At 41.1% G+C, this 288,358-nt stretch overlaps 8 protein-coding genes across 31 annotated transcripts in view; 5 read left to right on the forward strand and 3 right to left on the reverse strand.

Moving 5' to 3' along the window:
• Positions 1–6,619, forward strand: part of NFYB (nuclear transcription factor Y subunit beta) — a 20,704-nt gene extending 14,085 nt beyond the window's left edge. For all 5 annotated transcript variants that reach the window (XM_058425643.1, XM_032168843.2, XM_032168846.2 and 2 more), the window contains 4 exons: positions 899–1,096; positions 3,020–3,101; positions 3,871–3,950; positions 4,569–6,619. In XM_058425643.1, coding sequence (XP_058281626.1) covers positions 899–1,096; positions 3,020–3,101; positions 3,871–3,950; positions 4,569–4,601 — 393 coding nt within the window. In that variant the 3' untranslated portion in view covers positions 4,602–6,619. The remainder of the gene's footprint in view (positions 1–898; positions 1,097–3,019; positions 3,102–3,870; positions 3,951–4,568) is intronic.
• Positions 6,620–20,958: 14,339 nt separating this feature from the next.
• On the reverse strand, positions 20,959–59,976 carry HCFC2 (host cell factor C2). 3 transcript variants are annotated; one of them, XM_032168847.2, is made up of 15 exons: positions 59,779–59,976; positions 58,179–58,327; positions 56,418–56,578; positions 44,963–45,171; positions 43,786–43,870; positions 42,009–42,115; positions 41,714–41,902; positions 37,570–37,737; positions 36,284–36,336; positions 30,784–30,961; positions 28,824–29,027; positions 27,968–28,041; positions 25,936–26,073; positions 22,264–22,449; positions 20,959–21,456 (listed from the first exon to the last, which is right to left on the reverse strand). In XM_032168847.2, exons 1-15 carry the CDS (start codon positions 59,939–59,941, stop codon positions 21,142–21,144), a joined length of 2,379 nt encoding a protein of 792 aa, XP_032024738.1. In that variant the 5' UTR covers positions 59,942–59,976; the 3' UTR covers positions 20,959–21,141. The 3 variants fall into 3 exon arrangements, with proteins under 3 accessions (XP_032024738.1, XP_058281613.1, XP_058281614.1); XM_058425630.1 differs by lacking the exon at positions 59,779–59,976 and adding an exon at positions 59,283–59,579; XM_058425631.1 differs by lacking the exons at positions 20,959–21,456; positions 22,264–22,449; positions 25,936–26,073 and adding an exon at positions 26,102–26,803.
• An 88-nt stretch (positions 59,977–60,064) lies between these two features.
• GLT8D2 (glycosyltransferase 8 domain containing 2) lies at positions 60,065–133,829 on the forward strand. Of its 12 annotated transcripts, none has more exons than XM_058424718.1 (13): positions 60,065–60,774; positions 70,933–71,080; positions 74,060–74,424; positions 101,169–101,303; positions 103,001–103,047; positions 107,385–107,477; positions 119,168–119,339; positions 122,966–123,083; positions 124,938–125,022; positions 125,626–125,738; positions 128,266–128,432; positions 129,261–129,373; positions 133,239–133,829. In XM_058424718.1, the coding sequence occupies exons 5-13, from the start codon at positions 103,029–103,031 to the stop codon at positions 133,406–133,408; spliced, it is 1,050 nt and encodes a 349-aa protein (XP_058280701.1). In that variant the 5' UTR covers positions 60,065–60,774; positions 70,933–71,080; positions 74,060–74,424; positions 101,169–101,303; positions 103,001–103,028; the 3' UTR covers positions 133,409–133,829. The 12 variants fall into 12 exon arrangements, with proteins under 12 accessions (XP_058280701.1, XP_058280700.1, XP_032024743.1 ...); XM_058424717.1 differs by having other exon boundaries at positions 60,065–60,554; XM_032168852.2 differs by having other exon boundaries at positions 60,065–60,348.
• Positions 133,830–133,990: 161 nt separating this feature from the next.
• TDG (thymine DNA glycosylase) lies at positions 133,991–157,588 on the reverse strand. 2 transcript variants are annotated; one of them, XM_032168848.2, is made up of 10 exons: positions 157,404–157,588; positions 146,096–146,238; positions 143,077–143,315; positions 142,183–142,252; positions 140,210–140,345; positions 139,926–140,008; positions 139,755–139,849; positions 138,242–138,413; positions 137,374–137,499; positions 133,991–135,862 (listed from the first exon to the last, which is right to left on the reverse strand). In XM_032168848.2, the coding sequence occupies exons 1-10, from the start codon at positions 157,424–157,426 to the stop codon at positions 135,723–135,725; spliced, it is 1,227 nt and encodes a 408-aa protein (XP_032024739.1). In that variant the 5' UTR covers positions 157,427–157,588; the 3' UTR covers positions 133,991–135,722. The 2 variants fall into 2 exon arrangements, with proteins under 2 accessions (XP_032024739.1, XP_032024740.1); XM_032168849.2 differs by lacking the exon at positions 146,096–146,238.
• On the forward strand, positions 157,385–179,442 carry LOC116478027 (ubiquinol-cytochrome-c reductase complex assembly factor 6). Of its 6 annotated transcripts, none has more exons than XM_058424726.1 (4): positions 157,778–157,945; positions 164,779–164,896; positions 169,912–170,053; positions 179,419–179,442. In XM_058424726.1, exons 2-3 carry the CDS (start codon positions 164,789–164,791, stop codon positions 170,017–170,019), a joined length of 216 nt encoding a protein of 71 aa, XP_058280709.1. In that variant the 5' UTR covers positions 157,778–157,945; positions 164,779–164,788; the 3' UTR covers positions 170,020–170,053; positions 179,419–179,442. The 6 variants fall into 6 exon arrangements, with proteins under 6 accessions (XP_058280710.1, XP_058280709.1, XP_058280708.1 ...); XM_058424725.1 differs by lacking the exon at positions 179,419–179,442 and adding an exon at positions 170,664–170,914; XM_058424727.1 differs by lacking the exons at positions 157,778–157,945; positions 179,419–179,442 and adding an exon at positions 157,385–157,510 and having other exon boundaries at positions 169,912–170,333.
• On the reverse strand, positions 173,612–191,215 carry HSP90B1 (heat shock protein 90 beta family member 1). Its single transcript, XM_032168855.2, has 18 exons — positions 191,048–191,215; positions 189,997–190,099; positions 189,208–189,349; positions 188,558–188,674; positions 187,218–187,549; positions 183,713–183,824; positions 183,065–183,184; positions 181,883–181,999; positions 179,958–180,095; positions 179,799–179,876; positions 179,608–179,673; positions 178,722–178,991; positions 178,245–178,490; positions 177,683–177,819; positions 174,840–174,918; positions 174,595–174,750; positions 174,104–174,226; positions 173,612–173,902 (listed from the first exon to the last, which is right to left on the reverse strand). The coding sequence occupies exons 1-18, from the start codon at positions 191,094–191,096 to the stop codon at positions 173,873–173,875; spliced, it is 2,415 nt and encodes an 804-aa protein (XP_032024746.1). The 5' UTR covers positions 191,097–191,215; the 3' UTR covers positions 173,612–173,872.
• Positions 191,216–205,346: 14,131 nt separating this feature from the next.
• LOC116478029 (putative tetratricopeptide repeat protein 41) lies at positions 205,347–277,970 on the forward strand. The gene is given in 17 exon segments (XM_032168861.2): positions 205,347–205,494; positions 205,497–206,162; positions 209,749–209,929; positions 214,806–215,029; positions 223,149–223,309; positions 227,216–227,657; positions 230,955–231,194; positions 236,753–236,951; positions 237,857–238,038; positions 250,444–250,520; positions 250,522–250,584; positions 254,609–254,780; positions 258,915–259,062; positions 259,924–260,076; positions 264,292–264,425; positions 277,079–277,207; positions 277,299–277,970. Coding segments are annotated over 17 exon segments (3,984 nt in total). The 3' UTR covers positions 277,964–277,970.
• Positions 277,971–280,496: 2,526 nt separating this feature from the next.
• Positions 280,497–288,358, forward strand: part of NT5DC3 (5'-nucleotidase domain containing 3) — a 71,612-nt gene continuing 63,750 nt past the window's right edge. Inside the window, exon 1 of the mRNA XM_032168862.2 lies at positions 280,497–280,783. Within this exon, the coding sequence (XP_032024753.1) occupies positions 280,576–280,783 (208 nt within the window). The 5' untranslated portion in view covers positions 280,497–280,575. The remainder of the gene's footprint in view (positions 280,784–288,358) is intronic.

Genomic DNA, 288,358 nt, shown 5'->3' on the forward strand with positions numbered 1-288,358 from the left:
AGTGGCAGATGTATGCTTCTTTAGGCAGGCTTTTTAGTAAACTCAAAACCTGTTATCTGACACTGTGTATCCCAAATAATAAAAAAGTCAAAGCCACCGTATGTTATTATTTCTCTCTTTTCCAAGCCTTATGTGAATTCAGTTTTTTAGTTCCTGTTCTGCTTTTTGTTTTCTGGTGTCTTTATTCATGGAAATGCTAGGGCAGAGAAGTGGTACCTAAGTCGCCCACAAAATATGCATGGTGGAATGGATTTTCCAGGGACACTGGGTTAGTAAGAGTTTTCATCCTCTGTGGGGTGGTAGGAACATCCAGTGATTGCTGTTTTATATCTTTTTAAAATTTTTTTAATTTTTTTTTTTGAGACGGAGTCTTCACTCTTTTTGCCCAGGCTGGAGTACAGTGGCTCAGTCTCGGCTCACTGCAACCTCCGCCTCCTGGGTTCAAGCAATTCTCCTGCCTCATCCTCCTGAGTAGCAGCAATTACAGGCACCCGCCACCACGCCCAGCTAATTTTTTGTACTTTTAGTAGAGATGGGGTTTCGCCATGTTGGCCAGGCTGATCTTGAACTCCTGACCTCAGGTGATCCGCCCGCCTCGGCCTCCCAAAGTGCTGGAATTACAGGCGTGAGTCACCCTGCCGGGCACTCTTTTACATCTAAATTAGATTTGTTTTCTGTAAATAGTTGTCAAGGCTTCTCTCACTTGTATTTGAGTTTTTATTCTGACTCCGAGGTGTGGACTTTTGATAGCACACATTGTGTTAATGTTATAACATATTTAAGAGATTAAATAGTCATAAAGTGAAGATGTGTTTTTCTGAATAGGCTTTCATTTTTGTAGGTTGTTAGGAAGGTGATGGTTATAGTTTCTGTAATTTACCTATGATTTTCTCTTCAGATTGCAAAAGATGCCAAAGAATGTGTTCAAGAATGTGTAAGTGAGTTCATCAGTTTTATAACATCTGAAGCAAGTGAAAGGTGCCATCAAGAGAAACGGAAAACAATCAATGGAGAAGATATTCTCTTTGCTATGTCTACTTTAGGCTTTGACAGTTATGTGGAACCTCTGAAATTATATCTTCAGAAATTCAGAGAGGTAAATAAAATGTCTCCCATTGTGCTTTTTTTTTTTTTCTTCTTTTTTTTTGAGATGGAGTATCGCTCTGTTGCCCAGGCTGGAGTAGAGTGGCGAGATCTCGGCTCACTGCAACCTCTGCCTCCTAGGTTCAAGCAACTCTCCTGCCTCAGCCTCCTGAGTAGCTGGGATTACAGGCGCGCACCACCATGCCTGGCTAAATTTTGTATCTTTAGTAGAGACGGGGTTTCACCATGTTGGCCAGGCTGGTCTCAAACTCCTGACCTCAGGTGATCCACCCCCCTCGGCCTCCCAAAGTGCTGGGATTACAGGTGTGAGCCACCATGCCCGGCCCCCATTGTGCTTTTAAGAGACATTAAAATAAGAGACATTATTTATTTTAACTTTGTAAATGTATTACTTGTTTTAAAAATTCATTTTGTAGTAAATTATGTAACATGTCTCAGAAGTATTTAATTGCTTATATCAGCAGTCCTCAACCTTTTTGGCACCAGGGACCTGTTTTGCGGAAAGCAATTTTTCCACGCTCTGGGGTCGGGGGAGGGATGCGAGGGGCAGATGGCTTCAGGATGAAACTGTTCCACCTCAGATCATCAGGCATTAGTTAGATTCTCATAAGGAACGCACAGCCTAGATCCCTTGCATGCGCAGTTCACAATACGGTTTGAGCGCCTATGAGAATCTCACGTGGCCGCTGATCTGAATGAAGGCGGAGCTCAGGTGGTAATGCTGTATTACCAGACCCTCACCTCCTGCTGTGTGGCCAGGTTCTTAACAGGCCACAGACCCTCATCAGTCTGCAGCCTGGGGGTTGGGGATCACTGACTTATATTACAGTACTTAAATAGAAAGTCCTTTCTTTTTCCCTTTGTTTATTACTAACTATAGCATAGTTATATAATGATGTAAGGGCACAGACTTTGTATTCAGACTACCAGGAGGCTGAATCCCAGCTCTGCCACATGCAAATTCTGTGGCCTTGGACAGATTATTTAATTACTTTAGGCCTTGGTTTCCTCATCTGTAAAATGAGGCTAATAGTACCTATATCATAGAATTATTGATGGGACTAAATAAATAATGTTCAGTGCTCATTAATGTTACTTCTTGCTGCTATTGTTAATTTAAAAGAAGTAGCATTAAAAGTAGTAAGGTTGGAGTCTTTTAGATAATAAAAAGAGGAAGGTATAATCATATGTCTTTCTTATTATTGATTGAATTCTTTTATACTTCTTAGGTTTATCTTTGCCTGCAGGAATGGATTTTGTGAAAAGGAGTTGAGTTCAGCATATTTATTTCCACACGCCAGCTTAGGTGTCAGATTCACATTACTTTCAAAATATATTCTTAATATCTTTAGTGTTTGAATCCCATTAAATAAGTGATATTTGCATGGAATAATTGAAGTAGGAAAAGAATGTGTAAATTCCTGACAGCATTTTTACAGATCTTCAGTATCATAGGAACCTAGAAGGATTTGGCCAAACTAATTTAGGAATTTTTAACTCTCAGCTTGCTACAGTACTGCCCAGTTGGCTGAGAGACATATATATACTTAAGTGATCACTTGGATCATTTGTAGATTTATAAGCTCAATATTGGTGGTATTTTGCAGACTTCTTCATCTGTAAGTAGAGTTCTCTTACTCCTTTTATATGGTGTGAAATTAGAATAATTTATTTTTATCTGTAAATACTTTGCTTTCTAGGTCATTACTAACTCTGCCTTGTTAATGATTACAGCTTATATTAAAAGTTAGCCTTTTGAAAGCCTTCTTCATATGTAATTAACCAGAAGTGTTAATAAATACTCTGCTTAGAGTTTCTAATAATAGAAGCTCCTAATTTTAGGCAATAAGTAAGCATTCGCATTTGGAAGACAATTTCATTTGAATATCAGTGACTTTTTTTTTTCCTTCCTCAGGCTATGAAAGGAGAAAAGGGAATTGGTGGAGCAGTCACAGCTACAGATGGACTAAGTGAAGAGCTTACAGAGGAGGCATTTAGTAAGCATTGTTATAATACAAGTCATGTAGATTGTTAGCGATGATTCATACTAAGTGTCTAATGGTATTTTTGGAATGTCAGCACTGAGTATTTTGACAAAGCACTATTTTAAATAGTTCTTATCAGTTCATGCCCTTTTATTTGAAGTCAGTGAGTGATAAGTGTAGAAAAGTTTAATTCTGCAGACATTATAACCTTTCACTGATAGTTCTGACTGAGTTCCGTAGCCCCTAGTTTTTGGTGAAGATTCATATGAGATAGGAATATTAAGGAAATGTAGTTTGTAATATAAAATCTTATGATTTAAATACATTTGAACTCAGTTTTCTTTTTTTAAAAATTGAGTATCATGTTGTCATATTGGTGAAATAAAAGGGCTATGTTGAGTAAATTTCTCATTATATATATTTCTCATGTGTAAACTCTATGCTGCTCAGTTATATGTTGCTCCCAGCCAAACCTCATGGTGTAGTGTAGTTTAATCATGAATCAGAAACTTCATCCAGTCTGTCTACAGATTTGTACACATGGGCAGTTAGCTAAGGTACATGTTAGAGATAGGAAAATTGAAAAACGCAATATAAAATAATGTGGTTTTTAGGGAACATTTTTTAAAATGGAAAATTGGAGGATTTATTATTTTGTCCAAGACTACATCATTGATACGGGGCAGAATTGTAATGAGACATTAATGGTACAACCTTAAGATACAACCCGAGAAAGTAGATATAGTTCTTTTCCCTCTTTAACTAATTTTTTTTCTTTTAGCTAACCAGTTACCAGCTGGCTTAATAACCACAGATGGTCAACAACAAAATGTTATGGTTTACACAACATCATATCAACAGGTACAGTCCTTTGTATTTTAAATGCTTAGAAAATTTGATTGTATCGGCAAGGCCTCATGGCTCATGCCTGTAATCCCAGCACCTTGGGAGGCCGAGGTGGGCAGATCACCTGAGGTCAGGAGTTCAAGACCAGCCTGGCCAACATGGTGAAACCCTGTCTCTACTAAAAATACAAAAATTAGCTGGGCGTTGTGGCAGGTACCTGTAATCCCCACTACTCGGAGGCTGAGGCAGGAGAATCGCTTGAACCCCGGAGGTGGAGGTTGCAGTGAGCTGAGATCACACCACTGCACTCCAGCCTGGGCAATAGAGTGAGATTCTGTCTCAAAAAAAATTTTTTTTTATTATATCTATTGATATAGTTAATTTCAACATGTTATTAAGGACCTGATAAAGAAGGTTATTAAAATTGTTTTCTCAATATAGCTAACAGTATATAGTGTTCTCTTAATAGTTAAAAATAAGCATATGTTCATATTTGCATAGGAGATTTCTAGAAAGATATACAAGAAATGGGAATTAGACTTATTGTCTTTTCACTGAATTTTTATAATATGCATATGGTACTTTTAATCTCCTTTTCTTTAATTCTGCTCAATTTAAATTTTCTAATCTTAGATTTCTGGTGTTCAACAAATTCAGTTTTCATGATCTGAAGAAATGATGGAATGGGGAGTGTAGAGAAATGAGAGTCTGTATGATTCTGGAACAGAGACATCAGAAGGAAAGACTGGTGAAAAGATGTATCTTTGTATATTAATAGCTGTAATGTAGCTTCCTGATGCTTGACTAATTGAGGTGTTAATTCTGACTTGAGAATCTTTTTCATGAATGATTTTAAAGAAAAATTTGGATTTTAAAGGTATTAAAATATTTTTGTTTTGTACGAGAGTTTGTTGCTCTGTATGACTCCTGTATGCATTGTATATTGCAATTTATTACTGTCAGAGATTTGTAGACAGTTTCTTATTTTCATATTGAATCATGTTACTTTTGTAATTCAAGTAAGCAGCTGGGTTAATTCATGATGTTTGCCCTTTTAATAAAGTATAAGGGTAGATTTCATTTTGAATGCAAGTTGCCTTTATTATAAATTTGAGTTTGTCTTGGTTATACCTTGCATGATAACCTAGATTTCTAGCATTTGCTGTATTTATTAAAATTATTATTTTTTGGTAAAACATTAATAGTTTAAGCAGCATCATTTTTAAAACAAATGTAATTGAATAAGTGTGAATGCAGAAGCAAATATTGTCTGCCCTGTTAAACTTGGTGCCCATTAACAGTGTTTACACTGTTCATTGTGCCTGTTAATGTAGTTTTAGTTATTGGAGCTTTTTTAAGACTAGATTTGGTTTTGAGTTACCAATTTGAGTTACCCATTTTTAAGAATGTGGGAATACATTTAAGTTTAATGTAGTCCTAGTGCTCTTGAAATGGTGCCGCTTTCATTTGGTACATGATTTTTTTTTCAAATCATATCTTCAAATACTATAGTATCCTCTTACAGAAGAGGAGTTTTACAGTCTGATGGTAAATGTCTTCATTTTACCTTTTTAATTGAAATGTCAAGTTTCCTGTTACACTATGGAAACCAAGAAACATCAGACATCATTGCGTGTACAGACCTTTTGCATGGGTGAGTGAATGAAATGGAGAACAGAGTGAGTGCTGTGAACGGTGTGAAATAGAAGCCGCCAACTTCTAGTATGCTGTCTTCATCTCTGCAATAAACTAAACGTAGATAATGTAACTTTGTATAATTTAGTAGTATGTACTTGGATTGTTTCTTTTTGAAAAGCGAGGATTTGTATTTTCTCATCTATTCTTTTTGGTGTTAATTAACTTGACGGATTTTTTTTTAAGTTTTTAATATCAAAAATTGCTATTGTATAGTTTGCCTAAAAGGAAGTTGGAGTGAATATCATCTTTGAAGGACACTCAAATTTATAAGGTAGAAGCAATTTCCCAGATATAGGCTGAACAGAAACATTTACTTTGCCAGAAGGAGACTTTAGGAGTATATTTGCGCTAATCAGAGATTAATAATGTCCTCATCTCCTACTCTCCATTTAAAAAACAATCTTCATTATAGTAAATTCAAATAGGAAAAAATGGGGAAGTAGTTAAGCAAAATCAACAATCATCCTACTATGTTGAAAGAACCAGTGTTAATATTTTGATAAATATCATTTGTCCTTTTACTTTGCTAAATATGTATATTTTTATAAAAATGGGCTCATATTGTGCATACTGTTTTGTAACCTGCTTTTTTCACTTAACAATATATTGGGAACATCTTTTCCAGGTCATGCATAGTCTTCTGCATCATTTTTATTGGTTTATTATTCTGTTGTATGACTCAATCATAATTTATTTAATCTTCTATTGGATATTTTGACTATTTACATCTTTTCACAGTTATAAACAGCACTGCACTGAATCTCATGTACATCCATGACTGTTTTCTTAAATTCTTAGAATTGCTGGGTTACCAAATATGCAAAATTTTAAGGCTTTTGATACTTTGTTATGAGTGTATTTTTGAGATATTTTCCACTTGATCCAAGCAGTATGTCACTATATAACTGATAAAAGCACTTGGACTTTGGTTATCAGATACTGTCTCTAAAATTATTTTAAAGATTAATATTTGTTCAAGTAGAGAATGAAGATAAAAAAGGAATTTGAGGCCAGGTATGGGGTGTCTCACGCCTATAATCCCAGCACTTTGGGAGGCCAAGGCAGGCGGATCACTTTGAGATCAGGAGTTTGAGACCAGCCTGGCCAACATGGAGAACACCCCCGTCTCTACAAAAAATACAAAAATTAGCAGGGTGTGGTGGTGCACACCTGTAGTCCCAACTACTCTGGTGGCTGAGGCATTATCCCTTGAACCTGGGAGGCAGAGCCTAAAGTGAGCCGAGATCACGCCACTGCACTCCAGCCTGGGTGACACAGCAAGACTCTTGTCTCAAAAAAAAAACAACAAAAAACAAAAAACAAACAAACCCAGGAATTTGAGTACATTTTAAATTAGTATATACTACAACAAATTTCCAAACTTCGTAATTTGCTAGTAGTGCTAACTAAAATTTTACACCAGGTAAAATCAGGTCACCTTTTTTTTGTATTGACTTCATTGTTGTTGGACTTCATACTCTGATGGGAAAGAAAATGGACATTCTGAATGTGTCAGGTGCATAATATCCTAATTTACGCTTGTCAGAGCTGTCTGTGTCTTCCTTGGCCCATGTTGCATTTAACTGAATGTCATGTTTTCTCCGCTGGAACTTCTTACGTATGCAAGCTCCCATGTTAACCTATCATAAAAATGTTTTTTATAATTTTGTAAACATTGCTTTCTTGAGTATCTAAGAGAGAAATGGGTTTCGGTGAGTGAGTTCCAGGTAGAAGAAGGGGACTTAGGTAGCTTCTGTCTTAGATAGCTTCTATCTATCCCCTCACTCCCTCACTCTAATGGAGATGCTTTAAAATCCTCTTGAGTCTAGCGAGGATTGTTTTTTAAATGCTGCCTTCCTAATGTCACATACTTTGGTATGACAGTGTTTGAAGCTATTTGTATTTTTTTCCCCTCCTAACACTGTTATGTGTGCAGTGTTTTCCTTCCTTCAAAAACATGCCTTATTGCCTGTTTTCTGGGTTGCCTTAGTGAGTTAAAGGAGTACCAATTAACTTTAATAATTCTAATCGAATATAGTTATGAGGACCCAATTAAAAGGACTTCTACAGCAGTAGAAATTAGGCATGAAAAGTGGAAAGAATAGTTTCTCCCATTTGCTAAGAATGAAATCTTGCCATGCAAGATTTTTAAAAAATATTTTCTCTTAAGGAAAATTGTTATTTTATCAACAATATAAACAAGATGATGTTTGTTGCTTTATGTGATAAAATACACTTTAAGTCATTCAAATAAATAATAATTAGGCAGCTTCTTAGAGGGCTTCAAAAGAAAAGTGATACTGGGTAAAATCTATTTTACTAGTCTATTTTAAATGTATTTTTTGGTTTCCCTGAATTAGGCAGCTGATAAATTAATTTACATAAGTTAATAATTTGTATATATTGACCTTAAACTCCTATTAAGTCATATAATGTGCTTGTGAGTAAAAAATGGAACTCTAACTTTGTTTTTTAAGGAACTATACTACACTGCCTGAAACGTATTCAGTTTTAACTTAACGTTTTCTTTTAGAGCTAGAAATGTTACTTCACCAAGTTTAGCTCTCTCTTGACTGGGGACCTCCAGTCACCCCTGATCTCGTCTAGGCTCCTTATGCCAAGTTCTTTGCCTCCCCCACCCACCTGCCATGACCTTAAACACATAGACTTCCCTCTGCCTAGCTAAGTCCCACTCATTCTTCAGGTCTTAACTTCATCAGAAAAGGTCCTCAAACATTTGTAAAACCTTTGTACTAATCACCAAATATAGAAAACAGCACCACCCAAAACTGAGCAGATGTGTAATACAGACTTTTATACTGGCTGCTGTATGGCCCCTTAGAAATTTGTTTCAAGACTGCTGCTTTTTTGTACCTGATTTTAAGGATTTGTGAAACCATAAGGCAGAATCCCTTCAAATCTTGGGCCACAGATGGCACTGGCATGGATTCATTTCTCTGGCTTCTGGCCATTGCCTTTAAAGAGAGACACTTGCCTAATAGTAAAGTTACAGTTTTCCCTGATCTTACTCCAGAGACTGTTTCTTTTTCCACTGCATATTAAAGGGATACCTGTGCAAGACAACTTATTATAAGAACTCCTTTGCCAAAATTAATCTGAGCAAGTGTGTCAGGTAAGAATAAAGTCATTAAAATATGTCCTGGCACTTTTTTTTTTTTTTTTTCGAGACAGAGTCTCACTCTGTTGTCCAGGCTGGAGTGCAGTTGCGTGATCTCAGCTCGCTGCAACCTCCGCCTCCCGGGTTCAAGCAATTCTCCTGCCTCAGCCTCCCGAGTAGGTGGGACTAAAGGCGCACGCTGCTATGCCCGGCTAATTTTTTGTATTTTAGTAGAGACGGGGTTTCACCGTGTTGCCCAAGGCTGGTCGCCAACTCCTGAGCTCAGGCAGTCCGCCCACCTTGACCTCCCTAAATGCTGGGATTACAGGCATGAGCCACTGCGCCCGGCCACTGGCACTGTCTTTAAAGGCCATGTACTAGTTTCAGGGGAGCAAATTACGTTAATAGGTAATTCTTTTTTCTTCCACAAAAATATACTGAGATTATAAAATTCTGATCCATGGCATAAATTTTTGCCTCTTTAAGGTATAATTTAGATCTTCCTCGATTGTCCTCTAAAAGCAAGCAGTAACAGGTTTGTGTCATACTTTTGCAACTGTTTTCCAGGGCTCAATTTCAGAGTACATCTGAATGAAAGATATTTCTGAACTTTGAACACTAGGCAGTTGTTGAAAACAGGTTACTGGGCAAGGACAAGTCATAACAGAAAGCGTCTTTCAGCCAGGAGAGGTATGCCAAGGAGGCTCATTCGTGCATATATAATCCCCAATATTAGGTTTACAAGAAACCAAATCCAAATTCTTTTTTCAGATCAAAGCAATAATTAATCAAAGAACAATGTTTGGGAATTTAAGGAAATGGCAGAGCCATTCCTTACTTTGGAGGAAGAGTCTATCTTTAAAAAATGGTTTCTTTCTGCACATTCCCAACCTTGCAAGTAGCAGTCTCCACACCGTAAAAGTGCTATCTTACAGAGCTGTAAAGAGAGAACCAGACATCTTTTAATTCTGTATATACTACAAAGTACCATGTATTCTACTCACATAAATATGGACAAACTATTAATCTAGACTTCAGTTCCAAGAGTAAGACAGCCTAGATAACCTAACAACTCCCAGTTAAAAACCCCCAAATGCTTTATAACATGAAATAATGTGAACTATCAGCAAATTAATTGAATAATGCATTTTTAAAGTGTATCATGAAAGCAAGGATTTAGACAAGCTACTATAACCTATCCCTGACATTTGGAAATACACTTTTAAAGAAACTAATGTGTTAAACATTTAAACCTCTTGAAGGATTAACCAAGAAAAATGAGAAAGCACAAATAAACAGGAATGAAGGTCAACTAACAGACGCTGTGGAGACTAAAATGATACAAGAATAATATAGACAACTTCATATAGGAAAAATCTTAAACTAAGATGAAATGGATAAATCCCTAGAAAAAAATAATAAACTGAAAAGAGGCCGGGCATAGTGACTCACGCCTGCAATCCCAGCACTTTGGGAGGCTGAGGCGGGTGGACCACGAGGTCAGGAGATCGAGACTATCCTGGCTTACAGGGTGAAACCCCATCTCTACTAAAAATACAAAAAATTAGCCGGGCGTGGTGGTGGGTGACTGTAGTCCCAGCTACTCAGGAGGCTGAGGCAGGAGAATGGCGTGAACCCAGGAGGCAGAGCTTGCAGTGAGTGGAGATCACACCACTGCACTCCAGCCTGGGCGACAGAGCGAGACTCCGTTTCAAAAAAAAAAAAAAAACACAAGAATAATATAAAATCCTAATGTTCTTATAACCTTTAAAGACATTGAATAGAAATCTTCCATTAATGACCAAATAGTTTTAAAGACTGTTCTGATCTTAAACACTTCCAGAAAATTGAAAAACTCACCATTTCATGAGGCTAGTATAATGTCGATACCAAAGTCAGACAATGATAGGACATGAAAGTATAGACTGATTTTACTCATGAACATAGGAGCAAAACTATTTATTTGCTTTTATTTATTTATTTTTGAGATATTGTCTTGCTCAGTTGCCCACGTTGGACTGCAGTGGTGTGATCTGCGCTCACTGTAATCTCTGCCTCCCACGCCCAAGTGATTCTGGTGCCTCAGCCTCCTGAATAGCTGAGACTACAGGTGCACATCACCACGCCCAGCTATTTTGTATTTTTAGTAGAGATGGGGTTTCACCATATTGGGCAGGCTGGTCTCGAACTCCTGACCTCAAGTGTTCTACCCACCTCGGCCCCCCAAAGTGCTGGGATTACAGGCGTGAGCCACCGTGTCTGGCCTATAGGACCAAAACTAAACAAAATATTGGCAAATTGAGTCCAGCAATGTATTAAAACACACACACCATGACCAAGTTGGGTTTATAATTGGAATTAAAGGTTGGTTTAATATTAAAAAGTCAGTTACCATAATTTATACATTAACACATTAAAGGAGAGACAGAAAAAAAGCCTTGAATAAAATTCAATATCCAGGCCAGGCGCGGTGGCTCACGCCTGTAATCCCAGCACTTTGGGAGGCCTAGGCGGGTGGATCACAAGGTCAGGAGATCGAGACCATCCTAGCTAACACGGTGAAACCCCGTTTCTACTAAAAATACAAAAAAAAAAAAATTAGCCGGTCGTAGTGGTGGGCGCCTGTAGTCCCAGCTACTCTGGAGGCTGAGGCAGGAGAATGGCGTGAACCTGGGAGGCGGAGCTTGGAGTGAGCTGAGATTGCACCACTGCACTCCAGCCTGGGCGACAGAGCCAGACTCCGGCTCAAAAAAAAAAAAAAAAAAAAATCCATTCATAATACTACAACTATTAGCAAACTAGATAAAGAAGATAACTTCCTTGGCCAGGTGCAGTGGAGCACTGGCCATCTTAGCACTTTGGAAGGCTGAGGCAGGAGGATTGCTTGAGTCCAGGAACTGGAGACCAGCCTAAGCAACATAATGAGACCTCACCCTTACAAAAAATTTAAACATAAGCTGGGCATGGTGGCACATGCCTGTAGTCCCAGCTACTTGGGATATTGAGGCAGGAGGATCACTTGAGCCCAGCAGATCAAGGCTGCAGTGAGCTGTGATCATACCATGCACTCCAGCCTGGGTAACAGAAACAAAAAACCAAACCAAAAAACAAAAAACTTCCTTAAACTAACAAAGGCCATTTACATTAAAAAAAAAAAAAAAGCCACTAAACAGTGAAATGTTAAACAAAAAAAAAAGAAAATCTTTAAATCAGAGTTAAGACAAGATTCACTATCAGTTCCCTTCAACATTGTTCTATAGGTGCTGGCTAGCACAGAAATACAAGAAATTTTTAAAAAGTTGTAAGGATCAGAAAGGACAAAAATTGCCACTATTTGCAAATGTTAATTAAAAAAACTCAAAGGACATCTAGATAATTGTTAGAACTAATAAAAGTTGTTGGATCTAAAATCAATACGTCAACATTATTTCTATATAATCAGCAATAATCACAATGGAAAGTATAATTTTAACAGGTGTAATTTTACCTGTTACTAGATAGAAACAGGTAAACTAAATTTAATTAAACTGAATTTTAAAAATCAGCAACAATCAGAATGGAAAGTATAATTTAAAAAATTCAGTAATTCAGTAAAATTCAGTTACCATCCATAACAGGTACACTGAATTTAATTAAACTGAATTTTTAAAATTATACCTTCCATTCTGGTTATTACTGATTATATAGAAATATTGTTATGTATTTTGAATGAAATTAACAAAGTCAATAAAAGTAATGAGAAAAATTTAAAGATAGATAAAAACAAATTTCAAAAAGATAAAAATTCAGTTTACAGCATTAAAAACTATAAAACCACTAGGATGAAATCTAATATAAGATGTAAAGGCCTTTATGGAGAACATTTTTAAAGTTCATTGAGACATTAAAGAAGACCTAATAAATGGAAAGCTACACAATGGTTTTGGCTGGAAAGACTCATTACTGAAAAGATGTCAGTTTTCTCCAAAGTGGATCAACAGATTATTTACAATTACAAAGACAATACACAAACTGAGAGAAGCTATATGCAATATATTTAACTGACCAAGGATTGGTATCCACCATATGAATCAATGAAAAAAAGACAGACAACCTAATAGAAAAATGAGCAAAAGACATGAATATTTCACAGAAGAGGAATCATGATGGACCCATATATGAAGAAACACTCAATTTCATTAGTAATCAGGGAAATGCAAATTAAACCCACAGTAAGAAACCACATAATAGCCATCCAGTTGGCACATACGAAGATAGTCAAGACCAAGTGTTTGCCAAGATGTGAAGCCATGGGAACTCTCAACCACTGCCAGTGGGAGTATAAGTTGGTACAAATGCTTTAGAAAACAATTACCAAGTAAAACCCACTCCTCAGAGCAGCAGTTCTCAAAGTTTTGGTCTCAGAACCTCTTTGTATCCTTAAAAACTACTGACGGCCTCAAAGAGCTGTTGTTCATGTGGGTTATATCTATCAATATTTACCATATTAGAAATTAAAATTCAGACTTTTTAAAACAGAAATATACAAGTATACTTGATTAGCTGCCAGAGTGATGATGTTATCATACATCTGGAAAATAAATTGTGAAAAAATCGAGAATGAAATGAACAAATAATGCCTTAGTATTATTATGAAAATAGTTTTGTCCTCACAGACCCCTCCCAAAAAGGTCTCAGGGACCCCCAGGGGTCCCTGAACCACACTTTGACAACAACTGTCCTAGAGCAACTGCTGTAAAAGTGCACCAGGAGACAATACAAGAAGTCATTCATTCCTCAAATATTTATTGAGCATCTACCTGGTGCCAGGCATTGTTCTAGACATTGGGAATATGGTAGAGTACAGAATAGTCAAAACTTCTGCCCACCACAGCTTACATTGTAATTGGGCAGAATGTTCATAGCAGCATTGTTTGTAATTGCAAAATGCTGAAAACAATCCAAATCTCCACAAATAGAAGAATGGATAAATAAATTGTGAAACAGTCATACAATTGAATACCATACAGCTATGAAAACATGAAATACAGTTACATGCATAAACATGGATGGGAATCTCAAAAACAATGTCAGAAAAAAGAGGTCACAGAAGAATACATACAGCATGATTCCATTTACATTAAAGTTCAAAAACAAATCTAAACAATATATTATTAGGAATACATACATAGATAGTAGAGTCACAAATAAAAACATGGGAAATTATTACCAAAAAATCCAGAAGAATGTTTACCTCATATAATCTATGGAGGGAGGACAAATGGGGGATTCTAGGCAGCTGAGAATGTTCTAGTTCTTAAGCTGAAGGCTGAGTACATGTGTGATCATGTTATTTTTTAAACCATACATACACAATATACTTTTGTATGTATTATTTCACAACAAACATTTTAAAAGAAAAAAGATATAAGGTTATGCAATATATACTTTCATCAACAAAGAGAGAACATCTTCTGATATTTCAGCCACTACTGTGCTATGCAAATCAGTCAATTATAATAATGGGGGAAGCAATACATGATAATATGAAAAGGAAATGAGTATGGACTATTCCTCACAGAAGTTAACTAGATTCCCACAGTGTCAAGATCCAATGAGATGGTAGTATTATAGCACTGTTCTTCCAAGTTGGCTTGGACTCACTGGCATGACTCTGGTTAATTGGTTACTTTGTTCTCTGGGTATAATTATTTATATAAAGCAGATAATGAAATGATAGGTGATATAAATTCCAAATAAATTGACAAAGAAACCACCTCTTTACTGAATTATGTTGACTTTCAAAAGTACAAATTTCCTCTCACACATTCTCCTAATAATGCATTTATGTATTAAGTATTCCAAAAATATGGAAAGTGCATGGCAGCAACTGACCGTTTCTCCACATTGTTCAATAACAGGTGCCTTGCTGGTCACACAAATGTTAGAACAATTTTGCAATCACGTCTTTACCAAGGTTATCAATGTCAGTGCCATTTTGTAGACTTAAAAAGACATAGTTAAGATGCAATTTCTCCTGATTCAGAAAAGTAGCTAGAAATTTTGATAAACAATTTAAAAATCCTCAAAAATTAAATGGATCTTGAAATAATCAGTGTGTCCCTGTATCTAAACAGGGCAGGTTAAAGTTATTATCTTGGGTTAGGAAGTTGCAGGAAAGTAGAAAGTATATTCTCCAGGTCCAGTCTCTCCAACTGGGTCTAACACAGGGTTGCCAACTCACCAGAAAGCTCCAGGTATTGCTGTAGCTATTTTTAAAATCCTACGCAGCTACAAGACCTAGAATCTTATCCACATGTAAGCTGGACTGGACAATGCCACCAGGGGGTGCTAAATCGCAACTGGCAGGATGATTGTGAATCAAGCAGTTTTATCTTCAGATCTCTGCCCACTCTCTTACATGTTATGCTTTGTTATAGCGGACGATAAACATTATGGCTGTAGCTTTTTGCCCCTTCCCCAATATGAAAAGAGAAAAGGAGGTAACTCTTCTTAAATTCTCAGAGAACGTCTACTCTTATCTTCTCAGTAGGAGGAATGGATAATCTTTTTGGTTGGAGCTAGACATTCGTTGGAGTATAATCTACTAGTGGACATGGTTTTTCTATGTTCAAAAACAAACACCAGCTGCTACCTTTTATTTTTAACCTGTATGTGCTCATACCAAAGGGCTCGTCTTGTGCCTTCCTCAATTCTGATGCTCAGGAATGATAGATCTTTTAGCTTCATATCTCTGGGTGGTAAGAAGACCATGAAGGGGAAGTGGGTAGAATGGTGGTGGGGCGGGGGACATTTCCTTCTCTGTGACATCTTCCATATCTGATATGCCATCAATTCATACTTTCTTCTCTTTTATATGTAAACACCCTGACATCTCTAGGCACTCTTCAAATATCTTTTGAACAAGCAAATTAAAATCAATAAATAAGGAATACTTCTGTAACCTTCACAACCTCATCTCTATGACTTCCCAGCATTCTCTCTATCCGAGACCAAAGAAAGGCTTTATAACCTTGCATTCTCATAACTTTTTTGAATGTGAGGTACTGGCAGGAGTGGTAGCCAGATTGTGAATTTGATGATTAAGTAGCAGGCCTTTGCTCAACCTAATTTATCCAAAATACCAAATATATAAAATGAAAGAACCTCATGCTCAGTTCCAGATCCCCTCTGCTGAGATTAATAGGCCCACAAGTGGACACTATTTTGAACAAGGAAGCTGGTGTTCTCAGATTTTATGGCTTTTTTTTTTTTGAGATGGGGTTTCATTCTTGTCGCTCAGGCTGGAGTGCAATGACGCAATCTTGGCTCACTGCAACCTCTGCCTCCCGGGTTCAAGCGATTCTCCTGCCTCAGCCTCCCGAGTAGCTGGGATTACAGATGCCCACCACCACGCCAAGCTAATTTTTGTATTTTTAGTAGAGACAGGGTTTCACCATATTGGCCAGGCTGGTCAATCCTCAGGTGATCCACCCGCCTTGGCCGGGGATTACAGACATGAGCCCTTCATTCAGTTTACAGCATTTATTGATTTTTCCCCCAGAATTTTGTAGTTCATGTTTTTCCAGGAATGATCAAAGTAAGTTTTTTCTGGAGTCACAGAAATAGATAAGTCTAGGGACTAACAACTATAACTAGAAAACTTAGAAGGGAGTTTTGCCAATGTCATCTCATTTTCCTGAGTGTAAGAATCTTTTGTCCTACAAACTTAGAGGTGATAACAGTGACCTGACTTGATATGTAACAGAATCCAATGCAGTTCCAATCCTGGTAACCATGTCCTTCAGCAGTTCCCTGAACTTATATAGGTAGGTAATTTCTAGTGTCAGACAGAGATTAACTTTTGACAGTTTTAGCTCATTTTGATCATCCAGTGTTAAAAATCATAATCCAGCAATGCCCATAACCTCATCAAAGATCTTTCTTCTTTCTTTAAGAAAAAAAACAAACCTGATCTGGTAGAAGGACCTTTTCAAATCAAAGACCTCCTATACTAAATCTCTTATCCCAGAACTTCTTTTAACCTAACAGCAGGACAGGGTAAGACAAAGCTAGAGTTTGTATTTCCTCCAGATACTTGGCAAATCTGCAAAAAATCTCTTTCCCTTTCAAAGCTTCCCTCCCATTTTGACCTCTATTTAGGAGGAGTGGAATATGAAGAAGTGTAAAGGTGACAATTTTCTTTACCCACTTGTTAAAATATTTAAGTACCAGTTAACTAGCCGGCCAATATGGAGCGGGTATAAAGACCCAATCTCTGCCTTGAAGACCTACCATCTAGCAGACGGAGAGGGACATGCTAACAAATAGGGTCGCTAAGTTTTTAGACTGCTATGACAGAAGATTTAACAAAGGACAGTGGGAGAACAAAAAGAAGGGATTAAATCTACCTGGTGGTGGAGTATGTCAGGAAAGACTTCTTCAGGTTGGCAATTTGGCCTGAATCTAGGAAAAAAAATGAATGGGGACAGGTGGGAGTAAAAAAGGGAACCATAGACAGGAGGAGGTGTGTAAAGATGGACAGAAAGCATGGTATCATAGACACTACAAAAATGAGGAAGTGCCGAGACAGTGGACAAAAGTTTCAAATGACAAGATTAAATACGATAAAAGAGTTCCCTGGATTTGGGAAATGGGAGGTTATCCTTGAACTTTGCTAGAGCCATTTCAATGGAGCAGCAGGTCAGAAGTCTGGCTGCTATGAATTTAAAAGGATGAAGAGAATAAAGAAAAATATTTTAGAGTAAATGAAAGACAACAAAAAAAGTGACAACAAGTTTAGACTATTTCTTGGAGCCATTTGCCTTTTTACTTTCAAGCATACTAGTTCAGGTATGACAAGGGTTACTTACATAGGATTTACATTTCTATGAGAAAATGACTCCCAACTGCCATCTTAAAAACTTAAAAACAAGTTTTTAAACACGATCCATTCTTAATTTAAAGGCTGCCTATATTATTTCAAACAATACAGGCAGCCTTTTAAATATATGTTTAACAATTATTAAACTTGTTAATTATTAAATATTAATTATTAAACATGTTAATATGTTTACATAATGTTATTTTAAATATAAAATCAACATTTCTACAGATTCACTCTGCCATCACTAACTTTTCTTTCATATCCTTCAAAATAAATAACACCTGTAATTGTTTATAGTAGAAAAGGTGCTTTATTTTACATATCATTGGTACACGATACATAAAACTGCCTAAAATCAGTCTTGAAAAACACAACAGTCAGTCAGTTACACCTTAAAGGGTCAAAGACCAAGTCTATTTTGCAAGCTACTTCATTTATGATCAAATGACTACAATAATTTTAAATACTAATAATCTCTTCATATCCAATGTTACAAATGATTTTTGTTACAAGGGCTGTAATTTTTTAAAATAAAAATATCTTTAGCTATAGACCTTATTTCTAATCAGAATGAATCTTTGCTAGTCTACAAGTCTTTGAAATAACAGATCAACAATTTCACCTTCCTATAGATAACTGTATTTATGTAATTGGGTAATGAGGCAGGAGTCCTTCATACATGCAATCAGATTATTTCAATTTTTTAAAAATGCAGATAAAATTGAGTTTATATATACCTATGTCTAATTAAGTTGCCAAATAAGTTTATTAAACTAAAATGAAGCCAATATGATATTTTAGAAAACATAATTCTGACAGCATGCAACATCAAAAATATTTTTACTACTTATGAGAGCCAGAGTTGCAGAACACAGAAGAGGACTGGCACAAAGGCTTGTTACATTTGAATTGCTTACCCGACTGGGAAGAGTAAAGAAAGTCATTTAACTCAGTGCAAATCCTATGAAAAATATCTGCATGATACAGCCTACTGCTACACAAAGGGATCTTCACTTAGAAAATGTGCAAATCATAAGAAGCTGAATGCACTTCTCTTGCTATTTACTCCAATTCATTCTATTCATCAGCACACAGCTCTAAGATCTCTTATTAACTACTAATGTCAAAGCCATAGAGATTTCTTAATGGCATTTTTTAGTCACCAATCCCTTATCACAGAGATAAATATGACTGGTGCTTAATGTACAAATGCCAAAAAAAAAAAAGAATCTGGGCTAAGTCTCAAGGCAAACACACTTATGATTTTAACAAATCCCTCAGTATAGAAAGACTTCTCTTCCCTCTAAAAAGTAAGTCATATGTTAGAACCACAGGTTCAGAATCACCTCCTGATCCAGAAGAGTGGAGGCTTAACTGAATCAAATACTAAACAGGTATAAATGTGCACACTCAAACAAATATTCTATCCTTTGCTTAAAATCAACTTATTCCTTGTCATTAGGAGAAGGGCTTCAAGATGCACATTGTTAATTAATGCAGAGAAGAAAGGGTTAAAAGCCAAACTTTTTCTATTAAAGCAATAGATCTTTAAAATAATTGGGCTTGAAACATACACTTTTAGTATAACTTTCCATTCATATTCTTTTTATAATTAAGTATACACATATACACAACCCTAATATTTAATATGTGCAAAATTGCTTACCATGTATTTTAACTTTGGTTAAGTATTTGTTTAGCCTATATCAGATACATTACAGAAGCTAGACAAATGATTACAAACATAATAATGAGGTAAGTTAAAATTCTACTAGTGCAAAAAGCAAGCATATGCCAAAAGCAAAGCATATGAATTAAACAAATGCAGAATGAAGCTCTCACCAAGGGCATTGCTGGGATAACAAACCAGAGAAGCTCCTTGTAAACATTGTAAAGTACACATTTAAAGAGTAAAGATTCATACAGCCACAAAAAAGGTATTCTAACAACACCATAGTAGTGCATTTATTTTATCTTTAGAGTTTGGAAACCACTCATTATGTGTCTAACAATTTGCATATTTTCTTCAAGAGAAACTTAATTAGTGAGACACATTAATTACAAATACTGTAGTATAAAAATCCCAGTTCTTTACAAAAATTATATATTAAAATATTCTATACACTTTAAATTAGTAACTGGAACACACATATATATCAATTCTGCACAATTAAATCCATCTTTGCTGGGGGGTATCATACATGAAATTTGAGGACATAGCTACTCAGTCAACCTAAACTGGCATAAGGTTATGTGGTATAAAAAAAGATAGACCTGTGCCCCCTGCAGTTATTGAAGCTCTTAGTTTGAAATATCTTTTCTGCAATTATTGCTCTGTATATTAATTCCAGATTTAAATAGGCAGTGGAACCATGAAATTCCTAAAATGTTTAAGACAAGTTACCTGTAGCAGAGTGTTTATAATGTCTATCTGTATCTTTAAGGTTGTAATGGAACCTGAGTTAGCTGTCTAATGCTTATATTTTCATAGTAAAAAAGTTTATACAATTTCAAGGTAAAAACAATGCAAAAATAAAACATTTAGAGCATTTACAAAAATCTTACAAATGTTTAAAACACTATTTTAAAACTTGTGTCCTGTTAAGGTGCTTGTTTCTTTCTCCAATAGGAGGACATATACTTTAATTTTGAATTCAATTATGAAGATTTTAATTTTAGCAAAAGCAAAATTAGAGCCATTAAGACAGATGAAAATGTACAAGGATATACTTCACTTCTACTAAAAACACAAAACCTTAGTGCTGAAAGGGACCTAAAAGATAAACTGTTTTAACTCCCTCATCTGTTATGAGGAAAATGAGGGCCAGATAAGTTAAGTGCTTTGGCCAAAAATATATTCAAATATATTGGCCTGGTAAGAATCAAGAAAACTCATTGTTCTTGTATTTCACCATGATTCTTGGAAAATAATAAAAGTTCAAAAGCAGTTTCTAAACTTGCCTCTTTTTTAATTTCTTAAGCTCTGTGCTAACTGTAAACAAAGAAAGGAATCAAATAACTACTAGAATTATTATAGTATCACACATATTATCCAATAGAAGACAGTTGTTAGAGGAACACTGCTCATATGGAATAAAGATAGAGGGAGTACTCAAAGGTAGGACATTTACAACGTAGAGAACATTTACTATATAAGACAGCATAGTATACAACAGCCAGTTACTAGAATCATCTCAATAACTCTAGGATGACTGGGTTACATAGCCCTTATAAAAGATATTGGGGTAATAAAGCTTTCTAGCTTTTATCTTAATTTCACTGTTTTTCTTTATAAAAGAGCTATATCTGTAAGGAAGAACTCATATACTAATTTTCAGAGAGTCTTTGCTTCTTTTCTTTTATTTGGATCTATAATTCAGCAAATACATTTTAAGAACAATTTACAAACTCAAGTTCATAACTGCTGGAAATACAGCCAGAGAATACTCTTTTAAATGACAAATCTTCATAACCAGTTACTAATAAATAATCATCATCACAATAGCTTCAGTAAAAAAACCAATTCAATTTAAAGGTGCTTTCTTATTGTTACCTTGAAGCCACCGAACTTGTGTAGCTGGTCCATATCCCTTTTCATTCTTTGCTGATATCCTGAACACAATGGCAGGCCTGGATGTATAATCAATATGTGCATTTGCAAGTTGCCCAGCAGTTACTATACATGATGTCTTAAGACCACAATAAATCCTCATGAACACAAGTTGACTTGGATTTTCTTGTATCTGTGCTGTGCGGATAGCCAAGTAGGCTGAATATTCCAAAATATTTCCAGAAGGTGAAGTTGGAGGTTCCCAGGAAAGGTGGATACCTTCAACATTCTTGAAGAGGGGGGAGAAAAAACAGGTTAAAGGTTCTTAAGTTTCCTCTGTTATCACTTATTATGTTGAGTCTATCTTTAGAATACAAAATGCTCATTTTTACTAAAATAATTACATTAGATGTTACATCTTTTATTGTTGATTTTTAAAACCTACCTCATTTGGATCTACAAAGTTTAATTTCATGCTTGCTTTTCAAAAACACAACTAAGTTTAAATGTCTGCCTGTAATATCCTAAAAGAGGGATTTTTATTTTCTAAACAATCTCTAGGGAGGGACAGGATATTAGGATAAAATATAATCCAGTTTCGAGTGCTCTATTAAAATTCTCCAGCCAAATGTTTTCGTTCCATAATAACAAGAACAAATTTAGAAGCAAACCAGATTTCCCTGCCTTTCTGTGATTTGGATGCTGTAATTTTGCTTGTAATTACATGGACACATAGAGGGAGACAACACACACTGGGGCCTATCAGAGAGTGGAGGGTGGGAGGAGGGAGAGGATCAGGAAAAATAACTAATGGGTACTAGGCTTAATACCTGGGTGATGAAATAATGTGCACAACAAACCCCCATGACACTCATTTACCTTTGTAACAAACCTGTACATGTACCCCTGAACTTAAAATAAAAGTTAAAAAAACATGAATGATTAGCTAAAATTATTTTTTAAACTTTAAATCCATCCTTTTAGGTATCTCTCATTTCATTAGATGGTAACAAGAATTTCTAAACTGACAGTTTACTTCACATATGAAATTTCAAATAATTTAAAATCACCAGCAAGTCTTGACCCGATGTCTCACCTTTGAAATTCTGACTGCAGAAGGAGCTCCAGGAAAACCAGGAATACAAGTTTTAAATTCACTGATTTTGCTGAAAGGACCTATCCCACAACCATTGATTGCAGCAACCCTGAATCTGTATCCTGTGCCTGGAACAAGATCTTGTTTCTTAAGCAAGCTGTAGTCAGGTACATCTGCATTTCCTACCTAAAATGTAGTATATGCAAAAGTCAAAGAAAAGGTACAACTAATATTTAAAAATTTTAAAAATTATTCAATTTTTATTAAACAAAAAAACTTTTAAAGAATAAATTATGTTTTAAGGTTCTGGTTCACATTTATCTCCCTCTCTCTCACATGGAATGAACCCTCCAATAGACAAGCAACTAAGTCCATAAATCTGTGCTCCTTATTCAGAGGGGAGCACTCTTTCCAATTGAGAATCACTGATTATACAGAGAAATGTTAAGAGCATTCTGCACGTGAACAATGTGAAGGTAGAAAAAAAGCTGACAACCACTATAAACAAAGTTATCAACTATCCCATCATCATGTAAACTTATCCTGAAGCAGAAATCTCAGAAAATATACTGTCAAATAATAATCTGCCCAGGAATAATACCCTTTAGAGACAGGCAAGCAAGCTTGATAGAAAAGGAGTGACTAGCATGTAGTATAGAGCATTTTTTTTGTTTGTTTGTTTGAGACGGAGTCTCACTCTGTCTCCCAGGCTGGAGTGCAGTGTCACAATCTCGGCTCACTGCAACCTCCGCTTCCCGGGTTCAAGTGATTCTCCTGCCTCAGCCTCCCAAGTAGCTGAGATTACCGATGCCTGCCACCACACCCAGCTAATTTTTGTATTTTTTAGTAGAGACGGGGTTTCGCCATGCTGGCCAGGCTGGTCTTGAACTCCTGACCAAATGTGATCCACCTGCGTTGGCCTCCCAAAGTGCTGGGATTACAGGCGTGAGCCACCACCCTCGGCCTATAGAGCCTTTTTTTAAATTAAAATTCAGCAGACACCAAATAAATGTTAAATAATTATATACTCTAGGTAGGAAGATAGTAACACTTACAACTTTCAAACAATTTTTACATATTCTCCCTAACTCTCCCAGTTAGACAGAGAGTGCCACTGTGTTCTCCTACTTTAAGGGAGCCATGTCATCTCTACTTTACAGATGAGGAAACTGAGTCTAAGAGAGATTAAACAAGTTGACTTGCCAAGATCACACTGCTGAATGCTGAAACTAGTGATTTAAACCTAAGTTTACTAGCTCTAAATTTTAGGCTATTTTTTTCTTTTAGGAAAAATCAGGTAGCTACTAGGCCCCTAGACACAGACACGTCTTTATATATGAAATCAAACTACAGTGAGAAATTTCACTGGGCATAATACTAATTATTAACTAGAATTTCTATTTTTGTCAAGAATTAGAAAAATTCTATATGAAAAAGAGGGATACGAGGAGTAATAGTAGAGCAACTAAAATATATATAAATATATAGGATATAATCCTCATTTGTGCATATTTTCAGGAGATTCAAAATGAACATCTATTTCCTTGGCAATTCTCTCTCAGAAATTCTCCATTTAATAATTTTTTTTTTTTTTTTTTTGAGACAGCATCTCACTCTGTCATCTAGGCTGGAGTGCAGTAGCCTGAACATGGCTCACTGCAGCCTTGACCTCCTGGCTCAAGTGATCCTCCCACCTCAACTTCCCAAGTATTTGGGAGCAGAGGCACGTACCTTGCCCAGCAAATTTCTTTGCCATGTTGCCCAGGCTGGTCTCGAACTTCTGGGCTCAAGCTCCTCCCACCTTGGCCTTCCAAAGTACTGGGATTACAGGCATGAGTCACTGCACCTGGCCTTCGTAAATTTTTCCAATGTGCTTTGGAGCTGTTATCTATTTAATAATTCTTAGAAGGTTAAATGTCTAATTTACATATATATAAAATATCTCATATATATATATATATGAGGTCCTCTTTAAGGAGTTTCAGAATCAAGGGAACATTAGATTGTATTTAATAGCATATCAGGGCTTTTAGATTTTTTTTAATTGTAAAATCAGGAATAAAAAAATTTTTTTTTCAATAGAAAAAAAAAGTTCCATTCTCTAGACACACCAGTTAACAAAATTAGAGATATTTCAAAAAACTCTTATCTGTGCTAGTCAGACTAGATTATGACTCAAAACCCAGCTCATTGGCTGGGCGTGGTGGCTCATGCCTGTAATCCCAGCACTTTGGGAAGCCGGGATGGAAGGATCACTTGAGCCCAGGAGTTTGAGACCAACCTGGGCAATATGGTGAAACCCAGTCTCTACAAAAATTAGCTGGTCATGGTGGCTTGTCCCTGTAGTCCTAGCTACTCAGGAAGCCAAGGTGGGAGGATAAGTTAAGCCCAGGAGGTTGAGGCTGCAGTGAGCTCTGATTGCACCACTGCACTCCAGCTTGGGTGACAGAGCAAGACCCTGTCTCAAACAAACAAACAAACAAACAAACAAAAAACTCTCCACCTCAGTGATTGTACAAGTTTTTTTTTTTTTAATTTAGAGATAGGTATTCCTATGTTGCCCAGTTTGGAATGCAGTGGCTATTCACAGGTGCTATCATACTGCACTGTAGCCTCAAACTCCTGGGCTCAAGCAATCCTCCTGACTCAGCCTCCTGAGTAGCTGGGACTGCAGGCATGCTCCACCACACCTGGTTCAAAGATTTTTTAAATGACATGCTTGTGATGTAGTCCATACAAAGGGCCTTAACAAAGAATACAATGTAACTTGGTGATATGATTTGGATCTGTTTTCCCATCAAATCTCATGTAGAATTGTAATCCCTGGTGTTGGAGGTAGGACCTGATGGGAGGTGATTGGATCGTAGGGGCAGAGTTCTCATGAATGGTTTAGCACCATCCCCCCTTAGTATTGTATAGTGAGTTCTCATGAGATCTGGTTGTTTAAAAGTGTGTGGCATCTCCCCACCCCACACATTGCTCCTGTTCCTGCCATGTAAGACATGCCTGCTTTCCCTTCACCTTCTGCCATGACTGGAAGTTTTCTGAGGCCTCCCCAGAAGCTGAGCAGATGCCAGCATCATGCTTCCTGTACAGCCTGTGGAACTTTGAGCCACCCAGTCTCAGGTATTTCTTTTTTTTTTTTTTCTTTTTAGATGGAGTCTTACACTGTCACCCAGGCTGGAGCGCGGTGGCACCATCTCAGCTCACTGCAAGCTCCACCTCCCGGGTTCATACCATTCTCCTGCCTCGGCCTCCTGAGTAGCTGGGACTACAGACACTCGCCACCACGCCCGGCTAATTTTTTGTACTTTTAGTAGAGACGGGGTTTCACCGTGTTGGCCAGGATGGTCTTGATCTCCTGACCTCGTGATCCACCTGCTTTGGCCTCCCAAAGTGCTGGGATTACAGGCGTGAGCCACTGCACCCGGCCAGTCTCAGGTATTTCTTCACAGCAATGTGAGAACGGCCTAATACATTTGGTATACAGAATTCACAATTATATAGATTGTGGATGGATCCCAATTTTACTCATTCAAGTGACCTGAATCAGGGTTCTAAAAAAGAAATCTCATTCTTAATTATTTTTTTCCTTTCCCTAAGTTATTGGTAGAGAAAAATCTCATCCTTGAGGCTTATAATTTACAATGTAGAAAATACACCAATAACTACCTTTGAGATGCTTTGCTTCCCTTTTGGCAGCAAATAAAACTGGCTCACCAAAGCTGTATTATTTTTAAAAATTCCCACATCACACCATTGTCGTTCTCCCGCTTTCACTGTGGCCACTGGATTTGAAGGAGTCTCTTTCTAATTTCAGAGAAAAAAAATTTATGAAGACTCTTATTGAATATATGAAAAATTTCAAGATTTAATAAGTCCATGCAGTGATCTACAAGTAGGTATTTGGATAAACACCACAATATTCACAACTTATAAGTAAATAAAGTCTTAACAGATTAGGTCAACTGACAGTGAAACAGGGATGCCAATTCAAACACAGGAGTGACAGGCATTCTCCAAGTCAGTAGCTCTGTACTATCAACCTAGCTGGAGTTAGCATGCTTTCCAATCAGTGATATGTTAAAATGCCAGCTATTTTATAGAACATTGTCATTTCAGAGACTCTCTCAGAAAATGTAATTCCTTTAGCGTAACATTACAACTTGCTCCAAAAGGAGCAAATACAGAAAAATTCATTCCAAGCTGGCTCATTTCTAGATCCAAAAACAACTAGCAAAAATTCAGTGATCTTTGCACTTGAAATACCTGTGATTCTCCAAACCTAAAAGGAGAAAAAGTGTTCAAAACTAAAATGCAATTTGAATATACTTTAGTAATATACTAAGGAGTAGATTAAACAGTTTTACATTTTTTATCCTGTTTTAAAACAAATAAACTTCCTCTACCTTAAGCTACTTTTAGTGGTAAGTGAATTATACTTATCCCTGGAACTAACCTTTTAAAGCCATCTTCTTATAAATGAGACACTGTTTCCAGAAGCTCAAAACAAATGTGCACTTCAGTTATTTATTTCTGTCTTAAATATATAACAGCAGAGGTACATGCTTATAATTCACATTTTTTTAATATTTAGGCTATCACACATGACAAAGTGAGCTAACTAGAAGAGTCTTTAAAGTTAAAAAAAAGTAATAGCTTTAAACTTGTTTTCATTTTTTAAAGTTGTAAAAACTCTCTTCAACAACTTTTATAAAACAACTGCCTCCAACTCAAATAACAAATACAATTCTGGCTGATGCATCGCAAAATAGACTCAAGAGAAAAAAAATTCATTTTAGTAATCCTTCCCTAAGAAGAGTCTAAAAACACTAAGACTTAACATTCTGGAAAGATGAAAGCTGATAAAGGTAAATATATGGTCATAACCCATAAAGTCATGATAGAAAGAAAATAAAAACTAAAGAGAATTCTTAAAGATTCTAAAAGTTAAATTTAGGTCAAATGAAAATTCTTGCTCACAGAAATTAAGTTGAAATGACTAATAACAAAAAAAAACCCTCAAAAGTACATATATGTATGTATTATTCTTGTATTTATCTAAGTAAGACAATCTTGGTATATTTGTAAGGCACTTTCCTGGCATTTTAAGTTTGGTGCCATGCATACCAAATTTGGCCTATGTAAGACAACCAAATATCAGAGATTATTGGGCTATCCTACATTTATGTCAATCCACTATTGCAATATTCTGTTGTGCTCCTATTAAGTAGCTAGCAATACAGCCATTCAAGTTTTATGTTCCATAACACACCCTATCTTTTAACCATTAATGTAATTTACACATATATGTATGTATACATACATACACATTTCTGATTATAAAAATAACATTGCATTATAAAAAAATATAAAAAGCATAAAGAAGAAAGTCAAAAGTATCTGTGGCCCCCCACCTGGATTTTAGAGTGGTTATGTGTGGGTACATGTGAGAGTATAAATGTGTGAACTTCATGTATTTTTTAACAAAATTGGGAACACAACACATATGTTATTTTTTATCCAGCTGTTTCAGTAAACATTATACTGTGAACATTTTCCTATTCAATCATTTATTTCTAAATTTATGTCAATTAATTACTGAGACCTGAGAATCTTTTTATGAAATTATTTAGACGTTGCTCAGCATTTAAAAGTACATAATCATGTGTAAACATGCATCATCACCAGGTCATGTACTTACAGAAAACGGCGTTGCTGTAGCATGTGTCTCTACACGGCTGATCTTTGTTGCAGGCAGTGCATATGTTTCATCAACTAAAAATTAAACAATTTATCAGATAAGATTTACATAACTTATCAGATATATTAAAATATAATATTTAAATATATATTTAATGCCACCAACTGTAAACTTAAAAATGGCTAAGACAGCAAATTTTGTTACGTGTATTTTATCACAATAAAAAACAGCCAGAGTGTATTGTACTATTATTTACAATAAGTAGTAATATTGACCCTTTAACTCAAAAGAATTCATAAACTTCATTTTTCAAGGGTTTGATGACTAGCTAGAACTTCAGAGAATGTTCACTAAAGATGCAATACAATTCCTATTTCAAAAGAATACAAACTTATCAAATTAAAAATCAAGCAAGTTGGAAGAATTGTTAACACACAGTCTAGAACCAATCTTGTCTAAAATAAAGTTTACTAAATTTATTCGTGGTAGGAAAGACACATTCTGATCGTATTTCAATAGTGTCTGCTAATCTAAATATTGTATGCAGAGAATATTTTATAAAATAATTTTAACTGAAATGCTTTATCTGTTTACATTACATTCTGGAAAGATGAAAGCTATATATGGTCAAAATCCATAAAGTCATGATTGAAATAAAACCAAAGCTAAAGAGAATTCTTAAAGATTCTAAAAGTTAAATTTAGGTCAAATGAAAACTCTTGCTCATAGAAATTAAGTTGAAATGACTAATAACAAAATTCCAAGATGAAATGCAACTCCCATCTAAGACAAGTAAGTTTGATGAATTTATATACATAAATGGTTCAAAATACAGTATGTGAAACACATTTCAAACCTTCAGATTTGGTACTGAATGTTGTTAGTGAAGTTTCATCTTTAACAACTGCCCCATTTGTACTGGATGATTCAGTTTTAATGGTCTGCTGGGTTACCATAGTTTGTGTGCTGGAAACAGTACTGGATACAGAAGTTTCAGGAATTACTGTTCTTACATCCAGGCAACTACTTAGAACACCTACATTTGCTGAAGTGTGAGGACCTAAAATAAAAGGGAAAAGGTAATTATTAATATAATATCTGCAAATAATTGTTGTGTCTTATAGTTCTTGTCATATGATTTTTGGTACTTTCAGTTTTAAAATCATACATGAGCACCACAAATGGTATCAGTATGAATTAACCATTAGGCATAAAATGTTTAGAAAAATAAAGTATATTATATCCATAATGGATATCCAACTTTTTACCTTCCTCGTTTATTCTAAACACTTAACCATTGTTCTTGACTTTCCACTAAATCATAGATCAAATGGCTCTGCCCTTCATTTCAGGAAAAAAATATTAGAGGTCATTAGGCATGAATTATCCCAATTTTCTGCCTTCTCTGGCTGCAAACTAGAATTGTACTAATAATTGTGCTCATCCTCCCTGTCTTCCATTGCAGAAGATTTGCTGACCTCTCTCCTAAAAAATCTGAATGTATCTTCCTGTATTCTTGGTCCCATTCCTTCCCCTGTATGTTGGGACCCTCACCAATCATTCCTCTCTTCAGGGTTTTCAGATTCTTTGTCAGTAAGTTTTGGTCCTTAGCTCGTAAACATCATCAAATCCCTGAAGCAAACAACACAGCTCTTCGTTTACCCAACAATTCCCACCAATTACCCTCTCCCCTTACTAATTCCCTTAGAACAGTTTATACTTCCTTGATCTCCCCAAAATTTGATTTCTAGCACACTACTCTAATAAAATAATTCTGGCAAACATCAATGATTTCTAGGGGATATTTTTCAATTTTCATTTACTTGACTTTTCTGCACTGTAAACAATGCTGACCACATACTCCTTTTTGAAGCTATTTTTTTTCCTATGATGGATATTTATTCATTCCACAACAGTGAAGTCTACCATGCATGAGACATTGTATTTGTTTTTATAATGGTGAAATAAGGCAGGCATAGATCATGCCTCACAAACTTAAGCCTTCTTCTTTTCGCCCTTTACATATTTTTCTGTGTGTTAAATACCATTCCCAAATCCATACATATGTCCTGGGCACTGTACCAGGTGCTAGGAATCTAGCAGTGAACAAGTCAACAAGATCCTTGCTCTTTTGGAGATTACATTTAAATACTCTTAATTTCTAAATTTATGTTTCTAGCCTAGTACTGCCTTCTAGACTTCAGGCCTAAGTATCCAACTGCCCATTAGAAATCTTTACCAGTATATTCCTGAAGTGCCTCAAAAACAGAGTTCAAAGTTGAACCTATCTTTTCCAAAATCTGTTCTTGCTCCTGTATTTCCTATTTTGGTGAAGACTATCATTATGTATTCTCATGTCCAACCCAAAAAACTGGGAGTCATTTTCAACTCATTTTTATTTCTCATATACAACCAGTTGTCAAGTCTAATAGATGAAACCTTCTAAAAGTCTCTTAAATGATGAATTCTCGCCTCTCCATTTCAGCCACTGCTTTAGTCTCTGTGCATCTCCTGGAGTCCTAAAAGAATCCCTAACATATCTCCTAATCATTTTCTACTATAGTTCTTCCTGATGGAGAGGCTATTCTTTAAAAAAAAAAAAAAAAATTGCCTCATTTAAATTCCATAGTTCATAACTAATCATTACTATTCAGGTAAGTGCTTAGTATTTTAACATCATTCTCACCAAGTTGAATATGGCAGTTTTTTGCTATTAGGAAAATGGATCAAAACTGTACAACATTTACTTTTTCAATGACTATTAAATTCCCCACCGATTTTATAAAAAGCTTTAGTTTAAAATGTCATCCATATACCTTCATTTTTCCTTAGCATATCCATCACATGACTATTATGATTAGAAGCATTCGATGCCAAAGATGGATATAAAATGGCATTAGAATCCGTCAGTGCTTTAAAGTCTGGTTTGTTTTTCATTGAAGTTTCTTTTGTGGCTGGCTGTTCAGTTTTTGTGCTGTTTATTGTATCACTGATCTACAAGAAATATAACAGATTACTGTAGTAAGCAATATTCAATGAAATAAAAATACATGTAAAAAACAAGCAAAATAAATTACAATTTAAATACTTTTTATCAAAATAGAAAACACCTAAAAATGACATTATTAATTTCTACAGGATTATTCTTCAATTTTATAATAGTTTCTAAGAGAACAATTTCTTTTCACTTAATCTCCATGCTCAAAAGATCTGTTTTGAAGAGGAAAGGGACAGTATATTTTGAGGAAAAAAAATCTACATTTTAAGAAGTGGTAGTTAGTATCACAAGCAAATACATACATAACACAGGAGAGAACAAAGCTACTGGGTCTGGTCATATTTTCTTAAAGGGCAGACATGTATCCTAAAAATATGATAACTCCGAAAGTAAAATCTCAGCTATATGGAATCTTTAAGCAAATAAACTATTTTATATGACTGAGTTTTCCATATAAAGATTTCATACATATACATACCATTATCCTATACCATGAAGTATTTTGGATAAGAATCTCCCTAATTACATTTTTCTTAACCTTCTTAAAGACATTATAATAAATACATTCAAACTTTTTAAAAAAAATTATTACTACTATGATTATTTTTGAGATGGAGTTTTGCTCTTGTTGCCCAGGCTGGAGTACAATGGTGTGATCTCAGCTCATTGCAACCTCCACCTCCTGGGTTCAAGCAATTCTCCTGCCTCAGCCTCCCAAGTAGCTGGGATTACAGGTGCCCACCACCATGCCTGGCTAATTTTTTATATTTTTAGTAGAGATGGGGTTTCACCATGTTGGCCAGGCTGGTCTTGAACTCCTGACTTCAGGTGGTCCACCCACCTCAGCCTCCCAAAGTGCTGGGATTACAGGAGTGAGCCACAGCACCTGGCCTAAAAAAATTATTATTTTTATTTTTTTGAGACAGAATCTTGCTCTGTTGCCCCGGCTGGACTGCAGTGGCACAATCACAGTTCATGGCAGCCACCGCCTGCCAAGCAATCCTCCTGCCTCAGCCTCCCAAGTAGCTGGGGCTACAGGCACACACCAGCATGCCCAGCTGATTTTTCTATATTTTGTAGAGATGGGGTTTTGCCATGTTGTCAAGGCTGGTCTTGAACTCCTGAGCTGAAGGATCTACCACTTTGGCCTCCCAAAATGTTGGGATTACAGCTGTGAGCCACAGAACCCAGCTGCCACATTTAAAATGTTTTGATAATTCAAATCATCAATGTAAATATCAGTTATTATACCTATAGGTCAACCATAAAAGTGACCTGGCTTCATTCAAATACCCTAATATTGTTGTTCTTTCTAATTACCTGTTTTTTGTTACTGTTCTGTCTCTATTTTTATTGTCGGCTCATAATTTCTCATGACTCTGAGGATACTTGTCTATAATATGCCCTGTGCTTGCCCTTAATTGGTGGTGCTACTGTTTATAAGTGATGATGATGATGATAGCCACAACTATGCCAGGCATTATGGCAGGCAGTGTACTACATATATCCATAAACTCTGTATCTTACTTAATCTTCACAAGAATCCTATTAGTAAGATAACTTGACCATTTTTTTATAGATGAAGAAAATGATACTCACAGAACTTAAGTAATACACCTACAGTCAGGAGCCAGTAAGTAACAGCTAGAATTTGAATTTGGTTTATTTCATTCCAAAATCCTTACATCTCAAATGTGCTTTTTGCTTAAAATCAGACACTCAGTCTAACTGGAATTTTATAAAATAAGTATAAATAAATCTTGAGAATTTTCATTAAACATGATAGATTAAACACATTTGCTCTTCAGGAGATTTCTCCAAAACCCAATTCAAATGACAAAAAAGGAATTTTTGAAAGTATGAAGCTATAACCTTTTAACAAAAAAGAGAATGGCAGAAGAGAGAATAGTAGATAAGATGTAAAACAGAAAAGCTGGAGTTAAGAGCCTTCTCCTAAGTGGAAAGTCACTAAGATGTGGCCCGTTTGTGCCCCAGGGCCCAGGGCAGTCAGTGGTGGCAGAGGTGCAGAGTACAAGAAAACACTGGAGGCTTGTCACACAGAATCCTGTTTAAGAAGGGCTGTAGCCCTAGTTCTGCTCTCCCAGCATACCAAGCCAGAGAAATTCCTCTCCTCCATTTTAGCTGAAGATGGGAAATAGGTAGAAAGGTTGAAACGTGAGTCTCTAGACTACGCTATGGTATCCCTCAAGTGATACAAGTATGAGGATGATACAAGTATGGAGAGAGGCGCCCATACTGAAAATAGGAATTAAATGAAAGTCTAAATGCTGAACAGAAAGATACCTTCCCTCCAATACCCTTACTAAGCTCCCAGAATTCTGACAGCCAGGCTCATAACCCCTAAGCAAGAGGTTGGAGAATTCTTAGGGGAAACTAACTGGTCTAAGAAAAAAGACCCACCGATACTGACATTTGTTGGTCCCCGCTCACTTACCCTTGTTAAGGTTTACTAAGCAACAAGCCACACCCACATGCATAGGCCTTCCAAGCTTTTTTAAAGCCTCACTTTAAACAAAAAGGGACAGCCAAGCATCACCAGACAATTGATGACAACCTCTAATGTGGAAGTCCAAGGTTAAAACACATTAAAAAATAAAAAGGAGCTTGAAAAAAACAAATGTAACAAAGAGCAGACTAAAACTCCAAAAATTTTTAAAGTATAATTCTTCAAGAGAGAAGGAAAGATATTACATTTATGAAACAAGAATAGGGTGCTATAACAGAAATAAAGAATAAAATGAGGCTTTTAGAAATTAAAAATGTGGTTGGATACATTTAAAATGTAAAAATTGGAATACACAGAGAAAATAGAAGATAAAAAGCAAAATCAGAGGACTAGTTTATAAAAAAAAAAATGAGAAGAAATTGAGGGAAGAAATCATCAGTAATGAAGGTCATGAGTTTCCAGAACAATGGGGTCCACTGGGTGAGGCACACCAAATGAAGACATGCACTCAAGGCACACCACTGTTGAAATTTCAGAATACTGGGGATAAAAAGATAAAACATTAGGTCATATATAAAGGATCAGGAATCCAAATGGCATCACACTTTTCAATACCAATACCGAATGCTAAAAGACACTAAAAAAAATGCCTATAAATTTCTGAGGGAAAAACTTCCAATATAGGATTCTATAAGCCAGCCAAACTATCAGTTAAATAGGCTAAAGACATTTTCAGATATCGAAGATCTCAAAAAATTTACCTTTCATAAGCCCACTTCTCAGGGAGTTGCAACGAAAAAAAGGAAAACACAAAGAGGAAGAAATAAGGTCAAGAAATATGGGCTGTAACACAGGAAAGAGATAAATTCCTATTATGAAACAGAGAGAAGTTAGTTCTAAGGTGACAGCTATGCAGCAGGCCTAGAGAAGAACCAGTACATAAGGACAGGGGGCTCCAGGAGGAATGGCTCCAAGCGGAGAAAAAAGAAACTGCCTTTATGTCCAAATATCTTAAGTTTTATAATTTTTTAGAAAATTTGAGCATGAATTAATGATAGACAAGAAGAAAACTAAACAAGTTTTAAAAGTGAGACAGTTAATGCCAGGAAAAACAAAGTTGCATGAAAAAGGAGTAATTATGATAGCACACTACATGGCTCACCTGCAACTATTTCACCATCATAGTGTAAACATCGTCATAATTCTACTAAACATATGTGAAGGATGTGGGAACAGGAAAGGAGGGGATGAGGCAGAATTGTAAGAGATCATTAAATTGTCATCTTTCATTATTGAAGACAATTGATCTAAAAGTAGACCCTTCAACAACATGAGTTTGAACTGTAAGGGTCCATTTCTGTGTGATTATTTATTCATTTTTTGAGACGGAGTCTTGCTCGGTCACCCAGGCTGGAGTGCAGTGGCACAATCTCGGCTCACTACAAGCTCCGCCTCCTGGGTTCACACCATTCTCCTGCCTTAGCCTCCCAAGTAGCTGGGACTACAGGCACCCCCCACCATGCCCGGCTAATTTTTTGTATTTTTTTTTAGGAGAGACGGGATTTCACCATATTAGTCAGGATGGTCTCGATCTCCTGACCTCGTGATCCGCCTGCCTTGGCCTCCCAAAGTGCTGGGATTAGAGGTGTGAGCCACCGCGCCTGGCCGTGCATTATTTTTAATAAATACAGTTGGTCCTTCATATCTGTGGGTTCCACATCCTCAACCACATATGGAAAATACAGTATTCGCAGGATGCAAAAACTGTGGATACAGAGGGCCGAGTTTCGCATTTGCAGGTTCCACAGGGCCAACTGCGAGACTTGAATATCTAGGGGACTGTGGAGGGTGGGTCCTAAAACCAAAGCCCTGCAGGTACAGAAGGACAACTGTACATAGTTAGATACTAAAAGAAAGCTACAATAGTTTAAAGTAGTTGCTTCTAGGGAACAGAAATCAAGAGCAAGTAGGGACAGGGTAGGAAACTACTGCTCTTCATCATAAGCTTTACAGTGTCATCTAAATTTGTGATACACAAACACACACACATATATAGTATATAATCAACATATAACATAGGAATATATATAATAGAAATATTACATCTAATATGACAGGCTACTTACAAACTGTATGAGCTTTACTTGTAATAACGCCTTCCTGACATACTATGATATGATATACTTCCGGACTTATGCCTTTACTGGTCTTCAGTCATACTCAGAACATATGAGCCAATACCTACATCATTTTCCTCGAAAACAGTCTACTGAGGTAGATGGCAGTTTACCAAATAAAAATAATGAATCTTAGTAAGCATATTCATTAGTCTCTACCAAGACCTACTGTGATGCACTTCATAAAAAAGAAATAACCTCACAAGTGTTCAATTTAGTAACTGATATTTTTCAGTAAACAAAATACATAGTAAAGAAAATATTTTATACATATTTTTAAAGTACATCTTTAGATGTCTGTGTGACATTTAGAAACGGCAAAATAATAAATACATAAGCACACATTACATTGAATTAGTCTGATGCTCTGTGTAATGCAGCTAGGCTTCTCTTGGCCTGGGGTTTTCAATTCAGGCTTCTGTCACAGTGATCTGTGAAGCTTTCTTTAAAAACAGAGCTGCCTGGGCATTTTCCTAAAGATTCTGCTTCACTAGATTTGAGGAAGAGCTTGGGAATCTGTGTTTGTTTGTTTGTTTGTTTACCTCAGAGATAACTCTCAAGTGCAGGCAGGATTAAGGACCCCTCTTCTAGAGTGGTAGTATGCTAAATATCTGAATAAAAATTGAGACTATAACCATAAACATCCAATTACCTTCATACACTTTTTTACTTACACTGTTAGGAACGATGTTATTACTGCCTTGTCTGTGAGGGTCCATCCTGACTCCTGCAGGAATGAGAAAGGTTCAGACTAATATGCTCTTAATTAGCTTCAATAAAATATAATTAAATATTTTTAAAGTTACATATTAAAGTTTAAAAAGTAGTATCTTTACCAAAGGTTATATGTTTTCTTAATAGTTTGCTTAAGTTGACTGAAATCCTCTCTGGAAAAATGTGCAAAATTTGTGTTTGCTTTTACTTCCAAGGCCTATTTAGTTAAAAATACTTTTGAAAAAAGCTAAGATATTTATGAAAGCAAATTAAAGCCATCTGCTGAAGTCAAAGTAATATGTCAATTTAGGAAAGTACATAAAAATGAACTGCAGAAAACACAATCTATCCTACGTGTCTATGTGTTCTACTACATCATAATGGTAAGACAGCCAAATTTTAGAACTGAAATACAATGTATTAGAATTATCAGGCATGGACCTAATGTCATAAAATTTCTTAAACCAAACCTAATCACAGACTTTTCTGCAGTGTATATATATATATACACACACACACACGCACACACACACGTACTGCAGTATATGTGTGCGTGCATGCGTGTGTGTGTGAATTTTTTTTTTTAAGACAGAGTCTCGCTTGTTGCCCAGGCTGGAGTGCAGTGGCATGATCTCAGCTCACCGCAACCTCCACTACCTGGGTTCAAGTGATACTTTTGCTTCAGCCTCCCGAGTAGCTGGGATTACAGGTATGCACCACCATACCCGCTAATTTTTGTATTTTTAGTAGAGATGGGGTTTTACCATGTTGACCAGGTTGGTCTCAAACTCCTGACCTCAGGTGATCCACCTGCCTCAGCCTCCCAAAGCGCTGGGATTACAGGCGTGAGCCACCATGCCTCGTCTGCAATATATATATATTTTTTTTTTTTTTTTTTTTGAGACGGAGTCTTGCTCTGTCCCCCAGGCTGGAGTGCAGTGGCGCATCTCGGCTCACTGCAAGCTCCGCCTCCCGGGTTCACGCCATTCTCCTGCCTCAGCCTCCCGAGTAGCTGGGACCACAGGCGCCCGCCAACATGCCCGGCTAATTTTTTTGTATTTTTTAGTAGAGACGGGGTTTCACCGTGTTAGCCAGGATGGTCTCGATCTCCTGACCTCGTGATCTGCCCGCCTCGGCCTCCCAAAGTGCTGGGATTACAGGCTTGAGCCACCGCGCCCGGCCGTCTGCAATATATATTTTTAAAAGCATGTGAGCACACATACTTTAAGCATGAAAATTATGTTACCTTGCATATTTGGTGCTGCTGAAGAATCTGATGATGCAGCTTGGTATGGCAAGTCCGTACTCAACTGCAAAAGATAGCCCTCAACTGTAGACACTTCATCCCACTTGACATGAAAGGAGTTGGTAGTGGCTTTGATCAGCTGTACTTGAGATGGTGCTGGTGGTTTCTCTACAGAACAATAATGATATTATACATTTAAGTTTCCAGTGTATAAATGGTTTGCTGATATAGTTTGTGTGGACCAGAGCTTTGAAAACATCAGCAATGAACACTTCATCTGCTTACCAAGACAGGGAAAGTTTACTCAGATAAACACAGCTATAGTAGGCCAGATAAAAAATAGTTTGGGGTTCTTATTCTACTTATTTATTTATTTATTTATTTATTTTCTTAGACAAATATATCTATAAACAAAACAATCCACTACGAAACTACCAAACTATTTGAGTCTTCAGATTTGGAAATGTGTTTAATCCTAGAAGGAGTTTTTTTGGGGGAAGCTGGGAATCCTAGAAGGTTTTTGGGGGGAGGCTGGGGAGAGGCAAGGGGAGCCAAGTATTAAAGCTACATTATTTTATCTTTCTTAGAAGTTCTAATATTCTTTAATTTTATGAGCCAATTTTCAGCCAACAGCATACATTTTAGCAATTCTGTTAATGTTAGCAAAGATAACTTGGACATGATATTTTATAAAAGCATAACTTCTCTGAAGTTAATACTCCCTTATCAAGACTTGTACTACCAGCTGGGCATGGTGGTTCACGCCTGTAATCCCTGCACTTTGGGAGGCCGAGGCAGGTGGATCACCTGAGGTCAGGAGTTCCAGACCAGCCTGGCCAACATGGTGAAACCCCGTCTCTACTAAAAATACGAAAATTAGCCAGGCGTGGTGGCTGGCGCCTGTAATTCCAGGTACTCGGAAGGCTGAGGCAAGAGAATCACTTGAATCTGGGAGGTGGAGGTTGCAGTGAGCCAAGATCACATCACTGCACTCCAGCCTGGGCGGCAGAGTGAGACTCCATCTCAAAAAAAAAAAAGACATGGTGGGAGTAAGAGATAAATCCTTAACTTCCACAGCAGAAAGTGAGCACATTATTGCCTAAATGAAAAAAAAAAAATACATCAAAGTAACAATATATGCATGTGATATAGAGATATGGAAGTAAAGAATCATTTAACAGAGTTAAGAACAAATAAATGCTTGTAAAGCAAGTAAAATGAGGAAAGGTGCGAGCAAAGAACTGTGATTTTTCATAGAAAGTCTCATGGAATTCTATTACCATTTTACATGCTATCAAATGCACAAAGTTTAACTAAAAGTGAAGAAAAAGTAAAAAAAAAAACAAGATGAGCTCCCTCTTCCATCAAAACTGACGCTAACTTATCAAAAGGAAAAGCAAAATCTATATTTTGCCCTTATGATCGTGGCCATGATTGCTTTTAGAAGAATACTGATATCTAAAGCTCATTATGAAAAGGTTTATAGAAAAACAGGCCATTCAAATCCAATTTTTTTTTTATCTTTTTAAGTCACAGATCCCATAGAGAATCTGTGCAAAGTGATATAATCCCTACAGAGAAAAATTCAGTCATACACATTTTTTTCATCCAATTTCAGAGACTGAAACTTATCCTTAGACTTTAGTTAATAATTTCCAATTTCAAAGATGAATCAGTAAGTTGAATTTTCTATATCTTTTTCTTGCTTGCTAGTATATGCTTCTTCCACAGAAAGCATTTACTCTCTTGTTTCATTATTTTTTCAACTATGTTAATTTTAAAATTAAACTTTTTACACTACAAAAACAATACATGCTACTGTAGAAAATACAGACAAGTAATGACAGAAAAGCTTTGAAGAAAATGTATAATCTCAGCTCTCAGATAATGCTTTGGTGTGTGTCCTTCCAAGTTTTCTATTTATAATTTTGAAAACACTGGAGTCATTATATGTTTTATAATCTGTTTTTCTCATATAATATCACATATTACATCTCCAGATCTAATTTCTCTAATGGCCACTGGATTCATCTATTGATTCAAATGCCTGCTTGATCTTATTTCAAACTTAGCATGGTCTAAATGGAATTCTTGATTTTCTCCACAATGCTGCTTTCTCTCAATCTTCCCTATCTCAGTAAAATTCAAGCTAAAAACTTCATCCTCCATTCTTCCCTTTCTGTCACTTGCTATACAAATTATCAACCAGTTCTGTCAACAAGAACTCCAAAATATATCCTGAATTTATCAAGTCCTCCCCTCCTCCATTGTCACCACTATAGTTTAAAACACTTTTTTGACTACTGCAAGAGATTTCTAACTTGTCTTGCAGTGCGCACCTACAATTCATTTTCCATACAACTGCCAGTGACCATTCCAAAATGTGTATCAGAATGTGTCACATCTCTCCTTCAAACTTACACAAGACTTCCCACTGTACTTTAAAAATAACTTAGAAATTCTACCACCACATTCAAGGCCCTATGTCCTGTGGTCATCTCTCTAACCTCCATTCCTACACTTTCCTCTTTGTTTACCCAGCTCAAATCTGTGGCCAAACATGCCAAGTATTCTCATCTCACACTGCTTGTATGTGCTGTTTCCTCTTCCTGCAGTGGTTTCTCTGGCCTTTTTATGTGGGTAGCTCCTTCTCACCATTCGAATCACATCCCATGTCATCTCATCACAGAAGCCTTTTTTGACTACCCACCCTGAAGCAGCCACCACTCTCATGCCCAATACCTAACACCGCTATCTCATGTATTCACATGATTAACAGAAACTGAACTTATTTTGTTAACCCGTTTCACTATTGCTTATTATCTCCTTGCTGTTGTACCCCCTCAGAATGTAAGTTCTTTGTGAGAGCAGGGGCACTATCAGTCTTGTTCGCTGCTATATTCTCAGCATTTAGAACAATTCCTGCTACGCAGCTGTCAATCAGTATTTATTAAAAATCGATGTGAGGTACACATTTTTAAAAATTTTGGTGCTTTAATAATTTTTTCGCCTTTAGAGACGGGATCTTGCTCTGATACCCAGGCTGGAGTGCAGTGGAGCAATCAGAGCTCGCTGTAGGTAGACTCAGACTCCTGGGCTCAAATGATCCTCTTGCCTCAGCCTCCCGAGAAGCTGGGACTATAGGCGTGAGACACTGTACCTGGCTAATTTTTTGTTTGGTAGAGATGAGGGTCTCACTATGTTGCCCAGGCTTGTCTTGAACTCATGGCCCCAAGCAATCCTCCTGCCTCAGCTTCCCAAAGTGCTAGGATTACAGGTGTGAGCCACTGCACCCAGCCTCTAATATATTTTTTAAAAATCTTTTATTTTAAAATAATTTCAGATTCACAGAAAAGTTGCAAAGATAGTACCGCATTGCCATAATCCCCTGACCCCAGCTTTTTTCTCCAGCTTCCCTAATATTACCTTTTCTCCAGCTTCCCCTAATATTACCACATTTGTTATAACTAAGAAATTATTGGTGTAATAATATTAACTCAACTATAGACAACTCAGATTTCACCAGTTTTTCAATTAATGTCTGTTTTTGTTCCAGGATCCAATCCGGAACACAACATCACATTCAGTTGTAATATCTCCTTCGTCTCCTCCACTTTATTATTATTTCTTAGTCTTTCCTTGTTTTCTTTCACTTTGAAACTTCTGAATAGTACTGCTCACATATTCTTTGTAGAAGATCTAGAATGTCCCTCAATTTGGGCTTGTTGATATTTTCTCATAGTTAGACTGAGGTTATGGATTTGGGAATACCACCGAGGTACTTTCACTTATCACATGATATTAGGGAGTAAATGATACTAACTTATCACTAGTGATATTAACCTTAATCACTTGATTAAGGTAGTGCTTGCCAGGTTTCTCCTGCTTGCCAGGTTTATGTAAAGCTACTATTTTCCCTTTCCATATTCTATTCTTTGCAAAGGAGTCTTTAAATCCAGCCTACACTCAAGGAGAGGATAATTATATATTTCTCAGGAGTGGAGAATAACTACACATATTGTTTCTTCCATTCATACTTAATAATGGGAAACACAGGTAGCAGCATTTACAGTAAGTCTCAAAAGGCAGACATTAGAGTGCTTACCTAAAGGAAAAAGTTTATTTGTTAAATATTCTTACCTACCAGTATCAAGATACCAAAGATCCTTGCAGCAAACTTGACTATTCAGTGCTTTTTTGTAGCCATCTCTTCCACTCCAAAAATACAATCGAGTGCCAATTGCAACAGCGCAGTGGCCAGCTCTTGGTCTTGGTCTTGAATTTTTTTTATCTTCCTGAGAATCTGATACTAGGGTGGTCCACTCTGTTGTATCTGAAAAGATAGAAATATCCATGACTAATCTTTTGTTCTTAACAAAATTACAAAAATTATCTTATTAATAAAGATTAATTCAATGAGTAACTTTTAAAAGACTTACCCAGATTTAGGTAAGAAAATGAACTGGTACATCTCCATTCACAATCATGAGGTGAAGTCTCAGTATTTTCCCCCTTATGTGGGACCCATCCACCAAAAATGTACATCCTGTGCAACAACAAAACAAAAACATAAAGTAGCTTATTTCATTTTACTTCTTGGATTTGAAGTGCTAAGAATAGAAAAATTTCCTATCAGTTGACTCAGAGCTTCAGAACTATTCATTCACTTACCATTGCCAAGGTAATGGGAATAAGAAGATGAATAAAGTGGTCTTTTTTCAAGAGTTTAAAATTTTATGAAGCAATACAGAATCACAATTATTTCTCTCTGGCAAGTTACTTAAAGTGAAGAATATTTCAATTATAATATATTTAAAAATCAATATTGCCTATAATATACTAAGGGTACCTCAGTCAGAGAGATACTCAATTGATCTATGACATCCAAAGTCAAATTTAAAATTGTATGCATATAGTAACTGAAGAGGATTAAATTTCATGTAACTTTGGTCACTGATACCACTTAAACAAAAAACTTTAAACTGTGTTCCTTTAGGGCCCTAGGAGTTCTTAAGACAAGCCTGATGGCTGCTGGAAGAGAAAGGCTCATTAGGCAGAAATCAGGGCCCATGTGACCTGATGTCAACCAGATCTATTTTTTTTTATGCCAACCACAGATTTTTTTTTTTTTTTTTTTGAGACAGGATCTTGTTCTGTTGCCCAGGCTAGAGTACAGTGGCATGATAACGGTCTACTGCAAACTCAACCTCCTGGGCTTAGGCCATCCTTCCACCTTGGCCTCCCAAAGTGCTGGGATTATAGGCATGAGCCACCATGCCTGGCCAGAGCTCTGTTTTTTAAAATCCATTTTATATGTTGAGGTTTCAATGGAAAATTTCATTTTATAAAATGGCTCTTCAGTTAAAAAAATGTATAAGATTTTGTTTAAATGTAAAGACCATCCTGTTTGGTTTTGAGTTTATTAAAAAAAAAAACAAACAAAACTAGGTTCTAAATTACAACAGTCATTTCCTAAACTATTACATTTAATGTTTAATATTACTGCAATAGTAAATATTTCATTAAATTCTAATTAAACAGTACTCCTAATTGTGGCACAATGTTGCATGAATAAGGAAATTTGTTGATGGTAGTAACAGTCAACATTTATGGAGGGCTCACTTCATACCAGAAACTGTTCTAAGCATTTCATATGTATTAATCCATTTAGTCTTCATTACAGCCTTGTCAAGTAAGTTTTACTTTAATCCACATTGTATACTTAAGGAAAGTGAGGTACAAACAGATTAAATTTTCTTGCCCCAGGCAATACAGGACAAGTGCCAAAGCTGAGTCTTGAATTTAGGCCATCTGGTTACAGAGTTTGTATTCTAATCATCAACTCTATATTGCCATCTAAAGCATAATCATTAAGAGCATGTACCTCAGTACAAATGAAGCACTACCAAAAATATGAAAAAGGAAACAATGAGTTAGGTAATTAGTTTGGCAACACCCAAGTTAACACTTACATAAAGCCTACTCTGGGCAAGGCATTATAAGGAATGCAAAGAAGTAAAAGAGAGAGCATAAGAAAATGGCACATTAAGTATTTTAGCTTCTACAGACAAATTATTTTAGCTTCAGTAAGCACAATCAAACTTTGTTAAGTTTCATAATCTATTTCCAAGAAACTACTAGCATTACTTTCTTTGTGTGCTTCTTAAGTTGTTTTTTTAAAAAAAAACAGAAGCAAAATACAAAAAACCACCATACTTGTTTCCTATAACACTGGCTGTATGAAGGCTTCGTGGAAGTGGCACTGTCCCTTTAGTTTCTGGTTTTGACCATGACATAGTTTCTAAAAGTAAAAATAATTATATTAGCAACTTGATCTAACAACAGTAAATTACCTCAACTTGCATAATTTTAAAAAATAAAACAAGGACTTACCAAAATGAAACAAAGTATTTTAAAACAGTTATTTGAACATTATCTTAAACATTTCCAGCTTACATAAACTGCCAATCAGAAATTTATTTACACTCAATGTTAGTACACTTAGCCCTCTGTATCCATGGGTCCTGCATCCATGGATTCGACTAACCACAGATTGAAAATATTCACAAAAAAACTTCGGCTGCACTGAACATGTTTTCTTTTTGTCATTATTCCCTAAACAATATAGTATAACAACCATTTATATAGTATTTACATTGTATTAGGTGTTACAAGTAATCTCAAATGGAGATGATTTAAAGTATATGGGAGAATATGCAAATACTACACCATTTTATATCAGGGACTTGAGCATCCATAGATTTTGGTATCAGGGGAGGTCCTGAATAAATCCTCCACAGATACCAAGGGATGACTGTATTTGTAATAAATAAGTGTGCTTAGGGTGCCACCAATTGTGAATTAAGAACAATATTAGAGATTTTACCATTTTAAATAAGTACACTGGACAGAAGATAGTCAAAGGTGAGAGGCACACTACCCTTCAATCATTCATTCCTAGGATCCCTTTAGAGAGAACTATCTAAGGGTTTTTTACTGACCACGAGTAACATTGTTAATGCTACATTTCTTGTAGATAGGGTAACCATATAAAGTTATCATCCCCAACAGGACATTTTTCAGAGTGAAAAGGAGTATTGTACTATTGATAATTACACAAGACAATAAGCATAAACCAGAATTATCCCAGGTAAACCAGGACATACGGTAACCCAATTTACAGAACGCACAAGAGAGTTACTATCATAAACCAAACATTCATTTTTTCAATCTGATTTATCAGCAATCATTCATATCACACATAAGCTGTCAATGGGGCTACAAGTGCTGGTTACAAATCTAAGTACAACTCAATAAATACTGCAATCAATAATATTTTTCAAAGCATTTTTTAATTTGCCCTATTCCTGAGCCTGAAGCAAGTTAAACTTACCTAAGTCAAGCTGCCATAGGTCATCAAGGCGAGCACCACACATTCCACCAAAAACATACATTTTAGGACTTCCAGAATCTTTTTTGCAATATATAACAGCTGTGTGGGATTCTCTTGGAGAAGGCATAACCCCTTTAGTCACTGGAATGCTCCAACCCACAACACCAGAGCCATGCTGTAGCTCCAACTCATAAAAATCATTTAAATATCTAGGATATCATAGAAAAAATTAAAACATTCAGATAATATATACCCTTTATTTGCATTTTATTTCTATTTATAAAGATAAAATGTGCTTACTGTGAAAAGTTCATATAGTACAGAAAGGCATTAGGAGAGCAGAAACCCCAAATCTCATTCGTACAATACATACTTATCAAACACTACTATGTACCAGGCACTCTTCTGGGGCTCAGTAGTGAGCAGAAGAGATTAAAAATAATTCCTGTCATCATTTAGCCAACACTCTTATCAGTGACAACTTGCCAACTGTTGGTGTTAAAACATAGCTACAAATCCTCTGACAATCTTCCCATCAGGAAGTTGGGTCTATGTTCCCTTCCCTTGATTCTGGGCTGGTTTGTGACTGCTTTGATTAATAGGGTATGGTGAAAGCACACTATGTGACTTCTGAGGCTGGGTCACAGAAGGCCTAAACAGCTTAACTAGAACACTCACTCTTGGAATCCTGAACCACCATGTAAGAAGTTCAACTCCCATAAAACTACCATCTGGGTGGCCATATGCAGGTTTGTAGGGTGACAGAACCAGCTGAGTCTGTCCTTCAGCCATCGCAGTTGAGGCATCAGACATAGAAGTCACCCCTTCAAGCCTTCTCAGCTGAGGGCCCAGCCATCCCTCCTGTGGCCTATTTGAATTCCTGACCCACAGAATCCATGAACATAATCAAATGGTTATTATTCTGCATCATTAAATTTTGGGGCAGTTTACTGTATGGCACTAGATAACCAGAACAATCACTATTGAAAATATTTTGGTAAATATCCCTTAAGACACCTCTGTCTATGGATAAACACATATGGATAAATGAGGCATACTAAAAATGCTGCTTTGTAACTTTTAAAATTTTCACCATAATATCATAGCAATGTCCTACATAGCTTTTTAACTTTAGAAACTGGCACTAAGTTTCATGGATGTTTTGAAGTTTTGAGCAAAATGACTTTTGTAGAAATCTATTTCCTACAAAATTATTATTCAAGTGTAAGGGCAAAATTTATAACATTTCAGGACATATAAAACTTCAAAGTTTAGCTACATAATTGTTTTGGGGAAAATAATTCTAGGATGTTATCTAGGAAAAAGAAAAATAAATCTAAGAATACTTTGAATAGGCCTGGCGCGGTGACTCACGCCTGTAATCCCAGCATTTTGGGAGGCTGAGGCGGGTGGGACATGAAGTCAGGAGATTGAGACCATTCTAGCTAACACGGTGAAAGCCTGTCTCTACTAACAAAAATACAAAAAATTAGCCAGGTGTGGTGGTGGGCGCCTGTAGTCCCAGCTACTCGGGAGGCTGAGGTGGGAGAATGGCATGAACCCGGGAGGCAGAGCTTGCAGTGAGCCGAGATCGTGCCACTGCACTCCAGCCTGGGAGACAGAGCGAGACTCTATCTCAAAACAAAAATAAATACATAAATAAATAATAAAGAAATAATACTTTGAATAAGAGAAATGGTAGTAATTTATGGTTACATCTAAACTGATGTTCAAATCTGTGGTTATGAGAGCTAAATAACCACTAAGAAAAACTTACTACAAAGTTAATTTTTAATATTTAACATAACCTGGAATAAGATTCAAAAATATACGGAACATACAGAAAAAGGAGGTAGGCAAAAGAATGTTAAAAAAAAAGACAGTAATTTATTCCCAAGGATGACAGGATATTTTCATTGTAAATGTGTGCTAATTTCCAAGCAACTAAGGTATGCACAAAATTAGCACATATAATTCTCAAATCACTAGAGGGAAACAAAGAAAAATAATAAATAGGGAAAAAGTAAAGAAATAGGAAAAAAAAGCAAAGTATAGTATATAGAAAGCAGTTAATAAGATAGTTTAAAAAAAAAAAAAAAACAGGCCAGGGGCCAGGCGCAGCAGCTCATGCCCAATCTCAGCAGTTTGGGAGGCCGAGTCGGGCAGATCACCTGTCAGGAGTTCAAGACCAGCCTGGCCAACATGGTGAAACCCCGTCTCTACTAAAAATACAAAAAATTAGCTGGGCGTGGTGGTAGGTGTCTGTAATCCCAGCTACTTGGGAGTCTGAGGCAAGAGAATCACTTGAACCTGGGAGGTGGAGGTTGCAGTGAGCCGAGATCACATGGCTGTAGTCCAGCCTGGGTGACAGAGCGAGACTCCGTCTCAAAAAAAAAAACCAAGAACAAAAAACAAAAAACAAAAAAAAAACAGAAAAACCCCACCATAAACAATGTCAAAAGAAAAAAAGACAAACTTAAAAAGTTTAGTACACGTTGCAGAAAAAAAGGTCAAATTTTCCTAAAAATCCAGATAATGACTACTCACACAATAGACACAGATAAAAAGATATAAACTGACAGTTCACAGAACAGGAAATAAAAATTATATAAACATATATATATATACACACACACACACACACACACACAGATGTATAAACATGCACGTACACGAACACACATATACATATACATATACAAATGTTTTCCCTCATCACAACTTAAAAAAATCTGGCATAGGCAAGAAAAGGGAGGAAAGGTAACAAAGGAGAGTGGATGGAAAACACAAAATACAAGGGCAGAATAAAACTGCCCTATTATAAGACAAAATCTGATCAGGGTTAGTGGTGGGGGCAGGAACGCAGGGGAAACAAAATACAAAACACAAGGGCAGAATAAAACTGCCCTATTATAAGACAAAATCTGGTCAGGGTTGGTAGTGGGGGCAGGAATGCAGGGGAAACAAAATACAAGAACCCCAAATCTAAGTATAAGCTATGAAAATCAAGGATAATATTAAAACTATCTAAAACTAATGTGGCATAGGCTTAAACTGTTGAGAATGGACATCAGCCAGTATGCTATCCAGTTCATATTGGCTACCAGCCCAATTTACAAAAGATAAATCTAAAACAAAACGATGTACACAAGTTGAAAATTAGGTATACAAGAAACAAAACACAGATCCACAATCACAGTGGGAGACTTGAGCATGTCACTCAAAAGTTGATAAGACCTAGACTCACAAAATAAAAAAGTTTCGAACATTCATTTAAGAGAGCCAGGTGCAATGGCACATGTCTGTACTCCCAGCTACTCAGGAGGCTGAGGTGGGAAGAGTACTTGAGCCTGGGAGTTATCCAGCCTGAGCAACATAGCAAGAACACATCTCTAAAATCAATAATAATAAATACATAAAGCATTGATTTAATAGATAAAGAACCTTGTACACAGTGAAGAACTCATGGTCTTAATGAGCACCTCTGGAATCACAAAAATTGACTGTGAAATAGGCACAAGCACATCTTTATAGACCACATTTCCTGACCACAATATAATAAAACTAGATATTGGCAATAATAACAAAACTTTCCACTTGGAGATCTTTAAAAAATTGTAGCAAACTACTTTTAAAGAGAAAATAGAAATCAATGACAATAAAAGCAGTATGTATCAAACCCTATGGGATATGGCCAAAGATATAATCACAGGAAAATAACACTGAAAAAAATGAACTAATGAGCATTCAAATTATTAGAAGTTAGAAAAAGCATTCAAACTACTAGAAGTTTAAAAGACGCTGGGCGTGATGGCTCAAGCGGGTAATCCCAGCACCTTGGGAGACTGAGGTAGGAGGACTGCTTGAGGCCAGGAGTTCAAGACCAGCCTGGACAACATGGCAAGATCCTGTCTCAACAAAAAACTTAAAAATTTAGACAGGCATGGCTGCATGTGCCTTAGTCCTAGCTACTCAGAAGGCTGAGGTGGGAGTATAGCTTGAACCAAAGAGTTCAAGGCTGCAGTAAGTTATGATTGTGTCACCACCCTCTAGCCTGGGTGACAGAATGAGATCCTGTCTCTAAAAAAAAAGGTTAGGAACAAAAGTTGAAAAAAATGGAATAGAGTTAAAGAGTTAAAGAAAATAAACTAAAAAGAAAAACAGTCAATAAAACCAAAAAACGGCTCTTTGAAATAAATAAAATAACAAATCACTAGCAAGTCTGATTAGACAAAACTAACATTTAGGGATAAGAAAAGAGATATAAAAACAGATATAGAGATTTTAAAGATAGAGAGAATTGTCTTTATAACTAAAACATTTTTAAATAAATATATATTTTTTTATTTTTACAGACAGGGGCTCATTATATTGCCCAAGCTAGATTTAAATTCCTGGGTTCAGATGATCCTCCTGCCTCAGACGCCCAAGCAGCTGGGACTATAGGTGTGTACCATCACACCTGGCTGTCTTATAACTTTTAGAAATAAATTTAAAAATCTAGATAAATGGGTAACTTCTCAAAAAAAATTACCAAAAAATTACAAAACGTTGAAAACCTAAATAGAGCAATACTTACAGAAGAAATTGAAAAGGCAATCAAAGATCATATACCAATCCCAGGTAAATATGGAAAATTTCTACTAAATATTCAAGGAATTAAGTTATTTAAATATAATAAAAGATGGAGGGCTTTCCATGACCTCAGAACATAACCCTGATTATGTTTTCAAGGATAACATAATCCTGATACTCAAATCAGATTACAATAGCACCCTACTCCCCCAAATAAAGACAATACAGGCAAAATCACTAATAAATATAGGTATTATAAATAAATGTTAGAAATGTGATTCAGCAAAGAATTCTGTAACACAATAAAATGAGATTTAACTAGGAATAAAAAGGTGGCTCATATTTCAGAACCTCGATTAAAATAATTCACAAAATTCATGGATTAAAGGAGAGACACAGTAAGCTCCAAAATGAATTTAAACTATACATTATATACATTTCTTATTAAAAAGACAGAAATATATAAAATATACATTTCTTGTTAAAAAGAGAGAAAAATAAAACTAGTAAGCTGGAAATTTAAGAACATTTTGGCCAGGCATGGCGGCTCACGCCTGTAATCCCAACACTTTGGGAGGCCAAGTTGGGAGGATCACTTGAGCCCAAGAGTTCAAGACCAGTCTGGGCAACATGGAAAGACCTTGTCTCTATGAAAAAGAAAAAGAAAAAAAAAGTTTTAAAATTAGCTGGGCGTGATGGCATGCACCTGTAGTCCCAGCTAGCTACTCAAGAGGCTGAGGCAGGGGGACTGTCTGAGCCCAGGAGGTCGAGGGTGCAGAGAGCTGTGATCATGCCACTGTACTCCAGCCCCAGGTGACAGAGTGAGGCTCTGTCTCAAAAAGAAAAGAAAAGAAAATGTCTTTAATGTTATTAAAATCACATACCAACAACCTATAGCAAATGCCACAATTAATGATAGAAAGGTAAATATATTAATGAAACAGAATAGAGTCTAGAGCAGGAATCAACAAATGTTTCCTGTAAAGGGTCCGATAGTAAATATTTTAGGCTTCATAAGCCATAAAATCTATTGCAACTACTCAACTGTGCTGTTTCAACATGAAAGCTGCCAACAGCAATACAAAATGAATGGGGATGGCTATGTTCCAATAAAACTTTATTAATAAATAAAAGACAGCAGGCCACATTTGGCCCACAGGATATAGTTTGCAACCCCTGGTCTAGAAAGCCTAGAAAGACACATTTATACAAGAACTAAGATATGACAGAGATGGAATTTCAAATCAATAGAAAAAATGGCTTTTTTAATAAATGGTGTTGGGAAAATTGAAAATCAATTAGGAAAAGAAGTAAAAAGCCTCACACTAGTCACAAAAGCATATCACAAATGTATTAATATTCTAAACAGAAACAAAACTGTGAATTAACTAGAAGAAAATATAGAAAATTTATTTTTATAATTTTCCTGAAGGAGAGTCTTTCAAAGCAAGATTCAAAACCAGAAAGCCATAGAAGAAAATATTGTCAAACATGATGAAACTAAACAGAAAACCCTTTTTAAAAAAGGCAAAGTGGGCTGGGCATGGTGGCTCATGCTTGTAATCCCAGCACTTTGGGAGGCCGAGGCGGGAGGATCATGAGGTCAGGAGTTCGAGACCAGCCTGGTCAACAAAGTGAAACCCTGCCTCTACTAAAAATACAAAAATTAGCTGGGCATGGTGGTGGGAGCCTGCAATCCCAGCTACTCGGGAGGCTGAGGCAGGAGAATCGCTTGAACCCATGAGGCGGAGGCTGCAGTGAGCCGAAATCATGCCACTGCACTCCAGCCTGGGTGACACAGCTAGACTTCGTCTCAAAAAAAAAAAAAAAAAAAAAAAAAAAAAGGCAAAGAGAAGACTTAGAAAACATATTTGGAACATATAAAAATATATATATGTAAAGAACTTCTAAGAATCAACGATAATAAAAAAATTGAAATCTATTTAAATATTAGAAATAATAAATGAATTCAGCAAGGTCACAGGATACAAGATAAACAACAAAACCAATTGTGTTTCTATATACTAGCAATGAACAATCCAGAAATGAAATTAAGAAACCAAATCGGCCGGGTGCGGTGGCTCACGCCTGTAATCCCAGCACTTTGGGAGGCCGAGGTGGGCAGATCATGAGGTCAGGAGATCGAGACCATCCTGGCTAACATGGTGAAACCCAGTCTCTACTAAAAATACAAAAAAAATTAGCTGGGCATGGTGGCGGGCACCTATAGTCCCAGCTACTCGGGAGGCTGAGGCAGGAGAATGGGGTGAACCCAGGAGGCAGAGCTTGCAGTGAGCTGAGATCGTGCCACTGCACTCCAGCCTGGGTGACAGAGCGAGACTCCATCTCAAAAAAAAAAAAAAAAAAAGAAACCAAATCGATTCATAATATCATTAAAAAGAATAAAAAACTTAGGAATATATTTATCAAAATTAGAGCAACACATACATTGAAAACTACAAAATATTGCTGAGAGAAAATTTAAAAGATTTAAATAAATGGAGAAACATCCCATGTTCATGAATTGGCAGACCCAATATTATTAAGATGGTGATTCTCCTCAAACTGATATATAATCAATGAAATCCCTATCAAAATCCCAGTAAGCCTTTTTGCACAAATTTTACTTTTTTTTTTTTTTTTTTTTTTTTTGAGACAGAGTCTTGTTCTGTTGCCCTGGCTGGAATGCACTGATGTAAACATGGCTCACTGTAGTCCTGGCCTCCTGTGCTCAAGCAATCCTCTTGCTCTGGCCTCCCATGTAGATGGGACCACAGGCACATACCACTACACCCAGCTAATTTTCTAACGTTTTGCAGAGAGACAGGGTCTTGCCATGTTGCCCAGGCTGGTCTCAAACTTCTGGGTCAAGTGATCCGCTGGCCTCAGCCTCCCAAAGTACTGGGATTACGGGCGTGAGCCACTATGCCTGGCCAAATCACATTTCTGATTAAAAAATAAAATAAAACATAAAACTTATATCCAGAATATATAAAGAATTGTTACAACTCAATAATAAGAAAACTAACAATTTCAAAACGGACACAATATTTGAATAGAAATTTCACCAAAGATATATGAATGGCTAAAAAGCACATGAAAAGATGTCCAACACTATTAGTCATTAGAGAAATGCAAATTAAAACCACAATGAGATACTACTTTACTCCCACTAGGATGGCGACAATAAAAAAGACAGACAATAATGCGTATTAGCCAAGGTGAAGAAAGTAAAACCCTTATATATTGCTGGTGGGAATGTAAAATAGTGTAGTCAGTTTGGAAAACAATTTGGTAGAATTTCTTAAGAAGTTAAACAGGTTGAGGTGGGAGGATCACTTGTGCCTGGGAGGTGGAGGCTCCAGTGAGCTGACATTGTGCCATTGCACTCCAGCCTGGGTAACAGAGTGAGACCCTTTCTCAAAAAAAAAGAAAAGAAAAGAAAATAGATAGGTCTGTGTGGAGGATCGTATTAATGTGTTCCCAACTCTTCTTTCCCAGTAGGCACAGTATATATCCTTAGACCACTGACTCTGGCCTTGGCCATATGGCTGGTTTGACCAATGGAATGTGACCAGAAATGAATGTGTGCTTTGAACACAGGCTTTAAAAAGCATTGTATGTAATTGTATGCACTTACTGGCCCTCTGAAGTAGAATACCCTTGAGAAGCCTGCCCCATTACAAACAATAACCTAACAAAAGCTAATACATGAAAAAGGGCACATGAAAAGTGTTACATGAAAAAGGTTCCAAAAGATGTACATCAAATTGAATTGTGTGTATTTGCCTATGTTGGGGAATAGTGCTGTTGAAAGAACACTGTACACTTTCTGATTTCTTGACCTTTTACCAGTGTTATTTTAAAAACCTGTTTAATGGAAAAATTTTTTAAAAAGACATGTGTTAAAAGTATTAGCCGGGCATGGTGGCTCACGCCTGTAATCCCAGCACTTTGGTAGGCTGAGGCAGGTGGATTATGAAGTCAGGAGATCAAGACCATCTTGGCTAACACGGTGAAACTCCATCTCTACTAAAAAACACAAAAAAATTAGCCAGGTGTGTTGGCAGACGCCTTGTAGTCCCAGCTACTCAGGAGGCTGAGGCAGGAGAATGGCGTGAACCTGAGAGGCAGAGCTTGCAGTGAGCTGAGATCATGCCATTGTACTCCGGCCTGGGCGACAGAGCAAGACTCTGTCTCAAAAAAAAAAAAAAAAAAAAAGTAAAAGTATCTGGATTACTGTAGTGGGATAAATTTTTTCCTTTTCTGTAGTTTCCAAATTTTCCATGATATTTTAGTACTTCTATATTTTAAAAAAGTTTGGAAAAAAAGTTAAGATCCTACCATCAATCTAATGCAGGTAAAAAGACATTATAATGGTTGATAACTCTACCGTATTATATGCTATGGCAACCTGAAAGTGCTTTGAAAATTATACCAATGATCTTATTTCACTATCACAATGACACTGTAAAACAGGTATTTAATCACTCCCATTTCACAGTGAAGGAAACAGGCTTAGATTATTTGCTCTAAAGGACACACATGATAAGCCCTGAATCAGAAAACAGCCCTTTGGACTCTAAATCTCCAAAGCTTGAGTGCTAGAATGATAATGTGATCAAAACACTATGTGAATATTATTCGGGCTTAAAAAGAAAAAAATATTGCAGCCATAAAGAACAATGAGTTCGGCCGGGTGCAGTGGCTCAAGCCTGTAATCTCAGCACTTTGGGGGGCCGAGGCAGGCAGATCACGAAGTCAGGAGATCAAGACCATCCTGGCTAACGCGGTGAAACCCCATGTTAGTCTCTATTAAAAATACAAAAAATTAGCAGGGCGTGGTGGTGGGCGCCTGTATTCCCAGCTACTCGGGTGGCTGAGGCAGGAGAATGGCGTGAACCCGGGAGGCGGAGCTTGCAGTGAGCCGAGATAGCGCTACTGCACTCCAGCCTGGGAGACAGAGCGGGACTCTGTCTCAAAAAAAAGAGTTCATGTCCTTTGCAGGGACATGGATGAAGCTGGAAACCATCATTCTCAGCAAACTAAACTAACACAGAAACAGAAAGCCAAACACTGCATGTTCTCACTCATAAGAGGGAGCTGAACAATGAGAAAACATGGACAAAAGGAAGGGAACATCACACACCAGGGCATATCGGGGGTTGCAGGGCAAGGGGAGGGAGAGCATTAGGACAAATACCTAATGCATGGGGGGCTTAAAACCTAGATGATGGGTTGATAGGTGCAGCAAACCACCATGGCACATGTATACCTATGTAACAAATCTGCACATTCTGCACATGCACCCCAGAACTTAAAGTAAAATAAAAATAAAAAATAAAAAAAGAAAGAAAAAAATATACTACCATTTGCCACAGCATGGATGGAGCAGCAGGACATTATGCTAAGTGAAATAAGACAGACACAAAGAACAATATTGCATGATCTCATATGTGAAATCTTTTTTTTTTTTTTTTAACAAAAAAGGTAAAACATACAGAAATAGAGAATAAAACAGTAGTTACCAGGGTCAGGGTGACAGGAAGGGAAGGAAATGGGGAAATGTAGGTCAAAAGATACAAAGTAGCAAATACCTAGGATAAACAAATTGACAGATCTAATGTACAACTTGAGGACTACAGTTAATAATAATGCATTGTATTCAGGATTTTTTGTTTGTTTGTTTTTGAGATAGGGTCTAACTCTGTCATCCAGGCTGGAGTGCAACGGCATGATCTCGGCTCACTGCAACCTCCACCTCCCAGCCTCAAGAAATCCTCCCACCTCAGCCTCAGCTGTGACCACAGGCTCGTGCCAGCATGCCCAGCTAATTTTTTGTATTTTTGGTAGAGATGGGGTTTTGCCATGTTGCCCAGGCTGATCTCGAACTGCTGGGCTCAAGCGATCCACCCACCTCGGCTTCCCAAAGTGCTGGGATTATAGGCATGAGCCACAACGCCCGGTGGTGACTACAGCTGCTCATGCCCCAGGCAGAAAAAAATGGGTAACTACATGAAATGATGGATATATTACCACTATAGTAACCATTTTAACATATATACAAAATATCTATCTTATACCATCATGTTATATACCTTAAATTTACACAAATAAAATTTATTAAAAAAAAACTATATGGAAAAGTATAATTCCCCAAAGGAAAGAGGAATTCTTGGCAGACAAAACCAGCATTAGCTATAATAGGGGTCAACAATGTAGATAGCCCCATTACTTACAATCTGTGCCAGCAAACTACACCCTGTGGACCAAACCTGCCTACGAGCTATTTCATAAAGGCTTATTGGAACTCAACACACAAACAAACAAACAAAACACGATGTGAAAAGAAAAGAGGTAGTGAATTAATTCTGTTTGGGAAAAAGGAGGAAAGAATTGATTGTAAAAGTATATGCTAGTGTGAACTACTCTAACAGCTTCCTGTATAAAACATGGAAATGATAGCTTTCATTTTAAAGTCAGAGTTTTATTGCCAAATTCCCAGAGAAATCTAATTTTAAAATAACCATCTGTTACTTTTCATTATCACTTATGAGGTAGCTAAAATGCATTATGGCTCAATATATACAAATATATTGATACAAGCAGTTACATTAATATTAATTTAATAAGATGATTTCTCATTAGAAAGACACAGTTTTTTTTTTTAGCTCCAATGCTTTCTGAAGAAAAGACACAGTTTTGAAAACAAATATGCTCCAGGGACTAAGGAAAACACAAACACACACAAATCTGTCCACTGTTAGGTTGAAATGCAAAAAGCTAAGCATCATCCCTTTTAAAAATTAAAGACGGAAAAAATAAAATGTTCCTACTCTAAATCACAAAATAAGCATTTGGTCTGAAAGGGTCAGCATACCTGGGAACATTATTGTTTGAATCTTCGCTTTCGTTTGCCAGGCCACCAAACAAATAGCATTTGTTACCATATAAAGAGAAGCTATGTCCAAGCCGAGGACAAGGAGGTAAACCAGAAGGAGGGGGATGGGGTTTCACTTTTTTCCATAACCAACGACTTGCCTAAAAAAAAAAGGGCAAAAATACAGTCAGACAAAATCAAGAAAGCACTCCTATATTGTCCGTAGTGCAACATCATATCAATACATTTTAATCCAAATCCCATCAGAAGGTACTAAAAAACTACTTTTGGGACAAATGACAAATAACCAGCTAACTTCTGGAGTTAAAATATATGTTCCAGTAGACATTCAAGTTACTCTTCCATATTCACAGATTTCCATGGCAAACTAGCATATAATAATAAACACTAACAGTTCTAAAGTATTTTCCAAATGAAAAATAAAGTATTATACATAGCTTCAAGATTAAATGTAATTTATATATTCTTACTTTCTGAAATAAGGTAATCCATGAATGGTAAATATTTTAACCTTTTAAAGGTAAACATAAAGCTCATTTAACACATCAAATTCCAAAACTTATTCTCTGGCCATGGATGTTTTCTTTAGCTGAAATTATTTTTGCAATGAGTTGCTTGTAAATAGGTATAACCACTCACATCTGCCAATTAGCAGATACCCGCATGATCACCGCCCTAGGGATATGGCACAGATCAGGAAGAAAAGTCAACAAGGGCTATGAGTCTGGTTTAATAAGACTCCAATTTAGAAAGGTTATGGGAAACTGTTACTCCTCTTTTGTATGTATTGTCAAGGTGAGGGGTGTAGTAAATATTAGTATGAGGCTAACGATTTCTAAAACACTAAAGCAGTGGTTTTCAAAGTATAGCCTAGGGGCCGGGCACGGCGATTTTCCAAATGTGGAAAGTTTTATTCAAAGTTGTGAATCTGTCAGTTGACACCAATGCCAACTATCCCTCTGTGAGTCCTGCAGTACTTAATACTTAAGAACTTGCGGCACAGCACGGTGGCTCACGTCAGTAATCCCAGCACTTTGGGAGGCCAAGGCGGGTAGATCACCCGAGGTCAGGAGTTCAAGACCAGCCTGGCCAACATGGTGAAAACCCGTCTCTACTAAAAATACAAAAATTAGCTGGGCGTGGTGGCGCGTGCCTGTAGTCACAGCTACTCAAGAGGCTGAGGCAGGAGAATTGCTTGAACCCAGGAGATGGAGGTTGCAGTGAGCTGAGATCGCACGGCTGCAGTCCAGCCTGGGTGCCAGAGCAAGACTCCGTCTCAAAACAAACAAAAAAAAGTATACTCTAGAAACCAGGAGCATCAGCAGCTGGGAACTTGGTAGAAATGCAAATGCTCATGGCCTTCTACTGACTCAGAAACTCTCTGGGTAGGACCCAGCAATCTGTGTTTTCACAGGTTCTCCAGATGCTCCTGTTGCAGGCTAAAGTTTCTACTGCACTAAGATACAAAAACCTAAATATATAACATGTACAAATGATGCTACGTAACAGATATCTTGATGTTATAAATGTTGCACTGAGTATGGGAAAAAGACTTGCCAGGAAACTTTGGCTTTTAAGTGAAGTGGAAACATTTTCTATAAAGCATAAAATGTGAAGTTTACATTACTTGAATAATATTAAAATGTGTTAAACAGTGTTAGTAATGTTGCAATCTTTTTAAAAATTATGAACAATATCATTATTAAAGCCTCAGAATGAAACAATATTAAATACACTTACTTGTAACTCATATAACTCATTGCTATATCTTCCATATTCAACCATTCCCCCAAATACTAATATTCTGGTACCATCACAGACAAATCCATGGGCAGCACAGCCTGGAGGGATATCTCCTCTAACAGCTGGCAGAAACCACTGATTCGTAGCTAGTTGCCAAAATAAAATTAAAACTGATTATAACAAACAACGGTTATCATATACTATCAGCAAGTACTTTATATATATCATCAATATCAGTGGGTCTCAACTGGGGATGATTCTGCCCCCCAGAAGACATTTGGTAATGTCTGGTGACATTTTTAGTTGTCACAACTGGAGGGGGCTGTTACTGGCATCTAGTAGGTAGAGGCAGGGATGCTGTCAAACATCTTACAATGTACAGGGCAATACAGGGCAGCTTCCCCCGACCTCGACAAAGAATTACCTGGCCCAAAAGGTCGAGAGTGCTGCTGTTGAAAAACCCTGATCTGTATCATTTAATTCTTACAAAACGCCCTGCTGGGTGAGTATAAAAATCTCCATTTTACAACTGAAAATTGTGAGGCTTAAAAAGGTTTAGTAACTTTAGCGCTGATCCTGGGCAACTGGCAGAGCAAGATTCAAATCAGGTCTAATTTGTTCCAAAGCCAGGGATTTTACACTAAGACCAAACTGTCAGTAACTTTTTACCTTCATATGCTGGAGCGCTGGGAGGAGAAGAGGGTGAAAAAAATAAAATTTCTCAGACTCCACTATTTTGTTAACCTTCAAATTATTCCTGTGATTAAGTTGTTTGGTCAAAGAAAAGTTATCGGTCATGAAGTAGACCCAAAATTCCACCACTGTCTTTACACCAAAAAGATTTCTTGTGACAGCCTGAGCATTTACAAGGGGGAAAAAAAATTAAATTCCAGTCTCCTTTCTATTCCACAGAGGTCCTCAAAGATAGGGGCTCCCTGCCCAGGGGCTCGTGTGATCTGCAGTGGTGCTCAAGTTATGACAGTCCTCTTTCCGAGGGCCAGTCCAGAAGGGCGCCCACACCGAGTATGCAGAACACAAGGCCGCCTCACCACGTCCCCGCCGGTTTAGAGCGCGGCCCACGGAGGGGCTCTTGACCGTTACCTGCCAAACACCGGGTTGTATTTGAGGCGAGAGTGCCAGAAGGCCTCTCGTTTTCCCTCCTCACCCCTAGATGGTCTTCCTCCTAAGGAAGGCAGGCAGGCAAAGACGGAAAAGGCCCTAAGGAACTTTGATTTGGAGTGGGTTTTGTTTTTTGACAGGGGCGAGATTTCGGGGAGTGGTCCAGGCGGTTGGACACGGTCTTCTGTCGCCTGCGTCCGCCTGTCGGGCTGGGGTGGGGGCGTCCGGGACCCCCCGCCTGAAGGCCGGTGCGCCCCGCTCGTGGTCCGTTGCGCCGCGCGGGCCCCGGAGATCCAGAGCTGCCGTCCGGGACAGAGCTGCGGGACCCGGGCCGCCCGGCTGAGCAGCGCTCCCCGCCGCCCGCCCAAGGAAGCAGTGACCGGGCGGTGACAGCTGTCAGGGCCGCGGCCGCCGCCTCGCCTCCCCTCCCCCTCCGCGGCTCCAGCAGGCGGGGCCGACGAGCCGCCGCCGCGCCTACCCGTGTTGTAGACGTGCAGCTCATCCGCGATGCCCTCATTTCCCCCTCCAAAGATGATCATCAGCTCCCGGATGGCCACCGCTCGGTGTCCGTGCCGGGCGCGGGGGACCGGCCCCGTGAAGGAAGAAACTCGCCTCCAGTTGAGGAGGCTGGGAGCCGCCATCTTCCCAACCCCCGCCCCTCTGCCCACAATGCACCGCTCCCGCCTCAACCCGCTGCTCCCTGGGGAGGGCGGGGACCCGCCTCCAGCTGTGCTGGGGTCACGTGGCCGCGGGCGCCGGGGGCCAGGCTGGAGGCCCGCGGGCAGTGGAGAGACGTTGGGGAAGGGGGGTCCTGACAGGGGCGCCCCGCCCCCATCCCAGGCGACGTGGCCAGCGGCCACTCGGGGCAACGCACCTAAGGATGGAAGGACGCTTCCCACTGACCACGTCTCCCATCCCCACCCAGAGCCTCCCGTTCGGTATTTTGGGGAGAAGGCACAGCATCTTCCTTTACGTCCACTTTAATTGAGCATCTAGGATATGTGGGCGAGGCAGTCTCACAAGCAACGTGAGAGAAGCTCAGGTAGAGGTGCGAAGAGCTGGGAGCGCAGGGCGGGGACCTCGCAAGGGAGGGTGCGGGTGGGAGCCTGCGTCGCGAGCCCCCGCCACGGCCGCTGCTCCCGTGCGTGGCTGGGACCTGGGCAGGGAAGGTCGCTACCAAAGCCTGCCAGGCGAACCGAAGGCAGCTTTGTGGGGAGCCATGACAGGAAGCTTGGGAACCGTGAGCCACAAGAGGTGTTTTTGGTTTGTTTGGCTTAAGCAGAGGAGAGATGGTTTGTAGGTTTCTGTTTCATTGCTAGCTAACAAGTGAGGGCTGTCCACAGCCTGGCATGCCCTAAGTGCCTCATGTGTATTAACTCATGTAAACCATCCAACAATCCAGTGAGGTGGCTCCTGGATTATCTCCAGGTTATCTCCCTTTCATGGGTGGGGAAATGAGGCACAGTGCAGTAAAGTAATTTTCTGATGGACACAAAGGAGAGGTGTTGAAAAAAAGACTGGGGCCAGAATTCAAACACAGGGCTTCTGATTCCAGAACCCCCAAGCCCTTAAATCATATACCATACTGCCTCTGATAGAAGTCATATCCAACCATTATACCATACTGCCTCTGATAGCAGTCATATCCAACCATTATACCATACTGCCTCTGATAGCAGTCATACGCAACTCTTTATTTTTATTTATTTATTTTAGATAGGGTTCTGGCTCTGTTGCCGGAATGCAGTGGTGCGATCAGAGCTCACTGCAAGCTCGAGCTCCTGGGCTCCAGCGATCCTCCTGCCTCGGCCTCCCAAAGTGCTGGAACTACAGGCATGAGCCACCGCACCCAGCCAATGCAACGCTTAATAAGGCCTAACTGCCCTGTGATTTGGTCCTACACATAATCATACAAGTCCATTAGGAATAAAATTGCTCTGCATATGGGATTCATGCCAAATGAGTAGATTTTAGCTGCTCTTGCCACAGAAACACAAAAAGGGTTGGTGGTAACTATATGAGATGATGGATATGTTAATATGCTTCACTATAGTAACCTTGTGACTGTCTGTATCAGCTGTCCCCAGCCTTTATGGCACTAGGGACCGGTTTCATGGAAGACAATTTTTCCACGGACTTCGCAGGGGAGTGGGTGGTATGGACTTGGCAGGGTGATGGGGGCTATGGTTTCGGCATGAAACTGTTCCACCTCAGATCATCAGGCATAAGGTTCTCATAGGGAGTACACAATTTAGATCCCTCCTATGGGCAGTTCACAGTAGCGTTCGAGCTCCTATGAGAATCTAACGCGCAGCTGATCTGATAGGAGGGGGAGCTCAGGAGGTCATGGGGGTTCCGAACAGGCCGAGGACTGGTTGCTGAGGACTGGGGACCTCTGGTCTATATGATATCATAACTTCATATTGTATATCTTAAATATCAACAATACAAATTATTTTTTAAAATTTTAATTGAAAAAGGACTGGGCATGGTGACTCACACCTGTAATCCCAGCACTTTTGGAGGCTGAGACAGGAGGATCCACTGATCCCAGGAGTTTGAGACCAGCCTGGTCAAGATGGTGAGATCCCATCTCTATTTTTATTAAAGAAAGATAAATAAGAGATACAAGTCCAGTGGAAGAAAAAATTGAAAGCAATTTAAATCCCTACCTCAGATTCTCAAGAGGTACTGAAAGGAGAACACAGACACTGTATGGTAAATTTCCTAAAACTCTTTTTTCCTCTTCTTTTACCATTTTCAATTTCTCTTATATGCTTCATTTACCCAACTCCCCTAAACCTCAGCATGCTTCTCCACCTTCTCATCTATCTAAGCTTCTTTTTGAGAGATAAATCTCTACCTTTTAAAAAGGAATTCTCAGGCCAGGCACGGTGGCTCACACCTGTAATCCCAGCACTTTAAGAGGCCAAGGAGGGCAGATCACCTGAGGGCCGGAGTTCGAGACCAGCCTGGCCAACATGGTGAAACCCCATATCTACCAAAAATACAAAAATTAGCCGGGCGTGGTGGTGCATGCCTGTAATCCCAGCTACTTGGGAGGCTGAGGTAGGAGAATCGCTTGAACCTGACAGGCAGAGGTTGCAGTGAGCCAAGATGGTGCCATTGCACTCCAGCCTGGGCAACAAGAGCAAAACTCTGTCTAAACAAACAAACAAACAAACAAACAAACAAAAAAACCCCAAAAGGAATTCTCACTGTTCTTTTTAGCTTCTGCTTCTTAAATTCTCCCTCTCACTGGGTATTAACCCATTTTTTTTTTTTTTTTTTTTTGAGATGGAGTTTTGCTCTTGTTGCCCAGGCTGGAGTGTAATGGCGCGATCTTGGCTCACTGCAACCTCCACCTCCCAGGTTCAAGCAATTCTCCTGCCTCAGCCTCCCGAGTAGCTGGGATTACAGGCATGCACCACCACGCCTGGCTAATTCTGTATTTTTAGTAGGGACGAGGTTTCTCCATGTTGGTCAGGCTAGTCTTGAACCCCCGATCTCAGGTGATCTGCCCGCCTTGGTCTCCTAAAGTGCCGGGATTACAGGCATGAACCACCGCGCCCGGCCAGCCCAGTTTCATAATATGTCCAAAGAGTATTTGGAAAGGGAGGGAGAAATAAGATGTCTGCGAACAGAAAAGAGGTTATGAATATTTATCTATTAATATTTTTCTATGTCACATACATAACATAGGAGGCTCTTAAATGTTGCCATAATAAAGTTTTTATGGATCTGAAGTAAAACTGGAAGAGTTGGAATAAAGCAGTGAGTTTTTCATAAAACCTAAAGTGTTTAATTTAAAGAACTGTACTTTGTTCTGAGAGTTTTGTGCCTAGATGGTAGTTTTTTTCTAATGCCCTTATAGCACAAGGTTAAAGGAAAAAATCAAAAGTTCCAACCCTAATGTTGAACTTCAAATTTGAAAAAACTAGTCTATGATATTTGAAAGCCCGAGAACCCTTGAACTAGGAGAAAAATTGAGGCAAAATATTTTTAAGACAAAAGAGATTGCAAGCTATAACTGGTGGCTTAGATAGGGAGCTGCAGGGTGATGAGGAAATGTGTACTAGTTTCCTAGGGCTGCTGTGAAACAATAGGAATGTTTTATTTCACAGTTCTGAAGGATGTATAAGTCTGAAATCAAAGTGTCAGTAGGGCTGTGATCCCTCCAAAACCTGTAGGAGAGAATGCTTCCATGCCTCTTTCTAGCTTCTGGTGGCAGCTGTCAATCCATGGCAGCCCTTGGCTTGTCAATGAATCACTCCAGTCTCTGACTCCATCACATCATCACGTGGTGTTCTCCCTGTGTGTCTGTCTCTCTCTCTCTCTTTTTTTTTTTTTTTTTTTTGAGACAGGGTCTGGCTCTGTCACCCAGGCTGGAGTGCAATGGGTGCAATCTCAGCTTGCTGCAGCCTCCACCTCCCAGGCTTAAGTGATCCTCCCACCTCAGCTTCCAGAGTAGCTGGGATTATAGGTGTGCACCACCATGCCTGGCTAATTTTTAAATTTTTTCTAGAGATGAGGTTTTACCATGTTTCCCATGCTGGTCTTGAACTCCTGAGCTCAAGCGATCCTCCTGCGTCAGCCTCCTAAAGTGCTGGGATTACAGACGTGAGCCACTGCGCCCAGCCTCTTCTCCTCTTATTGTAAATTCACTAGTTATATTGGATTAGGGCGCATCCTGTGATCTCATCTTAACTTGATCATATCAGCAAATATCCCATATCCAAATAAAGTCATATTCATAGGTACAGTGGGTTAAGGCTTCAGCATATCTTTTGTGGGAGATACAATTCAATCTATGACAAAGTACATAATCCAATGGGAAGGATGTTTTAGTAGAGTAGTTTTGAGTAATCTCTCCTTGAGGAAGGCATCTAAAATACGTCCCCATTTCACAGTAAAGTACCTTCAGTCTTTGAAACTTCAAGATTGTAGTTTGGAAACAACAACCTAGGAGGAGAGTTTGGAGAAGAGGGATAGAAAATAGCACCCTGAAGAAGCCAGCATTGATGGGGTAAAGACAAGAGGAGGCACTCATGAAGGAAATAGAGAATAGGTAGCCAGAGAAGTTAAAAGGGAACTGGGTGAGGGTGATGTCGAAGAAGCCACAGACAAAGAGGGTTTCATAGAGGCAGAAGTGGTAAGGAAAGACAAAAGCCACAGAGAGGTCAGGGAAGAAGAGGACGAAGAAGCAACTGTTGGATTTGCAAATTAGGAGGTTAGTAGTGGCCTAGAATTAAAATGTTTTCAATGGAGTGTGAGGGAAAGAAGCCAGAGAGAACTGAAGCATGAGTTAGAAAATGCGGATAACATGTGTAGTCTACTCTTTACAGAGACTTGGCCATGTAAGGAAAGAAAGAACAATGGCTGGCAAGGAGAGAGAGGTACTGTGTAAATTGTTATTATTTTGGATGGTGAGACTTGTGGGCCCAGAAGGATCCAGTTGCAAACAAAAGGTTGGAAGAGCACAACCAGCAATCATTTCCAACCTTCTCCTTGCCTACCTCTCATTATTGAGGCTGGGAAGGAAAAAAACAAACAAACAAACAAAAGAACAAACAAACAAATAAGAACTTTCCCAGACTACTGTACCCACTCTCCTTCAAGATGACCCCCAATGTCTGCTCTCCTCTTCTTTTCAGTAACAGAATCTGGACTCTGAGCTGGGCACATGACCATTCTAAATAAAAACTCATTTCCCAAACTTCCTCAACTTGTTGTGGCCTGTGGCTAAATATTGACATACGGGTTGTAAGCAAAAGTAATGTATATAATTCCAGAATGTGTTCTGGAGGAGGGAACCTTCCTTTCTCTTACTCTTTCCTGCTGGCTGGAATGTAGATGTAATGGCTAGGGCTGGAGCAGCCATCTTGGACTGTGAGCTGGAAGGAGCCTAATTTCCTGAGGACTTAGTGAAGTAGAGCAGCTCTACTGGAAATTACATCCCATAAGGCAAGTAGGTCTGTTCAGAAAGAGCTAGGATTTGGTGGATCAAGGTCCTGGAGGATCAAGAAAAGATGGATCCTGAAGTCCATGTATATCTACATGTATACCAGGGTTGAATGGATACATTAATTCTCTATTATAGATTATATAAATATTATGTATTCTATACATATACAGGAATCCCTCTTTAGCCATGGTTTCAGTTACCCACAGTCAATGCAGTCTGAGAATATTAAATGGAAAATTCCAGAAATAAGCAATTTGTAAGTTTTAAATTGTGTAACATCCTGAGTCACATGATGAAGTCTTGCACTGTCCCGCTCTTACCTGCCTGGGATGTGAATCATCCTTGGTCCAGTGTTTCCACACTGTATGTGCCACCTGCCCATTCATCATTGAGTAGCTGTCTTAGTTAGAGGTATATAGGATTTGGTGCTATCCGTAGTTTTAGGCATCTCTGGGGGTCTTTGAATGTATCCCCCTTGGGTAAGGGGGCATCTGTTGTATTATAGAAAGCTCTATTGAACAGTGCTGCTCTAGACTTTTTAGGCATATGTTAGAGACGTTACTTTCATCTCTCACTACTTCCTCTCCTCTCTGCCCACTCCTCCATATCAAACACCCACCAGAGTCATTTACCTGGACTGTTTCATTTGGGGTTAAGATCATGGGCTTTAAGACACAATAGGTTGTAGCTACTTAACTAGTCGTATGGCCTTGGTCAAATTATTTATCCTCTTTGAACCTCAGATTCTTTGTCTATAAAATGGGAATAATAAGAGCATCTGCTTCTTAGGGTTAGTCAAAGGATTAAATGAGATAATATGGTTCCAAAGTGGCAGCAAGGAAGCAAGTTGGCTTCACACCCCCCAATGGAAAACCCAAAACTAATATTCAACACTGAAATTATCACCAGCAATATCTGAGAACTCAAATATGAGGATGAGACAATTGCTGGGGCCACAGAGAAGTTTAAAAAACTCTGAGCAGATGGTAAGAGAATCAGACTTCCATATCTGTAATCCCCTCCCCAAAATCTGCCAGGCACCAAGTGCATGAAAATTTCCCCCAACTCACAGTCTGTACACTGTAAAAAGTGAGATCAAGGCATAGACAACCAGCTTCTCCACAGTCTTGGGTTTCCTTGCAGGAGACTTGTCCCTGCCTCAACCACTAGAAGCATCAGCAGTCCCTAGAGGAGAAATATCCCTGAGAACAGCCAGAGACAAAGAGGAGAGGTGAGACTACCATCCAAGCTCTGGAAACTCTGCTGTGTAACTTGACAAAAAGAGATGGAGACACCAAATCACAGTGGCTGTCAGCAGCACCACACTGTAGGAGGTTGGGTCCATAGGTCCCATGGACACTGAACCCCTAGCTAGCCTTCCCATACTACTGGGATATCCCCCATTAAGGACGAGGGGCACTGATTATTTATTAGAATGGAGGCAAATGTGGGTTTCAGCACCATCTAGTGCTGAAAATGGGGCAGCGACCTAGCAAGGGGGGAAAAAAGAAAGAAATAAATAGGTAAATGAAATAATATATGTAAAGTACAGGCAGTCTTCACTTTGCATGATAGCACTGTTCTGTAAACATGATATGCAAGCCAACACCCTTCCGAGTGATCTCAATTATCAGTGGGAAAAATTAAAATTGTTTTGTGATGTTTAAAAACTTTTTTGTCAAAATATTAAAAACTTTCTTACTGTTGGTTATAAATACATAGAAAAATGAAAAAAACATAAACCTAATATTTCTTTATTATGCCATAATTTAAAACAGAAATGTTGAGGATTAAAGTGTTTTGCTTTTTTTTTTTTTTTTTTTTAAGACAGGGTCTTTGTCATCTGAGCTGAAGTACAGTGGCATGATCACAGCTCACCACAACCTTGACCTCCCAGGCTAAAGCGATCCTCCCACCTCAGCCTCCTGAGTAGTTGGGACCATAGGTACCTACCACCACACCTGGCTAACTTTTTTATTTTTTGTAGAGATGGGATCTCCCTGTGTTGCTCAGGCTGGTCTTGAACTCCTGAGCTCAAGCCTCAGCCTCCCAAAGTGCTGGGATTACAGGTGTGAGCCACCATGCCCAGCCTCCTTTCCAAGTTTTCCTTTGTGCTTTCAATGTTGTGAGATATCTTTGAGCATTCCTTTAATGTGAATTTTTTGCCCATGTCACTTTCTGGAATATCTTTATCCTTTTCCTTACAACTTCCTTCCTTATTTATGTTCATAAGTTTACCTTTATTAAGTCTCTCTGGATGCCCATCTGGAGTTGAACAGTGGCAATGTCAGCATTCCCATGGTCACCAATTTCTGCTGTAACTCCAGTGATCTTTGATTTGAACTTCATTCCCACAATAATCACTTTTTGTTTCTTTGCTTCACTTTTATCTTTATTGGCAAATTCTATTGTCCATTTTTTAAAATGTTACTTGGAGATAAAGAGGCAACACAACTACATGCTTTGCTGTCTGTGCATAACTAAGTAACAGATGTCCAGTGACCAGTCACCAGCAGACTACAAATGAAGTGATGTGCTGTGGTCACTGACCATGGTGTGCATCTGTTATTTGCATAGTAATTTTGTGGACTGAAAACCTGGCAGCAAAGCTTGTATTTATGCAATTACTCACAGTTAATATACTGTGGTAACTGAAATTTGAACTGTATTATTGGAGGACTTGTGTTACATCACTAAACGGTGCTAACTGAAATCTGTACTGTTGCCATGCCAAGCAAGGACTGTGCTATACTTATGCAATGTCTGACATGTAGTTAGCATTTAATAAGTAGTAGATTATTTTATTTCTATCATTATCATGATTTTATTATATTTCTACACTTTCTATTCCTCCTCCTGAGCTGCAGGCCAAAAAGTCAACCCTAGAGTGAGAATCTGGTGCTGGAGGTGGCAGACAGTCCTGTGTTTTCAGCCAAGAGTGTAAATTGCAATGTCTTTAATCTCAGTTGAGGACTCAGGCCAAGGGCCAAAGGCTTATTGCCAGAGGTCTGAGAAGAGATTCTGGGGAGTGCCAGCAAGTGGGCAGAACTCAACAGCAGAGATCCTGGACAGGGACTGTTGCCGAGGTGAGGGAAACAGATGGTGTCTGAGAGGTCTGTTTACAGATTGCAGGGCTCCAGCCATGGATCTTGGCTGAAGCTATGGCCAAAGCATAGAGAGGGCAGCTGGCAAGAGCAAGGCAGGGCTCCAGGCTAGATAGAACCTAACTTAATTGCCAGAACAGGGAACTGGGCCAAGGAAGAAAAACAGTTACAGCATGCAGGAGAGAGGGAACTCAAGTGTGAGACTCAGGTGCTGGAGCAATTGCTGCAGTTCAGGGAGTAGCAGGGGAACGCAAGAGCACCGAAGCTCAAGGCAACAAGAAGATGACCTGCAACTGACCCACACCAGGCAAAAGAGAGGGAATTGAGGCTGCTATGGTAATTCCTGCCCCATATGTGTGATCTGGGAGCCCAGCCATGGGAGACAAACGTGGCAAAGAGACTTGTCAGCCTGACCCAATGTAGTAATTCATGTACTACCACAGAAGACTTATTCCTTTCCTCCCAGGCAACCTTATCAGCTTTAATAGATTTTATCTAGGACCTTATCTAAAAGTTATATACTCAGTCAAGGCAGACCCAGTTAGCAAGAAGAAATGATGAACATCTGACCTTCAACTAGTAAGAAATAAACATGGAATAATAGTGACTGAGATACATGTTTTGTTGACAAATGATACCACAAATATAAAATGCATGTGAAATGCATGCATATTGCATGGGGTTGCACTCAGGCATGTAACTAAATCTAACCAAACTTAGTTGACCACTTAAGGGTTTATTTTCCTCACATAGCAAGATTTTCCATAAGTAGTTAGTTCAGGGCTGCTGTGGTGATTCTCTGCCATCTTTAGCATATGCCAGGCTGCAGAATGACAGAGTGCCAGGGACCCCATTCATATAATGCAAGGATATTTTCCATTTGCTTCTACAGATCTACTCTCCGCCCTTCAACCTGTTCAGTGTCCTGAGAGGCTGACCTAAATGGATTATAGCACTTGAGCTCCTTGCCCTCTGACTTCTAGTTGGATTTGGCCAATGGGAGACACTACTAATAGGAGACTGTGAGGCTGGGGTAATCAGCCTCTGGTCCCTTTTGTGCAGAGCACCACAGGTTGGCTGTATCCCAGTGGGAGGGCTGCTCTTGCTGGCTACCCCTCTCCATATCCTCTCTCCAAGTCCTGGAAACCACTCTCTCGTTGCCCTTCAGAGTTTGGGGTGGTAATAACTCGCTGCTATTGCTAGCCCCAGGGTACTGCATCATCTCTTAACCATGTTTCCCTGACAGTGATTACACCTTTTCAATTAGTGCTTTTTAAAAAGTCTCCACCATTACCCTATTGGAGGGAGCTGTCTGTATCCTGCCAGGACCCTGACTGATTCAACTCTATAGTCACTGTGCACAGCCAGTGTGGCCATATGCAGCAGCACAGTGCAGGCCTCTTATCCCCATGGCTGCAAGGTGGCTACTTCACACGCAAGCTTCAAGGTTGGATTTTAAACAGGGAGAAAGGACAAAAGACACCAAAGAGCTCTTTGCCAGGAAAACACTAGCTTTCGAGGAAGTACTAGACAGCAGACATCTGCTCACGTGCCACTCTAGCTGCAGGACATCCAAGGAGGAGAATCTTTTCAAATAGGCCTTTTGCTCTCCAAATGAAATCGTGTTTCTATTAGAAGGGAGGAAGTAGAGCAATGAACATGGGGAGCCAGATATCCAAAGGAAATAAAATCAATATTTCAATGGGGAGGCAGATATCTCTTTGAAATACTGATTTTATTTCCTTTGGATATCTGCCTCCCCATGTTCATTGCAGCATTATTTATCATAGTCAAGATATAGAATCAACTTAAGTATCCACTGATGGATGAATGGATAAATATATTGTGGTACATATATGCAATAGAGTATTATTCAGCCATTTGAAGGAAATCCTGCTATTTTTGACAATGTGGATGAAACTTGAAGGCATTATGCTAAGTGAAATAAGCCAGATACAGCAAAACAAATACGTACAATTTTACTTATATTTGGAATCTAAGAAAGTCAAACATAGAAGCAGGGAGTAGGTAGAATGGTGGTTGCTAGGGTGAGGGGATGGGGAAAATGGGGAGATGTTAGTCAAACAGTATAAACTTTCAGTTATCAGATGAGCAAGTTCTGGGAATCTAGTGTAGAAAATGGGTGGTGTTGGATGTGTTAATTAATTTGATTGTGGTAATCATTACACAGTATACATGCATATCAAGTCAACACTGTACATCTTGAATGTATTCAGTCTTTGTCAGTTAAATATTTAAATTTAAAATTAAATATTCAATTATATATTATTTGGTAAAATCAATTACATATTATAGTTCAATTTCAGTTAAATATTATTTTTGTTTAAAAACAACAGCAATAATAACTTCCATTTCTTGAGTCCTTATTGAGTGCCTTACATGCATGATGTCTTTTAACCCACACAAGAGTCCTATTAGTAGGCCCCACTTAACAGATGAGGAAACTGGAGGTAAGACCTGTGCTCACACTAGGTATGTCTGTCTCCAAAGCCCACTCTGGTGTCATGCATATCCTCTGTTTCTTTTCTCATTTCTTCCCCAGGGAAAATCTGTGCATACAGTGTGGACATCTAAGTCATACATAACAAGCCTATTGCATCCTTGGAGCATGGCACAGCAGGAATAAAGGAGAAAGAAGCTGGAATCAGAGACAGTGGGGGTCAGGGAGAAGATCTACAACATTCTGCTAGGTGAATGAGAGATGCAAAGGAGATGACATGATCTGTGAAGGAAATTGCACTGGGCAGGTATCAGTTCAGGCTGCTGTCCACATGATGCCTGGGACATGTCTGAGGGACTAGCCTGCTGCAAGTTGACAGCACATAATTCTGGAAGGGCGGTGGGAAACCCTGAGCCAGAAGTGGTTATCTTATTTTCGCTCATGTGTGTGCAGTGAGTATTTAGAGCATAGGATATTGTGCTGCCCCTGAACCTTCTGAGTTCCCAGAGGTGACCAATGTTTTAGCTAAAAACATTTAGCTAAATGTTTGAATGGAAGTGTGCTTTAAAATAAGGTACAACTTGCTGAGTGTGGTGGTGCATGACTACAGTCTCAGCTACTTGGGAGGCTGAGGAGAAAGGCCCAGGAGTTCAAGTCCAGCCTGGGCAACATAGAAAGACATGTCTCTAAATAATAATAATAATTAATACATAAAATAAGGTACAAGATGCTGGGGGTAAAGAGAGAAGAGGAGGGGCATCATGTCAAGCCTCTCCAGGAGAAAGGACACACTTGCTGGATTGTGTGAGGGCTTTAGAATAGGGGCATATAAGGGATCACAGGGCAGTCAATAACTGTACACAAGCAGCAAATTTGATGCTGAAGAATGACCAATGTGGATGCCACGCCACTTAACCCTACTATTGCAGCCCCAGATCCTAGTATTTGAAATATGCCTCAAGAAGGAAACACTTAAGAAGTGCTGAATAAGAATTCCAATCCTGGCTTCATCACTAACTTGCTTTGGGAACTTGGGCTTTAATTTGCTCAAAGCCTCAGTTTGCTCATCTGTAAATTGGGGCAAATAACATCTGTTCAACTTACCTACCAGAAATGTTGTGTGGCTAAAAAGAAATAGAAGATATGAAAATGCTTTGGCTATATTCAAAGTTCTATATACACGGAAGATATTCAGGATCCTCCCACCTTCAAAGTTCATATCTAAGAAAACCCCTACTAAATTCTTTAGAATGGAACTGCTCAATATAGTAGCCACTAGCCACATTGACTACTGAGTACTTAAATGTGACTAGTGCAACTGAGGAACTGAAGTTTTAATTTTATTTAACTGTAACTAATTTTAATTGAAAAAGTGACACTCTATTCAATTACTGGAAAACTTTTAAGTACATTTGGACCAACCTGGATTCATGAATCTACCTTTTTTCCCAGTGTTTTTTTCTAATTTTTTTATTGATAACAGATATACATATTTTGAGTGTGCATTCATTTAATATTAATACATTCATATAATTTGTAAAGATCAAATCAGTGTAACTGGGATATCCATTACCTTAAATGAATCTACTTTTTAAATGGTATTTATAAAATCTAAATATATGTGAAGTGTTTCTGTTTAAATTTAGTGTTTGAATTGAGATGTGCTCCAAGTGTACAACACACACCAAATTTCAAAGACTTAGTTAAAAAAAAAAAGACACCGGGAAGGGCAGGAGGCAGGGAGAGATAGGGAGAGATTTGTTAAAGGATATAAAATTATAGCTAGATAGGAGGAATAGGTTCTAGTGTTCTATATGACTGTAGTATGGCCATAGTTAACAATAATATATAGCTTCAAAGAGCTAGGAGGAGGATATGGAATGTTTCCAACATAAACATCAATATTTGAGATTATAGATATGCTAATTACAGTGTTCTGATCACTATACATTATATATTGAAACAGCACTATGTACCCCATGAACATGTACAATTATTACATGAATATGTATCAAAACAAATTAAATTTAAAAACAAAACAAAAAGAACATAAAACATCTTCTTAATAATGTTTTACATGTTGAAATGATAACATCTTGTATATATTGGGTAAAGTAAAATATATCATTAAGATAAATTTTACCTCTTTGTACTTTTTTCTTAATGTGGCTACTAGAAAATTTTAAATTATAGCCAGGTGTAGTGGTATGCACCTGTAATCCCAGCTACTCAGGAGGCTGAGATGGGAGGATCGCCTTAATCTTGGAGTTCACGGCTCCAGTGAGCTGTGATCATGCCACTGCACTCCAGCCTGAGTAACAGAGCAGGACCCTGTCTCTTAAAAAAAAAAAAAAAAAAAAAAAAAGAGTAAAATTGGCCGGATGCAGTGGCTCACACCTGTAATCCCAGCACTTTGGGAGGCTGGGGCGGCGGATCACCTGAGGTCAGGAGTTTGAGACCAGCCTGGCTAACATGGCAAAACCCCGTCTCTACTAAAAATACAAAAATTAGCTGCGCACGGTGGCGGGTGCCTGTAATCCCAGCTACTTGGGAGGCTGAGGCAGGAGAATCATTTGAACCAGGGAGGTGGAGGTTGCAGTGAGCCGAGATCTCATCACTGCACTCCAGCCTGGGAGACACAGCGAGACTCCTCAAAAAAAAAAAAAAAAGGAAAATTACAGTGTGGCTTGCGTTTTACTTCTGTTGGAGAGCACCACTTTAGAAAGAGACAGTGAGCAGGGAGATCCTTATATCCTTATAGGAACTAGGAAGAGGAGCCATTGCAGAAATAAATGCTGTGATCCCAGACAAAGTGCTGGCACCATCTCCTGGGTTTGAGAACCCACCACAGAGATACAGAACAGTTCAGATTGCTGTTGAGGTCAGCTCCCAGCTCCCTCCTCATTCCTCTCTGATTCCTCTTTTGTTCAGGCACAAAAACACTCCATCTTGAAACTTTCGTCATTATTGCCTTGGTAGAAGAAGACCACAGTTGTTACCTGGGTTTTGATTTGGGGACAACAGCATTTCAATGACTAGGAGATTTCAGGAGAAGCTAGTGGCCATGAAGATTCTCAAAATCAGCATGAACTTTATTTTTCACTTGTGTTCTTTCAAAGTTTGCCTTCGACCCAACACATGTGGTAGAAATTCACCCTGCAAGCATTTGCTCTTCTCTGGTTTTGTGTCTTTTCCTCCAGAACAGCGTTGTTTTTTGAATGTTTTGCAGGCAGCCAGAGGAAGTCTGGCGCATCCGAGCCGGCCAGCCGAGCACATCTGGAAGTGGTTTCTGGGGCCGCCCCTCTCTGCCAGCGCAACTCCTGGGTTCCCAGCGGCTTCGCGCAGAGGTGGAAGAAACCCGAGACGCTCCAAAGTCAACGCAAGCAAAGGGGAGTGCGGGTCGGGGACGAATATTCTTTTGGAAACGTAATATTGGCCTTGGGGCTCTCCAGCCCTTTGGGACTTCCAATGGGATCTTAGAAGCAGCCGAAGCAGCGTCAGGGCAGCAGCTCAGGGCCAGCCACGATTTGAACGCTCTGCCTTGCAGCTCTTCTGGACCGAAGATCCCAAAGCCCTACCCTCACCATTCACCAGGTAAATAGAGAAATTTACGAGCAGCGTACAGTCGTTCCATTTTATCCTGGCCGGTCTGCAGCAGTTCTTTATTCTGCTACAGACCCAAGAAAGTAAATCAAAGGTGTCAGATTGCCCCACACAAACTTTGCCTTCAGAAACTTCCCAGTCCGAATTTGTAGCTTTCCAGCGGAACCCTTTTCGGCCATTTCCAGCATATCCAGTGTGCAATGTTTTTCACATCCTGGGCTGCTTTTCCAGACCTGGGTTTCTCCTCCTTCTCTCCACAAATATGATAATTTACTATTTGTATCAGATTTCAAACATAAAAATCAGCAGTTAGGATGTGGATGAATGCTAGTATTTAATGAAGGTATGTCCTGAGCCACAAATGATTTAACTGAGCGTGATTCATGTTTTCAGAATCTGTCTTAGGAAGCTGTTCTGAGGATCTCCATCCCCCCAGAAAGAACTGGCCTTTGTGGAAACCCAAGTGAGGCTTATTGTAAATACAGTAGTCATGGTGTTGGGGTTGAAAATGCTTTTTAAACATTAAAAAATATCTTATGTTTACTTTAAGAGCAAGTGTCACACATTGGATAAGCCTGATATATAATTTATGAAATAAGAAGGATAGTTAACATGAGAGTAAACAAACAAAAAAAAAAATGTGAGAGAGAGAGAGTGAGAGAAAGAAAACATGATGATATCTGAATGTCTGGATGTGCTTTGGAAAAAAAAATCAGTCCTCTCGTTGTTTGGCCCCTGTGCAGCCAAATATCCAAAGTGATATTGGTTGGTTTTTGTCTTTTCCTTTTCCTCCAAATGTTCTGGTGTGGCACTTCTGTGTAATATCCTTTCTATGTTACATAATGGAATTCCAGTTCTCCCTTTAATGCACTTGGAAGTAGAGCTGTGCAATGCAGTGGTAAGAACATAGGCTCTGGGGTCAGGCTTACAGGACTGAATCTACGTGCTGCCACTTACACACCTTCTAAGCTCGACTCCTGGTGAATTGTTTAATTTGCATGCACCCTAGTTCCTCATCTGCAAAATGGAAATTAAATGACCTAATGTCTATAAAAGACATAATACAGGACCTGCAAAGTAGTTAGGCCTCAGGAAAGGTTAGCTTCTCTGATGGTGCTGATGATGGCAGTGGTGACAAAAGTGATCATGCATCCTGTTTTTGGCAACACCTCTGCTTTTGACCATGGTTCCCTCTGACAGTTCAGTCGTCCAAGTGCTCCTCATACCCTAATATGTCATCTCTCCAGCACTTTGCTTTCTTCCTTTCTTCCTTCAAACACCTCTCTTTCTTTTATTTCCCGTTCTTTCATTATTTCTTCTTTGTGCTTCCTCTTTCCTTGCTGAGAAAAAGTGAGGTTCATTAAGCCACAGCCCTCATAGTTTTCATTTCTAGTTCCTGAGGAAAATGATTCTAAATCCTTTTTAATTTCAGCATTTTCCAAAGAATGTTCTAAAAAACATAGTCCCATGGGAAACTCTGTGAACTATATTACCCTCTTGTAGATCGCAAGGCATAATAGCATTTTAAAGGTCCTGACAAGTCCTGTAGTAGAGAAATTCTCTTAAGGTTGTTTAACGCAATGATTCCCAAATAGTTGATGGCTGAACCACCTTATCGCATAACGTAAGTTAACATTTCTAGGTGCACACTCTGGGATGTGCTATTCTGGCCACGCTTGTTTTCATTTTGGTTCCTCTTATGGACATCCTATTTCCCACCTTCCCTGGAGCTCATCCAAGGGGATACCTTGTTTTTCCTTCTCAAGTTAAGGACATAAGATTATCATGTGTGTTATATTGGTATATAGAAAATCTGGCCTAAAGTGGAGATCAGAGGTCAGCAGACTTTTTCTGCAACGGGCCTGATAATAAGCCATATGGTTTCTGTTGCAACTGTTCCACTCTGCTGTTGTAGTATTAAAACAGCAGAGAAACAAAAAATAAGCATGGCTATGTTCTAACAAAACTTTATTTACAAAAACTAGTGTCAGGCAGGATTTGCCCCGGGGCCATAGTTTGCTGACCCCTAATCTAAAGGCTTTTTGTGAAAGAATTTCTCATGCCAGCACAGGAGAAAGCAAGACAAATTCTTTATAAACTGAAGACTCTCTTGTCCTGCTCCCCTAGTGCTATGGTCTGAATGTTTGTGTCCCCCCAAAATTCATGTGTTGAAACCCTAACCCCCAAGGTGATGCTACTAGAAAGTGGGGCCTTTTGGGAGGTGGTTAGGTCATGAGGGCAGCACCATCACCAATGGGATTAGTGCCCTTGTAAAATAGTCCTAAGAGGCCGGGCACAGTGGCTCACACCTGTAATCCCAGCACTTTGGAAGGCTGAGGCGGGTGGATCACTTGAGGTTGGGAGTTTGAGACCAGCCTGACCAACATGGAGAAACCCCATCTCTACTGAAAATACAAAAAATTAGCCGGGTGTGGTGGCGCATGCCTATAATCCCAGCTATTTGGGAGGCTGAGGTAAGAGAATCGCTGGAACCCAGGAGGCGGAGGTTGTGGTGAGCTGAGATTGCACCATTGCACTCCAGCCTGGGCAACAAGAGCGAAACTCCATCTCAAAAGAAAAAAAAAATTGGCCTAAGAGAGCTAGTTCACCCCTTCCACCATGGAGGACACAGCTAGAACATGCTATCTATGAACCAGAAAGTAGGCCTTCACCAAACACTGAATCTGCCAGCACCTTGATCTTGGGCTTCCCAGCTTCCAGAACTATAAGAAATAAAGTTTTGGTGTTTAGAAGCCACCCAGTTTGGGCAGGCATGGTGGCTCATGCCTGTAATCACAGCACTTTGGGAGGCTAAGGTGGGAGGATCTCTTGAGGCCCAGAGTTCTAAACCAGACTAGGCAACACAGCAAGACTCTGTCTCTACAAAAAAAAAAATTTTATTAGCTGGACGTGGTGGCGGTGAGTGCCTATTGTCCCAGCTATTTGGGAGACTGAGGTAAGAGGACTGCTTGAGCCCAGGAATTTGAGGCTGTAGTAAGCTACGATCATGCCACCACACTCCAGCCTAGGTGATAGAGTAAGACCCTGTCAAAAAAAAAAATGGAGTAAGACACCTGTTCTATGTATCTTGGTGAATCTTGAGTAAACCTTTCATTATAGCAAAAAGTTAAAAGGCAAGAGATATTTTGTTAGAGGACAGACTCCTGAGTCCTGATTTTGTCCTTTCTCTTTCCTTCAGTGAACCCTTACTCTTGTCCTGTTAATGACTTTGTAGCTCACATAGCTTAAAATGAAGTGCTCTGTTAAATGTGTCTATGCATTTGAGAACTTCAGGGTGCAAGTCTTGCAGAGTTAACTCACAGAGCTTATGTCACTTGCTTGACACAGTGATAGCAACCATAGTGATGGAAAGTGGTTGGCTGTAGTAACTATCAAGGTGATTAAGAATGTGAACTCAGAGCCAGGCTGCCTGCGTGTAAATATTAGCTCTTCCACTTGTTAGTTGTGTGACCCTGGGCAGATCTCTTAATTCTCTGAGCCTCAGTTTTCTCACCTGTGTAATGGAATAATGACCTTAAGGAGTTGTGGTGATAATCCGTGAATGAATATTTGTAAAAGTCTTAGAACAATGCCTAGCACATAGAATTGCTACGTAAGTGTTAAAATAATAATAGTTAATACTTATGTAGTAATAGCTTTGTAATATGCAGAACAATCCCGTTTTACAGATAGGGTTTTGTAAGTCACCCCATGATTACACGGCTAATTAGGATTCACAGTCAGCTCTGTCTAAGGATAAAGCCCATATTTCCACTAACGTACACAGCTCTCATATTTAAGTCATTCAACAGTACTTTTAGGAACCCCCCGTTTTATCTTCCTTTTTGATTCCCAGATCATTTCCTATTACTCCCTACCTATAACCATGGCAAATATGATTAATCAATCACAGCACTCTCTTTCTTTCTTTCTTTCTTTCTTTCTTTCTTTCTTTCTTTCTTTCTTCTTTCTTTCTTTCTTTCTTTCTTTCTTTCTTTCTTTCTTTCTTTCTTTCTTTTCTTTCTTTCTTTCTCTTTCTTTCTTTCTTTCTCTTTCTTTCTTTCTTTCTTTCCTTTCTTTCTCTTTCCTTTTTTTCTTCCTTCCTTCCTTTCTTTTCTTTTTTTTTTAACTGAATCTAGTGATGGCTTCAGATTTCTTCTCAATCTAGCAATCCCAACAGCCCATACCATAGCCGATCAGAGCTGGCATGTAAAATAAAACATAGGGGCACTGATTTTTGGAGTATTTTTCTGAAGAGCCTTTCCCACTTTGCTTTTTGTTCCAAGGCAGAGCAAATTCCCTTAGCCACTGCCAGGTCTCAAAACATTCTTTCCAGGTTTGGCCACATGCCTAAACTCTTTGGCATCTGGTAAAATGGCTCCCCATGCAAGGTCTTCAGGGGCTTATTTTTAAACTTACAGGCCTCTTCTCATGACCAGAACAACTCTCTGAACTCTCCTTTTCTTCCTACTCACAGGCCCTAGAACCTCAACCTTCTTTTCTCCCCTCTTTGAAGATGCTACTGCCCAGTGCCTTGCCTGCCCTGCAGTGGCTCCCAGCTCCACCTCTCTGTCTGTCTTGAGGACAGGCCTGCGGGCAATTTCTTGTTAAAGGCTTGGCTATTTATTACCATAGAGAAACCACACATGGAAGTCACTCGGGCTAGGAAAGCTCACAGAGGTGTAAGGGGCACGGTTCTGGGGCTCTTTGTTGTGACAGTAGCAGGAAGGCTGATAAGACGACCAGAGCCCTCTGCTTTTATTCCTGGAGTGGGATCATCAGCAGTTCCCTTCCTTCTGGCTGAACCCTTTCTTTCTGGGACTGAAGAGCAGAGCAACAAGAGCCTCTTCCCTTTTCTTCCTCTTTCTCCTGATTCTCATTGATTCAACACATATTTATTGAGTTCCCACCTTGGGGCAGGACAGGCAGATGGAAGTGAGGAAGCCACAGTCGCTGTCCTCAGTGGTCTGTCTGGTCCTTCTTTTAAAGATAGATATGCTGAAATATTTAGGGGGAGAAGTGTCATGATGTTTACAACTTCCAAAAATATATATGTACATATGAAGTTCAATTAAGTAAATTAAGTAAATATGTCAACATGTTAGCAACTGGTGGATCTGGTGAAAGGTATATGAGTATTTATTCTTTGAACTTTTCAGCAGACTTGAAATGTTTCAAGCGAAAAAAAGAAAAAGGAAATCAAACAAAAAAGGCTATTCAAGCTGCATTTGTGTTTCAAATGAACTTGATATGATTATCGAACAACAAAAAAGTTACTATGGCCGTTAGGCCAGTGATGGATTGAGGAAGGGGAGTGTACAGAAATTCTAAAGGCAGGAAGGCCAGGTGGGAGGTTATTGCAGAGGTGTAATTAGTAGGACTCAGTGATTGAAGGAGGAATTAGGAGGGAGAAGTTGAAGAGGAATCTGAGAACCCCAGAGAAGGAGTTTACGTAGGGGAGGTGCTAATTTCAGTTGTGAGTGTAGAGGGTTTGAGATACTTGTGCAGTACCCTGAGGAGACGGTTGCACATTCATCCCTTCGGTCCATAAATGTTTTCTGAGGGCTTATATTGCCAGGCACTTGTCTAGATGCTGGGTATATGGCAATGAATGAAACAAAATTTCCTGGCTTCATGGGGCTTATAATCTATCATTTGGAGGACAGCCAGTACACCGGTGATGACAAGGCAGTCTGTTGGAAGATGGTAATTGCTGAGGGGATGCAATTTGTGCATTGTTGGGGTTACAGGCTTTTGACTAAGAGACTGAGAGACATGAGGGAGCAAGCCATGTAGATATCTGGGAAGAGGATTCCAGGCAGCAGGAATACCATGTGCCCAAGGCTCTGAGGCAGGAGGTTGTCTGGCAAGGAGGCCAGTGTGATCACGCGAAACCTTATGGAAGCATGCTGTAATGACTTTGGTTTTTGCTCTGAGAGAGACAGGAAGGCCTTGGAAGGTTTGAACAGAGCACAGCACAATGCAACTCCTGTTTTCACAGGTTCATTCTGGCTGCTTTGTTAAAAATCAGCTGAAGGGAGACAAAGGCAGAATAATATAGTCAAAGGCTAATGTGCCAGGGTAGAGCCACAGAAGGTGGTAAAAATTCTGGATCTATTTTGAAAGTGGAACTGACAAGATTTGCTGTCAGTGCACATGGGAATGAGGAACAGAGAGGGGTTAAGGAAACACCGAGCTGATTTTTTTGTGGAGCAATTTAAAAAATGGAGTCACAGCCGGGCGCAGTGGCTCACACCTGTAATCCCAGAACTTTGGGAGACCGAGGTGGGTGGATCACCTGAGGTCAGGAGTTCAAGACCAGCCTGGCCAACATGGCGAAACTCCGTCTCTACTAAAAATACAAAAATTAGCTGGGTGTGGTGGTGCACACCTGTAATCCCAGCTACTAGGGAGGCTGAGGCAGGAGAATTGCTCGAACCCGGGAGGCAGAGGTTGCCGTGAGCCAAGATTGTGCCACTGCACTCCAGCTTGAGAGACAGAGCAAAACCCCATCTCAAAAATAAAAATAAAAACTAAATGGAGTCACCCGAACTGATTTGGGGAAGATTATGGGAAGGGCATATTTCGGGGGAAATACCAGAAGCTCAGTTTTGGACACGTGGATTACTGTAAGTGGAGATGCCAAGTGGCATCTGGAGTCTGGAATCCATGTGAGAGGGCTGGCCTGGAGACAGAAATTTGGGAGTTTTCAGCATATAAATTATATTTAAAGCCATGAGTCAGGATGAAGTCTCCTAAGGAGGGAGTTTAGAGAAAGAAGAGAAGAAATCACTGAGGTGTTCCAACATTTAGATGTTCAGGAGGTAGGAGCAACCAGTGAAAGAGACTGAGAATGAGCCATCAGAAAGGTGGAGGAAAAGCAGGTGAGCCGAGTCCCCTGGGCCATGTACAGGAAGCATGTAAGGAGGAAAGAGCGGGCACACAGTCTGCATCTCACGCACCCATGCCTCAGCCCTAGTGAGGAACGAGTCCTGTGGTGCAGTTCTTTGCATGCCAGAACCTTGTTAGCCAGACGATGTTTTCTCAGACTCTGCCCCATTCCAGTTTCTCTTGGTTCCAGATCTCTGCCTTTTACTCTACCCTAAGCTTGTCCAACCCGTAGCCCACAGGCCGCATGCAGTGCTGGACAGCTTTGGATGCAGCCCAACACAAATTCGTCAACTTTCTTAAAACATTATGAGATTTGTGTGTGTGTGTGTGTGTGTGTGTGTGTGTGTGTGTGTGATTTTTATTTGTTTAGCTCATCAGCTATGTTTCGTGTTAGTGTATTTTATGTGTGGCCCAAGACAATTCTTCTTTCAGTGTGGTCCAGGGAAGCCAGAAGATAGGACACCCCACCCTACACATTCTTAAGCTGTCTGGCATCACTTCCTTGGTTCTCCAGTTCTCCATCCCTGACTTCCTAGCAGTTTTCTACCTCTTTATAACTCTGATCCCTCTCTTAATTCCCCACAATCAGCTTATCCCCAGGACTTCAGTTCTGCAAACATTTCTTGAGAACCTACTTAATCTACTGGAATGTCTTTTACTTCAAATACCAGAAACACTGATTTATAGCAGCTTAAACACATGGGTTGATTTCTGTCACATAAGAAGTTTGGAGGAGGTAGGTATTGATGGCATTGATTCAGCAGTTCAATGACGTAAGAGTTGACCATTCTGTGTAGCTCTTGACCTCTCCCTCATGGTCTCAAGGTGGCTGCCTAGCTCCAGCCATTATGGCCCCATGCAAGGCAGGAGGAAGGGGGAGTTGACACTTCATCCAGAAAGGAAAAGCTTTCTCAGATTTTCCCAGTAGATTTCCACTTAAGTCTCTGAGCATCAGATCTATATTATGTGGCTACTACTAGCTGCAAAGAAGGCTGGTAAAATCTTTATTTAGATTTCCCTCTCTCTCATATGGAAACAGGCAAAGGAGAAAAGGATGGGAAGAGCTGTTGGATCAGCCAGCTATCAAGGCTCCCACACTACCAAGTGCTAAATGCTTGCCATGAACTGGAAATACAGAAATGATTAACAGTACCCGTCCTGTCCCTGGATCTTGCGTTCTAGTAAGGAAACATAAGAATGAACGGAGTATCTTGGTTTGGTTTGGTGGAGACCAGGAGCCTTCCCTGACCCCCATGATCTGGTCAGGTGCCCCTCCTTGATGCTAAAACAATATCCCATGCTTACATCTACCAAGGCATCTAAGCATACTGTATTGCCATTATATATTTACTGGTGTCTTCCCCTCCCTTCCCCCAAATGTGGACTAACTGGGGACTTACCTTTGAATCTCTAGTGCCTGGGTGCCTGGTGTATTCATAGAGGTTGAGTAAATGTTTGTTGGATGAATAAATGAAATGTCAAGGGAGCCCTCTAATTACCTTCTTGTCTTGGGTTGAGCCCTTATCCCATCTTAGCTTTGTTGTTGTTGTTGCTTTTGACAAAGAGCCTTGCTTTGTCACCCAGGCTGGAGTGCAGTGGTGCGATCTATGTTTACTGCAACCTCCGCCTCCCAGGTTCAAGCAATTCCCCTGTCTCAGCCTCCCAAGGAGCTGGGATCACAGGTGAGTGCCACCACATCCAACTAATTTTTTTTTTTTTTGAGACAGAGTCTCTTTCTGTCGCCCAGGCTGGAGTGCAATGGTGTGATCTCGGCCCACTGCAACCTCTGCCTCGCAGGTCAAGCGATTCTCCTACCTCAGCCTCCTGACTAGCTGGGATTACAGGCACCTGCCATCACGCCCAGCTAATTTTTGTATTTTTAGTAGAGACAGCATTTTACCATGTTGGCCAGGCTGGTCTTGAACTCCTGACCTCAGATGATCCACCCACCTTAGCCTCCCAAAGTGCTGGGATTACAGGGGTGAGCCACCACGCCCGGCCCCACACCCAGCTAATTTTTGTATTTTTAGTAGAGACGGGGTTTCACCATGTTGGCCAGGCTGGTCTCGAACCCCTGACCTCAAGTAATCTGCCCACCTAGGCGTCCCAAGGTGCTGGGATTACAGGCATGAGCCACCGTGCCCAGCCCCTTAGCATTTTTAGCTAGTTAACTCATATTTACATTCTAATAGCAAAATCTCTAACACCTTGCCAGAAAACAGTGCTGACTCCCCAATCACTTTTGTAATGTTAAAAATAAATTTATTTATTCTCATATTCAGTAGAACTCTGAACTTACAAATTTACAGCCAGTAAAGTCACAATACAGCATCTAAAAAGTTAAAAGTACCTATACACTCAAGTCTCATAGTACTTAGAAAATGGGATGCTTAATTTTTCAACTTGTTAGGCCAGGCATGGTGGCTCACGCCTGTAATCCCAGCACTTTGGGAGGCCGAGGTGGGTGGATCACGAGGTCAGGAGTTCAAGACCAGCCTGGCCAAGATGCTGAAACCCCATCTTTACTAAATATGCAAAAATTAGCTGGGCATGGTGGCACACGTCTGTAATCCCAGCTACTTTGGAGGCTGAGGCAGAAGAATCGCTTAAACCTGGGTGCCAGAGGTTGCAGTGAGCCAAGATCAAGCTACTGCACTCCAGCCTGGGCAACAGAACAAGACTTCGTCCCAAAAGAAAAAAAAAATTTTTTTTTTCAATTTGTTGTTTTTTATTTCAAAGAGATGTATAGTTAATCGGACTCATTTGAATAACAGTGAGTGAATTGCAGATACTGTTATCAAAGATAGCAATTCTACAGGCATAAATAATTTTTTTATTATTATACTTTAAGTTCTAGGGTACATGTGCACAACGTGCAGGTTTGTTACATAGGTATACATGGGCCATGTTAGTTTGCTGCACCCATTAACTCGTCATTTACATTAGGTATTTCTCCTAATGCTATCCCTCCCCCTGCTCCCACCCCATGACAGGCCCTGGTGTCTGATGTTCCCTGTCCTATGTCCGAGTATTCTCATTGTTTAATTCCCACCCATGAGTGAGAGAACATGCAGTGTTTGGTTTTCTGTCCTTGCGATAGTTTGCTCAGAATGATGGTTTCCAGCTTCATCCATGTCACTGCAAAGGACGTGAACTCAAATTTTTTATGGCTGCATAGTATTCCATGGTGTATATGTGCCACATTTTCTTAATTCAGTCTATCATTGATGGACATTTGGGTTCGTTCCCAGTCTTTGCTATTGTGAATAGTGCGGCAATAAACATACGTGTGCATGTGTCTTTAAAGCAGCATGATTTATAATCCTTTGGGTATATATCCAGTAATGGGATGGCTGGGTCAAATGGTATTTCTAGTTCTAGATCCTTGAGGAGTCACCACACTGTCTTCCACAATGGTTGAATCAGTTTACACTCCCACCAACAGTGTAAAAGCGTTCCTATTTCTCCACCTCCTCTCCAGCATCTGTTGTTTCCTGACTTTTTAATGATCGCCATTCTAACTGGTGTGAGATGGTATCTCATTGTGGTTTTGATTTGCATTTCTCTGATGGCCAGTGATGATGAGCATTTTTTCATGTGTCTGTTGGTTGCGTAAATGTCTTCTTTTGAGAAATGTCTGTTCATATCCTTTGCCCACTTTTTGATGGGGTTGTTTGTTTTTTTCTTGTAAATTTGTTTAAGTTCATTGTAGATTCTGGCTATTAGCCCTTTGTCAGATGAGTAGATTGCAAAAATTTTCTCCCACTCTGTAGGTTGCCTGTTCACTCTGATGGTAGCTTCTTTTGCTGTGCAGAAGCTCTTTAGTTTAATTAGATCCCATTTGTCTATTTTGGCTTTTGCTGCCATTGCTTTTGGTGTTTTAGTCATGAAGTCCTTGCCCATGCCTATGTCCTGAATGGTATTGCTTAGGTTTTCTTCTAGATCTTTTTATGGTTTTAGGTCTAACATGTAAGTCTTTAATCCATCTTGAATTAATTTTTGTATAAAGTGTAAGGAAGGGATCCAGTTTCAGCTTTCTATATATGGCTAGCCAGTTTTCCCAGCACCATTTATTAAATAGGGAATCCTTTCCCTATTTCTTGTTTTTGTCCAGTTTGTCAAAGATCAGATGGTTGTAGATGTGTGGTGATATTTCTGAGGCCTCTGTTCTGTTCCATTGGTCTGTATCTCTGTTTTGGCATCAGTACCATGCTGTTTTGGTTACTGTAGCCTTGTAGTATACTTTGAAGTTAGGTAGCATGATGCCTCCAACTTTGTTCTTTTTGCTTAGGATTGTCTTGGCAATGTGGGCTCTTTTTTGATTCCATATGAACTTTAAAGTATTTTTTTTTCCAATTCTGTGAAGAAAGTCATTGGTAGCTTGATGGGGATGGCACTGAATCTATAAGTTACCTTGGGCAGTATGGCCATTTTCACGATATTAATTCTTCCTATTCATGAGCATGGAATGTTCTTCCATTTGTTTGTGTCCTCTTTTATTTCTTTGAGCAGTGGTTTGTAGTTCTCCTTGAAGAGGTCCTTCACATCCCTTGTAAGTTGGATTCCTAGGTATTTTATTCTCTTTGAAGCAATTGTGAATGGGAGTTCACTCATGATTTGGCTCTCTGTTTGTCTGTTACTGGTGTATAGGAATGCTTGTGATTTTTGCACATTGATTTTGTATCCTGAGACTTTGCTGAAGTTGCTTATCAGCTTAAGGAGATTTTGGGCTGTGACAATGGGGTTTTCTAAATGCACAATCATGCCATCTGCCAACAGGGACAATTTGACTTCCTCTTTTCCTAATTGAATACCCTTTATTTCTTTCTCCTGCCTGATTGCCCTGGCCAGAACTTCCAATGCTATGTTGAATAGGAGTGGTGAGAGAGGGCATGCCTGTCTTGTGCTAGTTTTCAAAGGGAATGCTTCCAGTTTTTGCCCATTCAGTATGATATTGGCTGTGGGTTTGTCATAAATAGCTCTTATTATTTTGAGACACGTTCCATCAATACCTAGTTTATTGAGAGTTTTTAGCATGAAGGGCTGTTGAATTTTGTCAAAGGCCTTTTCTGCATCTATTGAGATAATCATGTGGTTTTTGTTGTTGGTTCTGTTTATGTGATGGATTACGTTTATTGATTTGCATGTGTTGAACCAGCCTTGTATCCCAGGGATGAAGCCAACTTGATTGTGGTGGATAAGCTTTTTGATGTGCTGCTGGATTCAGTTTGCCAGTATTTTATTGAGGATTTTCGCATTGATGTTCATCAGGGATATTGGTCTAAAATTCTCTTTTTTTGTTGTGTCTCTGCCAGGCTTTGGTATCAGGATGATGCTGGCCTCATAAAATGGGTTAGGGAGGATTCCCTCTTCTTCTATTGACTGGAATAGTTTCAGAAGGAATGGTACCAGCTCCTCTTTGTACCTCTGGTCGAATTCAGCTGTGAATCCATCTGGTCCTGGACATTTTTTGGTTGGTAGACTATTAATTATTGCCTCAATTTCAGAGCCTGTTATTGGTCTATTCAGAGATTCAACTTCTTCCTGGTATAGTCTTGGGAGGGTGTATGTGTCCAGGAATTTATCCATTTCTTCTAGATTTTCCAGTTTATTTGCATAGAGGTGTTCATAGTATTCTCTGATGGTAGTATCGGTGGTGATATCCCCTTTATCATTTTTTATTGCATCTATTTGATTCTTCTCCCTTTTCTTCTTTATTATTCTTGCTAGTGGTCTATTTTGTTGATCTTTTCAAAAAACCAGCTCCTGGATTCATTGATTTTTTGAAGGGTTTTTTGTGTCTCTATCTCCTTCAGTTCTGCTCTGATCTTAGTTATTTCTTGCCTTCTGCTAGCTTTTGAATGTGTTTGCTCTTGCTTTTCTAGTTCTTTTAATTGTGATGTTAGGGTGTCAATTTTGGATCTTTCCTGTTTTCTCTTGTGGGCATTTAGTGCTATAAATTTCCCTCTACACACTGCTTTAAATGTGTCCTAGAGATTCTGGCATGTTGTGTCTTTGTTCTCATTGGTTTCAAAGAACATCTTTATTTCTGCCTTCATTTCACTATTTACCCAGTAGTCATTCAGGAGCAGGTTGTTCGCTTTCCATGTAGTTGTGCGGTTTCGAGTGAGCTTCTTAATCCTGAGTTCTAATTTGATTGCAGTGTGGTCTGAGAGACAGTTTGTTGTGATTTCTGTTCTTTTACCTTTGCTGAAGAGTATTTTACTTCCAACTCTGTGGTCAATTTTGGAATAAGTGCAGTGTGGTGCTGAGAAGAATGTATATTCTGTTGATTTGAGGTGGAGAGTTCTGTAGATGTCTATTGAGGTCCACTTGGTGCAGAGCTGAGCTCAAGTCTTGGATATTCTTGTTAACTTTCTGTCTCGTTGATCTGTCTAATATTGACAGTGGGGTGTTAAAGTCTCCCATTATTATTGTGTGGGAGTCTAAGTCTCTTTGTAGGTCTCTAAGGACTTGCTTTATGAATCTGGGTGCTCCTGTATTGGGTGCATATATACTTAGGATAGTTAGCTCTTCTTGTTGAATTGATCCCTTTACCATTACGTAATGGCCTTCTTTGTCTGTTTTGATCTTTGTTGGTTTAAAATCTGTTTTATCCGAGACTAGGATTGCAGCCCCTGCTTTTTTTTTTGCTTTCCATTTGCTTGGTAGATCTTCCTCCATCCCTTTATTTTGAGTCTATGTGTGTCTCTGCACGTGAGATGGGTCTCCTGAATACAGCACACTGATGGGTCTTGACTATCCAATTTGCCAGTCTGTGTCTTTTAATTGGGACATTTAGTCCATTTACATTTAAGGTCAATATTTTTATGTGTGAATTTGATCCTGTCATTATGATGTTAGTTGGTTATTTTGCCCATTAGTTGATGCGGTTTTTTCCTAGCATCGATGGTCTTTACAATTTGGCATGTTTTTGCAGTGGTTGGTACTGGTTTTTCCTTTCCGTGTTTAGTGCTCCCTTCAGGAGCTCTTGTAAGGCAAGCCTGGTGGTGACAAAATCTCTCAGCATCTGCTTGTCTGTAAAGGATTTTATTTCTCCTTCACTTAGTTTGGCTGGATATGAAATTCTGGGTTGAAAATTCTTTTCTTTAAGAATGTTGAATATTGGCCCCCACTCTCTTCTGGCTTGTAGAGTTTCTGCTGAGAGATCCGCTGTTAGTCTGATGGGCTTCCTTTTGTGGGTAACCTGACCTTTCTCTCTGGCTGCCCTTAACATTTTTTCCTTCATTTCAACGTTGGTAAATCTGACAATTATATGTCTTGGGGTTGCTCTTCTCGAGGAATATCTTTGTGGTGCTTTCTGTATTTCCTGAATTTGAATGTTGGCCTGCCGTGCTAGGTTGGGGAAGTTCTCCTGGATAATATCCTGCAGAGTGTTTTCCAGCTTGATTCTATTCTCCCCGTCACTTTCAGGTACACCAATCAAACGTAGATTTGGTCTTTTCACATAGTCCCATATTTCTTGTAGGCTTTGTTCATTTCTTTTTACTCTTTTTTCTGTTAACTTCTCTTCTCACTTTATTTCATTAATTTGATCTCCAATCGCTGATACCCTTTCTTCCACTTGATCGAATTGGCTATTGAAGCTTGTGCATGCGTCACGTAGTTCTTGTGCCATGGTTTTCAGCTCCATCAGGTCATTTAAGGTCTGTACACTGTTTGTTCTAGTTTTCCATTTGTCTAATCTTTTTTCAAGGTTTTTAGCTTCCTTATAATGGGTTCAAACATCCTCCTGTAGCTTGGAGAAGTTTGTTATTACCGACCTTCTGAAGCCTACTTCTGTCAGCTCATCAAAGTCATTCTCTGCCCAGCTTTGTCCCATTGCTGGCGAGGAGCTGTGATCCTTTGGAGGAGAAGAGGCGTTCTGGTTTTTAGAATTTTCAGCTTTTCTGCTGTGGTTTCTCCCCATCTTTGTGATTTTGTCTACCTTTGGTCTTTGATGTTGGTGACCTACAGCTGGGATTTTGGTGTGGATGTCCTTTTTGTTGATGTTGATGCTATTTTTTTTCTGTTTGTTAGTTTTTCTTCTAACAGTCAGGTCCCTCAGCTGCAGGTCTGTTGGAGTTTGTTGGAGGTCCACTCCAGACCCTGTTTGCCTGGGTATCACCAGTGGAGGCTGCAGAACAGCAAATATTGCAGAACAGCAAATATTGCTGTCTGATCCTTCCTCTGGAAGGTTCGTCTCAGAGGGGCACCTGCCTGTATGAGGTGTCAGTCGGCCCCTACTGGGAGGTGTCTCCCAATTAGGCTACATGGGGGTCAGGGACCCACTGAGGGAGGCAGTCTGTCCATTCTCAGAGCTCAAACACCATGCTGGGAGAACCACTGCTCTCTTCAGAGCTGTCAGACAGGGATGTTTAAGTCTGCAGAAGTTTCTGCTGCCTTTTGTTCAGCTATGCCCTGCCCCCAGAGGTGGAGTCTACAGAGGCAGCTGGCCTTGCTGAGCTGCGGTGGGCTCTGCCCAGTTCAAGCTTCCCCAGCCACTTTGTTTACCCACTCAAACCTCAGCAATGGTGGACGCCCTTCCCCCTGCCAGGCTGCTGCCTCGCAGGTCGATCTCAGACTGCTGCACTAGCAGTGAGCAAGGCCCCATGGGCATGGGCCCCACCAAGCCAGGCGTGGGATATAATCTCCTGGTGTGCTGTTTGCTAAGACCATTGGAAAAGTGCAGTATTTGGGCAGGAGTGTCCCGTTTTTCCAGGTAAAGTCCGTCACAGCTTTCCTTGGCTAGGAAAGGGAAATCCCCCAACCCCTTGGGCTTCCCAGTTGAGGTGATGCCCCACCCTACTTTGGCTCACCCTCCATGGGCTACACCCACTGTCCAACCAATCCCAATGAGATGAATGAGGTGCCTCAGTTGGAAATGCAGAAATCACTCATCTTCTGCATCAATCACGCTGGGAGCTGCAGACCAGAGCTGTTCCTATTCAGCCATCTTGGAATGGAATCCAGGCATAAATAATTTTTAAGGAAGTAAGCATGTTCTTGTAAATATTGTCTAAATAATTAAAATGACATAAAGTTATTGATAAGAACATTTTATCAAATATTAGTTCTTAAATAAGAGTTTTTTTGTTTGCTTTCTTCAGCTTTATTGAGGTATAATTAACAAAAAAAAATGTATATATTCAGCCAACCATGGTAGCTCATGCTTGTGATCTCAGTGCTTTGGGAGACCAAGGTGGGAGAATTGAGCTCAACCAGGAGCTCAAGGTTACAATGAGCTATGATTGCACTACTGCACTCCAGCCTGGGTGACAATCCTGTCTCTGAAAAAATATATATACATATATATGTATATACACACACACACACACACACATATATATACACACATATATATATATTTTCAAGGAGTACAATGTTTTAATATACACATTGTGAAATGATTACCACAGTCAAGCTAATTAACAAATCCATCACCCTCATGTAGTTGCCTTTTGTGTATGTGCAGTGAGAACCCTTAAGATCTACCCTCTTAGCAGATTTCAAGTATACAATACATTATTAGTAATAACAGTCATCATGCTGTGCGTTAGATCTCCAGAACTTGCTCATCTTATAACTGCAAGCTTGTACCCTTTGACCGACATTTCCCCATTTCCCCACCTCTCTGTCCCTGGTAACCACCCTTCTATGTTTCTGTAAGTTCAACTTTGTAGATTTCTCATATAAGTGAACATGCCGTCTTCATTTTTCTTTGCCTGGCTTATTTCACTTAGCATAATGTCCTCCAGGCTCACCCATATTGTCACAAATGGCATGATTTTCTTCTTTTCTAAGGTGAAATAATATTTTATTTTGTGTGTATATATGTCTACATACACACACATTCTCATATATATACCACATTTCTTTATCCACTCATCCATATGGACACAGGTTAATTCTATATCTTGGCTATTCTGCATAGTGCTGCAGGCTGGGTGCAGTGGCTCACACCTGTAATCCCAGCACTTTGGGAGGCTGAGGCGGGCAGATCACCTGAGGTCAGGAGTTGGAGACCAGCCTGGCCAACATGGTGAAACCGTGTCTCTACTAAAAATATACAAAAATTAGCCAGGCGTGGTGATGTGCACCTGTAATTCTAGCTACTTGGGAGTCTGAGGCAGGAGAATTGCTTGAACCTGGGAAATGGAGGTTGCAGTGAGCCGAGATCATGCCACTGAATTCCAGCCCAGGTGACGACACAACGAAACTCTGTCTCAAAAAAAAAAAAAAAAAAAAATAGTGCTGCAATGAACCTGAGAGTGCAGATCTAGCTTTGATACTGATTTTCTTTCCTTTGGATATATACCCTAAAGTGGGATAGCTGCATCATATGGTAGCTCTATTTTTAATTTTTTGAGAGACCTCCATATTGTTTTCCATAATGGCTCTTCCAAATTACATTCCCACTGGCAACGTACAAGGGTTCCCTTTTCTCTACATCATCACCAACACTTGTTATCTTTTGACTTTTTGATAATAGCCATTCTAACAGATGTGAAGTGATATCCTATTGTGGTTTGGATTTGAATTTCTCTGATTATTAGTGATGTTTAGTATCTTTTCATATACCTGTTGGCCATTTGTGTGCTTTCTTTAGAGAAATGTCTATTCTGGTCCTTTGCCTATTTTTAAATCAAGTTATTTGTTTTTTTGCTATTGAGTTGTATGAGTTTCTTATATATTTTGGATATTAACTTCTTATCAGGTATATGGTTTGTAAATAGTCGCTCCCATTCCACAGGTTGCTTTTTTATTTTATTGATTGCTCCTTTGCAGTGCAGAAACTTTTTAGTTTGATGTAGTCCCACTTGTTTGTTTTTGTTTTTGTCGACTGTGCTTTTGGTGTCATATTCAAAAAATCATTGCCAAGACCAATGCCACGGAGCTTTCCCCCGTTTTCTTCTAGTTTTACAGTTTCACATCTTACACATTTAATTATGTTATTATTAAATTAATAAATAATAAAAATGAATAATTACTTATTTAATATGTAATTCATTTTGAACTGGTTTTGTGTATGATAAAGATCCAATTTTTTTGTTGTTAATATCCAGTTTTCCCAGCACCACTTACTAAAGAGACCATCCTTTCCCCATTGTGTATTCTTGGTGCCTTTATGGAAGAATAGTTGACCATATATGTGTGGATTTATTTCTGGGTTCTCTATTCTGTCCCATTGGTCTATGTTCCATTGGTCTATGTGTCTGTTTTTATGTCAGTACCATACTTTTTGGATTACTATAACTTTGTAAATATAATTAAAAATTAGGAAATGTGATGCCTTCAGTTTTGTTCTTGCTCAAAATTGCTTTAGTTATTTGGGGGCTTTTGTGGTTCCATATGCATTTTAGGATTTTTTTTTTCTATTTTTGTGAAAAATGCCATTGGAATTTTGATAGGGACTACATTAAATCTGTAGATTGCTTTGGGTGTTATAGACATTTTGACAATGTTGATTCTTTCAACCCCCATCACTTTTTTGAGGGCATAACTATATAAAGTTCTAGAATGTTAAATCTCATAGAATTGTCTGCTTCAGTCATAATAATGAGGAAACTGAGACGGAGAGAGATGGAGTTATATCCCTAGGATCACACAATCATAATGGCTCGTATAAGTGGGGTTCCAACTGTTTGCCAAGTACTGTTATAAGTACTTAATGCATATAAATGTATTACTGCATTTAATCCTCATAAAGCCGTATATTACCTTCATTTCCTCAACTTTTTATTTAGAAATGATTTTAATTTATAGAAAAGTTGCAAGAAGAGTATAATGGCTCAACCAATTTTGGCACATTAGCATTGTCTCAGTACCTCTCACTCTCTCTCTCTTTCTATGCACAAACACCCCTGAAGCTCTTGATCTTTCACCCGTAAATTAATGTATGTGTCTCCTACTATCAATGATGTACTCCTACATAACCATACCACATTTATTCTCTTAGGAAATTTAACATTAATGCCATAATATTTCCCCAATTTCCCAAAAACAAACTTTATAGCTCTTTTTAAACATTTGGTTCAGGATGCAGTCAAGGTTCACACTTTTATTTTTTTTTTTTGAGATGGAGTCTCACTCTGTCACCAGGCTGGAGTACAGTGGTGCAGTCTCGGCTCACTGCAACCTCAGCCTTCCGGGTTCAAGCGATTCTCCTGCCTCAGCCTTCGAAGTAGCTGGGACTACAGGTGCACGCCACCATGCCCAGCTAATTTTTGTGTTTTTAGTAGAGATGGTGTTTCACCATGTTGGCCAGGATGGTCTCGATCTCTTGACCTCATGATCCACCTGCCTCAGCCTCCCAAAGTGCTGGGATTACAGGTGTGAGCCACTGAGTCCAGCCAAGGTTCACACTTTCCATTTCATTATCACATTATCAAGCCTCTAAAGAGTTCCCAACGTGTTTTTTTTTTCCTTTCATGACATTGACATATTTGAAGAGACCAGGGCAGTTTGTCTTCAGAATGATCCGTGATTTGGATTTGACCATGACCTTATCCATGATAGAATCAGGTTAAATATTGCTGGCAGGAACACATTGATATTTATCACATCTCAAGGCACAGGATTTCAGTTTGTTTCATTTTGTTGATCTTAAGGGTGATTACTCTGAGAATGTGAATTTTTTGTACCCCAACAACATTTTACCCCCTATCATTTTAGCATTCATTGAGGTTTTTTGCCTGAATTACTTATTAATATGTTGATTGTAAAATGGTATTACAGACATTCTATAAGTGAGGAATCTTAAGTTTCCAAGGGAAGGGGTTCTTATATGTTTCTTATACATTGTAGAGCTAGGATTTGAACCCAGATGGTCTGACTCCAAGGCCCACAGTCTAATACACTAATTGTACTGGAAAAGGATTTCCACATGATTTTCCACTTGATTTCAGTGCCCTCAGTTAGAAACTGTGTCTTGTCCACTTGGGATTTTTTTGTTTTTTGAAACCCAAGAAGTGCCACCATCAGAGATGAGATGAAATTGTAAAAAGGAAGGATAGGATGAAATTCAGGCATGCCAAATCTTTATGCAATTATATACACACACACACTCACATGCACACACACACATCATTTTTTAAAGCAAACTTTCTGTTGAAACTGCATGCTTCTCAAGGACACCACTCCTGCCATATGGCTTAAGGTTTCCTACAACAATCGGCTTTGGGAACTTACCTTCTTGGCTCGTTACTGCTGTGCCTTGCAATTGGCATGTGATTATCTGCATCCTAAAGCCTCTTGTTTCATCTTAAAGAGATTTCAGAGTTGGCAACACACTGGACGGGGAAAGATGAACCCCCTGTTCAGATGAGTCAGCACTTACTATTCCTCTGCCTCTGGAGTGGTCTCATAGTTACAGTAACCAAGCACTCAGGCAAGAGCCGACCAGCATTGCCTGTGAGCTGTAAAGCTTCATCAACACACGGTGAAATCCGTTATCTGGAGCCCAATGCTCCTAACCTCTGGTGTAGCCACAAGGGCCCTTTGAGAGCTCAGCACTTTGTGGTTAAGGGCTTTGAAGTCAGAGAGCTCTAATTTTTAATCCCAGCCCCATCATTTACAAGATTTATGATTTTGAGCAAGTTACTGAACTTCTCTGAGCCACAATGTCCTCATTTGAAAAATGGAGATAGTAATACATCCACTTGAAAGGTGTTAGAATTAAAGGAGATAATGTACCTAAATAGCCTGGAGCTGCGTGCAAATTAAATTTGCAATAAATGATAGCTATGATTATTATCTGACCCCTGCAAACTGCTCCCCATATTCACACACCATTCTGGCCACAGCAAATTTATTTGTAAAGACTTTTGTTTGTAAGAAACTGAACCTCATTTCAAAACAGTTTAAGGAAAAAGTGTGAAGTTACTGGTTTTCATAACTGGGATGTCCAGGAAGTGGATGGCCTGAGGTACTTAGAGCTCGGCTTCCTTCTGGTCTTTGCCCCATTCTCTCCTGTGATACCAGATGGCTTCTTTCATGAAGTGGGAGGAGGGGTCATGTGGCCAAAGACCATTCTAGGCTTCCATCATCCCCAAAAGTTAGATGCATGCATATCACCTAAAATTCTAAATGGATGAAAGGTACCTGAAACCCTATCTCAGAAAAATCCTAAGTAGTGTGCTGTTTTGACCCAATTCTTTTCCAAGTGCAAAGGGGGAAGAGGAGAAGGGCCATTGCCATGTATTCAGAGCTCTTGGGTGTTCAGTCTATAGCCCAGGAAAATAAAAGGAACATTGTAGCTGGTTGTTTACAGTGAATTAAAGACTTGAATCAAATCTCTGTTGAAGAGTTTTCCTAGATGACTGCCAGCAAATTCTCATAACACTTTGGTTCATGAAACTGTGGGGACCTATGATATCCTTCCTTTCTCAATTACTTCCTCGGGCTATCTCTGTTATGTTGTTAGTTTCTAAAGGTTATTATTCCTGGTTTGCTGTCTGCAGCCTCCCGTCAAATGTCAAGTTCAGAAGTTCATTTGAAAGACCATAATTAAGAAGGATCAACTTAATTTTAAAATAAACTTTGAGTTTTCAAGACAAATTGTTTTTTATGGCAAATTAACTTTTTTGTGTGAGATAAAGGAAGTCAGTTGCCAGCTCCTGGGGTAATTGGCAAAATGGCACAAACAAGTGAATAAACATAAAAATGTGACAATATTTAACTTTAGATTTTACAGTAAAATGAATGTTGTCATCTAAAATCCTTATCTAATGGCTAATTTTATTTTTTCGTCAAACCTGCCCTATCCTATGCTTTGCTTAATGCCTACCACTTCTCCTAATGAATATCCAAGGTATTGTATTAAGCATATAGATGGATACATTGTAAACTGGGAAAACTGGGAAACAAAGTCTTAACAGGTATATTTTGAGAATAGAGGGAGGGTGTCTTAGCCTTCTTGATTTCAGAGCATAAATAAAATACTCCAGAATATAATGCAAAGATCGAATTTGAATTTGGGGAAATGTTTGGTTGAAAGTTTTTCATAGTAGATCAACCCTTTTCTTGCCTGCTTGATCCTGATAGTACTCTGAGAACATTATTGAATTTTTTTTTTTTTTTTGAGACAGAGTCTCTCTCTGTCGCCCAAGCTGGAGTGCAGTGGTGTGATCTCGGCTCACTGCAACCCCCTTCTCGCAGGTTCAAGTGATTCTTGTGCCTCAGCCTCCCGAGTAGCTGAGATTACAGGCGTGCCCCACCATGTCCAGCCAATTTTTGTATTTTTAGTAGAGATGGGGTTTCGCCATATTGGCCAGGCTGGTCTCGAATTCCTGTCCTCAAGTGATCCACCAGCCTCAGCCTCCCAAAGTGCTGGGATTACAGGTGTGAGCCACCACACCCGGCCACATTATTGAATCTTTCTTTGATGAGGTAGCTCACTTTTTAGTCACTGATGACTAATCAGATCTGTAATTCTTCTTGTAGAAAGTATAGGAGAGAATAAAAAACCTGTGTTGATCACTTGCTCCCTTCTTTAGGACACATGTCATCCTCTAGGTTCAAACTCCTTGCCAGATTTGAAGTCCCCTTTGAATACCCTGAAATTGGAACAAAATATTAAAGAAAAAAAATCAGTTCCACAGAAGGAACAACAAATGGTCTCAACAAATGGCTTTCTCAACAAATGGTCTTGGAACAACTGGATAACCATATGCTAAAAGATTAAGTTTAATCTACATTTCATGATATATACAAAAATTAACTCTAAATGTAAATATTAAGTCCAAAACTATAAAATTCTCCAAGAAAACATAGGAAAAAGTCATCATGACCTTATGTTAGGCCAAAATCTATTAGATATGATACCAAAAGCATGATATATAAAAGAAAAAAAGGCCAGGTGTGGTGGCTCATGCCTGTAATCCCAGCACTTTGAGAAGTCGAGGCAGGCAGATCACTTGAGCTCAGGAGTTCAAGATCAGCCTGGGCAACATGGCAAAACCCCATCTCTACAAAAAATACAAAAATTAGCCAGGTGCGGTGGTGTGCGCCTGTAGTCCCAGCTGCTTGGGAGGCTGAGGTAGGAGAATCGTTTGAGCCTGGGAGGTGGAGGTTGCAGTGGGCCAAGACTGTACCACTGCACTTGAGCCTGGGTGATGGAGTAAAACCCTGTTTCAAAAAAAAGAAAAAAATAAAATGAATTTGACCTCATCAAAATTAAATACTTTTGCTCTGCAAAATTTATTGTTAAGAGACTGAAAAGACAAGCCACATACCAGGGGAAAGTATTTGCAAATTGCATAACACAGGGCTTTTTTTTTTTTTTTTTTTTTTTTGACAAAGTCTCACTCTGTTGCCTAGGCTGGAGTGCAGTGGCACAATCTCGGCTCACTGCAACCTCCACCTCCCAGGTTCAGGCAATTCTCCTGCCTCAGCCTCCCGAGTAGCTAGGATTACAGACATGCACTGCCACGCCTGGTTAATTTTTGTATTTTAGTAGAGACAGGATTTCACCATGTTGGCCAGGCTGGTCTTGAACTCCTGACCTCAAGTGATCTGCCAGCCTCAACTTCTCAAAGTGCTGGGATTACAGGCATGAGCCACAGCACTGAGGCCTGACACAGGACTTGTATGTGGAATATATAAACAACTCCCAAAACTCAAAAATAAGAAAATAATTCCATAAAAATGCACAAAAGATTTAAACAGACATTTCACCATATGTGGATGGTAAATAAACACACAAAAAGATGCTCAACATGAGTAATCACTAGGGAAATGCAAATTAAAATCACAATGCAATTCGCCCATTATAACAGCTAAAATAAAAAAAATACCAGCAATATCAAGAGCTGACAAGAACACAGAGCAACTGGAACTTTCTCACCATGCTAGTGGGAATACAAAATTAAAATGTTTCCACTCAGGAAAAAAAGATTGTCAGTTTCTTTTTCCACTCAGGAAAAAAGATTGTCAGTTTCTTCCTTTTTCTTTTCCTTTTTTTTCAGGCAAGGTCTCTCTCTGTCACCTGGGCTGGAGTGCAGTGGTGTGACCATGGCTCACTGCAGCCTCAACCTCCGGGCTCAAGCAATCCTCCTACCTCAGCCTCCTGAATAGCTGGGACCACAAGTGCCCACCACCATGTCTGGCTAAATTTTTTTCTCTAACTCCCCACGTTTGGTTTTTGAGGGTTTTTTTGTTTCTTTTGTTTTGTTTTCATACAGACAGGGGTCTCACTATGTTGCCAGGGCTGGTCTCGAACTCCTGAGCTCAAGCGATCCTCCCACCTTGGCTTCCCAAAGTGCAGGGATTATAGGCATGAGCCATGGTGGCAAGCCTAGATTGGCAATTTCTTATCAAGTTAAATATATATCTACCCAAAAGACCCAGCAATACCACTTCTAGGTAGTTACCCTCTATTCACACAAAAACCTGTAAACAAGTGTTTACAGAAGCATTATTCATAATCACAAAACAATGGAAACAACCCAAATGTCCTTCAGTGGGTGAATGGATAAACTGTGGTATATCCATTCAATGGAATACTATTCAGCAATAAAAAGGTACAAACTATTGGTAAAGGCAATAGCAAGTATGAATCTCAAAAACATTATGCTAATTGAAAGAAGAAAGTCTCGCAAAATATTACATCTTGTAGGATTCCATTTATATGACATTCTGGAAAAGACAAAACTATAGAGGCAGAGAACCTATCAGTGGTTGCCAAGGGCTAGGTGTTGGGCAGGGCCTGACTACAAAGTGGCGGCGCAAGGGAATTCTTTAGGAGTGTTGGCGTTGTTCTCTACCCTGTTTGTGGTGGTTGTTACAAGAATCTATGCATGTGTAAAAGTCCATAGAACTATAGAAGAAAAGGAAATCTAATGTATGTAAATTTTTAAAAACTTAAAAATCAACTTGTCAAATTTTGAAGCTGACATGGTAATATTCCTTTAGTAAATGTGTCATGGAAAAGAAGCCTATTTAAAATGAAAACAGACATACTGAATGTTTATTATACAGAACCATTTGTGTTTCCCTGGGTGAAGCACTCTTTCTGATTCTTCAATGCAGTCTAAAGAATTCAGAAAATACTACCTAATAAAAAAGAAATAGTATGCATAGCAATTTTTTAAAATTTTATTTTATTTTAAGTTTTGTGATACATGTGCAGAATGTGCAGGTTTGTTACATAGGTAAATGTGTGCCATGGTGGTTTGCCGCACCTATCAACCCATCACCTAGGTATTAAGCCCCACGTGCATTAGCTATTTATCCTGATGCTCTCCCTCCCCCTGATGCGTAGCAATTTTTAAGACCATCAAGAAAGAAACTCACAGTAGGAAATGTGTGTAAATCCAGAAGACCGGAAAAAAATTTGCTTGTCAACATGTATCAAATACCTTGGCAGAAAAATAGTTCTCAACGGGCCAATTCTTTATGCTCTGAAGCAGCAGCTGGTCTCTTTTGTTAAAAGAAGTTGTTCTTGGAATACATCTAGTTAATATGCCTCTTAGAATTTGCCCTGCATTTTTCTTATGCAAAGGACTTTATCTAAAAAGTTGGCCTGATAGAACATGAGAATGGTTGATGATGTGACAGTTATAGTTCTTGCTGCTTAGCAAAATATAATGCATCGTGTGTGTGTGTGCACGTGTGTGTATGTGTGTGTGTAGAATCTCTTGTGCTTATTTATATGTATGAATAGATAATACATTAGTAAGATTTGACATTCTGTAGATGCCAAAGCTGCTATTTATTAGTCAGAACACTCCTGTGGGGCTGTGTCAGCCATTTATAGCTGGTACGCATTTTGATTGATCAGTGCCAAGGGCCATATGAGTTATTAAATATGTTCAATATAAGTCCTATAAGACCATCAACTGAAAAAATCTCCCTTTTTCTGCCAGCCGACCCCTATATTTTCTGTAATCTTCAACACAGAGACAAAAAGGCCTTTTAATATTGGGTTACATGAAGTTGGGTAGAGGTGGGTATTTTAATTATTTTAATCGTGTATAACAATGTGTAACAGGCATATCTCATCCCAAATCTGTCCCTGACAGTCCTCCAGCCTTTCTTCCAGGGGTCTCTTTTTCCCATTTGTGTTCCCTTCTCCTTGTGGTCACTCTGAAAGCCTGCCCTCTCCTGATGTTTATCTGGGACCAGATAAACATCCTACTGTGGGATGAGATAAACTTTCTCATCCCACAGTGACCATCCCCTGGAATATTATTGCTGTGAGCTTGGGGCTACAAAAAGACACGCGACAAATCTGGCAGCTCTTCTGAAAGGAGCAGTTTTTCTTTTTTTCTTTTCTTTTCTCTCTCTCATTCTTTCTCTTTTCTTTCTTTCTTTCTTTCTTTCTTTCTTTCTTTCTTCTCCTTCTCCCTCTCCTTTCTTTCTTTCTTTCTTTCTCTTTCTCTCCTTTCTCTTTCTCTCCTCCTCCTTCTTCTTCTTCCTTCCTTCCTCTCTTTCTTTTCTTTCTTTCTTTCTTTCTTTCTTTCTTTCTTTCTTTCTTTCTTCTTTCTCTCTCTCTCTCTCTTCCTTCCTTTCTTTCTTTTCTTTCTTCTCTCTCTTCTTTCTTTTTCTTTTTTAAAACAGGGTTTTGCTCTGTCTCCCAGCTGGAGTGAAGCAGCCATGGCTCACTGCAGCCTCAACCTCCTGGGCTCAAGTGATCCTTCTGCCTCAACTTCCCGAGTAGCTGGGACTACAGGCATGCACCACGATGCCTGCTAATTTTTGTATTTTTTTTGTAGAGGTTGTTGCAGGGGGGTCTAATCATATTGCCCAGGCTTGTCTCCAACTCCTGGGCTCAAGCATCTGCCCACCCCGGCCTCCAAAAGTGAGCCACCACACGCAGTAAAACACTTAAAATGTCACTTTAGGTCCTGTGGGAAGAGCAGCGTGGAGGTGGGCTGAGGTTAGAAGGTGCAGAGAGTGGAAGAAGATTGTGAGCTGAGTACTGGACATCTGTTCTTGAATAGTCCCTGGGCCTGCCATAGGAAAGGAAGTTCTCCAGGGTAAGTTACTTGGACTTTTCCTATTCCTCTAATAACATTTTTTCTTGGGCTGTGGCCGAACCTTTGGATTCTGGTTCATCTCTTATTCAGACCAGGTTAGCTTTTCCCTGCTCTCACCTGGCCATCCCACCTAGGCACAGAAGACCTTGCTTTCATAACAGATAGCTTTCTCCCTGAGGGGGGACCTCTGCCAGCAGTTAAAGGAGTGATTCCTTTCCACTACATTCTTGCACAGTTCCCATAATTTGAAGGTAAAACAAAAAACGTGAAAGAACTTTGAGCTCATTGTGAGCAACGTTGAGTATTCACTCTCCTTTACCATCAGAATTCCCTTGGAAATGTTTGAAAAACAGTGCTTTAGGGCTTTAACAAAGTTAAACACTGATGCAGGGGGTTTAATGCACTTAAAATAAAATCCGAACTCCTCTTCAGGCACAGTAGTATCTGGCCCCTTGGTACCTCTCTGGCCTCTTCCATCCAGTCTCTCCTTTGGTCCACTATGATCCAGCCACTTTGAGCTTCTTGCAGTTCCTAGAATACTTAGAGCTCTTTCCAGCCCCAGGACCTTTGCACTTGCTGTTCCCTCTGCCTGGGATGCTCCTCTGCATGTTCTGCCCTTGACTGGCTCTTGCTCTTCTTTCCCTCCAGTGCCATCTCCTCAATGAAGTTTTTCCTGATTTCTCTTCCTGATGCACTCCCTACCCCTGTTCGTCTTTATCCCAACATCTCCTTTGCTTCCTTCATAGCACTTACCGTAATCTAATACTTTTATGTGTCACATTTTAATATCTGTTTCCCCCACTGGACCAAAAGCTCCAGGAGGATAGGGACCAGTACTGTTTTGTTTGTTGGTACATGACTGGGAAGTGGCACAGTGCTGGGCTTTTAGTAGGATCTCAATATGTAAATACTGAATGAATGATTGAATTGAGTATAATGCATGCCCCTCCAAGGGATTCTTGAAGATGTAAAATCTTCCTTATCAAGGAATGAAGTTATGATAGTAGAAAGATGGCATAGGGTTGATATTTTAGATCAAGGAGATCTAGTGTGATACTTCCAGTTACTGCCATCTGCTCTGCTGACCCAGAAGGCTGACAGAGCTCTTTTTACAAGAGGTTAAAAAAAATTCTGGGCTGAGCATTGTGGCTCACATCTGTAATCCCAGCACTTTGGGAGGCCAAGGTGGATGGATTGCTTGAGGCTAGGAGTTCGAGACCAGCCTGGGCAACATGGCAAAACCCCATCTCTACTAAAAATAAAAAAAATTAGCCAGGCGTGGTGGTGCATGCCTGTAGTTCCAGCTACTTGGGAGGCTGAGGAAGGAGGATTGCTTGAACCTGGGAGGCGGATGTTGCAGTGAGCCAAGATCACACCACTGCATTCCAGCCTGGGTGATGGAGCGAGACTCTGTCACCATAAAAAAAAAAAAAAAAAAAAAAAAAAAAAGAAAGAACTTCTGAAGACAAAAGATTAGCTTTTGAGGACCCTTAGTAAGGTTTGTTCAACCAGAGGCATCACTTTTGAAGACATGGGCTAGTGTTTATTTTGTTTCCAAAATTTTAGATTTGGAGCAGTAAAAAATGATCACAAACTTCACGATATATCAGTCTTTCAGAGAAGGCATAGTCCTTAACACTTGTTTATGACTTAAGTTGATTCTCTTTTAAACAGATTTTTTTTTCTTTAATCCACAGGTTACGGTTCTTATCTGCGTGAATACACATGGCTCTGTTACGAAAAAGTAAGATTACAACTTTTGAAAATAATGATTTAAAAACAGATATTTGGGAGGATGGTTTTGAGGCTGGGGCTTGGCTTTTTTCTTCTTTCTTGGATTGTCTTTGATTTTCATGGATAGTTTTCCCGCAGGCACTTTTTGGCATCATCATTTCCGGATGATTCCCATGGAGAGTTGTTCAGTATTTTAGTCAGAAGTGGACTTATCGGCTGGGCGCACTGGCTCACACCTGTAATCCTAGCACTTTGGGAGGCTGAGGTGGGTGGGTCAGTTGAGCTCGGGAGTTCGAGACCAGCCTGGGTAACATGGAGAGACCCCATCTCTACAAAAAATACAAAAATTAGCCAGGCGTGGTGGTGGGCACCTGTAGTCTCAGCTACTTGGGAGGCTGAGGCAGGAGGATCACTTGAGCCTGGGAGGCAGACGCTGCAGTGAGCTGAGATTGCACCACTGCATGCCAGCCTGGGAGACAGAGTGAGACCCCATCTCAAAAAAAAAAAAAGAAGAAGAAGAAATGGAAGTGAACTTACAACAGGGATCATATATTTCTAGAAAACTTGCAAAAATAATTTCTCATTCGGAATAAATATTCATGTTCATAGCTAATTTAGCATTTGTAATTTGTAATTTTGTATTCTTAGTCTTAAAGAGTCATCTCAAATCTTCAGACCCATCAGAGCCTGGATTTGCCTCTGATTTTAGATCCAGTAGTTTGTGAATTTGAGGAGAAACATAGTAACCTAATTCTGTGACTCTCAGGGTAGAGTTGCCAGATTCAGCAAACAAAGACGCAGAACAGGACAACCAGTTAAATTTGAACTTCAGATAAACGACAAATTTTTTTAGTATAAGTATGTCCCAAATATTGCATGAGACACACTTGCTTGGGTAATTTTTGTATTTTTAGTAGAGATGGGTTTTCACCATGTTAGCCAGGCTGGTTTTGAACTCCCGACCTCAAGTGATCCACCCGCCTCAGCCTCCCAAAGTGCTGGGATTACAGGTGTGAGCCACCATGCCCAGCCGTGGCAGGTGAATATTAGTCGGTCCTGTTGATAAACTGTAGAATTTTGTCCATTTTCTATCCATTTTCTGCTTCTCTATAGTTTTGTTTTAAACTGAGTCTAGTATCTGATTGTCCCTGGCTGAATCTGATAATCCATTAAGGCAGGGAGGAACTGGGTGTCAGCAAAATAGAATCACAGCCTCGGGATGTAGCTTTGGAGGCATCCATGGAGACTCTTTTACAAATGGGAAGACAAAGGCATAGAGGCCAAAAAATAGATGCATATGAAGTCAATAGATTAAGTCTCTTGATGCATAAAAATAATAAAAAATAATACAGGCCGGGTGCAGTGGCTCATGCCTGTATTCCCAGCACTTTGGGAGGCTGAGGCAGGTGGATTGCTTGAGTCCAGGAGTTCGAGACCAGCCTTAGCAACATGGTGAAACCCCATTTCTACCAAAAAATACAAAAAATTAGCCAGATGTGGTGGTATGTGTCTATAGTCCCAGCTACTTGGGAGGCTGAGGTAGGAGAATCACCTGAGCCTGGAGGGTTGAGGTTACAGTGAGCCGAGATCACACTGCTGCACTCCAGCCAGGGCAACTGAGGTGATACCCTGTCTCAAAAAAAAGATAAAATAATAATAACAATGATGCATAACCATTTGTAAAGTCTTTATTGGGCCTGCATTGCCTTGGTTAACTCAAAACAGTAGTGCGAGGTAATGCTTATTATTACAATCTCCATTCAGCAGATAAGCACGCCAAGCTCAGAGAGGTTAAGATACCCCTCGGCCATACACCTAGGAGGTGGTAGAAAGGAGATTTGAGTCTGACTTCAAATTCACACCCTCTTCCCTTCTACCAACTTTTCCCAAACTTTAGGTAGGTGTGCACTACACATGCCAACATGCCATCTTCTCAATTTTTCATCAGCTGTGTTCCTTCTGTCCTAAACGTTACTTAATATTTTCTTTAGGCCAGGCACAGTGGCTCGCGCCTGTAATTTCAGCACTTTGGGAGACCGAGGTGGGCGGATCACCTGTGGTCAGAAGTTCAAGATCAGCCTGGCCAACGTGGTGAAACCCTGTCTCTACTAAAAATACAAAAATTAGCCAGGCATGGTGGTGGGGGCCTGTAATCGCAGCTACTCAGGAGGCTGAGGCAGGAGAATTACTTGAACCCAGGAGGCGGAGGTTGCAGTGAGCCAAGACCGTGCCATTGCACTCCAGCCTGGGCAACAAGAGTGAAACTCCATCTCAAAATGAATTTTGTTTTCTTTGACTAATTTTAAAAATTTGTAAGTGTACTTCATAATAGAAAGTTTTTATCCTTACTGTAAATGAAAACAGAATGATCTCTTATCATAAAAAAAAAAGATAGCTTTAAACACATATACAATTAGAAGAATGTGATTCAACTCTGGGTAGTTTTTGTTGCGTTCCTGCACATAAAATCATAAAGATTGACTTTCTCATATGGTGATTAAATATTAATGCTATGAACATGAACTTCCTCAGTCATTTCATGCACAACCAGTGCTATATGTTCCATACTCAAGAAAACACTGTTTTACACCACTCTACTTCTCAGCAGATCCCAAAGGCCAACATCACTGGAACAAACAGACTTGGAGGCTTGGAGGCGTTGGGGTCTTCTGTTTACCAAGGGAAATAATTTTCTCTTTCTTTTTCTTTCTTTCTTTCTTTCTTTCTTTCTTTCTTTCTTTCTTTCTTTCTTTCTTTCTTTCCTTCCTTCCTTCCTTCCTTCCTTCCTTCCTTCCTTCCTTCTCTCTCTCTCTTTCTTTCTTTCTCTCTCTCTCTTTCTTTCTTTCCTTCTTTCTTTTTTGACAGAGTCTCCCTTTGTTGCCCAGATTGGAGTGCAGTGGCACGATCTTGGCTCACTGCAACCTCCGCCTCCCAGGTTCAAGTGATTCTCATGCCTCAACCTCCCAAATAGCTGGGACTACAGGCATGTGCAACACCCGGCTAATTTTTGTATTTTTAGTAGAGATGGGGTTTTGCCATGTTGGCCAGGCTAGTCTCAAACTCCTGGCCTCCATTGATCCACCCACCTTGGCCTCCCAAAGTGCTGGGATTACAGGCGTGAGCCACCGCACCCGGCCTGCACATCATCCTTGACCAAGGGTTGAATTAACCGAGAAGCAACTGTATCATAATGGCTAAGAACATGTATTTATAATTACTACTGGCTCATAAGAAGAATCACATAAATTCAACAAAATAAAAGCCACATACGGCAGACCCACAGCTACTATCATACTAAATGGGGAAAAACTGAAAGCCTTTTCTCTTACATCCAGAACACGACAAGGATGGCTGCGTTTCACCATTGTTATTCAACATAGTACTGGAAGCCCTAGCTAGAGCAATCAGACAAGCAAAAGAAATAAAGGGCATCCAAATTGGAAAGGAAGAACTCAAATTATCCTTGTTTGCAGATGATACATTTTTGTTTTGTTTTGTTTTGGAAGGAAGGTCTTGCTCTATTGCCCAGTGGTGTGATCTTAGCTCACTGCAACCTCCGCCTCCCATGTTCAAGCAATTCTCATGCCTCAGCCTCCCAAATAGCTGGGATTACAGGCGTGCACCATCATGCCTAGCTAATTTTTGTATAATTTAGTAGAGATAGGGTTTCACCATATTGCCCAGGCTGGCCTTGAACTCCTGGCCTCATGTGATCTGCCCACCTCAGCCTCCCAAAGTGCTGGGATTACAGGTGTGAGCCACTACACCTGGCCAATATAATCTTATATTTGGAAAATTCTAAAGACTCCAGCAAAAAACGATTAGAACTGATACACAAATTCAGTAAAGATGCAAGACCCCTGAGCAACAATAGTGTTCCAGGTTAATTCTTTCTGTTTGTTTGTTTTTGTATTTGAGACAGGGTCTGGCTCTGTCACCCAGGCTGGAGTAATTTTGGCTCACTGCAGCCTCCACCTCCCAGGCTCAAGCCATCCTCCTATCTCAGCCTCCTTAGTAGCTGGGACTACAGGTGCATGCCACCACGCCCAGCTAACTTGTGTGTGTGTGTGGAGACAGGGTCCCACTCCGTTGCCCAGGCTGATCTCGAAACTCCTAAGCTCAGGTGATCCACCTGCCTCGGCCTCCCAAAGTACTGGGATTACAGGCATGAGCTACCACACCTGGCCAGGTTAATTCTTTACTCTGTATGCTCTCTGCTTATAGAAAGGTCTCAGACACCACTCCTCTGTGGCCTGGAAGGCATCTACTCACACTACCATTCTAAAATTTGTCACGTGATTTCAGGTTTGTAGGTTCAATGTTAATGTGTTTCCATTTCTATTTCAGTTAATCAGGTGCTGCTGTTCCTTCTGATCGTGACCCTCTGTGTGATTCTGTATAAGAAAGTTCATAAGGGGACTGTGCCCAAGAATGATGCAGGTGAGCAGGAATGTGGTTTGAATGTGTTCCTCTAGGTCCTTTCAGTAGCTGGGTTCAGGGACAAGTGACAGTTTGGTCAACTCCCAAGGACCTGCTAGTAGAATATCCACCCTAGACCACCTTTTCAGTCATGCCCTAGGATGGTTGGTGCTATTCAAACTTTAGCATGTGTGAGAGTCACATGGAGAGCTTGTTAAAACACAGCACTGGGCCCACCCGTGAGGTGTAGGATCAGTAGGTATGGGGTGGGGCCTCAAGACTTGCATTTCTGATAAGCTCCTGGTTGAGGCTGATGCTGTAGGTTCTTGGACCACAGGGTGAGTGCACTGCTCCACACCCCATCTCTTTGGAGCTTCTCAAAGACTTTGCTTTTGGAAACCGCCCTCTCTCTCCTCTCCCTGCTGGTTGATTCCCATCAGTGCAAGTCAGCCTCATAACTCTCAACTTGAAAATGGCCCTTCATTGGTCCTGTGGTCTCTCCCAGCTGCACTGAGAACTGTGTTTCCCTCCTCGGGGGTGAATTGCCTGAGATGGCACCTTCACAACTCCAATGCACACACAAAGTCAACCTCCATAAAAATCAAGAAGCACTGTTTATTACATTTTTAATTAATTTACTTTTTTTTTTTTTGAGACAGAATCTCACTCTGTTGCCCCAGCTGGAGTACAGTGGCACAATAGCAGCTCCCTGCAGCCTCGACCTCCAGGGCTCAAGCAATCCTCCGGCCTCAGCACCGCAGGAAGTTGGAACTACAGGTGTGTGCCACCACACCCAGCTAATTTTTTGTAGAGATGGGTTTTGCCATGCTGCGCGGGTTCATCTTGAACTCCTGGGCTCAAGCTGTCCTCCCACCTTGGCCTCCGAAAGTGCTGGGATTACAGGCATGAGCTCCATGCCCAGCTAATTTACTTTTTATATAAATCAAGCAAATATACACTTATGGGCTGGCGATGGTGGCTCATACTTGTAATCCAGCACTTTGGGAGGCTGAGGCGGGAGGATTGCTTGAGTCCAGGTGTTTGAGACCAGCCCAGCCTAGGCAACAAAGCAAGACCCCATCTGCATGCACACAAAAAATTACCTGGGCATGGTGGGGCATGCCTATAGTCCCAGCTACTTGGGAGGCTGGAATGAGAGGATCACTTGAGCCTAGGAGGTCTAAGCAGCAGTGAGCCCTGATAGTACCACTACACTCCAGCTTGGATGACAGAGTGAGACTCTGAATACAGTTATTTGGTGTGTTACATGCATTTATTCCACAGTTTTTTTTTTTTCAGTCAGACACTTAGGGACTGGAAACACAACAGTGAACAAAACAACATCCCTATTCCCAGGAAGCTGGCATTTCTTTCTGATTATATTTTGCAATTTAAAAATTCATTTAAAAATAATTAAAAACATGTATAATCTGATCTAAACGAACATAGAATCTGCAAAGAGAATGATTTTCACAGAAAGACATACATACAAATGTTGTTAGGGTATAATTCATAGTAGCCCCAAACTAGAAACAATTCACATGTACACAACTCGTGAGGGATAAAAAAAAATGTAATTTATCCCACACAATGAAATACTTTTCAACAGTAAAAAGGAATAAATGACTGATACAAGCTGCAATATGGATGAACCTGAAAAAAACTATGCTAAATAAAAGAAGTCAGACCTGAAAGACCATATATTGTATGATTCCATCTAAATGAAATTTCTAGAAAAGGAAAATCTATGGAGACACAGAGCAGATCAGTGGTTGCCTAGAGCTGGGAGTGGGAATGGATTGACTGCAGACCAGGCAGCTCAATAGAACTTTCTAAAACTGGATCTTGGTGATGGTCGTGCAATTCTATAAATTTACTAAACATCATTGTACTGTACGCTTACAATGGGTAAATTTTAAAAAATCTGTATTCGTTTGCTTGAGCTGCCATAACAAAATAGCACAGACTAGGTGGCTAGACCATAGAAATGTATTTTCTCTGGTTCTGGAGGCTGGAAGTCCAGGATCAAGGTGCGAGCAGGTTTGGTTTCTCCTGAGGTCTCTCTCCTTGGCATGCAGATGGCTGCCTTCTTGCTGTGTCCTCATGTGGCCTTTTCTCTGTGCTGCATTCCTGGTTGTGACTCTCTGTGTGATTCTCCTCTTTTCCTCCTCTTATTAGGATACCAGTCTTACTGGGATAAGGCCTACCAAATGGCTTCATTTTAACTTAATTGCCTCTTTAAAGGTAATGAAGTGCACTGACATCCTGAGATTCTGGGAGCTAAGATGTTAACAAATGGACTCTGGAGGACACAATTCAGTCCATAGCAGTATCTACACCTCAATAAACTGTTCTAAAAGAGAGAGAGAGAGAGAAAGAAGTCACGTAAAGACAAATGTCATCTGAACTGACTCCACTCTTCATGCTTCAATCGCTGCTCATAAACCAACACATTCGCTCAGCTAATCCCACCACAGACTCCCTTCTTCAGGGAAATAAGTGGATAGGTTTTAAAACAGCTGTTAAAATAGCTCTAAAGAAATGCACATCCTGACTGACTAATCAGACCTATACAGAGAAACAAAGCATTTGGACCACATGAATAGATCCATTATCACATGTTTATCCATTCAGTGTTAAAATTTTTTTAAATCGATGTTATAAAATACCATTCAAACGAATGTAGCATTGGCATGGAAGAATGCTTGTGGTATGTTAAATGGGAAAAGCAAATTGCAGAAGAGACTGAAAAGTATGATTCCATTTTGGTTTTTAAATAGTAAGTGTTTAAGGTATGTATATATATATATATATATATTTTTTTTTTTTTTTTGAGACAGAGTTGTGCTCTTGTTGCCCAGGCTGAAGTGCAGTGGTGCCATCTCGGCTCACCACTGCCTCCGCCTCTGGGTTCAAGCGATTTTCCTGCCTCAGCCTCCCTAGTGGCTGGGATTATAGGCATGTGCCACCATGCCCGGCTAATTTTGTATTTTTAGGAGAGACGGGGTTTCTCCATGTTGGTCAGGCTGGTCTCAAATGCCCGACCTTGGATGATCTGCCCACCTTAGCATCCCAAAGTGCTGGGATTACAGGTGTGAGCCACCACGCCCGGCCCAGGTATATATTCTTTAGTATTACCATTAAGAAGGGTTTAGGAGGCACACACCACACTGATTGTGTTATATATTGTTATAAAGCAGAGGTCTACTTTTGGAGTGGGAGTGAGAGGTCTGCAGAAAACAGTCACAATTTACCAAATACTCTTCTGTTTGGGCTGAATTTTTTTCAATAATTATGTATTATTTTTTATAATTTGAAAAACATTAATACAAAGAACTAGTGTTCTAAGTTAATGTCCAGAGGCCCTGTGAAGTCCTACCTTCAAGTAAAACATGGCGGTATTCTCTGTAATATCCCCATTGTGACACTCCATGTAATCTCCTGATACTTCTCTTGTGATTAGTGTGCTGGTCACTCACAGCTGTCCCACTTAGGGACAGGTAAGCTGATACACTTAGCTAAAACATTCCTTATTTGAAATGGAATTCTGAATCATGGCATTAGGAAAGCAGACATTTCCTTTCTTCTAGGAATAGGCGTGGCTTGATCAGAGCTGCTTATGGAATGGATGAAGGCAGTATCATTTCTATTCCATTCTGCCAGCATTGTGATGTTTACTATTTTTGTTAGGCACCAAATAGTTTCCCATAGCCAACCTTTTAATGCTTTGGCTCAGGCACCAGTTGGTACAATGAATCCAAATAATGGAGCAGATAATTCCTAAAGAAACTGCAAGGATGGAGCATTGATGAAGAAGGTACAGTTGATAAGCCTTTCCGCCACATTTCTCCAGTGCTCGTTTGTCCTTCATTCTGTCCAGGGGAAACTTTTCGGCAGAGAGCAGTATTTTTGGCTTAGGTTAGTGCTCAGTTTCGCTACCTGGCAGAGGCCCCTAAGGAGTGTGGCAGTGTCATGTGTTGGCAGCAGAGCTGGACACTCAATGTTTGACCTTTTTCTGGAGTGTCCCCTCTTTTATGAGGACACTTTCCTTTTACCCTGTGCTTCCCACAGTCTGCTGAAGGCCTCCGCCTGAGTCTGGCAGCCAGGCACAGCCCCAGCTTTTTTACCCTTCCCTCTTATTCCTCAAGGGCCCTGTTTTCTGAGGCTCATTCATCAATTCCATTTAGTTCATTCCAGCAAACTTTCATTAAGCACTTCCAAAGTGCCAGACTCAGTGGGGATAATATAATGAGCTTACAGTCTAGTGGAGGAGGCAGACACATAAATAGATTCTTCCAGTGCATTGTGGCAAGTGCTCAAATAGAGATATCTAATATTCACCCATCTGTTCAGATTGTATTGAAAATCTACTATGTGCCAGGCACTGGGACAGCTGCAGAGGATACAGAGATGAACAAAATACCTGACCTTACAGAGCTCCTAGTGTAATAGGAGAAAGAGGGAGGACATGCAACCAAATAAAGTTCAATGCAATTAATAAATTCAACCATAGGCAAGGCCACAGCATAGAGAAGGTGCGTGTTAATTTGTGTAGGGAGCTGTTAAAGGCTTCCCAGAGGATCCGATGTCGGTACTGCATTTGGAATGAATATATAAGAGTTAGCCATGCAGAAAAGGATATTGAAAGCATTCCAGGCATTGGGAACATCATGTGCAAAGGCACTGAGAATAAGAGTAGTGTTCAGGGTACCACGAGGAGTTTGGTGTTGCTAAAATAGAAGGAGGTGAGGCTGGACGAGTGAGCAGGGGCTGGATCATGAGGGGTCTTGTGTGCCAGGCAAAGAAATGTGGCTTTACCTTTTAGGAACCAATGAGGAACTTTCAGCAACAAAGAAACATAGTCAAATTCTCATTTTTGGCAGATCACTTCATAGCCAGCAGGTAACATATCACATGATACCTACATAAGATTACAACTTAGTCCAAAAGGAATAATCCTTAAGAAACTGTTTTTTTTGGTTTGTTTATAAAAATAACTCATGGTTTGTATTAGTCCATTTTCATGCTGCTGATAAAGACATACCTAAGACTGGGGAAAAAAAGAGGTTTAATTGGACTTACAGTTCCACATGGCTGGAGAGGCCTCAGAATCATGTGGGAGGTGAAAGGCACTTCTTACATGGCTGCAGCAAAAGAAAATGAGAGATGCAAAAGTGGAAATCCCTGATAAAACCATCAGATCTCATGAGACTTATTCACCACCATGAGAACAGTATAGGAGAAACCATCCCCATGATTCACATTATCTCCCACTGGGTCCCTCCCACAACATGTGGGAAATATGGGAGTACAATTCAAGATAAGATTTGGGTGGGGACACAGAGCCAAACCATAACATTCTGCGCCTGGTCCCTCCAAATCTCATGTCCTCACATTTCAAAACCAATCATGCCTTCTCAACAGTCCCCCAAAGTCTTAACTCATTTCAGCATTAACTCAAAACTCCGCAATCCAGTCTCATCTGAAACAAGGCAAGTTCCTTCTGCCTATGAGCCTGTAAAATCAAAAGCAAGCTAGTTACTTCCTCTTCCTAGATACAGTGGGGGTACAGGTATTTGGTAAATACAGCCATTCCAAATGGGAGAAATTGGCCAAAACACAGGGGTTACAGGCCCCATGCTTGTCCAAAATCCAGTGGGGCAGTCAAATTTTAAAGCTCCAAAATGATCTCCTTTGACTCCAGGTCTCACATCCAGGTCATGCTGATGTAAGAAGTGGGTTCCCATGGTCTTGGGCAGCTCTACCCTGTGGCTTTGCAGGGTACAGCTTCCCTCCCAGCTGCTTTCATGGGCTGGCATTGAGTGTCTGTAGCTTTTCCAGCAACGGTGCAAGCTGTCAGTGGATCTACCATTCTGGGGTCTGGAGGATGGTGGCCCTCTTCTCACAGCTCCACTAGGCAGTGCCCCAGTAGGGACTCTGTGTGGGGTCTCTGACCCCATATTTCCCTTCTGCACTGCCCTAGCAGAGGTTCTCCATGAGGCCCCCACCCCTGCAGCAAACTTTTGCCTGAGCATCCAGACATTTCCATACATCTTCTGAAATGTAGGTGGAGGTTCCCAAACCCCAATTTTTTACTTCTGTGCACTCACAGGCTCAACACCACATGGAAGCTGCCAAGGCTTGGGGCTTGCACCCTCTGAAGCCACAGCGCAAGCCCTATGTTGGCCCCTTTCAGCCATGGCTGGAGTGGCTGAGACACAGGGCACCACGTCCCTAGGCTGCATACAGCACAGGACCCTGGGCCTAGACCACAAAACCATTTTCTCCTAGGCCTCCAGGCCTGTGATGGCAGGGGCAGCTGTGAAGCCCTCTGACATGCCCTGGAGACATTTTCCCTATTGTCTTGGGGATTAACGTTTGGCTCCTTGTTACTTATGCAAATTTCTGCAGCCAGTTTGAATTTCTCCTTAGAAAATGTTATTTTTTTTTTCTATCACATTGTCAGGCTGCAAATTTTCTGAACTCTTATGCTCTGCTTCCCTTATAAAACTGAATGCCTTTAACAGCACTCAAGCCACCTCTTGAATGCTTTGCTGCTTAGAAATTTCTTCTGCCAGATATCCTAAATTATCTCTCTCAAGTTCAAAGTTCCACAAATCCCTAGGGCAGGGGCAAAATGCCGCTGGTCTTTTTGCTAAAACATAACAAAAGTCACCTTTGTTCCAGTTCCCAACAAGTTCCTCATCTACATCTGAGACCACCTCACCCTGGACCTTATTGTCCACGTCTCTAACTGGCTTTTGGTCAAAGCCATTCAACAAGTCTCTAGGAAGTTCCAAGCTTTCCTACATTTTCCTGTCTTCTTCTGACCCCTCCAAACTGTTCTAACCTCTGTTTGTCACCCAGTTCCAAAGTTGCTTCCACATTTGTTGGTATCTTTTCAACAATGTCCCACTCTACTGGTACCAATTTACTGTATTAGTCTGTTTTCATGCTGCTGATAAAGACATACCTGAGACTGGGAAGAAAAAGAGTTTTAATTGGACTTACAGTTCCACATGGCTGGAGAAGCCTCAGAATCATGGCGGGAGGCGAAAGGCACTTCTTACATGGCAGCAGCAAGAGAAAGTGAGAGATTCAAAAGCAGAAACCCCTGATAAAACTACCAGATCTCATGAGACTTATTCACTACCATGAGAACAGTATGGGGAAAACCACCCCCATGATTCAGATTATCTCCCACTGGGTCCCTCCCACAACAAGTGGGAATTATGGGAGTACAATTCATGATGAGATTTTGGTGAGGACACAGAGCCATACCATATCAAGATTACTTTAGTCAATTTGGAAAGTATAAGAAATACAAATAAAATCAAAATCACTTCTAATTTCATAAATAGACATAGGTCCATTTGCAAATATGTATGTATCAAATTGTGATCAAATACTATAGAGAATTTTGTATTCTTTTCCTCCTTAACAGTGTTTTATGAACATTCTCTCATGTCAGTAAATATATTGTGAAAACAAAATTATTCTAGTGGTGGAAATTTCAGATGCAGTAGCAAGCTGGTAGAAAAGATGTAGAAGGAGAAAGAGGAGGCCATTCAATGTGTCTTAAATTACACAAAACACAGTACCTGGTAGTTAGTTTCAAGAAATGCTTATTGAATGAAATATCAGCTAGAACTACCCTGACCTCAGGGATTGAGGTTTTCCAAAAAGGATCTGAAAAGAGAAGGGGGAGGGGGAGAGAGTGGGTGGAGAGAGGGGAGAGAGAGAGAGAGAGGGAGAGAGAGCTTTAAGTAAAAATCAGATGAGTACTTTATAGTGGATACTGGATACTCTACTTATGGATCATTATTCTTCTCCATGGCTGAAAGTTGTATTGTGGTACTAAAGTATGATGTTATGGCTTTGGTATTTTATAGCATAGTCAGGCTCGCTCAAAGGAATAATTAATTATTTATCTTGTGCATTAGTCATGTTCTTTCATTTACCTCCTTCCTCTTGTTGTCAACGTTTGAGAAACTTGACTAGAGTGGGGATAGGAGAGGGAAAATCACAACCAGTATCTTATAGCAGTGTAGGCAAAGTAAATATTCTGATTCAGGGAAGAGTTGAGGACTGTTGGACAAATGAGGCTTTTCAGTTCTTTGTATGTTTTTTAAGTGTGTGTGTGTTTTAGGCTAGCCAACTGGCTGCTGTAAGATAGCTCCAAAATAATAGATTTTTTGTTATGATCAAAAGGGCTCATAGCCTGATGTGCTAGAATCCAACACTATGACCCCGGGTTTTGAGAAAAGCAAAGCTTTTTCTTGTAAATTGACTAACAAGGAGACAGGAGCCCAGCTCAAATCTGTCTCCCTGTGCTGGCTTTAAGGCAATAATTTTATTAGAAAAGGCTCAGGGGTAGATTCTGGGATGAGTAGGTGATTGATGGAAGAGAAGAGGAGGTCTAAAAGGTCCTGAGGCATGCACAGTTATCTCTTCATGCTACCTCATGGGTCTCATGTGCAAATCTGGGAGGAGTTAGTTTGAAACACAGGGCAGAAATCCAAGCTGTGACATCAGCAAGCTTGATCTGCACAAACTTCAGTTGACCAGATTGGTTCCAACTGATTTCAGCCAGTTTCTTTTATTTATTTATTTATTTATTTTTATTTTTATTTTTATTATACTTTAAGTTCTAGGGTACATGTGCACAACGTGCAGGTTTGTTACATATGTATACATGTGCCATGTTGGTGTGCTGCACCCATTAACTCGTCATTTACATTAGGTATATCTCCTAATGCTATCCCTTCCCCCTCCCCCCACCACACAACAGGCCCTGGTGTGTGATGTTCCCCTTCCTGTGTCCAAGTGTTCTCATTGTTCAATTCCCACCTATGAGTGAGAACATACAGTGTTTGGTTTTTTGTCCCTCTGATAGTTTGCTGAGAATGATGGTTTCCAGCTTCATCCGTGTCCCTACAAAGGACATGAACTCATCCTTTTCTATGGCTGCATAGTATTCCATGGTGTATATGTGCCACATTTTCTTAATTCAGTCTATCATTGATGGACATTTGGGTTGGTTTCAAGTCTTTGCTTTGTGAATAGTGCCACATTAAACATACGTGTGCATGTGTCTTTAAAGCAGCATGATTTATAATCCTTTGGGTATATACCCAGTAATGGGATGGCTGGGTCAAATGGTATTTCTAGTTCTAGATCCTTGAGGAATCACCACACTGTCTTCCACAATGGTTGAACCAGTTTACAGTTACACCAACAGTGTAAAAGTGTTCCTATTTCTCCATATCCTATCCAGGACCTGTTGTTTCCTGACCTTTTAATGATCGCCATTCTAACTGGTGTGAGATAGTATCTCATTGTGGTTTTGATTTGCATTTCTCTGATGGCCAGTGATGATGAGCATTTTTTCATGTGTCTGTTGGCTGCATAAATGTCTTCTTTTGAGAAGTGTCTGTTCATATCCTTCGCCCACTTGTTGATGGGGTTGTTTGCTTTTTTCTTGTAAATTTGTTTGAGTTCTTTGTAGATTCTGGCTATTAGCCCTTTGTCAGATGAGTAGATTGCAAAAATTTTCTCCCATTCTGTAGGTTGCCTGTTCACTCTGATGGTAGCTTCTTTTGCTGTGCAGAAATTCTTTAGTTTAATTAGATCCCATTTGTCAATTTTGGCTTTTGTTGCCATTGCTTTTGGTGTTTTAGACATGAAGTCCTTGCCCATGCCTATGTCCCGAATGGTTATTGCCTAGGTTTTCTTCTAGGGTTTTTATGGTTTTAGGTCTAACATTTAAGTCTTTAATCCATCTTGAATTAATTTTTGTATAAGGTGTAAGGAAGGGATCCAGTTTCAGCTTTCTACATATGGCTAGCCAGTTTTCCCAGCACCATTTATTAAATAGGGAATCCTTTCCCTATTTCTTGTTTTTGTCCGGTTTGTCAAAGATCAGATGGTCGTAGATGTGTGGCATTATTTCTGAGGGCTCTGTTCTGTTCCATTGGTCTATATCTGTGTTTTGGTACCAGTACCATGCTATTTTGGTTACTGTAGCCTTGTAGTATAGTTTGAAGTCAGGTAGCGTGATGCCTCCAGCTTTGTTCCTTTGGCTTAGGATTGACTTGGCAATGAGGGCTCTTTTTTGGTTCCATATGAACTTGAAAGTAGTTTTTTCCAATTCTGTGAAGAAAGTCATTGGTAGCTTGATGGGGATGGCATCGAATCTATAAATTACCTTGGGCAGTATGGCCGTTTTCACGATATTGATTCTTCCAACCCATGAGCATGGAATGTTCTTCCATTTGTTTGTGTCCTCTTTTATTTTGTTGAGCAGTGATTTGTAGTTCTCCTTGAAGAGATCCTTCATGTCCCTTGTAAGTTGGATTCCTAGGTATTTTATTCTCTTTGAAGCAATTGTGAATGGGAGTTCACTCATGATTTGGCTCTCTGTTTGTCTGTTATTGGTGTATAAGAATGCTTGTGATTTTTGCACATTGATTTTATATCCTGAGACTTTGCTGAAGTTGCTTATCAGCTTAAGGAGATTATGGGCTGAGATGATGGGGTTTTCTAAATATACAATCATGTCATCTGCCAACAGGGACCATTTGACTTCCTCTTTTCCTAATTGAATACTCTTTATTTCTTTCTCCTGCCTGATTGCCCTGGCCAGAACTTCCAACACTATGTTAAATAGGAGTGGTGAGAGAGGGCATCCCTGTCTTGTGCCAGTTTTCAAAGGGAATGCTTCCAGTTTTTGCTGATTCAGTATGATATTGGCTGTGGGTTTGTCATAAATAGCTCTTATTATTTTGAGATACATCCCATCAATACCTAATTTATTGAGAGTTTTTAGCATGAAGGGCTGTTGAATTTTGTCAAAGGCCTTTTCTGCATCTATTGAGATAGTCATGGGTGTTTTGTCTTTGGTTTTATTTATATGCTGGATTACGTTTATTGATTTGTGTATGTTGAACCAGCCTTGCATCCCAGGGATGAAGCCCACTTGATCATGGTGAATAAACTTTTTGATGTGCTGGTGGATTCAGTTTGCCAGTATTTTTTTGAGGATTTTTGCATCGATGTTCATCAGGGATATAATCTCAGAAGCAGAGAGAGTTTCATCATTTCAGCATTTTTTTTTTCTAATCTATCATCCTGCAAACTCAAGAATTTCTATTAGTCGTTGGTTTCTTTAACTCTTTGGGGGTATGGTTTCAATAGCGACATAAACAAAATAGAAGCTTATTTCCTCTCTGAAGTATAAGTCTGATGTATCAGTTCCACAGTTATCCAGATCAAGATTCCTTCTATATTATGGTTTTGGTGACCTCAACAAGTAGCTTCCATCTTGTGGTCTAAGCTGGCTACTCTAACTCCCACCGTCATACCAACAGTCCAGCCAATGGGAAAGGGGAAAGGCAAGGGGGTGGGTGAGCATTCCTTTGAAGGGTAGACCCAGCAGTGGCACACATTACTTAAACTAACATCCCATTGGTCAGAACTTGATCATATAGAGCTGCACGGGAGTCTGGTAAAATAGTCTTCGTGGTTGGCTATGTACCAGCTAAAATTCCAAAGTTCTTTTCTAAGAGAAGACAGAATGATTAGATATTGAAGAACAATCAGCAGTCTCTTCCACACTATGCCATCTTCCCCCAGGAGTATGGAAGATGCATTAAACTGGCTCTACTGTGAAATTCTTTCATGTTTCAAGACACCAGTTTTTATGTTTCCAGATGATGAATCCGAGACTCCTGAAGAACTGGAAGAAGAGATTCCTGTGGTGATTTGTGCTGCAGCAGGAAGGATGGGTGCCACTATGGCTGCCATCAATAGCATCTACAGCAACACTGACGCCAACATCTTGTTTTATGTAGTGGGACTCCGGAATACTCTGACTCGAATACGGTAAGTTGTGTCTTACAGACTTTGGCACTTTCTGTTTCCTTCCCCTCCCTCCTTCCCTCCCTCCCTCCCTCTTCTTCTTGTTCTTCTTTTCTTTCTTTCTTGCTTTCTCTCCCTTTCTCTCTTTCTCTCCCTCTCTCTCTCTCTCTCTGTCTTTCTCTCTTTCTTTCTGATAGGATCTTGCTCTGTTGCTCAGACTGGAGTGGGCAGTGGCACAATCACAGCTCACTGCAGCCTTGACCTCCCTGGCTCAAGCAATCCTTCTGTTTCCACCTCCCAAGTAGCTAAGACTGCAGGTGCATGCTACCACACCCAGCTCATTTTCTAAATTTTGTGGAGAGTGAGTCTCTCTTTGTTGCCTAGGTTGGTCTTGAAATCCTGGGTTCAAGCAATCCTCCCTCCTCAGCCTCCCAAAATGCTGGGATTTCAGGTGTGAGCCACCACACCTGGCCTCTACTTTCTTATATTTCCTTAAATAGATTTCCTTTCTTTTTGGATTAAGAAAAAATAAACAGAAAATTAAAATTTGAACATATTATAAAAATGAAAGCTAATTGTAAAATCTTGGTTTGGAGAGTGCCTCTCTGAGCCCAGAAATCATCCAGAAAAATGGACAGATTTGACTGCATAACATTTAAAAACTTTACAATGATGAAAAAGTACAAGTGAAGCTATTCATACAATAGATTAGGACCAAGTATTTTTAACATGTATTATAGACAAAGAATTACTATCCAAAATATAGAGTTGTTACGAAAATTTTTAAACATCATTAAAAAATGGGCATAGGATATAACCAGATAATTCACAGAGGAAAAAGATACAAATGGCTTATAAACATGAAAAGCTGTTGTAGGCTGGGTGAGGTGGCTCACTCCTATATTTCCAACACTTTGGGAGGCCAAGGAAAAAGGATGACTTGGGATCAGGCTCGAGACCAGCCTGGGCAACATAACAAAACCTCTGTCTCTACTAAAAATTTTAGAAATTAGCCAAGGGTGGTGATACATAGCGGGAGGCTGAGGTGGAAGGATCCCTTGAGCCCAGGAGTTTGAGGCTGCTGTGAGCTATGATTGCATCGCTTAACTCCAGGCTGGGCAACAGAGTGAGCCTTGTTTCAGCTAAAAATAAATAAATAAGGCTGGGCGCGGTGGCTCACTCCTGTAATCCTAATACTTTGGGAGGCCAAGGGGGGCAGATCACCTGAAGTCAAGAATTTGAGACCAGCCTGGCCAATATGGTGAAACCCCGTCTCTACTAAAGATACAAAAATTTGCTGGGCATGTTGGCACATTCCTGTAATCCCAGCTACTGGGGAGGCTGAGGCCAGAGAATGGCTTCAACCCAGGAGGTGGAGGTTGCAGTGAGCTGAGATCGTGCCACTGCACTCCAGCCTGGGTGACAGAGTGAGACTGCATCTCCAAAAATAAAAAATAATAAATAAATAAATAAGTAAGTAAAGTATTTCTGTTATTAATAGGAAAATGTGAATTGAAACATTTTTGCATTGTTGAAAATGAAAATAAAAATGAAAACATATATGTCACTTCAGTGACATAATTCTTCACTCATCAGGTTGGCAAAAATTAAACAGAACAACATTACCCAGTGCAGGAAAATGGACATGCTTATTCCTTATTTACACAATGTGCATTTTCTAAGTTGGTAAAGCATTTGGCAAGGTCAACATGGCAATATCTATCAAAAGGTTGTATGCATATATAATTGGACTCACATGCCATTTCCTCTTCCAGGAATCTGTGCTACAAAAATTCAAGTACATATTACCAAAATATGTGTACAACAATGCTAGTTTCAGCATTATGTGAATTAGTGAAAACATTTCAAAGTGCTGAAATGTCCACCAATGGAAGAATATTTAAATGAACTGTGAAATATGATCCAGATGTTAAAGAAAGAAGGCACTCTGTCTAAACAGACATAGGAGATTCCCAAGGCATATTGTTAAGTGGAAAAAACTAGTTGCAGTATAACTCGTATAGTATGATCTACTTTATGAAATTCAAAACCCCTAACTGTAAGTGTGTACATGTACGTGTATGTGTTTCTGTGAAGAAAAAGAACTGGAAAGCTATCAAATTGTCAATACTGACTATCTCTTGGGAGGACAGAGGAATCTGGGAGGGTGCTGATGAAGGGAAGTTCAGGGTGTTTCAGTATTATTTGATCATTCAAAAGGAGAATATATTTACATACTGCTTTTATAATTAAATGTTTTTGTAGTGGTGCCATCAGGAGGTACTGAGATCTGTAAAGGTGTTTGCCTATAATCTAAATGGCCCTTGGCTGCCCTGGGTTTTGATGTCTTGTGTATGCTTTCTGTATTTTCTGTCTCATTTCTCACTCTCCTTATCATACTATTGCTCATCATTCACTTAGCCTGTTGTTAACAGCCCATTAACTATCCATGGGTATGAAAACTAGATAACCAAATCCAAAAGGATGGCATATATGAGGTTTCTGGGCAAGGGTTTGTCCTTAACAAAAGGCATGACCTCATGACTTTCTGACTTTGGCCAGGGGCTGTTTCCCAGTTCTTGCTGTCCAGTCTACTCCCTGCCCCCTTTTACATATTTTAAAGTTTTTTTTTTCATTGAAGTAGAATCTCAAAACAGAAAATTGTATAGATCCAGTGTGCAGTTTACTGGATCGTCACAAAGTAAACACACTCATGTAACATCCAGCATGTTCTCACTAACACTTAGTATAATCAGTCTTTTCAAGTTTGCCATTTTGATTAGTGTCCAGTGGTATCTAGAAATTTGAGGTTTCCTTATTTCTAGTGTCATTGAACACTTTTCCCACACACTTTGTAACCATTTGGAAGTAAGTGTTCAAGTCTCTTGCCTATTTTTCTGTTAGTCTGTCTTTTTTTAATTGACAAGGCCAATTATTTTTTCAGATTTTGCAGATCTAAATTTGGTTCACATTTAATTCTTTTGTTGATTTTTAGTCAACAACAAATACTACCCTAGGTGGCTTTAGTCATTGGACACTTTATTTTGAGATTATTTCTACCAAGAATCTCATTATGAATTGGATACAAGATAAAAATTCTGCAAGACCAAGAAAACAGAAGGGGAGAGGGAGGGAGAAGAGAAGAAGGGGAACGAAGACAGACGGGGAAGATAAAGGGACTGAATCAAAGAGACAAAGGTAAATTCAAATCAGCCTTGGAGTCAAAACAGCAGAGTAAAAATGACTTTGATCAAAGTTGAAGGTTCAGAATGTCCTGTTTCATAACATTTCAGAACTGTTACCACATGGCGAAGATAGTACCAGCAACCACAGATGCTGCTTTATAAGAAAGAACACTTTTCATTCTTCCTGTTTCCTGGAGAAATTATTTGGATCTGGGGAGAGATTTGGTTATTACTATTTTGCTTCATTTCCTTTGCAGAAAGAGTTACGTGATTGAGGGGGAAAAAGATTTAAAGTCAGACCAGATGGGGAGAAAAGTCAGAAGGATTTATTGGACTAAACTCTACTAAATTTACATACATTTTAATTTTAACTTTCTAGGGAGGCAACAGATTGACCCTGGGGCAATAGGCAAATGGAGGCAAGACTTGAAGGGTATACTAGAGGTTTTTTGGTCATCTTTTTAGAAAATGGATTGAACATTCCAAACTGAGAGAAATAAACTTCAAAATAGTGGAATTCAACCCGATGGTCCTCAAAGGGAAGATCAGACCAGACTCATCAAGGCCTGAATTGCTCCAGCCTGTAAGTAGGGACCACACAGGTGCTGGGGACAGTCCTTGGTGAGACCTTTGTTCAGTAAAGGAGTGCTAGTCACCGGGATGCATGTGGAATATTATTTTTGAAGCCTTGTGGTGTTGATCTCCACCAAACCCCACTTATTATAATTTATAAGCCAGCTGCTACAGAAAGGATTTAAGATGGTTTATAGAAGCACAATGAAGTTATTAAAGAAGAAGTGAAGCATTAAAAAAAATGTAGAATGCATTTATGGGTGTGAATATGTCTGTGGGGGTGGGAGCTGGAGGAGGGCCAGGTAGCTGAGGCCAAGAAAAATATCCCAAACCCACAGGCTGTTGGGATATTTAACTGTGATTGTACGTTAAATCTGCCTCTTGAGTGTCCGACAGCTAAGAAAAAACAGTAGTGTGATGGATTATATACTTCATAGTATTGACTAAGATAATATATTCAGGAGACACCATCTCTTTTCCTAGCATTGGAAATCTTAAGGTATTTTACTGCAAGAGTTCTTACAAAAGGAACCCTCTCCTGCGTAAAAAGTGGTGTTTTTGGCCAGACGCGCTGGCTCGTGCTTGTAATCCCAGCACTATGGGAGGCTGAGCAGGGAGGATTGCTTGAGCTCAGGAGTTTGAGACCAGCTTGCACAACATATTGAGACCCCGTTTATACTTAAAAAAGTTTTATTTAGTGGGCAAGCGTTGTTGCTCGTGCCTGTAATCCCAACAATTTGGGAGGCCAAGGCAGGCGGATCACGAGGTCAGGAGTTTGAGACCAGCCTGGCCAACATAGTGAAACCCTATCTCTATTAAAAATACAAAAATTAGATGGGCGTGGTGGCAGGCACCTGTAGCCCCAGCTACTCGAAAGGCTGAGGCAGGATAATTGCTTGAACCTGGGAGGTGGAGGTTGCAGTGAGCCGAGATCACGCCATTGCACTCCAGCCTAGGCAACAGAGTGAGACTCCGTCTCAAAAAAAAATTTTTTTTAATTAACTAGGCATGGTGGCATACCCCTGTAGTCCTAGCTACCTACTCAGGAGGCTGAGGTGGGAGGATTGTTTGAGTCTGGGAGTTCGAGGCTGTAGTGAGCTGTGATCATGCCACTGCACTCCAGCCTGGGCAACAGAGTGAGACCCTGTCTCAAAAAAGAAAAAAAAAAAGAGTGGTGTTTTTGATAGCAGTTTTACAGAAACTGCAGCCACCTTCTACATATGATTATTACTTAAATTCATCCCTGAAAATTTACTTAATTCTGAGCCCTCTGTCTATGAGATGATCTTCCCCCAATTCCAGATATTGTCAGAGTACAAGCTAAGACTTCAGAGTAAGCAATGTTGTCAGTAATGAAACTTCGAAGTTCCTACCCACAGGTCATGCTGCTCCTTTATCTGGTTCAAGGAGCTAAAAGGTTGAGCTTGCTGTTGGAATGACACGTGTGTGTGTGTGTGTGTGTGTGTGTGTGTGTGTGTGTGTATTTAAGGCTGATTTAATTGACAATTATCAAAATTACTGAATGTAGAGAAAGGCAGGCGATTTGTGCCCTAAAAGATTGACTAAGGAGCCTCTGTGACTCCCACTGCAGCAGTTCACAGAGATGAAAGTGGCAACAGCCTCGGTACTAGGGGGTTTGGATCTAGGAGAACAGCTGATCCGCCAGCACTGGCTTCAGCCTCAGGCCTCAGATAAGTTGAGCACTGGGAAGCTCAGATGAGACATCTTGCTAGCTCCTGTTTTATTCCGCTCCAAACCTGGAGCTGAGCTGAGGCCATGGTCAAAGCCAACTCTCCAGTACCCCCAGAAGACACTAAGCCCTTATGCCCCTCCCCCACCATCATTTCTTTTGTTGTTTTAACAGCTGAACTTTGTTCGATTTTATCTCCCTCTACTTATCCACCAACACGAGAAAGTCATCTATTTGGACGATGATGTAATTGTACAAGGTACTCTCGCTAACTGCCAAGAACACTTGGAAAAGAAGCAGCTGATAAGTAGAATAACAGTCTCTCTTCATTTTTCAAATAGCTAATTGCGCAGTGAGTTGCGACTGCTTATTTAAGTTGTGAGTACAGTATTGTTGTAAATGTGGAAGTATTTTGGAAACGGGTTGATACTTACTGAGACAATCCAGTTGACACTCTGATTGTCAAAACCTGCAATAAATAGCTTGGTAGCCTTTCCTTTCCCTGTATCCCTACAATGTATGGAAATAAAGTGTCACGGATGACACTCTTAGGAGTGAGCTAAGTTTTGGTGTTAAAATGTTGTGTTCTATCTCTTCCACTACAAGCAGGATACACATTGGTGTGGTACCTACTTAGCAACAGAAATAAAGAAATTAGATCAGTGCCAATTTGAACTCATCATCAAGTGGCTTTCTAAATCTGTAGGCACGACTCTTACTAAATAAATTATCAAGCTGCTTGAAATCAGGGATCCAGTACTCTTCTCCCATAGCAAAATCAAGAACTGTTTAAGCTCTAAGGCTCTATCTAGCCCGAAAACAAATGCTATAATGTTTTAATCGCCGGTGTTTCTAAATTCAGGTGATATCCAAGAACTGTATGACACCACCTTGGCCCTGGGCCACGCAGCGGCTTTTTCAGATGACTGCGATTTGCCCTCTGCTCAGGACATAAACAGACTCGTGGGACTTCAGGTGGGCATATGCTGTCTCGGAAATCCTCCCTTCACCCTACAACTCTGGCCCCTTCTCCCGCCTCTGCAACTCAAAATGAGTGTAACCTCTACCTTGAAAACCTTATGGGCCAGTCTGGACTGCTGGGAGGCAGAACAGTACAGGGGTCTAAGACTTTGGTTCATATCTCAGCTCCATGCCTTACCAACTCTGGGGTGACTTACTTTAACCCTGCAAAGTCCCACCTTCCTTACCTGAAATATGGGAACAATCATGTCTACTTTGTTGTGTCTTTGTGAGCAATAATGAAATAACATGATGTCCAAGTGTCCAGCATGAAATAAAAGCTCCAGAAATGATCATTGTTACCTAGGTTGCTCATCACCATGCTTTCTGTGAGAGATGATGTTTTCTGTAAAAAAGACTTGCTGAACCATTGGTTCTATTTTCAGAGTTTTGACCATCGCTTTTATCCCCCTTCCAGTAGAAGAAAATATTGATTTTTTTTTTTTTTTTTTTGAGACGGAGTCTCGCTCTGTCTCCCAGGCTGGAGTGCAGTGGCGCAATCTCGGCTCACTGCAAGCTCCGCCTCCCGGGTTCACACCATTCTCCTGCCTCAGCCTCTCCGAGTAGCTGGGACTACAGGCACCCGCCACCACGCCCGGCTAATTTTTTTGTATTTTTAGTAGAGACGGGGTTTCACCGTGGTCTCGATCTCCTGACCTTGTGATCTGCCCACCTCGGCCTCCCAAAGTGCTGGGATTACAAGCGTGAGCCACCGCACCCGGCCCTTGATTTTGTTAAGGGTGAAGATCTCCTTACCCTGATGGAACTGAGGAAAGTTGAACCTACATGCAATGCTGAAACCAAAGGGGTAGCCTCGAAATATGAGGTGTTATTAAGAGTTGTATGCTGTTTGTCAAAAAAGCTTCTAGCAAATAATTTTATGTGTGTGGCATTTTAAGGCACTTCAAGGCATAGGCTCTGGGATTAGATTCTATTTGGTCAAAATCTTGGCACTATCACTTGGTAGTCTTATGACCTCGGGCAAGTTACTTAGCCAGTTGTTTCTACCTCATTTGCCAAACGGATGTAATAATAGTACTTCCCTTGTAGTTATTGTGAGAATTAAATTAGTTAATACATATAAAGCTATTACATGAGAGTAATGAGGTAGTACATGTAAAGTTCTTAGAAAAGGGCCTGGTGTATAGAAAGTACTCAAGTATTTCCATGACTCCTGTGTGAGGTTTGAGAGCATCACATTAAGGAATTATAGATGATGACAGTCTATATGGGTGAAAGAATGTGTATGTCTTGCCCCGTACAACATTCATTCAACAATGACTTATTGAGTGCTTACTCTGTGCCTGACACTGTTTTAGGTACTAGTAATATGGTGAGCAAAATGAAGACTCCTGCTTTTGTGTATTTCACATTCTAGTGGGAACAGACAGACAGTAAACAAGTAAAATATTTAACAGAGGATTGGGTTGGAGGCGGGGCTGTATTTTAAATACGGTAATCAGGGAAGGCTCCACTGAGATTGTGCTGTTTGAACCTAAACTTGAAAGAATTGAGGGAACCACCTGTGCAGATGGTTATGGGGGAAACCCTCCAGGAAGTGGGAAGAACAAGTGTAAAGATCTTGAGACAGGGATGAGTCTGGTTCATTAAAGGTGGTCGCTGTTGCTGAGGGATCAAGAGGAGAATAACAGGAGTTGGAGAGGTATTGGAGGGTCAGATGATATAGGGTATGGCAGGCCATTTTAGGAACTCTGGCTGTTTCTGTGAATGAGATGGGAAGCTATTGGAGGAGCTTAGAGGAGATGAGTGACTAGAGACAGAGTGGGGTGGAAAATAGTGGCAGCAAGGATACTGGTTAGAAGGAACTTGCAGAAATCCAGTGAGTGGCAATTATGGCCTGAACAGGAAGGTAGCCGTGTAGTGGTAGTGGCAAGAGAAGTGTTTGGCTTCCGGCATTTTGAAGATGGGACCGACACGATTTGCTGAAATATTTGGATGAGAAGAGAGTGAGAAAAAAAGAGTCAAGGAGGACCTAATGACCCCAGGTTTTTTGCCCACGTAACTAGAAGGATAGAATTGCCACTGACTGAGGTGGGGCAGGTGCAGGGGAAGCAGGTTTGGGATAGGATTGGGATCAATTTTGGGATGTAAGTTGGAGCTGCCTTTACTAAGTATCTGAAAGGAGACATTTGGATGGCAGATGTAGCAGGAGTTGGAAGTCCAGAGGAGAGGTCAGGCTGTCAGATGGGTGGTATTTAGAGCCATGAGACTGGACAAGGCTGTTTATGGAGTTACTGCTAGAGAAAGGCACTAGTGCTGCACTCAGACTTAGGGCATTCAGTATTTAGAGGTTGGAGAAATGAGGGAAACCAGCAAAACAAAACAAAAACAACAAACTACCAAGTGGCCAGTGACACAGGAGGAAACCCAGAGATACTGCACAAGGGTTTCAAGAAAATTATCATTTTCCAGAAACAAAAGATTCGCTGGTCAAAAGCGTGCACATCCTGTTCCCTTACAGAATACATATATGGGCTATCTGGACTACCGGAAGAAGGCCATCAAAGACCTTGGCATCAGCCCCAGCACCTGCTCTTTCAATCCTGGTGTGATTGTTGCCAACATGACAGAATGGAAGCACCAGCGCATCACCAAGCAATTGGAGAAATGGATGCAAAAGAATGTGGAGTACGTGAAGACTTCTCTACCATTTTTTTTCCATGCTTGGAAACAAAATCATTCAGTTAATTTTCCACGCATAGTTCAAGGGTTAGAAATATTTCACAGTCATCTTAGGTCAGATTTTCTTACAGAGGCAATGTTAAGAAAGAAAAGGGGGCAGTCAATTAAAACCTTTCCTCAAAAGATATAAATCAGAGGAATCAAGATCCTGTGGAGTGAGGAGTCCCTGATTATACATTTTTCCTAGTAAGCTGTTGAAAAATGTGACTTGAATCTTTTCCACCTAACGATCTTCATTTATCTTAGTTGAGTTTCCCCTTCTAACATAGATTTGTTATTAAGGATTATTATATAAAGTCAACTTTGCTTTTTAAGGTTGATTTTTAAAATTTATAATTTTTCATTATCAGAGTTTTAAAATAGAGAAGTTAAAAATAACTCTAATACAACCACTATTATCACATCATTGTATTGCCTAGCAGTCTTGTGTATCTGGATATTTTAATACCATCATAACCTTGAATTTGCAAGTTATTCTAAATAATGTAGGATTTGAATTTGATCTCCTGTGTCTACTATTTAAAACCCTGGGAGTTAAAAATGGCAAAATATTAACACTGTTACTTTAGGTGATGTATATGGGAGTTCATGGTATTCTTACTATTTTGTGTATGTTTGACAATTTTCAAAACGAAAAGTTAGGGGAGAATGAAAGGCCATAAGTCTTAGTACATAGTAAGAGAATGTCTTACATCATTTACAATATTAGATTCGACTTTATCTGAGTTTGTGGGGGCTCCAGGCCAAATGTTGTTTTTCTATTTCATTTCTTAGGGAAAACCTCTATAGCAGCTCCCTGGGAGGAGGGGTGGCCACCTCCCCAATGCTGATTGTGTTTCATGGGAAATACTCCACAATTAACCCCCTGTGGCACATAAGGCACCTGGGTAAGTATTTTAGAAAAATGCAAATGTCCATTTTATTTTTAATTTCTGAGACAGAGTCTTGCTCTGCCACCCAGGCTGGAGTGCAATGGCACGATCTTGGTTCACTGGAACCTCCACTTGCCGGGTTCAAGCAATTCACCTGCCTCAGCATCTCGAGTAGCTGGGATTACAGATGTGTGCCACCACGCCTGGCTAGTTTTTGTATTTTTAGTGGAGATGAGGTTTCATCATGTTGGCCAGGCTGGTCTCAAACTCCTGACCTCAGGTGATCCACCCACTTCAGCCTCCCAAAGTGCTGGGATTAAGGCATGAGCCACCATGCCCGGCCGCAAATGTGCGTTTTATAGATCCAGTGAGTACCATGGCGAGGAGAGGGTGCTACATACAGCACCAGGTTGTTAAGTTCAAATCCTCCAGGTGACCTTGGACAAATGACTTAACCCTCAGTGCTCAGACTCAGCAAGTACAGCTGATATTCTTAGCTACCTAAGGGGCGTGTTTCTGATTTATGGAAAGCCATCAAACTTATGCTTAGCATATAGTATGTGCGCAGTAAACATTAACTATTATTAAGGGAACTTTCGGCCGGGTGCGGTGGCTCACGCTTGTAATCCCAGCACTTTGGGAGGCCGAGGCAGGTGGATCTCCTGAGGTCAAGAGTTCAAGACCAACCTGACCAACATGGTGAAACACATTTCTGCTAAAAATACAAAAATTCGCTGGGCATGGAGACAGGCACCTGTAATCCCAGCTACTTGGGAGGCTGAGGCAGGAGAATCGCTTGAACCTGGGAGGCGGAGGTTGTAGTGAGCTAAGATTGTGCCACTGCACTCCAGCCTGGGCGACAGGAGCGAAACTCCATCTCAAAAAAAAAAAAAAAAGAGAGAGAGTGAATTTTCACTGTCAAAACTTTATTGAAGTGTCAAGCCACACTTTTATCTTCTCTTGCAGTAACCTACAGTGGACAAAACCAAATAAATTAGCATAATGGCTTAGGATGAATTCAGAAAGCTGCCATTAAAATTTATCCTTTAAAAAGCAGTTGACTCTGTACTCTGTGAGTCCCTTAAGTCTTTTATTCACTACACAAGTGTAGGGTTTAAAGTATGAATTGGAATTCCAATTATGATTTTGGGCAGGTTACTGAATACGTGTAAATTGCTTAGCATAGAGCCTAGCATATCCACTCTAACACATGGCCACAATCCCTTATCCAAAACCGCTGGGCCAGACATGTTTAGAAGTTTAAAAGGGTTTGGATTTTAAAAAGGTAATGTGGTGCTGAGTGGGATCTAGGTTTTACTGCCAAAGAAGTTACTAAAAAGCCTTTTGTTCAGACCTTTGGGGATTATTTTATAATTGGAGACAATGGATATGGACTTATATTTACCAAGTGTCCATTACATTGCCAAGAACTGGACTAGGTTCTGTTAAGTAAGGTGAATATTATTTCTAATTCTTACAACAACCCTGCAAGGTGTTATGTCCCATAATCTTTTTTTTTTTTAAAAGGACATAATTGTGGATGCTGAGTTCCTGTCTGCTCTTGATGATTCTGTGGGTTGCTTCTGCATCATTCACAGAATCCTCTGATTTTCCCGAGCATGTGTATGCACAAAAGAGTGCCACAGGGAAGTTAGTGTTCTGTCTGATTTGATTTAGTCATGTTGGGTTCAACATTAGGTCAGATATCAACCTTTCCATGTGCAGATCCCATCAAAGTAGGTCTATTTTTAAAAATGTGTAGGAACAGTTATGCAGAGCTTAGATCAGTAAGGTTACAGCATTTTATGATCTTGAGACAGAGACTCAGAATTACATTTTATGAAACATCCAACTTAGGCCAGCATGATGGCTCATGCCTGTAATCCCAGTACTTTGGGAGGCTGAAGCAGGTGGATCACTTGAGGTCAGGAGTTCAAGACCAGCCTGGCCAACATGGTGAAACCCCATCTCTACTAAAAATACGAAAAATTAGCTGGGCATGGTGGCACGTGCCTGTGATTCCAGTTATTCGGGAGGCGGAGGCAGGAGAACAGCCGAAACCCAGGAGGCAGAAATTGAAGTGAGCAAAAATCACGCCACTGCACTCCAGTCTGGGTGACAGAGCTAGACTCCATCTCAAAAGAAAAAAAAAAAAAAGAAAAGAAAAAAAAGAGAGAAATATCTAACTTACCGACAAGTAGGAAGGGACATATTCTTCCCAAAGGAAAGATGTCGTTTTTCTTTGTAGAACAGAGCTGAGAGGCTGAGGCAGGAGAATGGCGTGAACCCGGGAGGCGGAGCTTGCAGTGAGCCGAGATCGCACCACTGCACTCCAGCCTGGGCGACAGAGCGAGACTCCATCTCAAAAAAAAAAAAAAAAAAAAAAAAAAAGAACAGAGCTTCCATCTGTGCTGAACGTTTTGGAATCAGGGATGGTGTGCAAAGTAAATCTATACAAAAATCATTTGAAAAATGAGGTTTTAGGGTGTTCTAGAGGCAGAAGGGCAACATAACACTAATGGGCATCAAGTTTGGGTCTAAACAGGCAGGCTTAACATTTTTTAAATTTACAAAATATATTTAGCTAAAAGCAAATTCATCACCCAAATTGCAAGCCCCTCTGAGGTAGTTTGCACAGCCCTTCAGTTACCAAGCCAAGAGATGAGGATGCCCTACTTAGTAGAGACTTTCCATGGAAGGTGCCTCTTCCCAAATGAGTATTTCCTTTGTATAGACTCTGATGATTGATAATTATTCCAATTATGCTGCGATAGCTTCAAACAACTAGTTTCTCTTCTGCATCTGCCGTCACAGCTATGTTTATTAGTAACAGAAGCCAGGTTGTGTTGTTGTTAACGTCATATAATAGAATAACATAACCCTAGCAAATCAACCCTCTTGTAATTCAATGGACTTTCAGCTGCTTAAAGAATATATATATCAAATTCCTTTTCATGGAAAGAAAGTTGAACACTATAGAGATTTTTAAAAAATTTTACATTCACACCACCTTAATGTAGTTCTAGAATAGGTATTCTAAAAAATATTCTAAGCAATGGCATTGTTAGGGTAAATGCATGGTCTCTTGAAGTGATGACTTATGAGGGGAGTAATATTCAGGTGGAGATAGATAGCTGTTTGTTTAAAAAGTAGATCTTAGTCACATTATATATGAAGACAAGACCATTCAAAAGAAAATGTTGCCATTTTTCATTAAGGAGGTGAAATGCAGAGAAAAAAGAACCCCTATAAACTCTTGGGTGGGAGGGAAATTAATAGAACTTCTTGGGGGACAGTGTGGCAATCTCTATCAAAATTGAAAAGGCCCACACCCTTCAATCTAGCAATTCCACCTACAATATTTCATCCTACAGATATATATATATATTTGTACACATACACTAGACATACATAGAGGGCTGTTCATTGCTGTGTTTATGCTAATGATAGGATAGAAACAATCTAAATGTCCTTAATAAGGAACTTGGTCAATAAATAATATCATTCTATACAGTCACTAAAAATAATTTGGTAAATCCACACGTACTGCTGTGGAAAGTTTCCCAAGACAGTAATTTTAAAAGGCAATGTCCAAATAAAGAAACAAAATAATTTTTTTTAAAGGCAAGGTAGCAGTATGCTCTATTTTGTCTTCTATCTTTAAATATACATATATATGCATACAGGTCAAACAATGCTACATTACTAGAAGGATTCACAAGAGACTAACAGTGGTTGATTTGGAGACCTGGGGTGGGTAGAAAATTCACTGTATGACCCTTTTGTTTACCTTTTTTGAACTATGAACTGATATTCAATTTCTAATACAAAAATGTTATACTCTAACAAGCCTATTATTTTTTCTCTAAACACAATGAAGGCTGGAATCCAGATGCCAGATATTCGGAGCATTTTCTGCAGGAAGCTAAATTACTCCACTGGAATGGAAGACATAAACCTTGGGACTTCCCTAGTGTTCACAACGACTTATGGGAAAGCTGGTTTGTTCCTGACCCTGCAGGGATATTTAAACTCAATCACCATAGCTGATATAACTCTACCCTTAAAATATTCCCTGTATAGAAATATGGAATTATCCCTTTGTAGCCAACTATAACATTGTTCTTTATGAACATTACCTTTGATACATATGATCCACAATATAAAAACCAAAAACTACTGTGTGCAAATTATACCTTGGACCATATAGGCATTGATTAACTTCTTTAAGTACATGTGATAACTATGGAAATCAAGAATATGTGATTGAAAAACATAAAGGAAGAGACCCATCTAGATATCAGCAATCAATCTGCTTAATTCTGAATCACAATTATATCTACAAATGTTTAAAACTTCTAAATGTATTTTTCACATGTAGATCTTTTTAACAGGTTGCCAATCTTTTCTAAAACTATTACATTTAAAATATGGATGTCTGAAAAATAAAATTTTCATCATTTTTATGATTTTTATCATGTTACTATTCTACATGTTAAATATAATAGAAGGTAAACCGACCTCAGGTTTAAAGGGGAAAGAATACCACTCAGTCTTGCTATAGAAAAAGCCTGTAACTTAAGGATAACAATTCTTAATATCTTTTATTGTAAAAGCCAACAGACTTTCAAATGAATTTTAAAATCTTTCAGTATTATTTAATGAAAAAGTCTCACACTGTCATGTACAGGATATATCAACATTTACTACTCATCTGTCATGTTAGGAAAAACATCATTATTATATGCTTGGAAAATCCTCAAACCCATCTCTAGTGGATGTCTGTCATAATTTAAAGGGTATTTTCCCCATTCAAATAAAACAATCTCTTGTAAAGCTACAATAGTTATATACCAAAGCAATACATAGTTACATGCTTTACACAGTCCCGTGAAAAAATAATTTAATTGCTCCTAATCCCTGATGCAAGGCACTTCAAAGCACCCGCACAAAACGTCCATGTAAACAGCAGTACAGTACATCATTTAAATAACATAAATGACTTTTACACAGCTTGACTTAGACTTAAGGAAAAATAAAATCCATCATAGCCACAGCTAAAAAGCATGTTAAGATTCACAACAAGAATTTGTTTCTCTTATTATAAAGAGAAGAGCAATCATATAACCTCCTGGGTGTGGGGGAGACCTCATAAATATTTTATATTGATTGACAAAACAGCATGCTCCCTGGGTATGTATGAAATCAGAATATTCAGGAGTGACTGAGAGGATGCAAATGGCATTTCTTAGTACCCAGCTTTAATATCTACCAGACCTAGTAGTCTGGATTATTTGTAGCACCATGGAAAACTCATTAGAAAATCACAAAGGTATATACCTCAACCTTTCCATGAGGTTCATTTAATTTATAGTAACAAACAGCAATGATGCAGATAAAGAATCTTTAAAATTATTGGCTTACTGGATTTACCTAGCAAGAAAAATTCCACATTACTTATTTTAGTACATCTCATGTACATAAAGCACCAGTTTAAATGAGATTATCAAATATCTCCAGCATCTTTTTGCTTAGCCTAAAAGTTCATTTCTTATCCCTTTCCATGGCACACTCTTAAAGCCAAGGAAGATAAAACTAGAATGGTTATAAATATGAATGGAGAAATTCAGTTCCTTCCCTATCATATTTACGTGTCTCAAGCAAAACACAGATGAGTGGCAAAAGGTCTACTGCATTCTCTGGAACCTGCCACCCCAGAGTAGTTACTGGCTACTAGAGGATTAACACACAGGGCTGGGCAGGTCAAAGCCAGGGCTCTGTCAGGTAAGGGCCAGTTTTTACTACTGAGCAACTCACAAACACCACTGGTAAAGCAAAGAGGTCTGAGTGTGCATATAACTCAGGGAACCCTGAGTTTACCCTTAGTTACCACTAAAAACTAACAAATGAGACTCCACTGAGGCTTAACTTCATATACAAAAATCAACACCTTTGCCTCTTTGACAGTGGTAATTATTAGCATGCCTTTCTTAGGTATAAAAGGGATAATGGTATATCTAGGTTTATGCACAGTTAAGAATCAACTATAAATATTCAGACTGGTATTTTAAAATTACAGATCAAAAGTGACTCCCAAAAGAAAATCAATTTCTTCATAAATGAAATATAGTATATAAAAAGCTGGAATGATGATTAGTTCAAATACAAAAGCTAGTATACAAAAACCCTACTTTTCCTTCCAAACTACTTAGGTTCATACGGTTCACACTACCACACAACTGTTCTACATTACAATTACACCACTAGAGTAAAATACTAATAAAACAGTTAGCAAACTGAGGTTCTACTTGTTGACAACTGCATTAAAACTGCAGCATTTAAGCAGAGCTGAGAAGCACCATTCTTAAGCATGGCTTTCTTCCTGTTCTTGTGTTCCACAGTGATTATTAAAGGAAGGAATTTGGTCTGTAAATGACTGGGTCATCCACTGCCCATTAGGAATGCCACTGAAAGCCGATACTCCTCTTAACTCCGCACTGTCAACTGCCAGAAAAGAAAAACAAAGTTAGTTTATGCCATTTCGAAATTTTTGCTTTTTTTAAAATAGAGACTGTGTCTCACTCTATCGCCCAGGCTGGAATGCAGTGGCACGATCACAGCACTTTGCAGCCTCAAACTCCTGGGCTTGAGTGATCCTCCCATCTTAGCCTCTCAAAGCACTGGGATTACAGGTGTGAGCCATCACATCAGCTTATTTGAAGTTTTTTTTTTTTCTTTTTTGAGATGGTGTCTCACTCTGTCACCCAGGCTGGAGTGCAGTGGCGTGATTTCGGTTCACTACAGCCTCTGCCTCCCAGGTTCGAGTGATACTCCTGCCTCGGCCTCCCAAGTAGCTAGGACTGTACCTGCCACCATGCCCGGCTAATTTTTGTATATTTTAGTAGAGACGGGGTTTCAGCATGTTGGCCAGGCTGGTCTCGAATTCCTGACCTCAAATGATCCACCCACCTTGGCCTCTGAAAGTGCTGGGATTACAGGCGTGAACCACCATGCCCGGCCTGGAAGTTTTAAATGATCAAAGTAGGAGATTTTAACAGTCTAGTGAAGGAGAATTATTATTAAAATAGTTAAGCAAGCTTCCTGAATACAATTGTAAGTTTCTGTTCTATTTTCAGATACAGGACTCATTTGTTACTAAAGGAGGAAAATGCAACTAGGATGGCCTACATTTCATGACTCAAAGAAAATGCACTGTGGGCTGGGCGCGGTGGCTCACGCTTGTAATCCCAGCACTTTGGGAGGCCGAGGCGGGCGGATCACGAGGTCAGGAGATCGAGACCACGGTGAAACCCCATCTCTACTAAAAATACAAAAAAATAGCCGGGCGTGGTGGCGGGCGCCTGTAGTCCCAGCTACTCGGAGAGGCTGAGGCAGGAGAATGGCGTGAACCTGGGAGGCGGAGCTTGCAGTGAGCCGAGATTGCGCCACTGCACTCCAGCCTGGGCGACAGAGCGAGACTCCGTCTCAAAAAAAAAAAAAAAAAAAGAAAATGCACTGTGGGCCGAGCACAGTGGCTCACGCCTGTAATCCCAGCACTTTTGGAGGCCGAGGTGGGCAGATCATGAGGTCAGGAAATCGAGACCAACCTGGGTAACATGGTGAAACCCTGTCTCTACTAAAAATACAAAAAACATTAGCTGTGCGTGGTGGCGGATGCCTGTAGTCCCAGCTACTCAGGAGGCTGAGGCAGGAGAATGGCGTGAACCCGGGAGGCAGAGCTTGCAATGAGCCAAGATTGTGCCACTGCACTCCAGCCTGGGTGACAGAGCGAGACTCCATCTCAAAAACAAACAAACAAAAAAGAAAATGTACTGTAAAAGTCTGTGTAATCCAACGTGAAATAACGATCAATTTTTCACTATTAGTCACTTATAAATAAAATTTCATATTACCATTCCCATTCTTCAATAATTTACTCTCCTTCTATTAAAATTTTCCCCCCAATCCTGACCAAACCGTCTTTGAAAGGAATACACATGTGGAGGGAAACATACTTAGCCCATTTGAAGAGAAGCCGCAAGGTTCACTGTTGCATGGATTTTCTCTGTAAGCACCACCATATGCTGCCTCATAACCCGGATCATATTTTTCTTCCTTAACAGCCATCTTCTTTGCATCCTCTGTGAGGAGGGTAAAAAGGATTCAAATCTGATTTTGTACAACAATTTTGAAAGTAGCTTTATTCAGAAATCATGAACAATTCTTTTTGTTGAATGTTCATATACACTGAGATACATCTCTATTAATCTTTTAAACTTATAGCATATACTAAACAAACACATAAGAATTGTAAAAACCGCTTACATTCAGTTTTACATAGGGTACAATATTTCTCACATCCCTCTGCTCTGGCACTCTGCAGGTGAATTATCTGCAGAAGTGCCAGAGTGGAGGGAAGACCTTGGTAAAAGGAGATTTTAACAGTGATTAATATTCATTATCAGAGCACTCTGGCTGCAAATATAATTGTTTTCTTTTCTCTTGCTTTTAAATTCACAACATACTTTCTGTAATGTGTGTGTGTGTGTGTGTGTATCCATTATCAGAGTATGTGATAATATCTGTGTGTGCATGTGATAATTATCCATTATCAGAGCACTCTGGCTGCAAATATAATTGTTTTCTTTTCTCCTGCTTTTAAATCTATACCATACTTTCTGTAATGTATGCACATATGTATATGTGTATGTATACGCACATATGTATAGACATACATACTTATGTGTGTAAATATGTATATAGACATACACACGTGTGTGTATATATATGTACACACATGTATATATGTATATGTATATATGTATATGTGTGTATATATACACACACACAAAATGAATAAAAGGAATGAGGACAGTAACATACCTTGGGCAAGCTGTAGGTCAAATGTATATTGCACCTCTTCAACATCTGTATTTCGTTCAATGCCTTTCAACTGATCTCTTAAGTCCTTCAGTTTTATGTAGTAATGAACTTTGTCTTGGGCTCGAGGAAACTGAGCACATCTTGCACTGGATGATGGCATAACATAGCAGAGCTAGAATCACAACATTTTATAATTTCATAAATCTTATAATTCTATTGAATTCACTCATTGAGATTAGAATATTTGTCTTTATTTGGGTTAATAACTTAACTACATATAAATATATGTAAAAATCAATAAAAGTAGTTGCGTTTAAGTTTGAATTTGTAATACTGACTTATTACCAAGTCAGTAAGTAGAAAAATTATGAGCCTCCGCCTAATGAGCTGCCTCCTGGGTTCAAGCGATTCTCCTGCCTCAGCCTCCTACGTAGCTGTGATTACAGCACACGCCACCATGCCTGGCTAATTTTTGTATTTTTTAGTGGAGATGGGGTTTCACCATGTTGGCCAGGCTGGTCTCGAACTCCTAACCTCAGGTGATCCACCTGCCTCAGCCTCCCAAAATGCTAGGATTACAGGCATGAGCCACCATGCCCGGCCTCCAAATGGCATGTAACAGAGAATCATACAGTACTCTACAGGAAGCAGTGAACTTGTACAATTTTAACCAAGTAGACAAAGGTTGGCCTTTATCTAAGCAAAAACCGGTGCTATAATAAAACTCATCAACTGCATGTTTATAAGAAATTATAAACAAAAACAATTTTAAAGGAGAAGTTTAAATATATGTAGGTGGCAGAAACATTTTTAGGTTTCCACAAAAACCTGGCAGCAAATTTGCTTCTCCATCAGTTAAAATGTTGTATATATAACATGTAAATCTGTGCACTGTGTTGTTTTTTAAAAGTTGTAAATAAAACCTAAAACTACATTTAAGAAGCAAAATTGGAAACCAAATGGCTGCAGAAGCTCTGTAGAGATGACAGTTTGAAAAACACTGTTATTTCATGATGCCTTTGTGTATAAGACAACAGTACTGAATGCCAGTTAGGTTGGCTGGAGGCTTGTCTGGGTTGTATTATTTATATGGCTCTAAAATGAAGGTGAGCTAAGATATATAAATGGGGCAATTAGTTTTCCTAATCAGGTTCATGTCTGTGTTTCCATGTTTGTTTCACAACTGAGTACTAGGGCTAAACCATTTGAATTTGACAACTACATGCCATTAAATGTATTCTGAATGTAGTATATGAGCCAGTTCCTCTCAATATTTTCACTGAATAACAACATCAAGACATTTAGCTGTCAAATGTTTTTCTTTCTAATAAACCCTAGTAGTATTTGAATTAATTTACAACTATTAGTTAAAGCTGATGTATAGATATTATTCAACAAAATACAGTGTAATTGTTTTGCATGGTATAAATCACAATGGATAGGACAAATAAGGAAATTATCTAGAAAAAAATTCACATTTAGCTGATTTACAAATTCAATTTTAGGGACTTACAGTTTCTGTGTCTGGAATCTTATGGGGCTGAAGCCCAAATTCCAAGTTCTTAACCTTTACTCCAAAAACTTCTTTGCTAAAAATTTCATAAATACCTAAAATGAAATACAAACATATTTACATTGCCCATAATGTTAGCAAAGAAAAAAAAAATGTAAAAGTAAATCTTACATTTTCCATTAAACACTGCTATTCGTGGCTGATATTTCTGTAATTTCTGTACTAGAATACGTCCTCCTTCACGAAATTCTTTACTAAAATTGAATTAAAAAGTAGTCAAAAATATAAATATGGCAATATTTATAATATGCTAAATTCAGACAGCTTTCAATGAAAGAGCATATAGTAAATTTGTTAAGCTCAGCTTGAACTAGATACATATGATGTTCCTAGAATATTTGGGGCACCAGCATACTCAAGGTTCCAACCCATAAAAACAAATGCTGTGTACTTACCTGGAGAGATCTTTGCTGCTGGGCGTGGTCCTTTCCACCATGTTGGTAAATCCAATACCATACTTCCCTGGTAGAGTGTGATCATCCATATGGTTCAGCTGGACCTCACTGAGCCCTGACATAAACAAACACTTCCCTGTAAAATGAAAATTCAGTTATTTATTGTTTTTTAGACAGGGTCTCACTCTGTCACCCAGGCTAGAGTGTAGTGGTATGATCATAGCTCAGTGCAGCCTCGACCACCCAGGCTCAAGCAATCCTCCCACCTCAGCCTCCTGAGTGGCTGGGACCCCAGGTGCACACCACCACACCCAGCTAATTTTTGTATTTTTTGTAGAGACAGGGTTTCACCATGTTGCCCAGGCTGGTCTTGAATTCCTGGGCTCAAGTGATCTTCCCACCTCAGCCTCCAAAACTGCTGGGATTACAGGTGTGAGCCACAGCGCCTGGATTTAATCATCATAATTATCTTGCGAGATACTATTATTATCTCCTTTTCACAGGGGGTTGAGGCAAATGCCTGCCCAAGAATATATAGCAACTCAGTTTAGGAAATTTTGAGACTATTTTGCTTTACAACTGGTGATACCACCACCTCACACATAAACATACAGCAATAGACTAACAACACTCAAACACCTTGACAGTGAAGAAAGTTAAAAGTCCAAACTTCCCTAAAAAAGGAATTTTTTAAACCAATAGGGACAATATGTTATTATTAGTTCCAAAACCACATTACTATCAGTTGCCCTAAATGTTTTGAATGTTACTATTAGATAATCAATTAGAATTTCCTGAGAGTATATTGCATACACTGATCTATTAGGCAGTATAAGGTAAGATGATTTACATACAAGACAACTTATATAGAGAAGGCAATGCAACAGTAGTTACGCTTGTTGTTTGTTTTCTTGTATTTGTTTTTTTGATACAGGGTCTAGTTCTGGCACCTAGGCTGGAATGCAGTGGAGTAATTATGGCTCACTGCAGCCTCAACGTCTCAGGCTCAAGCAATCTTCCCAACCCAGGCTCCGTAGTAGCTGGAACTACAGGTGTGCACCACAACACTCAGCTAATTTTTTATTTTTATTTTTTGTAGAAATGAGATCATGCTATGTTGTATAGGCTAGTCTCAAACTCCTGGCCTCAAGTGATCCTCCTGCTTTGGCCTCCCAAAGTATTGGGATTACAGGCGTGAGCCACCAGATCCAGCCAACACTTGGTTTTAAAACTCACTTTAAAAATATGAGTCTTTACTACTATTTTATGCTCTCCTAGAAAATAATCACCAGAAATCTGGGAAAGTTAGTATTACGTCTGCACTGCCACAAAGATGTACTATACTATCGTTACTATGCCTATAGATAACAATTTTTAAAAAATCATTTTTAAAAAGTAATACAACTTGGCTGGGCATTGTAGCTCACGCCTGTAATCCCAGCACTTTGGGAGGCCGAGGTGGGCAGATCACCTGAGGTCGAGAGTTCAAGACCAGCCTGACCAACATGGAGACACCCCGTCTCTACTAAGAATACAAAATTAACCAGGCGTGGTGGCACATGCCTGTAATCCCAGCTACTAGGGAGGCTGAGGCAGCAGAATCACTTGAAACTGGGACGCGGAGGTTGCGGTGAGCCGAGATCGTGCCATTGCACTCCAGTCTGTGCAACAAGAGCGAAACTCTGTCTCAAAAAAAAAAAAAAAAAAAAAAAGTACTACAGCTCATTAGAAACAGTTCAATTCAAACAAAAGAGAAAATACTCTTATTCACATCCCTCCACTCTCATAGACTAAAATGTTAACAGTGACATATCATTTCAAACCCTATTTTCATGTACAGACACACACACAGAACATGAAACATGAATGTATATTTACAGTCTCTTTCTTTTCAAAAACACATTTTTTTGAAAAAATCTGTTAACAAAGATATCTAATTTAAAAGTAAATTAATTGAAAAGGTAACCACTTACAAAAATGATTTCCAGGTCCAGGGTAATGATGCCCTTTATAAGCAGCCATTAGTCCTGGGTTTATGCCAATCTATAAAACAAAACAATTAGACATTTCATCTTAAGAAGCAGGACCTAAACCTTAGCGTTTCTATGGAGGAGTGGTGGACAAAACTGAGTTGATTAAAATACAAATTTAATCCAGCATCATAAGCAATATCATTTATCAATTACTATTCTTGATCTGAACAAAGTATTTCATATACGGGAAAGAGATTTTCTTTATTTTAAAAGTTTTGCTGTTATTTTAAAAAACCAGTTTGACTCCTTTATGATCCCAGCCTTCTCACCCTCACCAACTGGGCTGCTTTGAGTCTGGTAAGAGAGGTCCTGGAACAATCAATCAATCTGAGCCCATGTCCAGCCACAATTCTGGTTCTCAACTTTCAGCAAGAAGCTCGCTCCACATCACCTACACAATTGTTCACATGCTGATGTTTCTTACAGTTACTGAGAAAAATAAGAGCTTAAAATCAGTGCTACCATTTATGAAGTCTCCACAGGTATCATTCAGTTGAAGTGATTCACATGGATTACCTCATTTACTTGCAACCCTATCAGGGGGGTGGTATTATCACCCTTGGTTTATCAGTGAGAAAACTGGTGTTTAGAAGGTTAATAAGGATTATCCACGATTATACTTGTGACAGGATTTGAACCCAGACAGTCTAAATTTGGAGCCCACCCTCTTAAACACTCTCCTATAACACAACCTCATGAAGGTGACACCATTTACCACCAAAAGGATTCTTAGAAATGGTCCTTTTCAGCAAAATGCTATTTGCAAGGACAACTGTTAAGTAAAGCTGATCCCCCAATACTACTTATAAAATCCAACGAGGACAAAGATCTTACAATGACAATGTCCAGATTGAAGGTCAAAATATCGGGGAGAGTCTTGGTCAGAAGTTCAGCTTCTGAAACACCATTAAAACGGTCTACTTTTCTTTTTACTTTAAATGTGTCTGTAATTTTTTCTTGTTTTTCCTTTGATTTTGCAGACTTGTCAGATTTTTTTGACTCAACAGGTTTTTTGGGTTCCACTGGTTTTGGTTCTGTTGTTCTGGGTTTTCTTTTTCTTCCTTTTGGAGCCTCTGAAACACAAATAATTTCCAGAAATGCAGAAAATCTTAACTTAGAAACTTTAGCAGCTTTCCCAGAAAAGTTACCCAACTAGCACCTTTTGTACCTGTCTCCCCAAAATTAAGTTCTTACAGTCCCAACGTGAGTCTCCTCTGCAATATCTTCCCCTTCTTTCACCCTAGAACTGGGTTCATGCAATCCCCCACGCCACTCTCCTTCCCCTGCTAGCTGTTCCTGGGAAGAATAATCACAGACTATTATTTTCCACACAATATTACTTGGCATCTTAACCTCCTCAGGGATACAAAGTATCTATGTATCATTTTATATAAATTCTAAATGTAAATACATAAATAATTAAGTAAACAAGAACAGAAAAATAGAGAAACAGGAAGGAAGGGAAACATTTTAACTCAATTTCCCCAGTAGAAAACCACAAATGGGCCGGGTATGGTGGCTCATGTCTGTAATCCCAGCACTTTGGGAGGGCAATTTGGGAGGCCAAGGCAGGCAGATCACCTGAGGTCAGGAGTTCGAGACCAGCCTGGCCAACATGGTGAAACCCCCGTCTCTACTAAAAATACAAAAATTAGCCAGGCATGGTGGCGTGCACCTGTGATCCCAACTACTCAGGAAGCTGAGGCAGGAGAATTGCTTGAACCCAAGAGGTGGAGGTTGCAGTGAGCTGAGATCACGCCTCTGCATTCCAGCCTGGACAACACAGCAAGACTCTGTCCAAAAAAAAAAAAAAAAAAAAAAGAAAGAAAAAAGAAAAACACAAATGGCTTGTGGGCTTGTTTTAGAGATAAGGTATATTCTGTTCCATACACAGTTGAAGAGGGGAATTTAGGGGTGCTCAGGATAACATCTCTGGGCTGGCAGTACTTTTCAAAAGGCAAGAGGAGGGATCCAACCTCACGACGTAAAGCAGTTTCTCAACCTCCACACTATTGACATTTTAGGTTGCATAATTTTTTGTTGTGGGTGGCTGTATTGCACATTACAGAATGTTTAATAGCACCCCGATCTCTACCCACTAGATGCCAGTAGTAACCTGCCAGTCTTGATCATCAGAAGTGTCTTCAGACAATGTCAAATGTCCCTTGGGAAGGCAAAATCACCCTTCATTGAAAACCACTGACCTATAGTTACCCAACAGGAAGCCCTGATTTTCTTACCCTTAATTATTTAACATTTCTCCTAACTACTCAGGCCTCTACCCTATTCTACTCCTCTTTGGCGTTTCCCCAATCAAGCCTGGCAGGATACAGGCAGTCAGTCCCTCCTCTCTTCTGCCTCACATTGTCTTAGCCACTCCCTATTGCCAACGGATCCACCATCATTGGCATGTAGCTGGGGAAGTCCTAATGTGGAGGTAGAGTTATTAGATGTGTTCCTGCAATCATAAACCGAAACCCTGAGCACATTTCTCATAAAATACTGTTACACTGGAGAAAATCATTAACTTCTCCCCATCCACTCTCCCATCCCCGAAACCCATTATTTTCTTCTAATTCTCTGTCTTGGTGAATGGCACCTCCTCCAACCAAATGCCAATGCCAGAAACCTGGTAGTTACTTCTGGACTCCCCTTTCTCCCCCACTACCCTGCCATGCTCCCCCCAACCACATGAAACCCATTAGCCATGGCTAGGTAATTCTACCTCCTAAGTGTTTCCTAACTCTTTCTCCACCCCTTCAGGTCCTCCTCAGTGCTCCCCTAGATTATTCAAACAGTGTCTCTAATCCATCTAATCCACTCCTTGTCTCCAAGTTTTGTTTTTGTTTTTGTTTTTTGAGACAGAGTCTCGCACTATTGCCCAGCTGGAGTGCAGTGGTGCAATCTTGGCTCACTGCAGCCTCTCAGCCTCCACCTTCAGGATTCAAGCAATTCTCGTGCCTCAGCCTCCCCAGTAGCTGGAAACACAGGCGTGTGCCACCACGCCTGGCTAATTTGTGTGAGGCGGGGTTTTGCTGTGTTGGCCAGGCTGGTCATGAACTCCTGACCTCAGGTGATCTACCCGCCTCAGCCTTTCAAAGTGCAGAGATTACAGGTATGAGCCACTATGCCCGGCCTGCTTCCAAGTTCTGACTTGTTGTCTACCAACCAATCTATCTTCTCTAATATTTCCAGACTAATTTGTAAAGCACCAATCAAGTAAGTAATCCCTTGCTTACATTCTCTCAACAGCTCCCTCTTGCCTTCATGATAGAATATAAATTCTTTGGGATAAAAAAAGTTTCAACTGTCCCCATCCAGCCTCATTTCTCACCATTTCCTTGTTACATCCCAGACTCCAAGGACACAGAATTGCTCTGTTTCTGGCCGTGCCATGCTTCTGTGTCTGTGCCCAGCCCGTGTAGCTCCCTCAGCCTGGACATGTCCCTACTCTGATCTTTATGGGGATGAAGCCTCCACATCGCTGGAGTTTCAGAGCCCTGGTGTTATTTCTCTGCTCTGGGAAGCAGCCTCTGAGCCATCAGTCTGAGTTAGAAGCCAACCCCGTAAGCTTTCAGGGCATTCATTCTATGCCCCTCTTCACTACATACTGTGCTGAGCTGTAACGTGTATTTACTTATTACTTTTCTCTACTAGATTATGAGATATTTTGGGGCAGGACCCATGTTCTTTTATTCCCCAGAACCTATCAGTGCTTAGCACACACTAAGTACTTAAAAAGTGGATTCGACTTTTTAACACTAAAATAGAGCTAAAATTCACCATGAAACCCTTTCTTAAATAAGCTGGCTGATCCGATGTTGAATTTTCTAAGCTCTCATGGTGAAACTACCTTGCACTGGTTCCTGAGCAGGAGCTGGGGCTGGAACTTCTTCTGGCATTTGCTGTTCATTCACAACTGCCATATTAGGAGCTTCAGCCATCAGTTGTTGAAATGGAAATGTATAAAAAGCTTGAGCTTGCTGAAGGGAATAGCTGAAAGAATAATGAAGCATGAGACGGAATGATAAAATTACCCAAATGTAAATCCAAATGATCAGCTGTACAAAAATCTTCAGTACAGTATTAAGCATTTTGTAAGCAAACTGAAGTATTTATTTAGAGTGGATTACAGAGGAGAGATCTAGTCCTGTATGTACATGTTCACCAACCTTTACTGAGTGTTTACTAACCAACCATTAACTCTTGCACTATTTAAATGATAAGATGTGTCACTGATAAAACTCATCAGTCCTGTCAAGTCAGCCCATACTTTCTCCGAAATAAGATTTGAGTGAATTTTCTAGTAGACAGACTTGAAAGGTCTATCAACCCATACAGGGTTAAGATGTCCCCAAATACAATTTGTGCCCCTACTTTCTGTATCCTTCAGTATTTAATCACCTGAAGATCCCCTCCAATCTAATTAAGATTCTCTTTTAGTTTATTTTTATTTGCCTCTTTACTTATTTTTTCATTAGTGTGTGTGTGTGTGTGTGTGTGTGTGTGTGTGTGTGTAGAGACAGGGTCTCCCTCTGTCACCCAGGTTGGAGTGCAGTAGTGCCATCTTGGTTCACTGCTACTTCTGAGGTGGCAGATCTCAAGTGATCCTCCCACCTCAGCCTCCCAAGTAGCTGGGACTACAGGCGCGAGCCCCAATGCCTGGCTAATTTTTCTATTTTTTGTCTAGACAGGGTTTTGCCATGTTGGCCAGGCTGGTCTTGAACTTCTGAGCTCAAGAGATCTGCCCATCTCAGCTTCCCCAAGTGCTAGGATTACAGATGTGAGCCACTGCACCCAGGCCTAGATTTGATTTTTATTGGTGGTGGTATTTTTGTTGTTTTGTTGAGGCTAGGGCTTTTTTTTTTTTTTTTTTTGCCACTGCTATGGTTTGAATGTGTCCCCCAAAGTTCATGTGTTGAAAACTAAGTCCCCAATGCAAGTGTTGAGAGGTAGGACCTTTATGAGGTGACAAGGCCGGGCACAGTGGCTCACACCTGTAATCCCAGCACTTTGGGAGGCCGAGGAGGGTAGATCACCTGAGGTCAGGAGTTCATAACCAGCCTGACCAATATGGCAAAACCCCGCCTCTACTAAAAATATAAAAATTAGCCGGGCACAGTGGCATGCACCTGAAGTCCCAGATACTTGGGAGGCTGAGGCAGGAGAACTGCTTGAGCCTGGAAGGCGGAGGTTGAAGTGAGCTGAGATTGTACCACTGCACTCCAGCCTGGGTGACAGAGCAAGATTCTGCCTCAAAAGAAAAAAAAAAATGGTGATTAGGTCAAGAGGAGGGCTCTGCCTTCACGAATGGGTTAATGCTATTATCACAGGAGAGGGTTCCTGATAACACAATGAGTGGATGAGTTTAACCCCCTTTCCTACCTCTCTCTGTCACAAGTGCTGCCTCACTGTGTGATTCCTTCTGCCATTTTATGATGCAGCAAGAAGCCCCTCATCAGATGTAGCCCCTCCATCTTGGACTTCCCAGGCTCCAGAAATAGGAGCCAAGAAAACCTCTACTGTTTATTAATTGCCCAGTCTATGGTATTCTGAAATAGCAACACAAAACAGATTCAGTCACTAAAGAGGAATGTGAAATGGATATTTTGTAAATATGTGTTGAATTTATGAAGGAAAAAACCTCTAAACCTCTCTTCTGAACACGATTTAAATTTTGTTCAAAGTATTCTGTTCAAAGGAAAGAATGTGGGCTTTCAAAGAAAACAATTAAAAAAATACTTTTCATGGCCTTAAACCACTATCTCATGTGTCGCTATTAGCATAAAACCAGGGAAATAAACACATATTTGATGAAACTCAAGTTACAGCAAATGCCAAATAACGCCATTAAATAGGCAGGAGAAGAAAAACAGTAGAAAATAAAATGGAAAAGTTTGCTTTACTATTTGGAGAGGAAAGTCATGTTTTCTTTTTCTTTTTTTTTTTTTTTTGAGACAGAGTCTCGCTCTGTTGCCCAGACTGGAGTGCAGTGGCACAATCTCAGCTCACTGCAAGCTCCGCCTCCCGGGTTCACACCGTTGTCCTGCCTCAGCCTCCCGAGTAGCTGAGACTACAGGTGCCCACCACCACGTCCAGCTAATTTTTTTTTTATATTTTTAGTAGAAACAGGTTTCACCATGTTAGCCAGGATGGTCTCAATCTCCCGACCTCGTGATCCACCCGCCTCAGCCTCCCAAAGTGCTGGGATTACAGGCATGAGCCACCGTGCCCGGCAAAAGTCAGGTTTTCTATGGCAAGATACTCTACTAATCAGTTTTTATTCTCTATGACATTCATTGAAAGAGAACAGGAAGCTCAGAAAGCAGATTAAAAAGGGAAATGAGGCCAGGCACGGTGGCTTATGTCTGTAATCCTAGTGCTTTGGGAGGGCAAGGTGGGAGGATCACTTGAGGCCAGGAATTCAAGAGTGGCTGGGGCAATACAGCAAGATCGCCACCTCCACAAAAAAATTTTAAAACATTAGCTGGGCATGGTGGTACATGCTGGTAGCCCTAGCTGCTCAGGAGGGTGAGGCAAGAGGATTGCCTGAGTCTAGGAGTTCAAGGTCACAGTGAGCGATGATCACACTGCTGCACCCAAGCCTGGGGGACAGAACGAGACACTCCCTCAACAACAACAACAACAACAAAAGAGGGCAAATGAGTACACTTTAAATGGATGAACTATGTAGTATGTAAATCATAGCTCAATAAAATGGTTAACAGGAAAAAAAAAAAAGGCAAACTAAAGCATTTCCTGGATAAGCTTAAATGGCCTGGGGAGACAAAGGATAACAGACCACCCAAAGCAGCTGGGCTAAATGTTGGCAGCTCAAGACAAACAGAAGCCCAATCCCAATGGACAAACCACTGGAGAGGCATTTCCACTTCCTGCTATCTTTAAGGGTAGGTTGGTAAAGCAAAGATTAAGAATGAGTGAGAAAGAGATTAACCTGTATCATAAGAGTTTTATTTCTTTTATTGTTCACAAATTACATAAAGTTATGATTTAGTAAACTATAATACATTAACATGAGAAAATACTATGCAGCTACTAAAAAATTAAGTTTATTTATATTATGTAAAAGAACAGGAAAGAGTTTATATTTTAAAACAGAAAAGATACAAAATAGTATAACTAAGGCTACACATAAGGGAAAATATGTAGACAGGGACTAGAAGTTAAGATGTAGAACCATGCTTAGAAGCATACCTGGCACAAAAATGTCCTTTTTTTCATAGTTTTCTAATTATTAGTAGCTCTATGCAATAAATTGTTGAAATATTGGTTGTTAGGCCGGGCGCCGTGGCTCACGCCTGTAATCCCAGCACTTTGGGAGGCCGAGGCGGGCGGATCACGAGGTCAGGAGATCGAGACCACCCTGGCTAACACGGTGAAACCCCGTCTCTACTAAAAATACAAAAAATTAGCCGGGCGCCGTGGCGGGTGCCTGTAGTCCCAGCTACTTGGGGGGCTCAGGCAGGAGGATGGCGTGAACCTGGGAGGCGGAGCTTGCAGTGAGCCGAGATCGCGCCACTGCACTCTGGCCTGGGCGAAAGAGCAAGACTCTGTCTAAAAAAAAGCAGGAGACCTAAAAAAAAAGAAATATTGGTTGTTCACCATTCATGATGCAAATATTCTAACGATGAGTTGGATATGGCTAGGTTAGATCTGGAAGTCTTGAGCAGTGGTCCTATGGCAATTCCAACTAAAGAAACTGCAAGTTCTGACTGTGGTCAGTGGCAGCTTCCCGAGATTCTAATAGCATCTTGATTTAGCTTGAATATATAGAAACAAAGACATACGGTGACAATAAATGAGTGAGCAAAAGAATGCATGAGATGTGGCTGGGTGCAGTGGCTCACGCCTGTAATCCTGGCGCTTTGGGAGGTCAAGGCGGGCGGATCACCTGAGGTCAGGAGTTCGAGACCAGCCCGACCAACATGCAGAAACACTGTCTCTACTAAAAACACAAAATTAGCTGGGCGTGGTGGTGCATGCCTGTAATCCCAGCTAGTTCGGGATGCTGAGGTAGGAGAATCGCTTGAACCCAGCAGGTGGAGGTTGTTGTGAGCCGAGATGATGCCACTGCACTCCAGCCTGGACAACAAGAGCGAAACTCCGTCTCCAAAAAAAAAAAAAAGCATGAAACGTGTTTTTACTGTCACATGGTCAGGAAGGCAATTTACCTACCACTCTCCCATGTTTCTTACTACTGCTCTCAGAATTTCACATGTCCCATTTTGAGCACTTCATGAAAATGCAAACTGAAAATACATCAATTAGGGAGACACCGTTCACATTACAAGAGGATTCTTTAAAAAAATTTTTCAAAACTTTTAGTATAGTCGGAGGTCATTAAGCATCTTCAGAAATTCTGGGGTTCAGAAGCTGAAAATCAAAATTCTAGAAATCACAGTTGGCTCAATAAAAAGTGAAAAATAAAAAGGAAAAATAATCTGAACTTTTGTATTAGATATCAAGTTTGAAAGAAACCTAGAAACTTACCTATAATAATGATATATCCCTTAATCTTTCTAAAAATGGACTGTGGCATTTTACAAAAGTTAAATTAGAACAGATAAAGAAAAATAAACCTATGGAAAATAAAATGTGTTAGTTCTGAGGAATACACTATCTTTGAGCATTAAACTTAGCTTGTTTACCTCAACAGCTGCCTAAAAGCCAGAATAAAAGAAAGATGGTGGATTACAACATTCTTATCACTTGGCAGAAGCAATCATTACATCTACACAAAAATCTTCATAAACTTGAATGCTAGTTAACTCAAGAGTTCTGGATAACTGGCCGGATGCAGTGGCTCACGTCTGTAATCCCAGCACTTTGGGAGGCCAAGGGGGGTGTGGATCACGAAGTTAGGAGTTCGAGACCAGCCTGGCCAACATGGTGAAACCCCATCTCTACTAAAAATACAAAACTTAGTCGGGCGTCGTGGCATGCGCCTGTAATCCTAGCTACTCGGAAGACTGAGGCAGGAGAATTGCTTGAACCAGGGAGGCGGAGGTTGCAGTGAGCCAAGATCGTGCCACTGTACTCCAGCCTGGGCGACAGAGCAAGACTCTGTCTAAAAAAAAAGGGGGGGTTTTGGATAATTTTGTCTTCTATTGTAATAACAACTAAATGTATAAGCAGCATAAACCTGTTTCAACCTCAGTGTGAGGATATTTCTTAAATCCATTTGTGTATGCATAATGATCGTTGCTACTTTATAATCCAGAACTCTGCAATGTTTCTGAGCAATAACTCTATGAAAAGGACAGTAACAAAGAGCATTTAGTCATTTATCCTCTCGGGGTATCCATTCCCTCACCATGAAAATGAGGAATTAGATTCAGTGATTTCTACATATGTGGACAACGTATAGGAAATAGGACTAGATCTGTCTAGACTCAAAACAGACCCCAAAGACTTTCTACTTTGTATAACTTCCTGATGTTAAACTTACAAGCATGAGTGATTTTATTTCCCTTTGTTCACTTTTCTTTCTCCATCATTCACCTTAGTCTCAAATATTCTTCACTACTTCTCTCTCTCCCTCATTTTCCTGTTTACCCCCTTTTCTCTCCTAGCCCCCATTTGCACTTACCTTCTGTTGAACTGCAGCACTCATAGATTGTTTTTCTGTTGTTGTTTTATGTTTGTTTTTTGAGACGGAGTCTTGTTCTGTCGCTCAGGCTGAGGTGCAATGGCGCGATCTCGGCTCACTGCAACCTCCGCCTCCTGGGTTCAAGCGATTCTCCTGCCTCAGCCTCCTGAGTAGCTGGGATTACAGGTGCCTACGCCTGGCTAATTTTTGTATTTTTAGTAGAGACAGAGTTTCACCATGTTGGTCAGGCTGGTGTCAAACTCCTGACCTCATTAGCTGCCCGCCTTAGCCTCCCCAAAGTGCTGGGATTACAGGAGTGAGCCACTGCGCCCGGCTAGATTGTTTTTTTTATAGCTGCCTGGAACTGATGAACTGTGTACAGTCATCCTTTAGTTACTAATCAGTCTTTCTAAAAATGGACTGTGGTATGTACCTAGTTTTGCGTATATGGGGGATTGGTTCTAGGACCCCTCACAGATACCAATATCTAAGGATGCTCAAGTCGCTTGATATAAAATGGCATAGTATTTGTATATAACCTATGCAGATCCTCCCATATACTTTAGATAATCTTTACATTACTTATAATACCTAATACAATGTAAATGCTATGTAAGTAGCTGTCATCCTGCATTCTTTTTATCTGTATCATTTTTTAATGTTGTTATTTGTCTTTTTTTTTCCCCAAATAATTTCAATCCACAGTTGGTTGAATTCTTAGATGCATAATCCATAGATATGGAAGGTCGACTATACTTTCTGATAGTCTTTCTCAAAACACACATACACACACTCTACACATAGAGTTCATTAAGAAGTCCAGTTAATTCAGATTTGCTATTTTTTTATTTTTTTTTTTAAGAGATGGGGTCTCACTCTGTCACCCATACTGGAGTGCAGTGGCATGATCATAGTTGGCTGCAGCCTCTAACTCCTGGGCTCAAGTGATCCTCCTGCCTCAGCCTCCTGAGTAGCTAGGACTACAGGCACACACCACCATGCCTGGCTAGATTTGCTGTATTTCAAAAAACTAAATTTTTAAGGTTTTCTCTAAAATTAATGACTCCAACTTCTTTTATCTTCAATTATTTTACACTATTTTAGGGATTTAAGTTGCTTTTTTCTTTTTTAAGAGACAAGGTCTGGCTCTGTCACCCAGGCTGGAGTGCGGTGGTGCTATCATAGCTCACAGTAACCTCACACACCTGGGCTCAGACAGTCCTCTCACCTCAGTCTCCTGAGTAGCTGGGACTACAGGTACATGCATCTATGCCTTGCTAAATTTTAAATTTTTTGTAGAGATGGGGTTTCACTATGTTGCCCAGGCTAGTCTTGAACTCCTGGCCTCAAGTGATCCTCCCACCTTGGCCTCCCAAAGTGCTGGGATTACAGGTGTGAGCCACTGCACCCAGCTTAAGTTGCTATTTTCTAAATACATTTTATTATCTTCACTTAAAAAAAGCATATACCATACCTAACTTACAAAATAATGAACAAGGCTAAATAATCCAAATGCTCAACTAAAGGGGTCTGGTTATGTAAATTATGATGCAATAGCACCATAACTATTATTCCATTTGGTATTGCTAGATGGAGGTCTGTGTATTCACCATATGTACAGTCTACTAGAAACTGTAAATATAAAGATTTAGAATAAGCCAGTCCTCATACAGTATTCCTCAAATAGTGTAATTCCTCATGTAGTATGATTTCAAATTTCTTCAGTATTTGGTCATTTTTTGGTGCTCAGAATCAAACAAAACTCCAGATAAAGCCTCATCAGCCTGAAACTGAGCAGGGCTACCAACTTGCTCATTTTGGAGACAAACTGCAGAACCCATGACACTAGCTATACTGGCACCCACATTATACTGTTGATTCACACCGAGTTTCCCATCAATGAAAACTGTCCTTGTATCACTTCTCCTTCATTCCACACTTTATCACTGATTTTTCTGCAGCTGAGTATAGTATTGTGCCTCTTCTTTGTAAAAGATGATTCACCATTCCAGTCAGTCAGGATTTATCTGGACTCTGATTCAATCAATCAGTTAATTCCACAAATTCCTCCCAGGCTTGGGTCACTCACAAATTTTATCACCATGCCATCAGCACCCTGACGTTAAGGTACTGAAAGGAACAAAGTTAGGGATAAAGATACATGGCATATGAGTACAGACTTCTCTTCTGTCTGCCCGATTCTTTCAGTAGTAAGCCAGGTTTTTATTTCACCTAACTGGATTGCCATCAGTCCATCTCCATCTTGCTCACTAAGAGAGGCAGTAAAGCACATATGCTAGCTAGAGAAGCAGACTTTGAAGCTAGGTCATCTGGATTCAAATTTCAGCTCTCCCATTTACTAGCTCTGCGGGCAAGTTCCTTAATCTCTTTATGCCCTGCTTCCACATCTGTAAAATGGGAATAGTACCTAATAATTGGTTAGGAGGATTAAGCTAGTTGGCATGTGTAAAACATCCAAAACAGTACCTGGTATATAATAATTTGCTATAATAATGACTACTGTAGGTACCTCCTGCCAGCATCCTTCTGATGCTGCCTGTCTAGTATAGGTCTTGCTTTCTTTCTGAACTGATACTGTAGTGTAGTGGTCACTAGTTATGTCACCATGCCCGGCTAATTTTGTATTTTTAGTAGAGACGGGGTTTCACCATATTGGCCAGGCTGGTCTTGAACTCCTGACCTCAGGTGATCCACTTGCCTTGGCCTCCCAAAGTGCTGGGATTACAGGCGTCAGCCACTGCGCCCGGTCAATTAGTTTCTTTTAAAAATGCTCAGTAACCATTGATAAGTAAAAATTTTGTTCAGGATCAATGCCAATAGAGGACAGACTCCACCTCTGGAAGAACAGGAACCCATGTGTTTATTTCCAGGCCCCTTACGTTTGCTACAAATCCTCAAACACTGCTTTCATCTGGCCTCTCCTTGAAATACAACAGACGCAGGCCAGAGCGTATGGTTCTGTTAGAACACCTGAAACTTCTCCTAAATGCCTTCATTGGTCTTGAGCTTTAAGCCTTACAGATATTCATTCTGCCATTTCCAGTCAGACAATCATTTTGCTAACATAGGAGATGTAAAATCCAAATCAGAACAAAGTACTTAGGTGTTCTGTTGTCTGCTGCCACCATGCCAGTAGACTGGGCAGAAAACCCAAATCTTTTTTATTCTTCTTCTTGTCAGCATCTAACCAAAACAGTCCTTCCTAGTCTCCTTAACATTTCTATAAAGTCTACTCTCATTCAAGGGTTAACCTTTCCTGTTTGTATTCTTAGTGGACCATGCCACTCTCTTCCAGTCACTTTTGATTTGGCATCCTATTTTCCATCTTCGGTAAATGTCTTCTTTTTCACGCCTGAGGTCACTGGAAACAACCCAGCACCCTTAGAAAATTCCTCCTTCATTCCTGTCTGGTTGATTGACTGTAAGCACTTTCTACGACTCCTGAACTATTTTGCCATTGAAATAAAGTCTAGGCTGGGCGCTTTGGCTCATGCTTGTAATCCCAGCACTTTGGGAGGCCAAAGTGATCACTTGAGGCCAGGAGTTCAAGACCCACCTGGCCAAGATGGTGAAACCTTGTCTCTGCTAAATATACAAATAATTAGCTGGGTGTGGTGTTGGGTACCTGTAGTCCCAGATGCTTGGGAGGCTGAGGCATGAGAATCGCTTAAACTTGGGAAGCAGAGGTTGCAGTGAAGGGTGATCGCACCACTGTACTCCATCTTGGGCAACAGAGTGAAACTCTGTCTCAAAAACAAACAAACAAACAAAAAAAGTCTGCATTCATGGAATTTGAATTTTCTTCTTTGAATATCTGAAATTAGTCTTCTAAAATAAAAAGTCGGCTGGGTGCGGTGGCTCACATTTGTAATCCTAGCACTTTGGGAGGCCAAGGCAGGTGGATCACTTGAGGACAAGAGTTCAAGACCATCCTGGCCAACATGGTGAAACCCTGTCTCTACTAAAAATACAAAAATTAGCCAGGTCTGGTGGCAGGTGCCTATAATCCCAGCTACCTGGGAGGCTGCGGCAGGAGAATCGCTTGAACCCGGGTGATGGAGGTTGCAGTGAGCCAAGATCCACCACTGCACTCCAGCCTGGGCAACAGAGCAAGGCTCTCTCTCTCTCAAAAAAAAAAAAAAGTAAATTTATTTTTTTCACATCCCACATTACATTTCTTGATTAGCACAGTCAAGGGTGACAGAGAACTACTCTCTTAAGGATTACCTGGGGTCTGAGTCATTTCACAACATTACACAGAATTTTCCACAGTTCCTGAAGGTGAAAGCTTTCCAAGGCAAAATAAAATCTGGTCTATAGCCTTTTGGATGAAGTCAGGCCGACATGACACAGCTTTGAGCTAAACAGTGTATTGAAGTCCTACTATTTTGCTGTAAGACCCTGAATAAAGTCTTACAATGTGTCATTTATTCTTGGCCCAAGTTTCAGTTCTGCTCTTAAGTAAGGTTATGAGAGAGAGATTTCCACAAATTTTGGTGAATTCTCTTATTTGTAAAGTTCTTCTGGGAAAGAAGTGGAGTAATTTATTCCAGGACCTGATCCACAAAGTCAAGATAAAGTCCACACTTTGTCTACATATATCTCTTTTCCTAAACTCTAATTTATTTTGGTTAGTGTGCCCGTTTAGGTAACACCAATTCTCGGCATGTCAGAATCAGATTCCAGACATGCCAACTTTACAGACATGAAGAGGCCCATATAAGTCCCTTGTATTGCCTAAATTCAGCTCCCATTAGCCACTGAGATTCAGGATAATTCTTCATTAGGCATAGGTTTTTTTCTTTTAATTTCAATGTAAATCATCACTCTTTATCTTTTAAAAAACTGTCACCCCATCTTTTTTTTAAAATTTAGTTTTCCGCCAGGAGTTCAAGTCCCTAAATCTCTTACTTTTGCAAATCCTTCTCTGGACTCCCCCAAAGGACTTTTTAAAAACGGATTCTTAAGATCGTCCCCAAGACCACTGGAAAACTCAAAGGTTATTTTTAGATTGACTACTCGAGAGTGGTATACATATTCCCACAACAAAATTATCTAACCCGTGACCCTTAACGTTGCTTTCAGTAGGCCTTTGGGAGGGAAGCCGCAACAAATCAACCAACTTTAAAGTGAAAACTCCTGGAGCTGGAAATGTTCGACACTCATCTTTACAGCTCTCTGCGTGGTAATGGAGGGTGAAGGAAAACCCTTCTAGCCAAGAATGGCATCCAGAAAGACACATTAACCAAAGACAGCTGAATGCTTACTAATATATTTTATAGTCAACTGGTTATCGCGGGGAACCAAAGAAGAGTCCAGGTGCACCAGGTAACCCTCAGAGCAGCCCCAACCTCCACCGCCACCGCCGCAGCCAGGGAAGGAAAGGCCGAGCAGGCCACAGTGCGCACGCGCGGCCCCGGCCTTTGTATTCGGGCTGGGATTTAAAAGACCCCTGCGTGCGCACGCTCGCCAGCAAGCCTGCCCCGCAGTGAGGGGCGCAAGGGAGGGGCGGCGCTGGCCCCGGAATTACCTGCCCGCGTTCTCCGCTTCCATTCCCCGAGGCCGTTGATGCGGGCGGCTCCACCTGCCAGGCACACGGGCGGCCGGTCTCTGTAGTACCGCGTGGTACTCACTGCGGTAAGACAACCCCAGAGACCTGGGCCCGATGGCTGGCAGTACCCAGTGGATGGACTCAAGCTCCTCCCCCAGGCTTCTACCCTCCCCCACGGACCCACTTTCTGTGCTGCACTTCCGCCTCCTCGGAGCCAAATCCCACGCGTACTGGCCGTCACGTGATGCAGGACAGCCCAATCACGCTCACCCCCTTCTCGCTGGGCGCCCCAGCTCCGCCACTTGGCCTTTCGGGAAGGGTGGAGGACCAGATGACGGGGACGAGGAGCGCTCTGCTGACGTCAGCTTTTGTCTCCAGTATTTTCGGGGGCTGGTGGACGCGTGGGCTATAGGGTGCTGTCCTTTGGGTGCTGTGTATATGGGATGATGACGCTTATCAGCATTATTTAGTCCTTTCCACCCCGAAATTCGCCCCGATTAAAGACTGTGTTGCATTATCAGGTAATGAGATGTGACGGAGGGACTTTGGAAGTGGAAAACCTGGGCGTCGAGGCCGCTGTGCCATCTTGGGCCTCAGTTTTCTTGTCTGTGAAATGAGGGTGAATGTAAAGCTGCTATGTAAAATGTAAAGCTCTACATAAACCGCTCTCTGCGTTACTTTGGATATATGAGAATATTAGCGTTTGACGTCTACGAGACGTTGAGATCCCATTTGAGCATCACCTCCCATAACCTTACAGACTAACCCCTCTTTTAAATCTCAGTGGTTCGTAATCTTACAGACTAACCCCTCTTTTGTGTCTCAGTGGTTCTTGCAGCTGGCTTTTGTTTCATTAGTTCTCAATTTCTGTCACTGGTGTTTGTACTTTAAGGAACTCTTAATGGAATAGGCTTTTGGGTTTTTCTAGTTTGCAGGATGATGAAAAACATGGCTGCTGTATTTGTTGGCTTTCCTGAGTTTATTCATATAGTAACAGGTAACTCCAAACCGTCAGTGGTTTACAGCCACAGAAGTTTATTTCTCACGTGATCTGTGAGCTGGGAGATAGATGGCTGTGGCTCTGTGCTCCGTGTATTTTCTTCATTCTAGGATCCAGGCTATCGTGAGTAAATACAGAAAGATTTTTGTAATATATCAACTGTTTAAAGTTTAAGTGAAACTTTTAAAACAGTACAGAACTTTTATGAATACCCTGTCCATTAGTAGACACTACTCAGAACCTGGCACATGGTAAATATTCAATGAATATATGTTGAGTGAGTGAAAAAAGCCCATCCTCTCTGATTTTGTCAATGGCTCAGGACCATCGTCTAGAAAAGTCTTACAGCAGGTGGCTTGCCTCAGTTATTTCAGGGAGAGAATTCTGGTGACTGAAAGTGTGTGTGAAGAGAGTAAACTTTTCTCAGGATGTCTGCACTCGGGGAATTACCCTTGGCAGCAAGGGCTTCCCTCACTGTGGGTTGCTGTGCTTCTGGGTCCTGCCAGCTCCATTCATAACCTCAAGAGACCAGGGTCCTCTGCTCAATCTTGAATGGCAAAAGAAAGTTTATGGGAGGAGGCCGGGCGTGGTGGCTCATGCCTGTAATCCCAGCACTTTGGGAGGCCGAGGCGGGTGGATCACCTGAAGTCAGGAGTTGGAGACCCACCTGGCCAACATGTTGAAACCCCATCTCTGCCACCTGTAGTCCCAGCTACTCGGGAGGCTGAGGTGGGAGAATCGCTTGAACCCGGGAGGCAGAGGTTGCAGTGAGCTGAGATCGAACCACTGCCCTCCAGCCTGGGCTACAGAGTGAGACTCTGTCTCAAAACAACAACAACAACAAAAAAAGCATATGGGAGGAGTTGTTGGTGAGGACACTGAACCTGAAAATTGTGAAGCAGTTGCAGCAAACTGTCTTTTATCCCATCAGTGTCTCTCTCTCAACATCCTGCATCTGAGTCTGGAAGACAACTTTTTCTGCTTGTGAACCTGGCCCACCAGAGCTTTTAGCAATCTAGAAACAGAACTGGGAACTTCCTTGTAAACTTCCTCAAGATTGATAAATGACATCTCTAAAAAAAAAAAAAAAAAAAAAAACTTGTCTTTATTCATTGCTCTGGTGCTGGTTTATGTAAAAAATCCTGTGGAACCTACAAAAAACCTAGTACAACTAATAAGTGAGATTCACAAGGTTGCAAGATAAAATATCAATATAGGAAAAATCAATTGTAGTTTATGTACTAACAACAGACAATTAGAAAAAATACCATTCACAATAGCATCAAAAATATGAAATATTTAAGTATAGAGCTGACAAAAGATTCAAGACTTGTATCATAAAAAGTGAAAAGCATTGTTGGAAGAAATTGGGTAAGAACTAAATAAGTACACGGATATGTTGTATTCATGGATCAGAAGACCAAATATTGTGAAGATGTTTAAAGATTCAATATAATGCTAACCAAAATCCAGGTAAGCGTTTTGGGTAGAAATTGACAAAATGATTCTAAAATTTATACGGAAATACAAGATCTAGAATAACCAAAGCTAGGAGAGCTAATACTGCCTGACTTAAGAATTATTATAAGGCTACAGTAATCAAGACAGTGTCGGCCAGGCGCAGTGGCTCATGCCTGTAACCCCAGCACTTTGGGAGGCCGAGGCGGGCAGATCACCCAAGGCCAGAAGTTCGAGAACAGCCTGGCCAACATGGTGAAACCCCGTCTCTGCTAAAAAATACAAAAATTAGCCAGATGTGGTGGCACATGCCTGTAGTCCCAGCTACTCAGGAGGCTGGATGGGAGAATCGCTTGAACCCAGGAGGTGGAGGTTGCAGTGAGCTGAGATCATTCCACTGCACTCTAGCCTGGGCAACACAATGATTCCCTGTCTCAAAAAAAAAAAAAAAAAAAAAAAAGACAGTGTAGTGTTGGCATCAAGAGAGATAAATAGAATAGAGTCCAGAATAGACACATATATACATGGACAAGTGATGAACTGATTTTCAACTAAGCTTCAAAGGCAGTTCAGATATCTATATGCAAAAACAAAACAAAGTTGTACCCATGATGCAGGGCAGGCAAGCCCTTAGCCCAGGAGTGTTCTTGGCTTCACCCAGGAAATAAATCAATCAAGAGTGAGCTGAAAATAGTTTTATTGAGGCAGCAGTGTTACAACTCCAAGACTGCTCCTGCAGAGCAAGGCTGCCCCATAGGCAGTGTGCTCAGAGTAGCAGCTCAGAGGCAGTTCTGCAGTCATATTTATACCCACTTCTAATTATATGCAAATCAAGGGGCTGAGTATGCAGAAATTTCTAGAAAAAGGGAGGTAACTTTTGGGGCAGTGGGTCATTACCATGGAAAGGAGTGGTAGCGTCTGGGTGTTGCCATGGCAAAGCTGAACTGACGTGGCACATTAGTTGGTGTGTTTTATGGAGAAGAGCTTCCACCTCTTCCCTGTTTTAGCTGGTCCTCAATCTGGTCCTGTGTCCAAGCTCCACCTTGGGAGTCAAGTCCCGCCTCCTGCCTCACACCATACAAAAAAACAAAATGGATCATGGACTTAAATGTAAAACCCAAAGCTGTAAAATTTCTAGAAGAAAATATAGAAGACAATATTTATGACCCTGGGTTATATTTTTTAAATATAATACAAAAGGGAAAATTGATAAATTATACTTTATTAAAATTAAAAACTTCTCAAAAAATTAATGAAAAGCAATAAACTGGGAGAAAATATTTGCAGATCATATCTGATAAAGGACTTGTGTCCAGAACATATAAAAGAACACTCAAAACCAATAAGAAAACAACTCAGTTTTAAAAATGGGCAAAAGATTTGAACAGATACATCACCAAAGAAAATAGAAGCACAAGAAAATATGGTCATTTGTCATTTAACAATAGGGATATATTCTGAGAAATGTCACTAGGTGATTTTTTCATTGTGAGAATATTATAGAGTGTACTTCCACAAATCTAGATGGTACAGCCTACTGTATACCTAGGCTATATTGTATGGCCTGTGGTTCCTAGGCTACAAACCTGTTCAGCATGTTACTATAGTGAATACTGTAGGCAATTGTAACACAATGGTAAGTATATATCTAAACATAGGACAGGTACAGTAAAAATACAGTATTAGGCCCAGAACGGTGGCTCACGCCTGTAATCCCAGCACTTTGGGAGGCTGAGGTAGGCAGATCACTTGTGGTCAGGAATTCGTGACCAGCCTGGACAACATGGTGAAACCCCATCTCTACTAAAAATACAAAAAAAATTAGCTGGGCATGGTGGCGTGTGCCTGTAATCTCAGCTATTTGGGAGGTGGAGGGTGCATTGAGTCAAGATTGTGCCACTGCACTCCAGCCTGGTGACAGAGCAAGACTCCGTCTCAAAAAAATAAAAAGTAAAAATAAATAATAAATTTGTATAGCTGCTTTGGAAATTCATTTGGCAATTTCTTTTTTAAAAAAGTTAAATAATATTATTTTTTGAGATGGACTCTTGCTCTGTCACCCAGGCTGGAGTACAGTGGCACGATCTCAGCTCACTGCAACCTCCACCTCCTGGGTTCAAGCAATTCTCCTGCCTCAGCCTCCTGAGTAGCTGGGACTACAGGCGCACACCATCACACCCGGCCAATTTTTGTATTTTAGTAGAGATAGGGTTTTACCGTGTTGCCCAGGCTGGTCTCAAACTCCTGAGCTCAGACAATCCGCCTGCTTCGGCCTCCCAAAATGCTAGGATTTTAGGCATGAGCCACCGCACTCGGCCTGGCAATTTCTTAAAAAGTTAAATATACACCTTCCATATGCTCTAGTAATTCTTCTAGAGATGTACCTAATAAAAATGGAAGCCCATGTTCTCAGAAAGACTTCTATACCAGTCTTTCTCATCTACTTTACTGGTGATAGTAGCTTTATATCTATCAACCAATGTCAACCTAAAATAACCAAAAAGGTCAGAATCTAACTTAAAGAGGGTTTATTCAAGCACGAAGCGTAAGAATGGACCACCTGGAAACACCAGCTCCAAAGGAACAGAGTCAGCGTTCTGAAGTAAGAAAGTTAAGATTTCATTTGTATGGCAGAGACAGGAGTTTTTAGCAGGATTGCAATACTTTTCATACAAGATTGGCACAAAGTTACGGCAATTTGGTTGGTTATATGCAGTGTTTCTTTTTGGGAAAGCGTGCATTTAACACTTTTTACAGAGAGTGTAATGCTCATGGGTTTTCTGTTATCTGGTCTCAGCAAAGCAGGACAATAAAGGGCAAATTAATCAAGGGTCATTAAGAAGGCAGGAGGTTTTTGTCACTGGCATTTAATTTTCTTTAGTCATTGTATAGAACAAGAAAAGAAAGTGAGTTAATATATAATCTGAGAACAGAAGTTGTAACCGTATGTGACTCAGATTAGTCACATCTCTCTCAAGGCTTACAGTGTTTTTTTTAGGTTCCAACATCCTTTAAATTTTATTTATTTACACACTAACAACTAGAAACAACCAAAATGTTCACCAGTAAGTGAATAGATAAACCAATTGTAGTCTAAACCCACCTAGCAATAATAAGGAGTGAACTACTAAGACATGCAACAACATGGATGAATCTCAAAATAACTGAGCTGCATGAAATAAGCAACACAAAAAATAGCACATACTGTATAATTCTATTTATGTAACATTCCAGAAAATGCAAACTAACTTATAGTGACAGAAAGCAGATCTGTGATTACCCAGGGAAATGAGGCCATGGAGGAGGAAGGGAGTAGAAAGAAGCACTAAGAAACTTTTGAGGGTCTTGGGTATGTTCATTATCTTGATTGTGGTAATGGTCTCACATATGTCAAACATATTGTATACTTTAAATATGTGCAGTTTATTGTATGCCAAATATACCTCCATAAAGCTCTTTAAAAATATGAGTATTGTGATTTGTCATACATACAACTTTAATCCTTCGGAATTTAGCCTTGCACTTTTTTTTTTTTTTTTTGAGACGGAGTCGTGCTCTGTTGCCCAGGCTGGAGTGCAATGGCGCGATCTCAGCTCACTGCAACCTCCATCTCCTGGGTTCAAGCGATTCCCCTGCCTCAGCCTCCTGAGTAGCTGGAATTATAGGCATCTGCCACCACGCCCTGCTAAATTTTGTGTGTATATATGTATATATATTAAAAAATATATATGTATATATATATATATTTTTTAGTAGAGATGGGGTCTTGCCATCTTGCCGTGTTGGCCAGGCTGGTCTCAAACTTCAGGCCTCAAGTGATCCGCCCGCCTTGGCCTCCCAAAGTGCTGGGATTACAGGTGTAAGCCACCGCCCCGGGCCCTTGCACTAATCTTTTACTTAAAAATCAACCAATAATCAAAACAATCGAAAAATGCCTGGATTAAGTTATGTCGATTTCAAATTTCCCCTTTCCCAGTAGCACCAGGTCATAAGGCCACAGCTGTCTGGATGTGGCTCCATTTCGGGTATCAAAAGACGCCAGACACAGGGGCAGTGAGTGCCTTTAACTTCACTCTCAAGAGGTCACAGGAGGGTGACCTCCCATAAAAGCACGCAAATGCTCAATGTGTGGCTCCACCCCTCCTAAAAAAGTGGTAAAGGCGTGCAGTTTCCTTTGTGTGCACGAAAGAACAAACGATGTAATAATAGTCCACGGCCTGGCCTTAGACTCCACATCTGCCAGGAGAATTTAACTATAGGGAGAGTGATGGAGGTGCTGGGAGCCTGGGGCTGAGAAAGTGTGGGAATTGGTTTAAAAAAAAAAAGTCACTGGCTTTCTCCCAGCGTCCCACCTCCGCCTGCGTCACGTGCCTGCGCCGGCAGCGCTCCCGCTTTCCTGTCCGGTGCGGCTCCAGGTCCCTGTATTTTAGGTCCGGACCGCTCGCCGTCCGCTCCGTCCGCCCTTAGACCTGCTGCCCAGCACCCCTGCAGTTCCCGGTACAGTCTCTAGTAGGGCGCGTGTGTAGAGGCAAAGAGGAGCGAAGTCCACAGTTCCTCTCCTCCTAGAGGTAGAAGGGGCGCGGGGAAACCACCTGGTGTCGGTTTTCCGCTTGCTGATCAAGAGCTCCTTTTAATGCCGCAGGCCGGCGCCCCTCACTGATAAACGATTGGGGCTGGGCCTCCGCCTGGAGGGCATTCGTCCTCTCAGTGCCCTCAGCTCGTAAAGGAGGAAACCGAGGCGTGGGGTTGGGCGAGAACCCAGGGTTCCTGACCGCGCACGTCCTGCACCCCCGCCGCCGTGTGTCTCGTGTCCAGCGCTGGCTGGAGCGCCTCAGCCCTGGCGCGGTGTAGTCGTGAGCTGGAACTTCTGACACTGTCCCTTCCTTCCCTGTCCAGCCTGCCGACGATGCCCGCGGGCGTGCCCATGTCCACTTACCTGAAAATGTTCGCAGCCAGTCTCCTGGCCATGTGCGCAGGGGCAGAAGTGGTGCACAGGTACTACCGACCGGACCTGGTGAGTGCGGGAGGGCTCATATTTTATTTTTGAGCCAAATACACCTCATTTCTTTGTAAATTACCCAGCCTTAAGCATTCCTTTATAGCAATGCAAATACTCCTGGACCACTCCATTCCCCCTCGTGGCCGCAAAAGTGATCTTGAACGAAATTAGGATCACATTTGCCCCGGGCCCAAAACCTTTGGATGGCATCCCATTGCATCTAGGGCAATGCATGGCCTGTGAGGTCTTACACAGTGTGGCCGCTGCCTACCTGTGGCCTATCTGCCACCATTTTACCAGTTCTTCCCCTGTTAACATTCACACCTGCTTCCTTGCTGTTTCTCCAACTCATCAAACCTGTCCCCATTTCGAGGCCATTCTTTTTACTATCCTTGGCATGTCCTCCTCCCCCCACCCCCCCGCCCCCCCCAACAACTTGGCTTGGTTTCCTTCTTCAAAACTTCAAGTCTTAGCTCAAGTCTCTCCTCCAGCAATGAGGGTCCTTGGGCTAGCTCCCAAAGAATTCCTCCTCTGTGATTCTGTCTCATCCTTTGTTTCCATAGAGCACTTATCTGCAGTTCTTTGTCTATTTATTTGTTCTTTGTCAGTTTGCTTCAGTAGAATGCAAGCTCCAGACTGTCTGTCTGGTTCACTCTTGTATCTCAACTGCTTGGAATGTAGCAGACACTCAATAAGCATTTGTTGAATGAAGGATGAGTGAATATAGGCATTCAAAGGAGGGAGAAATTTAAATTAATTTTAATAAACATTCATTAGGAACTGGAATTAAAGGTTCTTTTCAGGAATTAGAGTCTTGGGGAGGTGGAGATGAGAAAGTATGGCGTGCAAATAATTACAAGAATGTGCTGTTATGCTATAGGTGTGAATAGTGGTTTGGAGCACAGTGTTGGGAGCAGTCATTTCTGTTTGGACTCTGCCTGGACAGGTAACACTTTTAGAGAGTCAATCATTAGTGTTTCTTTTTTTAGAAATTTTTATTGAAAAATAATTTTAAAAAAATTAGAGACAGGTCTCATTCTGTTGCCTAGGTTGGAGTGCAGTGGTGTAATCAGCTCACCGCAGCCTCACATTTCTGGGCTCAATCAATCCACCTGCCTCAGCCTCCTAAGTAGCTGGGATGACAAGTGTGCACCATCACACCTGGCTAATTTTTAAACTTTTTGTAGAGACAAGGTCTCAAAATGTTGCTCAGGCTGGTCTCCAACTCCTGGCTTCGAGCAGTCCTCCCACCTTGGCCTCTGAAAGTGTTGGGATTACAGGTGTGAGCCACTGTGCCTGGCTCCATTTGTATTTGCACTTATGTTTTATTTTTATTTTTTGAGACAGAGTCTCACTCTGTCACCCAGGCTGGAGTGCAGTGGCACAATCTGAGTTCACTGCAACCTCTGCCTTCCGGGTTCAAGCAAATCTCATGCCTCAGCCTCCTGAGTAGCTGGGATTACAGGCATACACCACCATGCGTGGCTAATTTTTTCTATTTTTTAGTAGAGATGGTGTTTCACTGTGTTGGCCAGGCTGGTCTTGAACTCCTGGCCTCAAGTGATCCGCCCACCTCTGCCTCCCAAAGTGCTGGGGTTACAGGCGTGAGCCACCATGCCTGGCCCATTTGTATTTTTAACATCAGTTAATTGTCACTACAATTTTGAAGGTGTTATTCCTGTTTTCAGATGAGAAACAGGTTCAGAAGAGTGAAGTTGATTTCTCAAAGTCACGTAGCTTAATGAGACGATTTGAGGATCTGAAGCCCAAGCTTTCTGTTTGGTATGTCTCTTTTTTGCTCCTGTTCATAAAATAATCCAGTACTCTTGTAAAACATTCAAATTGAGTTCAAGTATGTAGAGTAAAAAGTGAAAATCCCCCCTCTTATGATCTCTTTTCTCCTGTCTGCTCCCTACACGTAACTACTGTTTCTTGTCTGGTGAATATCCTTCGCTACTTCTCACTGTTGTTGAATGCCCACTGATATGGGTTGGATATTTGTCCCCTCCAAATTTCACGCCAAAATGTGATCCCCAATGTTGGAAGTAGTACCTGGTGGGAGGTGTTTGGGTCATGGGGACGAATCCCTCATGAATGGCTTGGTGCCCTCCCTGTGGTGATGAGTGAGTTCTCACTTTATTAGTTCATGAGAGCTGGTTGTTTAAAAGAGCCTGGCTCTCTCTCTCACTTACTCTCTTGCCATGTGTTACACCTGCTCCCACTTTGCCTTCTGCCATGAGTTAAAGCTTTCTGAGGCCTCACCAGAAGCTGGACTGATGCTGGTGCCATGCTTGTACAGCCTGCAGAACCATGAGCCAAATAAACCTCTTTTCTTTATAAATTACCCAGCCTCAGGCAATGCAAAATGGACAAATGCACCTGTGCACGCATGTGCACACACACAGTTTGTGGAGTGTTTTTCCTTCATGTGAATAGTAGTTCATGTACACATTTCTCTGCAACTTCCTTGTTTTGGTTAATATCTACATAAATAGACATTTGTGTATATTAAATCTTCTTTTTAACTATTGCATAGTATTTCATAATATAGCTGTGACATATTATTTGATCAATCCCTTATTGACATTTAGGTAGTATGTAGTTTTTGTACAAACAATGCTGCAAGAGCTCTTTCTTACAACTTCAGAGTGCTTCTCTTTTAAAAAGGGTTCTATTGAGCATCAGGGATACCTAGTGGAGACAAAGTGACAAGAACCTTCCACAGTAATGCAGTTTAGTCTATAGCTTGTGCAGGAATAGACATCAGGCAGGGCTTGCAAAAGAAGGAATGCCTGGGATTTGACCCTGGGAAGTTGACCTTTGATTCACCCATTTTGTTATAATTGGGAATGTGCAAGGGTTGTTATAGCAGCTACCTGTACCTTGGGAGGAGATAGAATGAAGCCACAGTCTTTAGAAGGGCCATATTGAAGGGTCTAAGCCCACCTCAGTTTGATTGGGTGGTGACATTGGCAATGGGGTATCTCTGTAGGAACTTGAAGGCCCAGGTGGCTGGCTGTGTGTTGAAAGCAGTGTGCTTTATTAACATTTATGTGTTCTTTACCTAAGTCTTTTGGTTTTGCTCCAGCAATTATTGTCACTGTTGTCAACCACTTTGTTCTTTGTAACAAAACTGGATCACAAGTCTTTCAGTCTGAGAACTGGAAGGTCTGGGCAGAGTCGAGCAGAGGAGACCATGATGACTGCCTAGACTTGTGCTCAGTGCTGTGTTGGGGAGAACTGCTACAGGTGCTTTTAGTTGTCCGGCTCAGCTCATCTGAATAGCAAAGGAGATGACTCTGTTGTAGTTCAGGTTGAAAGCTAGGAGTCGTCCTTAATTCCTCTCTCATACTGTACATATCAGCAGATCCCATTGGATTAACTTGAAAGGTACATCCAGATGCTGCCTGCTTCTCACCACCTCTGATGCTACTACCCAATTCAATCCACTGTCAGTCACTTTCACCTGTTATTGTAATAGCTTCCTGACCTGTCTTCTGCCTTCGACTCTTGCTCTCCTGTGGTCTGTTCTCAGCAAAGCTACCATTGTCATCTCTGTACACTTAAGTGAGGACATGCCATTCTTCTCAGAACTCTCCAGTGTCTTCCCATTTCAGAGTGAAAAACACTGGAGACTTTATCTCCTCACTCGCTTTTTCCTCTGCCCTTGTCTCCTCTTAACCGCTCTATGAATACTTTGTACCAGCTATACTGACAACCTTGCTTCTTCTTGAATCTGAAGCCACACTCCTGCCTTAGGTCCTCTGCACTTGTGGTTCCATCTGCCTGAAATGCTCCTAGGTAACTGCATGGCTGGCTCCCTCATCCTCCTCCATATCTTTGTTCAGAAGTCATCTTCTGAACACCAGTAAGCACACAGAAAGATGCTCAGCATCATTAGCCACCAGAGAAAGGCAAATCAAAACCACAGTGAAATACCACTTCATACCCACTACAGTGGCCGTAGTAAAACAGAAAGTAACAAGTGTTGTCAAGGATGTGGAGAAATTGAAAGCCTCACGCGTTGTTGATGGGAATATAAAATAGTGCAGTGGCTTCAGAAAAGCCTGGTAGTTCCTCAAGCAGTTAAACATAGAGTTTCCATATGACCCACCAATTCCACTTTTAGGTTTATGCCCAATAGACATGAAAACACATATCCACACAAAAACTTGTATATGAATGTTCAGAGCAGTATTATTTATAATATCCAAAAGGTGGAAAATCTAAATGCCTATTAGCTGATGAATGGATAGATGGTATATCCATACAATGGAGCATTATTCAGTAATAAAAAATGAAATCCTGATACAAGCTACAACATGGATGAATCTTGAAAACATTATGCTACCTGAAAGAACACAGAGGACCACATATTATATGATTCCATTTATAGAAAATATCCAGAATAGGCAAATCTATATAAACAAAAAGAAGACTAGTAGTTGTCTATGGCTATTTGGGGGAGGGTTGTATGGCAATGAAAGTGACTGCTAGTAAGTATGGGGTTTCTTTTTGGGGTGACGAAAATGTTCTAAAATTTATTGTGGTGATAGATGCAGAACTCTGTGAATACCTTCCTGGAATGCAAGGATTTTGTATTTTTTTGCATACTGCTTTGTGCTTTGCATATAATAGGCACTTAATATTTTTGAATTAATAAATTAATTCCTAACGCCTATTTTCTATGCCGGGAACATGGTAGAGAGTCAGTAGATGGTGCAGGAATGAATTTCCAAATATGGAAAGTTTTATTCAAAGCTGTGAACCTGTCGATTCTGATGCCAGCTATCCTCTGTGAGTCCTGCAGTACGTAATGCTGAAGACTTTGCCAGGATGATAGACTCATATAAACACAGGGTTAGAAAGGGACTTAGATCAACCAGAGCTTCTCATAATAAAGAGTTATCATTGAGTAGCAAGCAAGGGAACTTTTTGTTATTTTTTACTTTTTAAAGTCTTCCAGGTTACATTGAATTACAGCCTTATTAAGGGTTAGACATTTATGTTTTTTTTTTTTTTTTTTGCAGACAATACCTGAAATTCCACCAAAGCGTGGAGAACTCAAAACAGAGCTTTTGGGACTGAAAGAAAGAAAACACAAACCTCAAGTTTCTCAACAGGAGGAACTTAAATAACTATGCCAAGAACTCTGTGAATAATATGTCTTAAGTATGTATTTCTTAATTTATTGCATCAAACTACTTGTCCTTAAGCACTTAGTCCAATGCTAACTGCAAGAGGAGGTGCTCAGTGGACGTTTAGCCGATACGTTGAAATTTAATTACGGTTTGATTGATATTTCTTGAAAACTGCCAAAGCACATATCATCAAACTATTTCATGAATATGGTTTGGAAGATGTTTAGTCTTGAATATAATGCAAAATAGAATATTTGTAAGTCTACTATATGGGTTGTCTTTATTTCATATAAATTAAGAAATTATTTAAAACTATGAACTAGTTTCAGTAATTGAATTTGCTAAGTGGAGTTATTTCTCATTGCTAAACTGATATTTTCAAATTCTAGGTCTCTGCTAACTTTAGTAAATGAACACCAAGGTGGTGAGCTTTGATAATGCATTTTGTGGATACAAAATCATTGCCTCATCACTTTCTAGAATGAAAGGCTGGGGGCATTGCTCACCTTTTGTGTGAAGAAAAGACCTGTCCCTTAGAGCCAGTTTTTGCTTAAGGGGAGGACAGACCGTCACTCAGTGGACCACGTGAATGAATGGATGCAGTGCATGCTTTAGAAGCACTGCATACCTTCCTTTTACAGGTACAGAGTAAGTGGTCTGGCTACTGAGGGAAAGTCATGATTTGAATCCGAGTCTCCTGTAAGACAATGACTTCATGAAGATGAAAAATCAGTTTTATGGTTATTAAAGTAAAAATTTACCTTGGGTAAAAATGCCATCTTTATTTCATTAAGTGCTGGTTCTAAGTGACTTCGAATAAGATACATTTTCTTCCTGTTTTGAAGTTGATCCCCGTTGTGAAAACTATACATTGTAGTGGTCATGGAAATGCGCCATCCTGACTCCCTAAGGAAGGCTTCTTGCCCTAGCATCAAGCATGCTGGCAGCTTTCAATGGTGAGCTTCTAGAAGGATTGCCTCGGCTACGGTGGCCTTGCTCAAAGCCATGCCTCCTGAAGGGGCCCAAATCCAATAACTGTTGGAGGTGAGAATAGAAAGGCCTGGCCACTTCAGCACATGAGTGGTGGGCAACTCTGATGGGCCCACCACAACTCCCTATGGGGTTTATGGACACTGTCTTTGGATCTGCGTTGCAGCTCAACTTATCCCTCTGCTCAGCCCTGTTTCCTTTCTCAGGTGTTGATCGAAGGGTGTGCCTTCATAGACCCCCTGCTAAACTGCACCTCAGTGTTTCTTGGAGAACCAAATCTGTAACATATATGCACTAAAAATTAAAAGCAGTACTATATTATCCCCTAATAATGATGTTTTTTAACTTAAAAGGCCAAGATAGACCAGTTGCAAACTGTTTGGTAATTAGGCCAGTTAAACAGTTTTTATGCAAGACAGGTATGATTGAGCTGCTTATCAAAAACTGAAGGAGTATGATGCTTTCCTGCTAGGAACAACAGAAATTTAGAAATTGTAGGATTCTGAGGAGCAAAAGTGTCAGATATCACTAATTCAATGTGATCTGATGGCTTTGATTTCTACGAGTATATCATAGCAGTATTAACAATGGTAATGCATAGTGGCCCCCAAATGGGAAACATTTTAAGTAGCAATTAATATAAGCCTGTATCATAAAAGGAAGCTATATATACCTTAATTATAGCATGTTTCTGTAATGGAGCTGCCATTCTACCACAAAGGGAAAAGCAGGGTGGTTTTCAGAAGACGTACACTCAAGTAGGGAAGCTAGTAATGATTATTGCAAACTAATTCTAGAAAAATACCTTAAGGTAGGGGGTGGGGAAACATCAACAGAAAAAGAAGCCCATAGAGGAGTACTAGATCATCAGAAAAACTGTAAAGTCTCTAATGAAACTTTGTAGCACATAAATTAAGTTGTGCAAAATTTTCTAATACACACATGATCCTTAAATATACAGCGAAGACATCTCTCTCTAGCCCACAGTAAAAACAAAAACTTAAGACTACCATTTCAGTTGGCTGTAACAGACTAGTGAAATTTAAAATTGTTTCATAAACAAGAGTATATTTCAAAATATAGGTCAATGCGGATTTTCACTCAATGCCGATAGTTCTCTCTGGTAGGATTATGGGTGATTTTTTTCAAAGATAGCTTTTTTTTTTTAAGTTTAGATTTACAGAAAAACCACAATCTAGTAGAGTTCCCATATACCCCATGCTGTTTCTATGAATGTTGTCATCTTAAGCTACCATGATATGTCAGTTAAGAAACCAGTATTGGGGCCGGGCGTGTTGTCTCATGCCTGTAATCCCAACATTTTGGGAGGCCGAGGTGGGCAGATCATTTGAGGTCAAGTTCAAGACCAGCCTGGCCAACATGGTGAAACCCCATCTCTACTAAAAATACAAAAATTAGCCAGGCGTGGTGGCGGGTGTCTATAATCCCAGCTACTCAGGAGGCTGAGGCAGGAGAATCGCTTGAATCCAGGTGGAGGTTGCAGTGAGCCAAGATCGTACCACTGCACTCCAGTCTGGGAGACAGTGACACCATCTCAAAACAAAAAAACCCAATATTGGTACAATACTCTCAACTGTACTCTCGACTCTGGACTTTAGATTTCACCAGTTTTTCCATTTAACATCCTTTTGTTTCCACGGTACCACGTTGCATTTATTAATAGTTGTCATGTATCTTTAAGTCTTCTGCCATTCATGATTACTTCTCAGCGTTTTTCTGAGGAAAATTTTCTGGAAATTTTGAAGAATACTGTTCACATATTCTAAATATGTTTTTCTCATTAGATTGAGATTACAGGTTTTTGGAAACCACAGCAGTACACTTCACATCCTATCGGGGGGTACACATCACTGGTGATATTAACATTGATCACTTGGTTAAGTCTGCCAGGTTTCTCCACTGCAAAGTTACCTTTTCCCTTTCCATACTCTGTTCCTTAGGAGTCACTTAATCTAGCCCACATTCAAAAAGGAGAGGAAGATTAAGCTCCACCCTATGAAAGGGGGAGTATCTACATATATTTGGAAATCTTTAAGGAAATTCTCTCTTCTCCCTGTGGGAGACGTTTTAAACTCTTTGGTTTTTCAACAGTCTCAAGCTCCTGAGTTCATATAATCCTCCTGCCTCAGCTTCCTCAGGAGCTGGGACCACAGGTGTGTGTCACCATGACTGGCTCAACCTTTGATTTTGTTATCTTTTCTTGGGAGGCGGAGGTGGGCGGATCACGAGGTCAGGAGTTCAAAGACCAGCCTGGCCAAGATGGTGAAACCTTGTCTCTACTAAAAATACAAAAAATTAGCCGGGCGTGGTGGCGGGCACCTGTAATCCCAGCTACTCGGGAGGCTGAGGCACAGAATTGCTTGAACCCAGAAGGCAGAGGTTGCAGTGAGCAGAGAGAGATCGTGCCACTGCACTCCAGCCTGGGCAAAAGCAAGACTCGGTCTCAAAAAAAAAAAAAAAAAAAAAAGTCATAAGCCTGAGTAACTTTTCTAAGAAAAAGAACCCAAGACACATGATTAAAAAAAAAAATTTCAGCAAAGTATTAGGTAGTTTTCTGCAAGACAGTCAAGACACTGAGTATTTGGGATCTTTTTTATTTTTATACACGACAAGATTTTACATCAAGAATAGTCAGTTAAATAGTACAAATTTACATTCATGAGGAATGTTAAAAAAAATTCAACTAAAAAACCCACTTCTTCCTGTGACCCATAATCCCACATTTTACAGTGCAGGGGAGAAGGGGATTGGGGGGCATCCAAAACAAGTCTCTCCCAAAAGAAATGATGTAAATTTCACATTCCCTCTCCACACAGGATCCAAATGGTGAGAGTATAATTTACAATTCATCTTTTTCAGCTGTAGATTCCTGTAAATAAATTTAAAAACCCAGAAGGTATTAAAAGTTAGCAGAAAAAAAACCTAGCTCATAGGTTTGTGCATGAAATAAACAATTTAAATGCTCAGTCTGACTTCTATAAGTTACACAGTCTTAACCTTGCCAGAACTAAAACTCTGTTCTAACTTTGCCAGAACTGAAAATGCAAGTCACGTTCTTGATTTGCCATACCTTTGCTGTTTCTTGTTCTTCTTCATCTGTTCCCACATCCATTTCTTCGTCTTCATCTTGCTCTGTGTCTTCCGTTGTGTCTTCTGTTGTCTCTTCAGGTTCTTCTTCGGGCTCTTCTTCCACCTAAACACAACATTTATGGGCCCATTAATGCCTTGGATTTATTTCCACTTTACTCATTTAAATGTATAAAATCATAATTAATGTCACTTCTGTTTATTCAGAACCACAGACTAAATCCTCCAACTAGAATGAACAGCCAAGCTAACAAAAGGAGTCAGGCAAAAAGGAAAGAGGACATAAAAGGAGGACTTAGTTTCTAGTGCAGTGCCCGACACTACAGGGATTCAAACATTCAATAAAATTCTCTCAAAAGGTAGAAATTAGGCAAATGTCTCAAAGCTACATCCCTCAATCATGAGAGGCCTATTCTGAAAGAACAGAAACAAAGAAAGCCAGCCAGCCTTTGTGGGAAGGTTGGGGATACAAACCTTTGCATCAGGGTCAATGTTCAAACTGAGGCGAAGCATTCTTTCTATTCTATCTCCGTATGCTTTAGTGTCTGGTAAAAGATACCCTGACCGAAGTGTTGCTGTTTCAAACAAAACCACAGCAAGATCCAAAACTGTTTTATCATCTTCATCTTCCTGAGATGCAAGAAGATGCACTAGATTAATATTAAAAGATACAAAGTATTCAAATTAAAAGACAAGCAAGAGGACTGCTGTAATACTACCTTAATTCGTCGAAGCATGTCTCTGATCAGCGGGTGTCTGGGATTAATTTCAAATGTTTTCTTCTGACTCGCATAGTAACTGTTAAGAGATAAAAATGCACATTAACAAAACATATCCAATTTTAGGGTTCATACATTTCCCTTATTCTTTCATAATTACAGAGAACAACTCTTGGTAAAAAAAAAAAAAAATCAAAATGTACTATTGACAGTTGAACACCACAGGTTTGAACTTATATGCTATTTTTTTTCCAATAAATACAGTCTGCCCTCCGTATGTGCAGGTTCAGCAACCAAACTCGGATAGAAAATACAGTATTCTTGGGATGTGGAATCCACACACACAGAGCTCCAACTCTTCATGTACACGGGTTCCACAGGGCAGACTGGGGGACTAGAATATTTGTGGATTTTGGCAGGGGTCCTAGAACCAATCTCCCTCATACACCTAGGGATGACTGTACTTTTCCAGTCCACTTTATGTGCGGAGTCAATCAACCTCGGATTGAAAATATTAGAAAGGGCAAAACAAGAAAAAAATAAAAAACCCAATATAGTATAATAGCTATTTACACAGCACTTACATTGCATTAGGTATTAAAAGTAATCTATAGATTATTTAAAGTACATGGGAAGATGTGCATAGGTTATATGCAAATATGGCACGACTTTACCTAAGGGACTTGACTGTGTGGATTTTGGTATCCATGGGATGTTCTGGAACCAACACCCCATGGACAAAAAGGGATGACTGCATTGTTTCCTTATTTAGTTTTTATAGAGACAGGGCATCACTATATTGCACAGGCTGCCCTTGAACTCTTGGCCTCAAGTGATCCTCTCACCTCAGCCTCCCAAAGTGTTGGGATTACACACATGAGCCATGTGCCCAGCCTCTATTGCTCCCTTTTAACGGGGAGGCGGGGTGGGGAGCAAGTGGACATGGTTAGATGAAAAATGAAATGAAGGGAACTATTTTATTTACTGATGAGTCCCAAGTACCTGGAGCACTGCTGAACAGATGAACTGATTTAATGTCCTGTTTGTTCCCTCTTAGTTTACTCTTACTACCATAAATGTAGCTCTGCCTCCCCAAGTTCAGAAAAATCTATGTGGCCTCTGGATTGTGCTCCAATAATAATACCTTCTCCACGATGCCTTCGCCAGTGATTCCAAGAAAAATTAACTTCTTTTATCTGAGCTCAGTTCCAAATGCATTTTGAATATACCTTCAAAATCCTTAGCTTTTTACTGTTGGTTGTGATTATTCTCTCTTCTCTAGTTTAAAGCTCTGAGGACAGGGAGGAACCACATCTTTCCCTATCCTGGTGTACACATTATCTATGTAGGGCTCAGGTTATGACGTGCTTTTTTCCCTCTTTTTTAAATAAAAAAGAGATGGAGTCTGGCTATGTTACCCAGGATTGAGCTAGAGTGCAGTGTCATTAGAGCACACTACAGCCTCGAACTCCCGGAATCAACTGATACTCTTGCATCAGCCTCCTGAGTAGCTGGGACAACAGGAGTGAGTCACCATGCCTGGCTTTGATTTGTCATTTTCACTAGCCTAAATGTTACAAAAGACAGGAGTTATGTCTACCTGTGACCATCAGTGCATAGACATAGTAAGTCTTCATGTTTGTTGAATGCAAGGTAACTTCTTGTTAATTAATCATTTCCTGAAATTAATAGGTGGACATGTTTTAAAAGGCCCTTGTACTATTGCAATGGAATATCAGATAAACAGAACACTATTCTCTGCATGAAATTTATAGTTGAAAGACATATGCGGAATTTTAGAATTGTGACAACAATGGAGACTACATTTGTGAGAAAAGGCTTTAAGAAGAAGAATCCTGGCCAGGCGCAGTGGCCCACGCCTGTAATCCCAGCACTTTGGGAGGCTGAAGAGGGCGGATCACGAGGTCAGGAGTTCGAGACCAGCCTGGCCAACATGGTGAAACGCCGTCTCTACTAAAAATACAAAAATTAGCGGGTGTGCTGGCAGGTGCCTGTAATCCCAGCTACTCGGGAGGCTAAGACAGGAGAATTACTTGAACCCAGGAGGCGGAGGTTGCAGTGAGCAGAGATCGTGCCACTGTACTCCAGCCTGGGTGACAGAGCAAGACTCCGTCTTGGAGGTGAAAAAAAAAAGAATCCTTAAGCTAGGCCTTGGGAAAAAAAGGATGATGACTAGACGGCATATCAGAAACATACTCCAGGTGAAAGAAGAGAGAATAAAAGTAGGGGGAGAAGTCATTTTCAAGGTCATTGCTGTGACATTAAAACATAAACTTGAAATATTATATTTCTTGAAAATAAAGAGTACCAAAGACTCACTATACCTCCAGGTATAGGCCCTTGAGTTCAAATACTGTTAATTCACAAGTCCTGTACCATCTACTTTATGAGACATTTATCTGGATACCTATAATTTAATGCTTGGGGGTGTGGGGGACGTGATTTGAAATGGACTTAACTCACTTGAGGAATGTTGTCATTAACCTCATGTGCAGCTATTACATTTAAAAATGTAAAATAAATTAAGATATTAGGCTAAGCATATAATCCAATGCAAAAGTAAAGACAATATGCATACAACATTAAGAAAATTCCCATTTACATATCAAATACAATAAAATCATAAAATCATGAGTCAAAGACCTTTTCTTTCTCAATCAAATGTAGGAGAAATCCCTTTGTAAACTTGTTGTCTACCTTATAGTAGACAGTGGTAGACATTTAAGGCAATTTTACTCTTTGTATTGAAGCTGGTATTATCTCTAAAATGAAGATTGGGTAAGAGGCAATGCCCGGGCAGGGACTTTCCTGAGGATGCTTACTTTGTAGAGATGTCCTTGCCCGTTTGGTACGCTTGTGCTTTCATGATTCTCTCCATGTTGCCAGACCATCCGTACTGGCTGGCCACCAAAGCACACGGAGATTCTGTCAGGCGCTGAGACACCACAGCCTTTTCAATCTTAGGAAAAGAAATCAAGTCATATAGATTAGTATCAACAGGTAAGGTCATTCAGCAATTGTATTTCAACTGTCTAAGACTTTATCACTTAAGATCATAAACACAGAAGCAGGTCATAAAAATAGCTTTTCTTAAGGTTTAGGAGAATTTGTAGGGGCACTTACTTGATAATCTGAATATTTTAGTCAGAAGTTTAAATACCACCTTTTAAAAACATATAAAATTTAATTTGTAACAACTTAAGTTATTAACAAAGCAGTACTGTCGAAAGTTTTAAGCTTTCTCCCAATAATTTAATTACATTAATTAAATTTTCACCATTCTAATGGTTACAAAGTAACCAGCTGCAGCTTAATTTGTTGGCAAAATAACTTTCTCTTAAATGCAGATACTAATATTTCCACAATTTGTAATTTCCACAATACCTTGTCCTTAAGGGCTTTATCTTTCATCCAATTCAGCAGAGGCTCAAATTCTTTCTCAACTGCTTCACGACTCTCCTTAGTTTTCTCACTTTCATCAAACTTCACTCCTTCCTTGGCAACATTCTGGAACCTCTTCCCATCAAATTCGGGAAGGGCCTGAATACAGTATTCATCCACAGGTTCTGTGAGGTAAATAACTTCATAGCCCTTTTTCAGAAGTCGCTCAACAAATGGAGAAGATTCGGCCTACAAAATTAAGAGAAGTCACAAAGTTTTCCAAGTCTGGCCCTGGTGTATTTGTTTATCCTAGCAGCTGCTGTGTTTATACATATAAACGATCTTCCTGTCAGTGACTGACCAGGCCTTATAACTACTCCAGTTACACAATTAAGTTTTCCTTTTCTCCCCCTCAAGAGTTGGCTATAAATCCCTAGCTACCTTCCAGAATGGCTGACAACACTTAGAAGTTCATCTCACCTCTTTTCTGCTGGACCCAGCCATGAAGTAGATTTTGTCTTGTTTTTCCTTCATTCTTTCCACATACTGGTCTAGGCTAGTAATGTCAGTTGGATGATGAGAAGACTGGAACCTAAGAAGTTTAGCAAGACGTGTTCGATTCGAGTGGTCTTCAATCACACCAAGCTTGATGTTGGTACCAAATTCTTTCCAAAAAGTATCATTGTATTTATCATCAGCAATCTTCTTGATCATGTCCAGCGTTTTACGAACAAGCTTCTTCCTAATCACCTAAACACAATGAAAGAATAACTGATTAGAGAAGTTAATCTCAAACTTTTGAGAATGTAAGGTACCCAGGGAGGAGTGTGAAAGACACAAAGATGATCGTTATTGCCATTTATTGAGGGGCAGGAAATGGTGAAGCACTCCTATTCATTCAGATTGGACTGAAATTCAGCTGTCCGTGCAAATAGCCACAAGATTGCCTTAATGTTTATATTCTAACCTTGGAACTCACTGATACTCTCTCTCTAGCATCTAAATGAAGTGAACAAATATGCTACTTTCAAATACTTTTAAATTCAAAAACTAAAGAGTCTTCTAATTATGGAAGTATTGGAGGGGAAAGGTTTAATGAAAGCCTTGATAAAAAGGTGGCTATGTGTCTAGATGACAAAATGTTAATCCTGGACCTGTACAATTCTTTTTTTTCTAGATGTTTGAAACTTCATTATTAAATATTGCGAGTAAAAGAATCAGATTCTTAGGATAACTCCAGAATGAAAAGAAATTCATCTGAAGAATCATGGACCAGACCCAAAGTCTGGTTACTCCACAAATGGAGCCTGTCCTCTGAACCCCAATCAAACAGCAAAGTGGAGAGTTTCTTCCCAGAGACACTTACCTTAAGCAGTTTATGTTGCTGAAGAGTCTCACGGGAAACATTCAAGGGGAGATCATCTGAGTCCACCTTCAGATGGCAAAAGAAAGTTCAGTAAGCAATAAAACCACTGGAAGAAAGCAAAGCCAAACAAACACTCTACACTGCCAGACCCCCACAACAATCACCCCTTCTCCCAAACTTCAGATACTTACCACACCCTTGACAAAATTAAGGTATTTAGGCATCATATCATGGAAGTCGTCTGTGATGAATACACGGCGCACATAGAGCTAAAGAGACCAAAAAAAAGTCACTTTCTGGAAATTAAACTTTCAAATTTTAAACGCAGTATGTACTACTTAAAAACTCACCTTAATGTAATCGCTCTTTTTAGATCCATATTCGTCAAATAGACCACGTGGAGCAGATGTGGGTACAAATAAAATTGATTTGAAGGTAACTTCCCCTTCAGCAGTAAAGTGAATATAAGCCATGGGGTCATCACTTTCCTGTGGAAAGTTGGTATCTTAGTCATTCAAATGACACAGAAGAAAAGCAGTGCAAGAACTAAGCAATGTACTATGTGGTACACATTCAGTTTAGCAATTAACTAACAAAAAAATTTCCTTTACTGGCGGGAGCGGGGGAAGAGAAAGAAAAGGGTGGGGGGAAGAGAAAGAAAAGGGTGGAGTGAAGAAATGACTAGGATTGCAATTCTAATTCACTAGACATGGTTGTTTTGATGATGATTGTCAATAACATTATTTCCTAAACTTGCAGAAGGATGGATGAGTTTATATTTCTTATGTATGAGAGAAGTGAATAGGAAAACCACCACCCTGCCTAAATGACAAAATTACATACAACACTTCAGTGTGCCCTTGACCTACAGTAAGTACCCAAGAACATGTTTCTTCCATGGAACTTAGCTCTAACAGTGGCTACAAAGATGTACGTAAATACCTATAAAACAAAGTCAGAAATTCTCTTGATCTGCATTATATATTACTGTACCACACATGTGGCTATTAAGCACTGAAATGTAGCTAGTTCAAATTCAGATGTGCTATTAAAGTGTAAAATACATTTTGAAGGCACAGTACAAATTTTAAAAAGGACATAAAATGTCTCATTATTAGTTTTTATATTGATTATGTTGAAATAATACTATTTGGGGTATGCTGGGTTAAATAAATTATACTATTAACATTTCATGGTTCCTTTTTTTGTATGGCTTCTAAAAAATTTCAAATCATGTGTGGCTCACATTAATTATATTCCTAATATAGCTGCTTTATATAAAGTAAGTTTATAGACACTAGGACTTTAGAGTTTATGGAAATAAAAGTGAAGACAGAACCAACAGTGTTTTAAGAGTTGAAATTTAAAGGATATGGAATAGAGAAAAGAACAAATACAGACACAGAATATTAAGTTTTATTTAGCTATGGTTAAGTCCACTAGAGCATTCTACTACTTGTACCAAATGCTGCTGGGGAAACATTAACTTGAAACAAACTTTATCAATGCTAGTTTTGCACCCTTAAGAGTTACAAGAAGGGATCAGTAAAAGAAAAAAAAAAAACAAAAACAGGCAAGGAAACATAAATTTAGTAATTATTCCCAGGCATAGGATCTCACAATAAGTGTTTGATGTTGTAAGCAAGCTCTTTAAAGATTATATTAAAAGCCACTTAACAACATGACTTCATGTTTTACGGGTTTTGTGGTGGAAATCACACATCTACCTATGTAGGTGGTTCTTAATCTTTTTTTATCACACAAAACCCTTGGCAAGCTGGTGAAGCCTAAAGATGCCTTCTCAAAATAATTTTTTTAAAAAATCACATATTACAAAATACACAGGAATAAAAAGCAAACCAATTGTGTTTAAACAGCCATAAAACTGTTTCAAACATTCTTGATTTTGTAGTTTCACTATTAACTAAGAGCTAGGACTAATTTTAATAACTGCTGCAATTTTGAAGTAGTTATGAGTATAATCAACTTAAGTAAAAATGGTGTGTTCTGGAAACCAATTACTCTCAAAGACCATCTCTACTGAGATGTCAATCTCAAAGGTTCATAAATGTGATTTTAATTATGACTAGGTCAATAAACCAGAAGTAGACATATTATAGTTGGCCTAAAGGTCTTTTTTTGAATTTTCTCACTGGGAAAAAATGAGAATGGACCATCTCATATTCATGGTCACATACCATATACAATTAAACTAACGGGGTGATATTTTGTCTATTCATTAATAACCAGAAGCTAGGGAATTATCAATATTTACCTTTGAAAATGATTTGTAGAAAGCTTTGTATTCATCTTCTTCTACTTCTTTTGATGGTCTCTGCCATATTGGTTTGATATCATTCATAAGTTCCCAGTCCCAGACAGTTTTTTCAACCTGAAGTTATTATAGTATTTGATTAGTCTCTCTCAGCACTCACCAAGGTTATCCTAGCAGTAACCATGGCTTCAGTAGATTTCAAAAGACTATGTAAAGCACCAGAGGCCCGGTGTGGTGGCTCACGCCTGTAATCCTAGCACTTTGGGAGGTTAGGGTAGGAGAACTGTTTGAGCCTAGGAATTCAAGACCAGTCCAGGCAACATAGCAAGACCTCCATCTATACAAAAAATTTTTAAAAATTAGCCAGTCATGGTGGTGTGTGTCTGTTGGTGACGTGTGTCTGTGGTCCTAGCTACTCGGGAGGCTGAGGTGAAAGGACTGCTTAAGCCTAGGAGGTTCAAGGATGAAGGGAGCTATGATTGTGCTACCGCACTCCAGCCTGGGTGGCAGAGACTCTGTCTCCAGATTAAAGAAAAAAAAAAAAGGCACCAAAGGATACCTGTTATCTAGTAAGGTTTCTGCCAACTGTATCAAAAGCGAAGTATTTTTCTCAATTATTTAATTCAAAAAGACAATTGTTAACTGATGAAAAGTCACTTAAGTTTTTCTTCATTGTTATTTTTAACTAGCAAAAATGTGTCTTGAAAATATTTGTTTTGAGGTTAGAAGGAAATACATATTACATATTCCTATTTCATGACTTAAAGAAATCCAACATTTTACAAAAATATTTCTCAACCACCATGATCAATACTTCTTAGTCTGCTACCTAAGCAAGCCAGAGAACCATTTTTATAGTTAATCTCTGCATGATAAAAAGACAAAAGAGGACTCAGAAAGCTTTTTAAGATTTTAAAATTCCAAACATAGAAGCCACCAGTCCTAGGCAATATATAAAAGTCAGAAAACTCTTCATAAAAATGACCTGGGTTTGATACTTAAAGCTTTCTACAGGACAATGTATTCAACATACAAACAAAGGCCTTATTTTAAAAGCTGGCTCCATGGACTTAGCACCTGAACTGAAGCTGACTTCAAATCAGCCAGTGCATACTTAGGTTTTCCTGATTTTGCCTATACATGTTAAACAATATCTTATGCAGGGAGAAGAACCAGACTTACTTTTTTAGTCTTTGGTTTCTTTTCTTCTTCTTCTTCCTCTACTGCAGCTTCATCATCAGATTCTTCTTTCTCTTCTTTGGCTGCTTCTTCTTCCTCCATGGGCTCCTCAACAGTTTCAGTCTGTTGAAATAAGAGAATTATGGTTAAACTCATTTGTTTAACAATTCTGATTTTGTCTGCAGAATATGACATAACATTACAGCTCAAAAAATAGGTTTTTGTAAGAAAACCCTGAGAGTATCCTTAACTAATAGACCACACTTTGCCTTCATTCTTTTTTTTTTGAGACAGAGTCTTGCTTTGTCGCCTAGGCTGGAATGTAGTGGGGCGATCTCGGCTCACTGCAACCTCCGTCTCCTGGGTTCAAGCAATTCTCCTACTTCAGCCTCCCGAGTAGCTGGGATTACAGGCGTGTGCTACCACACACCCAGCTAATATTTTTGTATTTTTAGTAGAGACGGGGTTTCGCCATGTTGGCCAGGCTGGTCTTGAACTCCTGATCTCAGGTGATCCACCTGTCTCGGCCTCCCAAAGTGCGGAGATTACAAGCATGAGCCACCGTGCCGGCCTGCTTTCATTCTTTTAGTGTTGAATATTTAAATACGTGCCAAGGTAATACATATAAGTTTTTAATCAATATAGATTTACCTTGCTGCTCCATACATAAATAGGAAAGTTTATGAACTGTGAATATTTTTTGACGAGATTTTTAATTGTATCCAATTCAAGGTAATCAGATGCTTCTTCTTTTAAGACAAGGCTGCAAGAAAAATTCGATGTTTAGACACACCTAACATTTAGAAGATCTGATTATAAATTCATCTAAATACCATGGTAATAGCCAGCAGTTCAGTATAATCCAAGATGTCCTAATTATTCATGTTAACTCTCCATCACCAACAAGGGTTTGTGAGCTAAAATGTAACACATATAGATACAGTAAAAAAGAATCTCCTCTACATTACCTCAAGTGGAGAATAACCTTAGTTTTAAGTAGAAAATTAAAATATTCCCAACCTTCTGAATAGATGGTTTTCATTTTTCAAGGTAAGAAAGCACTGAAATATTCTGGAGAAAAATGGAATCATGCACTCTCATATCTCTTACTGTTATTCCAGAAACCTAATGATTATTGTAGATAACTATTCCTAATTAATGAAAACATTTTCCTTAAAAAAGCTAGAAAATTAATCTGTTTTATATTTATATCTGCACTATCCAAAATGGTAGCCACTGGGCACATGTGACTTATTTAAATAAAATGGACAGTTCAGTTCCAGTTATGCTGCCACATTCCAAGTACTCAACAGTCACATGTGGCTGGTGATTGCCAAAATGGAAAAGTGCAGATACAGAACATTTCCACTATCATATAAAATTCTACTGGGCAGTGCGGGGATTACAGGTGTGAGCCACTGTGCCCGGCCTAGAACCTACTCTTAAGCACAGTAGGTAGTCCATATCTTGATACTTGTGTTCCCAATTAAGTATGGGAAATGGTCTATCTATGGTTCCCTCCCTGTCTCAAAAGGCTCATTAGTTTAGTGGTACCTGGCCAGTAAGTAGCCATGATATAACAAAGCCTAGTGAGTGACTAGGCCGCTGGTCTCAGAGCACATGTTCTAGTGATTTGGGGATTAAGAGTTCAGTTTTGGATACAAGTAGAAGCTGCTGGTTAGATATCTTAGGTAGAAGCATTTAAAAGGCAATTAAACACATGAACACGGAGCCCAGCAGTGAGACCTAGACAAGGGGCTGGCAAGCTATATATAGCTGTATAGCTGGCTTGCACCCATGAGAAATTTTACTGGGACACTTTTTTTTTTTTGGACCTCTGTCACCCAGGTGTGATGATGGCTCACTGCAGCGTTGACCTGCCAGGCTCAAGCAATCCTCCTACCTCAGCCTCCTGAGTAGCTGGGACTACACAGGCACGCACCACTGTGCCCAACTAATTTTTAAATTTTTTTTTGTGGAGATGGGATCCCACTATGTTGTCCAGGCTGACCTCAAACTCCTGGGTTCAAGTGATCCTCCCACCTCAGCCTCCCGATGTGTTGGGATTATAGGGATGAGCCACCACACTTGGCTGGGACACATCCTTATGTATTGTCTATGCCTGCTTTCAAGCTAAACAGAGTTGGGACATGTGACAGACCATATAGCTCACAAGCTAAAAGTATTTACTAGCTGGCTCTTTTTTGTTGTTTTCTTTTATCTTTTTTCTACTAGCTGGCTCTTTTAAGAAAAAGTTTGCTGACTCCTGATCTAGGCTAAGAATATAAATTTGAGAACTAGAGATGGAACCTGAGGCCATGGCAGTGGATAAGACTACATAAGGATCATATGGACAATGAGAAAAGGGCTGAAACTTAACTTGGAGAAAATGTATGTTAACATTTAAGAAGTGGGCAAAGGAAATTTTTAAAAAGATATGCATGGTCATGGAAACTAGGTCCTGGATAGGTGTTAGCGGCCATCATTCCCTGCATGGAACTGTCCTGTTTAACCTCACTTATTCATACAAATGGCTGCCAATTAAGTGTTAAGCTTTGGGAATGGAGCTTCCAACAAAATGTTTGCCTTCATGGAGCTTATATCCAGATAATTTCACCTGTTTCTTAGCAATCTGATATTAACACCTCTTGGGACGTCACTTTCTATCTTTCTTTTGGAATGATTTCCCTATCCTTCTCCAACACCTAAGCACAGTGCTTAAAAAGAGAGGACACTGGGGCATAACTCTTAGTGATGCCTCCAAATGAGACCTGGAGATATCAATGTTAGTGACAAAGGCAGGGAAAGGTAAATTGGGAACACAAGTTAAAAAGTACTAAAATGCAGTCATCTAATTAGTCTTCATTAAAAGAACATCTGCTGCAGTAAGAACAGGAAATGTTACTTTCTAGGATGAAGAAAGTTGGTCACAATGATAAGTATGTGCTTCTTTCCCTTAATGTTAAGAAAATTTAAAACTGAATTAAGAGAAAAAAAATTGAAGCTGTAGGCACATTCTGTTACTCACTTAGCAGGAGTTGGCAAGCCAACTGACCTCTGAAATAGAATTTCCTCATCTCCAAGATGGTAAAATTTTAAAAAGGCAAAAAGCTGCCCTGTCTACGTCACAGTGCTATAAGCAACGAGAGCTACTGTACGGCACTGGCTCTGTCTCACCTATACAAACAACAGTTACTGGCTTAAGAGGATCTTAATTCAAATTTAAAAACTTGTAACTATCCTTAAATGACATATTTTATTCCACAGCTTTCACAACTTTCATGAACTTTCTTTAAGCCCTTTATCTCTACAAGCCAGCCCCAGCCCTGGTTGCTACCAGTCATCTTGAATATTTTCAAGAGGAATATTCCCCCCAAAGAGTCTCCCGTTGTCCACTCCTCACATCCTCCACACCACCTTGAAAATCTTAAGTTCATCACATTCTGGCTGGGCACGGTAGCTCATGCCTGTAATCCCAGCACTTTGGGAGGCCGACGCGGGTGGATCGCATGAGGTCGGGAGTTTGAGACCAGCTTGGCCAACATGGAGACATCCCGTCTCTACTAAAAATACAAAATTAGCTGGGCGTGGTGGCGCATGCCTGTAATCCCAGCTACTTGGGAGGCTGAGGCAGGAGAATCGCTTGAATCCGGGAAGCGGAGGTTGCAGTGAGCCGAGATCATGCCATTGCACTCCAGCCTGGGCAACAAGAGCGAGACTCCGTCTCAAAATAAATAAATAAATAAAAGTTCATCACATTGTATCCGTAACTGCCACTGAAAAGAACTCCGTTCATGTAGTGAGCATGCTGTGCCTCCATGCCTTTATTCAGGATGCTCCACAGACAAATTACTCTTCTAACCTGGGAAACTGACCAAGCAGTGCCTCCTCTGTGGGTACCCAAGAAGCCTTCTCCCCTGGGGAAGCTGCTGCTATTTCCTACTTTATACCCTCATGTACAACAGCAATCACAAACCTTTGTGCCTTGTCCTTTGCAGGTCCTCAAACATTTCTTCAAGTGATAACAGTTCTGTTTTCTCATTTTATAGGCAGGAAAATTAAGGCCCAGAATAAGTCATTTGCTCAGAGAATAGAACTGGAGAGTCAAGATCCTCACCATGATTATTAATTCTTTAAAGGAATCGGTCATACTCACGTAATTGTCGTTCCCCGTCCTAGAGTGTTTCCTCTTGGGTCAGCAATTACAGAAAATTCATTGGAGTCAGACTCCCAGATGTGCTGGGTATCGTTGTTGTGTTTTGAAGTGACAATAACCTTATCTGCTACAAGGAAGGCGGAATAGAAACCGACACCAAACTGGCCAATCAATTCAGAAGTTGACTGGCCATCTTCCTGTGCTTCAGTCATTTTGTTTAAAAACTCGCTTGTCCCAGATTTGGCTATGGTACCAAGGTTTTTAACCAACTCTTCTCTGGTCATTCCTACACCAGTGTCTGTGACATGCAGCAGGTTCTTTTCCTTATCACACTAAAAGCAAGACAAGAACCAGACAGTTGTATTTAATATTTACATTATGCCAAACAAATATTGAGGAACTAACCAGCTTTGGGTCCCATCAATTCCAATATAGAAAACTAAACTGAGATATTTTCCTCCACATAGTTTTTTATGGCCTTTTCTGAAAGTGTACATCTTAATTTATGTATTTGAGAAAGTATTAATATCAAATGGGCAGACTGGCCTAAATGTCAAAGGTTAGAGGCTAACCTAAATAAAACAAGTTACCTTTGAAGAGAAACAATTCAAGAAAAATAAAATTTTATGTCTTGCCTATTTCTTTAATAGAAAACAAAACAACTTGAATGATTCCTCTATTTGGAATCCGTGATGGATCATTAATATTCTTCACTCAATATTCCTGGCTGTCTGCCTTCCAGAAACTTAGGAGGATTCTACTTTCCATTTAAGAATGGCTAAGGCCATGTGACTAGTTTTGGCCAATGAGTTATAAATGGCCAATGAGTTGTAAAGGAGAGCTCTGTTTTCAGGCTGAGCCTTTAATTATAATAGTATGAGACCCTCTAAGCTTGCTCTGCACCATGGCAACGGGCTACACACTCCAGATGGCTGCCCACCCCTCTGTCCCAGCATGACGATGAGGCAGAGCAGAGACCACAGGCAGCCTGTGATCAATGATTTAAGCCAGGGGCTGGCAAACTTTTTCTGTAAAGGGCCACATAGTAAATATTTTAGGCTTTGGGAGACTTATGTTCTCTGTTAAAACAACTTGACTCTGCTGTTGAAGCACAGAAGCAGTCACAGATAATAAACAAATGGGCATGGCTGCATTCCAATAAAACTACTTATAAAAACAAGTCAAGTCAGATTTGGCCATAGTTTGCTGACTTTCAAGCTACTGAGACTTGGGGGTTTTTTGCCACTGCAATATAATCTAGCCTATCTTGACTGATAGGGATCCTCTACCTCTAAGGATTCCTTTTCCTTTAAAAGAAAGAAAAACTGCCTTACACTTACCTTAATTTTGACTGTTAGTTCCTCATTTCCAGAAAGAGCATTTTCATCAGTCAGTGATATTAGCCTTATCTTATCTAAAGCGTCGGAAGCATTTGAAATCAGTTCTCTCAGGAAAATCTAAATGGAAGCCAGAGGGAATACACTTAGACTATCCTCAAGATGCATTAAGATATTCGATTTTATGCCAAACCCATTTATTTCTTCTCTGTACCTTATAAAAGCACTCTTTAAGGAATTAAGACTTCTTATGGTATAGGAGTGGCTTTACTCTTTTGATAAAAAAAGGCATAGCTCCTTACACAAAGAACTGTGGCAACTATAAGGGATACGTTAACTGGTAAGGGTAGTAACACTATTCACCTAACAGTGATCTTCAGGTATGCAATGCAAGAAGTTTAGTGTATGTGACTGCCCTTAGACTCGCAACTATTACCAGGCCATGAACCTATTTAGAGGTAAAGGAAAAGGAAAATGTCTGACACTCCCTTTCTTCCCAGATATCTGGTAGCAATTCTTGGACATATTAGGTATTTAAAGGTTGTTACTTACTTACTTGGATACTACATTACTTTTGCAGTAAATTAAGCAAATTTAAGTAAACAAGTATGCCACCATACACAGATAAAATATTCTAACTACGTGTTGCTTACCTCTTTATTTTTATACAATGAATTGATGATAAGTTTCATCATTCTGTTAACTTCGGCTTGGAAGGCAAACTTTTCTGACTTCTCTCTAAGTTCTCTTATTTGTGATGCATTTAATCCATCCAACTGAATAGCTTCTTCCTCTCTAAGGAAATCAGTTAGATAAGCAAATATTGCATGGCATAGTTCCCTTCAAAACTAGAGGATTTATGATGAAAGCACAGGGGCCTCTGAATATTGTCTTGGGGGTTAAAATGGAAACCTTTATAAAATATTACTGATACACCGTCTCATTATGTTAGCACAGCAGTAGGCTATCTTTAACATTGCACTGGAAATACTCGCTTCTTAAAATTGCCAGAAAAAAAAATCCCAACTTTCCTCTACTAAAAAGCAAAGTCATACTCATTTATGCTCCACAGTGAGGACTTCGAAACTGTCAATAAGTCCCAAGAGGCCAAATTTTAAAATATTGTTCAACTGACAGAAATCCCATTTTTAAACTTACTCGGTGTACACAGTTAATGAATACAAATCCAGCTGAAAGTCTCTTCTATAAAGTCTTAGAAAGTTTATGGTGCTAGTATTCTGCAATATAGTTTTCAAAGGAATTCACTCAGTTTTCATCACTCCTAGGGACAAGTTAGGAGGTATGTATGCACACAACTCACCAGGTATTTAAATAGGGTGTTAGACTTTATCTGGACCTTTGGAGAAGATACACAAGAAGTGACCGTAACTCACAAGGTTCACAGGGCTTATCTGTATACGTAAGTTCAAATGAACACAAACCTCTGTACTACTTCATCATCCGTCCTTGAGCCTTCTCTACTTTTACCCAGATCCTCTTCTACTGTACCATCCACATCAACTTCATCGTCAGCTCTGACCGACCCTGAAGATTTAACACGGGCAAACTCTTCAACATCACACTTCTCCAAGGAGGATGATCAAATAGGGAAGGGTAGGGGTTGCAAAATTCAGTTGCTAACTAGGGAGGTGGGGATGAAAGAGTGCATTCCCTGGTTTAAATACCCAAGGTAAAGCCAAGACAGAACATCTATTTAAGTTCAGATGCTGAGGTCCCCAGTAGATCCTGAAATACGGAGGCAGTCACCACTTCTAAACAGTGTGTCTCCGATCATTTACAAATAACGTTAAGCAGACCGATACCAGGTCTTCTACACCCACACGTGTTGCGCGCAGGCCGAGCCAAGGCCTCCCAACTGACCAAGCCAAAACTTTGGCCTTCGTTATCACAGGTCAGAATGCAAATAGGATTTATGCAACCTCTGGCGAGAGGAACTGAAATTGAGCCCAGAGGCATGAGAAGGGGCAGAAATGTTAAGAACCGAACTCCAGCAAAACCGAATCAAACACGCGGACATTGCCATTCCGCTGGCCCCAGGCCTCACGGTCCCGAGGCCGGCATCTAAGAAGGGACGCGCTTGTGAGGAGTCGGAGTCTGGGGAATTAGGGGACGGGAAAGCTGGGATGGCCGAAGGTTGCGGTGGCCGAAAAAGTCCTCCGGGCGGGGAGGGGGGAGGGACTCAACAGTTCCCGGGGGAGCCAGAGCCCCAAAGAGGCCCCACCCCGAGGTCGCTGAGACCTCCGGGCGAGACACTATTAGATCTGTATGGGAGTTAGATGATGCTGCTCTCTTTTTTTATTTCCAGAGGAAGAAGAGAATAAACGTAATCCCCTCGCCCTCTTTCGAAGAACGGTGACGTCCCTTGGCCCACCGCAGGCCCCGGATCCCCCCTCCCACGTTCAACGCCCCCAGAACCTTCGAGAAGCGGCCGCGTGTGTGGGGGGGGACGTCTGCTTCTCCAGAATCACTCACCGAAGGTCAGCAGGACGCAGCAGAGGCCCAGCACCCACAGGGCCCTCATGGCGTGCGGCCGGTAAGTCTCAAGTCCCCTTCGATCGCAGGAGACGCCTCCACTCCCTACCCCTGGGTTCAGATCCTCACACTTCCAACCCCGCGGTCCGCCCACTACACCCCAAGCAGGTCTGGCCGCTTTTCACCCCCACTTCTCGCGGGCGGGGGACGGGAAACATGAACCCACCAATCGCGCCGCACCACGCACCCACGGCACCCAATGAGGATTCGTGGGGCAGACGGAAGTCCACCAATCGGAGCTGTCCAGGTGCGGTGACCGATGCCCGAAGCGTGGCTCCTTCCGATTGGTCAGGGTTTGCAGCTTTTCTCCAATCAAATGGCTCCGCGGGCCCCTCACACGTGGGACCGCCCCTTTGCCTGGGCGGCCTTGGCCTCTAAGGGAAACCGTCCAATGAATGTAAGCACAGAACACATCCATCCTTTTCGAGAGGTCGCGGCGGAACTACTTCCGGATCCTAGAGAGCGTTTATTCCGTGACCAGGGGAAACGGTAGCCATGGCAACGTGTTCTTCACCCTTTCCCATCTATGCCTGGGGTTACGTTGGAAGTGATTCCAGCACGATTTTCGCGGCCAGCTTTCTCGTGTGGCGGCGCTTCTCGGAAAGAAGAAACACACGAGAGAGGTTGAAAGTCCCCTAGAACCCTTTCAGATTGGGGGGGGCGGTGAGAAACTACAGCTCCCGGCATGCAACGATCTAGGGGAACACTGCATTGAATGCTGGGGATCGTAGGCTTTGGTCTCTGAGGATCAGCTGCGTAGTTTTGGCTCTTTCTTTCACGTTCCCCCAGCGTGTCTTTGCCAGAGCCCTGTCCTGCGTCTTAGATGTTACATCTCGTTCTGATTACAGTAGAGATATGTGCCTATTCCAGGAGTCTCCATTGTACACAGCTTTTAGAAGCGGGCCTAGAAAGCCTTCACGCCTCAGGCAAGGCCGCCCTGTTCTGGGGGTTCGGTCTGAGTCTGGGGGCTCCGCCTCCGGCGCTAGAGCACGCGTTTACGAATCCGCCTACAGAAGGTTGGGCAGCCCGAACCTTCACCTCTTCTGTGCCTTTCCGCGGCCGGAATCCCCAGGCCTTCCTCATCTGGTTTACAGAACAACGTGGTTGGGACCTCCCCGACCACCTTAGGGATATTGCGAGCAGCGCTGAGGCCTTCGACTCCCCCATAAAGTACAAAGGCGGTGGTGACCTGACGGTCGTAGAACCCTTTCTGGGAATCAGGTGGAGAGCGTGGTGGTAAAAGCGGGGCTAGCACAGAAAAGGAAAACCCTTAGTTTAACGAGTGCAGGAGGATGCACCTGCAGATATTTGAAAGCAAAACCTGCGTGCACATGAGAACGGGATTGCAGCTTTGTAACTTCATAGAAATACCATGTCCGTGTTCAGAAGGACATATAAAACACCAGGTGTCTTTCCTGTGAGGGAAGTCCCTCATGCTAAACTTGTGCCTGTGGAAATATGTTCTACGTCTCTTTAATCTACTCTATACGTTACCCCCAACGCATACCCGCGCCCGTCTCTGACATAGACACCCCACTTCCTTATTGCTTCCTCCAACAAAATTGAACTTTGAATATCTTTTCGGATAATCATGTGAATTCCTGAAGACAAGTTTTTTAGTGACAGTCTGTCACAGTCTTTTACAACTTCCCGTATTTAGTGTGCGGATCTTGGCTCTGTGGTTGGCGCTCACGTGTTGTGGTGGTGCCTTATTTACATCTGCCCAATTTACCTACATTTGTTATTAGTAAGCAAAGAGTAGCTTACAAAGAATGCTTTATGTATGCTTCTGTGCTTTCATCTTTTTTTAAAAGAGCATACTAGAGTGTGAATTACATTCAGAGATTTCAGTTGCATTTTTGTGTATTTTAACTCCTTTATTTTCTGTTTTGAGAGAAAAATGAGTTTCTTCACTTTTTTTTCTGCATTTCACAGCTCAACTTCTTCACCTTTTCCTCCAATTCTGAATAAGTAAGCAACCAGTTCTGAAACTGCAAATGCCACCTTAACTAGTGAGTGGTGGGGAGTTGGTGCTGCACCTGGAGGGAACTGAGACAGAGACATATCCTTCAAAATACAGCCACTGCTTGTGGGTAGACGTTTCTGCAGATGATGGTGGGAATTCATGAGGCAGGCAGAGCACAAAATGGTAGGCTGGCAGAAGATGGCGGGCCGTTGTCTGATCAGCTCTGTGCCTTAAAGATTGGCTCTCTGGGCTGGGCGCGGTGGCTCATGCCTGTAATCCTAGCACTTTGGGAGGCTGAGGTGGGCCGATCACCTGAGGTCAGGAGTTCAATACCAGCCTGGCCAACAATGGCGAAACCCCGTCTCTACTAAAAACACAAAAATTAGCCAGGCGTGGTGGCGCATGCCTGTAATCTCAGCTACTCGGGAGGCTGAGGCTGGAGAATTGCTTGAACCCAGGAGGCGGCGGTTGCAGTGAGCCCAGATCACGCCACTGCACTCCAGCCTGGGCAACAAGAGCAAAAACTCCATCTCAAAAAAAAAAAAAAAAAAAAAAGATTCGCTCTCCGGCTGAGTACCTTGTAAAGAGAATAGGCCGCTTAGTTAATTCCCAGCTTTGTTGTTTCTGGTTGCGGTCTCTTCACCTCTTCTGACTTTTGACCTAGTTCCCGTCTTGGCCTACCTCCTCCAGAACTAACACTCCAGATGGTTATTAAGTTTCCTGCCTTTGTATCGGATTCCCTTGTCCTAATTTTAGCTTTTTTCTATGTATTGCTGGAAACAGCTACTGTTGTTGTTGTTGTTGTTGTTAAGCTTCTCCTTGAGCAAAGCTAACCCCACTAGATAGCACCCCACTTTGTAGTTAAACTCGGAAGGAAAAACCAGTAGGTAAAGGAATGCAGTTGAGGGCAGTGGATAGCCCTCCTAGTAGGCAAGTGTAGTCCAGCAGTGGGGAGTCAGGGGGAAGGCCGACTGCGGAGACCAAGGCAAGAAAGCAGTTGGCATCAGGGAACATTAAGGAATAGAACCAAGCTCCGAGGTGAATTGGTTGGTTGGTTGATTGGTTTATTCATTAATTAACTCATAATTTCAGCAAATGTTGAGGGCCTGGTATGTGCCAGGAATTATGCTAGGTGCTAGAAATACAGGGGTGAGTAATATAGATATGGTTTCTGTTTATACAGAACTTGTGCAAATATGTTTTTTTTTAATTTTTAAATTTAAATTTTAAAAATATATTTTTTTGAGCCAGGATCTTGCTCTATTACCCAGGCTGGAATGCAGTGGCAGGATCATGGCTTACTGTAGGCCCGACCTTTTGGGCTCAAGCAGTCCTCCCATCTCAGCCTCTTGAGTAGCTGAGACCGCAGGCATGTACCACCAACATCTGGCTGACTTAAAACTTTTTTTGTAGGCCTGGCATGGTGGCTCATGCCTGTAATCCCAGCACTTTGGGAGGCCGAGGCGGGCTGATCACTTGAGGTCAGGAGTTCGAGACCAGCTTGGCCAACATGGTGAAACACCGTCTCTACTTAAAAAATACAAAAGTTAGCCAGGTGTGGTGGTAAGCGCCTGTAATCCCAGCTACACAGGAGGCTGAGGCAGGAGAATCACTTGAACTATGGAGGTGGAGATTGCAGTGAGCCAGGATCACAACACTGCACTCCAGCCTGGGTGACAGCAAGACTCGGTCTCAGAGAAAAAAAAAAAAAAAGGATACTTTGAGCTCATTATGAACAATGTTGAGGTTTTTTTCTTTTGTAAAGATGGGGTCTCCCTATGTTGTCCAGGCTGGTCTCGGACTCCTAGGCTCAAGCCTGCCTTGGCCTCCCAAAGTGCTGGGATGACAGGCGTGAGCCCCTGTGCCCAGCCTTGTGCAAATATTAACGATAGAGTTACAGCATAAGTGCAAGTATCTTATTTAAACTGAAGTAAAGATACAAAAGAATGTCTGCAAAGGAGTACCAGGGAACTTTTTGGGATGACAGAAATGCCCTTGATCTTGATATCAGTAGTTGTTAAAACTCATCAAACTATACACTTTAAAAGGTTAAATTTTGTTATGTATACCTCAATTAAAGAAAACTGACAGCAACTATGATTCTAAACAACAAAACACTGAAAGCCATTTCATTAAAAAAAAAAAAATCAGGAACCAGACACAGATGCTTGCTATTGTTAGTAATGTCCCACTCAGTTTAGGAGGATTTAACAAGACAAGGAAATCAAGTAATTGGCATAAATTTTGGAAAAGGTGGAGTCCTTTATTTTGAAATTCGTTTTTACTGATGACAATTGCATGTCCCAGAAATCCAGGAGACCCTAGGGTTTTTTGTTTTAAGTATAGAATGATTAATTCCAGCTCTAATAGCGTATACTTAAGTTGCTGCAGTTAAAAAGCTTATAGTTGGATCTCGGAAGTGGGTGGGTGATCTGCTTTGAGTTGAGCCACTGCCCAGCCTCTTAAAAAAAAAGTATAGAATAATATGAGAATCTGGTAAATTATTGGCTATAAGATATATAAAAATCACTAGTTTTGCTCTATCAAAAAACACATTGAAGTGAAAATTTTAAAAAGTGTCACTCAGAGACAAAAACCGTAAAATACTTAGAAATAAACTTAAGAAAGACATAGTTGCAACATGAAGAAAACTATAAAATATTGAGGAATATAAAACAAATGAAGAACTTGGGTCAGGTCCCATAACCCTTATATTATCTATTGTTGTGTAACAAACTACCTCTAAATTTAGCAGCTTAAAATAGTAAACATTTATTCTCTCACACAGTATCTGTAGGTCAGGAATCCAGAAGCACCTAACTGGGTAGTTCTGGCTTGGGTCTCTCATGAACTTGCAGTCAAGATGTTGGCTGAGGCTGAAATCATCTGGAGGCTCAAGAGGAGCTGGAGGATCTTTTTGCACGGTGGCTCCTTCACATGGCTGTTGGCTGGGGCGTCAGTTCGTCATCACATGGACCTCTCCGTAGGGCTGCTTAAGTGTGCTCACAGCATGGCAGCTGGCCTCCCCTGGAGTGAGTGATCCAAGACAGAAAACAAAGCAGGAGGCACAGTGACTCATAACCAACCTCAGAAATCACACACCATCATTTCGGAAACAACCCTACTCAATGAGATTATATGAGGCTGTAACTACCGGCAGCCAGAGAGCACTGGGGCCTGTTTGGAGGCTACTTATTATACTTTAGTTGCAAGGGAAGCTGGAAAAGGATTTACATGGCATTTTCAGCTTCTCTCCTGGGAGGCTCAGAATCATAAGGTGGGGGTTTTCCTCATATAAGAATGGCATTCAGATACTGCACAGTGAAAAAGAATGATGTGTCCTCTACATATTTGAATATACAAACAGATCAGTGCAACCAGTCAGGCATGGTGGCTCAACGCCTGTAATCCCAGCATTTTGGGAGGCTGAAGTGGGTGGATCACTTGAGGTCGGGAGTTCAAGACCAGCCTGGTCAACGTGGTGAAACCCCCATCTCTACTAAAAATACAAGAATTAGCCAGGCGTGGTGGTGTGCACCTGTAATTCCAGCTACTGGGGAGGCTGAGGCGGGAGAATCTCTTGAATCTGGGAGGTGGAGGTTGCGGTGAGTGGTGATTGCGCCACTGTACTCCAGCCTGGGCAACAGAGCAAGACTCCACTTCAAAAAAATGACAAAAAAAAAGAGAAAAAAAATCAGTGCAACCAAATAAAGAATCCAAAAATAGATTGTTTCAATTTAAGATAAGGCAAAAGTGATATTTCAGTTCAGAGGGGAAAGGATAGTTAATATCATAAATGATACTAGCCTTGACTGGTTATCCATCTCAAGCAAAATAAAGTTAAACTCCTATCTTGCACCATATAAAAAATAAATTCTTGCTTATAAGAAATTAAGAGAGCCTGTGAGTATACAAGGCAGGGATGGGAGAGACCTTTTTAACCAAGAATGGGCATCTAGACAATTTAACAGAAAGCCTAGGGTGTTTCCCACGCCTTTCCCTCCTGGACAGGCTCTGAGCTCCAATTTTTGTCTGTCTAGCACTAGCAAGCACCGTGAAGCCTCTGAGCTTTGCTGAGCTTCTCAGCATGGTGCCTTCTAAGAATATTGGTTTTGAGTGGCATAAGAATCAGTAAACACTTTAAGGGGGAAAGGCAACAGGAGAAGGTAGGGTTCACTTCTCAAAGCTTCCCTTCTCTCTGGAATCTTGCCTCTTGAAATCCTGGTTGCTGGCTATCTATCTGATGTCTTTAAATAGTTTCTCAGGTATCTCCTTCAGCTTCTCTAGTGATTCTGGGGGGAGGGCCGTTCTACTTGAAATTGTCTGTCATAGTTGAATGTAGGCGTAGGTGTAGATTTGCATAGTAGATGTTGAAGTCCTTGGTCCCATTGTCATGTTTCCAAAACACCAGATTTCAGCTAAGATGTTAAGCAACCATAATTATTTTCTCATATTATCCTTTTGGTTGTTTCTCATCAAGCAATTTATATGATATTCAATATTTCCAAACTATGGAACTTGTATTATTTTTGGCTATAGAGCAATAAGTGTGTTTCTAAGTATTAGATGTAATTACAACTATATTTACATTATGTTCTCTTTTTGACAAGTTTTAACTGCAATTCTGAGTTACTTGTGATCTTTTCCCTAGACTCTGTTACTCCAGCTCACACCGTATTACCCTCCTTGAGAACTGACTTTGAATTTATAAAATGGTTACTTGCATCTGCTAATAAAAACCTCTGGGTACTCTGACTCTCTTACATACAATCAGAAAGTTTCAACCTGTCATAAATTAAATTCATCCATAGTCTTGTAGCTTACATTTCATTTCCTTAATAGGAAATAAACATCTCCCTAGAGTCTGCCTTACAAAAACAGATCAATTTAAAAATATGTATCCAGTTATCCCCTGTCAATTTTGGATCCTAGCAGAGCACAAGAAGAACTGAATTTCAAACAGGGATTTGTTAAATTTAAAAATTTGGTAAATAAATTCAGTATTTTGAGTGATCAAATCAGCCATGCTGATAATAATTTATATTAAGGACTTACTGGAGTTTTAGCACTGGAAGGAATCTTAGAAATTATGGAATTCCACAATTCCCGTTTTTGGTTTTAAATTATAAAACTAATAGATTTTCATGATTAAAAATTAATTGGCACAGAAAAATATAAGTTCAAAGGTAAACGTGGCTGGGCACGGTGGCTCACACCTGTAATCCCAGCACTTTGGGAGGCTGAGGCGGGTCACCTGAGGTCAGGAGTTTGAGACTGGCCTGGCCAACGTGATGAAACCCCGTCTCTACTAAAAAAATAAAAATAAAAAAATTTGCTGGCCATGGTGGCGGGTGCCTGTAATCCCAGCTGCCCGGGAGGCTGAGGCAGGAGAATTGCTTGAACCCAGGAGGCGGAGGTTGCAGTGAGCTGAGATTGTACCATTGCACTCCAGCCTAAGCTACAGAGTGAGACTCCATCTCAAAAAAAAACGAAAAAACAAAGGTAAACATTCCAGGCTTCCCCTACTCTACTGTTCTTAATCTCTAGAGGTTTCCTCTGATAAAGTTTTTTTATGCGTGCTTCCAGAAATTTTGTAGTGTGTGTGTATATGTGTGTGTGTGTACATATATGTATGTGTAATAAAATTAGAAATCTTAAATAGATTAAATAGAACAATCCACACTAGGTTATTTCATTTAATAGATCTTAAATGTCTTATTCCTTTTTATCTACCCTCCTATTTGATAGGCCTTTGGATGGTCTACGGTTTGTTGCTATTATAATCAAGGAATGTTTTTGCACAACTTTTTATATTTGTGCGAGTTTATCTGGAGAATAAATTGTTAGTTTTGGAACAGTTAGGTGAAAGAGTATGTGCATTCAAATTTTCCATGGGTATTTACTAATTTTCCTACAAAAAAGGCTATATCAATTTATGCTCCCATCTCAAGCCTTCTCCACCTTTTTTTTAAAGCTTAGAAAATTTGAGTTCCAGAGAAATTAAATGCTGTCCGAGAGTTAGGTAATGGCAGAGCAAACAAACTCATGTTTTTAAAATATCCTACATTGTTCTAGCTACTGCATACCTCTTAACCACTACTTGAACAGTTTGAGAGGTTTTTTTCTTTTACATGAAATTTATTTAAACAAAATGTTTGTTGTAGAACATTTGGAAATTAAAGGAAAAAGTCAACTGGGCACGGTGGCTCATGCCTGTAATCCTGGCACTTTGGGAGGCTGAGGCAGGTGGATCACTTTGGGAGGCCAAGGTGGGTGGATCACTTGAGGTCAGGAGTTCGAGACCAGTCTGGCCAACATGGTGAAACCCCATCTCTACTAAAATACAAAAATTAGCTGGGCATGGTGGCAGGTGCCTGTAATCCCAGCTACTTGGGAGACTGAGGCAGGAGAATCCCTTGAACAATGAGCTGAGATCACGCCACTGTACTCCAGCCTGGGCGACAGAGTGAGACTCCCTCTCAAAAAAAAAAAAAAAAAATCAAGGAAAAAAATTAAAATAACCCATATGCTGTAATCAGATATATCACTATTAGCATCTTGATGTCTTTATTAATATTTAACACATTTTAAGTTAAAAATGGGATCACACAATAATACTGTTTTATAACTGTCTTTTTCACTTACCAATATGATAAACATTTGCCACAAGATATCCAATTTATTATTGTTAGAACTTTAGTTTGTTAGCAGTTTTAAAACCATTGTAAATATTGCTGCAATGAAAATCCTTAGAGGTAAATCCTTATAGACAAATAGAATAACTTCCTAAAATTGGAATGCTTGGTAAAAATACATGATTTGTTTTACAAAGCTTTGGCTATACACTGACAGATTGCCCCTAGGAAAGTCGTACAGACTTGCATTCTCATCAATTTACATTTTAAGCATAAGAATTTTTTTTTTTTTTTTTGAGACAGGGTCTCACTCTGTTGCCCACGCTGGAGTGCAGTGGCATAATCTTGGCTCACTGCAGCCTCTACCTCCTGGGTTCAAGCAGTTTTTCCATCTTAGCCTCCTGAGTAGCCGGGACTAAAGGCATGCACCACCAGGCCTGGCTAATTTTTGTATTCTTTGGTAGACATGGGGTTTCGCCTTGTTAGCCAGGCTATAAGAAGCTTTTTAAAAAAGAAAAAATACAACTTGGGGCTGTCAGGGGTAAAATTACTAAAATGATACTAAAATGATTGTGGGGTGGGGGTGAGGTGGGATTTGAATATAGAAGTTTCTAAGCCTTAAAATATTGTAAGAAATTCCTGAAAAAGGTCAGAGGCATTTGTGACCAGGTAATAGATTTTCTTGTAACTTTTAGTTATAAAGAGCTACGGTAAATACAGTGATATTACTGAGGCTGCTTCATCGCAAAATATGAATTCAGACATTTGCACCAGAAATAATATTAACAACAATAATAGGAATAGCAAACATTTATTGAGGACTTTGTGTAGACCTTGCAGATTCTAAAATGTATATTAGGCCGGGTGCAGTGGCTGACGCCTGTAATCTCAGCACTTTGGGAGGCCGAGGCGGGCGGATCACGAGGTCAGGAGTTCGAGAGCAGCCTGACCAACATGGTGAAACCCCATCTCTACTAAAAATACAAAAATTAGCCAGGTGTGCCAGGTGTGGTGGCATGTGCCTGTAATCCCAGCTACTCAGGAGGCTGAGGCAGGAGAGTTACTTGAACCCAGGAGGCGGAGGTTGCAGTGAGCCAGGATCATGCCACTGTACTCCTGCCTGGGCAACAGAGCGAGACTGTCTCAAAAAATAAAAAAAAAAGTAAAATGTATATTAAACAGTGATAGCTTGATTGAGAAATCTGTTGGGAAGGATATTTCTTAATGAGAAGTCTACCTTCACAGTGTTAAAAGAAAAAAAATTAAAAGACAAAGGCTTATGAGGTGCTTATTATACAAGGCCTCATTTTCAATTCTGTTTCAGTCTTACTGATCATGGGAAGAGAAAGTCAGTTTGGTACACGTCTAAGTACACGTTCATCTTTCCCTTTCTAATGAAAAGAACTGTGTCTAACTAGAATTTAATTACATTGTTTTCTTTTTAATGCATTTATTTATTTATTTATTTAGAGACAGGGCCTCACTGTGTCACCCAGGCTGGAGCCCAGTGGTTCCATCATAACTCACTGCAGCCTGGGCACCCCTGGGCTCAAGCAGTCCTCCCTCTTTGGCCTCCCGAAGTATTGGGATTACAGGTGTGAGCCATAACTCTTGGCCTTAATGCATTTATTTTTACAGCTACTGTCTATTTGTGCCATATAGGTGTTTTTTCCCTCCACTTAACAGTAATAATGAAATATTTCTAGTAATTTTTTTTTTTTTTGAGACCGAGTCTCGCTCTGTTGCCCAGGCTGGAGTACAGTGGCACGATCTTGGCTCACTCCAACTTCTGCCTCTCAGGTTCAAGCAATTCTCCTGCCTCAGCCTCCCAAGTAGCTGGGACTACAGGCATGTGCCACCACACCTGGCAATTTTTTTTTTGTATTTTTGCAGCGAATTGGTCTGAGCTTGGATCTTCAATCTGTATACTATGCTGTCTCCCATATTTAGCGGTGTTTTATTCACATTGCTATTATTATGGTCTATAACTACTTTTCTTCTTTTTTCACTTAAACATTTTCCTCTTGCTATATAGTTCTTGGATTTTTAAAAATAATCAACTTTATTTTTATATAATTTACATTAAATAAAATGCACCCATTTAAAGTGTTCAGTTGATAAACTTTGATGAATATCTACACCTGTGTAACCACGACTATCATTAGGGTATAGAACATTTCCATCATTCCAAAGAGTTTCCTTGTGCTCCTTTCCATTTATAGTATTTCCTCCCCAAACCTTCTCCAGCTAACAAATGAGCTGCCTTCTGTCATCATTCTAATTTTGTTTACTTTCTCTTTGACCTGTGAGTTATTTTTATATGTGTTATTATGTAATTTAATGTCACTCTCTATTCCTAGTAGTAGTCCTTATTCTGCAGTCTGCTTTTTTTCTGAATAATAATATAGGCCCTCTAGTTTACTTTTAAATAGTGTTTGCATGGTATATCTTTTTCCAACCTTTTATTTTTATTTTGTCTATCTCTTTATATTTAGAGTAGATTTCTTTTAGGCAGCATGTAGTGGAGTCTTGCTTTTTAAGTCTTATCTCCTAATCTCTCCCTTGATTATTTTCAATGATTCCAATTGATCTCTCCTATTGATTTATTAGTTATGTTTCTTCTTAAAATTTGCATTCATTGCTATAGGGTTTACAGTGTGTACCCCCCTTTTTTTTTTCCCCGAGATGGAGTCTCGCTCTGTCACCCAGGCTGGAGTGCAGTGGTGCCATCTTGGGTCACTGCAACCTCCGCCTCCTGGGTTCAAGCAATTCTCCTGCCTCAGCCTCCCAAGTAGCTGGGATTACAGGTGCGCACCACCACACCCAGCTAATTTTTGTATTTTTAGCAGAGACGGGGTTTCACCATGTTGGCCAGGCTTGTCTCGAACTTCTGACCTTGTGATCTGCCTGCCTCGACCTCCCAAAGTGCTGGGATTACAGACGTGAGCTACAGCACCTGGCCCCTGAAGAACTTCTTTTAACATTTCTTATTGCACAGGCCTTCTGGAAGTCAATTTACTCAGTTTTGTTTGTCTGAAAAAGTCTTCAGTTTTCCTGAATTATGTATCAGACATTTCACCTGATATGTAATTCTGGGTTGACCATTTTTTTTCCCCCAGCTGGTACTTTAAAGAATTCACTTGGCTGGGTGCAGTGGCTCACACCTGTAATCTCAACACTTTGGAGACTGAGGTGGGAGGATTGCTTGAAGCCAAGAGTTTGAGACTAGACTGGGCAACAAAGCGAGACCCTGTCTCTACAAAAAAAAAAAGAAAAAAAGAAAAAAAAAAGATTACCTACAAAGAATTCACTCAATTATCTTTTTTGTTTCTCTGTGTGATGTGTCTAAGTGTTTTATTATTTTTTTTCTTTTTATCTTTTTTTTTTTTTTGTATTTGTGCTGCTTGGGTTTATCTGACTTTCTTGGATTTGAGGTTTGATGTCTTTCATTATTTTTGAACATTCAAGCCATTCCCCTCCCTGCCCAGCTATGTCTTCTGCCTCATTCCCTCTTTTCTACTTCCAGTACTTCAATTATATCTATTTGGAGTAGATGAAGTTGTTCTCATAGTTCTTGGGAGTTTGGAGGCTTTTTCCTCTCTCTTTCTTTTCCTCTTTGCATTTTAGTTGGGATTTCTGTTGTCCCATCTTCACGTTTTCTGATTCTTCTGCTGTGTTTAGATTTCTAGAAAGCCTGATGAAGGAATTCATCTCTGATACCATGTTTTTTCTTTGTAATGTTTTCATTTGAGTCTTTCTCATAGTTTTCATCTCTTTGCTGAAACTTTACATCTATTTATGCATGTTTTACATATTTTCTACTAGCTTTTTTTTTTTTTTTTTTTTTTGAGATGGAGTTTTGCTCTTGTTGCCCAGGCTGGAGTGCAATGGTGCGATCTTGGCTCACTACAGCCTCCACCTCCTGGGTTCAAGCAATTCTCCTGCCTCAACCTCCGAAGTAGCTGGGATTACAGGCATGCGCCACCTCCTCACCCAGCTAATTTTGTATTTTTAGTAGAGGTGGGTTTCACCATGTTGGCCAGGCTGGTCTCAAACTCCTGGGATTATAGGTGTGAGCCACCATGCCCAGCCCTCCACTAGCTTTTTTTAACCTATTATTCATAGCTATTTAAAACTTATCTGAAGTTTCCATTATTTGACTCATCTCTGAGTGTGGTTCTGTTTATATATCTATTGATAAAGGACTGGTAGTGAGTAAAATAGGAATGACCTTTGATCACAGGGGAATAGGAGAAGGTAGAATCTGCAAGGGCCAGTAATCTATCTTGAGCCTCCTACATGGCTGGCGAGGCGTCTATTAATAAAAGCCTTCTAGTGTCTATTCTGCCATCTTTCAGAATTTTTTTTTTAAATAGCATGAGATTGTGGTTTAAATTACTCTTTTCTAAATTGCCACCTATTTATTACATTACTGCTTATTGCATAGGTGTTTCCCACCCACCAATTTTATAGTGTCTGCATGACCTAGGGTCTTATCTTTATACTATGGTGGCATCATACTGTATGTGTTCTGGAGTAAGACTGACCCACGTTTAGATCCTGGCTCTCCACTTCCCAGCTAACTGACTTTGGATGTCCTGTTTATCCTGTCTGCACTTGTGTTTCTTCATTCATAAAGTAGGGTGGTAATCCTAGCTATCATAGGATTGTCAAGACAATTCCATGCAAAGGGTTAACACTTTTTAAAAAGGTACTGCATCATTATATTGTTGTCAGGTGATCTTGATGAAAAATTGCTATATAATGTGATCTGTTTTTCCACAAGTGAAAGCAATAAACATAACCAAAGAAAAGCTACATTTGGCATGGAAATGAGTTGTATCAAGAAAAACCTCATAGAACTAGGTTGTTACCATTTTTTTTTTTTCTGAGCTCTTGCAAGCATAGCTATGACATTGTCGGAGGGTGTATGTTTTTCCATTAGCTCAGTGGAATTTAATTCATGGAGGTGAGTGGAGTGTTGTATGAGCCTGCACAATATAAGACTAAAAAAATTCCCTGAACTCTCCCAGGTTCTTGGATCCAGACTTCCTTGCCTCTCAGCTGCCACCTGCTTTCAGTCCAGGGCCTTTGTTCCTCCTGTCCTAACTTCATCTTCATACCTTCTTTCATTCTTGCTTCTGATCACAGTCATAGGTCTTTCTTGGCTTGTTCTGCTCTTAAAGACATTGAGTTCCTTTTCTGGATTTGTTTTCTTTTTCACACTATCAGCAAGTGCCCTTGTATAACGTCCAAAATCATAGGGGACAGAAGTAGCAGCTGGCCGCAGGGACACTGAGAAGGTAGAATGGGAGGCTCGGGGAAAGAGGGGGAGGCCTCTGGCCTGTGCCTACTTGCCTTCTGGTTCTCAGTTCTTCAGCAAAAGCTTTGGAAGAACAGGGGAGACATGCACTGCCTGTAATCCTAAAATGGATGTTTTTTTCTTTTTCAGTCCTAACTTAAACTGGATTGTTTTTCAACTCTGATCTGTCCCCTGGTTGGCATCTCTCACCTTCCAATACCGATAAGAAACAATTTTCAGGAAAGATTTCCACCTGTTCATAGCAAACATAATTGGGAGGAAGATTAGAAGCAGTGGGGGTCAGTGGCTGTGCTAGGATGAAAATTGTGATATTTTATGCATAGTGTTGTCCCCAGGCAAAGAGAAATGAGCCAGAAGACAAATGAGAATGTAGAAAGGTATACCCAATTCCTTCAAAAGCCCCAGAAACCCATTCAGCCTTACATCTGCTCGACTCTGAATGATTTTCTAGAAGAGAGAGACTTTTGGCAAACATCTTCCCTCAGCTTAATGAACTCTGCAATTCCCGGGGCACATATTTCAAAGCCATGGACCTGAGTTGGTCAGCATTAAAGGCCCCGAAATCCTTACCCACCCACCAGTTGAGACAGTATTCTTGTCTTCGCTCCCAGCATCTGAAGTTCTGCCTTGGCTACGTGAACAGCTGCTTTCCCTTTTTCATCTGCATGCTGGGTCAGACGTATGGAGACTTCCTCCGTGACTACTCACATTTCATGACCTCCAAAGTGACTCGCTTGTCAAGCTTATCCAAAGTAGAACAGAATCTCTATGTTGCTGCCAAAAACGGTTATCCTTGGGTTCTGGAGAACCCCAACTGCAGTCTGACGGAGTTTGAGATAATCCAAGCAGCATTTCTGAATGAATCTCAATTTCAGTATTTTTACTTTAGGACTGGAACCACACTGCTGAAGGCTTTAGATGATGAGGAAAAGGGAGAGAGGCTGCCCTTGAGTTTTTCAGTGAATGAAGAGGAAAAATTGAGGATTGGAAAGCTTAAGGCCAAGATTATTAGTAAAGGGCTCCCTGTGAGATTTTATAGTGATCTCCACGAGTTGGGTGAGCTGGTTTTCAAGGACTGGTCAGTTGTGATAGAAAAACTTCATGCAGCCACTTTAATGATTGAAAATATAGGTTGGTAAATATAGAGATAACTAAGTCCATTATCAACATAAAGGTAATGTTTTTATAGGTCTTCCTTGTGAAAGGAATTTTTAAATGATTGCAAATATTCCTTAAGCATTTAAAAATTATTATTGTGTTCTTGTGACATGTATTTTTCCACTTTGAAGATTTTTGCAACTGAAAATAAGAGCAAGTAATGAGTCAGTCATGGAAGATTGTTTAGGGGGTTAAGAAGCTCAGAGAAGACCCAAAATATCTGGCAGTTAAGTGAGTCTACAGCAGTGGTTCTCAACCAGGGCCGATTTTGCTCCTTCAAGGGACATTTGGCCAAGTCTGAAAACATTTATGATTGTCATGATTTGGGGAGAGCTACTGGCATCAGCGATACTGACAAGCATCCTACAGTGCACAGGACAGCCCCCATAATCAGTAATTACCCAAAATTCAGAAATACTGAGCTAAGAGGAAGAGAATCAACTTTTATTAATTTTCTGGTGCTTTGGTTATGCTATTACATTTAATCTTCAAGGTTAACCCTGCTAGGTAGGTATTATAATTCCGATTCTGCACATGAGCAAATGAAAGCTGCTGCGTAGCAGTGAAATGACTTACCAATGTCATATAACTAGTGAGGGACCAATCCAGGATTTGAACTCAGGTCTCTCTGACTCTAAAATCTATGCCTGCTCTTTTTCACCTTTTTTATTAAAGTGTGATTCATGGATTGGCAGCCTCAGCATCACCTAGTAGCTTGTTAGAAAGGTAGAATCTTGAGCTCCATTCCAGGTCAACTGAATTAAAATTTGCAGTTTAACAAGATGACTAGGAGCTTTACATGTGTGTTAAAGTTTGAGAAGCATTGCCTGACATCATATTGCCTCTAAATGAAATGATTACCGTTATTTTTGGAAATAATGTCCTGTGGACATGTACCAGATTAAAAAGGGAAGAGTCTGTCACCTAGACAGACTTCAGGAGGGATCTGTGATGATTACATGAAAAATAGACTACATGAAAATTATGTAAAATTGTATAAAAAATATAATGTTTATATGCCTATGTGTGTCCTGGGGGTAGGAAGATGGCCTGTATCTTTGATCAGATTCTCAAAAGGCTTAATGACCCCAAAAGATTATAAATTACTGATGAAAGGGCCCAATTAACATGGGGATGGAAAATGGTGGCAGGTGGTACATTCTCAAATGCTTTCAGGGACCAGGCACACAATAGTCCTTGTGATGTGATAGGGAGCAGATGGATCTGTACTGAACAGGAGAGTCATTTGAATTCAGTGTGGGTGGTGGTGGTGGTGAAGACAAACCTCTGCAGGCTAGACAAAACTCTGCCTAGAAGCCAAATCATCGGGACCCTGGAAAAAGAACATTGCATCAGTCCCAACTCTTTTGGTTGCAGGTGACTCAAACGGATTTTAACGAAAAGGGAATTTATTAGCTTATATAACTAAAAAGGCCAGGATTAAGTCTGATTCAGCTCAGGCTTCATTTAGTTGCTCAAATCATGTTACCAGGCCCTTGTCTCTGACTACTTCTCAGCCTGGCCCTGCTGTCCTGATGTTAGCTCAGCTCCTTAGCATCTCTATCGTGAAGGAAGAGGAAGATGGGCCATAGCAGCTCCAGGTTCAAGTCCAGCAGAAATGGCTCAAAGCCTTAGCATTCCTACCATTGAGTCTTTCTGGCTCTGATTAGCCTGACCTGGGCCATATGCTTGCATTTGATTCAATCACTGGGTGTCAAGGGAATGTGATGCTCTGATTGGCTAATCCTGGGTCACAGGCCACTTCTGGAGCTGGAAGTGGAGTTAGACTTTTTGGAATAATATGAACTGAGAGTTGGGATGGGTGAATCCCAATGATAATCCAGGGTTGTTACTGAAACTAGAGTAGGGTGGTTGGATGTTGAGCAGCTAAAAAGAACCCACATATTTATGACAGGCTTGGGGTTTTAGAATTTGACAGACAGGTCGTTGGATCTTGTATTTTTCAGCTCCTAGTTATGTGACCTTGAGTGCATTACTTAGTGTTGGTCAACCGCAGTTTTTTCTTCCATAAAATTGGTTAACATTAACCACTTTGAGAGTAATTATGTAAACCACTAAAAACAGCACCAGACACATATCAGGCAGAGTTAATAACTAGTGAGAAGGAATAATAACAAATGGGTTCGATAAGAATATATACATTTGGTTAAAGTCAGAAATGTGGTTAATATTAATATTCTTTTACTAATCTTAATCTGAGCTGCATCTATTGATTAATATTCACTAATGTGTTCAAGAATATAGCCTTTCTGTGTTTTGGGGTTAAGGTCATATTATTTTTCCATAGTGTCCTCCTTAGTCTTTGATTTTGGATATTACTGAAAGGTTAGCTTGTTTTAGACTTTATTCTTGAATGTATATATGTGGTCTAAATGTCTGAATTAGAAGGCATGGAATGGATGGATTATTTAAAAAATAATCCTTTTTGCTTTAGAAGGAAGCCTTAAATTCTTTTCTCTTTTGGATCTTCAATGCTCTTTAATCACCTAGGTAGCTCCAAAATCTCATAGTCCACAGTTAGGGTAGTGATAGGCCATTTGGGCAGCTGGTAGTTATTGTAAGACAATGTAGAACTATCAGTTTACACTCTTGACCCATAGAAGTAATTTTGAGGTCCTTGAAGATCCCTGAGACTATTGGAAGAGGTTCAGGGTTCGTGCAAGAGGACTGTCAGACTGTGAGGTCATCCAGATTCTGTCTAAGATCTTGAAACTGGAAGCTGACCTTGGCCAGCCTGTGGATCCTCCAGGTCTATTCTGGTCCTGTCTGAGCCCTGGGGCAGCCCTGTTAACTATGAAGGTACAATGTGAATATTTTGGGAACTTACCAGGCTAAACTATCTGGTGTTCCTTTTCCTGCATGTGTTGATAGCAGCATTTACTCCTAAACAAACAAACAAACATAGGGAATATGGGTGTCTCCAGAGACAGGGGGGCATTTTGGGAGCCCAGAACACCCTGACTTTTATTAGGCAATGAATTTAGAATTGCAGCAAATTAAAACTGGAAGAAACTTTAGAAATTATCCATTGTCTGGCCCCTCCTCCTTATTTTATCAGAGAGTTTAAAAAGCTTGCCCAATGGCAGAGCTGTAGCCGTACCCATGGTTGTTATCCTTATTAGGGCATTTGTCCTAAAAATATACCCCACTCGCTCAACCTCTGTCATACATAGACACACATACATACCTCACAAGACTGAATTAGATAACTTCCTACTTCGCTAACAGTTTGAAAAAATGACCTGCATTATATAGCAAGCCTAATTTTTTTGCCCTTGTCATTCTGAGGTCATGAGATGACTTGGAATCCTAAGTAGGATTCTATGTACAAATAGCAGAAGAAAGGTTCAATTGTTTTCCTGTAGTTTTCTTTCACTAGTATATTGAATGGGCTGTGAAATATGGAATATTTCACAAATAGAAAGAAGGTGATATAGATACAGAGAGATACCTTCCTGGGCATTTGTAATAACAGGTAGGATCGAAAATGTGAAACTACTAATCTAAGTTATTAAAACTTACCTTTTTCACTATCAAGACTACAAGCACAGCTTTGAACATTTCCATCACGAAGAGTTTACTGAGAAGTGCAAGCAAATGTTTGTTATTTCCAAGGAGTCAGACAGGACCTTTGAAATCTTGGAAAAATTTGCCTTAAAGGATGTGGAACTTGATTTTAACAATGTGGCAGCAGGTTCCAGTTTAGATTCTGTCCCCAGGTAAGATGTCAAGAAATCCTAAGCTCAGGCAGAACAGCCTGACTTTGGTAAACGCAATCCCCCAAACTTGGAATGCCTTTTCTAACTTTCCCCATTCTATGCTCATCCCCTCAAGCAAGAGAGACCCCCTAAAAGCCACCCCGGGGTTAGAATTTTCTTATCAGATATCACTCTGCACTTGCAAAATTTTTCTGCTATTTCACATAGTTTCCTCCAGTGTCCTCAAGAAGATTAGACACTTCCAGAGTGCAGGGAACCACCTTCTTTTTTCTCCCATACATCAAAGGTGGTCTAAGTAATTTTTGAGAATGATGGAGTGACTTCAAAGAGAAGAAATTAGGCCAGGTGTGGTGGCTCACACCTGTAATCCCAGCACTTTGGGAGGCGGAGGCAGGTGGATCACGAGGTCAGGAGATCGAGACCATCCTGGCTAACACGGTGAAACCCCGTCTCTACTAAAAATACACACAAAAAATTAGCCGGACGTGGTGGCAGACGCCTGTAGTCCCAGCTACTTGGGAGGCTGAGGCGAGAGAATGGTGTGAACCCAGGAGGCGGAGCTTGCAGTGAGGCGAGATCGCACTACTGCACTCCAGCCTGGGCAACAGAGTGAGACTCCGTCTCAAAAAAAAAAAAAAAAAAGAAGAAATTAGATTTGGAAATATGAATAACGCATCTGCATAATATTGTGTAATTTACAAAGAGCTTCCACATGTATCATCAGCTCGTTATTAATTACGTTCAGATATTCAGCTAGCACTTATGAAAATGATATGGACCATATTATTTGTGTTTGTTTGTAAAGAATCAGGTTATCTTGAGCTGGGCATGGTGGTGTATGCCTGTAATCCCAGCCAATCAGGTGAGGCGGGAGGATCCCTTGACCTCAAGAGTTTGAGCCCAGCCTGGGTAACATAGTGGGACTCCATCTCTAAAGAAAAAAACAGGTTATCTTACTCAACATATGCACTGCTTCACTGTTTTATCCAGTATCCTCTACAATCAAACCTCCATATCTTTCTCACCCTGGGTGGTGAAATACCGTGTTCACCACCCACAGGCATTAGGAAGCTGAGGCCAGCAGTGAGAGAGCTGGGGTTACCCGTGGTATCCCTCGCAGTCTCATCCTTGGAAGCGGGGAGGTTCTTAGGATAGCTTTATTTTTTCCATTCTCATTTTCCAGCTCTTACCTTGCATCTCATGTGTCCTGTGAGAGATTTGTGCTTTGAAATAAAACTGCAGTGCTGGGATGGCTAAGGGCTGTTCTTCGCCGTTGCTGCCCCAGGTTCAGAACCTACTGGTTTAGTTCACTCAGGGACAGGGCTACCAACATTCTTGTGGTTCTGGGAACCCATGCCAAGAGGAAGACAATTTATTCAGTTAATACAAGATGGTGCTCAGTCAATATTTTCAGACTACAGGAGAAACATGTAGGTCATGTGTTAAGAATGTTAGGTTTAAGTAGACAAATTTATAGAGACACAAAGTTGTTTAGTGCCTATTGGGGGAAGAGGGTAGTGAAAGAAATGGAGAATGATTCTTAGTGGGTGCAGTTTCTTTTTGGGGGTGCTGAAAAATGTTCTGGAATTAGATAGCAGTGATGCTTGTACAACCTTGTGAATATATTGAAAACCATGGAAGGGTACACTTTAAAATGGTGAATTTTTTAGTATGTGAATTATTTCTCACTTAGGTTATAATTTTAAGTGTTTCAGAGTGGATGAGAAATGTAATAAATTTTATTGCAATTGAACAACTCAAATTATTGTGCTCAGTAAAAATATAACAAATAAGCCCTTTTATATTAGATAAATGAAAACATTCAGGGCCTTGTTTGCTTTGCCATTTGGAAACAATGCTGTCTACCTTAAGTTCCTGAAGAGTGTGTGTAGGTCAACAGAAAAGGAAAGTTATTTTCAGGTTTCAAAGCATTGTCTCAATAACCAACTATATAGATCAATAGGATCCTTTTTTTTTCTCATTTAGAAAGGAACCACAGATTACTTTGCAAAATAAAATGTTCTTTTTGTTCTTGAGAATAAATTAAGACCCTACCCCGATTGTGTGGGTGTCTCTTATTGCAGTTTTCCTTCATTTATTTTACCTGTTAGATACAAGAACTGTTCTAGAGATGGGATATGGCAGTGAACAGAAGAGACGTAAATCTCTGCCTCCACAGAGCTTGCATTGTGGAGACAGGCATGATAACTATGTGAAATATGTAGTATTCCTGAGATGCCTTCAAGTGCTGTGGAGGAAAAGGAAACACTGGAAGGAATTAGGCCATCTGGTAGGGTGAGGGAAGCCCTCACTGAGACGGTGACGTTGGGGTAACTACCAGAAATAGGTGAGGGAGCAAGCTATGCACATATGGATTGGAAGAGCATTCCAGACAGAGGTCATAGCAAATGTGGAGGCCCGGAGGCTGGAGAAATAGCAAAGAGGCCAGGCAGCTGGAAGAAAGTCAGAGCTGTAGGGCTGGTGGTAGGGGATGAGGTTGGAGATGCAATGGACAGCGGGGAGGATGTGGATCTTGTTTGGTCTTACAGGTCTTCGTAAGGACTTGGCTTTTACTGTACTACTTTTGAGCAGAGCAATAACCTGCTTACATGACTCCTTTTTTTTTTTTTTTTTTGGATGGGGACAAGGTCTTGCTCTGTCTCTCAGTCCAGAGTGCAGTGGCACGATCCTAGCTCACTGCAGCCTCAAACTCCTGGGCTCAAGGGACCCTCCCACCTCAGACTCCCCAGCAGCTGGAACTACAGGTGCATGCCACCATGCCTGTCTAAATTAAAAAAAATTTTTTTTTTGAGACAAAAGTTATGTTGCCCAGTCTGCTGTCAAACTCCTGGGATCAAGCAGTCCTTCTGTCTTGGCCTCCCAAAGTGCTGGGATGACAGGCATGAGCCACCATGCCTGGCCTCTATGACATATTTTGATAGACTTGCTCACACTGCTTGGTTGAGACTGAAAGAGAGCAAAAGTGGAAGTAGGGCACAAAATCAAACCTGACCATTCAGGTTTGCTGGTGAAATCATTTCAGCAATAAGGCATTGATTCCAAACTCATACTAATGGAGATGTAATTATTTTTTTTTATTATTATTATTATTTGAGACGGAGTCTCGCTCTGTCACCCAGGCTGGAGTGCAGTGGCACAATCTTGGCTCACTGCAAGCTCTGCCTCCCGGGTTTATGCCATTCTCCTGCCTCAGCCTCCCGAGTAGCTGGGACTACAGGCGCCCGCCACCATGTCCAGATAATTTTGTTTTTGTATTTTTAGTAGAGACGGGGTTTCACCATGTTAGCCAGGATGGTCTTGATCTCCTGACCTCGTGATCCACCCGCCTCGGCCTCTCAAAGTGCTGGGATTACAGGCACAAGCCACTGTGCCCAGCCATGGAGATGGAATTCTTATGAAGCAACTTCTAATGACACTGTTTTAGTTTTTTTTTTTTTAAATGAATTTTCAGGCTGATTCTCTTCTTTGCTGAAGCTCAATGTCAGGTTTATTTATTTCATTCACTCACTGAACAAGTTATGGTCAGGTGTTGTGCAAGTCACTAAATATTCAATGGTGAATAAGGTGAGCCTGGAAACTGTCCTCCTCATGGAACTTACATCAGTGAAAAGTCACTAGACACGTATTTATTGAATGATAACTGTGTAAGGCACAAGGCCAGAGTGAATTTCATGGACCTGAGAATACTCTGCATATTCAGAAGATTTTCAGTGAAAAAGAAAGCCACAAAACAAGTTGTGTTATGCTCCTGGCAATTCAAAGAAATCATATTCATGCAGTATTACCAGCTAACACACCCCACCCAGTGGAAGACTCTCAGTGAGTCACTAACAATGATAATAATTTAGTTGATTTCTAATTTGGTGGTCATCAGGATTGAAGGGAATTCTTGGCATATGAGTGCTTCCCTCCCCTCCCCCTTCCTCTCCCCCCTCCCCTCCCCTCTGTCTCCTCCCCTCCCCCTCCCCCTTCCCCCTTCCTTCCGTCCTTCCTTCCTTCCTTCCTTCCTTCCTTCCTCTTTCTCTTCCCTCCCTCCCTCCCTCTCTCTCTCTTTTTCTTTCTTTCTTTCTCCCTTTGTTTCCTTTCTTCTTCTTTCCTTCCTTCCCTCACTCCCTCCCTTCTTATCTTCCTTCCTTCCTCCCTTCCAACAGAGTCTTGCTCTGTTGCCCAGGCTGGAGTACAGTGGCATGATCTTGGCTCACTGCAACCTCCACCTCACAATTCAAGCAATTCTCCTGCCTCTGCCTCCCAAGTAGCTGGGTTTACAGGCACACACCACCACACGCAGCTAATTTTTGTATTTTTAGTAGAGACGGGGTTTCACCATGTTGGCCAGGGTGGTCTCAAACTCCTGACTTCAACTGATCTGCCCACCTCGGCCTCCCAAAGTGCCAGGATGACAGGCATGAGCCACTGCGCCTGGCAGTACTTCAATTTCTGATGCTCTTCCAATATGTTGTTACACCAAGGACCAGCCTGGCGATGGTGGTGGTAACCCAAGGGAGGAGGAGCAAGCCAGATGCTAGGGCAGTGGACTAATGTGGTTGTTTCCCTCCCTAGGCCTTGGGACCTTTGTGTAACCCTGGTTCTTACTGGACAGACCTAGGATTTGTCTAGCTGGAAGGGCCTTCCAAGGTTGCTGTCTCTACTCTTCTAGTTTTACACAGGACAAAGCTAAAGCCCAGAGGGTGAATGACTTCTTTGAAGCCGGCTGAGGCCAAAATTGAAACTAGAACTTGATCTTTTAGAAGGAAAATGTGTGCAGGAAAATTTTCTTTTCCTTCCTTCCTTCCTCTCTCCCTCCTTCCCTGCTTTCCTTCCTTGGTAAATATTCTTTACGTTTTATTACCCTTTTATTTTTCAGAATAAATCCTATTCCAACTTACAAGTCTATTTTGCTCTTGTCTGGAGAAAATGGTTGTGGGAAGTCCACTCTGATTGCCAACTGGGTTAATTACTTCAAAAAGAAACATCCGAGCATGTTGTTGATTTCTCATTTTGTGGGCAGCACCTGTGAAAGCAGCCACATCATGTCTGTGATCCATTACTTCAACACAGAATTACAGTACAGAAACTACGGTAACAGAGTCAGACTTACCATTCATTCAGGACATGTCAGGGCAATTAGAAATGGGTGGTTCTCTCTTCTGCTCGTGTGGGTGTTGTTCCCTTGCTCTGATCTAAACCCTGTATTGCCTCCCACATCTACCCACCTCTTCCCTCACAGAGCTAGGCTTCTTTCCTCCTGCCTGCCTCCTTCCTTCCTGCTTGCCTTCCTTCCTTCCTCCTTCCTCCCTTCCTGCTTGCCTGCCTGCCTTCCTTCCCTCCTTTCTTCCTTCCTCCCTTCCTTCCTTTCTTCCTTCCTGCCCTCCCTCCTTCCTCCCCTCCTTCTTTCCTCCCCTCCTTCCTTCCTTTCTTCTCCCTCCCTCCCTCCTTCCTTCCTCCTTCCTTCCTCCCTCCTTCCCTCCCTCCAGTTTTTACCTCATGGAGTTTTCATGTTATTAGGGGAGGGAGGAGGACAAAGAATTAGCTGTCACTAAATAAGAGACTGTTCGATAATGGTGAGTTCTATGAAGAAACCCAAAGCCGAGAAAGAGGTAGGCAGATGGTGTAGGAACTGTTAGGATTTTCAACAGGGTATTCTGGGGAGTCTCACTGAGGAAGGGACAATTAAATACATCACTGAAAGAGAGGAGGGAGGGAACCAGGCAGGCGTCTTGGGAACAGCACTGTTGGAGGAAGCAAGCGCCAGGCCCTGGGCGGGACATGCCTCTCCACTACTGCTGGCCCTACTCAATTCAATAACCATGTATTGAGCAGGTTCATTCTCTCATTTACTCACTCATGCATTACAGAATATTTATTGGTTGCCTGTTCTGTGCCAGACACTCTTCCCAGTTCTGGGAATAGAGGAGTAAATCAGGCAAATAAGGTCATAGCCCCCATAGATATTATGTCCTAGTTGACAAAGGCAGATAACAAATAGATAGGAAACATGTCAAATAATTATTAGTGCCATGCAGTGTGATGTGATAAGGTGCCAGGGTGGCTATTTGAGCAGTCAGGGACTATGTCTCTGTCTTAGGGCAACTCTAGCTGCCGTATCAACTGAATCTCATTTCAGTGGCTTCTCAAAGGGAAGCTTATTTCTTACTCATATAAACAGTGTAATATGGGGTCCCTAGTTAGGTAACAAGTCACTTTCCTCCATGTGTTGACTCGGAGACACAGGCTTTCTTTCCATATTAAGGCTAGGTCATCCCCTGGGGCCTCAGAGCCCTCCACTTGTGTTAGGGGGAGGGGAAAGAGTGGAAAAGCACATCTGTTCCTCAGAAGTCTCAGACTGGAAGGGATTCATAGCCACCTCCACACCCATTCTTTTGACAAGCACTTGGCCACATCGGGCCCACATGGCCACACTGGGAACTGAGCAGGGATAGAACACTAATCCCGCCCTGTGGAAGGGGGAGCATAGGCTTTTGTGGAACAGGTAGCCATCCTCTCTGCTACTTTCTCTGTGGAGATCTCACGGACACGAAGGTAGGCAGCCATGTGGAAACCAGGAGAAAGAACATTCCAGGCAAAGAAAACAGCTCAGGTCATACAGCTCCTCAGCTGGAAAGCAAGTTGAATGACTTAGAAAGGGAAAGACAGCCAGTGTGGTTGGGCGGCGATGGACTGCAGGAGGGGAAGATGGGGCCACTCTGGGCTTTGCAGGCCATAACGTTAGGTTTGGATTCTATTAAGTGCAGTGGGAGGCCAGTGGAGGGTTTTAAGCAGGGGAATGACATGATTTGATTAATATTTTTAAAAGACCAAAATCAATCTGATGTGTGGAAAATGTGTGTAAGAGGACAAGCATGAGGCAGAGACAGGTGTTAGAGGCTACTGCAATAGTCCAAGCCAGAGATGACAGTGGCTCAGAGAGGACAGTAGCAGTGGAGGTGGAGGGTTTTGGGTGGATTGAGGATTTGCTAATGAATTGAATGTGTGGGTTGGAGGAAAGGGAGGAATTGAGAACTCCTAGCTTTTGGCTTTCGGAAACTACATGGGTGGCGAGGGCTGTTGACTGAGATGGGCCAGCATTGGTGGGGTGGTTTTGAGGGAAAGCAGGTTTTGAGGGAAATGGAGTTCTGCTTTGGGCACGTGACATTTAAGTTGCCAGGTGTGGGCCAACGTGTAATCACAATCATGTGGGACCTGTATTGTGCCTGACTGTGCTAGGAGCAGCTAGGGAGTCTGACCACTTGCGTTCAAACCTTGTCTCACTACTTATTAGCCGTGTGACCCTGGGTGAGTTATTTTAACCCTCTGTGGCTCAGTTTTCCTATTTGTAGAATGTGGATAATAATAATTATTTTTAAAATGTGCCTTACAGGTAGTTGACAAGATTAACTAAGATAAAGTATGAAAGACCAAGGCTCTTAGTAAGCATTGGCATATAGTGAGCATTGATAAATCTTAGCTATTACTATTGTTAGGCACCTGCTGTGTATTTCCATGTTTGTATGTGTCTGACTTTGCTTGCTTTTGGGAATTCATCTCTTGTCATGCAGGGACACGTACCCATGTGTGCCTTTGGGCCCTAAGTGAGTATGTGGGTGCCCAGGGTGAGTTTTGATGGGTGTATCTTATCTCTGTACAAGGGTACAGGGATTTGAGTTTCTTTCTGTGCGTGTGGTGGGTGTCTGTGAGTAAACAGAGGGAAGAACACGTGTGGATGAGGTCTTTATGGTTGCATTTCTCAGGGCATATAAAATGGATAAAGTCAAAATCAGTAGAAGCAGGTGTGACGGTGTCTACACAGCGACTAATCCTATTCTGGCACGTCCCAAAGGTGTTCAGTCTGGCCAGGCTGATGATGTAAACTCCGTGCTACACACTCAATTAAGATTTTATTCCCAAAGTGAATTGTTATTTTAATGAACGTGTGTTTGGATGCAAAGAACTCCTAATAAAAACAGCTGCTGTCTTTCAAAAAAAACCCAGATTTTTAGGCTGACAACATTAGAATAAGCTCAGGAACAGCCTACGAATATTTGACACTTTCTAACCCTGAGAGAACACCCCTCCTCATTAACAAGAGGAAGGGCTGGTCCTGGACTTGGCCCACAGTTCTGGCTCTGTCACTTATTAGCTGTGTGATCTTGGGCAGTTTACTTAAGCTCTCTGTTCCCCAATTTCTCATCTGTAAAATGAGAATGGGGTTCATAGTACTAACCTCATAAGGCTGTGTGAGAATTAAAACATAATACAAAATTAAAAAAAAACTGCGTTAAAAAAACCCAAAAAACATAATACAAAATACGAGTAAGGAATTTAAAGTAGTACATGGCACACAGCTGCTATTATTGTTGTTGTTATTATTTATTATTGTTGTTATTATTCCTTTCTGAGCTAGGGAAAGAAGCAGGGTGTGGGGGCTGCTAGGGGAAACAAGACATTCTTGTTCATTAGCTGAGTAGGGAGAGGAAGAACTGCAAAACAAGAGAGTTTGCAGCTATCGCCTCTGCAGCCTAGAAAGCCTGCAGGTCAGCGGAGAAGGCTGGCCCCAGAGTCATTTATTGTGGCTGCCTTTGCTGAGACCTGGTTTCACCTGGGTGAGGTGGATGTGGGCAGAGGAGGAAGAGCTGCTGCTGCGAACACAGTCAGCCTGAGAGGCCAGGTGCTCGGAGCGGATTCAGCCTCTTTGCAGAGAGCACTTTTCTGTAGCCCGCCTCAGCTGTCTGAAGCTGCAGATCCTGCGTGGGCTGTGAGCCAGGGACCCTTTCTATCTAGGGCACCTAATCACACCCAATGACACTCATATTTCTGCTCTTCTGTCCTCAATCCCTGCTTGCCAGGATAAAGGGATCTTGTAGACGGGAACTGCCTGTATCCAGCTCTACTGACTCCTACACCCTTTGCCTGCCTTGCGGGCAACTGGGTGTCACAGAAGACACACTTCACAGAAGGTCAGAGTAGTCACTGACTTTTTTCTTTTGTTTTTCTCTTTTGAGACAGGGTCTTGCTCTGTTATCCAGGCTAGAGTGCAGTGGTGTGATCACGGCTCACTACAGCCTTGACCTCCTGGGCTCAAGTGATCTTCCCACCTCAGCCCTCCTGGTAGCTAGAACCTCAGGAGTGTGCCACCATGCCTGGCTAATTTTTTAACTTTTTGTACAGACAGGGTCTTGCCATGTTGCCCAGGCTGGTCTTGAACTCCTGGGCTCAAGCAATCCTCCAACCTCAGCTTCCCAAAGTGCTGTAATTACAGGCGTGTGCTACCATGCTCAGCATGGTCACTGATTTTCATATTTGCATGTTTCCTCACCATGTGACCCCATGGAATCTGAGGGCAGGTTTGAATAAGTTCCATTTATTGAAGGCTTTCTATGTAGCAGTGCTAAGGGCTTTATCAGCATCTCGTTTAATGCTCTCAATGGTCCACCCATAGAATTATCATCCCACATTGGAAGAATGGGGCTCAGAATGTCAGAGCCACACAGCTAAGCAAGGGCATAGCAGGGAGTGCAAACTCAGGTCTCTGCTGGGATCGAAGCCCCTAGTCCTCATCACTACACTGCCATCCTCCTTGAGCCAGCAAAGGAAAATTTCCCTCCTGTGGTTGCTTTTTATCAGTCTCCTCTCCCAGCATCGGGAAAGTCTCTGCTCAAGTTGGTGATGTGGAATGGACAGAAATCCTTGGCAGAGCTTGCCAAGCTTTTCGCCTTGGACCCTGTTGACTTCCCAGCCTGATCTCTTTCCCTTTGCCCCACAGGTTTGATCTCCTTGGATCACACCAGTCACTTCCATCCCTCCATGCCTTTGCCCATGCAGTTCTCTTCTCCTAAAATGCCCCTTCCCTTGTCTCAGGGCAGTGGAATCCTTCTCATCCTTTATGGCCCTATTCAAAGGTCACCCCCTCCATAAGAGGGGCTGATGGGTACCTCTGTCCCTCAGCCCTAACTTTGACCACGCGGCACAGGACCCCCAGTCCCACTGCATCTTAGTTTACACAAGTGTCTCCCTCCAGGCACTGTGAGCTTGCCTCCCTAGGTCCCTCAGGTGAATTATAAATGATCTTGTGATCTGTCTTATTGCTTGTCTCCCTGTGTAAGTTCCGTGAGTGCAGGGATCATATCTATTTTATTGGCCATTGTCATACCCATTGCCTGACACAGACACAGAAGCTTCTCAATAAACCTATGTTGAATGATGAGAGATAACACTGCTAAAAAGCACATGAGTTTGTCAATCCCTAGGTGGCTGTTTCAACACGTGAGCTGTTACCATTTAAATGAGGCAATTGGCCATTGTCATTTAGTAGAGACAGATTGTTCCTGCCAAAATAAGGAGAAATGTTTAGAATCATTTTCCAATACTAGTAACGCTGACTTTATTGTCAACATTATTTTCAGAAAAAATAATTGTAAGCACCAAAAATGTGGTTTTAAAACCACTCAACATATATATTTTCCTTCATATACAAAGATATAAATCTATAAGCATCAGCCATGAGTATTTTTTTTTTTTTGCTTAGGATTAATTTTTGCTGATTATATTAGTGCTCTATGCTGTGTGATTGTCAGGTGGTATATACTTCCTGAGGTTCATTCACATTCACCTTGTCACTTACACTCTATGCCAACCTTGTGGAAGAGGCAGAGGATCCACACCTCTGTGGGCTCTGACAGGGGCTGCTTCTGAGCCATCTACACTAAGAAATGGGGGCCACACATGGCTTGAAAACAAACCATTAGAAAAAATAGTGTTTTAAAAGCTCCTGATGATCTGTGTGTTCACATTCCCTTCACCTCTCTGGACCTCAGTTTCCTCATCTACAAAATGAAGGGTCTGGACTAGGCTCGATGATTTCCAAGAACCCCTTCTGCTCTAAAATTCTGTCGTTTCAGTTCTGAAATCTCAATGATGTCCATAATTTTAAAGGTTTTTAAATAAGAACTCAAGGGATGAATCATCAAGCTGAATTTCTTTCTCTTCCCTTTCTTGAAAATCATTTTTCATTGTTTGACATAAGCTCAATCTCTATCTTTTCTGACACCTTCACTTTCTTAATGTCTCACATTCACAAAAAAAGTTTCAAGTAACTGATTTTATGATCATTTTGTGTTATAAAAATCTCTTTAAAAGTTAACACAACTCTACTATACTATAAAAAGATGAATATAGAGAAAGTAACTTATTATAAAACAATGTATATTTGAACATGTAAATGCTCAGACTTGAATCAAAGACATAGTGCCTCTGTATAGAAAATCACCATAAAAGCAGTAAGTTTCAGTCTATAAATATAGGTTGACATGGGTGTGTCATATTAAAGGCTCAAACATTGGCCGGACATGGTGGCTCACGTCTGTAATCCCAGCATTTTGGGAGGCCGAGGCAGGCAGGATCATCTGAGGTTGGGAGTTCGAGACCAGCCTGGCTAACATGGTGAAAATCCATCTCTACTAAAAATACAAAAAATTAGCCAGGCTTGGTGGCGTGCGCCTGTAGTACCAGCTACTCAAGAGGCTGAGGCAGGAGAATCGTTTGAACCTGGGAGGCAGAGGTTGCAGTGAGCCAAGATCATGCCACTGTACTCCAGCCTGGGCGACAGAGTGAGACTCCATCTCAAAAACAAAACAAAACAAAAAACAAAAAAAAAAAAAGAAAAGAAAAAAAAGAGACTCAAACATCATAGGCAATATTGCTTTTGGGTGGTGATTTTCTGAAATGGTGACTAAATCTTGGTGTCATTTTAGACAAAACAATGTATAATCTTTCATCAATTTATGTGGTGTTACATTCTAGAAAATTCAATGTGTTTTAAAACCATACAAAAATAGTTTGTGTTTGTATGTAAAATGGAGTTGGTTTCTAGGTTAGGTCATTATCAATTTTTTTCTCCCCCTTACATGATTATCGAAATATCTGAAAGTCAGGTAGACCTGGGGACAAAGCTTCATTGGATGTGACTGTCCTGTGTTGTAGGATGTCTCAAAACCCTGGAACCTCTCCTGTTAAGAACCACTACTCTAAGCAACGTCTTGTTTTTCAACTGTTCATGGTACCTTCCTACGTCCCAGCCTTTGGCTGTGCTGTCTTGATGATATGCCCTTCTTCTTGTCTCTGCCTGTGTACCCTTAAAGGCTTATTTGAAGTGTCTTTCACACAGAGCTTTTCTTTATTGTGATGGTTCTACATCAAGCTTCAGTAGCCTCCAGACTCATATTCTGCCTTGAAATTTGGCTATTTCTATACAGAACCAATTTCCACTTCCTTTAGGTGGTTGACTTCATATATGAATCATTTTATCTCCTCTCGGCATCTAGCATGGAACCGTCACATAATAGGCAACTGATAAATATTTGCTAAACATAATTACTCTCAACGACTCTAACAAAATCTTAATGCATCTGAGAGACCTAATCCATTAAAGCTTCTACATGTGACTCGATTTTCCAGACCTCAATGTGCTTAAATTTCTGTGGAAAATATTGCTTTTGAAAAATAAAAGCAAGATGGAATTTGCAGTAAAATGTTCTTAGGGTATTAGGTAGTTGATTACAACTTGGGGTTGCTGCTACTAGGTCACTTTATCACAGTCTGAAAGTCAATCATCTCTAATGACTTCCTTTGCCTTTTGGGGGTTCATAGCTTAGTTCTTTCTAAGAATGTATACTTTCCAGAACCCAAAGTCTAGGGCCCAATAGTGTGGGTGGAGTTTAGGATTATTTCTGTCAAGTTTAAGATGGGCTAGGGCCAAGGAAACAAGTCAGTGGGTGGGAGTTTCTATATTTGAGCATTACTGGAAGATCCCAGGGTGGTGGCTGTGACCCTAAGCATGCACCCAATGTTAAGGAGTGTCAGAAACTTCATGGATCACAGGGCTTCTCTTCGTATCCAACTCTTTGTAACATGACCTGTTTTTGCATTTTGGAAGATGAGAGTAATGTTTTGGATCACACAAAAATATTTTTTATATCAAATCCTGAAAACGTATTGGAGACAATCTGGTGGTAAACCATCGCTATTATCTCTTCTGGGTTGAATATTTTGAAGATGGTAATCACATGTATACATATGTGTGTTAGACGTATAGCTGTGAGTAGCACTCATTTTTCCCAACCTCTTCTGCTTCCCCAGCCCATAAACATGTTTTAGCAATGACGGAATCATTTCCACCTAATTTGAACCAATTTCTGTGCTGTAGGTACTCAGCTTGAAACAGATATTCTTAACGAAGACTCAGATGGCTTGGTCTTTTCACTTCTTGTGGAAGTATTCATTGCTTCCATCAGTTTAAAGCCATGCATACTTGTACTAGATGGAATTGAAGAACTGATTGGCATTTATGGGATTTCAGGTCAGAAGGTAACATCTTTTTAAAATAACCCCTATTTTATCACAACTTTATAAAAATAAAACAATTTAAAAAAAGAAATACAAAGAATAAAAACTTCATTATTTAGGATATATTATATATAACACCTTTCCATTGCATCACACATCTCTGGTTTTAGCCAACACTGCTTTTAGTTACTGCTTTATATTTTAATTAATTAAGAGGCAGGGTCTTGCTGTGTCGCCCAAGCTGGAGTGCAGTGGGATGATCATAGCTCACTGTAACCTCCAACTCCTGGGCTCAAGCCATCCTCTTGCCTCAGCCTCCAGACTGCAGGCACACACCACCATGCCTGGCTAATTTTTTCAACTTTTTGTAGAGATGAGGTTTTGCTATGTTGCCCAGTCTGATCCTGAACTCCTGGGCTCAAGCGAGCTTCCCAGCCTGCCTTCCAAAGTGCTGGGATTACAGGTGTGTGCCACTGCACCCAGCCCTGCTCTATATTTTATTGAACAAATACTTCTATAATGTATTTACAATGGGCCAGGCACCATTTTAGGAACTTTAAGAACATTAATGCATTTGGCTGGGCACGGTGGCTCAGGCCTGTAATCCCAGCACTTTGGGAGGCCAAGGCGGGCGGACCACCTGAGGTCAGGAGTTCAAGACCAGCCTGGCCAACATGGTGAAACCCCATCTCTACTAAAAATACAAAGATTAGCTGGGCGTGGTGGCAGGTACCTGTAATCCCAGCTACTTGGGAGGCTGAGGCAGGAGAATCGCTTGAACCCCGGAGGCAGAGGTTGCAGTGAGCCAAGGTTGTACCATTGCACTCCAGTCTGGGCAACGAGAGTGAGACTCCATCTCCAAAAAAACAAAAACAAAAACAAAAAAGAATATTAATGCATTTAATTCACACAACGACCATATTAGGAAGAGACTGTGCTCATCTTCCCTATTTACACAAGGCAAACTGAGCACAGAGATGGTAGGTAGCTTGTCTAAGGTCCTAAGATGGTTAAGTGGTGACTCAGAATTCAGACATGGGCATTCTGGTTCCAGCCACTGGGGCCTTTCCCCATGCACATATCTGCCCCCTATTTTGTACTTTGATCAGTCTTACTGTCTTTTATGTTGTATAGTTTGGTCTACCTCATCTTCACTGGTTTTACACATACAAAATTGCATTCATGGGTTGTCATCTTCAGTTTTTCTCCTGTTTGAGATAATATTGGATCAGTGGAACCTCTACTAATACTTGGCACTAGTTATTACTTGGGGAAGCAGCTTCTTTAAAACTTAAAACTATACGTAATCAATCAATTACGTGAATAAGATCTGTTTCTCATAGAAAATACGATAAAAAAGAAGAAAATAGGAAATTAAATACACTCATAGTCTCACCACTGGTAACTATTTTGCTGCTGTATACCCTTTTTCCTATGGATATCTATCTATCTATATATACATATGCATATTTATGTAAAGAAGTCACACACCACATTGTTTCTTAACCTGCTTTTTAATTTAATATATCACAATGCTGGGGGCGGTAGCTCATGCCTGTAATCCCAGCACTTTAGGAGGCCAAGGCAGGGAGATCACTTGAGGTCAGGATTTCGAAACTAGCCTGACCAACATGGTGAAACCCCATCTCTACCAAAAAAAAAAAAATACAAAAAATTAGCCAGGCATGGTGGTGCACACCTGTAATCTCAGCTACTTGGGAGGCTGAGACAGGAGAATTGCTTTAACCCAGGAGGTGGAGGTTGCAGTGAGCTGAGATGACACCACGGCACTCCAGCCTGGGCGACAGAGTGAGACTCCATCTCAAAAAAAAATTGTATATATATCATGAGCACTTACTGTAGGCAAAGCACTATTAGCAAAGACAGACAGACATAGTCCCTGCAAAGAAATGGAGCTTTCATTCTAGTGGGGAATGGCAGACATTAATGAAGTCATATCACTCAAATAAATATAAATTGCAACCGTGACATGTGCGAGGTACAGATTGGTATGTAGTATTGTGACAGCCTCTCATGAAGGGATGGCTTTCTGGAAGAAGGACTTGAGGCAGAGCTCTTTAGAAGGAGGAAGGATGGCCAGACAGTTACCTGAAGCAGTTTAGGGTAGCGATTAGGAGGCTGCCTCTGGTGCCAGACTCTTGGTTTGAATCCCAGCTCTGCCACTTAAGCTAGCAGAATGAATTAGATAAGGCATGTAGCTCCTCTATCCTTGAGTTGCTTTCTCTGCCTTTCTAGAGTGTTGTCATTAGGATAGAATGAGTTCATGTATTAAAATTATGCCCAGGATTTAATTTACAGAGGTATGGTTGGGCGACCCCATGGACAGGCCGGTACCACTGAAAGACGAAGTCGTTGCTTATGTTTCCTGAGAGAAGGGGACATGCTGCTCAGGGACCCAGGGGAAGGGTGGTCAGGAGGCAGAGGACAGGAACAAGGGGAAACTGAAGCCAGAGTCTTTACTGGAGTTTCTATAGGAATGGCAAGGCAGGGCAGGGTAAACAGTTTAGGGTTGGCTAATTTGAATTTTTTTGTTTTTTTTGAGACGGCATCTCGCTCTGTAGTTAAGGCTGGAGTGCAGTGGCACAATCGTGGCAATCATAGCCTTTTCCTCCCGGGTTCAGGCCGTCCTCCCACCTCAGCCTCCTAAGTAGCTGGGACCGCAGGCTGGGGGTATGAGCCATCATGCCCAGCTAACTAAAAAAAAATGTTTTTGTGGAGACGAGTTCTCTGTATGTTGCCCAGGCTTAATTTGAATAATTTTGATGCGCTTTGGGCACAGAGGCTGCCTCTAGTTTTCTGGTACCTGGCCCTGGGTTGATTTAGGGAAGGGTTATTGTGTGAGTTAGATCTGCACGCTAAAGGCAGATTCCAGGCAGGCTGTCCACCACCCCCAGTAGTTAGCTAGCCTTGGGAAGGGCTGGGTCTGTAAGGTCCTGAGGAATGTTAAATCATCCTAAGATGCAGAAATTAAAAACCGTAATTAATACAGTTAGTACCTACAGACACATTCAACACAGTGCCTGGCTCAGAGTGAGTATGTGATGCTTGGTGTTATTAGGCAAAGAGGTATTGTGGGAAAGGCTTTTCTCATCCTTTTGACTAGATGAGGTGTCTGCCATCAGCAGGCTTGTGGGCTCAGAAGAGAGATACATTGACTTATAGAAATAAGAAAACTCCATTTCTTAGATTCTTGAAAAATGTGACGGAAATTTATGTCTAATACAGTTCTCCTTACAGCCAACACACAGAGTCCTTTAAATTTAGCAAATAAAAATACAGGATGCTCAGTAAAATATAAATTTCAGATAAACAATAAATTAATTTTTGGTGTTGAGTATGTCCTGTGTAATATTTGGGACATTCTTATACTGAGAATTATTTGTTATTTATCTGTAATTCAAATAATTGTTAGCATAGGTATGTTAGCATAAAGGAATCGAGAAAAGATTGATCTTATTAGGTATTTATTTTGTTCCAAAATAAAATGATTTAACTCATGATAGTATTGCTGCACAAAGTGACAACTTCTCAGCATAAAATAACATCCTCTTTTTCAACTGAATGTTTCCAATTGCACTCTCCAGTTTCCTCTGGTTATTCCTGTAGGTCATTCTTCAGAATTATGTGATATTATTAAATTACTTGCTCCTAGGAACCTCTTTTTAGAGTTCACATTTGCACAATCAAATTCATACCTGACACGAGTCAAATACAGTTCTATTGAGTGTGACTTGATATTTTCTTAGCACCATAATGCTTACAATTCAAGTTACTATGAATAACCTTCACTCCAACCCTTATTCTATACTTACTCCCTATATCGTACCTACTCTAAGTTGAAAAACCATCAACAAAGTAATTTTAAAGTCTTTAATGTTTTCAAATGTCTTTGATTCTCTCCATCAGGCGAAAGATGTTTCCTGGCTGCCACACTCACTCTCCCCTCATTGCAAATTTATCATGAGCACTGTCTCTTCCAGCCTGTCCTACAAGTTGTTGTGTGCCCGCCCGGATGTGAGGACAGTGGAACTCATTAGCACAGGAGATGAAGAAACAAAATTAAACATCTTTAGAAAGCATCTCTCCATTCCCATGATGGACCCCTTCCAACAGACCCCACAGGCATTGAGGAAAAAACCAGACCTGAGTCCTTTAAAACTCACAATCCTAGCCAATGAATTGAAAGAATGCAGAATCTACTGCAATGAGTTTCAGTGTATGAAGGAGTACTTGGAGGCCGTCTCTGTTCAGGAGCCCTGGGAATTAGTTCTCAAACACTGGATTGAAGACTACAGTTGGACTTTTCAACCCAAAAGGGCAAATTCAGACACTGTGGCTTCAGGAGAAGGTAGGCCTTGGCCACTGTTGACAGCTTTGTGGGAGTCCACAGGGAGAAAGATGTGGGGTGGACTCCTGTGCAGGGAAGGGGGCTCTAGGGACAGGGTTGTCAGAGAAAACACAGGATGCCCAGTGAAATTTTTCTTTCTTTTTGAGACGGAGTCTCACTCTGCTGCCCAGGCTGGAGTGCAATGGCACGATCTTGGTTCACTGCAACCTCTGCCTGCTGGGTTCGTGAGATTCTCCTGTCCTAGCCTCCCGAGCAGCTGGGATTACAGTCACCCGCCACCACACCCAGCTAATTTTTTGTATTTTTAGTAGAGACAGAGTTTCACCACGTTGGCCCATCTGGTCTCATACTCTTGACCTCAGGTGATCCACCCGCCTCGCCGTCCCAAAATGTTGGGATTACAGGCATGAGCCACCATGCCTGGCCTGCCCAATGAAATTTGAATTTCAGATAAACAACAAATAATCTTTAGTAGAAGTATGTCTCAGATATTGCATGGGACATACCTATGCTAACAATTATTTGAATTACAGATAAATAACAAATAATTCTCAGTATAAGAATGTCCCAAATATTACACAGGACATACTCAACACCAAAAATTAATTTATTGTTTATCTGAAATTTATATTTTACTGAGCATCCTGTATTTTTATTTGCTAAATTTAAAGGACTCTGTGTGTTGGCTGTAAGGAGAATTGTATTAGACATAAATTTCCGTCACATTTTTCAAGAATCTAAGAAATGGAGTTTTCTTATTTCTATAAGTCAATGTATCTCTCTTCTGAGCCCACAAGCCTGCTGATGGCAGACACCTCATCTAGTCAATTCAGGTTAATTCCATCAATATGGTTTGTTTTTAGTGAGCTCAGGATTTTCTCAGTGAGGCGAGGATTTGTGGCCTTCCCATATCTCCTTTGGGTTGATCTGAGATCCAAGGGCCTGGGTGCTGGGTGGCCTTGGTTGTTCTCTGTCCCTGCCATCTTCCACCTAGGTGGCCATGGTCTCCATGGTCCACAGATGTTGACTTCTCTGCACTTCTGGCTTCCTCTAGGACACACGTGTGCCCATCTGTTCTCAAGTCACTGCATCTCTGTGGCTCCCAGCTGACGGGGGCCACATCCTAACAGAGGATCCTCTCCCCTCAGCCAACTTCTGTGCTCTGCTTGAGTCTTGTTCTCCTCTCTGATTCTCTCCTATACTTTCTCAGTTCCACAAATGCTTTTCCTCCTGAGTGGGGGAAAAAATCCTCTTTAGATCACCCTGAACTTATCTGAGTTTATTGTTTGTCATAAAAAAAATTTATTCCATGTGTTAGTCAGGAGTTTGTTTTTTGTTTTTTTTTTTTAAGCTAGGGTCTCACTATGTTGCCCAGGCTGGCCTCCAACTTAAGGGATCCTCCTGCCTCAGCCTCCTGAGTAGCTGAGATTACAAGTGTGCCACCACCTCACCTGGCTCCAGGAATGTGTTTTATGATATTCAACAATCAGGCTTTTGAGAGTCAAAATTTGTTCCCTCAAGCCATTGTCCCTACCATGAACTTCAAAAGTCTATTTTGAAACTTGAGTTTTTCTCTGCTATAACAGTCTTCTCTTAAGGGCAGTGAATTTAAAATGGAGCAGGGATGGGGAAGTGGGGGTGAGAAGTAGAAAATACTTGGAATGAAAGACACAGCTGGGCATGGTGTTTCATGCCTGTAATTCCAACACTTTGGGATTCTGAGGTGGGTTGATCACTTGAGGTCAGGAGTTTGAGACCAGCGTGGGCAACATGGCAAAACCCTGTCTCTACTGAAAATACAAAAATTAGCTGGGTGTGGTGGCACGTGCTTGTAATCTCAGTTACTTGGGAGGCTGAGGCAGGAGAATCACTTTAACCCGGGAGGTGGAGGTTGTAGTGAGCCAAGATAGTGCCACTGCACTCCAGCCTGGGCGACACAGAGGGACGCCTTCTTTAAAAAAAAAAAAAAAGAAAGAAAGAAAGACACATTGATTAGTGCAACAAATCATCCTGCCCTGTTTTTTTGCTCTACAATTTGCATTTCTGTAAAGAAAATTGACTTCAAATTTACTGTGCCCTCCTGCACCTACAAGGAGGTGGAAACTAGTTCTCCGTGCCCTTAGAAGAGTCACTCAGGCAAAGTGACCTGTGGCTGTGTTGCCCTCCATCTCCAGGTCTGTGCAGGAAAGCCCAGGTATCCTCCCCACCAAAGACTGCTCCACCCCCTAGCTCTGCCTAGCCACTGCCACTGAGGCCCAGGGAGCTCAGCCACAGGTGCAGGAAGAGCTTGGTTAAGCTGAGGCCAGCTGGGTACAGTGGCTCACACCTCTAATTCCAGCATTTTGGGAGACCATGGTGGGTGGATCACTTGAGCCCAGGAGTTTGAGACCAGCCTGGGCAACATGGCGAAACCCTGTCTCTACAAAATATACAAAATATCAGTCAGACATGGTGGCATGCACCTAGAGTCCCAGCTACTAGGGAGGCTGAGGTGGGAGGATTGCCTGAGCCCAGGAGGTCAAGGTTGCAGTGAACCGTAATTGTGCCACTGCACTCCAGCCTGGGTGACAGAGTGAGACCTTGTCTAAAAAAAAAAAAAATGCTGAGGCCAACCTCAGGGAAGCTTGGCTGACTGGGGTTGCACAGCTCTGCCTTTGCTTCAAGATTGCAGGTGATTTGAGCTCATTCCCCAGTCCTAGCATAGGAGATAAAGTCAGAGTGGTAGACTGTGTGCTACCATTTCTCTGAATGGTCTGAAGGATCTCTTTATAGTCGGCTGATCATAAAGCCAGAAGGAGGTCCAGCTATGGTGGAAAAATCTAAGGGTCAGGTGGGTACTGAAGAGCTGGCTTAAGTGGTATCTGTGACTGTGTGACAGGGGAACAATCACACAGAAAAACCACTCATAGCCATAAATGCAAATTAGGTGTTGGAAAACCTTAATACAGACTGCTAGGCAGAAACATGTGGTGTAATCATCAGCAAGCTTTCCAGTGTGTAACCAGAGCTCTGGATGTGTTCGTTGTGACTATGGATGATAGCTTAAGGGTTAACAGTATGTATGGGCTCTGCAGCCAGGCTGTCTGGGTTCAAATCCCAGTTCTGCATTTATTTCTGTGTGACCTTGGGTAAGTTATTTCACTTCTCTGTGCTCCATTTTCCTCATTTGACAGGGGCTATAAGAGTATTTCCTATAGGATGATTGAAAAAGAAGGTTGTTGAATCATATAAAACATTCAGAAAGATACCTGGCTCATGTTAGCTCTTATTCTTGTCATCATCATGTTGCCTGTGCAGGACTGGACGGCTGGGTGGCCGACAGTCGGTGCTTACTGTGCCTGTCGCATGGTGGCTTGGCTGAGGATGAGCTACTTGAGCTTTTGGACATGCTGGGCTACAGGAATCATTACAAAGTGACCACCTTGCACTGGGCTGCCTTCTGCAACGCCACCAAACAGTGGGTCCAGGAGAAGCCCAATGGCCTTCTGTATTTCTGGCACCAGCCCCTGTGAAGTGCAGTGGAGCACAAGCTTCTTGGTAAGTAAGGCTTGAGTCTGTGGAAATACCTGCTGGTTAAGGGGTTAAGGAAAAGCAGGAGCCACATGCAAGGGAAGCCTTGTAGTTGGGATATTTCCCATAGAAACAAATCCATAGACATGTATGAAAATGGTTATATGTTAGGGTTTGTACTTGATTATGAGTAACTGAGACCTGACTTCAATGGCTGGGGTTTGTTCTCTCCTATAATAGACTTCTGGGAACAGGCAGTCCAGAGCTGCTCTGTTGGCTCCACAGAGTCACCTGGGTCCCAGCTCCTTCTGTGTCCCTGATTCACTACATTGCGTGCATTCTCAAGGCCATCTCGTCGGATGGCTGCTGGAGCTCCAGCCATCAGGAAGGAGGAAGGGAGGAAGAAGGGCTTGCCACTTTCTTTTAATGAGCTTTTCTGGAAGTTTCATACCAACATTTCCACTTAAGTGTCTTTGACTCAGAAATTCATTAGTTGGCTACAGCTAGATATGAGGGAAGCTGGGGATGGAGGTTTTGACTTGGTGCATTCCTACCCCAAATCAAGGTGGTGTTCTGACACTAACAAAGAAGAGGTAAATAGATTCTGTCTCTGCTCCAATTCTTTTCTTTTCTTTTTTTTTTTTCTTTTTTTTTTCTGAGTCTCGCTCTTGTTGCCCAAGCTGGAGTGCAATGTTGTGATCTCAGCTCACTGCAACCTCTGCCTCCTGGGTTCAAACGGTTCTCCCGCCTCAGCTTCTCCAGTAGCTGGGATTACAGGCACCCACAATGCCTGGCAAACTTTTGTTTGGCCATGTTGGCCAGGCTGGTCTCGAACTCCTGACCTCAGGTGATCTGCCTCAGCCTCTCAACTCTTCTCTAATTCTGAAATCGAATTCGTATCCCCTGCTGAAAAGGACTGCAGGGCTGCACTCAGGAAACTTTGGCAGTCACACACACCTGACCTAGGAGCAGAGCACTGTTTGTCAGTTACTTGCATAGAGCGCTTCAGGTCTAAGGACTTGAAAAGTCTTTAAATCACAGTCACCGGGAAGATTCCAAGCTCATGCAAATTTCCTTTGAACTTTACTATGTTCTGTTTTACTTTCCTTTTTAACAAGGTAAATCCTTTATACTGTTTCCCTCCTACATTGTAATCATTCCCATTATCTCAAGTTATGTGATGTGAAGGAGAGAGCAGGCCTAGGAATGAGGATGCTCTTAGATTTATGGATGCTCTTCTGTTTACTGGCTGTGTGATGGTTTGCAATGCGCTCAATTTCTCCACTTCCCTGAGAGCAGTAATACCCTTGGTGGTGCAGGGACTAAAGTGTCATGGTGTGGCTGTTAAAATTCCAGGTGTGTATTGCACCCCATTTGCTGCACTGTCTACCTACACATAAAGCACTGCTGACAGTATTCACTACTGTCAGGAAAAAAAAAATTGTCATGCTGCAGAATCAGGCTGTGAGTAGCATCAGGAATTGTAATAGCAGTAATTCACCTCCATGTGGCCTAGGCAGGCGAAATAAGCCCATCTTCCAAGGGTGGGAAAGATCCAAAAGCCAAAGCTGTAGTACTTGAATCCACTATGTTGGTTTTTGTTGTTGTTGTTGTTGTTGTTGTTGTTGTTGTAAAGGGCTCTCTTTCTTCACTCTTGTCCAAATGTCATGTCAGTCATTTTGAGGTAAGCTGGTCTCTCTTAGTCACATGCATCTGTGTGCATCTTGCCTGTGAAATTAATGCCCTATCTAGCATTATATTCAATTTGTAACCTAAATTACTCCTACCATAAATTGGCTAACCTAGAGAGACCCTTTGACCTCTAGGCTGTGATGGAGCAGCCTCTTTTCTCTTCTGTTACTAAAACTGAGGATCGTTTGGTCTTATATACTTCGTATGTTGCACACATGTGTGTGCATACACATATGCATGCATATTAGTGTGGCTGCAAAGGAATAGGGCAAAGGAGAGCTGCAAAGCTGAGAAATGCTCCTCTGTTGCCTATAGGCCATTATGTCTTGTTAATACTGATCATGATAGCCACATTTGTTTTTAGTTACAAAATTTAATTGTAAGGATCAAGCAGTGGTTGTCAAACCAATCCACATTGCCAGCTTTGAAGTGTTCAGATGCAAATTTTTTTTTTTTTTTTTTTTTGGGACAGAGTTTCACTCTTGTCACCCAGGCTGGAGTGCAATGGCGCGATCTCGGCTCACTGCAACCTCCACCTCCCAGGGTCAAGTGATTCTCCTGCTCAGCCTCCTGAGTAGCTGGGATTATAGGCATGTGCCACCACTCCCGGCTAATTTTGTATTTTTAGTAGAGACGGGGTTTCTCCATATTGGTCAGGCTGGTTTCGAACTCCTGACCTCAGGTAATCCACCCGCCTTGGCCTCCCAAAGTGTTAGGATTACAGGCATGAGCCACCTCGCCCGGCTGCAAATTTTTAAATAAATGTGATAAATACCAGTCATGTTTTCCTAACATTGTTCAGGATCTACCTGAACTTGATTCTGGACATAGTTCAGTACACAAGCATAGAAGAAAGATAGTGTAATCACCAATAATTAAACGAAAGACAGCCACATTTTTTTTCAGTGTTTTCACTGTGCCAGGCACTTATATATTATTTTAATTATTTCTGATGCAACGAGAACATTCTCAGACTAGACTAGGTCACTTCGCACCAGCACCCTGGAAAGTCCTCACCTGCCTCAGGTGTTCCTGAGTCCATGGCAGTGTCACCTGTGCTCACTCATCTGTTTATTGGCTGTAGTCACCAAAGAATCTCTTCTGGTTTCTGCTTAGCAATGTAGATGCCTCACAACTGTCCCTGCTGGTGTTTTTCACCATGAGAAAACCAGACTTCGTGCCAGGGGTCCCTCCCTCTCCTTTGGTCTTAAAGCAGCCAGATCTTGAGGTGCTGGGGTAGTGCTGGTTTCCATCAGAAGTAGGGGCAGGCATCTCCTGGGAGATCCGAGCACATTGCATGCCCTTCTCTGGCAAACCCCACCCTTCTCAGGCTCTCAGGGAGCCCTTCCTGGAAAGAGCCTCTTTCATTTCTTCTTGTAATGCTGCACCCCATAAGAGTTCCCAAAAAAATCCAGTCTACGGAGCCCATTTTTTCCACCTCTGTTGAGTAGAAGGAATTTATATAGCATAGTGGTTAAAAGTGGGATCTCAATGCTGGACTCAGGGTGAGCCCTGATTTCGCACTTGCTAGTTAATGACCTTGGCCACATTATTTTACCACTTTGTGTCCCAGATGCCTCATTAATAAAATAAAGTACCACCTTCATACAGTTCTTGTGAGCATTCAGTAATGTAAGTTCTGTAAAGCACTTAGCATAGTGCCTGGCGCATCGTAAAGTCTCAAGAAATGTCAGCCAGTATTAACTCCTTCGTTTTCCTCGTGAATCTTCTCTATGGCCTCCTACCCACTACTTTTCCCAAGACGGCCCATGCAAATCAACTGGTGATCTTGACTTCTGTGGGCCTAAAGATTATTCTGTTTCATCAGGCACCCTCAAGCAAGTCTGAATTCCCTGAGACCCATTCCAGTTTCATTGAATAGATGTTTGCTGAATGAATGTGCAGGTATGCTTGGCTGCTGGTTTTTTGGATCTGCTGTTTCTAGCAGCTTCCATCTCTGTTGTTTTGAGGGTCAGTACTAAACCTCAGCCTCCAGTATCTGCCTGGAATCAGGAGCTGGAGGGCTGAGCACAAGAGAGAAGGTGTGAGCCACCTGTACACAGCACCATGGTCTTTGGAACATGAGCAGCCTCATTGCTCCCTGTCCCTGTCCTCATCTCATGCTCAGGTCTGCATGCTGTTTGGCAAACAGAACCCATCTTCCCTCCTTCTGGAAATCACCACGGCATCTTACTAGAAATGATTTCTCGTGGAGAGCAATGGCTTTGGGCTTGGATAGAACTGGTGTGACATGATGCGAGGTGCTTACTTACCTCCCTAAGACTCAGTTTTTCACCTGCAATGTAGGGATAACAGTATTTGCCTTGAGGGTATTAAAATGCTAATTCGTGTAAGGTCTAGCATCTGGCACTACAATAAGCACTAATGGTGGCCATTTGAGCCAAATGCCAAAATTTCTAGCCCACCCTCCCCCTCCCACCATGGAAAACACTTCCTGGCCCCGTTGTTGGGTGGGGCCTTGTGACTCAGTGGCCACTGGCAACGTTCAAGATGGCAGCTGCTCTGTCAGTCCCACAGGGAGGAGAGCTGGATTGGAGTTCCCAGTCTCCAACCTGTGATGGACATAATAAACCTTTGCTCTTTTAAGCTACTGAGATTTGGGAGTTGTCTTTCAGTACAGCATAATCTAGCCCACCAATCTAGCACTACATAAACGTTGGCCATTTAGTCTATCATTGAGTGCGGCAATGTGTATAAAGATGATGCTGGGGTCAAATCATTCCTCACATCATATGTGTAGTTGGAGGAGCAGTGGCATTAAGCCAGAAGGTTGGGATGCTATTTCTGCAGTTACTGGTCATGTGGTGACCAGGGGTAAGTCACCTGTCTCTCTGATTTTGTCAAATGGGGATGCATATCTATATCCTCCTCATGAGGTTATTTTAAATTAAATGCTGCATTTTCTATGAAAATGTTTTGCATACTTTACGTATTGTGTTTAACTCTCTAGATCTTGAACCCAGGTACTATTTATGCCAGTTCTTTTTCTCCCTCATTCCCACCCCACTTTCCCGATTTATAACCATACACATAGTTTTGCCATACACAGTGGAGGAGGGGAGTTTTTTTTTCTTGCAGGGGCTTGTTAGGCACTGCACTTGCCATCTGGGCACATCTACGCCCTTTAGACCAGATAGCATGGGGTCTCTCCATATGGGTGGGTGACCTGGAAATCATGTAAGTGGAAATGAAGAACAGTTGTTTAAACAATGAGTTCCCCTTTTGTTAGAGTTCTTACGAAGAGCTGGGCTTGGTGTGCCACCTAGCTGTGTGTTCCATTATCTTGCAAGAAAAAGTGACAAGCAGAAAAGTTAAAAATACTTCTATTTTAGTTTTCAAGGATAGAGATCACCAGGATTTAGTTAAATAAACCCTTTTGTTTTTGAGAAGCTTATGTCTGGGTAGTATGATCTACTGGAACCATTTCTCTTTGGAAATGAAGATATAGTAGTCCTGGCTCCAATATTAAATTTGCCATTTGTTTGCCAGCTACCCCTTGGTTCATATGAGATCCAGGCAATGGCTTAACTTCTCCAAAATGCACACTATGAAATGTTCAAAAGTGCTTATTTAAGCAGGAACCATAGTGTATATTTAAAGTAGAAAAGTAGGTTACAAATGTTTCCTTGGGGGAGGGGAATGACTTAACATGGAAAATCAACATGCCTGCAAACTTCTCCAATTCTAGGTCAGTGAGCGTAACTAGAACAGATTCTTTGGTAAATTCAGACTGATGTGTAAGATACAATTTTTTTCCAGTTATACTGACTTTTATTTCTCTAATTACAGCCACAGAGTTGTCATATTTTTGCTGTAGTATTTTCATGTACTAAAAAGTCAGAGGCATTAAACTGTAATTGATTTTAAAATAGGTGTAATCACTCCTGTCAGAGAAAGCAGTCCATGTTCATTTCAGAGCCCAATGAATCACAAGAAAACACATTTTCACCAAGTGTTGATCAGATACTTCCAGCGGCAAACCTCTTTCTGGAGGGTGTATCAAGAATTGCCATGGCATACGAAAATGAGTGGATGCTTGCGGGGGTTGTGCAGCTTTCTCTCAAGCCCTCGGTAAGTCTTGCCGTTTTTATATCATTGTATTCAGGCAGATTTAGCTTTCCCTTTTACCGGTGCTGTGTTTAGATACCCATGGTTCCCTTGAACAAGTTGTATCATTCATTTATCCATTCAAGTACCCTCATTCATTCAGATGGAACCATCCTCTGGCATCAACTTCTGTGGTTGCTGGATCTCCAGGGTTACTCCCCTTGGTCTGTCTGGCTCTGCAGAGTGTTCATTTCTCCTCTTCACTCGATGTGGAGTCCTCTCAAAGTTAAGTGGCATTCCAGAGAGAGGAGGGCAAGGATGAGAGCTGGAAACGGTAGAAGATTGGGCAATCTCTGCTAGACCCTCCTATCTGCTTCCCTTCCATTCCCTTCTTTTCCCTATACTACTTCCCCTTCCCTCTTACTCCCTCCCACCCACCTCCCTTCCCTTCCTTGTCTCTCTCTTCTTTTCCTCTGACTCATTAATTCAGCAAACATCTATTTATGACCCATCCTGCCTCCCACAACCTGCTAGGCCCTGAGGGTGCAGAAGTGAATAGATACAGCTCTAAGCCTGTAGGTGCTTTCCATCTAGTGGGGGAAGATGTGGAGCCAGAGAATTACTGTACATGGTGGTAATGCCTCGCTAGAGCAATGATGCAATGAACTGTTGCAAGCACAGAAGAGGGAGGGGCTAGTGCTCTGCCTGGTAGACCCAGGGAGCCTTCTCAGAGGAGGGGGCTTCCTGGGTGGATCAGGAGAATTGGCTTTGACTGCTGAAGAGTGAAAGGCTCATATTTATCTGGTGATCTCCAAAAGATATGTTAGGTAAGATGTTTATGAATAGGCTACTGAAATGTGGTAAGTAGAAGAGCTTCCTTTAAGGCCTGAAATACTAAAATGATATCAATTAATACATTGTGTCACAAGTATCACAGATTTTATGTCAAAAATCCAAAGCCCGGGCTTCTGGACAAGGCTGCACCTCATTCACTTCTGGAATGTATTATTGGAGGCCGGCTATGATGATATCTCTGAGGCCTATTTACTTTCAGTGGCCAAGATGAAAGCAGATCAGTGCCTTACAATGAGGAAGAGCGGTACACTCTCAGGTATGTGAGTTGCAATGTTTCAGTAGTCCATTTTGCTGGGATATAGAGTGGCCAAAGTTATGATTCTCCTGTTTCCTCACATAATTCTGATGAATCCAACAGACCTCCCTGACTACTCCTTTCTGCAATTGAAGCCAACAAGTTTTGAAGACAAGAAATCAGGAAAAAGTATTAATTTTGAAATGGCTTCTCTTTGTCTTCTTGCAGTGATTCTTTTTTCATATCTTTTATTTTTTATTTTATTTTTTTTTGAGATGGTATCTTGCTCTGTCATCAGGCTGGAGTGCAGTGGTGAGATCTTGGCTCACTGCAACCTTCGCCTCCCAGGTTCAGGTGATTCTCCTGCCTCAGCCTCCCCAGTAGCTGGGACTACAGGCACGTGCCACCACACCCAGCTAATTTTTGTATTTTTAGTAGAGGTAGGGTTTCACTGTGTTGGCCAGGATGGTCTCGATCTTTTGACCTCATGATCCACCTGCCTCAGCCTTCCAAAGTGCTGGGATTACAGGCGTGAGCCAGTGTGCCCGGCCACAATGACTCTTTTTTAGGGGTTTGTCCTTAACATTCTTTCTGTCTCTCCACTTTTTCGTGGCTTCAACCACAGCCTTAATACCTCCTGTCTTTCCAGCTTGAACCTCTTTTTGGAGTACCAGGTACATCCCCTCTTTTATGAGAGCTAGTAAGAGTATTATTGCTTGATTAACAACTTTCCTGAGTGAGCAGTTAACACTTCAAATTAAATAGGTGAAAACCTACATTATTTCAGGATTTTCTCTCCCAAATTGTTTTTCCATGATCCCTCTGCCTGCTGATGGTAGCAGCAACTTTTTCCATCACTCAGTATTGACAACACTACTTCAAGGTGGCCTCAATCAAAATGAGGGCAGCTATTCTTTGACCTTCTGCTTCCGTGGCTTGGGTTTGGACAGCACTTTGGTTAATTTTTCTTCCCTTTGTTCTCCATAAGCAAGCCCCTTTGCCTGCCCTCTCTCCTCTCACTCTGTCTCTTTCATCCTGCATTTCCTGGCTTATTAAATAGAATAATAACCTTCATTCATTCTTTTAACAAGTATTAATTCAGCGCCTTCCGTGGACCATGAACTCATGGACTCACTGACACAGCAATGAACAAGGAAATGAAATCCTTCTGTGCTTTACAGTTCAGTGATCATAACAGATTTTGAGCATTTGTTATATGCCTGGCTTTGAGTTAAGTACCTTATATGTGCCATTTTGTTTAATTCTCATAAAATTGCTATAATACTAGTAATATCTTGATTGAAATTAAGGAAACTGAGTCTCAGACAGGTAAGTTGCTTGAGGTCTCCCAGACAGTTAGGAATAGATTTGGGCTTTACCACATTTGTACCCCTTTTGATCCTTGAACATCTAGACTTTGCCTTGATCCTTATTGTTCTGTATGACTTAATTTCGGAATTTGTCTGACCCAGCAATCATCCAGGTGGAAGAACCCAGGCAATCTTCATAAGGATACTCGTGTGTGGAATGCAGCCAGGATCTGTCTGGACATGGATCTATCTGGAAGTGTGTCAGTGCTTAGGGAGGCGGGGCAGTGGAGTGGAGGGAAGGGGGCAGGAGGGGACGTTTCCGTTTGTCACAGGAAGCTGAACACTAACCAGAGGAAGACTAAACCTCCAACAGAGCGTAAAAGTCCTTCCAGACAATGCCACAACTGCTTATCATAGCGTGGTTGTTATGGTGACGTAAGGGGTGAGGGGATGAGAGTTGAAACTGGGAGGAAATCACCTAATATTTCAGCGTGTGAAGATTTCCTGGATGTAAATGAGCCGAGTTAGAATTAGGTGGGGAACGTGGTAGAGCTCTCCTGGTGATTCTGTAAACATGATGTCACCTGTATCAACATCTAAGATCCTGCTGGTTAGTGTCTGTGTTATTCTGGACCCCCAGGGGCCTCTCAGCAGGTAGTCCTGGCCTCCATAATTGCCTCTCACAGATATCAGATTAAATCATGGCCAAGTCCTGTAGAATTTACTTGCATGAAACCTCTGGCATCCATTCTCTCATCTCCGCCAGGGCTTCCTTTTGTCTGTCTGGACCAGTTTCATAAAGCAAGGCTGTGATCTAGCTACTCTACTTATTGTAGTTGTTCACTGTCTTACCTTACCTCCCACCCTGGCTGAGAGAGTCAGCCCATGGCCATTTGGGGGAGTTCTTCCCAAAGTCCTTCCAGGACTGTATGGGCTTACTTTTCTCTCTTTGTGGGTTGCTAAAAGTAGAAGTCACAAGCTTAAGTACTTATCACCAAAGCAATAGAAAAATTTGTTATATTCATCAGAACAAGATTTAATTACAGCAGGAATCTCATATCATAGCCATAGGAGGTATTACAGTGGTCTGGTCAGCTGTCTGGGCCTCCCCAAACATGTTTTCTTATCATGATTATGTAGCCACACACAGCCCTGAATCAATTCGCCCTCCTGGGGTGCTGCTGGAGGTAAGACCCTTAACTGGACTATTTTTTTTTTTTTCAAAGAATTCGGGGAGAAATCTTGTTTTATAGTGTGCCATCCTGGGAGCTGCCTGCCAGTTCAACCCTGCCCTCCTTTTGTAATAAAGAGGTCTGGGCAAATGCTAGCATTCCTCCAAATTAATTTGACACTACTAACTGAGGGCCTGCTTGTACCATGCGTGGTGCTAGATGCCAAGGATACAGCAATAAGACAGACACGGTCCCTGCCTTAAGGCAGCTTATGGTCAGGTGTAAATGACAGACATTAAAAAGCAATTTGGCCTGAGAAGAGACATTCAAAGTGGTGGTGGCATGGAACATAGAGCAGGGAGGTGTCTGCTTGTCTTGAATCTGACAAAGTGACAAGGGGAAAGAATTCCAGGGAGAGGGAACAGCGTGGTCGAAGATCCAGAGTTGAGAGGGAGCTTAGTGAGTCTGAAGAATTGAAGAGTCCAGCATGGCTACAAGAGAGGGTGGACAGTGAAAGGAGCCCTGAGGCTGCAGAGGCAGGCAGGAGCCCAAGTACCAAGGTCATGCTAAGGAGTCAGCCTTTATCCAAACAGCCATGGGCAGCTATGAGGGATTTAAGCAAGATGGTAACAGGTTTGGTTTTAAAAGGTCACCTTGGGTGTTGTGTAAAGAATGAAACAAAAAGGGGCAAGTGTGGTGTCATGAAGAGCTACTAGTAGTAATAACCCAGATGGCAGGCAATGTTGGCTTAGAAGGTGGGGTGGAAGGTTTGAAAATAGAATCCACAGGACGCAGTCATCAATTGGGTGCAAAGAAATGGAGGAGTCAGAGATGACTCCCACGGCTCTGACTTGAATGACTGGGTAGATGACACGGCCATGGACCCAAACAGGACACACTCCCAAAGGAGGGGGTTGGGGGACAGAAGCCATGTGGAGTTTGGAGTCACTGTAGAAAGCCAGGAGGGGGTAATCACTGGGCTCAGAAACAGAGCCAGGCCAGAGATGCATACCTGTTTCTGGATGGAAGCCAGGAGAGGGAAGGAGATTGTCAGGGAAGGGGAGAAGAGAGGTGGGCCTGGGACAAAATTCCAAGGGGTGAGCAGGGGAGAAGGAAGCAGCAAGGGGAAGAAGGAGGGGTTAGAGAGTCAGGAGGAAAACTGGACTGAGAGTTTGAAATTCCCCCGAGGGAGGATGGATGTCAACTAAATTAATTTAATTAAATATCTTCAGATTCCATTTTGAGTTACTATCTTCTCTATGCTGTGTTGAAGCCCTACTCTGATACTTGACATTTTTAGTAAAAGTCTGTTACAAACAAATGGTTTGGGGAAAATAAAGGAGAATCCATCGTGTTCTACATTTGAAGACTGTGGATCAGAGAGGGGACAGCAAGCAGCCTCAGGAAGTGCAAATCCAGCTGGGACTTGGGGGCCCAGGTTGGGGCAGGAGTTTAGGGTCTGGAGCATCAGGTAGAGTCAGGCATCACCACTGAAGCCAGACAGATGGGGAAGAGGATGTAGGACAAAAACTCCTTTCCCCCAAACCCACTAGTGGGAAGAAGAGGCTTGAGGAGGGGAGGGCCAGATCCCACTATTGGGTGGAGAAGAACTTTCCAGGCAGGCATGCTTCAAAGCAGAAAGAGATCTCCAATTCCTTGCCTGGCCTCTCTCCCCATGCAGGAAATGACTAAGGATCCCCTTTTAGGGTCTCATTCTTCATTATCCCCTGCCGCTTTGAGAGATAAATAGGCTACTTATACTTTTGACCGCTGCCTGCTTCTGGAAAGTTCTTTAAAATCCCAGAGTTTTCTAAGGGTGCCTCAGTCTCATGAGTTGGCTGGGGGACTGGAAGAGTGTCTGATGTCTCTCCCGCTCCTGGCTCCTCGTTGCTGCTGCTGGGGGCTGGAGTGCACACCTCTCTCCTAGTTCTTCCCTCTGGACCTTGAAGTTTGGTTCCCTCTGGTGGTTTGAGAATGACAAACCTAACAGGTTGGTGGGAAATGATGTGCAGTTTGGAGTCTTGAACTCGTATCTCCTTGGGTGCTTCTTGCCCAGTCTACTTGGTGCCTAGGTTTGTCCTTCCTTGCGGCACTCATCTAGGGAAGCTGCATCTCTGATTGATGACCGGTAGAGAGGGCTTTGAGCCTAGAGGACAGCTTCTAGGCTTGGGTCAGTTTTTATAGATTTCCTGTGGCATGATACTCTTGTTTTTGGCGGGAGCCCTGGGCCACATCAAGGTGAAGAAAATCCAATTCTAGCTGCAGTTGCATTTCTGGACTGTGTCAAAGACAAGAAGAGACAGACTAGAAGCAGATATGGCATGTGCAAGCAAGCGATGGAGGTGCTCAGAGACATGATGCCTGTGTATCCCACTGCCTACGTATGTCTGCACTTGGATATGGTCTCAAAAACATCTTAGACCTAACATATCTAAGACTGAACTTGTGAACATCCTTCCAAAAGCAGGTTCTTTCCCAGGAACTGTCTCTGAAATTCCCACCTTGGAGTCATCCTAGTCACCTTCCTCTCCTTTACCTCATCTCCAAATCTATTTCATCAATGAGCCCTGACATTCTTTACTTCCTGTTTTTCAAAGTTGTTCACTTCTCCATCTCTGCCACCACTGTCCTTCTCTAAGCTATCATCGGGGCAGCCATATACAGTTGTGAAGATTACTAATATGCATTTAAGGTTCCTCTGTGTCTTTTCATGGTTTAGACTTCATTTATTTTTATTGTTGAGTAATATTCCATTGTATGGATTTACCACAGTTTTGTTTATTCATTCACTTGTTGAAGGACATTTTGGATAATTTCAGTTATTGGTGATTATGAATAAACCTGCTATAAACATTTACATGCAAGTTTTTGTGTGGCCACAAGCTTTCAAATCAATTGGGTAAATATCTGGGAGTACAGTTGCTGGATCATATGGTAAGAATATACTTAGTTTTGTAAGAAACTGTCAAATTGTCTTTCACAGTGGCTGCAAAATTTTACATTTTCACCAGGAATGAATGAGAGTTCCTGTTACTCTGCATCCTCATTGGCATTTGGTTTTGTCAGTTTTTTGGATTTGGGCCATTCTAATAGGTGTATAGTGGTATCTCATTACTGGTTTAATATGCAATTGCCTAGTAACAAATGATGTTGGGCATCTTTACGTATACTTACTTGCTACCTGTATATCTTCTTTGGTGAATTGTCTGTTCAAATCTTTTTACCATTTTAAAATAAACTTTATTTTAAGTTCAGAGGTACATGCGCAGTTTGTTATGTAGGTAAATTGCATGTCATGGGGTTTGGTGTACAGATTATTTCATCCCCCAGGTAATAAGCATAGTACTTAATAGGTAGTTTTTTGATCTTCACCCTCCTCCCACACTTCAGTAGGCCCCAGTGTCTGTTGTTCATTGTGTGTGCATTCATTGTGTGCATGTGTACTCAGTGTTTAGCTCCCACTTATAAGTGAGAACATGCAGTATTTGGTTTTCTGTTCCTGCATTAGTTCACTTAGCATAATGAACTCCACTTCCCTCCATGTTCCTGCAAAGGACATGATCTTGTTCCTTTTTTTTTTTTTTTTTTTTGAGATGGAGTCTCGCTCTGTCGCCCAGGCTGGAGTGCAGTGATGCGATCTCGGCTCACTGCAAGCTCCGCCTCCCGGGTTCACGCCATTCTCCTGCCTCAGCCTCTCCGAGTAGCTGGGACTACAGGTGCCCGCCACCACGCCCGGCTAATTTTTTTTGTATTTTTAGTAGAGATGGGGTTTCACCATGGTCTCGATCTCCTGACCTCGTGATCTGCCCGCCTTGGCCTCCCAAAGTGCTGGGATTACAAGCATGAGCCACCGCGCCCAGCCTATCTTGTTCCTTTTTTATGGCTGCATTATATTCCAAATTGTATATATAGCATATTTTCTTTTTCTTTTTGAGACCGCGTCTTGCTCTGTTGCCCAGGTTGGAGTGCAGTGGCGTGATCTTGGCTCACGGGAATCTTCCCCTCCTGGGTTCAAGTGATTCTCATGCCTCAGCCTCCTGAGCAGCTGGGACTATAGGTGTGCACCACCACACTCAGCTAATTTTTGTATTTTTAGTACAGATGGGGTTTTGCCATGTTGGCCAGGGTGGTCTCGAATTCCTGACCTCAAGTGACCCATCTGCCTCAGCCTCCCAAAGTGCTGGGATTACAGGGATGAGCCACTGTGTCCAGACCCATATTTTCTTTATCTAGCCTACCACTGATGAGCATTTAGGTTGATTTCATGTCTTTGCTATTGTGAATAGTGCTGCAGTGAACATATGCGTGCATGTGTCTTTATGTAGAATGATTTATATTCCTTTGGGATATACTCAATAATGGGATTGCTGGGTCAAATGGTAATTCTAAGTTCTTTGAGAAATTGCCAAACTGCTTTCCACAATGGCTGAACTAATATACACTCCCACCAGCAATGTATGAGCCTTCCCTTTTCTCTGCAACCTTGCCACCATCTGTTACTTTTTGACTTTTATAGCCATTCTGACTGTGATATCTCATTGTGGTTTTGATTTGCATTTCTCTAGTGATTAGTGATGATGAGCATTTTTTCATATGTTTGTTGGCTGCACGTATGTCTTCTTTTGGAACTTGTCTGTGCAGGTCCTTTGCCCACTTTTTAATGGGGTTGTTTGTTTTTTGCTTGTTAATTTGTTTAAGTGCCTTATAGATTCTGGATATTGGACCTTTGTCAGATGCATAGTTTGCAAATATTTCCTCTTATTCTGTATGTTGTCTCTTTATTCTGTTGATAGTTTCTTTTGCTGTGTAAGAGATCTTTAGTTTAACTAGTTCCCACTGTCAATTTTTGTTTTTGTTACAATTGCTTTTGGTGTCTTCATCATGAAATCTTTTCCAGAGCCTATGTCCAGAATGGTATTTCCTAGGTTTTCTTCTAGGGCTTTTATACTTTTAGGTTTTACATTTAAGTCTTTAATCTATCTTGAGTTGATTTTTGTATATGTTTTCCGGAAGGGGTCCAGTTTCAATCTTCTGCATATGGCTAGTCAGTTATCCCAGCACCATTTATTGAATAGGGAATCCTTTTCCCATTACACGTTTTCATCAACTTTGTTGAAGATCAGATGGTGGTAGGTGTGTGGCTTTATTTCTGGGCTCTCTATTCTGTTCCATTGGTTGATGTATCTATTTTTTACACTAATACCATGCTATCTTTATTAGTGTAGCTATGTAGTAAGTTTTGAGGTTGGATAGTAGTCATGTTTTAATTTTATTCTTTTTCAGTACCATGCTGACTATTGTAGTGGATAGAGTTGTGTCTTCCAAAAAAGATATGTTCAATTCCTAACCTCCTTATTTAACCTTATTTGGAATCTAACCTTATTTGGAAATAGGGTATTTTCAGATCTAATCAAGTTAAGATTAAATCACATTGGGTTATATGGTCCCTAATCCAATGACTAGAGTCCTTATAAGAGAGAGAATTTTGGACATAGGCACACAGAGAAGAGAGCACCACATTAAGACAAGGGTGGAGATTGGAGTAATGCATCTACAAGCCAAGGAACACCAAGGATTTCACAGAGTCACCAGAAGCTGGAGAGAGGCAAGGAAGGATTCTTCCCTGAAGCCTTCGGAGAGAGCATGGCTTTGCTAATACCTTGGTTTTGGACTTCTAGCCTCCAGAACTGTAAGAGAATAATCTGCTATTTTAAGCCACCCTGTTTGTGGTAATTTCTTATAGCAGTCCTAGGGAGCTAACATAGCCATGAGGGGTCTTTTGCCTTTTCTTATAGACATTAGAATTAATTTGTCAGTATTTACATAATAGCTTGCTGAGATTTTGATTGGAAGTGCATTGAATCTATAGGTCAAGTGCAGAATTGTCATCTTAACAATATTAAGTGTTCCAGTCCGTCACTGTGGAATACTTATTCATTTCTTTAGATCTTCTTTGGCTTCTTTCATTAGAGTTTTGTGGTTTTCTGCATATAGATTCTAAATTTGTTAGATTTATACCCATTTTATTTTCTTTTGGTGCTATTACAAATGGCATTGTGTTTTTAATTTCTAATTCCAGTGTTTATTGCTGGTGTATTGGAAAGCAATTGACTTGTATGTTAACCTTGAATCTTGCAACCCTACTATAAATTACTTGTTATTTCAAGGAGTTGTTGATTCTTTGGGATTTTCTACATAAACAATTACAGCATTTGTGAACAAAGACAGTTTTATTTCTTCCTTCTCACTATGTATACCTTTTGTTTCCTTTTCTTGTCTTATTGCACTAGGTAGGACTCCTAGTATGATACTAAATAGGAGTGGTGAGAAGGGATATCCCTTTCACTGGCATCACTCTAGTGAGCCCATGCCACCATTATTATCTCTCACCTGGCCTATTGTAACAGCCTACTTACTGGTCTTCCTACTTTAGTTTTTGTTCCTGTAAAGTGTATTTTCTGTACAACAGCCAGAATTAGGTCTTAAGAATATAGACCAGATCATGTCACTTCCCAGATTAAGGCCACTCCAATGGACTGCAGTTGTGCTTATGATACAATTTAACTTCTCAGCCTGACCTACAATACCTTATATAACTTGGCCCCTGCATGCCTGGGTAACATCACCTTTTACGATTCTTCCTCTTGACCTCTAGATGCCAGCCACACTGGCCTTCTTTTTGTCCTTCAAGTACATTTCCCTTTGGGCCTTGGCACCCACTGTTGCTTCTGCCAAAAATGCTCTTTGTGTTATTGATATTTGTAGCACTAGTTTTTTCTGGTTATTCAGATCTGAGCTGAAGCATGACTTTCTCACAGTGGCTTCCTCAATATAATGTTACATTTAACCATTCTTGATCATGCTAATGTATTTTAATTTTTTGTGTAACTTTTACTGCTACCTGACATTGTCTTCTTTACTTAAAAAAAATATATCTGCTCCTCCTTCCCTGCCTGTAGGCCTTCCAGCCACTGGCAATCAGGTCCTTGAGAGGAGGACCCTTCCTCTCAGGTTTATCGCCATGTCTCCTGTGTCTGGAGCAGCACTGGGCATGGGGTGGGTGCTGACTGGCATCTTTCTATATCTCTATGCTTCCCTTGAATCAAATGCCCTTGTCGTCTCTACTCTTCAGTCTCCTCCTTTCAATTTTCTAGACTCCACACTTTTTCCTGCCCTAGAGCCTTTGGACATGCTGTTCTCTCTGCCCAGAATTTCCCACATTCTCCCTCACCATTTTGCTTCAAAACCTTCTGTTCTTTCTTTAATGCTCAGTTGAATTGTCACTTTTCTGGAGAAACCTTCCCCAGTTCATATTACCATCTCATTCATGATTATTTTCATAGTTTTAATTTTGTATCTACTTGTATGATTATGAGATGGTCTGCCTTCCTTATTATTTTGACAGCCCAAAAGGCAGGGCCTGGGCCTGCTTGGACTCCTCCTTTGTCTACTCCCCCCAGGACTCTGCCTTGACAAGTGCCCATGGTGCTCAGGAAATGATTGCTGAAGAAATGAATTCACTAAAGAAGAAATAGCAGATTCTATTGGTTCTAAGAGGCATACTTTCTCAAACTAAACATTTCTGAAGTAAGGATGCATCTTGCAATTGAGGCATGTTAGAGTCGATGAAAAACAGTATAAATTGTTTATAAATATGTTAAAATATTCTGTTTCACTAGTAACCAAATAAATGCAAATGAAAACAACAGTAGGGGCCGGGCGCAGTGGCTCACGTCTGTAATCCTAGCACTTTTGGAGGCCCAGGTGGGCGGATTCCCTGAGCTCAGGAGTTCGAGACCAGCCTGAGCAACATGGTGAAACTCCATCTCTACTAAAATACAAAAAATTAGCTGGGCATGGCGGTGTGCACCAGTAGTCCCAGCTACTCAGGATGTTGAGGCAGGAGAATTGCTTGAACCTGGGAGGTGGAGGTTGCAATGAGCTGAGATTGTGCCACTGCACTCCAGCCTGGGCAACAGAGTGAGACTCTGTCTCCAAAAAACAAACAAACAAACAAACAAACAAACACCCCAACAACAGTAGGATGCTATATTTTCAGGTACCAAACTGGCAATTATTTTTTTGCAAGGATTTTTATAAACAATAATAATATTTGTAAAGATGTGAGAAAATAGGTACTTTTACATGATACAGGTAAGAATTTATATTGGGACAATCTTTCTGGGGAGTAATTTCGCAATATATATCAAAGCCTTAAAAATATGAATCTACTGTGATTTTCAATTTCTAAAAATTGTTCTAAGGAAATAATCAGGGGTGTTTACAAACATTTCTGTGAATAATTCTCATTAGGTAGCATCTTATAATAGTGAAAAATTGACTAATGATAATCTGTAAATGGAACAAAATCTGGTCTTAAATATGTATGCTCTCAAAGAATATTTAAGGATATGGAAAATTGTTCACATTATGTTTTTGATAGATTTTAAGTTCCATGAGAGCAGAAATGATTGATTGTATTATGTTTGATATATATCCAGTATCTAGCACATCCACATTAGGTGTAGGATGATTCCAATTTTAATTTTAAAAAGGTGTATATGTGTGTGTGTGTTTTTGTTATATGGTACACACAAAAGATTAGAAGTCATATAGCAATATCTTAACAAAGATTATCTTTGATGCAATTATAGGTTTTTAAATTTCTTAATTATAGTTTTCTGTATTTTCTGAGTTTTCTATAATATATATATATTAGTTTTATAATGAGAAAAATTATGTTTGTCTTCTCAGACTCTACATTGGTGCTAAGTCAGTGAATGTGAGCATGTGGTAGGGTAGGAGGAAGGGTTTATGAATAAGGGTTTCTTAAGGCAAAGGAGGTTGTTGAATTGAGTATTAAATGCAGTGATCGACATCATCCATTTCAACCTGAGCCCTTGTCAGGAATCTGGAAGCAAAGTCCTCCTGGATGTGCAGAAACCTCACCCTGGGCAGGAGCCCATCCCTGCACTGTTTGTCCAGGCATCCTTGTTTGCCTGCTCCAAGCAGCTCCTCCTGATTCTGAGGCTCCCTGTCTCTTGCTTCTTCCTCTAAGTTCTCATTCCCACCCCAGGCCCCATTGCTTGAATGGCCACTTTGCACAAACATCTTGGACTCTGGCTCTCAGCATTCTGTCTCCCTTGTCTGTGTTTTAGTTTTTGCTTTTTGACTTGAAGCACCATAGCTCCAGCCTCCCTACAAAGCTGAGGGTTGTGGAATGTGATCCATGGAAAAACAGGCAGAAAGAAAGCCGGAGAATAGTCAAGGCTGAGGTGACTTCAACGTGAGCAAAGGAACGGATGAGGAGCAAAGAATATATTTATGTCAAACATATTAAATGCCATAATTTTAACAAATGAACAAATGTAGGCATTTAGATACTGGAACATATGGAAAAGGAAATTCTAAAAATGAAGCTTTGCAGCACCATGTATTTAATTGGGTCTTTAAGTTAAAAAATTCTGTTTTCATATGTGTATAAGGTATAACTACACACACACACACACACACACACACACACACACACACACTGTATGTCTCCTTATTTTGTTCTTTTAGGATTTTCTTTCGGTTAAAGCCAGCAGTTCAAGATAGTTGCAACAGAGGGCAGAATGGTGTAAGAAATTTAAATATCTTTTTCTTCTTATCTGAAAATCACCCCAAAATACAAATTAGAGCAATGCATGGATTGAGCTATAAATACTCTTTTTTGACTAGTTTTCAACATTTACATACAAAGATTATTAGTTATTTTTCATGTCATAGTATAAACTGTTTGGCATTATATGTAAATCTTAATACAAGCAAAGTGCTGAACCCTTGAGAGAGAACCTGAATGCTAAGGCATTTAACTTCTACATCAATATTAAGATTAAGCAATGGGTATTCTTTGTTCTTTTCCAAATATGCTGTGAGATTATTTACTTTTCTTTCCATTCTAGTGCTGCAATGCAGGCTTATTGAACTTACTGTCCCTGACAAATATCGATTAATGTTCTTTATTGGGAGTTTTTTGAAGTTTTATGGGCAAGACCAATGAAGCAGAAGAGTTGTTCTTGAGTGTTGAGGACATGTTAGTATAGGTAAACTGAGAGTATATTTTAAATCCTTCAAACTTTATTCCTTTTGTGTTAGATATTTTCAGATATTATTTACCTTTGTTCATGTAAAAGTAATTTAATGCAATAGAGGAAACCATTTTGTTCGTCAGTGAGGAAGCTATGATTTTAACCCATGCCCCAACTACACATTAATGACAACAAACAATAAGTAGATAGGAATCATTATAGAATGAATGAGTACTGATAGGTGACACTTTGGAAAAAAAATGTTCATGAAGCAAAAATGGAAATACAGTGGTAGATTGAAATGAATTAATAAAAGACTAGCCAAAGACTTGGTTATAAGTTTCATAAAGATGTTGGGAGGCCAGGCACGGTGGCTCACGCTTGTAATCCCAGCATTTTGGGGGGCCAAGGTAGACAGATCATAAGGTCAAGAGATTGAGACCATCCTGGCCAACATGGTGAAACCCCATCTCTACTAAAAATACAAAAATTAGCTGGGCATGGTGGTGCGTGCCTGTAGTTCCAGTTACTCGGGAGGCTGAAGCAAGGAGAATCGCTTGAACCTGAACCTGGGAGGCGGAGGTTGCAGTGAGCCGAGATCGCTCCACTGCACTCCAGCCTGATGACAGAGCAAGACACCATCTAAAAAAAAAAAAAAAAAAAAAAAAAAAGAGATATTGGAGAAGGTTGATTGATGTCTTGGCCCTATATTGATTTGCTTTTTCTGAAATATGAACGTTTGGCTTTGTTGGCTACAATGAAAGCATGACTCATAACATAACTCATAACATAACATAACTCATAATAACTATATGCTTATGATGACATTTAACTACTATTTTATTTAATGTAAGTTTATTTTTTGGGGGGACAGGGTCTTGCTCTGTCATCCAGGCTGGAGTGCAGTGGTGTGATCATGGCTCACTGCAGCCTCAACCTTCCTGGCTTAATCAGTCATCCCATCTCAGTCTCCCAAGTAGCTGGGACCACAGGGGTGCCCTACCACGCCTGGATAGTGTTTTAATTTTTTTGCAGAGACAGGATTTTGCTACGTTGCTTAGGCTGGTCTCAAACTTCTGAACTCAAGTGATCCTCCCATCTTGGCCTTCCAAAGTGCTAGGATTATAAGTGTGAGTCACCACTCCTGGCCTAACTGCTATTTTTTTTTTTTAAAGTATTAACTTTCACTGATTTTAGTAGAATTTGTGGGTTTAGGGTAGTCTAACTCAAGACACAGCTGTTAGGCCGGGCGCGGTGGCTCACGCCTGTAATCCCAGCACTTTGGGAGGCCGAGGCGGGCGGATCACGAGGTCAGGAGATCGAGACCATCCTGGCTAACACGGTGAAACCCCGTCTCCACTAAAAAATACAAAAAATTAGCCGGGCGAGGTGGTGGGCGCCTGTAGTCCCAGCTACGTGGGAGGCTGAGGCAGGAGAATGGCGTGAACCCCGGGGGGCGGAGCCTGCAGTGAGCCGAGATCGCGCCACTGCACTCCAGCCTGGGTGAAAGAGCCAGACTCCGTCAAAAAAAAAAAAAAAAAAAAAGACACAGCTGTTTTTATTTAAAAAAAAAGACCTTTAAACTTTCATAAAACACTGCCCTCGTCGCCATCAACATGCGTCTTTCTAGAAGGAGTTCTAGTAAAGAGACTTAAAAGACTCAGCAATGAAAGTCCTTTTATGGCAGAGACCATGTTTGTTTACCAATTTGTGTTCCTCCATGGCATATTATAGCCTGTGGGTGCTTAATAACTGTTAGAAGTGAATCTATAAATCAATTTGAACTGACAGGTTCCTCCATGCCCTTAGAAGGTGGCATGCAATTGTGAATAGAGCATGGGCTGTTTTCAGACTGACCCAGATTTCAATCCTAGTTTTGCCACTTTCTGCTTGTGTGATCTTGGTAGGAATTTTAACCTGCGCTCTGGTGAGTTCTCATTTTTGAGGATTCTAATATCTATCTCAAGGGACTGTTAACACGGTCAAGTAAGAAGGTGCATAAAGCACTTTGCATAATGTCTGGCACACAGCAAGATCTTAAGTATGGTAGCTATTTTGTTATTACTGTCTTTGTGTAATGAAGCAAATGAGGCCTAGGTGAGAAATATAAGGGAGTTTGATTTAAGCTTTTAAGAGAACTTCCCACTTCAGAGTGCTGCTTCTGGAGGCATCAATCTTATGATTCTATCTTCAAAATATTTTTGCAGCAGTTCTTTGGGACTAGCCACCATGAAGACTATTAAAAGAATGTTTTTAGGTTCTGAAGGCACTTCCAAAAGAGGTTTTATGACTATTTTGGGCAATAACAACTTCTTTGAAATATGTGCCTGACATTTTTTTTTTTTTTGATTTCTAACAGGTTATTTTTAATACAAATCAAGTTTGGCATATTTCATTTTTATCATTACTTTGCTTTTGAAGTGGTAACTGAACCACTCTAATGCTGTGTAAATGGAGATCAAAATATTTATAGAGGCTTCATCATACATAACCCAGCTCCAGGGATACAATAGCAAGAATCAAACATGATTTCTCCCCTCAGGCAGCTCACAGTCATTTGGGAGAAATAACTATTAATAAGACATTAGTCCAATGATTATTCAAATCAATATATAATTACAAACTGTCTTAAGAGCTAGTAAATAATATTAATGCTATGTAAATACAGTCATACATCACTTAACAACAGAAATCTGTTCTGAGAATGCATTGTTACGTACCTGACATTCTTTTTGGGTGGTCGTCGCTTGTTATAGCAAACTAACATTCTTGAGGGGAAAGATCTGGTTATTTGTGATATATGCATTCTGTACTGTACTGTACCTCTTCAGATAAGGTCATTTTAAAATTTAATCCAGCGGTTTTCAACTAGGGGACAATTTTGGTCCCCAGGGAACATTTGGCAAGGCTGGAGACATTTTTGGTTGTCGTAGCTTGGGGGAGAGTTGCTACTGGCATCCAGTGGGTAGGCCAGAGGTGCTGCTGAACATCCCATAGAGCATAGTTCCTCACAGTGCAGGGTTATCCTGCCCAAAATGCCAGTGGTGCCCAGGTTGAGAAACCCTGATTTAGGTGATATGTTTATTAAAAAGTGATCTCTGGGGCTGGGTGTGGTGGCTTATGCCTGTAATCCCAGCACTTAGGGAGGCTGAGGTGGATGGATCACTTGAGGTCAGGAGTTCAAGACTAGCCTGGCCAACATGGTGAAACCCCATCTCTACTAAAAGTACAAAAATTAACTGGGCATGGTGGTGCATTGGGTCATTGAATTCCCCTAAAAATAATTTACTATACCCCCTAAAATTATCTTTACGTCCCCATCTCCCTTCTCCTAAGAGGTAGGGTATAAAAATGTCTGTATTCTGTAATTCCCCCCCGTGCATGCTAACAAATGTGTATGCCATTTCTCCTATTAATCTGCCTTTTGTCAGCTGATTTTTTCGGCGAAACTTCAGAGGGCAAAGGATAAGTTTTTCCTTGGCCCCTACATCCTGAAATAAATATGCTAGACCAGTAAGGGGAATTTAAATTCAAGTCTCTGTGCACAAATGTGTCAAACATAAAGTTAGCTGCTCTCTGGTCACATTTGAATTCAAGCAGCGTTCACAGCTGTTCATTTGAATTCTGGATACCACCTCCTCTGAAATCTTTAACACATGCAAGACATTGTCATGTTATTCTTTAAAACTTTTTATTTCCATTGGGCGTGGTGGCTCATGCCTGTAATCCCAGCGCTTTGGGAGGCCGAGGCGGGCGGATCACTTGAGGTCAGGAGTTCGATACCAGCCTGGCCAACCACAGTGAAACCCTGTCTCGACTAAAAATACAAACATTAACTGGGTTTGCAATGCCTCCCAATACATCTTTTACCATACCCATTATCTTATATATATATTTAGAATTTCCTAAGAAATGATGTAAAGCATACAGTCTTTTTCAATGTCATTATGAATAAGCCTTTGTTGGGTAGGTATCTGGTATCTGTATGTATCCTAATGCTGTGTTTTCTCAGGGATGGTTCCCTTTTCATTTTGTACAGAGCCAGTCCATGACAGACATGCTTCTCAAAGTACAGAATGCTATTGGAAAACTGTATCTTGAAACTGCAATGACTCAGGAAGAGTTCCAGTATTTCCAGAAAGCATGGTCAAGCATGCTGCGTCTTTCACTCAGTGACTTAGAAGACAGCCAGGACTTGGTGAAGCAGAAAGGTACGGTGGACACATGCAGAGGGAACAGCCTCTCGTGTGTCACAGAGTCAATCTCCTCCTGGACTATTCCCACCTGTGAGAAAAAGGAAATGAATGTGTGTGTTTTGTTTACTTGGTGTTTTTGTCTTGTTTTGTTTAGTTTTGGAGATGGAGTCTCGCTCTGTCACCCAGGCTGGAGCGCAGTGGTGCGATCTTGGCTCACTGCAACCTCTGCTTTCTGGGTTCAAGAGATTCTCCTGCCTCAGCCTCCCAAGTAGCTGGGATTACCGGCGCCCACCACTATGCCCGGCTAATTTTTGTAGTTTTAGTATAGATGGGGTTTCGCCATGTTGGCCAGGCTGGTTTCAAACTCCTGTCCTCAGGTGATCTGCCTGCCTCGGCCTCCCAAAGTGCTGGGATTACAGGCGTGAGCCACGGTGCCCAGTCTACTTGGTGTTTTTGGAGGGCTGCTGGGTATGTGAGGATTGAACATAAAGTGTTCCTGATTCTGATGGACCACCCTATTAGAATGTCATTGTCTGTTAGGGTGAGCTTCAGAGAAGGAAGCTTCAAGCAGTAAGGTGGGGGCATCATGGTTCAACTCTGAAACCAGCTTTTCTGGGTTTAAACCCCATTTCTTCACTTATTAGCTCTCTGTGCCTTTAGAGACATTACTTAAACTTTCTGGGTCACAGTTTTTATGTTTACAAGGTAGGGATAAAAATAGCATCCACATTGCATATTGTCGTGAGACTAAAAGCGTTAGGAGGCTGGAAAGCACAGAGAATGGTGCCTGGCACATAAGTAGGTACTAATTGATGAATGGCAGCCAATGTTTTATTCGCCAGTATTTGATGCCTGAGGCCACTGTGATACCACTGATATAGCAGAGACAAAGAATGTTTAGTGGATTAAGGTATTAAGAAATTTTGGCTCACTCATTTACAGACTAGAGGTCTCTAGACATGTGTCACACTTACATAGCTGTATCAATTAGCTTTTGTTGCATAACCATCCCAAAACTCTGTGGCTTAAAACAATGTTTATATTTGCCATGAGCCTGTAGGTCAGCTGGGGGATTCCACTGGTCCAGGGTGGGCTCAACAGATTTGGGCTTGGCCCGGGCAAGCATCTGAGGTCAGCTGGCAGGGCTGATGGGGCTGGCTGGTCCAACTTTACTTAGTTGTCTGGTGGTTGTCTGGCTGAGATGACAGTGGTGGCTGGACCATGTGTTTGTCATCCTCCAGGAGGACAGCCTGGTCCTCTTCCCTTGGCAGCTCACAGGATTCCAAGAGGGAGAGCAGAAGCCTAGACTTAGGCTCAGAACTTGTACAATGCCTCTTTCCACCACATTCATTTGGCCAAAGCAAGTCATCAGGCTGTGTCCACCTCTTGATAGGAGGAAGTACAGAGTAGCATAGCATGGCAAAAGGTAGTTGAGTAAAGACTAGTGTAGAGAATTGCAGCTGTTTCTGAAATCTGCCCCATGGCTAGAAGATCAAAGGTCGCCTCAGGCAATTCTGCCCCATGGCTAGAAGATCAAAGGTCGCCTCAGGCAATTCTGCCCCATGGCTAGAAGATCAAAGGTCGCCTTGGGCAAGCTACTTACCCTCTCTAAGGTTCTCATCTGCAAGTTCACTTTGGTAGTGATAGTTATCATTTGTTGAGTGCTTACTGTGTGCTTTATGCTGATGATCTCTTTTATCCTGAAACATACCTCATACAGCATGTATAGCTGAATGTCAGAGAGATTAAATAACTTAAACTACATCAGCTCCTGCAGCTATCAATCTGAAGCTGAGAGTCCAAGTTAGGCTGTCTGACACCAGAGCATGTCTGGGCGACTCCTTGTTGTACAGAATTTCTTCTAGACATTTATGAAGCTCTAATCCTTGGTATATAGAGTCTAGCTTCCAAGTTGTTGTCCTAATGCAGGCAAGCCTGGTCACAGGTATGCTGGGAACTTGGTGGCAATCAGGGCCACGTATATGGCACAGTGGCAATCAGGGCCACTTATGTGGGAGCTGGGCCTGGCCCTCCAGAGGCAGCTGAAGAGTCCAAAATGCAGAGTTCCAAGGGGTCAGGCCACCATGGCTTGGTATATACAAGTGTTAATTTTCCAAGGAGACCAAATCAGCAGGGGTAGGAGAGCGGGGGCCTGGTGAAATGGGATGCCAGGAAGTCATTTGTGGCAGCTTTGATAGGAGCATGCTGTAGTTCTGGTCCCCTGACAAGGGTTAGGTGTGGGCTTATGGCTTGAGCAAGCAGATGAAGAGATGGGAGTGAGGATTCCACCCTGACCAGCATTCACACACTCAAGAGCTGTTTACCGAGTGCCTGCATGCACCAGGTGCTATGCTGAGTCCAGAAAAGTGGTCTAGGCAGGAGCACCAACTCTACCCTCTAAAGGAGGTGCTACAGAAAATATAAGTGAGCCAACCCGTGAAATGATTGCAAGCTGTCATAAATGCAAACAAGAAATAGAGCTAGAGCATTGGTGTGTGTGTGTGTTGGTGGGGGGAATATTTGTGAAAGGCAGATCAAGATGCCTCTTTGGGGAGGGGACAGTGAAGCTGAGACCCAGTGGACTATTGGAGCCACATGTGGTGAGAGAGGGGGCAGTCCTGGTAGAGGGAAGAGCATGAGATGGGGGAGGGCTGGGCCTGTCCTGGAAGTGGAAGGAAGCCTCAGTGACCAAAGAGCAGGAGGCAGCTGGATCCCGATTGTGCAGGGTCTTGGGCTTTGGGCCTTGGGCCTCGGGCAGGCATTTAGATTTTATTCTAAATGCAAAGGGAAGCCATTGCAGGGACTTAGGGTGGGGATGACACCTCTAATTTCTGTCTTGAGATCACTTTTGCTGCTGCATGGAGAATGGATTACATGTTGGGTAAGAGTGGACACAGAGAGAACAGTTACGTGACTGTCCTGCCCTGGTGTCCAAGTGCAAGTCATGAGGCCTTGGGTGGAGGAAGACAGAGAAGCCTACAGTGGGCACTGGACAATGAATTAGGCACTACTGATGATGGCAAGAGATGCTACTTGATAGCTTAATGCTAATCCTTCTTAATGAAGCCTGAATTCCATAGCACAAGGAGTTAAATCTGCTCTTCTATGCTGCCAGCAATGCTCTAATAACACCTTCTTGGAACATTATTCTATGAGTCTGCTAGAGCTGCCATAACAATCAGTGGACTGCAGCCTGGGTGGCATAAACAATAGCAACTCATTTCTCAAAGTTCTGGAGGCTAGAAGTCCAAGGTCAAGGTGTCAGCAGGGTTTTTTTGTTTTGTTTTGTTTATCTCCTGAGACCTCTCTCTTTGCCTTGCAGATGACTGCCTTCTCCCTGTGTCCTCACATAGTTTTTTCTCGGCATATGTATGTGTGTGTGTGTCCATCCTTATCTCCTTTTCTTCTAAGGACACCTATCATATTGGATTAGGGCCCACCCTAATGACCTCATTTTAACTTACTTCTTCAAGGACCTTATTTGCAAATACTATCACATTCTGTGATACTAGGGGTTAGGACTTCAACATACAAATTTTAAGGGAACTCAATTCAACCCAAACAATTATTTTTTTTCTCTTCCCATAACAAAGTGTGGCTTAAAAACCATTTTCTACTCTTTAGGAGTCTGTATTATTGTCAAAATATTTAACTCTCAATAAAGGAACAAAATTACGGGGCCTTTGCTGAGAGTGCATTCCCAAGGCAGTGCATATCTAGGTACAACCCATTATTTATTAATTGGGTTTGTGAGACTCATTCGTGTGCTTCTTGTTATAAGGCTGTATGGTTTTATTGTGTCTTATTGCAGGACCGTACTGGCTGTCTTCTGTAGGGCTCAGTTACCTTGGCTTCGTTGTATCCATATTTTCACTCTATTTCTGACCTGTTCATTTGCAAACAAACTCAGAATTAGGTTTCAATCTATTGTCTTGGCTCCTTGGCTCTAAAACTGCTGTGCATACACAAATATGTCGCATGAAAACCAACCTCCATGCAGTATATGTCAGTAGTGGATTTATTAAGAAAAACCTGCCTATTGCCAGTGATGAAATGATATTAAATGCCATGCCTATTGACATCTTAATTCTTTTGTGGAAAAAAGAAAACCCTTAAGCATCATATTCTTTGCCAATTTATTCCCTGCAGTCAGAGTTTTGAACAACCTGGCAAAGTCAGCATCTGAAGAATACTTAGAAGAAAACCACATTTTGGAATATGCAACTGAAATTTCCAACTTACTGGATAACAATCCCCGTGATCAAGCTACCATGAAATACATCAAAGGTGTTCTAATGTAAACATGTATTAAAATTTTTTTTTGTTTTCTGTACTAGCTTTTATTCTTTCAATTAAGATATTTAACCTATACCTGTTCATCCATCTCCTAACTGATTTAGTTAAGAAATGCTGATGGTTAACGTTTTTATTCTCTAGCTTAGTGGCTCTCGGCCAGGGGCAATTTTGGGCCCTTCCCCACCCAGGGGACTTTTGGCAATGCTGTCAGACATTTTTGTTGTCATGTCTTGGGGGATTATTATTGGCATCTAGTATGTAGGGGCCAGGGATGCTGCTAAACATCACACAATGCACAGGGCAGCCCCCCACAACAAAGATTTATCCGGCCTAAATGTCAGTAGTGCTGAGGGTGAAAATAGTGCTCTAGTTTTTAAATGTTTTTTTAAGAGTCAGGGATCTTGCTCTGTCACCCAGGCTTGTGTGCAGTGGTGCAATCATAGCTCACTGAACGGGGCTCAAGCGATCCTCTTGCCTTAGCCTCCCAAGTAGCTGGGACTACAGGTATGCACTACCATGCCTGGCTTATTTATTTATTTATTATTTTTTTAGAGATGGGGTCTTGCTATGTTGCCCAGGCTGATCTTGAACTCCTGGACTCAAGCATCAGCCTCCCGAGTAACTGGGATTACAGGCAACAGCCACCAAACCCAGCTCTCTAGTTTCTTTATAAAGATGTACAAATTTCTTATAAATCACTTTGAAGTTCTTGCCTCGCTGCTATTATAAATTGCTCTTTTTTATATTTTCCAGGACAGATTTTTTATATAAAATCCAATATGTTTATGAGAATTATGTTTGATTGCACAATGAATATAACCAACATGCCCAGTAAAAAACGCACATGTGTTTTTATTTTCAGGTTCATTGCTGGAAATACCTCTCTTGCAAAAATGAAACTTCAAGAGTGCTTAAGTATCAGGAAAAGCTTGTTTGGCAAGAAAAACATGCTGGTTGGAGAAGTTACGGAATTTTTAGCAGATTTGCTATTTTTTCCCCAGAGAGATAGTAAAAAGTAAGTTTTTATGAAATGTTTCTAGAAGTGTCTTCCTGTCTCCCTGCCAAAAGTGCCCCTACCAGTGGCAGGGAGGTCTGGGGTTACCCATCAGGGGTAACTCTTGTAATACTTCTTTGGCTCCAGCCCTGCTCAGAAGCCTGGGGATTCACCCCACCATAATGTATTCAAAAGGAGCTCTTGGGCTGGGCATGGTGGCTCACACCTGTTAATCCCAGCACTTTGTGAGGCTGAGGCAGGCGGAGCACTTGAGGTCAGGAGTTTGAGACCAGCCTGGTCAACATGGTGAAATCCCATCTCTACTAAAAATACAAAGATTAGCTGGGCATGGTGGCGTGCACCTGTGGTCCCAGCTACTTGGGAGGCTGAGGCAGGAGAATTACTTCAACCTGGGAGGTGGAGTTGCAGTGAGCTGAGATCGTGCCACTGCACTCCAGCCTGGGCGACAGAGCAAGACTCCTGTTTCAAAAAAAAAAAAAAGGAAAAGGAGCTCTTGGCTCACAAGTGGTGTGGAGGTTCTGGCAGTAGAGAAAGGACATAGGAGTACAATGTGGTTGTGAGTGGTTCCCAGTGCCACTCACAGGCCTTGTGAGGAAGATGCTCTTACTTCTGGGTCTCTATGCAGCCCTCAGCCATGGCCATTGACTATGGTACTACATCATCCTGCTCTCTCTTCTGCAAGACCTAGGCCAGAGCCTCCAATGCCTCAGGTCATGTTCACCAGCCACCTCTCCTTGCTCAGGGAGTCCTCTTATTCTCCTGTGATGTGCAGGGTTCCCCTCAGTGCCTCACACAAGACATCTCCGTTTAAAACACACTTGTAGGTGCCACCCTCCAGACCGACTGAGTGTGAGCATCTGCCAGGGCTGACCGCCACTTCTCTTGGCAGGTTGCTATGAGAGAAGGTTCTTTGTGAACCCACAGAGAGCCATGCACACCCTTGCTTCCATAGCCGATTTAGCTGCCTGGATGGTTAGGGATGCTCTAGGCTACATTTTGAAGTTGGGAAGTTTTGTTTTGGTAGCCCCTCTTCCCTACTGTCCCTGAGTTCGTTTCCTGGGCTCTATGTTTGTCTCAGACTGAGCACATCAGCCCCACCAGGGCCTAGGGCTTCAGCTGCTGTTCCGTAAGGTGAGGGTTCCCTGTTCCCTGGCTTGCTTTTCCATTTCCATTTTCCATGTTCCTCCAAGTCATTTTCCTCCCACCAGGCAGGTGACCTCTTGCTGCTTTTGCTTCCAGGAAGACTAGGATATTTGTCATCTCTTAACACTTGAGTGCAAATCAGTATTAACCCTTTCTAAAAGGCATTTAAAGGGTAACTACCTTTTAAAGAGTAGCCCAATTAAGGGAGGACCTAAGGGTACAACAGTGGGTGCTATATAGTAGTGGTGAGATGGTGGGCTGTGGAGTCTGATTGCCTGAGTTCACCTTTCATTTCTGCCACTTAGTAACAGTGAGAAGTTACTGTTAAGGTCAAGCACTTAACATCTTGGTATCTCATTCATTTCCTCCTTGGTAAAATGAAGGAAGTAACAGTGTCTTCCTGGCAGGATCTTTGTGAGGATTAAGAGATCCTATATGTAAAGAGCTTAGCAGAAAACCTGGCACACACTAAAAGAGTTTGATAAATTGAGTCATTCGTATTTTATTATTTTGCTCCCCAGCAGGTGTTTTTTGAGGCACTTGACACCACATACGCCTCCTCTTACTCATATTAAGACCAGCACTGTGAGCAGAGCACAGGACTTTCTTTACAGAAGCAAAAAGCTTGACTGTAGAACCGTTGCCTCGTAAAAGGAAATCTAAACACATAGCATACTGACTGAGTCATCTTTCCTGCCTGGCTGCCCCACCCCAAATCACGAGACACTGAGTACTGCTGGGCCATTCCGCAAGGCCAGCCTTGATGACCATACATGGATGGCTTCCTCCAGGCCTCACTGTCAACAGCCAACCTTCGAAACAACGGAGTAGCCAGCCATCTCCTTGTTGAAGGTTATCCTTAGGTGACTGTGTCTTTCATGTTGGTTCAAACCAGGAGACATTTTGTTGTGTAACTTGACTCACCTCTCAAGCACGTGTAGACCCTTTGCCCCGGTGGCCAGGGGCCCTCGAGACAGCACTCGTGCACCACAGAAGTGATCCATGGGATCCCGAGGGCTTTGTAGAAGGGGTCTGGGTAGGGTTGGACAAATGAGGTCAAATTAAAAAATTAAAGTTAAGAAAGCAGATCAGAGAAGAGTGAACAAGATGTTTTAAGAGGAACAGTGACAGATTCTTAGTGAAATGATTGTCATCTACTTTCCCCCAACCATTTGCCCATCCATCTGTAGTTATCCTTCAGTCAGCATCCTTGGCACAGTCACTTTATGGAATGGCAGCTGAAGCACTGGGCCCTGGTGGGGCTAATGCGCTCAATCTGAGATGAGCATAGAGCCCAGGAACTTCTTCCCTTACCCAGCTCCGTTTTGTCTCCTCTTATGAAAGTCATCAGAAACAACCCCAAAGTGTCCTCTGCACTTTTGACCTTGTTGGCCCTCTCCTCCCAAGCATTTGACAGAGTTGAAACTGTACTCTCCTGGGTGATCAAGCCGGCTCAGCTTCTTTTGTGGGTTCCTTTTCTCTCCCTGCCTCCTGCCCAAACATCAGCATCCTCTTGAGTTTGGTTCCTGGGCTCTATGCTAGTCTCAGATGGAGCACATCAACCCCACCAGGACCCAGGCCTTCAGCTGCTGTTCCGTAAGGTGAGCTCTCTTTGTCTCCATCTTCCCAGGCCTCTGTTAGCAGCAGCAGCCATATGCTTCCGTCTCTTTACTGGACATTTTTTTTTTTTTTTTTTTGAGACAGAGTCTCACTCTTTTGTCTAGGCTGGACTGCAGTGGCACTATCTCGGCTCACTGCAAGCTCTGCCTCCCAGGTTCATGCCATTCTCCTGCCTCAGCCTCCTGAGTAGCTGGAATTACAGGCGCCCACCACCGTGCCTGACTAAATTTTTTTTTTTATTTTTAGTAGAGACGGGGTTTCACCGTGTTAGCCAAGATGGTCTTGATCTCCTGATCTCGTGATCCGCCCGGCTCGGCCTCCCAAATTGCTGGGATTACAGGTGTGAGCCACCGTGCCCGGCCTTGTTTACTGGACATCTTCACTTGAATATTCCACTGGCACTCCAGAGTCAATGTGCTCAAGACTGGACACATACACCCTCACCTCCTAACGGAATTCTCCTTCTCCCACCTCACTTGGTGCAGACACCATGGCATCATCTTAACGATACATCCTAGCAATGTTTATCGTCAGTCACTGTGCAGTCACATTACACTGATTTTCTCATTTAATCCCCATAACAACTCTGTTATCTGTGTTTTTTTTTTTTTTTTTTTTTTTTTTTTTTTGAGACAGAGTCTTGCTGTCTCAACCAGGTGGGAGTGTGGTGGTGTGATCATGGCTCACTGCAGCCTTGAACTCCTGGCCTCAAGTGATCTTCCCGCCTTGGCCTTCCAAAGTGTTGGGATTACAGGCATGAAGTACTGCGCCCAGCCTATTATCCCCCTTTTAAACATGAGAAAGTTGAGGCTTAGGAGGCTGAGATGCTTGCTACCCAGCTCTTAGGTGGCAGGGCCAGGGTTAGCACCTGGGAAGTCTGATTGAAGAGCCCTTGAGCCTGACCACTGTGGCCCACCACCACCTCTGCCTGACCTTAGAGCTTGAGCTCTTAACCACATCACTCTCTGCACATATAGCAGCCCCCCAGCACCCCCAGCATCAGCACCACCACATCCAGTGCGACACCACGTCCTAGCAAATCTCCCTTCGCACCTGTGGCCACTGTGTCAGCTCAGAACTTCATCGATCTTCTTCCTTCAGCCTAACTGGTCTCCCTGTCTGTGGCCTCACCTGTTTCAGTGTGTTCTCCACACTTCTGCCCAGGCAGATTCTAAAATGTGCATTTGATCATATCAGTCTCTTAATGAAAACTCTTCACTGTTAAAGTCAAAATCCTTAGGTTTGCACTCAAGGTCCTTTGTGGGTGGACTCCTGCTTCACTCTCCAGTCTCCCCTCCTACCTCAGAGAAATTCTCAGAGGGCAAGTGTTAGTCATACTCATCTTTGCTCCCCAGCCCTAGCACCGGCATTCTGTAAATGTTTGTTGAATGAATGAATGAATGCATGCCAGCCTTCTTTGATGCAAACTTTAATTAAATTTCTCTTTTCTAGATCCCAAAGGAAGCAAGAACTTAAATATTATAAACAAGTGATAAAAATAAAGGAAAATGCAGAAACTCTGGCCAAGTCCTCACTCCTCAGGAAGCAGCTGAGCATCAGCCTCAGCGACACGTTGTGTAAATTAGGTAATCAAGCCCATCTATTTGTTATAAGCAGGTGACTTTTACCTTTGATTCACCTCATACTTTGCTTATTTTTAAAAAGGCTCCATTTTTGAACCAAGCAACTCCTGTTTCACAAACTTTAAACTATTTTTGCTACCTACTTATGTTCTTCTAGTAGGAAAGGTATCTCTTAAAATCGTTTCCATCCCGTTTTTCATTCTTTTGTAGGCTGAGCTCCTTGCTTGACCACACTCCTTCCCCATCAGTGTAGGTTCCCACCTTTCTTCCACTTCTGTCCAAAGACATTGTTTCTACTGTATATGAATAGCTTTCCATACCTTTTCATCTGTGATGCTAAAGTAACATGTGACCAGAAATAACGAGACAGCTTTTCACAAGGGCCCACCCTTGATTGTAGCTGTAAGACATAGGTCTCGGCTGTGCGCAGTGGCTCATGCCTATAATCCGAGCACTTTGGGAGGCCGAGGCGAGAAGGTCACTTGAGGCCAGGAGTTTGTGACCAGCCTGGCCAACATGGTGAAAGCCTGTTTCTACTAAAAATGCAAAAATTAGCCAGGCATGGTGGCACACACCTGTAGTCCCAGCTAGTCAGGAGGCTGAGGCAGGAGAATTGCTTGAACCGGGAGGCGGAGGTTGTGGTGAGTCAAGATTGCGCCACTGCACTCCATCCTGGGCAACAGAGTGAGACTCCATCTCAAAAAAACAAAACAAAACAAAACAAAACACTATCAGGGGTCCTGACATCTCATTGCCACAGGGCATTATCTGTACTTCAACCAAAACAAGTAATTTTCAACCGGGGTGATTTTGCCCCCCAGGCCGAAAGTCTGGAGAAATTCTTGATTGTCATGACTGGAGCTGGGAGGGGAGGTTGGGAGATGGGAGTGCTACTGTCATTTAGTGGTTGGAGGCCTGGGATGTGGCTGAACATTTTACAATGCCCAGGAAAGCTCCTCACAACAAAAAGTTATCCACCCTCAAATGTCAGTAGTGCTGAGGTTGAGAAACCCTGACCTAAACCAGCTACCTTTCCCAGCTTGTGTGGTTATCATCTGTTTTACAAGAAAACATGATTGCTTTCAGGGCAGTCACTTGCTGAGGAGGAAAAAAGCTTTAAATGCCTGATATCTGTAGGAAAGAATATTTTCAATGTGTAGATTTGGGAATGTGTGTGTGCATTTTTTTTTCACTAAATATTTCTACGCTGAAGCAGTTTTACAAACAGAAAATACAGATGCAAATTTAGAGAAAGTTTATGGACAAAGAACTAGTATATTTAATCTGATTGTTTCATATAATATTCTGTTATGTAACAGTTTTCGTGTCTGGTCTGTGATGGAAGGATAATATATGCATTTACTTTCAGCTATGAAGGCATCTGTAATAGTAGCAATTGCAGTGGTTTTTTTTTTTGTGTGACTTCTTAAATAAGTCTACATTTCAGTTTTTCAGTCAATACTCACGGTGGTTAGACCAAGCATTTTTATGTGAGGAGTCATCTCTTGCTGCTATTTCTTGCCGTTATCTCCTGCTGTTGATTGAAGTTGATTCCTTTAATGTAAGGCCCACTTCCGGCCCACAGGAACATTGTAGATGGTTAATCCAACTGCTAATGTGACATTTGTGTGCTGTGGTTTCAATCGGTGAATGGTGAGAGCAAATCAATATCTTCGGTACACAAAGGCAAGAGTGGAGGGAGGGAAAGTTGTCTGTTTATGGAGACCTCTGAACCAGCTGTCCTTCAACATGTAACAAGTATTTTTAGTTTTCCTACCTTTAATGGAAATTTTCTATCTAAATGGAAATGTGCCTGAGTGGACTCCGTAAAATAAGAAGTAAGCCAGAGCCGCAAATTGTTGGGACTCCTCAGTATTAATCATTTTTAAAGATGTCTTAGGCCCTCTGCAGTAAAAAGTGTTACCAAACATTAGTCATCAAAGCAGTTCACTTTGATGTCAACAGCTATGTATTTTTCATGGGAGTTGGATTATATTATATTATGTATAATATAATATGCATGTGTAATTATGCATACTATGGTATGCATATAATTACACTGCATTTATTCAGCAAGTCTTTAAGTACTTTATACCTTGTAATGCATATCAGAGTGATATGGTGGTATTATCTTACCCAACTGGATTGTTGATCTGGGGTGGTTTGGGAGAATAATTTACCCTATAAAGGAAAACAATTCAACTGGATGTGCTGGCTCGCGCCTGTAATCCCAGCACTTTGGGAGGCCTAGGTGGGAGAACTGCTTGAGCCCAGGAGTTGAGACCAGCCTCTGAGCAACATGGCAAATCCCCATCCTTACAACATATACAAAACATTAGCTGGGCATGGTGGCTCGCACCTGTAGTCCTAGCTACTCGGGAGGCTACGATGGGAGGATCACTTGAGCTAGGGAGGTCAAGGCTGCAGTGAGCCAAGATCCTGCCATTGCACTCCAGCCTGAGTGACAAAGTGAGATCCTGTTTCAAAAAAAAAAAAAAAGAAAAGAAAAACAATCCATACCCCCGACCTGCAACCACCCACTTGATGTACATAGCATGAAGCCACCCACATGAAGGCAACGGAAATGATTGCTTGCATCTGCCTTTGTGACTTTGGACTGTGGCTCATATATGAAACTACTATTAATATTTTCTTCCTTTGTCTGTAGCTTGTCTCCATTGTGGGGCAGATCTCTGGGTGCCCTGCAGGGGAGAGACCCATCACTTTGAAGTGGTCTCCTAGATTATCCAATGTGACTTTTATGAATGCCATGTAGCTGTATTTTAATTCATCCCAAACATACCTTCTAAATTTGGTAAAAATCTCTCTTTGTCTTTTCTGGATGCAGTAACAGATAAAGAGACAAATAGATGGACACTGGGTTGCCCATGCTCAAAGGACTGTACTAAGTGCTCTGCAGGATACAAAAACAAAGAAGATAACTTCTGTCTTCAACTTCAAGCAACTTATTTTTTTGTTGTTAGGTGGCAATATAAACCTATAATAAAAATATAGCACATTAAAGATTTAAAGCATAGCCTGGCTGGAGGGGATTGAACTGGGTTTTGGTTTTATCTTGGCCATAATCAGCTGTGTGACCTGCAGCAAGTCACAATGCCTCTGGCCCAAGTCTGTCCCTGGGCCCCATATGTAAAATAAGGGTGTTGCATTCTTTAAGGTCCTCAACACAGAGTTAATATTCCATGCCTAAGTATAAAGGAAGACCATGATCAGTAGCAAGAGGATGTTCAAGGAAAATCTCTTGGAAGGGATCCTTTAGGAAGTGGAGGGCATAGATTGTCAGAGAAAGGGGGCAATTCTAGGTGGGAGAACTACGGGAACAAAGGTAGGAATAAATAAGATGTGAAGGGGATCAACTGAGAGCCGTCAAGAGGGGCTGTGAGGAAGCATCGGGACAGAGGAGGTGTGTGGAGTGGGAGATAAACAAGAAGAACAGGGAGTGGTGGGAGAGTTGAGTCAGTGTGCTGATCTGAAGGAAATTCTCTCCTTTAGGGAAGTGGAGACTTAAGACTGAGGAAGGCTTGGGGGCCAGTGATCCTCTGATGGGCTTGTTCTATTTAGGAAATTGTTTTGGAAACTCTTGAAAATTATTTAGAGCTCATCAAGGCTGTCTAAAGTCTGTCCACAAATGTGCAGTGAAGAGTTCCCTGTCTATCTTACGGAATTGAACTCTTACCCTTGTCACCCTCTAAGGTACTAAAGTAAATAGCACAGGTTGAGCATACTTAATCCAAAAGTCCAAAATCTAAAACTTTTTGAGTGCTGACGTGATGCAAAAAGGAAATGCTCATTGGAGCATTTCAGATTTTGGAGTTCTGGGATTAGGGTTGCTCAACTGGTAAGTGTGATGCAGATATTACAAAATCTAAAAAAGTCAGAAACCTGAAACCCTTCTGGTCCCAAGCATTTTGGATAAGGGATACTCAACCTGTACTTTACTACTTGAAGTTATATATTTATCTGTTCACTAGGGTTTTTTTTTTCATCTCTCTTGCTATAAAGAAGAGACATGATCTGTCTTCTCCACCATTGTATACCATGCTCTTAGAAAAGTGGGTGGCACTTAGCAGGTACTCAGTAAACACTAGCCAAGTGAATGAATGTAGGATGGAGGAAATGCCTTAGCTAATTCAGATTTACCCTCCCACTTTAGAAGTGCAAGTATTGATTATTAAGGGCATTTGAATGTTAATTACTTACATTCTTATTCATTTATTAATTATAATATTTACTGCACCTATTAAGTGACAATCTCTATGTTAGTTCCTGGGAGGATAACAATGAACCAGACCCATAGAGACCAACACTGCCTTCCCTGAGCTTACATTGGGGGAGAAGGCTGTCAGGCAACTTAAATACACAATTTAACTGCAATTGTGGAAAGTGTTACCATGGAGACAGCAGTTAGACAACTAAATACACAATGGCTTAACTACAGCTGGGGAAAGTGCTATCATGGGAAAATACAAGTACTAACAGGTGACCTTGATCTGTCAGATGGAGGGGCGTGGGTTGGGGATGCATCTCAGGAAGTGATGCTGAAATTGGATCTGCAGGATGAGGGGTGGCTCACTAGTAGTGGGAGAGAGGGAGGAGAAGAGTCATCCAGGCAGTAGGAACAGAATTTTCGAGGCTGGGAGGAGTTTTAAGGGCCCGGAGTGCAGAGAGCAATGTGGGGAAGGAGGTGCATGAGGAGGATATTGGAGAGGTGTTGGGCGGGCTGGGTCACAGGCCTCTCAGGCCCAGTCAAAGATCTGGAGTGTTACCATAAGAGCAGCTGAAACCAGTACAGGATTTTTGCAAAGTAGGTAAGTGTGAGGAACCCAGAGCATTTCCTCTAGCATAATCTTCACAAGAGCTGTCTAATATTATATTCTAAGATCATTTTGTGAATCCAGAATCCATGAAAGAGCACAAAGGACATGTTTGTGACACTCGTTTTCTCTTCCTTTCTGAGATGCATATTTTAACGTCTCAAACAGACTGTGAACTCCTGAGGGCAGGGGCCTTATCATGTATTCTTTCCATCTTCAAAACATCAGAAACAGCGCTAGCTGTACGTAGATGGGTGCTCTGTCACTGTAGGTAGGCTGAGAAGTGGATAAGCAGGTTCTTTCTGGGCAATTTGTCTTGGGTTATCCAACAGAAATGATGGCTGTGCTCCAGGCTAACAGTATTGAAAGAAACAACCCAACTGTACTTTTATCTATGGAAAACAATGATCTTTAGCTGACTTTTTAGATTTCATTTTAGAGTTCAGGTTAATGATAATTGCTAGCTTGAATGTCGTGACACCTTTCTTGATCTTTTATTATTTTACTTTTTTTTTTTGGGACAGTCTCTGTCACATAGGCTCTGGAGTGCAGTGGCGTGATCATAGCTCATTGTCATCTCAAACTTCTAAGCTCAAGTAATTCTCTGGTCTCAGCCTCCCAAGTAGCTAGGACTACAGGCATGCGCCACTATGCCTATTTTTAAAACATTTTTCCTAGAAATGAGGTCTCGCTATGTGACCAGGCTGTATTATTACATTTGAGCAACATGTATAATACAGTGTAATCTTCCAAGGGGTATGAAAATAGTGGGCTTCCTTCAATTTTTGATAATTAAGATTTTAATTATAAAATCACATTTTTATATATGAGATTATAGTAAGCACATATTAAGATGACAGATTTGTGAGAGGGTGACAAATCCAGTTCCAAGTACAAATATCAACCTAATAAGACTGTTAATTCTAGAGATTTTAGTAGGAACCCTAACTATAAAATGAAAGTTTTTGTGATTAATGTTCCAAGCTACCTCTGACACAGAGCAATCTCATTGCTCTCCTTTGATGAGTGTTTTACATTTGGCTATTGAGACACCACACAAGTGAGAGAAAAGAACAGAAATGTGGCTTTTTCATGTTCCATTATATCAAGCTGAGTGTTCTGTACTGAACTGTTTGTTTTGGATGAAGTGTGGTAGATGAACATTATGTTACTTCTCTCTCCCTGGGATTCTTTTTAAAAGAAATGCCAACCGTCTTAGTCAAATTTAGAAGGAAGAAATTAAACAAAGGCTCTAGTGTCTAGTGGGTGACTCTCAGCCCCGCTGAGAGTCAGTCCCTTCTCTTTGTTTCATTTTTAAATTCCCTCTCGTCCCTTCTCTTTGTTTCATTTTAAAATTCCCAGCTCAGCCAGAACCCTCTTCAACTATAGCAGTTGGTCTCTTAATCCAAGTCAGATAAATGATACAGACAAACCTTACATTTTAACTTAAATATAAATCCATTCTTTCTCCAGACTTCCACATGTATAATTAAAATATCTCTCTCTCTTTCTCTTTCTCTCTCTTTAATGGGTTCTCTGATTGGAATTAGATGTCATCTTCTCAAAATGCATCACCCTCCATTTCTAGTTTTGGTTTCTGAAGGGTGACAACAATTGTGATGCAGTCTGTGTGCAGTATCCTTCTAAGTTACTGCCTTTTTCCCCCTCAGTCTTTTGCAGTTGTCTTGTCCACTCACAATTTGGACTTATTTTTCTTAGCAGCTCAGGGTATTGAGCCTTTCCCAAGAATTCAGTCTGGTTTTCAGAGAAAACGACTCCTTTTTATCTCATATTCATATCTTATTAGTCTGTATTGCAGTCAATTAAATTACCTAATTAGATTGACATACTCAATTGACTCTGGGGTATACCAGAACCCAACTGTTGGGAAAAAGTATGCCAGCAAAGTAGAGATAAGCCTGCCAGCTGCAGGCATTTAGTGTTACCTGGACACTGGGGAGTATGTTTTATAGAAGAAATGGAGAACCCTGGTTAATCCAGCAAACCAGTTTATGTGTGTTAACAGAGCTTACTTTTTATTTGTGTAGGCTTAATCATTTTTAATAGTTTATATATTTGTAAACCCTATTGGCTGCAAAAAAAAAATGTCAAGTAGGCCTCATAAACTTAGAAAACTTTTAAACCTGGAAAGGGCTCTAGAGGTCACTGAACTAATTTTAAAGCTGAGGGAATAGCAGATACATCACATGACCTGCCCCAGTACATTTGACCAGAGAATTCTATGGATTAGATATTATAATCATTGAGGCTCACAAAGACCAGGCACAGTTAGTAAGTAGACCTAAGACTTGGCATCCATTTCTCTGACCCCAGTCCCAAGCCCTTCCTGCTGTTTGTGAACTCTAGGAGTTTGTGGTCTTGTTGGGGTGACAAGCCATGAAGAGAAGTGCAATCCAATGTGTTATGTGCTGTGACGGACATTGGAGAGGGCACAGGGATGCACAGAAATGAGGCAAGAAGGAAGACTTTCTAGAGACAGTGGCTTGGGCTGTGAGTTCTGACAGGTGCCTGGTGAAGAAGTTCACGAGGAGCATTTTAGGTGAGGAGAATCAGCATGAACAATATCAAGGAAGGGAGAACTTGGGTGGTTTGAAACTCTGGAACGGGGAGAGTTGGGGAATGATGTTGGAGGAATCAGCAAGGTTTACCAGGCTCAAGGGCTTGACAGGGAAGCTGCTGTAGGATTTCCAGCACTAAGGGGCATGAGTAAGTTTGTGTTTAAGATATAAGAATCTTGCGACCAAATGGGGGATGGAATTGGTAAACTCAGAGGGGATGGTAGAAATAGAGAGTGTCAGATTTGAGACTTAGTAAATCCAACAGGCTCGGTGCTTGATTGGATGTGGGAGGTGAGAGAAAGCCAAAAGCATTTCCCAGTTTACGACTATATCATAGGTCAGTGCACCTGGGTGCATGATGCTGTTGGCATTGCAAGAGAGGGAGCATAGTTTGGTAGGGTGGGGTGGGAGCCACAGTGAGCTAATTTGGGGCCTGTTGAGTTTGAATTTTCTATCCAAGTAGAGACATTCAGTAGGCAGTAGGACATATGAGTCTGGTGCTTAAGAGCTTGAAGACTGAGCTAGAGAAAACATTTGGGAGTCCTTAGTGTATACTTGCTGGCTCAACCCAGTAGAATGGTTGAAAGAAGCAAGAAGAATGTAAGACAAGACAATGGCCAGCGATAGAACTTGGAAGAATGCCAGTATTTAAGGGGTGAGAAGAGGAAAGGGCTGTAGTAAAAGATGAAGAATGGCTCCAGAGGCAGGCCGAGAAGCAGTCAAATCATTGAAGCCAAGAGAGGAGAGTGTTGAGAACTGACCACCAGATTGAGAACGGACCGCTGTGTTTAGCAACACGGAGATCACAGGGAATGTTCAATTTTGGTGGTAGAGACAAAACCCTGTTTAAGAGAGAACAATCTGTTCCCTCTGCTTAAAGGTGGGGCTCCTGCACAGGCCCGTCTCCTTTAATTGGTGCAGTGAGTTCATGCAGAACTGGGGGAAGACAACAGAGAACACTACTTGCCATCTGCAACCAGGTCCTTTTGGGCCAGACTAGGCCATGGTTTCAGTGGAGAGGGGTAGGGGAAAGGACCCCTTAACCTCTTTTATTGTTTTCTTTGGAGCAGAAATTGAGGGCCCATGGAGATATCCAATTGCAACCTTTTACTTTATTTGGGACAATGATACACAGCTTTCTCCCTAACCTGTTTATAGATACATACATTTATGGAAAGAATAAGCAAACACTTCTAGGTTAAGTTCATAGTTTAAAAAAAAAAAAGAATGAGCAAACACACTTAGTTTCTCAAACTTAAGGATTTTGGACAAAGAAACTTTAGACACAGCCTAATTATCAAACAAAAAGAAACATTCAACAAAGAGCCTTTAGATAGTGCCAAACCTTCCTTCCTTTTTACAACTGCAGCCCATCTTCTAGAATCTAGACACAGACTATGGGCTGTGATTGTCCTCACTTCTTAATCGCATTCGCTCCCAACACAGAATAACTCAGTGGATGCTGCCTAGTAATGAACTACCCCTCCCAGGGGTGGTTCATCCACTGAGTTATTCATTCAGGGAAACTTCCTGAGACCTCTGTCAACACTGGAGAGATTTCACTGTCACCTGGAGACAACTGCCTGGATTGTTGCTGTCGGCCTGGGAAAAAGTAAACATCTCTCACACTGGACTGGCATTGCAAAAATCCACCTGTTAGGTGACAGCAAATATTATATGAAGCAAGAGGAACAGGACTTAATTTTAATTTCAGTAGAATAAAAATTAGGAAAAATTGTGCTTTAGAAGAGTGCTTAATAGGATAGAGGACTATCTTTGGATGAAATATGTTGTTTTGTTTTTCTAAGGAAATAATAAATATTCCACCATCTTTTTAATGTTAAGCACTGAAAATAAAGTGGGGAGACTAGGAAAACTTACTACTTAAAATCTGAGAACAGATTCTTAAGAGTGTTCCTCGGACCTTCCCCCCATCGTCACCCCCAGTTCACATTCCACTGGAAATAAGATGGGTGTGGCTCTGTCCAGAAGTACAACATAGAAAAGGTAACGGATGCTTTCTTTCTAGATGTATTTTTATGGAAAATCTTCCCTGGAACCAACAAAACAGGAAGAATAGTGTTCTCTTTTCTCACTTCTAGAAGTTATGGTCCTGGATCCTAGGGACCTGAGTTGGAATCCCAGTTCTGCTACCTTCTTGGCTTGTGGACATAACCTCTCTGAGTCTCAATTTTCTTACCAATCAAGTGGTTATAATATAGTCTACCTATAGGGTAATTGTGAAGATTTAATGATATAACATATGCAGAACGGCCAATAGAGTACAAAATTAAATGTTAGGTTCCCTCCCCATCCAGGGCAAAGGTCTGAAGTGGGAAGAGGCTCAGTGACATCTCTCCAATTTAAATTCACCCATTCTGGTCTTTCCTTTTCCTGGGTTGGGAGAACTGACCAGGTTGACCCCACTGGTACCAGCTCCAAGAAAAATGGAATAAACTGGTGGTGGGGATGAGGCAAGAATGTCCTTTCCCTGGCTTGCTTGCTGCCTGAGTCAGATTGCATCCCAGAAAGTTCTGAGGTCAAAGCTATAGGTCAGGTCTAGAATGGGTCACCAGGGAAAAGGGGCATGAGGAGTTGTGTGTGGCCAAGAGAGAGGCGGGTAGCAAAGGCATGAAGTAGTGTATGCAGAGGGCACCAGAAACTCGTCCGCATGAAAATATCAATCCCATAGCAAGTCAGATTCTCTTCAGGGGACTTGGGCAGAATGAAGAGAGTCAGTCACACCTGTGAATCTGGTTATTGGTGCCCAGAGAATCTCTGAGGATGGGTTCTGTGTTTGCCACCACATGACACATCCAGTTTCTATTTTTCTCCACTTTTCCTTTTAAGTCCAATGCAACTTGTTCGTCAAGAACAGTGTAATTCACAAGTGTCTTCTGCTGAGCTACACTGAGGCACCTGGGAACATCACAGGGAGTCATGAAAATAGTTCAAAAAGAAGAAACAGTCACAGATCGCTAAGCAGAGACAGCAGCTGAAATTTTCTATAGGATTTCCAGAGAAAGCTGCAGGCAATGTGAGATACAGGGTCTGATCCATGAAGCAGAGCCACAGAGAGAGAACATCTCTGCGAGCAGAAGCCACGGCTGATATTCAGAAGCACAATCCAGAATGGGGAAGAGGCAGCCTAGTGTAGCAGTGCAGGGCACGGACTTGGGGATGAGGCTGACCCAGGACTGTTCTTCCATGAACTAGAACAAGTTCCTTAACCTCATCCAGCATTCTCATCTTTAAAAGACAAGTAAAATGAAACATGCACTAAAAATTCTCTGGAAGGACACATTAGAAACTAACGTCAGTGATTCCATTTTAGAAGACTGCACAGATGGGGACAGAGAAGGGAAAGACACTTTTCACTTTACAGTTTGATACATTTTCATTTTTGAACCAGGTGGACAGGTGATGATAATCTATACCTTATAAGATTACACAGTCCTGACAGATGGTATTTATATATATTTGCTGTTATTGTTGTTAACACAGGAACACTGACTGGGTCATCTGTCAGTGTTTTTAGCCTTTACACGGGCAGCAGTCTCTTTATCACATTTCTAAGCCAGTGCCTTACACACACCAGCCTTATGTTATGTTTATAATCAATGGTATAAGTTCAGCCCCTTAAAAGCAGGCTTGTAAATGGGTAAAATGAGTAAATAAGTACCATCTGCAAGTTAGATTGTAAAATGGATTGTTTTTATTTTAACAAATTTTAGAGAATTCAATTTTATTATTATTATTATTATTATTTAAGATGGAGTCTCGCTCTGTCGCCCAGGCTGCAGTGCAGTGGCACAATCTCAGCTCACTGCAACCTCCGCCTCCCGGATTCAAGTGATTCTCCTGCCTCAGCCTCCCAAGTAGCTGGGATTACAGGTGCATGCCACCACGCCCAGCTAATTTTTGTGTTTTTAGTAGAGACAGGGTTTCGCCATGTTGGCCAGGCTGGTCTTGAATTCCTGACCTCAAGTGATCTGCCCACCTTGGCCTCCCAAAGTGCTGGGATTACAGGCATGAGCCACTGCGCCAGGCCGAGAATTCAATTACTGACTGTGGCAGTTTGAAAATTTTTTCTCAATTTTTTTATTTTGAAAAATTTCAAACCTTCAGAGAAATTTCAAGAATAGTATAGTGAAAGGTCATATAACCTTCACCTATCTTCATCAATTGTTTTTTTAAATTGTTATTATTATTTTTTATAGAGACAGGGTCTCCCTCTGTTTCCCAGGCTGGTCTCAAACTGCTGGGCTCAAGCAATCCTACCTCCTCAGCCTCCCAGAGGGCTGGGATTACAGGCATGAGCCACCCACCGCACCTGGCCCACCAATTGTTAATATTTTGCCACATTTGTGTTCTCTCTTTCATATACAGGCACAGACACATACATACATATATTTTTTTTCTGAACCATTTGAAAGTTAGTTGCAAACATGACACTTTTATCTCTAAATACTGTACTTCAGCATATGTCTTCTGAGTACAAGGACATTCCCCCATATAACCACAAAAATCAAACCCAGGAAATTTAACTATTACCTAAGACTATTATCAAACTATAGTCCATATTTAAATTTCCCCAAGTATCTAGTAATGTCCTCTATACCTGTTAACTTACTGAGGATCTTGCACTGCATTTGTCTGTTTTAGTCTAGATTTAAGTACCTTTGTTTTGTCATTATGACATTGACTATTTTGAAGAGTTGAAGTCAGGTTCCATCCTCCCATCCCTACCCCAATGTCCTTCAGTTTGTATCTGTCTGATTCTTTCTATTTTTTTGAGACAGGGTCTCACTCTGTTGTCCAGGCTGGAATGCAGTAGCGTAATCTTGGCTTGCTGCAACTTCTGCCTCCTGGTCTCAAGCAATCCTCCCACCTCAGTCTCTCAAGTAGCTAGGACTATAGTCATGTGCTACCATGTCCAGCTAATTTTTGTATTTTTTGTAGAGATGGAGTTTTGCCATGTTGCCCAGGTTGGTCTTGAACTCCTGGGCTCAAGTAATCTACATGTCTCAGCCTTCCAAAATCCTGGGATTACAGGCATGAGCCACTGCACCCAGCCTGATTGTTTCTTTATAATGAGACTCAGGTTAAATATTTTTGGCAGAGTATTACAAATAAGTTATGTTCCAATGCCACCTTTTATAAATGTTTCTTATCTTTCTCTTTTAAATGTGTGAAGCCAGGAGTAATAAAAAGTCTAATAATCTTATTTTCAAATATCTAGCAGGTCAGTTATTGGCAAGTGACTCTTGTCATCATGTCATGATTGAGGCAGTAGGCTATTTGTACAGATCACTTGATTTAAGGGTGATCCACCTGGGATCTTCTCATTCATCAATCCATGGAATCCTGCAGTGAGTTTCTGTTTCATGTTCCAAACAGAAATATGCTTCTGGTTATTCATGTTATATATGTGACCTCTTGACAACTTTTGATCTTTTGCAACCTTCTGAGAGAAATTGAGTGGATCCAGAGCTGGAGATGTTGGCCTCAAGGTATGAGCCAGCAACATTCTGAGGGTTCTAGGAATGGCTTCTCATTTTGGGAACACTTGCTTAAATTAAACTACCACAGTGCTCCGAGTTCTCACACAGTGAGCTCTGCAATGTGCATGAATGCAGATAAATTACACAGGGCTAGAAGAATGGACTTGGCACCTCAGACAGTTTCAGATAAATCAAAATGTGCTTCTGGAAAAGGGAAAAAGAAACCCATTATTTGCATATCTGCCAAGGAAAAGATACAATGGAAGACACAAAATAATGCTGAAATATGGAATGGCTCAGGAAAGGAAGCCTCAAAGAAAAAGAAAGACTATTCCTTTAACATTTTATCTTTGGGTAAAATGAATGGTTTAATAAAGCTTTCAAGGCAAATAATTTTGTTAGCTAAAAGCGAGAGTGGAGAAGGCAAAATCACCACCATTTACCGCCAGCCCCTGCCATGGCCTCTTAGCACAAAAAACCCTTGAGAATCTGAGCTCATATCAGAAAAGTGGCTTTTTCATAGCCCAGATTATATTTCGATATCTCAGAAGTCTTTTTTGCAGAGAAGATTTCATATTGAAACAAAACTTTTGAAGACCTCAAATAATATTAATAAAGAATAAAAATGTATCATGGGCTTTTTGGCATCTGTTTTTTCCACTTGTTTTTAATTAGAACTCTTTTATTGGATATTTGGTTCTAAAGTACACAGGAAAGATAATAATCAAGGTCTGGAAATATGATTATTTGGGCACTTAAACACTAACTCATTTTATTTAAGGAGAACAATTTTTAGGTGATTCATGTTTCTATGGTAGTTAGAGCAATGTTGATCTCATAGTGTTCCATATCCAAAAGTATACAGAAGCAATGTTATTAAAATTCTAATTGTATTATTTTTGCATTGCCATAGTTTATCTATTTTGAATTTATGAATTAATTTTCCACATGAACAAAATTTACAATTGCTATCACCAACCCTTTTTATGAAACACGAATTAAAAAATATATAATTTGGCATAAAACTAAAACCATACAGTAAGTTTAAAGTACCAGAGCCCGTGTATTTGATATCATATCTGTTTTAAACATTTTATTGTCTCATTTTATCAGTGATTTGTAAAACATTAACCATTAACTGTTAAGGATTACCTATTGGCTACTTTCTTCCCTATCACCCACCTAAATCCTACATACTATATGTTAGGAAGCCAAATGGAAGAATGGGTTCAGTTTTGTGGTTTTAGGAAAGTTATTTCATCTTTCTTGGCCTCATTACTGTCAGCCCTCTGTATCTGTGGGTTTGCATTCGTGAATTCAACCATCCAAGGATAAAAATATTAGAAAAAAAATCAACAATGAAAAGTAATACAAATAGAAAATACAGTATCACAACTATTTACAGAGCATTTACATTGTATTAGGTATGAAAAGTAATTGAGGCCTGGTGCATTGGCTTCCACCTGTAATCCCAGCACTTTGGGAGGCCAAGGCGGGCAGATTGCCTGAGTCCAGGAGTTCGAGACCAGCCTGGGCAACATGGGGAGACCCCGTCTCTACAAAAAAATACAAAAATTAGCTGGTCATGAGGGTTCACACTTGTAATGTCAGCTACTCAGTAGGCTGAGGTGGGAGGATCGCTTAAGCACAGGAGGTCGAGGCTGCAGTGCACTGCAATCATACCACCGCACTCCAGCCTGGGTGACAGAGAAAGACTCTGTCTTAAAAAAAAAAAAGTAAACAAGATGGTTTAAAATATATAGAAGTATGTGTGTATGCAAATACTAGCCATTTTATATAAAGGACTTGAGCATTGCAGATTTTGGTATGTATGTATGGGGCAGGTGGTGTTCTGGAACCAATTCCCAGCAACTACAGAGGGATGACTATATTGTAAAATTGGAGAAATTATGGAGTCTGCTTTTCAGGATTACTGAGAGGATTACATGAGATACTGCACACAGCAAGCCTTCAATAAATGGTAGTTTAACCCAGATGCCACCTTTTTCCATGAAACACCTCCAGAACCCTCCATCCCACAACTGGAGCATACACTGATGCCTTGGGTTATTTGTCCTAAACTGTGTTCCACTCATTTCACACAAGCCAGTATGGTCTCCTTGGCAGAGTGCCAGCCTTGAGGGCTATTCCTCCTACTCTACCTGCTCAAAATTAAGTAACCACAGGAAAGCTTGGGAAGCCCTTGCTGTCCAGCGATTTTCAGCAAGGTTCTGGCTGGGCCAAATCAGTCTTTCCTGCAGAAGCTTTGTCTGACTCAGTTCACACAGAATTGCTCCCAGGCAGGGAGGTTGCGGTTCATTTGTCTTCAGTGGAACCACAGGCACAGGACGGGTGCAGCCTAGCAGGTCTGAGAGAAGACCTGTGCACCAAGCCATTAGCGTGGGCAGGGGCAGGAGCTGGGTGACCATGTTCCGAGGACCTCTGTCGCCAGGCGGAAATCGGGGGGCGGGGGCGCATTGGCCTTCCAGGCTGTGTAATGGGAGTGCCCTTCAAACTTACTGAGGTCTTAAGGGGCTGGGCTCCTCTAGCCGACATCAGCCCACGAGTGGAGGCTCGGCCCAGCCACCCACTCACAGGTCCTGGATAAATCTAAGCTGGGGATCGGGGACGTCTCAGAGGGGCCCCACGATCCAGGGGAGGTCCAGACTGTCATTAATTAGACTGCCAGAGGCCATTAATGAGGAGAGAGGTCACCTTCTGGGGCCAGGGCCAGAGCGGCTGGGGTGGGAGGGGCGCTGTCCGTGTGGCCAGAGCTGGGGGTCAGCCCCAGAACGCAGGAGGAAGGTGCGGCGGAGCTGGGCGGGCGGCTCCGGAGTCGTACCTCATCATTTCCATCCCATGTGGCCTGCGCGCCACCACACGGCCACCCCTGCGCCACCACACGGCCACTCCCGCGCCACTCTGAAATTGACCGCAGCAGGCTGGGCGTGGAGCGCCCGGCCCCGCCCCGCCCCGTCTCCGCCCCTCCCCAGACCCGCCCACTCCCCATCGACTCCGCCCCCGTTAGACCCCGCCCCCATTAGACCCCGCCCCCCGGATCCGCCCACTCCCCCGCCCCGCAGCGGCCGGAGGGCAGGCCTGCGCCGCCACGTGTTCCGACGCAGGAGCGGCCCGCCTGCAGGTCAGAGCGCGGGTAGATCTTGGGCCGGGCAGCAGCAGTCGCAGAGCGGCGCGGCGGCGGTGGCGGTGGCGGTGGCGGCAGCGGGAAGCAGGCATGACCATGGCAGCGGCGGCGGTGGTGGCACGCGGGGCCGGGACGAGGGCGGCGACAGCGGCGGCTTTGCGGGGTGGCTGCGGGACCGCGGCTCGGGGGCGGCCGTGTGCGGGCCCCGCCCGGCCCTTGTGCACCGCACGCGGGACCGCCCCGGACATGAAGCGCTACCTGTGGGAGCGCTACCGGGAGGCGAAGAGAAACACAGAAGGTGAGTGAGGCGGCGACCCCGCCCCGGCGCCTGGGGCACCTCCTGCGCACTCAGCTGGGAAGCGGGACCCCTGGGACCCGGACCAACCCAGCTGCGGACTTCCAGGGCCTCCAGTCGCGAACCCCGGTGCCCACACCCCCAGCCGCAGGCAGCATCGCCCCTGAGGAGCGACTCGGGGAAACGCGGAAAATTGCACTCTAGAAACTTCACAACTCGCGCCTTTCCCCGGTCGGGAAAGCTGTTGTATATATTCTTGGGATTTTTAGCCCGAAATCTGCGTCTGAGGGGCTTTGGGCCGCGCAGGGCGGGGGTTCCGCAGGCCTCCCTTGGGAGCCGGCCACTCCCACGCACCGTTAGGTGTTGTTATTCATCGATAGTAATAATAGTAACAGCCGAGTCGGGCTGGCGCAGAGATGCCCAGTAGCGGGGCTGCTGGGCGGGTGGCCGATCCCGAGGCTGGTCTGTTTTCCTTTTGGTGGGGGTGGGGTGGGGTGGGATGGGATGAGATGAGATGAGATGAGATGAGCTGTGCGGCGTTTGAAAGAGGAGAGGTCCAGGTGGGGAAGGTTCTGGGTTATCCATTAACCTCGGTGAAGAGGGGCTTCTAAGGCTGTGAATGGGAACTTCATGGCCAGGTGCACATAAAATGAGCTTGGCTCGGTTGTCACTACTAATGAACTAATCAATACTATTACCAGGCAGGTAGATTATCTCTAAATTGTTCCAGTAGTCTACGAAGGAGGTTCGACATCCCCATTCTATAGATGGGAAAGGAGAGACTCAGGTTTAAGTGACCTGGCCAAGGGGAGGTCTGTCTCAGCTCCTAACCCACTGTCCTGTTTCCTGTGCTCCGTTGACCATTTGGGAACCAATAATCCATTGTCGCCGTTGCTTCCAAGGAGGATTCAGAACCGAAATTTGTACATTGGTTACTTGTTGTGGAGGTGGCACATAGATACGGAGAGATTATTTGGTGAGCAAGAACGGTTTTATAGGATCACATTTTCCATTTTTTGGCCAGAAGTCAGTTTAATGAAAAAAGCAAATTGGAGTAATTTTCAGAGGGGACGTAAAATGACTAGCAATGCAGAATTCTATGAAATGGTGGCTTACTTTCTTAGTTTCCCTTTGCCAAGAGTTAATTTTGCTTTGGCTTTTGAAGCTGTTGTGTGGTATGGTGGAAAGAAGACTGGCTTTGGAGACATTGAGAATTTTGCAGGTCTTAAGAGATGAAAGAAATATAGAAGATTATCTAACCCAGCTTTTGGGCAGGCAAGTTTTTTTTTAACTTGTAATTCTTATGGAGATAATTGTATCTTTATATGCAGTTTAAGAATTAATACAGGGGCCAAGTGTGAGCTCACGCCTGTAATCCCAGCACTTTGGGAGGCCGAAGCAGGCAGATCTCTTGAGCCCAGTACCAGTCTGGGCAACAAAGCAAAACCCAGTCTCTACAAAAAATGCAAAATTTAGGCAGGCGTCGTGGCTCACACCTGTGGTCCCAGCTAGTTGGGAGGCTGAGTTGGGGAGGATCGCTTGAGCCTGGAAGGTTGAGACTGCAGTGAGTTGAGATTGCAACACTGCACTCCAGCCTGGGTGGCAGAGCCAGACCCTGTGTAAAAAATAAACAGAAAAGGACTAATAGAGGGAGATCCGGTATACACTTTATCCAATTTCTCCCAGTGGTAACATTTTGCAAAACAGTAGTACATTATCACAACGGTATATATTGATACAGGCCACAGATCAGAGTGTCCTCGTTTTATTTGTACTTGTGTGTGTGCACATGCATGAGAGCACAAATGTATTTCTGTACAGTTTTCTCACATGTAGGTTCATGTATCCACCACCACAGTCAAGGGACTGAACAGTTGCTGGTAAAGATCCCTCATTCTGTCGTTATAGCCCCACCCACCTCCCCCCATCATGCTCTCCCTTGTCCCCAATCCCTGGAGCACTATTTGTTCTCCATTTCTAAAATTTTGTCATTTCAAAAATGTTACTCTGATGGAGTCATACTGTATATAACCTTTTGGAGGTTTTTTTTTTCCACCAAGTATAATTACCTGGAGATTTATCCAATGTTATGTGTATTATATCAATAGTGCATTCCTTTTTGCTGTTATTTCATGGTATGGACATAACACAGTTTAACTGTTTAACCACAGATTAACTACACTGAACCATTTACCCATAGTTCAAAGGACATTTGGGTTGCTCCCAGTCTTTGGCTGTTACAAATAAAGATGTTGTAAACATTTGTGTACAGGTTTTTGTGTGAATGTACATTTTCATTTCTCTAAATGCCAAACAGTACAATTGCTGGGTCAAATGGTAATTGCATGTTTAGTTTTATAAGAAACTGCAGGCAAAATTTTTGCCATCCTGATTTATGCATAAGGTTCGTTGCTTGCTCCCTGTGAGAACTGGGAGGTCAAAATAGGCTTGAGTTTCTTCATCCGTAAAATGGGGCTGCAGGTAGCACTAGCATCATAGGGTTCAGGTGAGGAATGGACGAGTCCATCCATGAAAGGCATTTAGGACAGTGCCTGGCACGTGAGACAGCTGAAGCATGGGATGGGGAAGATCACCTTGTGATATGGTTTGGCTGTGTCCCCACCAAAATCTCAACTTGAATGTATCTCCCAGAATTCCCATGTATTTTGGGAGGGACCCAGGGGGAGGTAATTGAGTTATGGGGGATAGTCTTTCTTGTGCTATTCCCATGATAGTGAATAAGTCTCATGAGATCTGATGGGTTTATCAGGGGTTTCCACTTTTGCTTCTTCCTCATTATTCTCTTGCTGCCACCATGTAAGAAGTGCCTTTCACCTCCCACCATGATTCTGAGGCCTCCGCAGCCGTGTGGAACTGTAAGTCCAAGTAAACCTCTTTTTCTTCCCAGTCCCAGGTGTGTCTTTATTAGCAACATGAAAATGGACTGATACAGTAAATTGGTACCAGTAGAGTGGGGTGTTGCTGAAAAGACACCTGAAAATGTGAAAGCGACTTTGGAACTGGGTAACAGGCAGAGGTTGAAACAGTTTGGAGGACTCAGAAGAAGATAAGAAAATGTGGGAAAGTTTGGAGCCTCCTAGAGAATTGTTGAATGGCTTTGACAAAAATGCTGATAGTGATATGAACAATAAGGTCCAGGCTGAAGTGGTCTCAGATGCAAATGAGGAACTTGTTGGGAACTGGAGCAAAGGTAACTTTTGTTATGTTTTAGCAAAGAGATTAGCGGCATTTTGCCCCTGCTCTAGAGATTTGTGGAACTTTGAACTTGAGAGAGATGATTTAGGGTATCTGGTGGAAGAAATTTCTAAGCAGCAAAGCATTCAAGAAGTGACTTGGGTGCTATTAAAGGCATTCAGTTTTAAAAGGGAAACAGAGCATAAAAGCTCCAAAAGTTTGCAGCCTGATGATGCGGTAGGAAAGAAAAACCCATTTTTTGAGGGGAACTTCAAGCTGCCTGCAGAAATTTGCATAAGTAGCAAAGAGCCTAATGTTAATTCCCAAGACCATGGGGAAAATGTCTCTAGGCCATGTCAGAGACCTTCATGGCAGTCTCTCCCATTACATGCTTGGAGGCCCAGGAGGGAAAAGTGGTTTAGTGGGCTGGGCCCAGGCCCCATGCTGTGTGCGCTGTGTCCTAGCTGCTCCAGCTGTGGCTGGAAGAGGCCAATGTAGAGCTTGGGCTGTGGCTTCAGAGGGTGGAAGCCCCAAGCCTCGTCAGCTTCCACATTGTGTTGAGCCTATGGGTGCACTGAAGTCAAGAATCGAGTTTGGGAACCTCTGCCTAGATTTCAGAAGATGTATGGAAACACCTGGATGCCCAGGCAAAAGTTTGCTGCAGGGACGGGGCCCTCATGTAGAACCTCTGCTAGGGCATTGCGGAAGGGAAATGTGGGGTGGGAGCCCCCACACAGAGTCCCTACTGGGGTACTGCCTAGTGGAGCTGTGAGAAGAGGGCCACTCTCCTCCAGACCCCAGAACAGTAGATCCACCGACAGCTTGCACTGTGCACCTGGAGAAGCCACAGACACTCGATGCCCGCCCGTGAAAGCAGCTGGGAGGGAGGCTGTACCCTGCAAAGCCACAGGGGTGAAGCAGCCCAAGAGCATGGGAACCCACGTCTCTTGCATCAGTGTGACCTGGATGTCATGCCAATACAGGATGCATAAACATTCACACATCCAAAAATCCCAAGTTAAAAAAGGAACAAGGAAAACATTCCAATTGAGGGACTTTCTACAAAGTATGTAACCAGTACTCCTCAAAACTGTAGGTCATCAAAAACAGGGAAAAGTCTGAGAAACTGTTTTAGCCTAAAGAAGCTGAACAGACATGACAACGAAATGTAGTCCATATAGAGACCTGGAGTCAAAGGAGATCATTTTGGAGCTTTAAAACTTGACTGCCTGGCTGGATTTTGGACATGCATGGGACCTGTAACCCCTTTGTTCTGGCCAATTTCTCCCATTTGGAATGGCTCTATTTACCCAATGCCTGTACTGCCATTGTATCTGGGAAGTAACTAGCTTGCTTTTGATTTTACAGGCTCATAGGTGGAAGGGACTTATCCTGTCTCAGATGAGACTTTGGACTGTGGACTTTTGAGTTAATGCTGAAATGAGTTAAGACTTTGGGGTACTGTTGGGAAGGCATGATTGGTTTTGAAATGCGAGGACATGAGATTGGTGGGACCAGGGGCGGAATGATATGGTTTGGCTCTGTGTCCCCACCCAAATCTCATCTTGAATAGCATCTCCCAGATTTCTCACGTGTTGTGGGAGGGACCCAGGGGGAGGTAATTGAATCATGGGGGCTGGTCTTTCCCATGCTATTCTCATGATAGTGAATAAGTCTCACGAGATCTGATAGGCTTATCAGGGGTTTCTGCTTTTGCTGCTGCTTCGTTTTTCTGTTGCTGCCACCATGTAAGAAGTGTCTTTCACCTCCCGCCATGATTCTGAGGCCTCCCAGCCATGTGGAAGTGTAAGTCCAGTTAAACCTCTTTTTTCTTCCCAGTCTCGATTATGTCTTTATCAGCAGCGTGAAAATGGACTGATATGCCATTGGACCAGAGTTTAGGCTTTGATGTGTGACAGTCCAAGGAGGATTTTGGAGTATGACAGCCATGTTACTTTCCTCTCTGAACTTAGTTTCCTCCATTGCAATATGGGATTAACGTGGAGATTTTCAGTGTGTGCTTGGCACCCAGCAGATGCTCAGTAGATAGTAGCTATTATTATTAATTATTAAATAACTATCAGTCTTAGCACATTTAGTAAGAGGTGGAGGTGGGTTATTTAGCTTTAGAGTCTGGGTCTCCTTGTGATTAGGGCAGTGCCATAACTAGCTTTGTGGCCTTGAGCAAGTCACCTAATCCCTCCTGGCTTTGGTTTCTGTCTCTGTAAAATGAGGCCACTGCACTAAATAATATCCAAGTCTTTTTAAGTGTTAGAAGTATTCACGTGTTAGAGGTACAGGATTTGGTGGACCCTATCTTCTCTTCATGCCCGCAGCACAAACGCATGTGGTCCCTATTACTCCTGAGAATGTGGGGGCATTCGTGAGGCTTTTTCTTCTTTGTCTTGTCCAGAACTGCACCATTCCTTCTCTCCTCTTGTTGAAGTCTGTGTGAATGTATGTGCCCAGCTTGAGTTCATCCAACAAGCATTTATTAAGCACCCAGCAGTGGGTTTGAAGGCTGCGGTTCACAGTTGGATGAGTCTGATAGGGAGGGTTCAGCAGTGGCTGAGTTACTGCATGTGCAGAGCTGGGGACCAGTGTTGCATGGATGAGGATTCTGGTAAACAGATGAGTGACATTCTACCTCAGGGGAGGCAAGCAGCGAGGCCCAGGGGCTCAGGGATGCAGGAAATGTGTCTCTGAGGCTGACCCTTGAGCTGTGTCTTGTAGGAAGGCACAATCAGAAGAAGTACTGATGAATTCACTTAAAACATATAGATCTCCGCACCCCCAGTTGCAAGAGGACAAAATAATTTTATTTTCTTTCTTTCTGGCCACTTGATCTCTTTCTTTCATCCACACAATCTGTTCAGGTGTCTTCCCTTTGAAAGGCTCCCAGAGTGAAGCCTGCACAGGGAAAGGATGCTTTTTAAAGCTGTGTTTTACCCTTTCTCTCCCATCCTTCTTGTCATTTTAATTAAAAAGTTTTTAAAAAAACTTTATTTTTTAGATCAGCTTTAGATATTTACAGAAAAATTACATAGTTTCTATAAGCCCTACACCCATTTCCCTTATTAATCTCTCTCATTACTGTATTTGTCCCAATTAATGAACCAATACTGATACATTATTCATAGTTTACTCAGATTTCCTTCGTATTTACCTACCCTCGTTTTTTTCTTCCAGCATGCCATCCAGGATAGCACACTACTTTTAGTTGTCATGTCTGTTCGGCTTCTTTAGGCTGTAAGTTTCTCAGACTTTCCTGTTTTTGATGACCTACAGTTTTGAGGAGTACTGGTTACATACTTTGTAGAATGTCCCTCAATTGGAATGTTTTCCTTTTTCCTTTTTTAATTTGGGATTTTTGGATGTGTGAATGTTTATGCATCCGGTATCAAACTCAGCTCAAAAAAACGTTCTTTATATTTTTAGGAAAAAAAAAAATAACTGGTTTAAACCTGTAGCAAAAACGTTAGCTGCTGCAATTTTCCCCTGGAGCAGTGGTTCTCAGTGGGAGTTGGAGGGGGCAGTTTTGTCCCCCAGGGGATGTTTGGCAATGCCTGGAGACCTTTCTGTCACAGCCAGGGGAGAGGGGTGCTGCTGGCCTCTCGAGGCCAGGGTTGCTGCTAAACATCCTACAGTGCACAGGACAACATCTCATAACAAAGAATCATCTGGCCTCAACTGTTGGTAGTGCCAAGGTTGAGAATCCTTGTTCTAAAATGAATTGTAAGAAATCTTTGTGTGATCATAATTGAAAGGGCTGGATATGCCTGTGTGTGGTCTCTTCTGTTGTGCTTTATGTTGCGTGTGTCTTCTTTGAACTCAAGCTCTGACCTTCCAGGTGTGCTCGTCAGATACTTGGCCTGTCCTGTTAGGTACAGAATGGAAGCCTTCCTACTCCTCCAAGACGGGTTGCTCCAGCCTTATATTTTGTTAGTTGCACGGATTTTTTTTTTTGTTGTTGTTAGAATTAATCTTTGAGCCTGGTTTATTTAGAATATTTCACTACTTGGCTAGGGTTATAGGCTGTATTAAGTTGTGGAAAGAAGTATGGGGATTAGTTAGAAGCTTTTATAGGGTGTCGAAAGATTTATTCAAAGTTCTGGGTGGAGACCATTTACTAATCAGTCAAAAATTATGTACTGTATTTAGTGAGGACTGTGTCTACATGATGATGTAAGCTTAGCATGTATAAGCATAAGACACAAGGATAATAATCATTCTATATAGTATGTAATATTAAATACAGTGAATAGTAATAGTAAGCATAAGTTCCTCAAGGAACTGCATTGGGTTAAAGATACTCGAGATAATTTTAAAATTAGACCAGTATTTCTCAGACCGTTTCACAATCTTTTGAGAGATGTGGTTAAA

This window comes from Hylobates moloch, unplaced genomic scaffold (assembly GCF_009828535.3).
Source record: "Hylobates moloch isolate HMO894 unplaced genomic scaffold, HMol_V3 SCAFFOLD_12, whole genome shotgun sequence".
Taxonomy (NCBI): Eukaryota; Metazoa; Chordata; class Mammalia; order Primates; family Hylobatidae; genus Hylobates; species Hylobates moloch.

Bases quoted from the DNA above. Each gene is read 5' to 3' on its own strand.
- HCFC2 (XM_032168847.2), bottom strand. From the start codon at position 59,941: ATGGCGGCTCCCAGCCTCCTCAACTGGAGGCGAGTTTCTTCCTTCACG. The intron at 22,450-25,935 runs GTAGTTATTGGT...ACTACATTTTAG, and splicing joins GGAAGCAAAGCATCTCAAAG to GTAGGAAATGCAGATGTACC. The intron at 21,457-22,263 runs GTGAGACATCGG...CCCCTCTTCAAG, and splicing joins CTGCAGTCAGAATTTCAAAG to AATGTTGAAGGTATCCACCT.
- GLT8D2 (XM_058424718.1), top strand. The intron at 123,084-124,937 runs GTAAGTAGGGAC...TTGTTTTAACAG, and splicing joins GGCCTGAATTGCTCCAGCCT to CTGAACTTTGTTCGATTTTA. The intron at 125,023-125,625 runs GTACTCTCGCTA...TTCTAAATTCAG, and splicing joins CGATGATGTAATTGTACAAG to GTGATATCCAAGAACTGTAT.
- TDG (XM_032168848.2), bottom strand. From the start codon at position 157,426: ATGGAAGCGGAGAACGCGGGCAG. The intron at 142,253-143,076 runs GTAAGATCTTTG...TTTGTTTTATAG, and splicing joins TCAATCTGGACATTGTCATT to ATTGGCATAAACCCAGGACT. The intron at 140,346-142,182 runs GTAAGTGGTTAC...TTCATTTTACAG, and splicing joins TGGACCTGGAAATCATTTTT to GGAAGTGTTTGTTTATGTCA.
- LOC116478027 (XM_058424727.1), top strand. From the start codon at position 164,789: ATGCCCGCGGGCGTGCCCATGTCCACTTACCTGAAAATGTTCGCAGCC. The intron at 164,897-169,911 runs GTGAGTGCGGGA...TTTTTTTTGCAG, and splicing joins GGTACTACCGACCGGACCTG to ACAATACCTGAAATTCCACC.
- HSP90B1 (XM_032168855.2), bottom strand. From the start codon at position 191,096: ATGAGGGCCCTGTGGGTGCTGGGCCTCTGCTGCGTCCTGCTGACCTTC. The intron at 189,350-189,996 runs GTTTGTGTTCAT...TGATTTCCTTAG, and splicing joins GATGATGAAGTAGTACAGAG to AGAGGAAGAAGCTATTCAGT. The intron at 179,674-179,798 runs GTAAGTATCTGA...TGCCATCTGAAG, and splicing joins TTAATTTTGTCAAGGGTGTG to GTGGACTCAGATGATCTCCC.